The sequence below is a fragment of the Pipistrellus kuhlii genome, unplaced genomic scaffold, assembly GCF_014108245.1.
Source record: "Pipistrellus kuhlii isolate mPipKuh1 unplaced genomic scaffold, mPipKuh1.p scaffold_m20_p_2, whole genome shotgun sequence".
Lineage (NCBI taxonomy): Eukaryota > Metazoa > Chordata > Mammalia > Chiroptera > Vespertilionidae > Pipistrellus > Pipistrellus kuhlii.
In genome coordinates this window covers 93,424,409-93,697,774 of record NW_023425515.1, presented here as the reverse complement: position 1 = coordinate 93,697,774, position 273,366 = coordinate 93,424,409, and the positions used below count along the sequence as shown (strand labels likewise).

The following is a 273,366-nucleotide window of genomic DNA, read 5'->3' as shown; positions in this document are numbered from 1 at the left end:
GTTTTTTGTTGTTGTTGTTGTTGTTTTTCTTTTTTTTCTTTCTGGAAGTTTAACATAATTGAAATGATAAAATCACTTTAAAATGAGCAACTAAGACCAATTTTTGTTGTCAAGATTTATGGGGGAAAAAATAACTGACTGACCTGTCAAAAATAATTTTAATTGGTGTCTTTTGGCTAACATTTTTGAATTAATTGTAACTACTCTTTTGAGTAAGGATTTCCTTATGAATGTTAAATTAAAATCTTAATTCAGTGGTAATATAATAAAGACTAGAGGCCCATGCACGAAATCTATGCACAGGGGTGGTGGGGGGGAGTGTTGTCCCTCAGCCCAGCATGCACCCTCTCCAATCTGGGACTCCTCGAGGGATGTCCAACTGCCCGTTTAGGCCGATCCTGATTCAAGACTGCTCCCAACTGCTCATCTGCCTGCCTTCCTGATTGCCCCTAACCACTTCTGCCTGCCAGCCTGGTCACCCCCTAACTGCTCCTCTGCCAGTTTGATTGATGTCTAACTGCTCCCCTGCCAGCCTGTTTGCCCCCAACTTCCCTCCTCTGCCGGACTGGTCACCCCTAACTGCCATCTCCTGCAGGGTAGATCGCCTCCAATTGCCCTCCCTTGCAGGCCTGTCCCTCCCAATTGTCCTCCCCTGCTGGCCACATGGGGGTAGGATCTTTGACCACATGGGGGCAGCCGTCTTGGGTGTTGGGGTGATGGTCAATCTGCATATTACTATTTTATTAGATAGGATAGAGTCCTGGGGCATGGGTGTCGGTCTGCTGGTTTGCCCTGAAAGGTGTCCCGGATTAGGGTGGGGGTTCCCTTGAGGTGTGGGGTGGCCTGAGTGAGGGGCCTGCAATGGTTTACAGGCTGGCCACAACCCCCAACCCCTTCCAGCAACCCAAATGGAGACCCTGGTATCTGGGATGTATTTACCTTCTACAACTGAAACTTTGTAGCCTGGAGCGGAGCCAACCCTCCTGCTCACTCCATGGTAGCAGCCTTTTCTGTTTGGAACTTATGTATCTTTTATAACTGAAACTTTGCAGCCTGGAATGGACGCATAGGCCTGCTAGGGCAGGTGGAAAGCTTGGCTTCTTATGTTACCAGAGAAACCTAAGCCTCTGTGGTGGCAGCCATCTTGGATGGGGTTAATTTGCATATACACTCTGATAGGATGGTGGACATGCTTGTGGACGTGGCTTGTGGAGCAGAATGATGGTTAATTTGCATATTACTCTTTTATTATGTAGGATAGTGTGTGTTTTGGGAAAGAGGGGCAAAAGGTTGCTTTCTTTAATCAAACAAAAACTGTTTTAAAAGTTGATTTTGGTAATAACATGTCAGCCAATGGCCCAGGGTTAACATACTAGATATTATTAATTCTACTAGAGTTCTAGTGCAGAAATGTTATGCATGGGAGGGTTTCCCTCAGCCCAGCCTGCACCTTCTCCAATCTGGGACACCTCAGGGGATGTCTGACTGCTGGTGTAAGCCTGATCCTGGCCTATACCAACAGTTGGACATCTCTCTCACAATCTGGGACTGCTGGCTCCTAACCACTCACCTGCCTGCCTGCACCCTGCCCCCAACCACTCCCATGCTGGCCTGATTGATGCCTAACTGCTCCCTTGTAGGCCTGGTTGCACCCAACTGCCCTCTCCTGCCGGTCATCTTGTGACAACATGGGGACAGTGATCTTGTCACGATGTAGGGGCAGCCATCCTGTGATGATTTGAGGGCATTGCTCGAAGACGAGAGGGCCACCTCGGCTTTCATTAGTATAGATGTGTTATATTATGACACTAAGACTTTAGTTTTTTGGGTCAGGCACTAATATAGAGTTAAATCCATTGTGTTGATTTAAGTTCAAACCTCAACTCCATCATATACCAGCATAGAATCCTATGAAAGTTATTTTCTAAGTCTCAGTTTCCCCATCTGTTAAAGGACTGTTAAGAAATCTTGAAGAGATCCAAGATGTCGGCTTAGGTAAACACACCTATACTGCTGCCATGCACTACAATTTCAAAACTACAACTAAAAGACAAAACATCTATCACCCAGAAGCATGGAAAAGCTGGCTGAAAGGAAGCTCTATAACTAGACAAAAAGAGAAAGGAGGACTCAGGGCACAAGTGCTGAAAAACTGAGGTACAGGTCATGCGTGATATAGGCTGATGGCCGATCCTGGCTAGCAGAGAGCGTTGCTTTCTTCAATAAAAAGAGAGACAAGCTCCCAATCTCCATGAGGTCCAGTTTCTAGAGAGAAGCTAGACTGTCTGCCATTGGATCAGAAAGTGAGGGTGGTTTACTTGCAGAGCTGCATGTAAGAATAATTGTTTGCTGTGCTGAGGTGAGAGAAGTGGGGACCCAGTCAGAGAGGCAGAGACAGCTGACGGGCAGCCATTGCTGTTTGCGATGATCTAGCCTAGTGGTGCTGAGTCCCTGCCCCACACCATCTACAAACACACTCAAGCTCCAAGCAGCGGCTTTTGCATATGAATGGCCTTCTCTATTGCAGTTTAACCTAGCAAACTTGCAACCAGGTACTGACAGCTCCAAAGCCTCCAAGCCCCGAGGAGGGAGGAGAGAACTGTGGTTCTCACTGTAGCTCCTGTATGGTGGCCTCAGACAGTACCTGAACTTTACCCCATTGGAGATCCAGAAGCCAGTGTACCTAGTGGTAAGTGTGAGACATCAGATTTCAACCTCTCACATCCATAAGTGACACATTCAGGAGGCAGATTCAGTGAGCACCAAAATCTCACTGAAACAAGGCCTGCACCATAAACGTGTCTCCAGCACAGCAGTTCTTCCATTATAGACACAGTGGGTCCTCACAGCCAATTGGCATGGAGGTCAATTCCTCCCAGTGTACCAACAGCAATCAAGGCTTAACTACACCAAGACTTTGCACCCAGCCCACAAAGGAGTGTACCAAAAGCAACCACCTCAGGTGATAGGGAAAGCTGAGCTACTGGCCCTTATAGGTCACCTACCACACAAAGCCACTACATCAACACAGGAAGGCAACCAAAATGCAGAGACACAGAAGCATGTCACTACTGGACGACACAGAGTTCAGTATGACATTTATAAGGTTACTCAAGAATCTTCTAAAAACTGCTGAGAAACTTGAAGAGACCTTCAAGGACCTTAATAAGAATACAAAAAAAAAAAAAAATGGAAAAGGACCAGTCAGAAATTAAGCAAACACTGTCTGATATAAAGAATATACAAAAATTCAACTGTAGATCCACATACCCCAAGAGTCAAACCAAAGATCTGGAATATGAGGAAACAAAAACACCCAACCAGAAAGGCAGAAAGAAAGAAGAATCCAAAAGTGTGAGGATAGTGTAAGGAGCCTCTAGGACAACTTTAAGTGTACCAACATCAGAATTAGGGGTGGGGGGGGTGGGCAAAAGGAGAGAAAGAGCAGAATATTGAAGGCCTATTGAAAGAAATAATGACAGAAAACTTCCCCTACCTGGTGAAAGAAATAGACTTACAAATCCAGGAAGCACACAGAACCCCAAACAAGAGGAATCCAAAGAGGACCACACCAACATACATCATAATTAAAATGCCAAGGGCAAAAGACAAAGAGAGAATCTTGAAAGCAGCAAAAGAAAAACAGTTAGTTACCTACGAGGGAGCACCCATATAATCATATCAGCTGATTTCTCAACAGAAACCATGCAGGCCAGAAGGGAGTGGCAAGAAATATTCAAAGGGATGAACAGCAAGAACCTATAACCAAGATTGCTCTACCCAGCAAAGCTATCATTCAGCATTGAAGGTCAGACAAAGAGCTTCACAGACAAGAAAAAGCTAAAGGAGTTCATCACCACCAAACCAGGATTACATGAAATACTGAAGGGTATTCTTTAAGAGGAAGAAGAAAAAGGTAAAGGTAAAAACTATGAACAATAAAAAGACATCAAATACATACCTACCAACAAGTGAATCTAAACATCAAGTGAATAAAAAATCTGAAGATCAGAATGGACTGGTAAATATAATAGAATCAGGGACATAGAAAGGGAGTGGACTGACAATTCTCAGGGGGATGGGAGTCTGAGGGGTGTGAGAAGAGATTGCACAAAAATCTTATACCTATGGATGAAAACAGTGGCGGGGGATAGGGGGTAAGGGCATGGGGTAGGGTGAAGAATCAAGTGGAGGGGAGCTATGGGGTGGGGGGAAGAGGAACACCTGTTATAATCTGAACAATAAAGATTTATTATATAAAAAATAAAATAAAATAAAACCTATAGGTTTATAGTCTGGTTTAAAAAAAAAAAAAGAAATGTTGAAATCTCAAGGATGAAATCAGGAGGCCTATGGGATTGTCTACAGTGAGGACCTCAGCGGGAGTTACAAGACAACAAGTCTCACCTCTGCACCTGCCATGTTCAAAAGCACACTGACAACGAGGCTTCTCATAGCCATTAACAAAGCAATTACCAATCATCCCTGAGTGCTGGCCACTGGGAGATGACCACTGAAGACTTGAGGAGTTACACATCTTTTGATTTTGCTCTTACTGTAATGAGATCTCTGAGATTAAAGATCAAACCTGGCACTCAACAGAAAGGCGAAAAGGCAAGCAGTTATGCATTACGGTCTCCTTGAAGGACCCGTAAACACACACACACACACACACACACACACACACACACACACAAATCACTCATTCAACGGAAATTTTGAAAAGATTTGGAACAGTGTACTAGGCATTGTTCAAGTTCCTAATATAAAATAACACAAAATCCCTTGTCCCACAACACTGACAGCCAATGGGACAAAATAACAGAAGTGAATTATCCTCACTCTTGTATGGAGTGAACTGCTGTGGAGGAAGACATGGCCAATAAGAAGCGAAGGAAGAATTCACAAACAGGGAGAGCATGAACATTTACTGACCAGCTATGAATTGAATTACTGGGTGTTCTTTATAGGTCTCTCCTCTTCATCTTCACTCTCTCATTGTACCCTTCCTTTTATTATAATAGCCAGTCTTATGTGTAAAGAAACTGAAGCCCAAAACATTGGAAAACTTGGTCCAGGTGTTAATAGCTGCATGCACTGAACTTCTTAACTGGTTGTAGGAACAAAGCCCAGGATGGACTTGAAAAGGAGACTGCTCACACCTGCCCCTTCTTACCACTCACACACATCTTCCCTGGAACTTGCAATGCTGCCTGCAGTGTGCCAACTCACCTTCCCATTAGTACTCCCCATATCCTCATTCTCTGAAATGTGTTCCTCTCTGCTCATTCCATGATGCAGTTTCTTTCTACAGTGCAAGGGCTTAGTGACAGTTAACCTCTGCTAATTACACAAATAATTTACTCAATTTATAGCCCTACAGTCAAATTGTTACATAAAACTGGAGAAAAACCAAGCAATGCTTAAAGAAATGGAGTTACATAGCTTTATTTTGCTAGCGGACTCAGAGGAGGTTGTCTCTCAAATTCTGAGCAAAGCTATCTGGCGGAAGATTTCCTTTATATCTTTTTTGCTTCTTTGTCCCCTAAATATGGGGCTTCCAGTCTCTATTGCAAGTTTTCAAAAGAGCCCTGTGTATGCTTAGCAGATATCTCTCAGGAAGCATGTAGCCTTGAGAGTACAACACAGTTCAGTAGCCTTGATAACAGATAACTAAAAGACACCTGCTATGGTGGTAGCTAGGGATGGCAGCAGAGCAGTTTGCAAGTCGGACCGTTGAGCTTACTTTCCTTATCAGTAGAGAAAGCATGGTTACAGAAGCTAATAGCAGAATTGATTCAAAGAACCTTCTATGTCTAGTGAAAATTTCAAACAGCGGTTTTTACAAAATAGAGGTTATTATGCTTCATTCCCTACTGGTTTTATATACATGAGTCAAATCATTGACTCTTGTAAGCCATTATTGGGGATGAGGTTATATTGATCTCTGATGTAACAATGAACAGGGACGACGACTGTTCTTAGTTGCTTCCTGCTTATAAGGAATGACAACCAAGTGGTTAGCATCCCATTTCTTCCTCTTGGAGGGGATTTTAGGGAATTCTTCTGGTTTGTAGAACCATTTGAAGTTTAAAGGCATCTAGGCAAGATGAGGTAAGGTGAGTTAAGAAATTTAGAAAACATGGTCCTAAGGTTATGGTTATGAGTAGCATTAACAGTAATCCTGTCAATGGGAGAAGTCATTTACAGACCTTCCCCCTCTCGCCCCCCCCCCCCCCAAGAAGCTCAGGATCAGATAGCTCCTGTATTATTTTTGTTGCTCTTTCTATTAGATCCTTAGCCTTATCTCTGACAATGCCTGATTTGTTGGCATAAAAGCAGAACTCTTCTCCTAAGAAGAGGCAGATTCCACCTTTCTCTGACATTAGTAAGTCTAATTCCCTTCTATTCTGTAGTACTACTGTGGCTAAGATATCAACTTGATCCTGAAAGGCAATTAGGGTCTCAGCTACTTTCTCTATGTCTTCTGAAAATTCTTGGGTCAAAAATTGATAAGAGGAAACAGGGTGAACTATTCCTCCACCCCAACTCCTATGCCACCCACAATTCCAAGTGCTATTAGAAGGAGAATCACTTGCATAGCCCTTTTATATCTAGTTACTGCTTAAAGAGGGGTTTCTAGGAATTTGTTGTTGGGTATAATAAACAAATATGATCTCCAGGAGTGCACACTCCCATCCAGTTTGCAGGCAGGCAGGGGTAAGCAATGGTCCCACACATGTACAATAGAATGTTCCTGCACGGGGGGAATCAGTAGTTGGTGGTGTTTTCAGCCTGGAAAGTAGAGTTGCATAGATCATTTGGGAGGCGATCTGTTGGATGTTGGCTCTGGGTACTGCTGAAATAAATAGGAGCAACATTAGTTAGCTGCACAATGGCCATAACAGGTCCTATTATTTCTTCCGCTAAGTTCCCTGGTTTAGTTATGTTTACTGGGGTAGCCATTAATAGGAGTGGTCCTGGGGGCAGATATAACCAGCAATCCCTAGCCAAATTAGGCTTGGTAATATTGAGGAGGTGGTGGGTTGAATCAAGGAGCTGATAGTATCGGAAGTCCAAGTCATATTGTTTCTGTAGCTGAGTTCTTAGTCTGGGTACCAGTACCTTGTATGTTCCCTGTCATTGCTTGATTTTTTCTAGTCCAATGACTTCCCTGGGTCAGTCAACAAAACTTTGGTCCCCCCATGGGTCCAACTTATGTTGGGTCCCAGGTTCAATTTCGGTCAAAGGCATGTACTTTGGTTGTGGGCACAACCCCAGTGGGGGGTGGGCAAGAGGTGGCTAATCGATATTTCTAACTCTCTATTTCTCTCCCTTCCTCTCTGTAAAAAAATCAATTAAAAAATATATATATTTTTTTAAAGAATAGAGACTTGAAGGGGAGAAGAGCTGTATGTGGGCTTGAGAAAGAGACCTAAGGAGCAAAAAAGCAGGTGGGAGTACAGTAAGATTCCTAGGACACCCATCCTTCAAGGACTTTTAAAAGCCCTAAGAGGGCTCATTTTATCTGTCAGCCTGCGAGCATTTTAATGTTTATTTTTCCTGTTCTGAAATACCCCTTAGACATTTACCTGCCCCTTTAGTAAAGAACTTTGATACAGTGGGATAGGGCATGGAGGAAGGACATCATAAAGATGAATGGGAATTTAGATGGACTGGGTCAGATTCATTTCTGAAGTAAGCATGTTAGGTGAAAGTTGTTTATATTCAAATTTTACCTTGAAAATCATATAAGTCTTCCATAACAGAGAGAATATGTGGTTACTTCAAAATGAAGCAGTTCACTTCTTTGTTCAAGATCATTTGCACATTTTTTCCTGGATCTTTCTCACGTACATAGCCTGTGTACCTACATGGACTCTGTTGGGCTTAACTGTATCCTTGGGTTGATTATTATAATTGAGCAAGCAACCGCATATAGGTAAATTCCCTTTAACAAATGCTAAGACTTCACTGTGTGTGCATTCTAATTGGCGTGTCCTGCTGGAGGATGATCAGGAGAGGACTAGTGTGATCCTCATCATTAGTTTCAAGCCTTGATAGAGAAAGGCTTGAAATACTTTAGTGGGTATTTGCTCTTTTCTTTGGAATCACATTTGGTATTGGCAAGAAGAGGGGGAGTGAAAGGGAGGAGAGATAGATAAGAGAGAGGAGAGAGGAGAGAGGAGAGAGGAGAGAGGAGAGAGAGAGAGAGAGAGAGAGAGAGAGAGAGAGAGAGAGAGAGAGAGAGAGAGAGAGAGAGAGAGAGAATGAATCCTGGGAGTGGAGTGGTCAGTGAAGACTTTTAGGCATGAGAGATCATAAAACCAAAACCTGTAAATTGTTTTCTACCTTGATAGGTTAGGGAAGATGATTACTACAGGCTAGAAAACAGATGCACCCTGCCACACACAGGTTATATTTTGTTAATCTCATAACACTTTTTAAGAATTTATTAATATCTGTTCTTCCTGCCTATTCTCCTAACTTCCCCAGGCATGTAGCAATTGCCTATCTCAGACCCTGAATAGGTATCTCTACTTCATGGTACTTTTTCTGTAACATCTCACTATTCCTGAAATGATCACTTTCCTGGTGGAGAAAACAAATGAAACATTTTACATTCTATTGTAAAGAGAATGCCATTTTGGTCCTAATTTTTGGGATGGAGATGAGATTGCTGTTTAAAAGGTATGACTTTTCTACTCTTCATTCCCTCTCTAAGAGGGGAAACTTTTCCACTTGAGAACCATGTCCAAATGAAGTATTTTTCAGTTATTTTCTCATAGCTATGGGGCAAATAGACAGTGAGACTTTTCTATATGAGCATAATTTTGTTTAAAACATAACCATGATTAAATAAATAAAAACTAAAACATTAAGTCTCAGTGGGAAGTTTTAAAAAAATAAACTACTTGCCCTGACTGGTTTGGCTCAGTGGATAAACCGTTGGCTTGCGGACTGAAGGGTCCCAGGGCATGGGGGGAGGAGGGGTGCAGGAGGCAGCTGATCAATGTCTCTCTCTCATCGATGTTTCTAACTCTCTATCCCTCTCCCTTCCTCTCTGTAAAATATCAATAAAAATATATTTATTAAAAAATAATAAAAAATAAACTACTTTTACCTCATTCTCTTCAGATGGACCCTCTGATTATAATGAACGCTGAGTCTAATTGTTAAGCTGGAACCTGCCAAAGATTCAACATATACTGTAAAATGTAAAACTTGCTGAAACTCACAAAGTCACTATGCTTGAAATTGAAATTATATTTTCAAATAGGAGGATAGTGTTTTTTCCATTACATTTTTTCTAGTAAATGCTTAAAATATATGTTGCTTCTTTAATTTTATTATAAACTAAAGCAAATATTTCTAATGCTTTATAGTCTATAAAACACACATTCATTTATCACATTGGATAATCTTCACAATCAACTTTTGAAGCAGGTATAAGTATGAGACTGAGAGAAGTTAATTTGAAATGCAGGCAGATAGGGCAGAGGTCCACTGGAAAGCAAAGGCAGGTAGAACAGAGACAGGGGCAGACATGGCAGTTTGAGCAAGCCTAGCCATAGGAACCAACCACCCAGAAATAATAAAATGTTTCTGGATGCAAAGTGGGAGGCATGGGAAAACAGGGAAGTGCCTGCAGTAACAAGGTGTACATACACATAGAAACAGAGAAATTTCAGGTCCATTGCTGGGAAAGAACGATGAGGGAACCAATCAGGAGATGATAGATAGATATGGAGTGGGCTTGTAGCACATACATACTCCTAGAATGAGTTGCTTCACTGACACCCCATTATTTGGTCCCCCTTTCATTGGGGAGTCTGAATCTGCTTGTAATAAATGTTATGCCCAGACTTCGTGATCCCCAAGGACCACCAGAGAGCCGAGTCCAATGCAATAAACAAAAGAGCCTTCTACATGCTAGCATGGACTCTGTCCCACTCACGCCGGCAGCATGGTGGAAGAGAGAGCGAATTTTGCCCAGTCCAGGGGTTTTACTCCAGTCAGTGGTGATGTCACTGCCTCGGCTAACCTGATTGGTTGTGTGAGGGCTAGTGTTCAATTACAGAATGGAGGATAACTCTGCCCTACCCTCTCATTCCCCCCTTGTCTAATGTGCCTAGTCAAATCATTGACTCAGCCTACTTCCTTTCAGCATAAACAACAAATACAGTTACCAAGACCCTTAGTACCACAGTTCCCATCAGTATTGTCCTCACTGAAGTCCAGTTCCCCTCCTGCAGGCATCAGTTCTCCTCCTGGCCTGTAGTTGCCAGGATCCAGGCCATGCAGGAGCTGGGAGTCATGTAGTCAGGTCTGGGTGCCATCTACTTCAACGGCAGTGGGTGTGCTCAGGATAACAGTGCAGCGTCCCTTTGAGTCCTTGGGCAGTGAATTTCTTTACCCACATTGAGTTGGGACTACAGGGTCTGTGATGGGCACTGGCAGTGCATCTGGAACACAAACTGCAGAGCCTGTAAGGACTTGAGCAAGGGAATGGTTACAATACATGATCCCCTCCCAAAAAGGGAAACTTGTCCCAGTAAGGGGTACACCTGGCCCTCAAGAGGGCGAAGGACAGGGCGTTGGTCCAATTTTCACTGATTCTAGGACACATTTAGTTAAACCCCTTCTCCAGAGTCTCACTTACCTGTCCTAAGGCTAGAGCTATACTCTGAGATACCTTAGCTACCAAGGTGGGGCTGTTATCTGATACTGGCAGCCCTAATCTAGGTATAATCTCCTGGAGTAATCTCTTGACTACTATAGAGGCAGTTTCTGTCTTAGTGGAGTATACTTCAAACTAATCTGAAGTGTCTACAAAAACTAGACCTTAATGCTGGTGGTTTAATCTCTGAAATCCACCTACCAATGCTCTCCTGGGGAAGTTCCCTGGGACCCAAATTCCCAGGGGGACTCCCTTACCTTGTTTAGCATTTACCTGTGCACAGACAGTACTTCTAGCAACTCTGCCTCACAGAAGTTCAGAAGTCTTGGTGACACTTAAGTGGGTAATGTGGTGTCACTGGAAACTCTGACCTAGAGCCTTTAGGACCAACAGTCTTGACATCTGGAGGGTCCACCAATAATCTGGTCTGTCAGGGGCTTGCTTCTGTTCAGCCAATTCCTTCCGGCTGCAGTTAGTAACCCTCTTTTCTCTTTGGATGGCACAGTGTCTCCATCAAAGGGCCTGGATTAAGGCCAAAAGTTCTGGAGCTGTGCCCAAATGGTGTGGTCCAGGGTGACTATTACTGCCCCTGCATATCAGGTCCCATCCTGAACATAACTGCTCCCATCCGTGAACAGTACCTTGTCGTCTTCTACCTCTGTGCAGTCATGAATGGGTTCCTCCATCATCATCTGGAAGCAGGCTGGCAGGATTGATGGTCACAGTCTTGTGAAACCGGACACAGGGCTGGTCCAGGAGAAAAGCTTGGCCCATCCAGGTTAGCTCCTGGCCCAGAGTCTGCTTATCTGCCTCCTTCACCAGCAATGCTGTGGTGGCCACTGCCTGGAAGCAAGCTGGCCACCCTGCTGCCACAGGGTCCAGTCTCTTAGACAGATAGGCAACAGGTCTCTTCCAGGGATCTAGAGTCTGAGTGAGAACCCCTTTGGCAATGCCTCTTACCTCACTCACTTAGAGGTGGAAGGGCTTCGCGATGTCTGGCGAGGTTAGGGCAGCTGCTGAGATGAGAGCCTTCTTTAGCTCCTCAAAGGCCAGTTGTTCCACTATGGACCAGTTCAACAGCTGCATTCCCCGAGTACGTGTTCCTTCTGAGGACCACAGTCCTTCTTGATGTCCAAGGAAAACAGGCAGTTTGTCCGGTGGCTTCCTGGGCTGATGTACGGGTCCTATTGGCTATCTCAAGACTAAATAGGGTGCCCCAATGCCCATAAGGAAACTAACTGGCTTGCCTCTCCTAGCTAACCTGTCAGGACATTCGCTTTATAACTTTTATAAAAATCTTATCTTCCAAAATTACATAACCATGCCTCAAATTTTAAAGAAAAGGCAAGGGAGGAGGGAGCAGGTCCAGTACCTGTTCCCAGGCCTCTAAGCGCTTGAAATTTAAAATGCCACATTTTTCATACAGATACAGATTTATCTGCATTTCTAAGCCCCCTCTACTCCTCCCCAGCAGAACATCGGTGAAAATTGTCCAAGTAGTCGAGGGGGGTTAAATCATACAAATAATTGTTTTCACAAAATTCTAAATAAATTATAAACCTTTGTGATGAAGTCTACTTAAACCTATAAAGTAGAGACACATGACTGAAACCAAAAATGATTCCCAAAGTTTAAACAACCGAATGTACAAAATACAAGCCCAAATTCAAGCTTACAATGCAATTACAAATGACAAAAATAAAGCAAAACAAAACAGATCAAATATAAAAGTTTCATATGTTACATTAAACATTACTTCAGAAAAACTGACTTAAAAAATACTACATCACTGACTTAAAATAATTTTTTAAGTGTAAGCATTACATACTTTTTCATCTGACAAATGAGAATAAATCAATCCTTGAGATCTTTGATCATTACTGCTTATTCTTAACACATATAATACAGTTTTAGCCTGCCATATTCTAGGCATCTAGTTACTGCAATTAACTTTTCCTAATTCAATTTATACTTTGAACTTTTAAAGCTGGCAAGTCAAATATATTTGTCATTTTTTAGATTAATAACATTACATTTCTAATACAGCCTGCTTACTTAGGTTAAAGTTTCAGCAACAGATCTGGTCACACATTTTTTTCAGATCTCAAAATTTTTCCTGAAGTTCAAACAAAGCACTGAATAATCTCTTTGCAGGAGAGCCAATAGTCTTGCCCTCTCCGGCCTCCCCTAAACCTCTCCACACCAGTGGCAGTTTACTAGGATTTAAAACAATGTCAGAAAAAAGAATGAATTTTGTTCATAGGTCAATCACAATTCATACTTAAGTAGCGATATGACTCTGCTTAGCTGATACCAATGACAAGGAAGACTAAACAGTGTAAACAAGGCCATTTGGGCAGCTTCACCACAGAATCACCTGCCACTCCCTGCAGATCACTGGACTAGCATTCAAATGCAAATGAACACATTCTTTAGCTCACATGTGTCAAACAGAAGGCCCGTGGGCCAAATCCGTCCCGCCAGGCCTTGCAATGTAGCCCGCACCGCGCTGTCATCACTGCACTCCGCTGCGTTTCCATCACAATGACAGTTTATGACTGTTCAGTAAACCATTCGGCCCGCGATTTAGGCTGGATTTTAGATTTTGGCCCCTTCTCTGATTGAGTTCGACACCCCTAATTTGGCTGAAGACACCCAGCCACTCATGGCCATTCACGTAAACTTGTTACCATTACCATCTAGTTTCCACTGGGGAATTTCAAAAGTGTTACAATGACTTGGGAAACTGTAATCTCCACCACTTTAAAAAAAAAATTATTATTTTATTAAATTATTACCTGTGTACATATTTTAACATTGCCCCCCCTCCCATGCGTACCCCCCCTCGCCAGAGTTTTGTGTCCCTTGGTTGTACTTATATGCATGTATACAAGTCCTTAGGTTGATCTCTTATCTCCCCCAGATCTCCCTACTCTCCCCGCTGTAATTTTACAGTCTGCTTATTGCTTTACTGTCTTTATATCTGACTTTTGGTTTGTCAGTTTATAATGTTCTATAATACCCATAAATGAGTGAGGCCATGTGGTATTTCTCTTTCATTGACTGGCTTATTTCACTCAGCATGATGTTCTCTAGTTCTATCCAGGTTGCTGCAAATGATGAGAATTCCTTCTTTTTCATGGCAGCATAGTATTCCATTGTGTAGATGTACCACAATTTTTTGATCCAATCATCTGCTGAGGGGAACCTAGGCTGTTTACAGATTCTAGCTATTATAGATTGTGCTACTATGAACATAGGGGTGCATATATCCTTTCTGATTGGTGTTTCTAGTTTCTTGGGATATATTCGTAGGAGTGAGATTACTGGGTCAAATGGGAGTTCCATTTTCAGTTTTTTGAGGAAACTCCATACTGTTCTCCACAGTGGTTGCACCAGTCCGCATTCCCACCAGCAGTGCACAAGGGTTCCTTTTTCTCCACAACCTCGCCAACACTTGTCGTTTGTTGATTTGTTGATATTGGCCATTCTGACAGGTGTGAGATGGTACTGCATTGTTGTTTTGATTTGCATCTCACGGATAATTAGTGACTTTGAGCATGTTTTCATGTGCCTTTTGGCCTTCCTTCTGTCTTCTTTTGAATATATTCTATTTAGGTCCATTGCCCATTTTTAATTGGATCATTCATCTTCCCTTTATTTAGTTGTATAAGCTATTTGTAGATGTTGGAGATTAAACCTTTATCAGTGGTAACATTTGCAAATATGTTCTCCCACACAGTGGGTTTTCTTGTTGTTTTGTTGATGGTTTCTTTTGCTGTAAAAAAGCTTTTTATTTTGATGTAGTCCCATTTGTTTATTTGCTTTTTAGCTTCCATTGCCCTAGGGGCAGTATCAGTGAAGAAGTTCTTTTGGCATATGTCTGAGATTTTGTTGCCTGTGGATGCTTCTAGTATTTTTATAGTTTCCTGTCTGATGTTTAAGTCCTGTATCCATTTTGAGTTTATTTTTGTGTATGGTGTAAGTTGGTGATCTAGTTTCATTCTTTTGCATGTATCTGTCCAATTTTCACAACACCATTTATTGAAGAGACTGTCTTGACTCCATTGTATATTCGTGCCTCCTTTGTCAAATATTAATTGAGCATAGTGATTTGGGTTGATATCTGGGTTCTCGATTTGATTCCACTGATCTATATGTCTGTTCTTGTGCCAGTACCAGGCTGTTTTGAGAACAGTGGCTTTGTAATACAGTTTGAAGTCTGGTATTGAGATCCCTCCTACTTTACTCTTCTTTGTCAGGATTGCTGTGGCTATTCGGGGACTTTTATTGTTCCAAATGAACTTTTGGAGAGTTCTTTCTAGGTCAATGAAATATGCCATTGGTATTTTAATGGGGAGTACATTGAACCTATAGAGGAAGTATGGACATTTTGATGATGTTGATTCTACCAATCCATGAACATGGTATGTTCTTCCATCTGTTTACATCTTCCACTATCTCTTTTTTCAGTGTCGTGTAGTTTTCCGTGTATAGGTCCTTTACTTCCTTAGTTAAGTTTATTCCTAGGTATCTTAATTTTTTTGGTGCGATGGTAAATGGAATTGCTTTTTTAGTCTCTGTTTCTAAAAATTCACTGTTGGTGTATAGAAATGCCATAGATTTCTTGGCATTAATTTTGTATCCTGCTACATTGCCAAATTCATTTATTAAGCCAATTAGTTTTTTAATGGAGTCTTTTGGGTTTTTTATATACAATATCATGTCATCTGCAAATAAAGATAACTTTACTTCTTCTTTTCCAATTTGGATGCCTTTTATTACCTCCTCTTGTCTAATTGCAGTGGCTAGTACTTCCAGTACTATGTCAAAGAGGAGTGGCGATAGTGGGCATCCCTGTCTTGTTCCTGTTCTTAGAGGGAATGGTTTTAGTTTTTGCACATTGAGTATGATGTTGGCTGTGGGTTTATCATATATAGCTTTTATTATGTTGAGGTATGATCCTTGTACTCGCACCCTGTTGAGAGTTTTTATCAGGAAAGGGTGTTGGATTTTATCAAATGCTTTTTCTGCATCAATTGATATGACTATATGATTTTTATCTTTCAATTTGTTTAAGTGATGTATCACATTTATTGATTTGCGAATATTGTACCAACCTTGCATTCCTGGAATAAATCCTACTTGGTCATGGTGTATGATCTTTGTGATGCTCTGCTGGAGCCGATTTGCTAGAATTTTGTTGAGGATTTTGGCATCTATGTTCATGAGGGATATTGGCCTGTAATTCTCTTTCATTGAGTTGTCTTTATCTGGTTTTGGTATTAGGGTGATGCTGGCTTCATAGAAGGAGTTTGGAAGTGTTCCTTCCTCTTGAATTTTTTTGAAAAGTCTGAGGAGGATAGGTTTTAGTTCTTCCTTGAATGTTTGGTAAAACTCTCCTCTGAAGCCATCTGGCCCTGAGGTTTTGTTTGCTGGAAGCTTTTTGATGACTGTTTCAATTTCTTCCCAAGTCACTGGTCTATTGAGATTTTTAGATTTTTCCCGATTGAGTTCTGGAAGGTTGTATTTTTCTAGGAATATGTCTATTTCCTCCAGGTTGTTGTTTGTTGGAATAGAGTTGTTCGTAGTATTTTGTAACAATCCTTTGTATTTCGGTGGGGTCTGTTGTTATTTCACCTCTTTCGTTTCTGATTTTGTTTATTTGGGTCCTCTCTCTTTGTTTCTTGGTTAGCCTGGCTAGAGGTCCATCTATCTTGTTTATTCTTTCAAAGAACCAGCTCTTGGCTTTGTTGATCTTATGTATTGTTTTTTTGGTCTCTATGTCGTTTATGTGTGCTCTGATTTTTGTTATTTCCTTCCTTCTGCTTACACTGGGCTTTTCTTGTTGCTCTTTTTCTAACTTTTTGAGTTGTAGAGTTAGATCAATTGTTACCATTTTTTCTAGTTTTTTGCAATAGGCTTGTAAGGATATGAACTTCCCTCTCAAAACTGCTTTTGCTGTGTCCCATAGATTTTGGATAGTTGTGTTTTCATTGTCATTTATTTCCAGGATGTTTTTATTTCTTCCTTGATTTCTTTGGTAACCCAGCCCTTGTTTTATAGCATGCTGTTTAGTCTCCATGTGTTTGATGTCTTTTGATTTTTTTCATTGTAGTTAATTTCCAGTTTTATGCCACTATGATCTGAGAAGATGCTTGATATGATTTCTATCTTCTTGAATTTGAAGAGACTTTGCCTATGTCCCAAAATGTGGTCTATCTTTGAGAATGTCCCATGTGCGCTTGAGAAGAATGTATATTCTGTGGCTTTTGGGTGGAATGTTCTGAAGATATCGATTAATTTCATCTGGTCTAGCGAATCATTTAGGATTGATATTTCTTTGCTGATTTTTTGTTTAGATGATTTGTCAAAGGGTGACAGTCGGGTATTAAAGTCTCCTACTATGATTGTATTGCTATTAATCTCTCTCTTAATGTCCTCCAGCAGTTTTTTTATACATTGGGTTGCTCCCGTATTGGGTGCATATATATATATATATATATATATATATATATATATATATATATATATACATATATATTTACCAGGGTTATTTCTTCTTGTTGGATTGCTCCCTTCAGTATTATGAAGTGGCCTTCATTATCTCTTGTTATGTCCTTCACTCTGAGATCTAATTTGTCAGATATAAGTATTGCTACCCCAGCTTTTTTTTCATTTCCATTCGCCTGGAAAACCTTTTTCCATCCCTTCACCCTCAGTCTGTGTGCATCTTTTTTTCTGAGGTGGGTTTCTTGTAGACAACAGATATATGGGTCTTGTTTTCTTATCCAATCCGTTACCCTATGTCTTTTGATTGGAGCATTTAGTCCATTTACATTTAAAGTTATTATTGATAGAAACTTATTAGACACCATTGTTATTCTATACCCCTGTGTTCCCTCTTTGCTTTCTATTTCTTTAATTTTACAGTAGACCCTTTAGCATTTCTTGCATTGCTGGTTTGGTGGAGATAAATTCCCTTAGTCTGTTTTTGTCTGTGAAGCTCCTGATTTCACCTTCATTTTTATTGATGGCCTTGCTGGGTACAGTATTCCATTATTCTTGGATTCAGTCCCTTCCTTTGCATGACTTTGTATATTTCATCCCATTCCCTTCTGGCCTGATAAGTTTCTGTGGAGAAATCAGTTGCTAGTCTGATGGGGATTCCTTTATATGTAACTTTCTGTCTCTCTCTGGCTGCTTTTTAAATTCTTTTTTTGTCGTTGGTGTTTGCCAACTTAATTATAATGTGCCTAGGGGTTGGTTTTCTGGGGTTCATTCTGCTTGGGACTCTGCGAGCATCTTGGATTTATGTGGGTTTTTTCTTCTCTATCTCAGGAAAGTTTTCTGTCATTATTTCTTGAAATACATTTTCCATGTCTTCCTCAATTCCCTTTCCTTCTGGAACCCCTATTATTCTAATATTGTTTTGTTTTGTATTGTCCCAAAGTTCCCTTAGACTTTCCTCCTGTTTTTTAATTTTTTTCCCCAGAAGCTGTTCAAATTGGGTATTTTTTTCCATCTTGTCTTCTAGCTCACTGATGCAGTCCTCTGCTTCTTCTAATCTACTCTTGATGCTTTCTATTGAGTTCTTTACAGTAGCGATGTCATTTTTCATTTCCTCTTGGTTCTTCTTCATTTCCTCTTGGTTCTTACTCATACTGTCAAATTTGTCTTCCATTCTTTTTAGCCATCTTATGATCATTACTCTGAATTCTTGCTCTGCTAGGTTGCTTGCTTTTATCTCGTTTACTTCCTTTTCTGGTGAAGCCTGGTTTTCTTACATATGCTGGCTGTTTTTTGGTCTCCCCATGATCTAAGATGTCTGGTTGTGTAGTTCTCTCTCTCCTGCTTTGATTTAAAGGCACAAAATACAACACAACCAGGTACAACACACAAGGCACTGAATAGAAATGTGTTTGCGATATTAATAACCACCAATAATAGTGACTAGAACCCAGCTAACAAAAACATACAATCAAACAAAAAGCATAGGAAATCAATATTATAAAAAAAAGCATACAACTTCAGTATAGTTAACATTCAACATACAACTTCAAAGAGAGAGAAAGACTGTTTTTTTGTTGTTGTTGTTTTGTTTTGTTTTTAGGATAACTGCGAGGGAGGTGTGAATGGGCTTGGAGCAGGTAGTTGGAAATTAGATATATACAAGTAGGGTGAAATTTTAGGAGGGGGTAGACAGAAGGAATGGGGAAAATCTAGAGCAGGAAAAGGTTAAGATAAACGGGGTACCAAACGAAAAGATCGGAAAGAGGGTGAAGGCATAAAGGTAGGGTTGAGATAGAATAAAGTGTTGGAGAAGGAAAGGTAGATAAAGACTGTAGAACGGTAATCCTGAAATAAAAAAAATATATATATATAATAAAATGAAATAAAAATAATAAAAATAAACAAAGAAAATAAGATGAAAAAGGTAAATTAGTAGTAGTAATAATGTTGATTACGTATACAATGTAGTAATTATAAAGATAAAATCAAGTGAGGAAAAAGAAAAAAATAGTTTCTTGGGTAAACGTTGCAAATAATGAAAACAAAAATAAAAAACAAAAATTTAACAATTAAAAATATAATAAAATTTTAAAAATTTAAATAAAATTTGCAGTAATGAAGGTTATTTGCTTCCTCTATTGTTATGATCCAGTCCTGATTTTTAGGCAGGTTTGCTTTGTTTTTATTACACTAGAGTGAATTTGTGAATTAGTCTCTGGGTGGCAGTGTTTCTAGGTTGACTTCCCAGACTCTAAAGCAGGGGTGTCGAACTCAATCAGAGAAGGGGCCAAAATCTAAAATCCAGCCTAAATCGCGGGCCGAATGGTTTACTGAACAGTCATAAACTGACAATGTTAACCAGAAATGTGAATTTAAAATGAGTGGAACACTCTTTTCCTTAACAGTGCTGTTAACCAACTCACATGCTATCAAGCAAAACAGTCATATTGGTATCAAGCAAAACAGTAATATTGGAATGTACCTAAAATGCTCATTGTTTTGTTTTCTGGCTAGATGTCTGACACCGTTTTCCCCGGATCAATGAGTCAATGTTCGGTTTTATTTCTTGGGCTGTAGCAACCCGCAAAACAGCATGGAGGTTGTCATCGGTAATACGTGATCTGTGCTTGTTTTTGTTCAGATTCATTATTGAAAACATCTGTTCACAAAGATAGGTGCTCCCGAACATGGACAGAATACGGGCAGCATGAAGTCGGAGCTCTGGCATTGAGTCAGGGGGCAGTAGAGGGTAGAAGTCCTCAATTTCAACATCCTGAAACCTTGATTTCAGGCCACTGTCAGACTGAAGCTCGATTATCTCCATCTGAAGGTGATGGGGCACATTGTTGACATCAACTGTAAAAGGATTGGCAAAGATGTCAAAGCCTGAGTGCTGTGTTCTAAAGTCAGAGAAGCACCGCTCAAATTCACTTAGTAAACGGCTAACTTTGGTAGCCAGCCGACTGCAAGGAAAAGTACCAGAAATAGTGGTTGAGATACTCAAACAAACGGGAAAGTGGGCAAGATTGTCCTGTTCCAGTTGGGACTTCCATAGTTGAAGTTTACGCTGGAATGCTGTGATCATGTCAGACATCTTCGTGATGACTTGTTTGCATCCCTGCAGCTTCAGATTCAGTTGGGCGAGATGCTCGCATAGGTCACACATCATAGCAAAATCACATAGCCAGGCGGGATCCGACAGTTCAGGCAAGGGCTTTCCTTTACTTTCCATGAAAAGAGCAATTTGTTCTCTGAGCTCAAAAAATCTTTTGAGGACTGCGCTCTTGCTCAGCCATCTTACTTCTGTGTGGTATGGCACGTCTTCATGCTCTGCATCCACCTCCTGTAAAAACTGCTGGAACTGGCGATGATTCAGGCCACGTGCCCGTATAAAGTTAATAGTTTTAATGACTGTGGTCATTATGTCATTCATGTCCAGAAATTTTCCACACATAGCCTCTTGGTGGATAATGCAATGATAAGTAATCAAGGGTGTGTGGCAATGACTTTTTTGCATTCTTTCCTTCATTAGTCCAACCAAGCCTTTCTTTTCTCTGCACATTAAAGGTGCGCCATCGGTAGTTAGCCACACCAACTTTTCCCAGGGTAATTTAAAATTATTTATAGATTTTTCCACAGCCTCAAATATATCTCTACCAGTCATCGTCCCATGCATGGCAGCTACATCCAAAAGTTCCTCAGTGACAGAGAGGTCGGTCTTCGTAGCACGTATAAAGATGGACAGCTGCGCTGTATCAGTGTTGTCTGTGCTTTCATCGATAGCAAGTGAAAAAGCAAGATAACTGCATGCCTGTTCAGCCAGCTGTGATGATAGATTTCCTGAGAGTTCTTGAACTCTATGTGCAATGGTGTTTCTTGACAAACTGACATTTTGAAAACTCTGTATCTGGTCTGGGCATACTTGCTCACAAACTTTTAGCATACATTGCTTCAAAAAGGCACCCTCTGAAAAACACCTTGAAGTACGGGCAATTTCTTCAGCCACTATAAAGCTTGCTTTCACTGCAGCATCATTTTTCGCTGTAGCCTTTGTAAACATTTGCTGCTGTGATTGTAGTTTGCCTTTTAGTTCTTTAACAATTTTATGCTTTTCTTCCAAAGTATATTTGCCATACTTTATGTTTGATGTCAAAATGACGACGTATATTGTACTCTTTCATCACCGACACTGTCTCAGAACACAATATACACACTGGTTTGCCCTCTCTAAGCACAAACATGTATTCATTTTCCCATTTGTCATTAAATTGTCTGCCTTCACCGTCAACTTTTCTTTTCCTGGATATTTTGGGATCAATATTGGCAGTAAAAGATGTAGTTTATTGGAAATCTGCGTTAGAAGGAAAAAGTTGAAAACTGCACAGGCATAGCTTGATTTGGCAGATAGAGTGGAGAAAAAAAAAGTCAGTCAATAAATGCCTGGCTGGGTACAGATAGCAGATTCTGTTGCGATTTTTATGCCTTCACTTTATGCCAGGAACTGGCAGCTGCTGCTATGTATTTTTTATGCCCGCACACTCACTCTCTCCTCTACTCTGCCACCCGCACAACCACATCGGATGCCGGACTATAGGTCACGCCTCCTGAATCTCGCGTGACTTGTTATCTATGTGCATGCATAATAGATAGCAAGTACTGCGGCCGGCAAGGCGGCCAGCGAGATCACAAGCCTCCTATGTCACCGCGCGTCATTGTGATGGAACGCAGCGGAGTGCAGTGATGACAGCTTGGTGCGGGCCACATTGCAAGGCCTGGCGGGCCGGATAAGGCCCACGGGCCTTGTGTTTGACATGTGTGCTCTAAAGCCTCTACAGCTTTTTTTCTCTGCCCTCTCTGCAGCAGGAACTATGGAGGGGGTAGGCGGCAGGTCCGAGCAATTGCAATCTCCCGCAACTCTCTGATATCCCTCCCAGGCAGATCCAAATATGTTTCTCTTTAGATATCTCCCCTGTTAGGAGCCCTGTCCACTTTCACGGGTGACACCCTTCCAACAGCTGGGGCTTCTATTTGTAATCACCGCCCTTGTCCTCCAGCTTCCGTCCGCGCTCTGTGCACGCAGGCTTTTTGTTTTCGCAGCGAGCACTCTCCACCCTCTCCCCGTGAAATCTGACCTTTTCGCTGAGCAGTGGGGCACTCCTGTGAGGCCAGGTGTTAACCGCCTGGGATCCGCGTTCTGGGGGTCACAGATGCTTGGTGGTCGCTGCGGCTGTGGATATTCAGGCCTCTGACACGATCCTATCTTCCTCTCAGATGGCAAGGTTTCCCCGTCCAAGCCGGTAGGTAGCTCCAGGCAGGGACGTAGCCCGCGTGGGTTCTTCCCAGTGAGGGGTACCTCTGTCAGCAGCCCCCCAGCAGTTTCTTCTGGTGTTCGCTGTCTCCCAGCTTGCTAATAGACACTCACAGCTCAAGACCATCAGCTGCTCTCTCTCTGCTTCAGGAGAGGGCTCAGAATCTGCCCTTCTATTCTTCCGCCATCTTACCTCCTCCTCTCCACCACTTTTAAAGCTCATTCTGTACACAGAAAAGTGTTTTTAAGCACAGCCCAAAACTATGAGCACTCATTTTGAACTGGCCTTTTCTCTTTACTGAGCACAGAAATTCACCCTTGAGCTCTTCTCCCGTACCCGATGTTGCCATGGACCTGATGCCTCCATGCCGGCCCAGGCCCCCTGCGCCCAGGCCCCCGGAGTGAGGCTGCTTCGGAGGCCCCAGGCACCCTACTCAGGCGGTCTCCCGAGGAGAAAGCGAGGGTCGCCCCAGCGGCTTCCTGGCTCCGCCTCCCCTTCTCCAGGCAGCCAGCAAATTAACCCAGGTGCCTGCTCCCCAAGCAAGGCCACCACTGCCCAGCCGCTCTCCAACTCGCAGACTGAGCCACGCAGGAGCCCCCCTCAGAACCAACGCCACCAGTGGGCCCCACACCACCACGCTGGCCACACTTCGCCGGCTCCATCCTGGGGCACCATGTCGCCAGCAGGTACCAAACTCAGACCTGGGAAAGGTTCCGCAGGTGAGGCAACGGCTCATGCGACTCACCTCGTCCTGGGAGAGGCTTCAATTCCTCTCCCTACATGAGGGTCTCTCTAGGGCCCTCCCAGGAGGTCAGAACATCTGAAACCTCCTGCCTGTGGCCTTCATGGTGCATCCACCAGGCGTATTCGGGCACCAATTCCACAAGGGGTTTTACGTCCCTCCAGAGCGTGCACACAAGGATACAGACACACACACACCTACCACGCGGCCAGTCAGACTCTCCAGATTGGGATCCCTCATGGACCTGGCTGGGGATCCCGGACGAATTCCCCCATATGTTACGCCCAGACTTCGTGATCTCCAAGGACCACCAGGGAGCCAAGTCCGATGCAATAAACAAAAGAGCCTTCTCCATGCTAGCATGGGCTCCGTCCCACTCACGCCGGCAGCATGGCGGAAGAGAGAGCGAATTTCGCCCAGTCCAGGGGTTTTACTCCAGTCAGTGGTGATGTCACTGCCTCGGCTAACCTGATTGGTTGTGTGAGGGCTAGTGTTCAATTACAGAATGGAGGATAACTCCACCCTGCCCTCTCAAAATTTTCCACCCTTTTGCTTAAATCAGTGGTTCTCAACCTGTGGGTCATGACTCCTTTGGGGGTCGAACAACTCTTTCACAGGGGTCACCTAAGACCATTGGAAAACATGTATTTCCAATGGTTTTAGGAATGGAGACACTGTTCCTCTATCCCTCTCCAGGTGGGTCCACCCACATGCAGATATGCTCACATCACCACGCCAACCCCATCACATACACCCCGTACAAATATAGGTGTATGTGACAGGGTTGGCACCATAATGTATTTATGCGGACCAGTCACACATGTGTAGAGAGCAGCTGCTGTGTTGAAAGCAGCAGTATTAGAGATAAAACAGCATTTCGTGAATTAAATTACTGGGTAAATGTGAAATCATGTACTGTAAAATCATCAACTACTGCAAAATATATATATATATATATCTGCACCATCTCTATGGCCAAACCTCTGTGTGTTTTACTAAAGAACAACTCCTACCCAATTTTATGGAAAGAACAGGACTGACATAGCTTTAAAGCCTCAGAGGAGGGTTCAATGAGCCCACTGTCTTTGGGCATCCAATTATCACATCCCCTTTTTTCTTTAAGTATATGACCCACAGTGTATAACAGCAGCAATAGAGCCTTGTGGCCTAGGGACATTCCCTTCCTTAGAGCAATTATTGCCATTGTCCTTTTGGTTAAAGCCACTGAGGAAGTCATTGTGGGATCTCTTTTAACCACCTTTGTTCCCCATGCAATAGAAGCCCTTCTGAATTCTCATCAAACTCAAGATTTTTTTAGTAAGTTGCCTCACCCATTATGAAATCCTTTTGTTAACTGCTCCTCACATAAATTTTTCATGTTGTAATAACCTGCTACTCTCTTCCCCTCCATTGCCAGCAAAGCCCCTCCTGGTTTCTGGTCAAGATATTGGTGTTGGTAAATGCGGTGCTTGCATCCTCCCACAACCACATCAAAATTACAACTAAACTACAGAACAACCTTCATTCAGCACCCACAAAGCCCTTCACAACTGTTTAACACTGACGGATGGATCACCTCCTGACCCTTCGTGATGATCTACAGGAAACTCCTGGCTTCTAGTGGCTCACTCATAGTTCTTATTTAAAAGGTGACAATGGTAAGTATTGTGCAAGATATACAATATCAACAGTCTTTGTAACTGAAGCAGCATCTTTGCCTTTGCTACTCAGCCCCAAAAGTCTAATTATATGGGTTCATTCTTGTTTACACTGGCCTGCACCCCAGACAAGGTCAAAACCAACAACATTCATATTGATAGTGGATGTGCTTCAGAGTAACTCATGATACTGGAATGTTGTGGAAGCAACATGGCTTCCTTCCAGTGGAAATAAAGTAAAAATTGGCCAGTATGTTTGGGGATTATTGGCTTCCATACATTTACATTCTACTTTAACTATCATTAAGTTCCTAGGGCATTCAAAACTCAAACTCACTGGCAACTAAAGGAAATCAGCCTGCTGACACTTCTGCAGAGAAGACTGCTCTTTGAAACAAGTAGCAGTTAAAAAGATATTTTCCCAAATGATAACTTAGACAAACTGCTTAGAAAAAAACAACAATTGGCCTCAGAAAAGGAAAGAAAAGTTTGGAAATCCATAAATCATTTGCTTGAAAAAAGAGAAAGCTCTAGTTCAGACCAAATAACAACCTAATTCTGACACCCTAATATCCGCACTCCTAACTACTGTCCATGCATTACCATGATCCGCTGACAGAATGACAGCATTCATGAATCAGTATTAGTGGGGGAATATTAACAAGGCCACAAAAAGCACCTGTCTCACTTGTGTCATTTTTTTCAAAGTACAACCCAGGGAAACTGTTCCCACAGCTCCCAGACACTTTAAATTACCTAATGGACCATTCAAGGGTTGGCAAATGGATCTCATACAGCTCCTCATCTCATGGACCTGAATGTGTTTTAGTCTCATGGTCTACATGTTTTCTCACTAGACTACTACCTCTAGTGAGTAGTAGTCAAAATCCTTTTGGAAAAAATTGTCCCTACCTGAGGAACCACTCTCAAACTCCACAGTGATAAGTCCTATTGTATAGGTGTGGGAACCATGCCAGAGTATGCTGGATGTTCAAGGCTAATTAGAATGTGAAGACCTTTTTCAAAGTATTCTGGATATCCAAGGCCACTCTGAACATGGGAATCTTAATCAGGGTGTCCAAAGACTATAAGCAGGTGCAAGGATACAGACACTGTGCAGACGTGACCTTCTACAACCCAAATGATTTATGTCACTATTTGGTTAGAAGCCTCTTTTGTCTAAGTAGTATTAAAGTGTGTTACTGAAGCTAGAGAGCTCAAGGGGAGCTCAGATATAGCTACTATGCTGTAGTGAGCTCAGATGCAGCTACTATAAGAGGCTGCGGGTCTAGAGGCAGCGTGTGGTTGCTCAGTTAATGACTATGGGGACAGAGACTCCTGCTGCCGTGTGGGAAAGATCTATTGTTACCTAGCCAGTATGTGGCTATCTGTTTTATGGACTGCTTAAAGAACTGTTTTGTCCAGTGGGTTCTTGTTAGCAATGGCTACATAGCAATTGGCTCCTCAATAAAGACTTTTATATACCCACAGCTTCTCATGGCTTCTCTGTCTACCACCCGGTGTTCAGCAGGTCCAGCCTCTAGCAGAGGGGCTCAGACATGACAGCTGGTGTAGTGGAGCAGGAGGAAGAACCTGTGCTCCCACACTTGGACCAGATGGCAGGATGGAGCAATGCGTGTTCCCAACATTTAGTACAGTGAGCAGGGTTTGGGAGGAACTTACTCTAACAATTGACGCTGTGAGCAGGATTTGGGAATAAGTACTCTAAAAACTTGCCAGGCTCCCACTATGGGTCAGATGCTTTGACAAGTCTGTGCTGTTTGGTCAGTTTTATAACACTTTGACTGTACTTACTACCCTCACCCCATGCAATTTGAACACACTATCAGCATTAAGACAATTGGCAAAGATTTAAAAAAAAAAAAAAAAAAAAAAACTTAATTGGCAACATTTGTAGAGACCTTCCATGTTCATTGGTCCAAAGCACTGTCATTGGTCCTTCTAAATCTCAGATCCATCCCCTTTGGAATGCACCAACTCTCACCCTTTGAGATAGTTACAGGGTACCCAATGCGCCTGGTCCCTGACCCTTGATCCACAGCTGATAAAGGAGACATTTTTCAATACTCTGAAAGCCTGATTGCTTGTATCAAAATAACTAAGTTCTGTTGCAACAATCTTTACACAGGGCATTCCTTCAGCCCTTCAGCCACACACTCTACAGCCTGGAGGTTTTACCTGCTGAAAAAGACAACTTTGGAAAGACTAGCCTCAACCTCACTGAAAGACCTCTATCAGGCATTGCTAACCACTCTGTGCCAACAAACTCCAGGAAATAGATATCTGGATTCAGGTGACATATCTAAAGAGAGCTCTTCTCCTGCCTGGATTTGCACACCACCTGGTGACTTGAAAGCGAAGATTTTCTGAAATTGATGGCATCTGATGAGATAGCTTTCAAGAGCTATTCAGACCACACAAAATTCACAGAAGCTTTCATCTAAGCAATGAATTGACTCTAGATTCTTACCAAATTTCTAAGTTTCTGAATTCACCCTATAAGTTGTACTATTGATAAGACATTTTATTCCATTTTATAATTTCTTGTGAATAATATTGTTTAATATGTTTTCCCCCTACATTGATTTATGAGAGGCTGCAGGTCTTCCCAAAGCACTTGTTTTGCTTTCTGTTCTGAGGGTACCTTTGCTGTATTTATTATCTTTAATAAAAAAGATTGTAGATAGGAAATGCCTGCGAAATGTTCATCTGACCCCTCCTTGATATTCAAATGTGACTATAGTAGGTACCTAACTGTGCACTTTCTCTTTGAGGTGGAATATGCCGAGGAGTCATGAGGGCAAAAAGCGGTTCACCTGCAGACTTGCTCAGCTCCACCGCTTTTCCCAAGAGGCCCAGGAAATGTCAGGTCATGGCTGCACACAGGTTACCATCTACTGTCTACAGCCAGGTCAGAAAGGGCTCGCTTTTGTTCAGAGCAGACTCTACATCATTGAAGAGGGGGATAAGATCTTCAGATTCCAGAGTTCCGAGGTCCACATTGGTTCCTGGGAGACAGTCCAGAAAATCAGGGAAACGGGTCTGCTGAGGATTGATCTTCATGGGTGTCTGCCCTGCGTTTTCCCCTGCAACAGAATGAGAAGAAAACATTTTCACTCCTTTTTCAGGTTCTTGAAAGAGGGTCAATTCAAATGTGAACATAACTCTTGTCTTCACCTGTGCTATGCCTACGCGGAAACAGATTACGTTGCTATGGGTATAAAATATTTCATCTCTGGGCAAAATTTCAGCTACTACACTGACTCTGAGCTGGTGATGCTCGTCCCTGGGACATGCAGAGGTGCCAGGGGAATCCGCAACTGTCCTGGGTTGACATGGGCCAGAGGAACAAGTCCTGGGAGAGGGTAGGCACAGGTGAAGGCCCTGGGGGTCAGACCTATGACCTGTATCTTCCCCTGAGACAGTAGCATAAAGAGCTGTTTTATAAAAGAGTGGAAAGACCCTGCCTTTAAGAAATGCCTTATCTCAAGGCGATAATTTCAGGATTTAATTGTAAGCTTATATGTACCCATATCCTCCCTCTTATATTCAAAGATAATAGTGAGGAGTTCCTTTTTTTAATATATTTTATTGATTTTTTACAGAGAGGAAGGGAGAGGGATAGAGAGCTAGAAACATCGAGGAGAGAGAAACATCAACCAGCCGCCTCTTGCACACTCCCTACCGGGGATGTGCCCGCAACCAATGTACATGCCCTTGACCAGAATCGAACCTGGGACTTTTCAGTCTGCAGACCGACGCTCTATCCACTGAGCCAAACCAGCTTCGGCAGGAGTTCCTTTTAATGGTGTTATTAAAAGGCTGTATTCTGTTGAGAAATCAGCTGACATTCGTATAGGTGCTCCTTTATAGGTAACTACCTTCTTTGCTCTTGCTGCTTTTAATATTCTCTCTTTGTCTTTTGCTCTTGGAATTTTAATTATGATTTGTCTTGGTGTGGTCCTCTTTGGGTTCCTTTTGTTTGGAGTTCTGTGCGCTTCCTAGACTTCTAAGTCTAGTTCTTTCACCAGGTGGGGGAAGTTTTCTGTCACTATTTCTTTCAGTATGTTTTCGATATCTTGCTCTCTCTCATCTTCCGGGACTCCCATAATTCTGATGTTGGTTTGCTTGAAGTTGTCCCAGAGGGTTCTTACATTATCTTCAATTTTCTGGATTCTCTTGCAGGCCAGATGGGAATGGCAAGAAATATTCAAGATGATGAATAGTAAGAACCTACAGCCAAAGATAATCTATCCAGCAAAGCTATCACTCATAATTGAAGGTCAGATAAAGAGCTTCACTAATAAAAAAAAGCTAAAGGAGTTCATCAACACCAAACCAGAATTATATGAATTGCTGAAGGGAATTCTTTCAGAAGAGAAAGTAAATAAAGATAAAAATTATGAACAGCAAATACGTAACTATCAACAAGTGAATCTAAAAAACAAGGAAATTTTTTTAAAAATCTGATGAACAATATTAACTGTTGAATATAATAGAATCAGAGGTATGGAAGGGGAGTGAACTGACGATTCTTGGGGAAAAGGGGAGAGAGGGATATGGGAAGAGACTGAACATAAACTGTGCACCTATGGATGAGGACAATGGGGAGTGGGGAAAGGGCAGAGGGTGGGGTGGGAACCTGGTGGAGAAGAGCAATAGTGGGGGGGGGGAGGAACATTTGTAATAATATGAACAATAAAAATTTATTTTTTTAAAAAAAGGCTGTCTTCATTGAAGGCACTAGGGATCAATGTCAAAGCATTTCATAAAGTGGGTTCTGCAGACCATGCCCCTCCCTCTACTCCACCCCCCACACCATCTGCCTTTCTCACAATGCACAAGGGTCACAATGCCTGTGAGCTCAGGAAGGTTCTGAGATGTCTTGCAGTGAAGAAGTCTGCTTTATTTTGTTTCAGCCATTGTTACCTAAGCTCATGTAATCGCCTAATCCAATTTTGGCAGAACTTATATCCTAATAGAACTAGTCTATGGAACTCACTTAGTCTCCATGGCAAAATAGTTACTCTGATCCAAGGATAAAACACCCAGGACAGGGACAAGGGTATATAACCATCGGCATTGAGGTTCAGCTCCATTTCAGAAGCGGAAGCAACTCCAGAACTCAGTTCCCAGGCTGACTGGCTTCTCAGCTCCAACATGCGGATTGAACAGGGATATTGACAGGACCCTTTATTCATAACTTTGAAGAGACCCCGTGAAAGAGGCAGTGAGGGACGATTCACCAGGTCCTGTGCCATCTTTCCCCAACATGTGCACCGGGGTGTTGGCCAAGTGCCTGGGGGTCACCCTCATTCTGCTTTCCATGATTGCCTTCCTGGCTAACATCCTTTTGTTTTTCCCTGGAGGAAAAGAGATAGACACCACCAATCACCTTTCTGAAGAGGTCTGGTATTTTGGAGGAATAGTAGGAAGCGGGTTCTTGGTGAGTATTAAAATCCCCCTGAAGGAGATTTTCTCCCCATTCTTCCAAAATTGGACACTTACTAACCAGGGAGATACTTAGTTGCTAACAAAAGCCTACGCATTGCTTGATGAAAAGTCGGTGCCTTAATTGTTCCTTCTCCATTAGGGCCTGACAAGGACCTGTCTGCTGTATTTCTGGGCCATTTAAACTTGGTCTGGCGATTCTCATGGGCCAATTAAGCTCCAGGAACCAAACTGAAGGTCTCAGAGTTTCTTAATTCAAACAAGAGAGGGTGCTATGGGGAGGAGGAGGTGAGGGTGGAAATACACTTTAGAGCAAATTGATTGACTGAACCACCAAGAGCAAAGGGTGTCAGAGGATTCTTCTTCCACTCCTACATGAAGGCTTTCGAGCTTCTGCTTTAGAGAGAGATCCTTATCATGACAATCCAGGACACCTGTTTTTTTGTTTTGTTTTTTTCTTTTCTTTTTCTAACCCACCATCTAAATGGAGACTGGAGGTGTCAGAGCTTGCAATCTTGGTCCATTGAAACTGCAGCTAAGTCAAATGGCATCAAAATATTTAATTACACTGATCCACCTCACCAGCCACGCTCTATCATTCCTGCCATAACCTTCAGCCACCAAGGCCCACATCATGACTGTGGCTCCTCACACGGCCAGGCAGGTGGGGGCCTTGCTTTCACATCCCGGACCCATGTTGAGGTGCTTCTCTTGCTGACAGATGCTCCTTCCTGCTAACGTGTTCTTGGACCTGAAGTACAATGATTGCTGTGGGTGCTGTGGCAATGAGAGTTGTGGGAAGAGATTTGCGGTGAGTTACCAGGGGGAGGCAGACACCATAATTATTCCCAAGTACACTGTCCCCTCCTGCTGAACACCTCAATGGGTGCAGAGGAGTAACCAGCCCCAAGCAGGACTCTGGGGACAGCTGGTGCAGGGATAAAGATGTAATTCTTCCTGTGGATGGAAAGTAACCATAACAATACATTTAAAATGCCACCTCTGATTTCACAAACAAGCAGAGTTGTCAGAGCTGGAGGGCTGCAGTGGAGCCATAGAAAGTACCAGGATGGGGAGGCAGAGATGGGGAGTGGCCCTCTCCTCCAGCCATGAGAGGCCTGAGACCCTAGACAAGTCATTTCCTTCTCTGGTCCATCTGTAAAGAGGGGTAGGAAAGATAACAAATGTAACCTCCTCTCTTCTTTAGCTCCTAAATCCCCCATGCACACCACTGCCAGTTCACTATCTCAGTGCCCAGCTCTTCCCACTTCTCCCTGCATTTTCCCTCAGGACTTCTTCCTTCATGCAGCCATCCATATTTTCACAGACAGGTAGAGAGATTAGGCCTTTCTGTTCCTCTCAGGGTGGGAAGAATTCTGGGGTGTAAGGTCACGTCCCATTTTCACAGCTGGCCAAGTCACTGTCCTGCTCTCTGCCTCCCTTTGCTTACCTGTAAAATGAGGAAGTTGGACTAGATCAGAATTTCCCAGTTTAGGACACGCTTTGCGGGTATTCAGATGTGCTATATTTTTCAATAGCAGAGAAGGTTAGCCCCTTTTCAATTCTCCTTCAATCTTTTGAGTCTATGATGAAAAAGAAAATCTTATTTTGATGGAACAAAGTTCTTACTATTCCTAACCCCTCATGATCTCCTTTTCTAACAAAAGAACAAGCCCCCAGCTCCAGGATTGCCAGCAAATTAACAAAGAATGATATTGTGCTCTGTTTGCTAAAGATCCTAGCTTTTCATTCAGATGATGATATGAATGAATGAAAGAGAGGGTTGACTTAAAGAAAAGTATTAGGAGATCAATACATTGATGTGGCAAAGGTGACGGTAGAACTGAAATGAAGGCGGGGTGAGGAGGAAGGCCAGCTCCTGCTCCCATCTCCTGAGGTTCAGTTGAACCCCTAAGAGAACTGAGAGCCCAGTGATGAACTATACCTTCACATCTTCAAGGGAAAGCTATCTGTTCTGAAATAAAATCATGTCATCATTGTTTCTCACCACATTTGCTCATTTATTGAATCAAACAATACTTACTGAGCACATATGAAGGGCTGAGGCTGGTGCACAAAACAGCACACGGATTTTCATGAGAGATGAAAGATCATTTAAAGAAAACGATCTCACCTTCTTAACATCATCATGAGTCCCAAGTAAGCATCAATTATTATAATAATCTTTAAATCTCATTTACAAAAAGATGTAAAATAACCACAATTTATGTGATATATATGCCTAATACACTAATTGTCCCTCTGACCATTCCACCATTCAACCAGTCACTATGATGTGCCCTGACCACCAGAGAGCAGATGCTCCAATCAGTAGTTATCTTGCTGCTGAGGTCCAGCTTATCAGGACTGGGGGAGACAAGACAGACACTCCCTGGAGCCCTCCTGTGGTCCCTCTGACAGTCCCTCCCTGGCCCTTATCATGTACTGGTGGGGACCCTTAGCCTGGTCTGTGTCCTCTCCCAATCCTCAGGCCAGGCTGAGGGACCCCACCGGTTCATGAATCCATGCACTGGACCTCTAGTATAATTATATTACATGTGCCTCCCTTTGCTTACCTGCAATATGTGTAATATTTACAGTAGGTCCTCGGGTTACATCGGAGATCTGTTCCTACAGCTCGATGTAACTCAATTTTCAATGTAAGTCAGAACCCACCTACTTAAACACCTATGTCACTCACATGGAGCACATCATACACAGTAGTAATGAAGTGAAACGGTAAAAAAAAAAAAAGCCCTGAACTTTACTTGTGGTAAATAAATAATAAAAGACAGAAAGTACATATGTACATATATTGAAATAATGAAACATTTTTTACAAATAAATGGGAGATAGCGACATAACCACAAAATGACATACATCAAATTCAATGTAACTGAGGACTGCCTGTATTTTTATATTAATAAGATAGGAAAAAATATATAATCCACTTTCCCCTTGAAATGTAATCTTGTACAACGTGGAATATTTGGGAGAATAAGTTGAAGGTGAGAATTTGGGGAGGAGGGGAAGGGAAACAATTAAGGATATTGAGTGAAAAGAAGACTCATTGTTTAAGAGTCCAGCAGCTTATTCCTTGGTATTGAATAGAGGTGAAGATTAACCTGTTAAAACAAGGATGGTTTTTTTTTAATCTTTATTGTTGAGATTATTATAGATGTCTCTCTTTCCCCCCCACATTTGGTTCCAACTCTATCTTAGGCCCTTGCCACCTATTGTCTGTGTCCATAGGTACTGCATAAATGCATATAAGATATTTTTCTAATCTCTTCCCACATCCTCCCACACCCCCTTTCCTCTGAGAATCATCAGTCTGTTCCATTTCCATGCCCCTGCTTTTATTTCACTCCCCCTTTTATTCTGTTCCTCAAATTTTTTATTCATTTGATTTTTAGATTCACTTGATAGTTATGTATTTATTGTCACCTTGTTGTTCATAATTTTTTAATATTTACCTTTTTCTTATTCCTCCTCTTCTTAAAGAATACTCTGCCATATCCTATCTAATAAGAGTAATATGCAAATAAATCATCACTCTGCTATACCCACAAGCCATGTCCACAAGCCAATCAGGAGCAAATATCCAAATAAGCCCAACCAAGATGGCTAAAGCCACAGAGAGCAGGAGGGAAGCTTGGGTTTCCCAGATAATGGAGGAAGCCAAGCATTCTGCTTGCCCTTGCTGGCCTAAGCCTCCACTCAAGACTACAAAGTTTCAATGATAGAAGATATATAAATCCAAACAGAAATGGTGGCAGCCACAGAGCTGGAAAGAGCAGGAGGCTATGGTTTCTCCTGGAGATGGAGGAAGCCAAGCTTTTCACACACCCTGGCCGGGCCAGGCCTCCACTTAAGGCTACAAAGTTCCAATTATAGAAGATACATACATCCCAACAGAAATGGCTGCCACCACAGAGCAAGCAGAAGGCTTGGCTCTGCTCCAGGTTACAAAGTTTTAATTGTAGAAGATAAATAAATCCCAGATACCAGGGCCTCTGCTTTGGTCACCAGGGGGCACGGCCAGCCTGAAAAACTACCACAGGTCCCCCTCCCAGGCCGCCCTATGCCCCAAGGGAACCCCCACCTTGATACAGGACATCCTTCAGGGCAAACCAGCCGGCCCCCACTCATGCACCAGGCCTCTATCCTATCTAATAAAAGAGTAATATGCAAATTGACCATCACTCCAACACACAAGATGGCTGCCCTCATGTGATCAAAGATTCTGCCCCCATGTGGACACAAGATGATCACCACAAGGTGGCCAGCAGGGGAGAAAAGTTGGGAGGAACCCAGACCTGCAGGGCAGAGCAGTTGGGGGGGGGGGGGGTAGACCATTTCTTTCAGGCCTGCAGAGGAGAGCAGTTGAGGTGGACCAGCCCTCGAGGGGAGGACAGTTAGGGGTGACCAGGCCTGCAGGGAAGGGCAGTTAGGGGCAAACAGGCTGGCAGGGGAACAGTTAGACATCAATCAGGCTTGCAGGGGAGTCGTTAGGGGGTGATCAGGCTGGCAGGCAGAAGCAGTTAGGAGCAGTCAGGCAAGCAGTTGGGAACCAGCTGCCCTGGATTGTGAGAGGGATGTCTCATATTGGAGAGGGTTCAGGCTGGGCTGAGGGACACCACCTCCCTGTGCACAAATTTCATGCATCAGGCCTCTAGTTTCATATAATACTGGTTTGGTGGTGATGAATTTAGGTAGCTTTTTCTTTTCTGTGAAGCTCTTTATATGACCTTCAATTCTAAATGATAGCTTTGCTGGATAGAGTATTCTTGGTTGTAGGGTCTTGCTATTCATCACTTTGAATATTTCTTGTCATTCCCTTCTGGCCTGCATAGTTTCTATTGAGAAATCAGCTGACAGTCATATGGTACTCCCTTGTAGGTAACTAATTGTTTTTTTCTTGCTGCTTTTAATATTATTTCTTTGTCTTTTGCCCTTGGCATTTTAATTATTATGTGTCTTGGTATGGTCCTCTTTGGATTCCTCTTGTTTGGGGTTCTCTGTGCTTCCTGGAGTTGTAAGTATATTTATTTCACCAGGTAGGGGAAGTTTTCTGTCATTATTTCTTCAGATAGGTTTTCAATATCCTGCCCTCTCTCTTCTTTTAGCATCCCTATAATTTAGATGTTGGTACCCTTGAAGTTGTTCCAGAAGCTCCTTACACTATCTTTATATTTTTTATTCTTTTTTTTAATGCTCTTCTGGTTAGGTGATTTTTTGCTTTCTCATATTTCAAATCATTGACTTTATTCTTGGTATCCTCTAGTCTACTATTGAATTCCTGTATATTATTCTTTATTTCAGTGAGTGAATGCTTAATTTATGACTAATTATTTTCCCCTTTTTTGGCATTCTCACTAAGATCTTTGAAGGTCTCACTAAGTTCCTCCAAGGTTTCTAGAAGATTCTTGAGTAAACTTATAACTGTGGTTTTGAACTCTATATCCAGTAGTTTGCTTTCTTCCATTTCTTTCATTTGTGACATGTTTCTTTGTCTCCATATTTTGGCAGCTTCCCTGTGTTTGTTTCTATGTATTAGGTAGCTGCTAAGTCTCCTTGAGTTGATAGAGTGACCTTGTGTAATAGGTGTCCTATAGGACTCAGTGACTCAGCATCCCCAATCACCTGAGGTAGACACTATTGGTGAACCCTTGTGAGCTATGTTGTAGTTGAGCCTTGATTGCTATTGATATCACTGGGAGGAATTTACCTCCAAGCCAATTGGCTATGGGGACCAGTTGCAATTACAGTGGGAGAGCTGCTATGTAGGAGACACCCTTATGGGGCAGGACTTGCTTCAGTGGGGCTCTGGTGCTCACTGAGTCTGCCCCTTGTGTGTGTCACTTATGGATGTTAAGAGTTGTAATCTGATACGTTCTCACACTGACCACTGGGTACACTGGCTTTTGGATCTCCAAGGAGGTGCAAAGTCAGCCACTGCCTGGGATCACCCAGCAAGAGCTACAGAGAGATCTTCAGATTCCTCCTCTTTGTATCAGGTTTGGAAGTGTTCAGATGAGGCCAAGTTATGAAGCAAGGCAGGCTGGTGCTGGTGCCAGCCTTGGCCTTTTATTGATAGCTTTGGGGCTCCCTGACCCAGCACAGCTTGTTTGATGGGCTTTAGGCTGAGAAAGGACAGGCCATTCATATTCAAAAGCTACTGTGCTCAGCTTAGGTGGGGTGAGGTCTCAGGGAATCTCCAAGACAGAGTGAACAGAAATGTCTCCCAGCACCAGGGAAGTCCCAGCACAGGAACAATGACCATTGTGAGCACCTTTGTCTAGAAGAAAGCCACCCTCGAGATCCTGCCTGATGCCAAACAGTCCAGTTTCTCCCCATTTGTGTCTGGGTTCCCAGAGCCTCACCTGGCTCTGGAGCTCAGAGTAAGTGGGAGCTTGTAAATTCAGTTCAAAGTGCTGGCCTTTTAAGAGGAGCAGCTGAATCACTCAGCTCCAATCTACACTGTTTTTTACAGTCTGAAGTTCTTGCTGCCTATATGAACTTCTTTCCCCAGCCCTGGAGCCCTGAGATGGAGGTCTGGTGTGGCACTAAAACTCTTTGCTCCTTTGGAGGTGACCTCCAAAGAGACAATCTCCCTCCTGATTAAAAAAGCGACACACCCAAATGCCAGACCAACTCATTCCACACCTCCCCACCTCTTACCAGTCTCAATGAACTTCCTTCTTTACCTCTCTAGTTGTAGCTTTCCCATGGTTCTGGATGATAGTTGTTCTATATTTTAATTGTAATTTTGATGTGTTTGTGGGAGGCAGCAAGTACAGGTGTTTACCTATGCCACCATCTTGGTTCATCTCAAGACAAGGGTTGTTTTTTTTAATCTTTTGTCTTTAAATTTATATATAACCTTAGCAAAATGTAAAATAACATTCAAGTATCATACAGAATTTGTTTTTAATTAGATTTAAGTGCAGTCAAAAAGGAATGCTGATAAATCATGCTTTTACAAGTCCAGTTGAGTCAAATATGATCTGAAACATTTGCTCTGCCCAATTCTAGTTGTCCAGCTGAGCTCCCTAAACTCCCTCATCCACATACCGGGTTGTGACTGACCTTGGTTTGAGTTGAGGATGACACCTTCAAATGATTGTCCAGCTGTCCACAAGGCCAATGCCCATCAAAGGAACAGCCAAGTTAATCTGTAAACCCAGCCACATATGCCATGGGCCAGGGGCCACTATCCTCCAAGTGGCCAGAAGAAGCATTTGTTTTTGTTTTGTTTGTTTGTCATCTGTCAACTTTTCAAAATAGAGTTCACTTAAGTATATAGACTCCTTAATTCTTTTTCAAAAAGTATTGTACTGCAGGGCTGAGCCCTTCAGTAGCAGTCCCACCTCACCCGACCCCTAGGAGCCATTGCATCATGCCTTGCTCAAGGCCAGGTTCCCTTCTGAGAATCTGGACAAAGCAGCAACCATTGTAAAAAGACAGGTATCCACAAACATTTGTCAGGCAAAGAGATGTGGGTTGGAAGCCAGGTCTCCTCAGAATATCAAACTATCCTGTGTAATAAAAGGCCAAAGACCATAATGGTGTCACAACCATAATGACAGTTAGACCAGAATTACCATGACCTCTTGTGGGGCTGGCCCCACCCACCAGCAAGCAGTTAGGGATTATCAGGCAGGCAGGCAGGCAGAGTGGTTGGGGCAATCAGATAAGCAGGCCAGCAGTTAAAGGTGATCAGGTAGGCAGACAGCCCCTCACAGGGCTGGCCCCGCCCCCCAGCAAGCAGTTAGGGATTATCAGGTAGGCAGGCCAGTGGTTAGGTGTGATTAGATAGGCAGACAGCCCCTTGCTGGGCTGGACCCGTCCCCAATCAAGCAGTTAAGGGTGATTAGTCAGGCATGGAGAGTGGTTAGGGGCAACCAGGCAGGCAGGCAGGTAAGCAAGCCAGTGATACAGGATTGTGAGGGGAATGTCTGGATTGGAGAGGATGCAGGCCAGGCTTAGGGATACCCCCCTCCATGCACAAACTTCATGCACTGAGCCTCTAGTCCTTCCTATAAATATGATCTTTTGTTGACCTTTAAAAAATAGCCTATTTCTCCAGCAAAATGGGTTTATTTGGAAACAACAAAAAGTTGCAACTCAAGACATGCAGTTTAATGGTGAACCATGTGCAAGTCCTAAGAAACAAAGGAGAGGACCCTCTTTTCTGGAGAAAGGTGGTTGGAAGAACTCTTGTAAACAGTTCTTACTGATGGTTCCATGGTCGAAGTAAGGCTTAAAAGCTCCCCCCAGCCTCCTGACTTCAATTTAAAGGAAGTTTCTCTTTATTATTTTATACTTTCTTTTCAATTACATCTAATTTAGATACTCTAAGATTCTTAATCAGTAGTTTAATAACTCCTGAATAATAATTAAAACTCAAATAAAGTAAGCAAAAAGATCTTTTTTTATATGCTGTTTTAGTACTGTGAGAGAAATAATACCGTCCACGGGGCAACTTGAGAATAAGAGTATCTGGTGTTAGTGGAAGTATGTCATGGGTATGCATGTATTTGAATAGTGGAAGTTACAGGACATTAGACTTGGAAAGAGGAGACCCAGACTCATAATCTAGCTCAGCCGTTCTAGACATGCAACATGAGAAAGTCCCAAATTAAGAGCATGGGCTTTGGAAGCAGTATTCAGGGACTCAGCCCCATCCTTTAGCTTCACTATTTGACTTAAAGCAATGATCTTAAGTTCTATTTGTCTCAGCTTTCTCTGGAAAGTGTACATTATACTACTCACATCATAGGTGAGCTAAGAGGACTAAATGAGATTATGCATATAAGGCTCTGATGGAATGAAGCTAGTTGTATTAGAAAGTGAGGTGCTTGAAGTAGATGATTATTGAAATATTTTTTACAAAAATATAATTATAAGAATATTTAATCATTTAGGTAGTGGCAATTCTGGCTTTGAAACACTTTTGACCACTTTTATTTTTTTTTAAACTTATTTGCATTCTTTTTTTTAAAATATATTTTATTGATTTTTTTACAGAGAGGAAGAGAGGGGGATAGATAGTTAGAAACATCAATGAGAGAGGAATATTGATCAGTTGCCTCTTGCACACACCCTACTGGGGATGTGCCCACAACCAAGGCACATGCCCTTGACTGGAATCGAACCCAGAACCTTTCAGTCCCCAGGCTGAAGCTCTATCTACTGAGCCAAACTGGTTTTGGCTTGACCACTTTTAAGATGTTAGAAATCCTCCCTTTATAGAATCTGTTTTTTTGGCTTTGCCACTGAGCCTCAGGAGGAATCTGAGGAAGAAGTAGAGGAACCTAAAGGAAGACAGCAAACACCAGAAGTGGTACCTGATGGTTTTGGAACTTTCTATGATCAGACTGGCAGCAATGACTTGAAAGAACATTTAGAGAAACCTGTTGCAGAACCTGAGCCTGATCCTGAACCATAACCAGAGCAGGAACCTGTATCTGAAATCCAAAAGGAGAAGTGTGAACCAGTATTGGAGGAAACTGCTCCTGAGGATGCTCAGAAGAGTTCTTTTCCAAAACAACAGACATCGCTCAGACAGTGCAGGAAGACTTTAAGATATTTTCCTGAGCATCTATTACCAGTAAGAACCTTCCACCCAGTGGAGCTGTTCCAGTTACTGGAATACCACTTCATGTTGTTAAAGTATCAGCTTCAGGCCTTGCCCAGAGTCTAAGCCTGAATCTCAGATTCTACCACGGAGACCTCAGAGGGATCAAAGAGTTCATGAACAACTGATAAATATTCCTCCCCAGAGGGTACCTAGACCAATCTGTGAGTCTAGTGAGCAAGGCGATGTTGAACCTCAAAGAATCGTGAGATACCCTGACAGTCACCAACTCTTCATTGGCAATCTGCCTCATAAGGTTGACAAGTCAGAGCTTAAAGGTTTATTTCAAAATTATGGGAATATGGTGGAGCTGTGTATTAACAGTGGTGGGAAATTACCCAATTTTGGTTTCATTGTGTTTGATGATTCTGAGCCTGTCCAAAAGGTCCTTAGCAACAGGCCCATCATGTTCAGGGTTGAGGTCCACGTGAATGTGGAAGAGAAGAAGAGTCGAGCTTTCTGGGAAGGAGACCAGCAAGATAACTGCCTGCAGGGACCTGGAGGCCCTCAAGGTGGGATGGGTGGTGGAATGAGAGGCCCTTCCTATGGAGGCATGGTGAAGAAACCAGGATTTGGAGTGGGAAGGGGAATTGCTCCAAGGTAGTGAATTGCTCTTCACTGATCTTCATGCAGTAGTTCAAACCCCATTCCTACAGAATGATGATTTCTTCAACCATCCTTTGGTATCTTGCAGTATGACCCTGGTCTCTTATAAACTGTTTAAGTTTGTACAATTAAAATTAAAATATAAAATAATTTTACTATATTTATTTTTGAAGTATGACTGCTCCATCCAGATATTTAATTTTTACAATAGACATTTAGGTAGGCGTTATGGTGCCCATTTTATAGATGAGAAAATTAATACTCTGAGGAAATACATTATGCATAGTCATCACAGAGAACAGTAGCAAAGCTAAGATTTGAGCCTGAGTCTGCAGACTTTTTTTTTCTAATAAATTTTTGTTGTTCACATTATTACAAATGTTCCTTTTTTTCCCCTCCCCCCCTCCATTGCTCTCCTCCACCAGATTCCCACCCCACCCTCTGCCCTTTCCCCACCCCCCATTGTCCTCATCCATAGGTGCACAGTTTATATTCAGTTTCTTCCCACATCCCCCTCTCCCCTTTCCCCAAGAATCGTCAGTTCACTACCCTTCCATACCTCTGATTCTATTATATTCCACAGTTAATATTGTTCATCAGATTTTTTTTTAATTTTCTTGTTTTTTAGATTCACTTGTTGATAGTTACCTATTTGTTGTTCATAATTTTTATCTTTATTTACTTTCTCTTCTGAAAGAACCCCCTACAGCAATTCATATAATTCTGGTTTGGTGTTGATGAACTCCTTTAGTTTTTTTTATTAGTGAAACTCTTTATCTGACCTTCGATTCTGAGTGATAGCTTTGCTGGATAGATTACCTTTGGCTATAGGTTCTTACTATTCATCACCTTGAGTATTTCTTGCCATTCCCGTCTGGCCTGCATGGTTTCTGTTGAGAAATCAGCTGACAATCGTATAGGTGTTCATTTATAGGTAACTACCTGCTTTGCTCTTGCTGCTTTAATATTCTCTCTTTGTCTTTTGCTCTTGAATTTTAATTATGATTTGTCTTGGTGTGGTTCTCATTGGATTCCTTTTGTTTGGAGTTCTGTGCGCTTCCTGGTCTTGTAAGTCTAATTTTTTCACCAGGTGGGGGAAGTTTCTGTCACTATTTCTTTCAGTATGTTTTCGATATCTTGCTCTCTCTCATCTTCTGGGACCCTCATAATTCTGATGTTGGTTCGCTTGAAGTTGTCCCAGAGGTTTCTTAGATTATCTTCAATTTTCTGGATTCTCTTGCCTTCTAGTTTCTGCGGAGGAGTGTCTTCTGGCTCTTTATGTTCCAAATCTTTGACTTGATTCTTGCACTCTTCCATTCTGTTTTTAGGACTCTGTATAATATTTTTTATTTCAGACAATGTATTCTTTATTTCTTGTTGATCCCTTATCATTTCTTGTTGATTTCTTATTAATTCTAGTTGATCCCTTTTCATATCCTCATAGGTCTTATCAATCTTTTCTAGAAAATTCTTGAAAAACCTTCTAAGCATAGACTTGAACTCTATATCCAGTCACTTTTTGTCCTCCATTTTTTTTCCTTTGTGATCTATTTTGTCTCAGCATTCTTGCAGCTTCCCTGATGGGGCGAGGTTTCAGGGTGGAGCCTACAGCTTTGGCTTCCGTCAGCCCCACCCTATGTGGTCCTGAGTCTCAGTGTTTCTCAGGGTCCTTCAGTACTCGTTGCAAGCGCCTCTGAGAAAAAGGTGCCCTCAATTTTCGCCTGCTACCAAACAGTCTAAGCTCTCCCCCAATGAGCCCTGAATTGGGGTTCAGTTCAGTTGGAAGTGGAGTTGGAGGTGGCGTTCAGAGCAGTCTGGAGCCCCTGTCTCCTTCCTGCCAGGGCAATCCCACTGCACAGCCAACCATCCCTTCTCTGAGCGCAATGTGCGCGCCTCCGGGACCTCCTTTCGCCGCTCCCCCAGGGTTCGGCCTTACAGCCCAGCTCCCTCTGTTTGAGCCTGGGTCCCCGGGGTCTGGCCTAGAACTGGGGTTCAGAGTAGTTGGAACTGGGGCCCAGCGCAGTTGGAGCTTTTATCTCCTTCCCACTAGGGAACGCCAGCCAGGCACTTAGCCGCCCCTCCTCTCCGGCTCAGTCCTCTCAGCGCAAACAGCGTGTCTCAGTACCTTAGGCTTTTACAGCTCCTCCGCGCTTCCTTCTGGCTTTCTCCTTGCTTCTCGTTGTAGAATTTCCAGTCATTCGACTTTCCTGTAGTTCTGGGTAATGTCCATTTTATATTTTAGTTGTATTTTATTGAAATTGTTGTGTGTGGCTGTGGCTAGGTCTTTACCTGTGCAGTCATCTTGGATTCTCCTGAGTCTGCTGACTTTTAAAATCATGTGCTTTGAAGTACACCTTCATGTCACCAAAGTAAAGCAAAAGAGGTGATAATTTTCTGACTCTATTTTCAAAATTATTAATGTCTCCAACTACTCTTTTATTACTGTTTAGAATGGAAATTGCATCTCTGGGCCTAATTTTTTTTTATCTGTAAGAAACAGCTAAATGGGTTTCAGAATTCTTTATGCCTTTCATCCTATATAATAAAAGCCTAATATGCTAAGTGTCTGGTCATCCGTTCAACCAATCAAAGAGTAATATGCTAATGATATGCCACTCAACTTCTTGCTCTGATGTGCACTGACCACCAGGGGACAGACGCTCCAACCAGTAGGTTAGCTTGCTACTGGGGTCCGGCCAATCAGGACTGAGTGAGATGGACCAGCCACAACCTGGAGCCCTCCTATGGTCCCTCCGTGGCCTGGCTCATGCACCCTCTCACAATCTGGGACCCTTCAGGGGATGTTGGAGAGCTGGTTTTAGCCAGTCCCACAGGCAAGGTTGAGGCACCTCATGGAGTATAAATTCATGCACCGGGCCTTTAGTATTAACAGGTATATAATTCTATTTTTATTTTATGATTAAATAAAAAAAGATGCTAATAATCTCTGTCATATAAAAACATTTGAAAGAACTGAATGTTGGGCTTGTTTAACTCAAAGAAGAGAAAACTTTTAGAGAGTGGAAGGGGAGGAGTTATGTTAAATGTAAAACATGTTTAAGATACAAAAGATCTGAGATATTTTAAAGGCTGCTACTACATGGAAAAGAGATTGGACTTAATGATTTCGATCTCAAGGAGAATTTTTAGACTTCTGATTTTTCTCATAAGCAGAGTCTGTGTGCTACATGACACCAAAATCATTATAGGAGACCCCAGAGGCCCCATCTTTTGGAAAGACTGACATCTGCCTGTAACGTCTCATAGCTACCTGTACTCAACAGCAGGCTGGTTAGGTGTCCTGAGAATAACCTGTGGACCAACTTAAAAACCTAACTGTCTCTCTTCTTCTCTTTCAGATGTTCTCCTCCATAATATTTGCTGGGATTGGATTCTTGGGTGCTGGGTACTCATTTGTCATCTCACTCATCTCAGTCAGACGTGGTCCTAAATGTCTCATGGATAATAACAAGTGGGGCTACCCCTTCCATGATGGGTAAGGTACAACCTGCAATGCCCATTTGTCACCATAAGGGGCACAGTCAAATAAATGGCCAAAGGGGAGACACTGCACTTCTCCTGTCCTCTTTTTCTTTTAATTGAATTTATTAGCGTGACAGTGATTAATAAAATCATATAGTTTTCAGGTGTACAATTCTATAATACATCATCTTTATATTGTATTGTGGGCTCAATACCCCAAATCAAGAGTCCCCTTCCATCACCATATACCGTTTTCTATCTCCATACCCTGCCTTTCCCTCTGGTAATCACCATCCTGTTGTTTGTGTCTATGAGGTGTTTTTTATTTTTTAGCTTAATCCCTTCACCTTTTACACCCAGCCCCACAACCATCCTCCTCTCTGACATCTGCCAGTCTGGTCTCTGAGTCCATTTCTATTTTGTTTGTTTACCTGATGTTTTGTAAATTAGATTCCACATATGAATAAAATCATACGGTAGTTGTCTTTCTCCGATTGGCTTATTTCACTTAGCATAATGCTCTCCAGGTCCATCTATGCTGTTACAAAGAGTTAGATTTCCTTCTTTTCTTATGGCCAACTAGTATTCCATTATATCAATATACCATGGCGCTTTTTTTTATCCACTCATCTACTGGTGGGCATTTGGGTTGTTTCTAGATCTTGGCTATTGTAAATAACACAATATAAATAACACAATACAATATAAAGGTAGTATGAACATAGGTATGCTATGAACATAGGGATGCATGTATTTGTAGAGGGCCGCCTGGAAAGGCACATGGGCAGTATTCCTTAATTATCGTGAGCTGAATTCAAGATGCAGGCAGAACCACACCTTGGAAACATGTTTTCCCAAGATGGTGGACATGTTGTCAGCTTGGCCGTCATATCAGCCCAGGCGTCGGCAGGGGCGGGACTAGATATGTAAATCCAGGCATGGTAAGGCCTACTTAAGAATGCAAATAAGTTGGTGTTACTTCCTGGTATTGGGGGTATAAAATAAATGCTCTGGGAGGGGTCATTGTCTTCTTCTTCCTGCCTCTCCAGCAGACAGTATGGTGACCCACCCAGCTACCAGCCTGAAATCTATCTCTGTGTCTTCTCTCTTTATTTCTTTTATTTCTCAATCCCTGGCCGCCTCCACTTAGAACCAGTTCGTTCATCTCTCTTTCCGTGTGGGACACGGAAAAGGTAGATCCTCACCATGTCTGGCCCCCGCCGCATCAGGACCCCGCATATATTCTTTAGAATTAGTGTTTTGGGGTCTTCAGATATATTTCCAGAAATGGGATTTCTGGGTCCAAAGGCAGTTCCATTTTAAATTATTTGAGGAAACTTCATACTGTTTTCCATAGTGGCTGCACCAGTCTGCATTCCCACACAATGCACAATGGTTCCCTCTTCCCCCCGCCCCCATCCTCACCAGCACTTGTTGGTTAATTTATTAATAATAGTCATTTGACAGGTGTGAAGTGATAGCTCATTGTGATTTTAATTTACATTTCTCTGATGATTGGTGATGTTTAGTATCTTTTTCTGTCATCTTAATTTGCAAGTCTCAGGCATGTTGCTCTGTGAACAGAACTGGAGCGTGGACTTAAGTTGCATAAGATCTCACCTCTAACTGCTGCTTTGACAGAGACCAGGAGAAATCATGAAAGAGGGCACCTCAGCTAGCCTGAGGGAAGGAGATTTGTGGAGTCTCCACTGACATTCAAAGTTTATTAGCAAATATATGAGACAACTAACAATATTAATAAAGTACTAGCTTCCATTGCAAATCTTAAAACAGAAAACAAGAATGATTTATGATAGATCCTCCTTTCCAACCAGGTTGGAGAGAGTCTTTTATCTGGTGTCTTTTCCAATACACCAAGTCTCCTGGTTATAAGCCATGATCTTTGAAATCTTCGTCTTCCAGGAGCGCACTGTGAAATGAATCTGTTACCAATTTATCAATTTCTTTAAGTTGGTTAATAAGCCCTTGACAATAATGTAAAATGTCTCCTTTTAGTAAAGTTGGTTCATATGCCCCTTCATCCAGATGCATAGGGTGACCAGTGATTATTTCATAAGGAAAAAGCCTATTTTTACCAAAAGGAGTAGATCTCACATTGAGGAGTGCTATAGGGAGAGCTTTTGTCCAGGAGAGATTAAAGGGTTCTGAAATTTTGGCTAGTTGAGTTTTGATTATACTGTTGGTATGTTCCACCAGTCCAGAAGACTGGAGGTGATAGGTACAATAGAAATGCTGTAGTTTAGGCCAAATATTACAGGTGGATTTTATTATTTGCCCAGTGAAATGAGTCCCTTGGTCACTATGCAACTCAGAGGGAATTCCCCAATTAGGAATTATTTTTTTCTAGGAACAATTTACCAACTGTTAAGGCTGTTGCTCTCCTGAAAGGGAATGCCTCAACCCAGTGAGAAACATACAAATCATGACCAATATATATTTATAACCTTGAAATGATGGCATTTGGATAAAATCCAACTGCCATATTTCAAATGGGCCCAAAGGAAGCGGGAATTGTTCTTGAGATCCATGGAGTGGTTTTCCTGGGTTATATTTTGGACAGATAGAGCATTTGCTGTATACTTTATGAGCTACTGTAGGAGAAGGTTTCCAGTAATATTGTTTACTCCATGAAATCATTTTTTCAAGACCCCAATGTGTTAGCTCATGTACATGCTGAAGTACAGATATCTGGGCCCCTACAGGTAAAATAGGTTTCTGATTGGGTCCAAGACATATCTGTCTGTCTAGGTCAAAAGTTCCCCCCTTTTGTTGCCATATTCTCTTTTCATCTTCCTTGGCTGTGTGTTGAAACTTTAAAAGATAATCTTTTATTGATTTAATAGGAAGTAAAGAACATTCTTGAGTCTGGATAACTAGACTGTTCAATGCTGCATGCTTAGCTGCAGCATCAGCAAAATGATTTCCTTTTGCTTCCATGGTGGTGGCTTTAGAATGCCCTGGGATTTTTATAACTGCCAATTGTTTTGGTTGTTGTATAGCATCTAAAAATTTTGCAACCAGTTTTCCATTGAATCTATCAGATTACTTACTGCCCAACCTGTATGGCTCAGAGGCTAAGCATCAATCCATGAACCAAGAGGTCACTGGTTTTGATTTTGGGTCAGAGTACATGCCCAGGTTGCAGGCTCTATTCCCAGAAAGGGCATGAAGCAGACATCTGATCAATGATGTTTTTCTGTCATCGATATATTTTTTCTTTTTTTGTATTATATTTCATAGCATTTTAGTGACTTTTTATCTTTCCATATTCTGTAATATGGTTACAATACTTTATAATTCTTTTTAAATTTTATTTTATTGTTTAAAGTATTGCAAATAGTAGTACATATGTCTCCTCCCCTCTCCTACGCCCCAATGACCTTCCCCTGTCCTCTCCTACCCCAGGCACATGCCCTCATCTCACCCCAATGTCTTGCATCCATTGGTTATGCTTATATGCATGCATACAAGTCCTTCGGTTGATCTCTTACTCCCCCCCAACCTTCCCCCACCTTCCTGCTGTAGTTTGACAGTCTGTTTGATGCTTCTCTGCCTCTGTATCTATTTTTGTTCATCAGTTTATAAATGTACTTGATTATCCATAAATGAGATAATGTGGTATTTTTCTTTCACTAACTGGCTTATTTCATTTAGCATAACGCTCTCCAGTTCCTTCCATGCTGTTGCAAATGGTAAGAATTCCTTCTTTTTTATAACAGGGTAGTAGTATTCTATTGAGTACCATAGTTTTCTAATTCATTCATCTGCTGATGGACATTTAGGCTATTTCCAAATCTGGACTATTGTAAGTTGTGCTGCTATAAACATAGAGGTGCATATATCCTTTCTGGTTGGTGTTTCTGTTTGGATATATAGGGGTGATATATCCCAAGGAAACATATCCCAATGTTTTCTTGGGATATATTTCTATAAGTGATATTACTGGATTAAATGGCAGTTCCATTTTTTAATTTTTGAGGAAATGCCATACTGTTTTCCACAATGGCTGCACCAGTCTGCATTCCCACCAGCAGTGAAGGAGGGTTCCTTTTTTTCTGCATCCTCTCCAGCACTAGCCATTTGTTGATTTGTTGATGATAGCCATTCTGACAGGTGTGAGGTGGTACCTCATTGTTGTTTTGATTTGTATCTCTCAGATAATTAGTGACTTTGAGCATGTTTTCATATGTCTCTTGGCTTTCTGAATATCCTTAGAAAAGTGTCTATTTGGGTCCTTTGACAATTTTTTATTGGATTGTTTGTCTTCCTTTAGTTAAGTTGTATGAGTTCCTTGTAAATGTTGGAGATTAAACCCTTATCAGAGATAACATTGGAAAATATGTTCTCCCATGCAGTGGGCTTTCCTGTTGTTTTGTTGATGGTTTCTTTTTCTGTGCAGAAGCTTTTTATTTTGATGTAGTTCCATTTATTTATTTTCTCCTTAGTTTCCATTGCCCTAGGAGCTTTATTGGTAAAGACAAATGTCTGCTATTTTGCTGCTTATGGCTTCAAAATCTTCTAAGATTTTTATGGTTTCCCATCTTACATTTAAGTCCTTTATTCTTTTTGAATTTATTTTTCTTTATGATATAAGTTGGTGATCTAGTTTCATTTTTTTTTCAAGTATCTGTCCAGTTTTCCCAACACCATTTATTGAAGTGACTGTCTTGACTCCACTGTATGTTTTTTCCTCCTTTGTTAAATATTAATTGAGCATAATTGCTTGTGTTGATTTCTGGGTTCTCTGTTCTGTTCCACTAGTCTATATGTCTGTTCTTGTGCCAGTTCCAGGCAGTTTTGAGAACAATGGCTTTGTAGTATAGCTTGACATTTGGTATTGTGATCCCTCCAACATTGTTCTTCTTTCTCAAGATTGTTGCAGCTATTCTGGGTCTATTTTATTCCAGATGAATTTTTGGAGAATTTGTTCTAGGTCTTTGAAGCATGCCATTGGTATTTTAATGGTGATTGCATTGAGTCTATAAATTGTTTTGAGTAGTATGGACATTTTAATTATACTGATTCTACCAATCCATAAACATGGTATATTCTTCCATTTGTTTGTGCCTTCCTCTCTCTCTTTTATCAGTGTTCTGAAATTTTCTGAGAACAGGTCCTTTATCTCTTTGGATAGTTTATTCCTACATATCTTAGTTTTTTTGTTACAATGATAAATGAGATTGCTTTTTAAATTTCTCTTTCTGTGAGTTATTATTGGTGTATAGACAAGTTATAGACTTCTGGGTATTAATTTTGTATCCTGCTACATTGTCGAATTTATTTATCAAGTCAAGTAGTTTTTTTATGGAGTCTTTGGGGTTTTCTTTCATATCATCTGTGAATAAGGACAGTTTTACTTCTTCTTTTTCAATTTGGATGCCTTTTATTTTTTCTTCTTGTCTGATCGCTATGGCAAGCACTTCCAGTACTATGTTGAACAGGAGTGGTGAAGGTGGGCATGTCTGTCTTGGCCTTGTTCTTAGGGGAAATGGTTTTAATTTTTACCCATTGAGTATGATTTTGGCTGTAGGTTTGTCATATATGACTTTTATTAATGGTTTTAATTTTTACCCATTGAGTATGATGTTGGCTGTAGGTTTGTCATATATGACTTTTATTATGTTGAGGTATGATACTTCTATTCCCACCTTGCTGAGAGATTTTATCAAGAAAGGGTATTGGATTTTGTCAAATGTGTTTTCTGCATCAATGGGTATGATTATATGGTTTTTATCTCTCAGTTTATTTATGTGGTATATCACATTTATTGATTTGCAGATATTGTACCATCTTGCATCCCCAGAATAATTCCCACTTACTGATGGTGTATAATCTTTCTAATGTAATGCTGGATTTGATTTTCTAGAAATTTGTTGAGGAGTTTAGTGACTCATCTCACAAAAGACTGCTGGGGCCCTTGGCCATTCAGCTGTCTTGCCTGAGCATAGCATTCAGATTTCAGAAGGCTGAGCCATCCCCTGAGGTTCTTCCCCTGATGGCTCCCTCTCTCCCACATGGGGTGTGGCTGAGAACAACAGATTGTCTTCTTCCAAGGACCCTTTTCTTGTTTCTAACAACAGTATCAGCACAGCACTAAACAGGTTTTTCTATTTATTGTGTTATGTGAATGATACTATCCTTGATGAAATTTAAAATGATTTAGAGGAAATCTATGTCTAAAACTAAGGGGGGGAAAAGGGCCCTAACTGGTTTGGCTCAGTGGATAGACTGAAAGGTCTCAGGTTCAATTCTGGTCAAGGGCATGTACCTTGCTTGCGGGCACATCCCCAGTAGGAGGTGTGCAGGAGGCAGCTGAATTGGTGTCTCTCTCATCGATGTTTCTGTCTCTCTATCCCCCTCCCTTCCTCTCTGTAAAAAAATCAATAACAAACTCCTCAACAAGAAAAGTGTCCTTGGAAGAAGACAATCTGTTGTTCTCAGCCACACCCCATGTGGGAGAGAGGGAGCCATCAGGGGAAGAACCTCAGGGGATGGCTCAGCCTTCTGAAATCTGAATGCTATGCTCAGGCAAGATAGCTGAATGGCCAAGGATCCCAGCAGTCCTCTATGAGATGAGAGGGCTTTTCACAGTAAATTTGGGGATCCCTGCCTGTGATATGAGGATGTTATAGAGGCCGCGTATTCCCATTTAGCTATAGAGAAAGGTGGGGATATTTTATGTGAAACTTGTGAACTCACTTGACCTCAGGTCAGACTCATAACAGAACCAGTACTGCCACCTCCGCTGCCTGAAGCCTGCTCTGAGTTCTGAACTTTTAACTGTAAATTAATAAAAGGGTTTGAGTTAATAAACCAGTGCCCTATAGGTTTTCTAGTAATGAACTCATCTTCCATGTGCAGTAGAACCTAACAACCATCTTTCCTGACCTTCTGTCATTGCAAACATTTTTCAAATTTTTACACAGAATGTATTAAATAAGTGTGTTCTGATTACTAAAAGATTCATCATGTCAGAAAGGTCTAAAAACAATAAGATGGATGTTGACCTAGTAGCCACATGAAAATGGTTTCCCATGGAGGTCTTGAGAGGATAGGCGAGGCATAAAGGAAGAAGAGCAGACAAATCTGTGGCTCTGAGAATGTGAGAGGAAGGATAATGACCCAAAGGTCAGACCATTTTCCTGTGTTTGGCGTTGAAGACAGCGAGCTTCACTTTCCTCCTTCATTGCATGATACCCATTGTCATGCAGTGGACTCCCTATACACAGAATTTATAAATGTATTGCAGTTCTCCTATTTCAAAATTTTTATAAAATACACTAGAAGCCCAGTGCACGAATTCATGCACCAGTGGCGTTCCTCAACCTGTCCTGAGGGATCGGGCTGAAACCAGCTTTTCAACATCCCCCAAGGCGTTCTGGATTGCGAGAGGGTGCAGGCCAGGCTGAGGGACCTCACTGGTGCATGATCAGGGCCTAGGAGGGATGTAGGAGGTTGGGCAGCGGGGGAGGGACCAGAGAAAGGCTCTAGGGTTTGTCCAGCCTGTCTCACTCAGTCCTGATTGGCCATACTCCAGCAGCAAGCTAACCTACCAGTCAGAGCATCTGCCCCCTGGTGGTCAGTGCACATCATAGCAAGCGGTTAAGCAGCCTTAGCATGATATGCAAACAGCAGAACAACTGAACAACCAGTTGCTATGATGTGCGCTGACCACCATGGAGCATGTGTAGAATATGGTTGGCATTGGCAGAAGGTGCAGAACATGATGGGCATCAGCTATGGCAAGATGGTATAGCAAGTAAGCTGGGGCACCAGACCAAAGTGGGACGCTAGTCACTGTCATCAGGGAGAGCCTCTGATGGTTACTGAAAATTCTTTGCTCCTGCACCAGCTGCTGTCACTGGCCCTGCTCACACCTGCAACCAGAGCCACCACTCACATCTGCTGCTGGCACTTGGTGCCAATCTTGATCTCTTGGTGCCATCAATGGGTGCAAGCAGGTGCTGTCGGCCCTGATCACCCCTGAGGGTTTCTCCACTTCCTCCTGCTCCTGAAGGGTGATTGCGGCATCAGCCACCACTTGCACTCACTGCTGGCTCTGGCCCCAATCACTCCAGGCCATCAGCAGTTGTAAGCAGGGCAAGGATCATCAGCACCAGCATATGGGATCAGAGGTGGGCGTAGGGCTGCTGGCAGACAGGGGGGCAGGGGCTGAGTGGGAGGGGCTCGGGAGGATCATGGAGGATGGGCCACCCCTGTACTCACCGCAGCCTCACGGCCCACAGTTCCTTTCAAGGTGCACAAATTTGTGCACTGGGCCACTAGTATATAATAATCTATAATAAAAGTGTATTATGCTAATTAGACCATATAGTGGAACAACCTTCTGAACATCATTTCGGATGGAGCTGTGGCAGAAACCAAAGCAGAGTGATTAGGGGCAATGAAGAAGATAGGCAGAGTGGTTAGGGGTGATCAGGCAGGCAGACAGGAGAGCGATTAGAAGCCTGTGGTCCTGGATTATGAGAGGGATGTCCAGCTGCCTGTTTAGGCCAGATCTGGTATGAATTTTGTGCACTGGTTCTCTAGTTATTAGCATATTATGCTTTGATTGGTTGAACAGTCAAACAGACACTCCAGCATATTAGGCTTTTATTATCATAATATATAAAAAGCCAGGGGCCATCACGACCTAAATGACCAAATGACCAAACAGGAGGCTGCATGGGGCAACCAAGCCATTGGGGGGACAAGTGGGCCCTGGGTTTGGCCGGGGCACAGCAGCAGAAGGGAGCTCTGGACCCTGGCTAGAGTATGGTGGAACTCTAGGTCTCCCATGATCAGGGGCTTGACCAGCCTTCAAACCCGAGGCCCAGAGCTCCCTGTTGCCACCACACCCCAGCAGTGGCTCAGAGTTCCCTTCCACTGCCACACCCCACAGGGGGGAGCAATTAAGGGCGACCAGGCCAGTGGAGAGGCAGTGAAGGGCGATCAGGCCAGCAGGCAGGTAAGCGGTTAGGATCCAGCGGTCCAGAATTGTGAGAGGGATATCCCAGATTGAAGAGAGTGCAGGCTGGGCTAAGGAGAACCCTCCACCCCCGTGCACAAATTTTGTGCACTGGGCCTTTAGAATAGAATATTAAGGCAGCAGATTATTTACTGCTTCTAGTTAATTAAATCTTTTTATAAGTGGAATTCCCACATGTTGACAAAAACATAGGTTACATCAGAGATCCATTCCTATGGCGTGACATAACTCGATTTTTGCATTAATCAAAACCCACCTACATAAGCACCTATGTCACATGGAGCACATACACAGCAGTAATGAAGTGAAACAGTAAAAATTTTTAAAGAAAGATAACAATTCCTGACCTTTACTAGTGGTAAATAAATAATAAAAAAAAACATAAAGCACATATGTACAAACGTCAAAATGACTGAACTTTTTTAAAAATAAATACTGTAAATGAGATGGCTACATAACCATAAAACAACATAAGTCAAGTCCAATGTAACCTGAGGACTGCCTGTATACTTGAGTCAAATTCACAATTTGATTAGAACTCGGCCTTTAAAAAAAGACAAGCTCTCTCCTTTAGCTAAGCAACACCGTTATACTTCACATGGCTTCAGACGGCCACTTAGACATGGCAGAATTGTGGCTGAATTATGTCAAATGTCCAAGTGGTCCCAAATCACAGTAGGTAGGACCAAGCCCAGGTGGTGAGATTCTGTTCCTGGAGTGTCTTCATTTTCCTGGCTCCCCGATCGATACTGAATTTACCCATCCTCTCCATCAACTCTGTCACTTAGCTCTGTGACCTATGGAAACTCACTTAACCTCTGTGCCTCAATGCCTTTATTTGTGAAATAGAATAAAAGAAGCCTAAGGCTTCTATAAGAAATAAAATAGTGAAAATGTAAAATATTTGGAACAGAGTTTAACACATAGTATATAATATATAGTATATAGTATATACCCTGTTTCCCCGAAAATAAGACAGTGTCTTATATTAATTTTTTCTCCCAAAATTGCTCTAGGTCTTATTTTCAGGAGATGTCTTATCTTTCCATGCACTAGGTCTTATTTTCGGAGGATATCTTATTTTCAGGGAAACACGGTAGTATTATAGTATATAGTATATAATATAATGTTACATATTGTTAAAAATATGTGTATTATGTGATATATTCTTATGAGATTATGCTTTAGATAAAAAATATTTTAAAAGAAAAATTATTAGTGTGACTTTCTAGTCTAGGTATTGCCTACATTTTACAGTTGTTTCCTTTCTTTCCCATGCCCTGACAGGGATTACCTCAATGACGAAGCCTTATGGAGCAAGTGCCAGGAGCCAAAAAATGTGGTGTCCTGGAATCTGACCCTTTTCTCCATCCTGCTCATCATAGCAGTGCTCCAGATGCTCCTCTGCACCATCCAGATGGTTAACGGCCTCCTGGGGACCCTGTTTGGAGACTGCTGCGGGGTAAGTTGAGGTCTTTGTCTTTACTCCTCAGGATGGGAAGCCAAGGCTAGCCTCCAGCACTAGTGGAATGACGCAGCTACAGAAAGCCACAGCCAGGCTGGACTGTCTGGCAGCCCCCTCTGTCAACTCAGGGAACAGTGACATTGTGTTACTGGAACCCAGAAACTCTGTTCTCTGTGCATGTTAACATTTCCAGGCTCAAGTTGATGCAAATTTTTAGCTTCACACTCATTTGACCATAATCCTGGAGACAAAGGCCTGAATGTGCACATTCACATGTGCAGTGACGTCATGTGAAAGTCCCCGGGAAGTGGGCATGTGTCACCATAGCGCATCACAGTCTGGCCTGAAATGTTCTCCCCATTTCCTAACTAGAGCTACAGAGAAGGTTAAAGTTGCCATGTAATATATGGCATAGGCTCCAGGAAAAGAACAGAACACACCAATGCAAAACCTATATTTTATAATCCAGATGAGAGACATATTTATATAGGAGAAAGCATTGAGAATTGGGTATAGGTAACCAGTAAGTGGCAGGAGTAATCTGTAGAAGAGGGGTGATAGGGAGGGGGGGAAAGAAAGGGAAAGCAAGCAAAATAACAACAATAATACTACTACTAATAACAACAACAATAATATAATTAGCTTTTTCTGTCTTATAGGGATATAGAAGAGTTTAAACCACTATGATGACCTTCATTACACGTGGAAAGACACATTAAACTTAATCTTCTCTCTTTGGGATTGTGAGTTTCCATCTGCTTTCACACTGTCCAAGCTTAATTATTCCTTCTCCTTTCCAACCAGCCTAGCTCGCCTTGGAGCTTTATGTTAGTTTCAAATAGAAACAGGTTGCCCACCTAAGTTGTACTTATAAATCTTTCAAATTGACTTCCCTTTTGGAATTGAGCAGATTAAAAGTAAATGTACAAAATTTTTCTATAGAAGTCAAAAATGTATAAAATCACATGTACCACCACACTGTTACTTTCTTACATATGGTGTTTACATTTTTGGAAGTTTAAGATAATTCAAAGGAAGGAAGCACATTAAAAATGAGAAAATAAGAGCAATTTTTATTTTCCAGGTTTATGAGGGGAAAGAGTGACTGATGTATCATAAATAATTTTATTTGGTTTCTTTTGACTTACTTATAACTAGTCTTTTGTGGCTGTCATTATTAGTAAGCATTTCTTTGTGGATATTAAATTGAAATCCTAATTCAGTGGTAATATAATAAAGATGGTGAAGGAGGGGCAGAAGGTTGAATGAATTATACCTCTTTTCACCTTTCTACAAATTCTTCCTTTGATCAAACAAAAAATATGTTTTAAATGTTAATTTTGGTAATAACTTGTCAGCCAATAGCCCAGGGTTAAGATAATCAATATTATTAATTCTATGTATTATATTATGACACTAAAACTTTAGTTTTATGGGTCAGGCACTAATATAGAGTTAAATCCATTGTGTTGATTTAAGTTCAAACCTCAACTCCATTATATTTATATTGCATAGAATCCTGTGAAAATTACTTTCTAAGTCTCAGTTTCCCCATCTGTAAAAAGATGGTTAAGAAATGTCAAAGTTTCAAGGATGAAACCAATAGGCCTATGGGATTGTCCACAGTGAGGACCGCAGGGGGAGTTACAAGTCAGCAAGTCCCACCTCTGCACCTGCCACGCTCATAGGCACAGTGAGGCTTCTCATAGCCTTTAACAAAGCAATTACCAATCACCCCTGAGTGCTGGCCACTGGGGGATGACCACTGAAGACTCGAGGAGTTACACGTCTTTTGATTTTGCCCTCACTGTAATGAGATCTCTGAGATTAGAGATCAAATCTGGCACTCAACAGGAAGAAGGAGAAAAGGCAAACAGTTACGCATTACGGTCTCTTTGAGGGACCTGTAAATAGTAAATATGCGCGCGCGCGCGCGCGCGCGCACACACACACACACACACACACACACACACACACACACACACACACAGTTTCAAATTGGTTTAGATTTCTTGTTCTCAAATGTGGCTGATCATCAGAATCACCCAGGAAATGTCCTAAAATTATTATTCCTGAGCCCTAGCATAGACCTACTGCGTCTGAAATCTCAGGCATGAGGCATGGATGTCTATCTTTTGTATTACTGACTTTTTAAAGCTGCTGAGTTTTAAAAACTAAAAACTAGCCACTGTGAGCAACCATTGACTACACCACAGACTGGCAGGCACCAAGGATAAAAAGAAGTAAGACCCCTCTGGGAGCTCACACTCTACAGATTAATGTTTAATACAACATAGTATATGACAAATCCTAAAGGGTCACACAGGTAACTATGTGCCAGAAGTTCAGAGACAGCAGACCATTGGGATTACTCATCAACCTAAGTTCTTTGATGAGGAAATAAGAATGTGAGTGAGGCATCACTTCCTTATTTAGGGTTTTTCATTGAAGCAGATTTTAGAAACGAAGGTTTGTATTCATCATCAAATCCAGTCTCATTATTTTATAAGTCAAGAAGTAACACACAACTTTGACACATTTTTACACAAAAAGCCATTTTTCAAATGCAATTTTATAAAATTGGGAAAATAGCTTGCAATGGATAAGAGGACTTGGAAAGAAGAGACAGGAAACAAAGGATAAGGTTGAATGGGCCCTTCCTTTGTAAATCCTCCCATACACACACACACACACACACACACACACACACACACACCCCTAGGTTGGTAATAAAACTGTTCAGAAATTTTCCTTATGTGAGTTCCTAACTTGGTATTCCTTTCTTGGGTATGTGATTGTTGTCTCTACATTTTGGAGTACAAAAGCACACAGGAAAAAACAGTATCTCATTCGAGGCTACACCCCAGTGCCTAACAAGGAACCTCGCACATAGTGGGCAATCCATAGATGTGCTGTGTCAGTGGAGGTACCCAGAACCCACATCATTTCTTGCAGCCTCAGGCTGAGTAAGGTAGTGTTCCTGGCTGTAAGAAGATTTCCATACTGAGCCAAAAAAGTAACAAGTGGGCATCTAAGCTAGAAATTGGATGAGGTGCTGACATGAGCTTATTGATCTATGACTGGTCCATGAGTATAGAAGTTTAAACTGTATTTTCTACAACTGCATGTGGTTCCTGACTCTGAGTACATGGCACTGGGCATTAACCTGGGCCATTCGTGGAACTCTCCTTCTGCTTCAGTCCTACTGAGTCCAAAAGCACAAGGCCAAAGGCCCACTTGGTAGGTGTCTGCCCAGGAATGGGACAGCTCTGCTCTTCACAGCTCAAGGAAGACACTAGGACTCGAGATCTCCAGAGGGGAACCAAAAAAAAAACCAAACAAACAAACCTGAACACCAGTGATTAGGTGGACCATCCCAACAAAATGGGATCATCCCAATTATGGCACCATACTTCTTTAATGGCCTACTTGTAGCTTCAAGGCTGTGACAATTGTGGAGAATCAGCTGTGCAGATTTATTTTAATGGGGCTCTTGTGCCTGCTGAGTCTGTCCCTTGAGTGTGTTGCTTGGGGTGGTGCTTTGACAGAGTCTGAAGCTGTCCACTGAGTGCAATGGCCCTGGGACCTTTCAGGAAGTGAACAGAAGTCCTACAACTAAGGTGGAGGCCAAGGTCAGCTGCTGCCTATTTTCTTCTTGGGAGCCACCTGGTATGAGCTACAAAGTGATCTGCAGATGACTATGACTGGTGCTGGGATTGGAGGTGCCCAGGAGAGGCCAAGCCATGAACCAAGGCCATCTGCTTCTAGTTCCAGGGACATGCCGAGGCTAGATACTGCTTGTTTAAGAAACTTTAAGAAAGTCTAAAGCATGAGTCAAGATAGGCCATCTGTACGGAAACAGCATGGATGGGCCCACAAGCTAGATGGGGAGGGGTCTTAGGGAATCACCAGGGTTAGGCTAACAGTGAGCCAGGTTGATGGAGACTCAGATATGGCACCTGCCTACTAGCTCTGCCATCATTTCTGTCAGAGAGAAAGCTGCCTCTCCAGCTCTAGCCACAATGCCAGAAAAATCAGTTCCTCTCAGTATGCCCCTGGTGCCTCTCAAGCTGCTATCTAGTGCTGAAGCTCAGAGGGAATGATCCAAGTAAGTTCCTTTGAGGGCCCTATAGCAGGAACTGGCTGGGACTCCAGCAGCCTCCATCTCACTCAGGCTCAATCCCCAATGGTTTTTACAGCTAGAAGTTATGGGGAACTTCTCTTTCTGGCATTGGATCTGTGGTCTGGATGACCTGGTATGGGGATGGGACCCTTCACTCTAAGCAGCCAAGATATTCCTCCCAATTTTTAACTGTCACATGTAGAGGTGGGACCAGCCCGCTCTGTGTCTCTGTCTCTCCTACTAAGCTTGATATATCCTTAGTTGTAGGACTTCTGTTCAGCTAAATTTTAGGTGTTTCTGAATGATGACTCTTCTGTAGTTTAGTTGTAATTTTGATGTGGCTGTGAGAGGATGGGCGTATTGCATTTACCTATGCTGCCATCTTCACCAACCTAAATTTTTTTGAAGATTAAGTTTTATTACAAACATGCAGTTTCAAAAAATATGTAGTCAAATTTGGTTTATATAAACTCTAACTTTTTTGTTTTCTCCTAAGTTTATACTTTTCACAAAATATTAGAGAAGATATGTAGAATATGTAAATAATAATCAAAATTTGAATGAAAAATATATTTTCTATTCTAATAATAATATACAATGAAAGTGAATTCTGTTTTTCCCCAGTTTTATTTAGATATTGACATATAACATTAGCGTGTACAACATAGTGATTTTATATATGCATATATTGCAAAATGATTGCCACATCAAGTTAGTTAAACATGCATTATTCAAATAGTTGCAATTTTATTTTTGTGATGATAAATTTGGTCTAATTCTTAAATCTTTGTAAGTATGACAGGTATAAAGTATCTTACTGTTATAATTTATACTTCTGCTTTAAATTTTTTATTGTTTAAACTATTACATGTATATCTTTTTTCCCCCATTGACCTCTCCCTGCCTATTCCCACACCCCAGTATATGCCCTCACCCTGATACTGTCTGTGTCCATGGGTTATGCTTATATGCATGCAGACAAGTCCTTTGGTTTTTCTCTCTCCCCCACCCACCCACCTTTCCTCTGAGACTGGACTGTCTGTTCAATGCTTCTACAATATATCTCTAGATTTATATATTTTCATCAGCTTATGTTCTTCATTATATTCCACAAATGAGTGAAATGATCATGTGATATTTATCTTTTTTCAACTACCTTATTTCACTTAACATAATGCTCTCTAGGTCCATCCATGCTGCTGCAAATGGTAAAAATTCCTTCTTTTTCTCAGCAGCATAGAGTTCCATTGCATAGATGTACCACAGTTTTTTTTATTCACTCATCTGCTTATGGGCTTAATAGTGAAATTGAATGCTTTTTATAATACTACTAGTGACCTGGTGCACAGATTTGTGCACATTGAAAGAAATTAATTAGAAGGTGGCCAATGGGACAGGACTGGATGAGTCAGGCCAGACACCCTAAAGCCAACCTTCCGTGGTCCCTCCCTGGCTGCCACAACTGGGGCTGCACTGGAGCTACAAGGGTGTCTGGGGAGTGAACAGGGTCCCTCCAGCAAGTGGGATCCCTTGTCTGGATCTGCAGGGATTGGGCCAAAACTGGCTCCAACATCTTTGAAAAGGTCCTGGAGTGTGAGAGTTGCTGTCACTGGGCAGCTCCTGCATTGAGCATCTGCCCCCTGGTGGACAGTGCACATCATACCCACTGGCTGGTTGGATGGATAGTCACTTAGTCTTTTATATATATAGATTTGACCTCTGAGTGAAATCTTAGTGATATGTTGTGTTTAAATCAGGGTCAGCTTATTATCATTTCTAACACAAAACAAAAGAATTTTATAGAAAGGCAAATTATTTTTTCTCCTTGAGGTCCAATCAGTGGTCCTTTCCCATGAATTGTTCTAAATCCTGAATTTATTTTGGTCTTCCTTCTCCTCTTCATCCTCTTCCCCCTCTGCCACCTCTTCCCTCTTCTTAATTTTGTTCCATCTCACCTCATGGATTACGATATGTACTAGATAGCAGTCTCTTCCTGCATTCACAGGTGTGTGCCAAGACAGTTATCCAGGGTATGTTGACATGGTTTGTATGTACTTCCACATGTGTTTTGCCTGAGATCAACACCAAGTCCCCAGTCTTCTCCTGCCACCACCTGGAACTTACTAGTAATTTGAGATGGAGCAGCACTTTTCTTCAAAATAATGAGTTAAAACTTCCCGCCAATGCTCTTTTTTGGTATGAAATTCAACATTTTTAAATGTAAACATATCTATGATGTTAACACATTCAGAAAATTTGACATATGAAGTTTTGAAGCTTGTTGTCAATACAACAAAATAGCATACATATCAAATTACATATACATCAACATATGTGTAACTCCATCTATTGAAAAAAAATCCACAATATTAACTAGTACTCCTGGTCTGGGGGGGGAGGGGGGGGTAAGTTCCTTCCATTGAGATGCCAATAGTAATCAAGTCTCAACTACAACAGGAGGGTGTACCCAGCCCTCATGAGATGGCATACACGTGGAGTGCCCTGATTGGATGAATGGGGAGGCTATGCCCTTGGACCATACAATATGTTATGCCCAGATTTCAAGATCCCCAAGGACCACCAGGGAGCTGAGTCTGATGCAAAAAATAAAAGAGCCTTTTATTCCATGCTATCATGGGCTCCCGTCTCCAGCAATCACCAGTGCAATGGCGCACTAGAGAGAGAGGGAGAGAGAGAGAGAGAGAGAGAGAGAGAGAGAGAGAGAGAGAGAGAGAGAGAGCGCTTTGGGAGAGCAAGGGCTTTTTATAGGATTTAGGGTTGGGTGGTGGGGTGATGCTTGGACCATTGTGTTGGCTGGTTTTGATTGGTGGGATGAGGGCTAGGGTCCAATTACACTGGGTTACTTCCCTCTTTATTTTTATTTGCTGATTTAAGGGTGGTTTGGGTAATTGATACATTTTGTGGTTTTTCCGGGAAAGGGGCTATGTCAGAGACATAGTTATACAAGATAGTTATACAGTACAAAACGAAGTCAGTCCTGCTCTGCCTTTCAAAGAAGGTGCCATGAGACCGTATCTCAAGGCCTGGCCTGGTGTCAGCACTGATAATTTTTCTGGGGCACAGTCCACGGCCTCTCTGGAAGCATGTTCTAATATTTTTACTCTCTAACAAATATACATACATTAGGCCACTCTATTGAGCTCAGTCTACCTAATATATAAAAACAAATACTGGGCACAAACAGGACTTTTCTAAGGCAAGACTGACAGGGAACCAAAGATTGTCTGCGTCACCCTGAGACCTCGCCCTATTCAAGCAGAGTACAGAAACCCTCCTAGCTGAGACACTGCTGATCCTCACAGCCAATTGGCTTGGAGATCAACGCTTCCCAGTGATACCAACAATAAGCAAGGCTTAACAACAAGACTGCACACACAGCCCACAAAGGGCTACACCAAGACTGTCCACTGCAGGTAACTGGGAAGGCTGTGCTACTGGGCTCTACCAGAACACCTAGCACACAAAGCTATTCCATCAAATCAGGGAGACAACTAAAATGCAGACAAGAAGAAGGACACAAAGGAAGGAGATGGAGGAAAAGAAAAGATTGGACATTGAGTTCAAAACTACAGTTATAAGGTTATTCAACAATATCCTAAAAAAGGCCGATAAAATAAATGAGACCTATGAGGATATGGAAAGGGAGCAACTAGAAATAATAAGGGATCAACAAGAAATGAAGAAAACATTGTCTGAAATAAAAAATATTATACAAAGTCCTAAAAACAGACTGGAAGATCGCAAGAATCAAGACAAAGATTTAGAACACAAAGAGCCAGAGGACACTCCTCTGCAGAAGGGAGAAGATAAAAGAATCCAGAAAGTTGAAGATAGTGTAAGAAACCTCTGGGACAATTTCAAGTGAACCAACATCAGAATTATGGGGATTCCAGAAGAGAGAGAGCAAGATACCGAAGGAGTACTAGAAGAAATAGTGACAGAAAACTTCCCCCACCTGGGGAAAGAAATAGACTTACAAGTCCAGGAGGCCCACAAAACCCCAAACAAAAGGAATCCAAGGAGGACCACACCAAGACATATCATAATTAAAATTCCAAGAGCAAAAGACAAAGAGAGAATATTAAAAGCAGCAAGAGAAAAGCAGGTAGTGACCTATAAAGGAGCACCCATAAGATTGTCAGCTGGTTTCTCAACAGAAACCATGCAGGCCAGACGGGAATGGCAAGAAATATTCAAGGTGATGAATAACAAGAACCTACAGCCAAAAATACTCTACCCAGCAAAGCTATCACTCAGAATCAAAGGACAGATAAAGAGCTTCACAAATAAAAAAAAGCTAAAAGAGTTCATCACCACCAAACCAGAATTATATGAATTGCTGAAGGAGGTTATTTAGGAAGAGGAAGAAGATAAAGATAAAAATTATGATCAACAAATACATAGCTATCAACAAGTGAATCTAAAAACCAAGGGAATTTAAAAATCTGATGAACAATATTAACTGGTGAATATAATAGAATCAGAGGTATGGAAGGGGAGTGGACTGACGATTCTCAGGGAAAAGGGTTGTGGGGGTGCGGGAAGAGACTGAACAAAAACTGTGCACCTATGGATGAGGACAATGGGGGATGGGGAAAGGACAGAGGGTGGGGTGGGAACCTGGTGAAGGGGAGCAATTGAGGGGGGGAAGAGGATCACATTTGTAATAATCTGAACAATAAAGATTTATTTAAAAAAAAAAAAAACAAATACTGGGAGGCTGCCAAACTGAGGAGACAAAGAACTACATCCCTAATGAAAGAACAAAATAAAACACTAGAAAAAATACTAAACAAAATGGAAACAAGCAATCAGTTAGAATCAGAGTTCAAAACACTGGTTATTAGGGTGCTCAGCTAACTTAGGGGAAGAATACATGAACTTAGAACTTCAATAGCATGAAAAGGATATGGAAACCATAAAAAAGAACCAGTCAGAAATGAAGAATACACTAACTGAAATGAAAAATTTATAGGGAGTCAACAGTAAAGTAGATGAAGCCAAGAATCAAATCAGTGTTTTGGAATATAAGGAAGCAAAAAAACCAAGAAAACAAACAAACAAACAAAAAAAAAAACACCAAGAGCAAAAATGCTTTTTAAAAGAATCCAAAAATGAGGCAAGTGTAAGGAGCCTCTGGGACAACTTCAAGCATACCAACATTCATATCATGAGGGTGCTGGAAGAAGAGAGCAGGAAATTGAAAACCTACATGAGAGGGGGGTGAAGGGTAATGGGGGATAAAGATACATATGTAAAAATAATAATAATAATAATTAAAAAAACAAAAATAAATAAAAAATAAATTGTGAGGTAACCAGAAACCCAAGAATGCCTAAAAACATCTTTCTTGCCATGCTAGCAGTCATCAGCTGTATGGTAATATTGCCTGGGGCAAACAGGGAAGTATTTTGGACTTATGTTCCTGACCCTTCATGGGTAAGAGCTCTTATGTGGGCTGATCCCCCGCCTAATGTAGTCACCAATAATACCAAACACCTTGGTCATTCAGGAAAACCATGGGTAAAGCAAGGAAGTATAATTACACAGGGGTCTCCATCCAGCTTCCCTTTTGTATGACACAAAATCAAACCATTGCCTCTTTGTGTATAAAATTCAAGAGAGGTTTCTGGCTTGTGTGGACACCAAAGGAAGGGACCATCACTACTTCCTCCTGGGAGAAGTGCAGAAATGTAACTAAGACCTTGTCTATACAAAAAGAAATTGACAGCCAGTTTGAAATGGAATTGCCATGGCCTAGAGCAAAGAATATCCTTACATGATATTATTCTATAAGGTCATTATCATTTCCCCCAGATTTGTGTTACCTCCATTACCTGTAATAGTACCTCACACCCTTGGGAATCAAAAAAAAAAAATCATCTTTTTGGTGCTTGGAGACAAAGGTAACACATCTTTTGATATTTTAGAAATACAACAGCATAATGTATAATTATCACAAACAAACTTACAAACTTAATTTTTTAATGTCTGGCAGCAATTTAAAAAGGACATGAAAGAATTTAATCCCTTCTATTGTGTAGAGGACCCCCTTGGGAAGGCATCTGAGCATTCTATATTGGCCCTCCTTGCCCTTTTGGCCAAGAAGGACCCTCTTCTCACAATCCAATTGTCCACAGCTGTTGCCTGAGCTTTCTGTTCATGCCGAGGTGAAGCCTCGTGATGGCTGGTACCATGGATCTGTCTTTCGCCCAGTGAGGCAAACTGGGCCCTCCCTGGAGAAGAAACCTGGGTTCCCCAAGATATGTGATCAGTGCTGGGGCCCTGCCAGCAGGTGAAAGGATCCCAAGGCAGATGCTGGGCATGGAGGCTACAGGGACATAGGCTATTAAGGAGACAGAACTGAACCTCACATCACCCTGTTTGGCCCCGGAGGATGGCTGGTTAGCCAAGATGGGTAAGATTCCTCAGGGAAGGAACAACCTAAGACAGGCATAGTCGCAGAGGGGCCATGAGGATAGAACTTGGGGGTCAACAGAGGTAGGGCACAGACCCTCATCCCCCCCAACTTTTCAGGAGCCTGAACCCTCACCCCTTCTGAGGGAGGTCTCCTGCCCCCATGGCTGCTTATCTTCCCATGCCCAGCTCAAATTGGGACCCAGGTAACAGACAGAGACTTGGCCAACAGCAGCTGCCCTCTCACTGCAACAAGACTTATTTGAGTTGTCTTGTACCTATGGTGTGGGGAAATAGGTTTTTGATATCTAAATCCAGCCTAGCACCAGGAATGCTCAGTGCCTACTAAAGAAGGAAAATAATCCTTTTCACTAATATTTACAGGGTAAAATAAGATTGTTGTTAGAGTATTAAATTTGACAGTAAATAGTAGTCAAGTTTTCAGGCTAATTTAAATTGGCTAATTGAAATAAACGAATATTCTAAAAAAATTAATTGTACTGGACAAAAAGCTATTCCTAAAGTGTTAACTAAAATTTTATTGGTAGTTCATCTCATGGTAAAATTGAGTAAGATACAATGAACCCAAAGCAGTCATTTTTTAGTGCACAAAATTAAAATTTAAAAGCTATCAAGATTACGTTATAAAATTTCCAAAAGCCTCCTAATATTTAAATCAAAAAAGGGGGTAGTAGAAGAATATAATGTAAGGAAAAATATCCTGTAAGTGAATTACATATAGAAAATTTTTACTTTAGAAAATTAACTTTCATTTGTAATGCTAATAGCAAGATACTCATGTAAAACACATTTGGTGTCAAAACAAGCCAAAGGAAAATTGTTAGGGCAAAAAATGAAAAAGGATCCCAAGTCAAATTTATAGAACATATTTCTTTATTAAATTTTGGTCTAGAATATGTTTGTATATTTGCAGAAAACAACTCAGAGACTATGTGGATTTCTGCAACAGAGAGGGATTGACAAGCCTACTCCAGCCATGAAGACAGAAGAGAAACAGTCCAGCAATGGAAGATGCTGACGATGCCTTGCCATACTAGCAGTCAGCAGCTGTGCCTCACTGCAGGTTGCCCAGGACCAAACCAGAGAGGATCGGACCTGAATTACCACCACTTGTCCACCATCCAGAACTGAAATATTGCTGACATGTACACATAAGGAACTGTTTGACATTGAAATTGGAACTCAAAAGAACTGTTGGCCCAGAAAGAAACTCACTACAGACTGATTCATTTGCCTCTCAGTATAACCATTATTGCTTGTTTCACTTTTGATTCTTGTAAGTATATGTCTAATAGCACACGATCTCACTCATCTAGGGGAAATGTTGAACAACATAGGCTGATGAACAAGAATATATCCGGAGACAAGAAAGCATAGATAAGACTGTAGGACCTCAGAGGGAAGGTAGGGGAGGGTGGGGATATGAGGAGAGATCAACCAAAGGACTTGTGTGCATACATGAGCCTAACCAGTGGTCATGGACAACAGGGGGGTGGGGGCATGCATGGGGAGGGGTTTGGGATGGGAATTGGAGGATGAGGACAAATATGTGATACCTTAATCATAAAGAAATTTTAAAAAATATTTATTGACAATCTATTATTTATTGGACATAACACTAGGTTCCAATATATAGAGTAGATACCATAGACACAGTTCCTCCTAGAGATTGGGACCATCCTAGATATTAAACCATTACACAGTTAATTGATTTTTTCATATGATACTGGAAAATGGAACAAAAGCACAGAATATTGTTATACTATATAATAGGGTTCTGACCTACTTTGATGAGGTCAGGAAAGTCTTCATTGAGGAAACTAATATTTAAGTTGAGGTTTAAGGAATAAGTATGGCAGAATCATGGGTGGGGGAGACAATTCCAGATAGAAAGAGTTGCAAATGCAAGGACCTGTAAAACAGGATGCCTTGAGAAACTGAGAGAAATGAGAGACTGAAAAATAAGGAGTGAGGGGATTTATGTGAGATGCAGCTGGTGAATTCAGGACAAATTAGGCCACCAAGAGCTTTGCAGGCTCACTCAGGGACTTGTGGACTTGATTCCAAAAACAAGGCATGAAATTATCCTATCTGAATTTTAAAAAGCTCCCTTTGAATTCAGTGTGATGGATGGAAGGAGATGGAAGAAAGCACATCTACTTCATCTAAGAAACAAATGGTGTATTCCAGGGCATGGTGTTTCCTTTGCACACAATATTGTGTGCTTCATTCTAGAATACATGTTAGGCCACAGAAAGCTAGTGGGAGCATGGCCATTTTAGGAGAGATTCTCGGCACAATGGTGAAACTGGGGAAATAGTTTTGGAGGCATCTAGTTTTTCATTAGTACACCTTTCCTTTACTGAATTGTGACCTTCTTTAGGTATACTCAGGTACACACCAGGTCATCAACGACTCTCTTTTAAGAGGCTGACACATTTTCATTAACCTCTACTATATGCCAGGCTGTGCTAATAGGCTGAAGAAATCACCCCTTTCAAGGCTTCTTGCATACTTAAAGGCAGGGGGAACTTTCAACTTAAAAAACAAATAAATGGGAAAAATATTGAACAGTGGGTATGCTATTTTGGTAGCTATGGGAGCTTGCCTCACACTCCTCCCACCTTCTATTTGGTAAGCAGCAACCAACTCTATTCATAAATAAATGACCTTTGATGCATGCATGATATTTGATATATATACAATTGTTTCAGGGATGCACATAGTAGATAAAATAAAATGAATTTCAATGTGTTTTAGGGGACTATCTTCTGATTACTGTGAGAAGGCATTGGAATAAATGGCATTTATGTTGAATTTCCAATTATATATATGTTAATAAATTAATGAAAATATTAACAAATTAAGAAAAGAAAGAAAAAGAAAACCTATGTGAAAAATGATGGAGAGCTTCCCTAACCTGATGAAGAAAACAGACACTCATGTCAAGGAAGTACAGAAAGTCCCAAAGAAGCACACGTCAAAAACATCATAATTAAAATGCCAAGGTCTAAAGACAAAGAGAGAATCTTAAAAGCAGAAAGAAAAAAGCAGTTAATTACCTACAAGGAAGCTCCCATAAGACTATTAGCTAATTTCTCAACAGAAACTTTACAAGCTAGAAGGGAGAGGCAAGAAATAAAATGATGAAAGCAAAGACCTACAACTAAGATTACTCTACCCAGCAAAGCTTTCATTTAGAATCAAAGGTCAGATAAAGACTTTCCAAGACAAGGAAAAGCTAAAGGAGTTCATTACCACCAAACCAATATTACATGAATTAAAGAATCTTCAAGAAGGGGCGGGGAAGGGGGGAAAAGGGCAAAGATATGGCAATAAATACATATTTATCAACAATTAAAGCTAAAGAACAAAATAAAGAAGCAGAATAAAAACAGACTCATAGATACAGAGAACATATTGACAGTTACCATATGGGAGGAGGAATGGATGGGTGAAATGGTGAAGGGATTAAGAAGTGCAAATTGGGCCCTAGTTGGTTTGGCTCGGTGGATAGAGCCTTGTTGGCCTGCAGACTGAGGGGTCCCAGGTTCAATTCTGGCCAAGGGCACATGCCCAGGTTGTGGCCTCGATCCCCAGAAGGGGGTATGCAGAAGGCAGTCGATCAATGATTCTCTCTCATCATTGATGTTTCTATCTATTTTTCTCCAAAATCAATCTTTCTTTTTCTTTCTTTCTTTCTTTCTTTCTTTCTTTCTTTCTTTCTTTCTTTCTTTCTTTCTTTCATCTCTATTTTTAAAAGTACAAATTGGTAGTTACAGAATAGTCAAGGGGATTTCAAAATACAGTATAGGGAATATAGTCAATTATCCTATATAAGAAAGAGGTGATATGCAAATTGACCCTCACTCGCTCACACAGGATGTCTGCCCCCATATGGTCAAAGATGGCCACCATAAGATGGCCCACAGGGGAGGGTAATTGTGGGCAATCAGGCCAGCAGGGAAGGGCAGTCAAGGAGAACCAGGCCTGCGGGGGAGGGCAGTTGGGGGCTATCAGGTCAGCAGGGTTGCAGTTAGGTGTCAATCAGGCTGGCAGGGGAGTGGTTAGGGGGTAATCAGGCTGGCAGGCAGGCGAGCAGTTGGGAGCCAGCAGTCCCGGATTGTGAGAGGGATGTCCCAGATTGGAGAGGGTACAGGCTGGGCTGAGGGATACCCTGCCTCCCACCCCATTCACAAATTCCATGCACCGGGCCTCTAGTACTCTAATAACTATGTATAGTGTCAGAAGGGTTTGAGATTTATCAGTAAGTTTTATAATGTCTAATCACTGGGTTGTACACCTGAAACTAATATAATATTTTGTCAATTGTAGTTAAAAAATTTTTAAATGATGTTAAAAAGTTAGGCATTATCCAGCTTTAGGTTGGCAATGGTGAAACAGGCTTTTGTATATATTGTTGCTCAAAGTAGAGATGGGTAGGTCCTTTGTAAAAAATATTTGGCAGAACTTATCAATATTTAAAATCACATATCTTTTGTTGATGTAGTAATTTCTTTCCTATTAAGTTACTTATCCTCCAACCATATTCACACAAGAATATGCCATTTTCTAAAGCACTATTTGTAGCTACCACCTGGCTATCAATAAGGGACATCCATACAAATAAAATATTATTTGTTGATAAAAATAATGAAGTATAGCCGAAACCGGTTTGGCTCAATGGTAGAGCGTCGGTCTGCGGACTGAAAGGTCCTGGGTTCGATTCCATTCAAGGGCATGTACCTTGGTTGCGGGCACATCCCCAGTAGGGGGTGTGCAAGAGGCAGCTGGTCGATGTTTCTCTCTCATCGACATTTCTAGCTCTCTCTCTCTCTCTCCCTTCCTCTCTGTAAAATATCAATAAATATAATATATATATATATATATATATATATATATATATATATATATATATATATATATATATTTAAAAAAAATAATGAAGTATACAAATATATGTACTGGCATGAAAAGATGACCAGAAGGTATGGGATAATCTGTTGCTTATTGTGTGACCTTACACAAATTACATAACCTCTCCAATACTCAATTTATTCTTCTGAAAATTGAGGATAATATCATTAAAATAGTAGTGATAGGGAAAATGAGACATTGGGGGGGAGGGAGTTAGCAATCTGAATCTAGTCACTGGCCCTTTGATTATTTGATTCTGTAAGACCCATTTACCCAAAATACTACCCCCATTTTAGAGGCCATAAGCCATCCCCAGATGGAGTTATCAGTGCTGGCATCAAACCAGCCCTTTAGTTGTGGTCTCAAGGCCCCAACACCTAGGTCTTTTTGCAAAGCCTGCAAAAGGTCTGGAAGTATATTCCATATTTGGGAGACAAAGAGACTGAGAAACTATAAAAAGGGAAAGCCTCCTTCATGTTGGGACTCAGGATTCGAAACAGTCTCCCCTGAGTCCTGTACCAGTACATGTGAAATGTTTGGAACTAAATGGGTTTTTCTTGTACCTCTGGTACTTCTACATATTTTTTCAGTCACCTGGTAAATTCTGTAACAATAGTAATGTTGCTGTGCATATTAAATTAGATTATAGCTACTGTTTTACATAGCTTCTGGCACATAGTATATGCTCAATAGGTAGTAGTAATATCATTGTTATTAAGAGAAAAAAATGAAAGCTTCTAAACAGCAAGTACAAATTCCATTTACTAAAAAAAAAAAATCTCACGTATAGATAAAGCATCTAATGTACTTTTTATTTATTTTATTTTATATATATATATTTTATATTTTATTGATTTTTTATAGAGAGGAAGAAAGAGAGATAGAGAGTTAGAAACATCGGTAAGAGAATCATTGATCAGCTGCCTCTTGCACATCCCCTATTGGGGATGTGCCCACAACCAAGGTACATGCCCTTGACCGTAATTGAACCCGGGACCTTTCAGTCCGCAGGCTGACACTCTATCCACTGAGCCAAACCGGTTTCAGCTAATGTACTTTTTAAAAAATATATATTTTATTGATTTTTTTACAGAGAGGAAAGGAGAGGGATAGAGAGTTAGAAACATCAATGAGAGAGTCATCGATCAGCTGCCTCTTGCACACCCCCTACTGGGGATGTGCCTGCAACCCAGGTACATGTCCTTGACCGGAATCAAACCCGGGACCTTTCAGTCCACAGGCTGATGCTATGATGAGCCAAACCAGTTACGGCAGCTAATGTTCTTTTGAATTTTCATGTGCGATTTAGGGGATACAGAACTTTCAGTTTTACATTATACATGTTGTGATTTATAACATTTTCAACAATGAGCATGTTGCCTTACAAATAATGATGAAATATAGTTTTTAAAACAATGCATGAGACAGACCCTGGAATGTGGGTAATGTTTCCACTAGCATCTCTTCTCTCTGCTGTTTAGCTGAATGTTTCTGCTTAAATACTCTCTGCCACAAGTGCGCTCCCCCAGTGCTCCTGTGCAGTGACAAAAGGGTCACAGCAGTGAGTCAAGGGACTCAACAGGCAGAGAAAAACACATACCCAGTGCACAGAGTGTATGACAACAAGGAAGTATACCATACTTTGTATATCTTGGTATACAATAGAAGAAAAACTAAATTCTTATACTTCTGATGTGTGTCAAATTTGTAAGGATGCTGGAAGGACAGTAGATGTTGTTTTTATTTTAACATATTTTATTGATTTTTTACAGAGAGGAAGAAAGAGAGATAGAAAGTTAGAAACATTGGTAAGAGAGAATCATTGATCAGCTGCATCTTGCACACCTCCTACTGGGGATGTGCTCGCAACCAAGGTACATGCTTTTGACTGGAATTGAACCTGGGACCTTTTAGTCCACAGGCCGATGCTCCATCCACTGAGCCAAACCAGTTAGGGCACAGTAGAAGTTTTAAAGTATACATACATACATATGCAATCTTTAAAAATCAGAGGGAGAAACCAAGATGTCAGCATAGGTAAACACCTATACTGTTACCTCACACAACAATTTAAAAACTGCAACTGAAAGACAGAGCAGACATCGTCCAGAACCACCAGAAAGCTGGCTGAGTGGAAATTCTACAACTAGAAGGAAAGAGAAAAGGACACTGAGCTCAGAGGAAGTGCAGAGACCTATGTGCACAAAGGGTGGGTGGCTGAATACACAGCTGGCTTACTCACAGCATGCAGAGAGGGAGGGCAGCAAGCGCACAGTTAGCTTTCTCATTCTGGAGGGAAATAAAACCCGATTGCACTGAAATCCAGTTCTGGGTGAAACTTTGGGTACCAGACTCATTCAGGGAGATTCTGGACTGCCTAGCAGTGGGCAAAACTCAAGAGCAGCCTTCTCTCAGAGGTGTGTGCAGCCATTGCTTTGGGACACTGAGACCCAGGGGCCTCTTAGGGTGGGGCTGATGAGAAATCAAGGCTGTCAGCTCTACCCTGAGACTCCACCCCATCCAAGCTGAGCACAGAAGTTCCCACAGCAGAAACACTGCTGATCCTCACAGCCAACTGGCCTGGAGGTTAACTCCCCTCAGTGATGCCAACAGCAGTCAAGCTTAACTACAACAAGACTGCACACACAGCCCACAAAAAGGTGCACTAAGAGTGTCCATCTCAGGTAACTGGGGAGACTGAGCTACTGGGCCCTGCTAGGACACCTAGCACACAAAGCCACTTCATCAACTCAGGGAAGCAGCTAAAATGCAGAGACAAAGAGACAGGCCACAAATGAAGAAAATGGAGGAAAGTAAAACACTAGATATAGAGTTCAAAACCATGGTTATAATGTTTTTCAAGAATTTACTAGAGTAGGCCAATAAATTTACTAAGACCCTCAAGATATGAAAAAAGAGCAACTAGATATTAATCATGCACTGACTGAAATAAAAAAGTTATACAGAGATCTAAAAGCAGACTAGAGGATCACAAGAATCAAGTCAAAGATTTGGAATACCAAGAAGCAAAAAACACTCAAACCAAAAGTCAAAAAGAAAAAAGAATCCAAAAAGTTGAAGATAGTGTAAGAAACCTCTGGGACAACTTCAAGTGTACCAACATCAGAATTATGGGGGTACCAGAAGAAGAGAGAGAGCAAGATACTGAAAACCTATTTGAAGAAATAGTGACAGAAAACTTCCCCTACCTGGTGAAAGAAATAGACTTTCAAGTCTAGGAAGTGCACAGAACCCTAAACAAAAGGAATCCAAAGAGGACCACACCAAAATATATCATAATTAAAATGCCAAGAGCAAAAGACAAAGAGAGAATATTAAAAGTAGCAAGAGAAAAACAGTTAGCTACCTACAAGGGAGCACCCATAAGCTGATTTCTCAACAGAAACTATGCAGGCCAGAAAGGAGTGGCAAGAAATATTTAAGTCAGGGGTGTCGAACTCAATCAGAGAAGGGGCCAAAATCTAAAATCCAGCCTAAATCACGGGCCGAATGGTTTACTGAACAGTCATAAACTGACAATGTTAACCAGAAATGTGAATTTAAAATGAGTGGAACAATCTTTTCCTTAACAGTGCTGTTAACCAACTCACATGCTATCAAGCAAAACAGTAATATTGGTATCAAGCAAAACAGTAATATTGGAATGTACCTAAAATGCTCACTGTTTTGTTTTCTGGCTAGATATCTGACACCGTTTTCCCCGGATCAATGAGTCAATGTTCGGTTTTATTTTTTGGGCTGTAGCAACCCGCAAAACAGCATGGAGGTTGTCATTGGTAATGCGTGATCTGTGCTTGTTTTTGTTCAGATTCATTATTGAAAACATCTGTTCACAAAGATAGGTGCTCCCGAACATGGACAGAATACGGGCAGCATGAAGTCGGAGCTCTGGCATTGAGTCAGGGGGCAGTAGAGGGTAGAAGTCCTCAATTTCAACATCCTGAAACCTTGATTTCAGGCCACTGTCAGACTGAAGCTCGATTATCTCCATCTGAAGGTGATGGGGCACATTGTTGACATCAACTGTAAAAGGATTGGCAAAGATGTCAAAGCCTGAGTGCTGTGTTCTAAAGTCAGAGAAGCGCCGCTCAAATTCACTTAGTAAACGGCTAACTTTGGTAGCCAGCCAACTGCAAGGAAAAGTACCAGAAATAGTGGTTGAGATACTCAAACAAATGGGAAAGTGGGCAAGATTGTCCTGTTCCAGTTGGGACTTCCATAGTTGAAGTTTACGCTGGAATGCTGTGATCATGTCAGACATCTTCGTGATGACTTGTTTGCGTTCCTGCAGCTTCAGATTCAGTTGGGCGAGATGCTCGCATATGTCACACATCATAGCAAAATCACATAGCCAGGCGGGATCCGACAGTTCAGGCAAGGGCTTTCCTTTACTTTCCATGAAAAGAGCAATTTGTTCTCTGAGCTCAAAAAATCTTTTGAGGACTGCGCTCTTGCTCAGCCATCTTACTTCTGTGTGGTATGGCACGTCTCCATGCTCTGCACCCACCTCCTGTAAAAACTGCTGAAACTGACGATGATTCAGGCCACGTGCCCGTATAAAGTTAATAGTTTTAATGACTGTGGTCATTATGTCATTCATGTCCAGAACTTTTCCACACATAGCCTCTTGGTGGATAATGCAATGATAAGTAATCAAGAGTGTGTGGCAGTGACTTTTTTGCATTCTTTCCTTCATTAGTCCAACCAAGCCTTTCTTTTCTCTGCAGATTGAAGGTGCGCCATCGGTAGTTAGCCCCACCAACTTTTCCCAGGGTAATTTAAAATTATTTATAGATTTCTCCACAGCCTCAAATATATCTCTACCAGTCGTCGTCCCATGCATGGCAGCTACATCCAAAAGTTCCTCAGTGACAGAGAGGTTGGTCTTCGTAGCACGTATAAAGATGGACAGCTGCGCTGTATCAGTGTTGTCTGTGCTTTCATCGATAGCAAGTGAAAAAGCGAGATAACTGCATGCCTGTTCAGCCAGCTGTGATGATAGATTTCCTGAGAGTTCTTGAACTCTATGTGCAATGGTGTTTCTTGACAAACTGACATTTTGAAAACTCTGTATCTGGTCTGGGCATACTTGCTCACACTTTTAGCATACATTGCTTCAAAAAGGCACCCTCTGAAAAACACCTTGAAGTACGGGCAATTTCTTCAGCCACTATAAAGCTTGCTTTCACTGCAGCATCATTTTTTGCTGTAGCCTTTGTAAACATTTGCTGCTGTGATTGTAGTTTGCGTTTTAGTTCTTTAACAATTTTATGCTTTTCTTCCAAAGTATATTTGCCATACTTAACATTATGTTTGGTGTCAAAATGACGACATATATTGTACTCTTTCATCACCGACACTGTCTCAGAACACAATATACACACTGGTTTGCCCTCTCTAAGCACAAACATGTATTCATTTTCCCATTTGTCATTAAATTGTCTGCCTTCACCGTCAACTTTTCTTTTCCTGGACATTTTGGGATCAATATTGGCAGTAAAAGATGTAGCTTATTGGAAATCTGCGTTAGAAGGAAAAAGTTGAAAACTGCACAGGCATAGCTTGATTTGGCAGATGGAGTGGAGAAAAAAAAAGTCAGTCAATAAATGCCTGGCTGGGTACAGATAGCAGATTCTGTTGTGATTTTTATGCCTGCACTTTATGCCAGGAACTGGCAGCTTCTGCTGTGTATTTTTTATGCCCGCACACTCACTCTCTCCTCTGCTCTGCCACCCGCACAACCACATCGGATGCCGGACTATAGGTCACGCCTCCTGAATCTCGTGTGACTTGTTATCTATGCACATGCGTAATAGATAGCAAGTACGGTGGCCGGCGAGGCGGCCGGTGAGATCACAAGCCTCCTATGTCACCGCGCGTCATTGTGATGGAACACAGCGGAGTGCAGTGATGACAGCGCGGTGCGGGCCACATTGCAAGGCCTGGCGGGCCGGATTTGGCCCGCGGGCCTTGTGTTTGACATGTGTGATTTAAGTGATGAATAGCAAAAACCTACAACCAAGAATACTCTACCCACCAAAGCTGTCATTCAGAATTGAAGGTCAGATTAAGAGCTTTACAGACAAGGAAAAGCTAAAGGAATTCATCACCACCAAACCAGTATTATACGAAATGCTGAAAAGTATTTTTTAAGAAGAGGAAGAAGAAGAAAAAGATAAAGATAAAAATTATGAACAACAAATTTGTATCTATCAACAACTGAATCTAAAAACCAAGGGAATAAAAAATCTGATTAACAGTATTAATTGGTGAACATAATAGAATCAGGGGCATAAAAAGAGAGTGGACTGACAATTCTGGGGGGAAAAGGGGAGTGGGGGTGCAGGAAGAGACTGAATAAAAAGAGTGCACCCATGGATGAGGATAGTGTGTGTGTGTGTGTGGGGGGGGGGGGGGGTTAGGGCAGGGGGGGGGTAGGAACCTGGTGGAGGGGAGCTATGGGGGGGGGAAAAGAGGAACAATTGTAATAATATGAACAATAAAGATTTATTAAATTTAAATAAATAAATAAATAAATAAATAAATAAATGTTTAAATAAAATAAAATCAATGCCACCCAAATGGGAGGTTTCTGAGGGGAAAAAAATCCTAAAGGATACTTAGAATATTCAAAAACAAGCATTTGAGCAAAAAAAATATTTGCCTACAAAATTTTCTTTCTTTCATTCTCTGCCAGGAGGGTTGCATAAGCCTCTCTTTAGTACATTACCACCCAAAGTTCTCAGTAAAAGGAATACACACAAATAATAAAAAGACAAAGGCTCCATGTGGAAACTCAACTGTATTTATTTTTCTTTTACAGAATCAGAGAAGTAAAAACCAGTACCAAAGTCCAGGTAAAATGGTTTGATCTGCCTGGTTTGGCTGCATACTCTCTGTACACATAGCATTCTAAATTAAAAATAAACACATTATAAAATGTAGAAGTAAATTTTTTAAAAAGTTAAAGTACTAGCACAGAAATGATGTAGTGTGTTAGGGAAATGGTCTGTTAATGGTCCATTTTCCCAATTAAACTAATCTACAATTTATTTTATTTCATAGAAGTTGTACTTTCAGAAGTTACTTCCTAATTATATCATGAGACAAGAACTCGTAATTAGCAACACTCCTATCACACAGAACACCTTCTTCTACTGAGAGCTTCTCTGCCACCCTGGGAATAGCCCATTGGCACACTGTCTTTTTCCCCCCCGTTTTACGTGCTCCTGGTACACTGTGTAATCAGAGAAAGATGGCAATTTCACCTCCTAAATACTAAGGTGAAACACTAGGAATTACTTAGATTGAATAGAGTTGCAAATAGGTTTTAACAATGTATTTACTTCAAAAAAATGTGTTTAATGGCGGGGGAAGGGGTATCTAAAAAGAAAGATATATGAAATTATTTTCCTATTTCAATTTTAATATGCCTTTTCTATGGCAAAACTGAATGAAATGTTGAAGTTGATTGATGTAGAACTAAAAAGACTAGATATTCTGGCGGTTGTTTTCTAATAAGAAAAACAGTATAAATAGCACCTTATCATGATCCTGCAGAGTTTTTAACACTCACAATAATAGGAAGTAGCCTTTAAAAAGCTATTCTTACATAGATTTCTAGTTTTAGTGTTCTTTAACAAAGGCCATATTTTATGGCCTTAATAACAAACACAAAAAATTATATCTGGCTTTATCTATTAGTAAGCTCATAGTCAGAGTCCATATTTAATTCTGAAAAAGTATTTGTTATGTTTATTAACAAATGTTTTAACTAATTTCACTTAAAAAATTCTAGTGTTTTCTAATGCCACAAGCTTATTAGGAAATTATTTCTAAAAATTGATATTATAAATCATTGATATTTTAACTACTTTAGGGAAAAAAGAGGGGTATCTGTTTCTTTTACATTTAATAACCTGAAAATGAATCTATAAAAATATTTTTTTAAAATACAGTAACACTGCTCAGCTTTGTTAGGTCCCTTGTTTTTTTTTTTCTTAGAATATACAACTCTTTTTGCAATTATTGCTAACCCAAGAGAAAAAGGAATAGTGCTTCCTACAATTTAGTAGCAACATAAACATCACCCCCATCTCTCTTGGAGCACTTGGAGAGAGAAGAAATAAAAGGAACTTAAACCACGGGTCCTTCAGGAAAAAGAAATCACTGTGTTGTGTAGGAAGCACAGCAGGCTCATGCCCTGTCCACCTGCTGCTCAGCATCAGCACTGTCAGGGCTCCATCCCTGCCCCTCCCCCGCCACCTAAAGTGCACTAAAGCCTTCTTTTCTTCTACAACAGTCTTTGGGTATAAAGGCTGTAGTTGAAAATTGTTGTTTTGTTTTGGGAGTGCACTGCTCATACCTTCTGCCTGTCTTGCTTTTGGGGTACTCTAGTTTGTTTTTCATTTCACAATTGGTATCCTTTCCACTACATTCCATAACTTTACTACTTCATCTCTGACCTTTTCACGTGCTTTCTCTCCAACAAGATAAAAGGTACTCTGCCCATCTATATTCTGATAGATTGAAAGGATCTCAATTAAGATCCCAAATGAATAAGTCCCCTTGGGAATTGAAAGGTTCCTCCCAGAGACCTCAATTACTGTCTTTTTAAAAAGATATTAAATTCATATACATATTATAAATAACGTCAGTTGAAAATACTAAACAGAGGACTTCATTGGCAGACAGAGTGCATGCCAGGTGAATCTGATGCACTCTCTCAGTCCTTAAAAGCTAATAAAAAAAAACATTTTTTGGTTACATAAGAGGTACTGAGTACATATTTCATGCCTTTTTATACCAATTATAGCAAAAGGATTAAGATAATATACTTAGGAATCACTTTTACTGAATTTAGAAGCATATGCCTCCACCATACACCATCTAGAGGGCATATTTTAAAATGTCAGTCAAAGATCTGCTTCATCCTTCAAACAGTTTCATAGATAAGACTATTTTAAAACTTGAAATCTTAAAAGCAAAACTGACAAGGCTTCAGAATTTAAAAAGCAATATCTTGCTGTGTGTGCCATTGGACTGAAAGCTATGTGTCCTGATGTTTTCAGAACAATTTCAAAAGACAAAAATACAGTTGCCACTGATTCATCAAAAATATTTGCCTGCCCTTTGTCATCAGCTACAAAATATAGTGCTTCATAAAATAAACATCAATTTCTAAGCAGCAATATTTTAAAAATATAACTTGTAATTTTAAATGTTTTGTTTATCAAATGGTCATAATTAGTAGCAAACGGGTATCATTCATAAGATCCGCAGTGTAGGGACTATGGCATGCTGCTGCTGCTCTCCCCTGGAAGGACTAGCTATGCACATACTATGCCCAAAATGATGGAGCATAAACTACAAGAGGCACACCATGTGTGCCTTTGTAAATACAGAGTAAAAAGAGTCATCAGAACCAGCATGGATTCAGCACTACATGGCATTCCATACAGCAAAATTTTACTATCCATATGATGATGTTTAAAGTTCAGGTAAATATTTAAAGGACTTAGTACTATTGTCATCAATAGTTTTAAAACAGTAAATCAGGTCTCATTTGGGATACATTTCCTGGACCGAGCCACCTGTCAGAAATCACTGCCTGTGTCATCTTTTGATGGTTTATAATCAATTGATGAAAAATTTCAACACCCATAAAGCTTAGTCATGGGGCTACAGAGAGAAAAACAGGTACACAATTCTGCATAACCCACCACAGGAATGCAGGCTTGCAGAAAACAAAAATAGAATATTTATTTATGTTTAACTTAGTTTACTGTCAATCAAATCCAGGCAATGATTAAACTGGCCACATAGAAAGGAGGGAGCATGAGTCATGGGGGCAGAAAGCAGTTCACCTGCAGACTTGCTCAGCTCCACCGCTTTTCCCAAGAGGCCCAGGAAATGTCAGGTCATGGCTGCACACAGGTTACCATCTACTGTCTACAGCCAGGTCAGAAAGGGCTCGCTTTTGTTCAGAGCAGACTCTACATCATTGAAGAGGGGGATAAGATCTTCAGATTCCAGAGTTCCGAGGTCCACATTGGTTCCTGGGAGACAGTCCAGAAAATCAGGGAAACGGGTCTGCTGAGGATTGATGTTCATGGGTGTCTGCCCTGCGTTTTCCCCTGCAACAGAATGAGAAGAAAACATTTTCACTCCTTTTTCAGGTTCTTGAAAGAGGGTCAATTCAAATGTGAACATAACTCTTGTCTTCACCTGTGCTATGCCTACGCGGAAACAGATTACGTTGCTATGGGTATAAAATATTTCATCTCTGGGCAAAATTTCAGCTACTACACTGACTCTGAGCTGGTGATGCTCGTCCCTGGGACATGCAGAAGTGCCAGGGGAATCCGCAACTGTCCTGGGTAGACATGGGCCAGAGGAACAAGTCCTGGGAGAGGGTAGGCACAGATGAAGGCCCTGGGGGTCTGACCTATGACCTGTGTCTTCTTCCGAGACAGTAGCATAAAGAGCTGTTTTGTAAAAGAGTGGAGAGGCCTTGCCTGTAAGAAATGCCTTATCTCAGGGCAATAATTTCAGGATTTAATTGTAAGCTTATATGTACCCATATCATCCCTCTTATGTTCAAAGATAATAGTGAGGAGTTCCTTTTAATGGTGTTATTAAAAGGCTGTCTTCATTGAAGGCACTAGGGATCAATGTCAAAGCATTTTATAAAGTGGGTTCTGCAGACTATGCCCCTCCCTCCACTCCACCCCCCACAACATCTGCCTTTCTCACAATGCAGGAGGGTCACAATGCCTGTGAGCTCAGGAAGGTTCTGAGATGTCTTGCTGTGAAGAAGTCTGCTTTATTTTGTTTCAGCCACTGTTACCTAAGCTCATGTAATCGCCTAACCCAATTTTGGCAGAACTTATATCCTGATAGAACTAGAGTTTACAGAGACATGACTCTCATCTTCACCTGCGCTATGCCTACACAGAAACAGATTACGTTGAGAAAATGCTGTTCTACAATAAAATTAAGTGACTGGGGCTTGACATGAGGAATTCATGTTCTTTATGAATAATAGTGTAAGAGAAAATGTACTGACCTTGTGTCCAGAGACTGACCTTTTTAACTGTGTGGCCCTAGACATACATATGTATGAGATGTCTGGCCCTGTTTACCCATATGAAGTTGATATTATAGCGTCATCTTCACAAAATGGAGTAAAGCACCCATGGCTCTGGGTACTATTCACACAAACTCATATACATACAAAAATATAATAAATACAAAAATACAATAAAAGTTTGTCAATTGTGCTTAAAGAAAGAAAAACCTTAGAATTCAATCACCGTTGAATACAGAATATTAGAACAACTAGTTAATGTAAATAGCCCCAAACAATTTTCTGAAGGAATATAATATACTTCAAAATTGAGAAACACTGATAACTGAGGCCCACTCCCACCACAGCATCTTTTTTACGAAACTCATTACATTAGCTTTTGTGTCATAAAGTGCAGTAGTCACTGCTAAGAAATTCACTATTCTGACTAAAAATGCAAAAAATTCATTTTAAGCATATGAATTAAATGTTTTCCAGGGAGAAAAAAATATATCCTTCCTAGTAATGAGGGAAACATAATTCAACTTTATTTGGGTGATAGCAAAGCTTCATGTCTTTTCTCATAAAATATCAATGCTTCTTGGCAATATTTTATAGGATTTTCATTGCAAAATACAATGAAAAATTAAATCAAGTGCAACCACATATTGAAAAACATCAAAATAGAAAAGAAAATCCAAAATAATTTTTCAGCCACTACGATATAACAGATTGGAAGTGAGGTCCAAAAAAGTTACCTGCCTTGAAGAATGATCTAAGTTGCTAACCTTTTTTTCTTCATCACCGATTAGAATCATTTATCTCTATTGATTTCCCATTTTAATACTTTCTAATAACTGGAGAATACATTGTTTTAGCCAACTAAAAGCTCTCTTTTACATAATTCCTCTTATCCTTTCTCCTCAGACATGAAAGGCATGAGGAAACTAGTTAAGGTTCTTTGTTGAGGTTAACAATTTTAAATTATTTATCTTTGGAGCAACTTTGTAATCTCATAATCTTTTTGGTTTTTGCAGTTTTATCCATTTAAAAAGTGGAGAGACAAAAATCAGGCAGTTCTTAAAAGGGTGTGATTATTTCAAAATATTCTGGAAGGATAAGTTACTTCCCAGGCTTTGCTCTATACACTTAGCTGTGGTTTTGTGTGCCTTTCACAAGGAGACTACTCGGCTGGCTCACTCCCATTCTGCATATGGTCAGTGGATCTAACTGACCTTTCTAGCTACACTGGAGCTCCACACACCCTCAGCCTCCCCTTATCTTGTTATGGGTAATTATATTCCTCCCCTGAGAGGGCTTACCTCATTTCATATAAAGCCTTCAGAGAAGTGCGTCGCAAGTCCCTGGGCTGACAGTCACCTAACCAGTGTACCCTGGAGCCCTACCATTTATCAAGTTCCTTTGGAACCTTACCTCAGCCTTCTTAGAAGGAGGCCAAGCTCTTTGGTTTCATGATTCCTTACAGCTCTAAGAAGTGAGCACAGGGGTCCCACTTTACAGGTGAGGAATCTGAGGTGCAGGGAGGTGACAGCACTCACCCAAAGTCATTGGCAGGAAGTGGGAAGCAAGAACTCAACTTCAGTTGCCTGTCTGCAAAGACTGCTTTTTTCAGGATACCACTTAATTCCACATTCTCAATTTTAAAAAGCCATAGAATAGACTTCATCTATTTTTAAAAGCTATAGAGTAGAATTCAACTTTTTTTTTTAATGTCAAGCTTAGATTTAGGTCTCCTTAGTCTTTTCTTATTTAACTTTGCCTTTATCTTTACTGGCTTCCCAGTGTTTAAAAGATGAAGCAAACAATTATTAAACACTAGAGGCCTGATGCGTGAAAATTTGTGCAAGAGTAGGCCTTCCCTCTCCTAGCTGCCAGCACTCTTTCCTCCAGCACCGGAAACCTGGGCTTCCCTCCTCTGGCCACTGGCAGGCACCTGGAACCTGGGCTGCCTCCTGGTGCTGCGGCAGGCACCTGGGACCCAGGCTGGCTTCCCTCCAGCCCCGGCTCTTTCAAGGACATCCAGAATGACACCCAGAAGACATCTGGTCTAATAAGTATATTACCCTTTTATTATTATAGATAGGAAGGAGTCACTCCAAAGAGGGCAAATAAATCTCACAATGAAAAGGAGAGAAAGATGAAGGGGGAAGGGGAGAGAGAGAGAGAGAGAGAGAGAGAGAGAGAGAGAGATAGGCTAGCAGGGAGAAAGCTGAAGTAATAAATTAAAATATAACAAAACAAACAGGTCAAACTATTCCTGTGTGACTTCTCACAATACAGCTACACAACCCTCTAAACATTCACATGACACTTGCTGGAGACCTGGGCATCCTCCCTGCGCCCACACTCCTGGCAAGTCTGTCTCTTGGCTAACCAATAATTCAGAGTCAGATAGGAAGAGCAGACTTCAACAAGCGGAGTGTGACAAACACAGCACTGTGGACAACAGCAGTGGGAAAACCAATTATTTTCACCACAGAACAATTCCTTTTCTATCAGTCATCAGAATAAAGGAGAAACCTGTCTAAAAACTCCAAATAGTGGACACCTCTACTATCTTTTATTTTTTATTCTAGATATCTCTTGGAGTTTAGGATTTTGATAATTAAGTCTAGATTTGGCTAATATGTCCAAATTCAATTTTTCAAACTGAAGGCCTTACTCCTTGAATAGACGAGGAAAGGAGAGGTAACTGGGAAGCCAGCAGAGGACTGGCCTGCAGGCTGGGGATCAGGGTGAAGTCACCCAACTCTTCATTTTAATTGTGATTTGGAGCTGACAATTAAGAATCCTCTGAGTTGCTTACCTGTCCAAATGCCCACAGCCAACTGCCCTCCAAATGCAATGCTGGTATAACTATAAGCCAGTATTTTCTCAAGAGAGAAAGTGGCTTATTTGTTATAACTAAGGACCAAACACATCACTATTTCACTGGATAAGAATGACAAGCAGACAGTGGTGTTCTGATATGATGGTGAGGAAAGGGCTATGTGTAGCAAGAACAGCAAACGAGAGAGAGAGAGAGAGAGAGAGAGAGAGAGAGAGAGAGAGAGAGAGAGAGAGAGAGAGAGAGGGAGGGAGGGAGGGAGGGAGGGAGGGAGGGAGGGAGGGAGAGAGAGAGAGAGGAAGAATTGAAAATCTGGTGCCATATAAAAAACTATATTTGTATAAACTATTGGGGTGGGGGATAGAATTTATTAATAGTGCTTGGGGCCCAGCTGGCATGGCTCAGTGGTTGAGCATCAACACATGAACCAGGAGATTATGGTTTGATTTCTGGTGAGGGCACCTTTCCAGGATGCGGGCTCCATCCACAGTAAAGGGAGTGCAGGAGGCAGCTGATCAATGATTCTCTTCCATCATTTATGTTTCTATCCCTCTCTCCCTCTTCTTTCCTCTCTCTGATATCAATTTAAAAAACGTATTAAAAATATTTTTTTAAAAGTGCTTTGTTGAGATTAAGTGTTTCTGGTTGGATTCCAGAATGGAGATGACTATAAAGATGATTTGAAAATGCAAACTCAATACAGGTACTTGCAGGCTTTGCTTCTACCTGTGTCCATCTCATCCACGTTGCTGAGGAAGTCCTCCGGGGTTGTGGGGACACTGTAGCACCCTAGCCCCAGGCCGCTGTCGGTGCTCTGTTCCCTCGAATGATATGGCCCTCTGGAGAGAAAAAGTGGAGGAACGTCAAGGTGAGCCCACTACAGAAATCTCCAAATTAAAGTACAGTCATAAAAACCTAACCTAGTGTAATTTTGTCATTTGGTCCAACTTTCCAAGTAATGAAGAGAGGCATAATTTGTAGCTCCTTTTAATTTTTTTGAAACATACATCCTAATATCCATGAAGTTAATAAATTATAAGCAAATAAAAACCTAACCTAGTGTAATTCTGTCATTTGGTCCAACTTTCCAAGTAATGAAGAGAGGCATAATTTGTAGCTCCTTTTAATTTTTTTGAAACATACATCCCAATATCCATGAAGTTAATAAATTATAAGCAAATAAAATTGACTGTTCATAGTAAATTGATTTCCTTTTCATCTTAAAACGGTAATTTTTTACTGTTACTCTACATATTCTATATAATAAAAGCATTACTCTACATATTCTATATAATAAAAGCCCAATACGCTATGTCTGGTCAGCCATTCAACCAATCAAAATATAATATGCTAATGATATGCTAAGGCTGCTCAACTGCTCGCTATGACCTGCACTGACCACTAGGGGGCAGACAGTCAACTGGTTGACCAGTTGCTATGATGTGCACTGACCACCAGAGGGTAGATGCTCTGACCAATAGGTAGTTTGGTGCTGGGGTCCAGTCCATTGGAACTGAGGGAGATGGGCTGGACACTCCCTAGAGCCCTCCTGCGTACATTCCCGGCCCCAATCCTGTACTGGTGGGATCCCTTGGCCTGGCCTGCACCTCAAAAATTAAATATATAAAAATATGGGAAATCTGGGTTTGGGGTACATGGAGAGTCTGACATTGTTCTTTATATTTTTTTGAACATTTGAAATACTTTAAAATCAATACTTTAAAAACTTTCCTTCATTATTTTAGCTACTGTTGTTTTCACCTCTTTCTATTTTTTATAACATTCATAATTATATTTGTTTGCCGGTATCTTCTGGAAGGACAGAAAAGGCACAGGAAATAAAACCCTAACCTTTATTTGAGTTTAAGAAACTAAGGTTAACTACTTCTGCTCATGAAGATATTCTTGACTAAATTATCTTTTCCATCTGCTCTTAGGTTTTCTATTTTAAAACATCATCTCTTTTTTTAAAAATTAATTTTATTGTAAAGTAATTTTAGAATCACATAGGAGATGCAAAAGGAACAGATCCTCATGCACTCTTCCCCTGCCTCCCCAAAGACACTTACGTAACCACAGGACAAGGATCAAAACCAGGAAACTGACATCATATAACACTATTAACTGAACTACAGACCTTACTCACATTTCACCATAAACATAATTTCTTAACTGTTAAGTTCTTCATTTGCCACATGGCAGGCTTCCCCTCGCCCCCTTACTAGCTACATCAAACCACAAGATTTTTCCAAATAATTACTGTGCAACACCATCCCACTGAAATAAGTTCATTCCCATTTTTAAATTATTGACTAGGGTTTCAGTCCACGTCATATCACCAATTTTTAAATTTGAGATTAAAAAAGAAAAGTAGTTAACTTCCTCTGCTTTTATTTTTTCTGCCACTACTTGCTGCCTCTATCCTCACTCTAGCCTCCAAGCTCCCCACTGTTTCCCACACAACCACCACCATAGTCTAGATCACAAAATAAAGAAAGCAAAAATAAGTGTTCCCTGAATATTAACTTACCCATTGAGGAAAGGATCTGAGTTATTATTAGTGATGGATCTCATGTCTGGAGTCATGGCGGGGGGGTTAACAGCAGCCTGAACCGTGGCCAGAGTCTCGGCTTCCATGGGGAGCTGTCTACAGAGGGCAGCTTCCTGCAGAAATATGCCAGTCAGAGGGAGAGACAAGAGTTATTCCCTTAGTCTCAGGATCAGAGCAAAGTATACTTCACATGAAAACATTTCACCAAATACAAAGCACTTTACGTTAATTGCTAATAAGTCAAAATCATCAGGAAATTAAGTGTTCTTTCTCTGAAGAAAGTCTTACAGGTGAAAGACACTTCCTCACATTCACAAAGTTAATGAGAAGCTCAGCTAATATTTCTTATCAGGACACTTATGTAGAATGTCCCATTCTTAACAATTGTTTAAATGCCCAAATCTTAGAAAAGCCTCTCAAGGCACTTACTCAGAGACAAGGCTATTTTTATCTTAGGGATTCAGACCAAATCTCTATCAATCAAAGTCATTGGACTCCTCTGCACTAGCAGGTACATCTGGTCTTTGCCAGGCACTGGCCAGTAAAACTGTGGGATTACTGAGTTCAAACTCTACATTAAATCATAGCTGGCACTTTTAGGTCAGTAGCCAGGAGAGCAAAACAATCAGTTAAAAACTTGTTTGTCCTATATTACAAAGCCACTGTTCTCAAAACAGCCTGGTACTGGCACAAGAACAGACATATAGATCAATGGAATTGAATCGAGAACCCAGATATCAACCCAAATCACTATGCTCAATTAATATTTGACAAAGGAGGCACGAATATACAATAGAGTCAAGACAGTTTCTTCAATAAATGGTGTTGGGAAAATTGGACAGACACATGCAAAAGAATGAAACTAGATCACCAACTTACACCATTCACAAAAATAAACTCAAAATGGATACAGGACTTAAACATCAGACAGGAAACCATAAAAATACTAGAAGCATCCACAGGCAACAAAATCTCAGACATATGCCAAAAGAACTTCTTCACTGATACTACCCCTAGGGCAATGGAAGCTAAAGAGAAAATAAACAAATGGGACTACATCAAAATAAAAAGCTTTTTTACAGCAAAAGAAACCATCAACAAAACAACAAGAAAGCCCACTGTGTGGGAGAACATATTTGCAAATGTTACCACTGATAAAGGTTTAATCTCCAACATCTACAAACAGCTTATACAACTAAATAAAAGGAAGATGAATAATCCAATTAAAAAATGAGCAATGGACCTAAATAGAACATTTTTAAAAGAAGACAGAAAGAAGGCCAAAAGGCACATGAAAACATGCTCAAAGTCACTAATTGTCCGAGAGATGCAAATCAAAACAACAATGCGGTACCATCTCACACCTGTCAGAATGGCCAACATCAACAAGTCAACAAACAACAAGTGTTGGCGAGGTTGCGGAGAAAAAGGAACCCTCTTGCACTGCTGGTGGGAATGCAGACTGGTGCAACCACTGTGGAGAACAGTGTGGAGTTTCCTCAAAAAACTGAAAATGGAACTCCCATTTGACCCAGTAATCCCACTTCTAGGAATATATCCCAAGAAACTAGAAACACCAATCAGAAAGGATATATGCACCCTATGTTCATAGCAGCAAAATCTACAATAGCCAGAATTTGGAAACAGCCTAGGTGCCCGTCAGCAGATGATTGGATCAAAAAACTATGGTACATTTACACAATGGAATACTATGCTGCCATAAAAAAGAAAGGAATTCTCATCATTTGCAGCAACCTGGATGGAATTGGAGAACATCATGCTGAGTGAAATAAGCCAATCAATGAAAGAAAAACACCACATGACCTCACTCATTTGTGGATGATAAAGAACATTATAAACTGATGAACCAAAAGATGGATATAGAGACAGTATATCAACAAGTAGACTGTCAAATTACAGCAGGGAGGGGAGGAAGATCTGGGGGAGATAATAGATCAACCGAAGGACTTTTATACATGCATATAAGTACAACCAATGGACACAAAACTCTGGGGAGGGAGGGGATGTGTGGGAGGGAGGGAGGGGGGCAAAAAAAAAAATCAATAAAATATATTAAAAAAATAAATAAATAAATAAATAAACTCAAAAAAGAAAAAAAGAAAAAAAGAAAAAAAAAACTTGTTTGTCAATCAGTTGTTCTATTAGACTAATTATTTTGTCAAGGACTAAAATGGCTGAAGGTTAGGGAAACATGCAGACCTAGTCCAAATCCCTCTGCTGAATGAATTTTTGAGAGCATCTGCATTTTATTAGCAAAAATCAGAATGCTAGTATTATTTTTTTAAAGCTAATGTTACTTTGCCAAGGGAGCCAACCTGAAAGTTATGGATTTGACTGAAATTACTTTATCTAGGTATAACTACCAGGGAGTCTCCCATTTTGATAATCATAATCAGACATCAAATTTATTTCAAATTCCAGAGAATAGTTTTGCTTGTTTATACTTCATCCAAAGTCAAGTCTAGGCCCTTTACATATTTATGCCTATTAGTTGCCCACTTTCCAGGATAACGCCATTGGTCTCACTGCCCCACAACCCCTTCTTTCCCCTCCTCCCCCACCTACAATGGCAAAGAGAATATTTAGGCCATTTAAGTTACAGTATCTTTGTTAGGTCTGTTCCAGTCTTAATATGCTATGATTTCAGAGAGTAACTGCTGTCTAGACAAGTCTAGTGAAGTCATCGGCTATAAAAATTTTTGGTTACTAGAGTTCACTGCACTGTTACTAGGAGTTACAGTGACATGTTTCTCACATATGGTGAGGCTGACTAATAAGAAACTGCATTGCTAACATACAGTGAAATTAATGCCCTGGCTAGGAATGGCTCCTGGTTCTTTTGTTAATTTAGCTTGCAAATAATCTGAATACTTAATTAACACAAATTTTATTCAGTTAATCCATAAAAAGCAAGCAAACAAAAAGAAAGGAGATTTTTTAAAGTTGATTTTAATCCATAATCCAAATCTTGGAAATATTTCTGGATAAATATAGAAAAGTCTGTTGGTCCTTACATGGCAGGCAGTGTGCACTGGAAGCTTATTTCCCAAACAAAGCTTACCAGAAGGCTTCACAGGGTTGACCAACAGTGACTGAACCTGGTGTGAGGAGCCTAGAACCCACTAACCCCTCACATACACTCATACACTAATAAATGTGGGTTTTACCCCGAACTGATGCCCTTTTATTATTTTTAATGTATTTTTATTGATTTCAGAGAGGAAGGGAGAGGGGGAGAAACATAGAAACATCAATGATGAGAGAGAATCATTGATTGGTTGCCTCTTGCATGCCCTCTACTAGGGATCAAGCCCGCAATCTGGGCATATGCCCTTGATCGGAATAGAACCAGGGACCCTTTAGTCCACATGCCAATGTTCTATCTATTGAGCCAAACCAGCTAGGTCTATCAATCATGTTTTCAGAATACTATTTGAGTTTGTAATTTTAGGTAGTCTGAATATAAACATAAGAATCATTTTGGGAGTTTCATGGAATAAAAAAATCCATATTAGACACATAAAGCATATGGATTATTTATCATCTCTAATGCTATAATATGAAAATGTTTACATTATGAGGAAAAAAATACCAGGTATAAGCTTTCCTCTTCATTTCAATTACTCCTGGCATATTTCACATAATTATAATATAGAACTTTTTTTTTAATGCCTGCGTGTGGCTAAATCCTAAATAATAAAATCGTAGTATGCAAATTGTCCCCTCAACCTAAGTTCTTCTGGAAGTTCGACCAGGGGGTAGGCTGGCAGGGGTAGAGAGGACATGGGGGAAGGGAGGCAGCCACTAGGGACCTACCAGTACACAAATTTCATGCACTGGGCCTCTAGTATATAAATAAAATTCAAAAAGCCTAAGTGACCAAAATGACCAGTCGACCAGTCACTATAATGCATACTGACCACCAGGGGGTCACTGTGCTCCCACAGCCAACCTCCCACAACAAGCCAACCTTCCACACCCCCCACCCCACCTCGTCCCTTTCCCCAGCTCCAATTGGGACTGGTCAAGGCATCCCCAATCGGCCCTGATCTCCAGCCAGGCATAGAGAACCCAGTCATGCATGATTTGTGCACCGGGCCTCTAGTGTATAATAATCAAAGCTGAAGAATCTATACTATAATGGGGGGAAAGGTTCACTCTGCCATTTCACATCTGTTTCCTCTATTTTAAATTAAAGATAACCAAAGTTCCATTCTTCAGCAGCACTGTTTCTCTACTTGAAAGACTTGACTCTCAGGTCATTATAAGTGCAAGGCTATGTTCTGCATGTAGGGAACTCACAGGATCATTTTCCACCTTCAAATGATTAACAAGTGAGAGAAAACAGAAAGGGTGTTAAGTGCATTTGAATACTAACTTTATTTTTATATTCCTCACCTGAAGATATGCTTTTATTGATTTGAGAAATAGGGGGGGCAGGAGAAAGGTCAATGTGAAAGAGACACATGGATCTATTGCCTCCCCAAACACCCCACAACTGACTGAACCTGACTAGGAAGCAAACCTGAAACCTTTTGGTGAATGGCACGACACTCCTACCAACTAAGCTACATGTCCAGGCCACAACTTTGAAATATAAATTAGGCTAGTCTGAGTTGGAAAGTTACTATAAGGAGCAACACTTTCTCCAAGATTATTCCACACTTCAGCCAACCTGAAGATCATGCTGGCCCCTACTGGAAACCCATCTACATGTTCTTCACTTATTCACTGAGCAAATATTTATTGAGTACTTTTCAGTATATGGTACAATGCTCCAACTGAGCCACCCTGGCCAGCATTAAATTAGTTTTTAATATAAATGGAGAATGGTGAGAATTTTCATTTCACTTAATTATATTTCATAATATAATAGTTCTGTATTTAGAATTCTAAAAGTATTGCCTTTTTTTTTTTTTTTTTTGAATGACAGTATTTTTCTACTTCTGCTATGAATGGAAGGAGAAAAAAAAGCAGCACGAAATCCTAGTTTTTAAATTAAAGGGCTAACCTCACTAACACATCTCCACCCAAACAAGAGAGGATTTAAAAAAAACAACTAAGTTTAGGTGTAAAATTCAACCCTAGATTCAATATGCTTCTACCCACAGCCCTGCCTAGGCAGACCCAAGAGGCAAACATTGACCAAGAAGCAGCAGTCAATCGAGACTGTTGGAACTAAAACAGCTGAAGCAAAGATAGAAGATGGGGGCACTGGACTATGTAAATTGATGTGAAAATAGGGTGACAGCTGGCCAAAGCTGGTCTAGGACATGACTTAGGCCTCCAAGTCAGAAAACTGGCAGTACAGTTGCCATAACCAACCCTGTGCTCCGTTACCAGCTCCATCTAGTTGAAGCAGAAGAAATACTAAGCTGGAGGCACATCCAAGCCCCCTGGTCTGTCTCTCATTTCCCACTTCCACTCTAGTTCAACAGATCTATTCACAGACCCCTTCCCAGTATCCCCTCCACTCCACCCACCCTGTTCTCCCAAGCAAATCTTCAGTTGCCTAGTCTCCTCAGGACTTTAGGTCTCTCTTCATCTAGTCAAATCTCACCGACCCTTAGAGCAGCAGTCACCAACCTTTTAGACCGCCCCGACTACCAGTGGTCCATGGACCACCGGTTGGTGACCACTGCCTTAGAGGTTCCATTACACCACCTTTTCCAGGATGCCTTCCCTGACTACCATTAACCACAGCAAGCTACCTTCCCTTTCTCTCAGCCCTGAACTCCTAAACAAACACATCCAGCAGGGGTCTGAAACCTCATGTCTCCCAAAACACTTCTCATCAGGCTCCAAAGCAGGGGAGGGTAGTTGGGGGCAATCAGGCCAGCAGGGGAGTAGTTACAGGCAGAAGCAGTTAGGGGCAATCAGGCAGGCAGGAAGGTGAGTGGTTAGCAGCCAGCAGTTCCAGATTATGAGAGGGATGTCCGATTGGAGAGGGTGCAGACTGGACTGAGGGACCCTTCACCTCCTCCCTACCCCATGCACAAATTTCATGCACTGGGATGAAATAAGAGCCAACAATGGTGAAGTCCATGTCCCTGATATCTCCTTGGTCCAAATCTCGCTTCTATCTCAAGTAGCAGGTCAGCACTGTTCCTCTGGGCATTTCAACCTGCCCACCTTATCAAGCCTATATCTAGTTCTCTGTTCTGCACTTTGCTGAGGTCCTTACAAAGACTGACCAGAAAGGAAAAATAAGATGGGAGGGGTGTAGATAAAATGTCCTATGAAGAAGTAGGATGCTATATAACCAGAGGAACATGCTTTGGCTCTCAAACTATCAAGGAAACATTACAGGAGAGCAGGAAGATACCTTCTACCCAAAGTTGAGGCCAATATGATTAGTAGGACTTCATAATTAGTAGTCTGTTCTGGGGTGGAACTAGCTGTTTTCCATTCTCTGGGTACTGGCCACTGCAATTCTCAAGCAGTTGTGAAAGGCTGTGTTATTAGACATGTCCTGAGCTTGGCACAGGGAAAAAGTGTCCTTACATAAAAAAGATTGGAGTTCAAGTCCCAGCCCAGCTACTCCCCAGCTATTACATCTGGGACTAAATTCTTAACCTTTCTTAATAGTTTGTTCATCTGACTCATTTTTCTGGAATGTTATAAAAATTTAAAAGCATATTTATAAAGAACCTGGCACTGTAAGGCAGCCAACAGAATGAATAACCCATAGTAGTAAATGTTTTTAGAGGCAGGAATACTAGCTAATACCTGCAAATGGCTCCCAACATGTGAAGCACTGTTCTGAGCACTTTAACATACTATTTCATTTCATCCTCATGCTTATCCAACTGTCTCCAAATTGCAGATGAGGAAACTGAGGTATTGAGAATTAAGCAACTTTCCCAAGATCTGGCTCCAGAGTCTGTTCTCATGGCCACCACACCAAGAGTGTAGCAGACAGAGTAAAGCCGAGGGCTGAGGTTGGCAGACCTCAAGTTTTTGGCCCTTTTACCTACTGGCAGTGAGACTGGAACAGGGTATTTCATTGCTCTGGGCCTGTTTTCCCAGCTCTGACATGGAAATACTGACCCCCACCCCTCAAACAGTTTAGAGGGGGGGTTTAATGAAACAATCTATTTACTCTTGAACACAGTTAACTGTCCTGAATTGGGAAAGTGACTGAACTGCATGGTTCTAAGTTCCTTTTCAATGTATATATAGGTGGAGCTAGTGTCCTAGGAAAACACAATACATCAAGCAAGGTTATACTTTCAGATTTTAAAGGCCAGTTTCAGAAAGATCTGGAAAGCTGCTCCTGGTAATCCACTCCTCCTTTCCTCCACCACAACTTTACTTTGTCTCTAGACCCAGGCTGGAGTGGAAAGACTGCTGCCAAGTGAAGGCTTTGAGACTCTCTCGGAGTTTTTGGTTGAGTCTGTGGTCATCCATCTAGCTCCCTGAAATGAATAATGATATATAGATTTAAAAACACCTTCTCCATTTGGTTCAGTAGATAAAGCGTTGGACTTCAAACTGAAAGGTCCCGGGTTCGATTTGGGATGAGGGCACATGCCCGGGTGGCAGGCTCAATCCCCAGTAGGTGCAGAAGTCAGCTGATTGATGATTCCCTCTCATCATTGATGTTTCTATGTCTCTCTTTCTCTCCCTTCCTCTCTAAAATCAATAAAAATACATTTTAAAAAAAAAAACACCTCTCCTAGCACCTGTGGGAGAGGGTGGTGTATAAAAAAGCTAGAGGGTAAAGGTATGAAAACACTTATTTGTCAGTAGAACGAAGCAAACCCTTGACCTCCTCCCCTCCAACTCCCCAGGGCCTGCATCTCGCCCCTCGGAATAAATCAACAGCAAAGCAAGCAAGTCCACAATAGGTGAGAGCCTCTGTGGCTAGTCCTGGGCTGAGGGCAGCCTCCACATGGCTCCTGCCTGCCTCCCTGGAATATACATCCAAGAGAAACGAATGACAATAACCTTTTCCAAGGGTGTCCTGCTTGATATAAGTGTGCGTTTCCAGGGATTCCAGAAAAATAGAAAATTTGGATTGTTTTCATTATAAAGGGTGGGGTGACTAGAAACTAATGAAAAAATAAAGACCTTTTGAAATCTTAACATTAAAACAGTTATTCCTGTACAGAGCAGTGCCTCTCTCTGCCCAAAGGCTGAGGCTTTAGAAGCAGAATGCTGAATTATGCATCTTCTTCATAGAAAAATGCCTGTGCCAAAGGGTTCTAAAAACCCACTGTCACATTTTCGGGAGCCTCTCTTCTTGAAACACTTCATCACACACTCAGCTGCCAGAACTGCTGCTATGAAAGAACAAGGGGAACTCTAGCCCTTTCAAGAAGACAATTAGAGTCTATATTATTATCCACGGCCTGTTTGCTGCTCCTTTAATTCAGGGCATATCCTATCTAATAAAAGAGTAATATGCAAATTGACTTGCCTCCGCTACACCCACCAGCCAATCAGGAGCGAATATGCAAATAAATCCAACCAAGATGGCTGTGGCCACAAAGAGCAGGAGGGAGGCTTCGGTTCCCCAGCAATGGAGGAAGCCAAGCTTTCTGCCTGCCCTTACCAGCCTAGGCCTCCACTCAATGCAACAAAGTTTCAATGATAGAAGATAATTCCCAACAAAAATGGTGGCAGCCATGGAGCTGGAGAGAGCAGGAGGCTAGGGTTGCCCTCCGTAAAGGAGGAAGCCAAGCTTCTGCAGCCCTGGCTGGCCTAGGCCTCTTCTCCAGGCTTTAAAAGTTTCACTAATAGTAGATAAATAAATCCCAACAGAAATGGCTGACACCATGGAGGAAGTAGAAGACTAGGCTCTGCTCTAGGCTACAAAGTTTCAATTGTAGAAGATAAATAAATCCCAGATACCAGGGTCTCCACTTGGGTCACCAGGGGGCACGGCCGGCCTGAAAACCACCACAGGCCCCACACCCAGGTCACCACATACCCCAAGGGAATTCCCACCCTGATCTGGGACACCCTTCAGGGCAAACCAGCTGGCCCCACCCATGCACCAGGCCTCTAGAGTCTATCCTATCTAATAAAAAAGTAATATGCAGAAAGACCATCACTCCAATTCACAAGGTGGCTGCCCCCATGTGGTCAAAGGTCCTGCCCCATGTGGACACAAGACGGCCACCACAAGATGGCCAGCAGGGAAGGGCAGTTGGAAGGGACCAGGCCTGCAAGGGAGGGCAGTTGGGGGCGATTAAGCCAGCAGGGGAGGGCAGTTAAAGGTGACCAGGCTGGCAGAGGAGGAAAGTTGGAGTTGACCAGGCCTGCAGGGGAGGGCAGTTGTGGGGGGAGTTAGGCCAACAGGGAAAAGCAGTTGAAGGGGGACCAGACCTGCAGGGGAGGGCAGTTAGGGGTGACCAGGCCTGCAGGAGAGGGCAGACAGGGGCAAACAGGCTGGCAGGGGAACAGTTAGACATCAATAAAGCTGGCATGGGAGTGGTTTGGGGTGATCAGGCTGGCAGGCAGAAGAGATTAGGGGCAATCAGGAAGGCAGGCAAGTGAGCAGTTGGGAGCCAGCAGTCCTGGATGGTGAAAGGGATGTCGATTGCCCGTTTAGGCCCGATTCTACTGGGACATCCCTCCAAGAGTCCCAGATTGGAGAGGGTGCAGGCTGGGGTGAGGGACACCCCCACTCCCATGCATGAATTTCATGCACTGGGCCTCTAGTATAACAATGTTGTGATATTCTATAATCTCTGTTGTTTCTCAGAATCACATTAAGGAACACATTATAATTTAGATATTATAATCACAGCATAACTTCCATGACACTCGCTTCACTTTAAAAAATAGATGAATGGACCTTGAAATGGAATAGTTCTTCATACGTTGGTGATCTCATTAAGACCCGCAATCAGAGGCTGCTTTTCCCTTTGTGCAAACTTGGTGAACCTCCATTTAAAACTGTGTTCAACTTATAACATTTCCTAAAGGGTCCTTTTAATAAGACTTGAATTGATATTATTTTTCAATGACATAAGATTTTAGACAATGTATTACCATATTTTTCGGACCATAAGACGCTCCGGACCATAAGACGCACCAGTTTTTAGAGAAGGGAAATGAAGAAAAAAAGATTCTGAAACAAATAGTGTCCTAAAATATTTTATGTGCATTAAAACCCAACATCACAGTCATAAACACATGTAATCAACCCTGTAAAGTAAACAGCAGCATTTAGAACCATTTTAGAGCCGGGCAAGCACACAGAGACCACACAGAGCCAGGCAAGTAAAAAAACCTTTTTTTTAAAGTATATGTGTAGGCTATATTTGGACCATAAGACGCAGGGACTTTTTCCCCCCACTTCTGGGGGGAAAAAAGTGCATCTTATGGTCCGAAAAATACGGTATTTCTGGTACCTGTGGGCAAACAGAACACTTGACAGAAGTTAGAAGAGCTCTGTGAGGAAAGGACCCAAGTCTATCTGCTCACCACTTTGCATTCAGAGTCCAGAGCATGTTGAACGATGAGTGAATGAATTTAGAGAGCCAGGCTGTTCTAGAGGGATTTAAAGGTTGGTGGAATCACAATCAACTCTGAAATGTAATTATATAAAATGTTTTTTGAAAAGTTAAATTTTAGCTCTTTTTCTAAAGGAAAGACTTTATGAAATAGCCACCACATATGCTTCATGACCTGCTATGATATGACACTTTTTTAACCTCTCTAAATAGCTATTATTCACATGACAAAACACAGAATTTAGAACCTTCCCCCTAGACCAGAGCTGCGCACAGCCGGGCGTGTCCCTCCCAGCACCCTTGGTCAGGAATGACTGTGAGAAGCCCGCCAGCTGGCCAGCAGGACCCGGTAGTGGTGTTCAAACCCAAGAGAAATTTGAGACCTGCCAAAAAAAATTCCACAGCCTCCTGCCCAAACCCTCTGTCCTCCTCCTCCTTGTTGCCCTGGCAACCAGAGGCCAGCCTTAGTCAGCATTTTTGTTTGACTGAGCTGCATTCTTCTGTCCACTAAACCCCAATCAAGGAAATGGAGGGGGTAAACTCAGTGTTGAGTTTGCTTGAGAACAATACCAGTTTCTCAATAACACAGACCCTGAGAAGGGGCTCAGGGGACTGACAGGAAGATTAAAATATTAGAGACAGAAGCCCCAAGCATAACCCTAGCTTCACATTTAAATGAATAATATACATGAAAAGACATACTCTCCTCAGATAAAGGCCTGAGTCTATTTCCATATAAAAGAATTGTTCTTTTAGATGGGAAAATAGGGACTGAGAAGCCTGTTTCTCAATTTCTTAGCAGTTACTAAAATTTTCCATTTCATTAGGCAAAGTTGCAAACATGTCTTTTATATAATGCAAAGTGAATACTGTGTTGAATTTTAAGCTGTAACAACAGAATGTTCTATAGTCATTATAGGCAGGTGTGGCTCATGTTATCTTAAAATACACATTTAACCCTGCTGTAGAAAGGATTCCAGGCAGCTTAGAATAGACACAACCAAAGTCACAGCACAATTTTCATGATCAGAATATAAAGTGACTGCCCAATATATTAGCGACTGCCCAATACAAAATAGTGATGTAATATGCTATTAACTGTGTTTTAAATAACAAAGTACACACACAGATCCACACAAAAACTAGAAAGAAATCACATCTTGATAGTTACTCTGCCTACGTAAGAGCATGAGTGATTATGTCCTTCCTTGTTTTTGAGCATTTTAAACATTTTTTTTTAATAATGAATGTTTTATGCTTGCTATGATTTTATTTTCATACAGTTCTTAGGTTTGATAAATACATACCATTGTGAAACAGCCACTAAAACTAAGATGTAACACTGTACCATTACCCTCCCCCCAAAAAAATTCCCTAGTGCTGTTCCTTTGTAGTTGGACCCTGCTCCCTCACCCCTAACCCTGGCAACTACTCATCTGTTCTCTGTCCCTATTGTTTGCCTTTTCCAGAATGTCATACAAATGGAATTATGTAGTATGTAGCTTTTTGGGGTTGGACTTCTTTCACTTAGCAAAATGATTTCTTTTGACTCAATTAGGAAAAAACAAAACATCAATTATATTTTTAAAAGTTAAGACTTTAGAGGGGGAAAAAAACCAAGATGGCGGCATAGGGTAGACACCCGAATGCAGCCTACCACAACAAATTTGAATTTAGAACTGAAAAACAGAGGAAACATCACCCTGAAGTGCCAGATGGCTGGCTGAGAGGAGGCTCTACCATCTGGGAAGGAGAAAGAAGGTGCGCTGAACCTCAGGAACTGTGAAGGTACAGAGAACTGTGCACACGAAAAGGTGGCCGCCCGACTTCGCTGCTGGCTTGCTTGCAGAGCACGGAGAGGGCAGGCCAAGTTCGCTACCGGATTACTCCCAGCGCGCGGAGAGGGCGAACAACTAATACACGGCTGGCTTTTTTGTTCAGGGGGAAAAACAGAACCACCCTATTGCACTGATAGACGGCCCCAGACAGGGAGAGGCCAGACTGTCAGGCAGTGGGCAGAGATCTCTTGGAGGTGTGTGAAGCCAGCGGCCATTACTGCAGGACTCAGAAACCAGACCCTCATAGGGAGGGGCTGAATAAAGTTTGTCTGCAGCACCCAAGACTCCGCCCCATCCAAGCTGAGCACAGAAGCCCTTCCAGTGGCTAGCTTTCTCGTTCAGTGAATGGAACTCTCATAAGGAGTGACAGACAGGAATCTAAAGCTTGTCTGCGCCTATACCAAAGAGGTGCATGCACCTGCAACCAATTTTGCAGGATTCAACAAAGCTTGTCTGTGCCACCCCGAGACTCTGTCCCATTCAAGCGGAATACAGAAACCCTCCTAGTTGAGACACTTCTGATCCTCATAGCCAATTGGCTTGGAGATCAACACTTTCCAGTGATACCAACAACAAGCAAGGCTTAACAACAAGACTGCATACACAGCCCACAAAGGGCTACACTAAAACTGTCCACCTCAGGTAACTGGGAGGCTGACTCACTGAACCATATAGGACACCTTAGCACACAAAGCCACCCTACAACTCAGGGAAGCTGTGAAAATGCTGAGACAAGAAAATAGATCACAAACAAAAGAAATGGAGGAAAAGAAGAGACTGAATATAGAGTTCAAAACCACGCTTATAAGGTTTTTCAAGAATTTTCTAGAAAAAGTCGATAAGACCTATGAGGTGATGAAAAGGGATCAACAAGAACTAATAAGGGATTAACAAGAAATAATAAGGGATCAACAAGAAATAAAGAATACGCTGAGACCGGTTTGGGTCAATGGATAGAGCGTCGGCTTGGGGACTGAGGGACCCGGGTTCGATTCCGGTCAAGGGCATGTACCTTGGTTGCGGGCATATCCCCAGTAGGGGGTGTGCAAGAGGCAGCTGATTGATGACTCTCCCTCATTGATGTTTCTAGCTCTCTATCTCTCTCTCCCTTCCTCTCTGTACAAAATCAATAAAAATATATTAAAAAAAAAAAAAAAAAGAAGAAGACATTGTCTGAAATAAAAACAGAATAAAAGATCGCAAGAATCAAGTCAAAGATTTGGAACATAAAGAGCCAGAAGACACTCCTTCACAGAAGCAAGAAGACAAGAGAATCCAGAAAGTTGAAGATAATGTAAGAAACCTCTGGGACAACTTTAAGTGAATCAACATCAGAATTATGGGGGTCACAGAAGATGAGAGAGAGCAAGATATCGAAAACATACTGAAAGAAATAGTGACAGAAAACATCCCCCACCTGGTGAAAAAATTAGACTTACAAGTCCAGGAAGAGCACAGAACTCCAAACAAAAGGAATCCAAAGAAGACCACACCAAGACACATCATTATTAAAATTCCAAGCGCAAAAGACAAAGAGAGAATATTAAAAGCAGCAAGAGCAAACCAGGTAGTTATCTATAAAGGAGCACCCATTCGATTGTCAGCTGATTTCTCAACAGAAACCATGCAGGCCACACAGGAATGGCAAGAAACTGTTGAATATACCGTATATTATAAGACAACCCCCTAATTTTACAGTTAAAACATAAGTTTAGGCCTATATTCGCTGTATAAGACTACCCCCCACTTCAAAGAAAAGACTTACTTTGCCGTCAAGATCTGCAGGTAATTTTTGTGCAATTTTGGTCTTTTGCCCTCGATTTTCAGTTGATTTTTTTTTTCGTTTCAAAGGTCGTCGTATACGCCGGAAAATATGGTAATAGAATCAGAGGTATGGAAGGGGAGTGAACTGACAATTCTCAGGGAAAAGGAGAGAAGGGGGTGTGGGAAGAGACTGAACATAAACTGTGCACCTATGAGGACAATGGGGGGTGGTGAAAGGGCAGAGGGTGGGGTGGGAACTTGGTGGAGGGGAGCAATGGGGGAGGGGGGGATGAGGAACATTTATAATAATATGAACAATAAAGATGTATTTGGGAAAAAAAAGTTAAGACTTTAATTTTTTACTTAATAAAAAAATGAAAATAAAAAATCCACAAATTTAATTCTAGTTTTTATTCTAAAAATATGAGATACCAAGAAGTACAATTTTAACTGAAATTGCTCTCTTTTCTAAAGTTGCCATTACTCTGATAGGCCCAGAACTGCTTCATAGCCTTTTGGGAAATTTAGCAAAAAATCAAACTCTCGTTATCAGGACCAGTGGAGAAGGTCTTTCATAAAAGTTCACTCTGCACAATGTCTGTGATAGATGACTGTTGAAAGCAGGGAAAGATCTACTTTCTTAAAAAAATAGTGTTCTGGGATCCCCACCCTGGTGCTGGTGACACCCCTCCACTCAGAGCACCTAACACATTCTGAGATAATTCACCAATTATCAGATATAAGTAGTTCAACTCTGTTGCTATAGCAGCCAATGTTTAATTGTAGAAGCAAGCCATTTTTAATGAAACTGTCTCATTTCAGAAGGTGGGGGAGATAGTAATCCTCACTGGCTCTTTGATCCGAATTCTGTAGCTGTTCAATAACTTGGCCTGATGGGCCACTGAAGAAAATAAGGAAGCATCCTGCCCTCATGTTCATAAACCTATGTGCTTGCCAGTGTCTGGTCTCTGCTCCAGTAATAAGACTCAAAGATGGGAGCCACCTGGACTCCATAAAGTAGAGAGAAGAGTTTGAATCCACTGCTCTGGCCAATGATTAGATTTAATCATCTTGTCTCCTCTACTAAAATATATCTTACCTGAGGGCAGCCATGTCCCATTTATTATTTTCCACTATATAAATGTTGGTTGAATAAACGATTGATGAAATAAAGGAAGGAAAGATATTTTTCCATTATGTAATAATGGAGGTTCACTTTAGATCTGAAGTCAAACTTTCCTCAAATCCACTTTGTTAATATCCTGACATGATTTCAGTGACTATGAGTTAAAATCCGAGCACTTGGAATTGGGAAGTGCACATTAGATTGTGAAATGCGGACTGAGGAGTGGTTTTCTCCATGGCACAATATCATCAGACTCTATACCTAGCGGTTGAATGGCATGGAAGGAAGAAGCAAGAAGAGGAAGAAAGAAGAAAATAAGAAGAAACAATATTTATATAGCACATCCTATCTAATAAAAGAGTAATATGCCAATTGACTGTCACTCAAACACACAAGATGGCTGCCCCCATGTGGACACAAGAGAGCCACCACAAGATGGCCTACAGGGGACGGCAGTTGGGAGTGATCATGCCTGAAAGGGAGGTCAGTTGCGGGTTATCAGGCCAGCAGGAGAGGGCAGTTGGGGGCGATCAGACCTTCAGAGGAGGGAAGTTGGGGGCAACCAGGCTAGCAGGGGAGCAGTGAGGCATCAATCAGGCTGGCAGGGGAGTGGTTAAGGGGTGATCAGGCTGGCAGGCAGAAACAGTTAGGGGCAATCAGGAAGGTAGTCAGGCAAGCAGTTGGGAGCCAGCAGTCCTGGGTTGTGAGAGGGATGTCCAACTGTCCGTTTAAGCCCGATCCCAGGGCCTAAATGGGCAGTTAGACATCCCTCAAAGGCTTGAGGGGTCCCAGACTGGAGAGGGTGCAGGCTGGGATGAGGTATACCATAAATTTCATGCACTGGGCCTCTAGTAATTTATAAAGAGCTTTCACATCTATCATATATTTAAGAATAATAAAAATAGCCGAAACCGGTTTGGCTCAGTGGTAGAGCGTCGGTCTGCGGACTGAAGGGTCCCGGGTTCGATTCCGGTCAAGGGCATGTACCTTGGTTGCGGGCACATCCCCAGTGGGGGGTGTGCAAGAGGCAGCTGGTTGATGTTTCTCTCTCATTGACGTTTCTAGCTCTCTATCCCTCTCTTCTCCTCTCGGTAAAAAATCAATAAAAATATATTTAAAAAAAAAAAAAGAAGAATAAAAATATATAGGAGTGTGATGATTTCCCAGAAATTGGAGAATAAATTCATGTATTTATTAAATTTGCTAAACTTCCTTCCTAATACAGAGAAAGCTTCCCTTAAGAGAACTGCATGCAGTAAAGGCCTGCTTTTAGGACAAGGACCTAGTGAAGATGGGCTGTCTAACCAGGGCCATCCTGCAGGCATGGGGAGAGCAGGAGTTACTAACTCCCTGGTGAGCCAAGGATATACAGGCAGTTGTTAATGCCAAGGACATGAGAGTGGGGCACAGTGAAGAGAGGAAAGTCCACATTTCTACTAGGAATGGAAGGTAGCTAACAGCTGAGCCAAATATCACTTTTATTGCCAACCCATCCCTGCCTTCTGCCCTGGCTTAAGTGCAAATAGTGAAGCAGAAACATCCCCCCCACCCCCCCGCAAAAAAAAAAAAAAAAAAGTAGAAAAACCACCCAAGATGATAGACATAATCCACTCCTGAACCATCAGGCATCTTCACAAATGCCCCAGAAAACTGTCATAGACCACTCCAATACCAACTACTATATGGCTTTAAATAAACTTTTCAGACCATTTTTTCTATATTCCATAATAAAAGTAATGAGACATCAACTATCCACTCCATCTCCTTGCCTCCTCCTAAACACACACACACACACACACACACACACACACATACACACGCACGCGCGCAGTCAAAGCTCAACTGTGTGAGCCTCTGTGCAAATCCAGACAGCTCTCCTTCCCTGTCCCACACAATGGAATGCACGCTATGAGGCAGCAAAATGCACCAAATGCCACAGCCTCTGGGGATCAGCATTTAAGGAACTTGGTTGGCATTTCTGTAATAGGAACCATCAATAGTACATTCTGGTTCAAAGGCACTTAGGGCTGGAATAGAGGAAACAATTTAGGGCACTTTTCCCCACCCCTTTTCAGAAATACTTTCTGTGGGAAAGAAGGAGGTGGGGCAAGAGAAAGAGAAGCAAAGAAAGAGGGGAAAACTGAGAAACAAGCCTTTGATATGGCGACTCTGCCTAAGGGAAAACACTCCATTAAGCTCATTTAAATATAAAACTAACAGAAAACTTACAAATGTTCCTAAAATAATATTTTTTCATTTACTCTACATTATTAAATAGAAAAATTATTCCAAATGGAATTCTTATCCAAAGACATAAAATAATGTAATTATTTTCCTGCTGAGAAACATGATACTGTTTATCTCAAAACAATATAAATAACTGTTACCTGAAATAACTATGAGTTCAGACACAAATCCTCAGAGTAAAGGCACAACTATAGTTACACAGTTCAGTGGAATAATTCAAATGAACAAAAAGCACAATTTGTATTCATTTCCCTCATTTTCAAAGGCTCTAAGGAATTATTTTAATTTACCAAGTTTTTTAAAACTATATGCAGCATGGATATTTTATATATTACAATTTATTTGATGAGAAATACATTATGTATATTTTTTAAAGTATCAGCTGTCACTAAAAGAGAAAATAGTGTTTACCCTATTCCCTGCAAGAAAGCCCCCAGTTCCCTGCAAGAAAGCTCTCTAAACCAGTTAGAACTTCTTAGTTCCTTAAAAGCCAGTGAAAGGAAGCTACCGTATTTTTCGGACCATAAGACGCTCCGGACCATAAGACGCACCAGTTTTTAGAGAAGGGAAATGAAGAAAAAAAGATTCTGAAACAAATAGTGTCCTAAAATATTTTATGTGCAGTCATAAACACATGTAATCAACCCTGTAAAGTAAACAGCAGCATTTAGAACCATTTTAGAGCCGGGCAAGCATACAGAGACCACACAGAGCCGGGCAAGTAAAAAAACTTTTTTTTTAAAGTATATGTGTAGGCTATATTTGGACCATAAGACGCAGGGACTTTTCCCCCCCACTTCTGGGGGGAAAAAAGTGTGTCTTATGGTCCGAAAAATACGGTACTCATCATGTATCTGGCTTCATGGGAGTCATAAAGCAAAGTCTGAAGAATTAGAACAATAAGTGAAGCTTTCCTCCCCAAAATGTAGCCAGCAAAATTTATGAGACCAGAAAACATGTGCTGCATTAGTTTAGCAGCTCGGAAGGAAGACTTCTGCTCTTGCATAAGCCAAGCCACAGAAGCAGGGGAAACAAGGGTTCCTTCAGGAATTCTTCTTATTCAGTTTTTGAGATACAGCCCTGAGCCTGACCTAGAGAGAATACACAGCAGCAGTCTGTTGACTGATCGAATAAATACATGAATGATCAATGCACAGGCAGCTTTGTAGACCACTCTACTAGAGTCCAGAAGCAAACCATTTCCCTTGCTCATTCTCCCTCAATCTTCCCTCTCTGTCATGCTCCACAGCAGATCAAATATGGTTGCAGATTCTTTGTCATTCCTCCACAGAACATCCTCTGCTACCTGCTCTAATCCGTGACTGCTGGCAGACGTGACTCTGAGTTCCAGAGTCAGGGCCTTAAGACACTGGCCAGTTCTATTTCCTGTTTTTTAAAACCTTCTCTTGGGGAGACCCAAGCTGCTATGTAATATGTGCCATTACTCTGAGATAGCCCTATTAGGGATGCCTTAGAGATGCTCCAGGCTTTACTCCTAGCTAAGCACACTTCTAGCAATCCTGATTGTGGTGCCACACATTTGAGTGATGCCATCTGGGACCCTCCAGACTAGCCTGCCCACTAGCTGAACACCACTCAGTGACCTCAGTCAACATCACAAAGAGCAAAAGAGAAGTCCAGTTGAAGCCCTGCCTAAATTCTAGACCCAAGATGTGTGTAATATCATAAAATGGCTACTGTTAGTAGTCATTAAATTTGGAATAACATGTTACACAAAAATAGATAATTGGAACATATTCCTTCTCTCCTTCTAAAGCTAGCAGAAGCAGAAGGCAGCCATGTTAGTGTAGCTAGTCCTGCTCTCGAGTGGCTCTGCAGATAGTGCAGGCAGAGGCTGGGACAAGAAATTCATTCTATTTGAGAGGTCTGGAGCAAGACATTGGGCCTCTAATGCTTCTAGAGGAAGATTTACCCTAATGGCTAGCAGCTACCTAGCCAACAGCTTTGGCAACAAATGCCACAAAGCACCACCAGGCACCTTGAAGACCATACCTGCCTCATGAGCTCCTCTTGACGCATTCGAATCCTCTCTCTCTCCATCTGGATCCTCTGAAGCCGGAGTTTCTGCTGCTGCTGTTGCTGAGTGGTCAATGCATTGGGCATACTCAGGAGCCCTGCTGTTGGGTTCTGAGTAGGGTGGTTCTGCTGGCTCAGGGTACTGGATGCCATTTGCTGCTGGTGCTGGTGACTCATCACTGTGGAAGGAACATAGGAGATTAATGACAAGGGTCCACAATACCTTATCAAAAGGAAACCATTACAATGTTTGTTACTCAAGAATCTTCTAAAAACTGCTGAGAAACTTGATGAGACCTTCAAGGACATTAATGAGAATGCAAAAAAAAAAAAAAAAAAAAAAAAAAAAAAAAAGGAAAAGGACCAGTCAGAAATTAAGAATACAATGTCTGAAATAAAGAATTTACAGAAACTCAACTGTAGATTAATGTACCCCAAGAATCAAACCAAAGATCTGAAATACAAGGAAACAAAAAATACCCAACCAGAAAAATAAAAAATAAAAAAGGATCCAAAAATATAAATATAGTGTAAGGAGCCTCTGGGACAACTTTAAGCATACCAACATCTGAATTTTTGGGGTGCCAGAAGAAGAGAAAGAGTAAAATATTGAAAACCTATTAGAAGAAATAATGACAGAAAACTTTCCTTACCTGGTGAAAGAAATAGACTTACAAGTTCAGGAAGCACACAGAACCCCAAACAAGAGGAATCCAAAGAGAACCACACCAAGCTACATCATAATTAAAATGCCAAGGGCAAAAGACAAGAGAGAATCTTGAAAGCAGCAAGAGAAAAACAGTTAGTTACCTACAAGGGAGTACACATACAAATGTCAGCTGATTTCTCAACAGAAATATGAAGGCCAGAAGGGAGTAGCAAGAAATATTTAAAGTGATGAAAAGCAAGAACCTACAACCAAGATTGCTCTACCCAGCAAAGCTATCATTCAGAATTGAAAGTCAGACAAAGAGCTTCACAGACAAGAAAAAGCTAAAGGAGTTAATCACCACCAAACCAGGATGACATAAAATTCTGAAAGATATTCTTTAAGAAGAGGAAGAAGAAGAGAAAAGTAAAGATAAAAATTGTGAACAACAAAAAGACATCAAATACATACGTACCAACAAGTGAATCTAAACATCAAGTGAATAACAAGTCTGAAGAACAGAATGGACTGGTGAATATAATGGAATCAGGGACATAGAAATGGAATGGACTAACAATTCTCAGGAGGAAGGAGGTGTGAGGGGTGTGGGAAGAGATTGGACAAAAGTCTTACACCTATGGATGAAGACAGTAGTGGAGGGTAAGAGCATGGGGTAGGGTGGGGAATCAGGTGGAGAGGAGTTATGGGGGGGAAAGAGGAACACCTGTAATAATCTGAACAATAAAGTTTTATTTAAAAATAAAGAAAATTTTAAAAAATCTTATTTCATGCTCTACCTATGTCTAGAATACATTTAAGCCTTACACAGAACATAGTGGTAACAAGTAAATTCTACAAAGATTAGTTAGCACTACATATGGGATCATTTCACCAGGACACCTGGGTGTGGGTGCACTTCCTCAGAATACCCGCGTGTGAATGGTAGAGCTGCAGAAGCTGTAAGCATGTGCTTGCTGGATATGCAGCAATACCTACGGTGAAGGAGAACGCATTGCATATGTAAACAAAATGCCTGGGTCAGAGACCTGTACACAGGCAGGACCCCATAAGTGCTTTGTCAAAAAAGGGTGCCCCAAAGAAGTGTGAGCAGGAACAAGTAACTGATTGAGGAAAAGTATTTCAGTTTTTGCAAAGAGAAAAATTAGTGATAAAAATTTACATAAAAATTTTAATCACGCTTGTGATTGGATAAAGGCATTAGAAGTGTTTTAAGTTTTTTAAGGATTTTTCGTTTATCTGCATTTACTAACATTTTTAATTTTAGAATGACATACTTCACTTTAGAATACAACTGAAAAATCCTTTAATAAATTATATCATTCTCACAAAAAATGCATTTTGAAAGGTGCTAGTTTTTTTCGAAACAGTTTACCAGTCAAATTTGCTTAACTTCTGCCTGGGTGATATAGTATAATAATGAAAACCATGCTTTTCAGTCTATTTGTTCCTAGGTCAGGGCCAAAGACAACAACTTCACACAGAGAGAGAATTTGTTTCTTTAAGGAACAATTAATTTCATGGCAGGAACTTCCTTCAGCTGGGGGGAGAGGGCATTAAAAAAAAAAAAATGTATTGATACACTCAAATCTTCATTGTGTTCCCCACCCCTACCCCACTGTGTATCAGGCAATGGGTTTGTAGTTAGAATAGATAGCTCTTGCCCTCACAAGAACTAATAGGCTGTTGGAAAAAATGTGGAAATAAATGAGGTGGGTTTTATGTGTGGCTGTGGAACACTAGAATGATAGGCTTTGTAAGGAACCTCAGAGATCATCTAACAGAGGTCCTCAAACTTTTTAAAGTGGGGGCCAGATCACGGTCCCTCAGAGAGCTGGAGGGCCGGACTATATGAACTACTAATTCCTACTGTAACACCTCGGCTGCGCTCACTGCCCAAAAAACCTGGCGGGCCGGATCAGACTCCTCTGCGGGCCGCATGTGGCCCGCGGGCCGTAGTTTGAAGACGCCTGACCCATCCCTTCATTTTATGGCAGAGAAGAGGAAACCCAGAGAGGTGAAAGGATGTGCTCTGGTTGGCACAAGAACTATTTTCAAAGTTGCCTCCTGAGACCTAGTCCACCTGTTCTTTCAACTGTCCTTGGCTGCCCTCTGCCTCACCTTAGACTGAAGAACAGGAACAAATGCTCAAACTTCAAGCAACCCGCTAAACATCGGTTGCCTTTGACAGCAAGTCATCAAAAATTGTCCAGGTTACAAACAGAAGGTTTCAAGGAGGGTTTAGCTAGATTGATAATTCTCTGCTCAATCATGAAATACTTCAGGGACAGGAATAGTCTGTCCAGAGTTCAGCTTTCTCTCCCAGAATCAAGCCTACCACAAAAAAAACTCTCACCCTCAGGCACCATCCCAGCACACAGGAGGCTCGGAAAATGAAGTGATAAGGGAGTGAAAGCACCTGGGCATTTCTTATGTTCTTAGCTTGAGAAGAGAAAAAGAGGCGTGGCTGGTGGCAAAATAACTGAGTGTTTTATTTGCATAGCTTGCTAGAGCATAATTACAGTCTCCATTTAAAGGACTGAGGAGGAGTCCAGGGACTGTGCACAAGGGAAAACATGTTCTTCAATACTTTTTCAAGTAAGACAATGTCCAGCTACCAGGAAGGGTTCAGTTCATTAGACCTCTTTCAAGGCAAGGGATGGTGATCATTTCTAAGGATAGTCGTTTCTGAACCTCCTGAAAAAAGGTGCTCCTATTTTTCTGAGATAACTAACAAAACGAATGCCCAATTGTGTCTATAAGAGAAATGTGTAAAGTGAATATTTCTAATATCAGAAACATCAGGTTAGGAAAAAGAGGCTTGTAAAAGTTTTTGTTGGTAGTTCAGAGGTTAACTGTTAATTTTTATAACTCAGATACTTTGAATGTTTTTTAAAAATGACTCAGTTCTGGTAAGTTATTGATATTTCAAATAAATGGGAGCAGAACTATCTTCGGGGGCCTGAGAAGACTCCTGCCAGTATAGAAAATCCTGCCCCAGTTACTCAGTGGACTCTCACTCATCTCCAAACAGCACGCAGACACTGCTCGGCACACTTCATCGATGTCTGCATCCTTATCTGGGGGTGAAAGACTTGGAGACAGCTCTTCCAAAGCCACACCCTTGCTGGTTCTAAAGCACCAGCCACACAGAGCCATCCTAGAGAGGAAAGGTGGGTATGCTGCCTTCTTTCACTTAATTCAGATTTGATCATTCAGACTAGACATCTTCAGTTATTAACTGTAGAAACTAAAAAAGAGCATAACTTAGACTAGGGGTGTCGAACTCAATCAGAGAAGGGGCCAAAATCTAAAATCCAGCCTAAATTGCGGGCCAAATGGTTTACTGAACAGTCATAAACTGTCATTGTGATGGAAACGCAGCGGAGTGCAGTGATGACAGCTCGGTGCAGGCCACATTGCAAGGCCTGGCGGGACGGATTTGGCCCACGGGCCTTGTGTTTGACACATGTGACTTAGACAATGACTTGGTTTTCAAAGTGTGGTACATACAAAACCCATCAAGTCTGTATGAGAATATTCACTACCGTGCAGTCTATAACAGCAAAAGGCTAAAACCTGTCCACAATGGGAGACTGGGAGCCTCGATGAGAGGAGTTGTGTGTGCACTACTGCAGATAATGAGGGAGCTCCTTTCATGGAACAATCTCTAAGAAACATTGTTCAGAGAGGGAAAATTCAAGGGGCAGAACTATTTGCATGAGTTCAACCTATCTATAGTTAGAAAAGGGAAATTTGTGTACACATACAGCAGATCTCTTGAAGGACACAGGAAAACTAGCAATAGTGGTGACACTGGAGAGGAAGCTGGGAGTTGGGGGTAGGAGGAGATCTTCCTTTTCCTCTTCTGTACTGTTTGAAGTTTCTCTATGTGCATTTATTACTTACGTAAAACATAAACAAAATATGAAAGTTAAGAAAATATAAAATAAAACATGGTCATGTATAGATCAAACTCAGTATTTTTCTGGTGGAAAGGTAGCCTCGAATTTATTTGAAAAGTAACAAATAAGGCTTAGAACACAGTCAAGGTCATCAAAACTGAGTGCCCACCCATGTGACTCCTCCTCGTGAACATGATGAAACCAATACTCAGAGAGCGGGCGAGTTAGTCAAGGCCTTAAAAGGGGCGGGGACCTAGAAACCAGGTGTCCTAACTCAATCTAGGTGTTTACAATTCCACCTGCCACTCTGTTCCCTGGAGCTATTCCACTTTAAACTGTCACTGAGCCTTCTCTGAGACTGGAGCTTGTGGGTGGCAGTTGAGGTTCTTCAAAATGCTGCTTTTGTTAGCCACTCAGAGACAGTGTGGTAGAGGAGGCCAAGACAGAAAGACAGAGGGGCCCTCAGAGGCATGGGAAGGCGAAACACCTAAATTTGTGATGAACAAAATACAACTTGAAATATTCCAGAACATTTTAGGGGGCGGGGGAAAGAGCCCAGCTTTTTGTGTGTGTGTGTGTGTGTGTTTTGTTGGTTTTTTTTGTTGTTGTTGTTTTGTGTTGTTTTTTTTTTTTAAGGGAGATGGGGGAGAATCCCAAACACAGTGCCTGAAGCCAAACCAGTTAAGGGCAGACTGCCATTAAATGCCTCAAAAAGGCTAAAGACTGCATCAGTTCTAGACTTTGCCAGTCCTCACACAAAGGAATAACCCAAACAAGATTTCTCCATCGAAGCAGGAATGAACAAAATCTAAAGCAGACAGTGTTTTTTCCTCTTCCAAAATAGTCAGAATTTAAATTTAAATCTACATTGCTTTTTCTCATTGTTTTCATCTTCTTTTGTTTTCTTCCCTTTTTCCTTCAATACTTGGCTTTTTGTTCTGTGCTTGGAACTCAATAACCATACTTTGCAGATATATGAGCAAACATTTCTCTATTATTACTCAACGAAATGAAATACCAAGAAACAGCAACTTCATAGCATCTGAGACAGGAATACCCCTTTGACTGAATGACTATTTCCTTAGTGAAGTTAGTAGTCAGCATGGGAATGGGTGTAGCGGGTGATGGGGTGACATGTTGGCATGACCCTCTGGTTAGTGTTGTTTGGGACAAGGTGCACTGTGTACCCTCTGACCTGTTCTAACAACACACTTGGTCACTTCATCTAGAAGCCCCAAGAGTAGGCTAAAGGTCAGGAAAGTCCCTGAGCTCAGTTCTAAGCCTGCACATCATCTGCTGTTTAAGTAGCAGACAAGGAAAAGGTACAGGTTTCATTCCTGGACTTTTGTCTTTTGCTGTCCCAGGAAACAGAGCACAACAGCTCATAGTGAAAGTGCTTTGGCAGTGCCTGCAAGCCAGGACTGCAGACAACAAGAGAGGCCAATGCAGCAGAGGCTGCCCAGCCTTCTGGGATGTCTGACAAGTGTCCTTTTGGCCTTGGAGAGTCTCAGTGGCCTGCTTTTGTATGTCCTCAGTGTACACGTATGTGAGTGCACACACCCATCCACCACCACCACCACACACACACCACTAGTACCACCACCACCACCAGCACACACGCATGCACATTTGCGCTCACAGACAGACAGACAGACACACACACACACAACAACAACAACAACAACAACAACAACAACAAAGACACACAGAGAAAATTGAGAAATACAAAAGTTAGGCTCAAGTACAAAACCAACCCATCACAGGTCTGCATGGGGTTGGCCTGAATAGATTATGGAAAAGACAACCAATGTGCCAATGGCTAGAAGCCATACCTAAGCGCTAGAAAGACAAAAATTATTTTCTTCAAGTCCTTCTCCAATTGACATGGGAGTCTGGGGAAGGCATAGGAATACCTGTAGTTTAGTTACACATCTCTCATCTCATTCTCAGCCCCCTTTTTCCTTTTGACAACAAACTTCTTAGTTGAGGTATCTCTACAATTGGCACTTTCAGTTGAACCTTTAAACTATGTGGTTTAGTCAATATGCCAGAGGCACAATTCCATTCAAGTGAGTAAGCCTCTCCAAGTACTCCATGACCTTTCCACTCACAGAACCCATTCCTGAACTATAATTCTTTCAAGAGTGAGTAAAGTTTCACATGTTGCTGACTTTGGTTCATTAGTTTAATTAAAAATATATATTCATGAATCCACACTCATATAAACAAATAATTAAATGGAAAACACTATGGAGTTTCCTCAAAAAATTAAATATGGATCTGCCTTCTCACCCAGTGATCCCAATTCTAGGAATATATCCTAAGAAACCAGAAGCACCAATTATACAGAATGTATGCACCTCTATGTTCACAGCAGCACAATTTACAATAATAAGATCTGGAAACAGCCCAAGTGCCCATCAGCAAATGAGTAGATAAAAAAGCTGTTGTACATTTATACCATGGAATATTATGTATTAATAAAAAAATAAAAAATAAATAAAAAGAATCTCTTACCCTTTGAGACAGCATGGAGGGACCTAGAGAGTTTCATGCTAAGTGAAACAAGTCAGAGAAAGGAAAGTATCACATGATTGCACTCATATGTGGAATGTAAGTAACAAAATAAACTGATAAACGGAATGGACCCAGCGACACAGGAGCACAGAACAGAGTGTAGAATCTCAGCAGTAAGGTTGGGAGGATGGGTGGGTGGGAGGTAATCAACCAAAGACCTTGTATGAATATTTGCATAACCCATGGACACAGACAATAGGGTGTTGAAGGCCTGGGATGAGGGGGGTGGAGCGCGCAGGCAGGCTGGAGGAGGTCATTGAGAGGAAGGAGAAGGGGACATATATAATACTTTCAACAATAAATAATTATTAAAAAAAAACAAACAAATAATTAAATAAATAAGTGGGCAGAGGAGAGATAAGTCAGACTGAAGAATTCAAAACAATTTCATATATACGTGAAAATGGTGGAAGTCTAGCTCCCATTCCTTTAGCACATGTGTCAAACACAAGGCCCGCGGGCCAAATCCGTCCCGCCAGGCCTTGCAATGTGGCCCACACCGTGCTGTCATCACTGCACTCCGCTGCGTTTCCATCACAATGACAGTTTATGACTGTTCAGTAAACCATTCGGCCCGCGATTTAGGCTGGATTTTAGATTTTGGCCCCTTCTCTGATTGAGTTCGACACCCCTACTTTAGTGTGTACTGTGCATAGTGACTGCCTCCCAAAAAGTACAGAATTGAATGAGTAGGGGAACAGTAATTCTACAGGAAAGAAATCTTGTATATGAGCCAAATGATCAAGGCCAACACTAACCGTAATAGTATAACCCTCCCTAATATGTTATGAAAAAGGTACGTTACTTCTGCAATCTTTCTCTGCAAAACCCATAATTCCAGTCTAATAACAGAAAACCATCCAAAAAATCCAATAGAGAGGAATTATACAAAATTCCTAAGCAGGAAAACTCACAGGAGAGAACCCTAATACCTGAGGACCAAAGGTAGAGACCATATAGAGACTGGTAGGATGGGCGAAGATGCAAAAGGGCTGGGTGGCCCCCACAGACAGCAACTGAAGTCCCAGAGAGAGATCTCAGCTATGGTGGGGAGGCACTAAGAACTCTAAGATCTAATCCCCAAGTTGTGCTCCCCAGCAGAGAGCAGTAAATCTGAGGAGGGCATCCACAACAAATCTAGCTATGAAAACCAGTGGGGTGCTGTCTGCCAGGGAGTGGCAGCTGAAAGTTCTGGAACCCTCTTGAAGGGCTAATACACAAAAATTCCCTGTAGAGCTAACCACTTTGTGCTCTGGCAGAGGGAGGGTGAAGTGGACTGGAGCTGTGAGAGCAGAACCCAAAACTGGGGTCTGGGGGGGCGGGGTGTGTGTGTGTGTCTGTGTGTGTGTGTCTGTGTGTGTGTGTGTGTGTGTGTGTGTGTGTGTGTAATAGAGCTCAGAAGGCAGACACACCATTCCACCTCTCCCAGCAGAGGACATCTTTCCCACATAGACATTTGCCTTGCCTGGGGGAAAAGACAGTTGATATACCTTATTGAAAAACACCTTGCCCTGAGGTCATTAAGAAATTACAATTAATAGCCTCCATGCAGAAATAACTAACCTACCCTATTGAAAAAAACTCTTGCTACACCTGAGGATGATTGCCTCTGAGCAATTCAAGTCAGAGTCCTATTAGTCTGTAGACATAGGGGATCTCTGGAGGCTTTGAGTTTTTGCCTGATCCAATTAGCCAGAAACTGACTTTAACTCTGTCTTGCACTAAGATTGAGAGGTATAGAATATCTACCTAAAACAGTCACAAACCCAGACAACCAAAATGAGGAGACAAAGGGAAAAAAAAAAAAAAAACCAAAAGAAAGAACTAGAGAATTCTTCAGAAGAAGAGGTAATGAAGCAGAGATTAAAAAACTTATCTGAAAGAGTTCAGAGTAATCATGGTAAAAATGCTCAACAGTATGAAAAAATATATAGTAACAAAAAACATATGAAAAAAGAACAGTCTGAGATAAAGAATGACATACACAAATAAAGAACACGTGGGAAGGAATACACAGCAGATTAAGGGAAGCTGAAGATCTAATCAGTGAATTAGAAGACAGAATTGAAAATAGCACTCAATTAGAGAACCAAAAAGAAAAAACAATTAAAAAACAGGAGGGAGCTGTAGGAAAACGTGAAATGTAAAAATATTAGAATAGCAGATGTACCAGAAGAAGCAGAAAGGGAGAAAGGAATAGAGAAGGTGTTTGAAGAAATAGTGGCAGAAAATTTCCCTAACCTGGAAAAGGAAAAAGTCACACAAGTTCAGGAGGCACAGAGAACTCGAAATAAGAACTCCCACAGACCCACATCCAGATACATCATAATTAAAATGCCAAAAATTAAAGACTAAAGACAAAGAAAGAATTTTAAAGGCAGCAAGAGAAAAGAAAACTACGGTATTACCTACAAAGGAACTCCCATAAGGCTGACACCTGTTTTCTCATCAGAAATCCTACAGGCCAAAGGAAATGGCATGAAGTACTCAAGGCGATGGAAAGCAAGGATCTGAGTCCAAGATTACCATATCCAGCAAGGCTATCATTCAAAATAGATGGTCAAATAAAGAGTTTCTCAGGCAAAAAGAAGCTAAAGGAATTCATCACCACCAAGCCAGCAATACAATAAATGCTAAAGGAATTGCTGTAAAGGATTGCTGGAAGAAATAAAAAGAAAGACCTAGTCATACAGAATCAAAATGGCTATAAATAAGTACCTCTCAATAATAACCTTTAATGTAAATGGATTAAATGCTCGAATCAAAAGCTGAATGGATACAAAAACATGACCCAACTCACAAATACCAATCAGAAGGGATATATGCACCTCTATATTCATAACAGCACAATTTACCACAGCTAAGATGGGGAAACAGCTTAAGTGCCCATCAGCAGATAAGTGAATTAAAAAACTGTGGTACATCTACACAATGGAACACTAAGTTGCTGTAAAAAAGAAGGGACACTTACCATTTACAACAGCATGGATAGACCTGGAAAGCATCATACTAAGTGAAATAAGCCAGTTGGAGAAAGATAAATATCACATGATTAAAGATAAATATAATGAACAACATAAACTGATGAACAAAAATTGAGCCAGAGGAAAATAAAATATTTAATATAATAGAATCTGTTATTTGCAGATTTTTGGTATTTCCTATGACTTTTGTGATACTATACTTAAATTCCTTTTTTTCTTGAAATATTAATGTTTCTTTTTTAAATACATTTTATTGATTTTTTACAGAGAGGAAGAGAGAGGGATAGAGAATTAGAAACATCTATGTGAGAGAATCAGCTGCCTCTTGCACAACCCCTACTGGGGATGTGCCCAAAACCAAGGTACATGCTCTATGACTGGAATCGAAACTGGGATCTTTCAGTCCGTAGGCTGATGCTCTATCCACTGAGCCAAACTGGTTTCGGCTGAAATATTAATGTTTCTTGCATGTAAGAGGAATGCAAGAATCAAGTCAAAGATTTGGAATACAAAAAGGCAAAGGACACTCCTCTGGAGAAGCAAGAAGAGAAGAGAATCCAGAAAATTGAAGGTAGTGTAAAGAGCCTCTGGGACAACTTCATGCATACCTACATCATAATTATGGGGGTGCCAGAAGAAGAGAGAGTGCAAGATACTGAAAACCTATTTGAAAAAATGTCAGAAAACTTCCTCCACATGGTGAAACAGATAGACTTACAAGTCCAGGAAGCACACAGAACCCCAAACAAAAGGAATCCAAAGAGGTCCACACCAAGACACATCATAATTAAAACGCCAAGGGCAAAAGACAAAGAGAGAACCTTACCAGCAGCAAGAGAAAAACAGTTAGTTACCTATAAAGGAGCATCCACATGATTATCAGCTGATTTCTCAACAGAAACTATGCAGGCCAGAAGGGAGTGGCAAGAAATACTCAAAGTGATGAATAGCAACAACCTACAACCAAAATTACTCTACCCAGCAAAGTTATCATTCAGAATTGAAGGGCAGATAAAGAGCTTCACAGACAAGAAAAAGCCAAAGGAGTTTATCACCACTAAACCAGTATTATATGAAATGCTAAAAGGTATTCTTTAAGAGGAAGAAGAAGAAAAAAGTAAAGATAAAAATTATGTTCAACAAATACATATATATCAACAAGTGAATCTAAAAATCAAGTGAATTAAAAATCTGAGGAACAGAATAAACTGGTGAATATAATAGAATCAGGGGCAAAAAAAGGGAGTGAATTTATAATTATCAGGGAGAAAGTGGTGTGGGAGTGCAGGAAGAGACTGGATTAAAATTGTACACCTATGGATGAGGACAATTGGGGGCGGGTAAGGGCAGACGGTGGGGTGGGAACCAGGTGGAAAGGAGCTATGGGGGGAAAAGTAGAAACAATTGTAATAATCTGAGCAATGAAGATTTATTAAATTTTTAAAAAAAGAATTTAAAAAATTAAAAATAAAAATAAAAAAATTCCTAAGCAGTACTCCTCAAAACTATGAAGGCCATCAAAAACAAAGTCTAACAAATTACCACAACCACAAACAGCGTAAGAAAACATGCCAACACAAAGTAATAATTTGGTATTCTGTAACAAAACCTGGAACAGAAAGTAAGGAAATCTGAATAAAATATGGATTTTGTTAAAAAGTAATGAATCATAAAATGTATTATACATGTACATTAACAACAGAATATTATTCAACCATAAAAGAAATGAATCCTGTCCTAGCTGTGTAACTCAGTTGGTTAGAGCATCATCCAGATACACCAAGGTTGCAGGTTCTATCCCCATTCAGGGCACATACAAGAATAAACCATTGAACCCTGGCTGGTTTGACTCAGTGGATAGAGCATCAGCCTGAGAACTGAAGGGTTGTGGGCTCAATTCTGGACACGGGCATGTACCTTGGTTACAGGCTTGATCCCCTGCGTCAGTCGATGCATGTGCAAGAGGCAACCAATCAATGTGTCTCTTTCATATCAATGTTTCTCTCTCTGTCTCTCCTCCTCCCTCCCACTCTTTCTACAAATCAATGGAAAAATATCCTCAGGTGAAGACTGACCCACCAAAAAATATATTAATCAATGAATGTATAAATACATGGATAAACAAATTGATGTGTCTCTCTTTCTCTCTCTTCTTTCCCCCAACTCTAAAATCAATCAATAAATAAACCCCGCTCAGCACAGCCAGTGGTGAACTTAAGGAGGGGTGGTGAAGGATTAAAGAAAAGAGACAACAGAATATAGCTGGGGCCAGGTGGGACACTGTTCTTGGATGGAAAAACAGTAACACAACCTGGAAGCCAAGTCTTTATTTTATAGTCAGATCCCACAAAGCAAAGCAATGGCATGGTCAAAATATTTACAATGTTCTCATCAGTTTCTAATCCACTTGATTACATACACCGGAGAACTCTATCAAGCTTTGTTTTGCACCTCTCAGCCTACATCATTCAGCCACCTTGGACCATAGGTTCAAGCTTACAACCATAGCCTTTGGCTATAATTGTGTTTGGTGGGCTTTGCTGGGACCTGCACATGGCTTTGCCAAAAGAACCGTGCCCTCTCATTAGTCTGAGGCTTGAATCTGTCCAAACACTGTAGCCGTTCTCCACAAATAAATAATAATTTTTAAAAATAAAATCATGCGCCGGGACCAGTTTGGCTCAGTGGATAGAGCGTCGGCCTGAGGACTGAAAGGTCCCAGGTTCGATTCTGGTCAAGGGCATGTACCTTGGTTGCGGGCACATCCCCAGTGGGAGGTGTGCAGGAAATGGCTGATTGATGATTCTCTCTCATCGATGTTTCTAACTCTCTATCCCTCACCTTTCCTCTCGGTAAAAAAAATCAATAAAATACATTTTTTTAAAAAATAAATAAAAATAAAATAAAATCATGCCATTTGTAACACTATGGATAGTCCTTGAGGGTATTATGTAAGTGAAATAAGTCAGACTGAGAAAAATAAATACTGTATTATTTCACTAATATGTGGAATCTTAAAAACATGCACACAAACAAACTCACAGAAACAGGGGACAGGCTGTCAGAGTGAGGGAGGGGAGGAGGTAAGGAAGGTAAAGAGGTAGAAACTTCCATTTATAAAATAAATAAGTCCTGGGGGTGTAATGTATGGCATGATGACATATTAATAATACTATACTATATACTTTAAATTTGGTATCTTAAAACTTCTCATCACAAGAAAAAAAATTGTAACATATGTGGTGATGATGTTAACTACAATTATTGTAGTGATCATTTCATAAAATATACAAATGTGGAACCATTATGTTATACAACTGAAACTAATTACCCTGTTTCCCAGAACATAAAACAGTGTCTTATATTAATTTTTGCTCCCAAAGATGCACTAGGTCTTATTTTCAGGGGATGTCTTATTTTTCCATGCTCTAGGTCTTATTTTCGGAGGATGTCTTATTTTCGGGGAAACACGGGTATATACCTCAATAAAAGGTGAAATTGAAATAATAATGTATCAGTATTGGTTTATTGGTGATAACTAATGTAGTGTACTAATGTAAGATGTTAATAATATGGAAAATTGGAGGAAAGGATATATGGGAATTCTATCTTCTTAATTTTTCTGTAAATCTTAACCTATTCTTAAAAAACAGTATGTGTGTAGTAACCATGTCTTTAAAAAATATCAGGAACTGTATTGGGTGCTGCCTCTTCAATACTCACTATTAATTAGTTTTCAGAGAGTATATAAAATGGATAAATATACAAAAGGAAACATAGTCTACAGTATGTTCTATAGAAGTAAACAGATATTAAGCTTTTTTTGTGTGTTTTTTTGTTTGTTTTGTTTTTTTAATAGCTGTTTCTAGGAATGGTCAAATAAGATTGGGAAATATTTAAACAAAGTTAGAAGAGCTCATTTCACTGCAGGGTTTCTCTGAGCCTTTAATATGCTGAGGTTTCCCAAGAGGCAGATGTTAAAATGCAGCACTTCCCAAGTTTAAGACAGGTGCCACACTGAGTGTGAATGCTGGGAAATGCTGGGCCACTTCAACTTTAACAAATGTTTGGCAGTACTGAATTATGAATTGAACTGAAAATGAATTAGTATTTATTAAGCTCCTACTATATGCTAAACTCTTTAAAGTCAACTAAGCGGCTGTGTGGGTTGTGGAGCCAGAAGAAGGAGCAGGGCAGCCTGTGGGTGTTAAAATGACTTCATGGGCTTAGAATCAGACTGCTATTCAAGACAAAAACAAAACAAAACAAAACATGGGGAAACAAGAATTTTACAAAAGACTGACAGTATTTGCTGAAATTCTCCACAACAAATGTTGATTTAATTGGAAAATTTCAAAGTCGGATTAGCCTACGTATGCATTTTCACAGGTGGTAAGCAGAACCTTAATAAACTAACTTTAGTTCCATAGATTTGCAATAACTTATCTTTTCAATTTAGTCAGGGCTTTTTTTACTTGCTTCTGTAATAAAATAACATTACCTCTTCCAAATAATCCTTCTAACATCATCTCTTAGGAGTGAGAAGAAAATGCTGGCATTGTTTTTAAAACCTGGTTGCAATTTCCTCAAAAGAGGTGCAGATGCAACATAAAATCAAAAACCACTTTTTTCAAAATAAGTGAAAATATGCAATATTTAAGTGCACACCCTGGGCAATACACTTGATTTTGGATCTGGGAAACTTCCTCCTCCTAGATGAAACAGGTTTTTATTTTATTTTATTTTTTATTTTTTTAAAAAATATATTTTATTGATTTTGTACAGAGAGGAATGGAGAGAGATAGAGTTAGAAACATCGATGAGAGAGAGTCATCGATCAGCTGCCTCTTGCACACCCCCTACTGGGGATATGCCCGCAACCAAGGTACATGCCCTTGACCGGAATCGAACCCGGGACCCTTCAGTCCCCAAGCCGACGCTCTATCCATTGAGCCAAGCCGGTCTCGGCTGGAACAGGTTTTTAATTCTGTTTTATGTTTGGGCTAATAAGTGTATATAAATTGCACCAGAAACTCTATTTGAGAGGGGATTATAAGAGTTCCTAAATCCTGGACAGTGGGACTGAAAGCCTAATCATCACTTCATTCTCTCCCCATTCTATTAGTGCGAGAACTGAGGTCTGCCAGAGAGGACTGAGGGGTTTCCTGGGACACAGCACTTTCAGTGCTCAACGTGGGAGAGTCCCAGGTAAATGGATTGCTTGGTCACCCTATATCTGTGACCATCCACAGCCCCAGAACTAGCTCATGGCAGTAGAACCCAAGTTTCCTGTTTCAACCCTGATGTGTTCACTGACAGAGAAAACCGGAGCCAGCCAGGATTCTGTAGCTTCTATACAGAACCCGGCCAGGCAGCCCAGATTAGTTCTCAGAATGCCCTCCTTAGGTTACAACTAGCTAGTTGTCTTTTTGTGACCACATCATTGGATAATCAGAGGAAATATTACTCCTCCAACTGACTAACTTTTTAAGGAAATCAATCAATATTTATGACATTGTATGGCATCATGTACTAGTAAAGAGGCACTCAATTAAACCTGAAATTCAGGGAATCTTTTCTGTTGGGTCCCTGATTGAGCCAAACGCACTAAAGAGAAGCACTTTTAAGAAACAGTGAACTATTCTCTTCCTAGGATTTGAAGTAACTCTCATCTTCCTGAGGGCTGGGTTTGTGCACTTTAACAATAAGTCCAGGGAAGGAGCCAAGTTTCCCCAACTCCTCTGAACCAAGCCTAACAATATGGATCTTCCTTATGAACACAGAACAAAAATAATTTAGTGTATGTGTGCTCGGTGGGTTTGGACCTGGTACCTCTTTGGACTTGGCACTTGCTATGGCCTGGGAGAAGTCCAGACTGAGGAAGCCGATCATATGAATTTGAAGGTGGTGGGGCAGGGTGGCTCTGTAGTGCAGTGTAAGATTAAGAGGCATACACCACTTAGTAAATGAATGAAAGCCTACTGTGAACGACGGGGTTTGCCCATGAGGCAGATCAGATTCCCGTTTGTGGGGCAGCCTGTCAATGAAGGGAGGAATCTACCGAACAGGGAACCTGCTGCTTTACTCAAGAACTCAGTTCCTCCAGACTAAAAAGACATCCTTAATTAGAAAACCACCCTTAGATCAAGCAAAGTACTTATATGCATGCATATAAGCCTAACCAATGGACACAGACAACAGGGGGGTAAGAGCATGAGTGGGAGGTTGGGGGATTAAGGGGGGATGAGAACACATATGTAATACCTTAATCAATAAAGAAAATTTCTTTAAAAAAGAAAAGAAAACCGCCCTTTAGTTCCACCACCTCCTGACTACTACAGTATAGCTTTCTCTTCCTTCATTTTACCCTTCCCTATTCCTTCACTATACACACAGTAACCAGTTCCATGAAAATACCCCCTTTCTCTATTAGGGACATGCTCGTTCAGCTCTTATCTTTATGTTCCAGTAAGTCATTTTGCTCTTACTGTTTAACAAAAAAAGAATATAAAAATCCTTGCATACCTTGTTTGATAGGAAAATTTTAATGCTTTTCATTTATCATTATAAAACCAAGGACAATTTTATAACTTTTGTACATGGATGTCACAGGCAAAGCAATCTGTCTTTAAGTAGGGATAAATTACTCTGAAAGAGTAATTTTCTAGATAGTTTTCCCTTTAGTCACGCATCTTGTTGTTTAAATAAACTTCTGGTTTAAAATGAAATAATAATTACAGTAATTTAGTGCACTTCAAATCTAATTTGATAATGCCTACTAGACATTAAGTACATTTTGCCTGAATCAAGCTTCGGGGTTTATGAGTCAGAAATTGGTAGTAAAATATCAGTTTTATTTATAAGAAGATGATCACCATACACATCCAGAACAAACTAGAAAACCTTCCCTCCCCAAAAAGCAGACATAATTCTTTCCCCCTTGCGTGAAGCATTTTATCCATTACTCCCATTTTTTATAAGTGGATATTTAATAAATACTAAATTTTTTGTTGCTGCTTTCTCTTTATTCCCAGAGCATATTCCCTGCTCAGCACCCAATTCATTTTACTGTTTTATTATTAGTGGTTTACAAACCACTTCCCCCACCACACTCATTAGGGCCATGTGTTTACCCTATGTTTTTCCATCACCATAGAAGATTAGGCTGGAAGGGGCCGTAGTCCATTTAGACCAGGGATCTCAAACTTTTCTTTAACAGTAGGATCTTTCTCCAAGCCTGATACATGGCATGAAGCAGCGATGATGCTCATGTGCAGAGAGTCATTCAAAGCAGGCCTGGACCCCAGCTGGTCTGGTGGGCATGTGAGCGCTATTAGTGCTTTCGACTGTCTTCTCAGAGTGCTCTCAGTCTGGATTTCCACTCGACTTTCCCTGCTGGCTTTTCTCAATGCATATCACAAATATTAAACAGATTTTAAAAATCAGTTGACACAGCTAGGAGACTGAATACTATGTAATTTTTGCTTCTGCTCACACCGCCCTGAAACCCTGGCATAGGACCTTGGGACATAATTTAAAACCAATGATTTAGGCCAATTCACTCATTTTAGAGATGAAACTTGGAAGATTAAATGATTTATTACAAATCACAGACATAGTCTAACAAACCTCTGAAGCCAAGAGAATATGTTAGAATGCCCTGGCTGGTGTTAGCTGCCCTGTCCTGTCCACCTCAGTCAACAAAAATGTTTACTGAGTTAAATTTGGTGACAGGAAGTGCTTCCTTTTCCCTGTGTCATAAAAAAGCCTAATGCAGACTAATGTATTTAACTTATTTACTACTATAAAATGATGAAATCAACATGGACCGCATGTTATGATGGGGACTTGTTTATGTAATCTGGTTTTACAGAATAGGGTATAAGGTGTTCTTCCGTTCTTAAAACAAAAGACAAAGACAAAAAACAGATGACTTTGACAAGTTGCATTTCATGGTTCAAGAAGGTTTAAACAAGGAGAGGGGTTGCCATTAGGCAATATTCTGGCTCAGGGCCTGCAGGAAGCAATGCTATGAACAGAAAGAGGCCAAACACACACGTCCATCATTTCTGGCATATGTGGGGACCCAGCCACCAAACTTCAAAAGTGCTTCAGAGCCCAGAGTGTCTGGTGCAGCTATGGGTCTTTTCCTGGCTGTTTATGGCTTAACTCATGTGAACTGGCCAACATCAGGTGTCACGCAGCCCTGTCTGATATGAAACACATGTCTACAGAGGTAGAAAGAAAGGCCCAGCACAGGCCAACCCTGACTCAGTCACGACACAATTAAGGGGAAAAGAGCTGCCGACGCGACTCTCGCCCTTCTTGTGTCTCTCTCAGGTCCTGCCAACAATGAGCCGCTTGTTTCTCTTATTTCCCAGAAACCCTATTAGCCATCCAACAAGGTCAGCAAAAAAAGAGCAGCTTTTCACTTCAGGGTGCATTTGGTTCCAAAAATCTGTAAAGTATTAAACCAAGAAGTTGCACTATCCCAACTTCACACTGAGCCCTTTATTCCAATTCTGGGTGAGAATAGCTGTAAGGAAATTTCTCACCGGCTCAAGTGATAAGGACCAGAGTCCTAGGGCATGTGTGCATTCAGGCTGAGGGCATCAAGCTTGAAAACATTTCCAGGTGCCCCAAACTTAACAGGTGGACCTTTGGTTTTCCAGATGCCCACAGCTCTCTGGTTTTAAATTTGTAATCCAAGCTGCATTTACTTCACAGAAAACCTTGAATTTTCAGGACCAGGAAATAAATTTCCTGCTTGCTATCCTGTCTGCCCATCCTAGCAGCAATGTAGTCGACAAGCCAGTACGCCAGTGTATGGATATCTGGGCGACTCTGCTCTCTTAGGTGTAAGGATGTCAATGCCTGCATCACGGGTTTTCATGTTTCCCAGCAAATGCATTACCTAAAATGTATATTTTATTGGTGTTTAAAGGATTTAGACATCAGCTGTCATCATTGCAATATATCCAGAACAAGCTAGAAAAAAAATCTTATCTTTCTGGCACATTGATTTCTTCTGCATCCTTTTGCTACAATGAAATCGTATTTCTTCCACCTAAAGCAACACCATCTGATTTCAGGGATATCTCCAGATTTATCAGAAGCACATTAATGAAGTGAGGGCATTTAGGCAAATAATGACCCAACTTGGAAAAAAAGAGGAAATTGGGAGGCTCGCAGTACTGCTTCACAAAGTTATCTTTGTGTCTTTGAATTTAATGCCACGGCCTGGCAACAGCAGCAAAACCAAAACTGTTTTATTATCTTCAGACAATAGGTATACTTTACTCCAGCAGGAAATGGAAACTCTGATTCATGCACTTATTTTCATTAGTCAGAAGAGAGTTTACTGGAGCTTTTTATTGGTTAGCTTTCCTGAATAGTATTAAAGCTACTCCAGGTGCAACGTGTGGCAACCCAAGCTAAACATCAAAAAATGAAACCACAGCTGTTTTCCACAAGAAGCGGAGAAAAATTTGCCATTGTGGGTCACTAGTTTTTAATCTGTTTTCTTTTCATAACATGCCATTTTTGTAAACACTAATCAAAGAGCTCATGCACCAGACGCTCTAAGAGACAAAGGGCTTGAATGGTTTATGAAAGAAAACATGCAATTAGGAATCAAGGAAAAATTATCAGCTTTACATGAAGTTACAGCAAATAAAAGTAAGAGCCATTGTTCAGCTATCAAACAACAAAGATGTGATGTATTTTGCATTGGGCCAGGACCACTGTGTAGTGAAAATGAAACAAGAATTAAATTAGGGGGTGCGGGATTCTGGTAAAACGACACATCAAGTCTTGGGAATTTGTGCATATATGCATTTTGAGGGCTGAGCCCCTAGATCTATCTAATAGTGACCCCAAAAGGTTAATTGCCTTTGAAATGAAAAAGCATCAAAATATTAATAATGGTGTTTGGATGCTAGGACTATATAGGATTTTTTTCTTTTTGATGATCCTTCTATAGTTCATTTAACTATTTGCTCACCAAGTATCTGCTGAGCCCCAAATAGGTGCAAGGCACTGCTTCTAGGTGCTAGAGATACTAATGAACAAGACAGAAGGGTCCTGGCGTTTTGGAAGCTGTGGTCTAATGGGAGACAGACCATAGCAAACATAGAGTCTAATTCTAGGGCTAAGGGCTTTGAACAAACAAATGTGGAACTACTTTAGGCCTGGAAGTTAAAGGAAGACTTCTCTGAGGAGGTGATGTGTGATCTAAAATAATCTGAATAAAGTGCAGAAATCAGTGTGGGGGCCAGTCTTAGCTGAGGAATAATAAGTGCAAAGGTCCTAAGGAGGGAAGCTGCCTGACCTGTGGGCTTGGAGTAACTACAAGACAGGCTAGCCCACGTGGCTGGGGGCAAAGGGTAAGGGACCAGGGCCTGCAGGGCCTCATGGCTTAGGTGAGCACAGCAGTTGGCTCTGTTCCGGAGTACAGCAATCTCCTTTTGGCTCACTGCTCAGACTACATGGGAAACACCAGAGTATTTCATACACTATGGTAAGATAAAAAACTCTGAAGAAAATGCAGAGAAAGAGGAACTGTCTGTGAACAGTGTCCCTTCAGCCTGTGAGGTGGTTCAGGGTCCTCTTTCAGGAAGAAAGGAAAAAGGGGGTCAGGGAAGTGGGGGAAGCCAAAGCAGCTCTGCTTTGAAACGCTGGAACGGAGATTCAGGTACGAAGCAAAATAAAAGAAAAAACCTATACCTCTAAATTTGATTTGGAAAGTTGTGTCAAATGGGTTCTATTCTTAACAAAAATGAAACAAAACACACAACAAAAAAGCTACAACACTGGGCATTGTCAAATTTATCCTTGAAGCACCCTGGGCATGGGGTGGAATTTGTTCTGGTCTTCTAGAATGCTGGCTAGTGCTCCCAGACCACATCCTCACTCGTGTTTAGGGAGGTTATAGAAAAACTCTAAAATTCCTGGAGGTCACTATCAGAGGATGCTTTCTGAGGACTGACTCCTAGACACCAGTGTATAAATCATTTATAGGAAATTAGAAGGAGAACTCCTTCTTAGGCACTTACACCTGGCAAACCTTGCCCACAAATCTCTGACTCCCTATTACTGAACATGCTGCCCTCTCCGCAGGAGTCCCCAGGTCTCAAAGCCAAATCTCCAGGTACTTTTAGTAACCACAGAGGGCCCATGGTATGCATGTTTCTCCTTGGCTAATAAAATAATACAATTCCCAGCCACAGTCTTCCTTTACCCCAATTTAACTCAATTATTTTATATATCCTTTTGAATTATGTGTTTTGTAAGTAGCAAGAATATAAAATAAATGGGTGGAAGCATCAGTTTCATTTTAAAACTATATCTCTGTGTATAAAGCTACACAGACATATTATTTTATTTGTCCAATTAAATACTGTTCTGGGAAACTTAACTGAGTGTGCTGAAAATGCCATTTGCCATCATCCCAAGGAGAAGGTTTGCATGATCCGAGGACATCTCTGGCAGAGAGACCTGGTGGCCCAAGAAGTTTTCCTCATATCACATTGTCTTTATGGGACATGCTAGTTAGAGCCAGTTGACCCAGGCAAACTCTGTCTCCCAATTCTCCACCTTCTGCAGACACAACCTTAACCAAGTGATCAAAGCCAACGTCACCCAGCCTGGACCAACCTGACAGCATGCACACTCAGCAGAACACACACCACCTCTGAGGTATTCCTGCCAAGGATGCATAACCTAAGTCATGAGGAAACACCAGACAAACCCAAATTAAAAACAATTGCCAGGCCTGTATGGCTCAGTGGTTGAGCATCGACCCATGAACTAATAGTTAAAAGTGTGAGCTCTGAAGCAGCTAAATGAAAGTCTTCGGAACCAGGACTAAATTAGTCACATCAAATATTGTTTTACTTTATTTTTCTCCAGCTCTGCAAATATTTAACTCTTGGCAAAATTGCAAACTCACAACTCACTCTTCACTTGTGTCTGAGAAATATAATACTGGAAAGGAAAAGGATGAAAATAATATGGAATGAAATGCATAACATGTAGTACTGGGAAGCAAAAAAAAATTCAAATGAAACTTCCATTTATGGCTTAGTCAAAAACATATGGAGAAAACAGAGTTAGTGGGAGAGCTAGGTGCTTGGTTAGAAATGTATTTTTTGAAGCAACCTTAAATCATTTTTTCTAAACAAATCCCTCCCCCAACACACACATAGTGCATCTGCAAACAATTATTTGTTTAGTTCCATAGAAGTGAACCATGTCAAAATTTAATTTTATAGGAATAATTATGCTTTGCTAACAAACATCCCAAAGAAACTGGAAAAAATGAGGGAATTAAAAGAAAGCACAAAAATTTTATATACAAGAATTTTGCTATAACATCAATTATAATGGTAAAATATAGAATCAGCTTATATGTCTCTCAGTAGAAGAAATGGTTGGATAAATTATGGTAGAGCCACATAATAGAATATTTACAGCCATTAACAATATATAATGTTTATAAACAAAAATCTTCCTAAGTCCATTAATAACTTTAAAAAGCAAAGAAATCAAAAAATGAGAATCTAGTCTGTACATATCAAAATTAGTTGGTTTGGCTCAGCTTTGGCCTGTGGATTGAAGGGTCCTGGGTTCAATTCTGGTCCAGGGCACATGCTCTTGGGTTCCATCCCAAGTAGAGGGTGTGCAGGAGGCACCCAGTCAATTGTTTTCTCTCATCATTGATGTTTCTATTTCTCTTTCTCCCTTCCTCTCTGAAGTCAGTAAAAATATATATTTAAAAATGTAAAAAAAGAAAAGAAGAAAGAATTCTAAAGACTAAAAAGCGTGATCATGGACATTACTGGCCAGAGTAGGGGGAAGAAGCACTTTGTCCCACTGATGGTAGGGGTAGGAGTATAACTTAGTGTAACCATTTTGGAGGGAAGTGGAACATCTTTTACAACTTCAAATACATATACTCTTTGACTCAGGAATTCCATTACTGAAAATTTTCCTTTACATAAACAGCATATAAGAACTTATGTATAGGGATGCACTCTGTAGCATTTTTAATAATAGCTAACAATCAGAAAAGAACCTAAATATCTACCATAAGGGACAGGATAAATAAATTACGGTACATCAATAGAGTGAACTATTATATATTGTTAACAAAGAATAATATATCTACAAGTCCTAATTTAGAAAATTCTCTATGATATATTAAGTTGTAAAAAGACAACTTATATATTCAAGCATGCATGTGTATATAGAATATTTCTAGAATCTCACTCAGGGAGCTGGTAGCAGTGTTTCTCTGGGGAGGGAAGAAAGGCTGAAGGTTCTAAAAAATTTTTGACAAAATCCAACACCCTTTCTTGATTAAAAATCTCAGCAAGGTGGGAATAGCAAGATCATATCTCAACATAATAAAAGCCACATATGACAAACCTATAGCCAACATCATACTCAATAGGCAAAAACTAAAACCATTTCCCTTAAGAACAGGAACAAGACAGGGATGTCCACTCTCACTACTTCTCACCACTCCTATTCAACATAGTGCTGGAAATACTTACTAGCCATTGCAATCAGACAAGAAGAAGAAATAAAAGGCATCCAAATTGAAAAATAAGAAATAAAACTGTCCTTATTTGCAGATGACATGATACTGTTCATAGAAAACCCTAAAGATTCCATCAAAAAATTATTAGACTTCAAAAATGAATTCGACAATGTAGCAGGATACAAAATTAATGCCAAGAAATCTATGGAACGTCTATACACCAATAATGAACTTATAGAAAGAGACTAAAAAAGCAATCCCAATTACCATAGCACCAAAAAAACTAAGATACCTAGAAATAAACTTAACTAAAAAGGTAAAAGACCTAGGCACGGAAAACTACAGCACTGTTATTGAAATGGAAAGATGCTTCATGATACATGATACATGAGTGGGGGGATGGTGAGGGGAGGAGACTACAAAAAAAAAAAAAAGAAAAAGAAAAAAAGGACTGTAGAGGCCTTTCCAACAATTTTTACTTACATTTGTATTGAAAAAAGGCAAATATATGAGAAAATGTTAGTATGTTTTTGAATGGTCAGATTAGTGTTTTATATTTTTCTCGATTTTTTGCTGATCAGCATTTTCTACAAAGACCAAACAGTAATTACCGTATTTTTCGGACCATAAGACACTCGGGACCATAAGACAGTTTTTAGAGAAAGGAAATGAAGAAAAAAAGATTCTGAAACAAATAGTGTCCTAAAATATTTTATGTGCATTAAAACCCAACATCACAGTCATAAACACATGTAATCAACCCTGTAAAGTAAACAGCAGCATTTAGAACCATTTTAGAGCCGGGCAAGCACACAGAGACCACACAGATCCGGGCAAGTAAAAAAAACTTTTTTTTTTTTTAAAGTATATGTGTAGGCTATATTTGGACCATAAGACGCAGGGACTTTTTCCCCCCACTTCTGGGGGGAAAAAAAGTGGGTCTTATGGTCCGAAAAATACGGTACATAACATGGGGAAAGAAGATTCTTGAATCTTGCTGCCTAAGAATACGTTTAGAATCTTATTTTTTCTTTTTTCTTTTTCTTTTTCTTTTTTTTTTTTTTTTCCTAAAAGCAGGAAGATGGGTTATCTCCCTCTCTTCAGCACTTAATGAGGTGCTGAAAGACTATGAAGGCTTTTGTTTTCCTGGTTTCTTTTATGGTGTTATTTTGCTGACCCCATCAAAATTACTCAGAGTCCAGCATTGCGGAACAGCTGTCCCTGACCACCAGCAACTGCAAGACACCAGGGAATAAATTTAGACTTCCAGAAAGGAAGACAAGATCAATCTTCCAGCTGAATAGGCTGGGAGAGGTGGTGGTCAAGACACAGGTGGATAGCATCACCAGGGGGTCCCAACGAGGAGATCAAAGTGTCCAAATGCCACTCTGCACTAATCAGTTTGGAACAAGTGATCAAATGACAAACCATCCCAGAATTCCTCTGCCTCACGTTAGGCAAAATGCGCCACAGCAAGTAAGCTTCCAAGGGCACACTACTGGAAGTCAGGCAGCACTATCTTTAAAACCCTCTGCAACAGAGGCCCACAGGTTGGTGAAAAGAACAGACTCCACTAAAAATAATTAAAAATGAAGGTAGTGTGGACAAAGAAGTGACTAAGGAAAAGCTTGACCTGCCTCCATCTCCTTCCTAATAGGCTCTGATCTCCTTTAGGGCATGGGCGCCCTTTGGAACTTTAGGCCTGCATGACTGAACTTCCAACCAGCTCTCAGGAAGCCACTTTAAAGGCAGGCTCGCACAGTTACCTGTGAATTTAAACAATACAGTTCAATAATCTGAATCCGAAAGCGAACGTTTCACTGAGCTTTTGAAGTTCACTTGGTATGATTGGGATCAAACTTTCTGGAAAATGGTGTCAGCGTTCACAGACCCAATGTTCTTGTGTACACTAAAGCTGACAAGTGCCAAAATGACAAATATTGATGCCACATTAATTTCTATTTTGGACAAAGAAGTTAATCAAAAGGTTGGTAGGCATCCTTGGAGTTCTCTTCAGCTAACTGCTTAAAGACTAAACATCTGAGTCAGTTTCTGCCATTTCTTATGATAGCATTCTCCACTCATGGTGCTAAAACACACAATTCTATTGTGGTTCCTACACCTGGCTGACGGCCAGAGTCATCTGGGCACATGAAACAGCACCCATTCCTAGACCCCACCCTACACTGTCTGAATCAGGCTTTCCCAGGGTGGGGCCCAGGCAGTCTACCTCCTAGCAGCAGCCCATGACTGTCCTTCGGGGAGCAATCAGACTGCTGGGTTCTGAAGGTGTGTGTCTGACAAATGTCCCCTCGGATACAACTAGTGCTGGCCATGGATCCCACCTGAAGGAACACTGATCTTAGAGACTAAAAAATGACTTGGCCACAAGCAGACTGTGTTGACTCTCGAGGTTTGACAATTCAAAGTTCTGTCCGTATTGCTCACGGGGGAGTGGGGTGGAGGGGCCAGAGCTTTCTTCCCAACATTGCATCCTCCTCTCCCACCATAAAAACCACACCAAGATTATCTTTTTCTTCTTCTAGCTATCATAAAAGAGACATAATCACATTACAGAAAAAAATAAAGGAAATCACCCCCAATCTAAAAGTCTTACTATACTATACTATTGGCATTTAAAATGCACACCTGATTTACTTAATACATTTATTTTACAAAATGGTAGAATACCTTTATTCTAGCTGTGCTACATAATGCCCTTGGCCAGAAGCTAGAAATACAGAGATGGAGAGCAAAATCCTGTGGGAAGAAAATCCAAGCAAAGTCTTTTTATAAAAAGTAAAATTATAATCATGGCATAAGCCCTTTACCTGCTTTTTAAAATTAGACTGACATAATTTTTTTGTGCCACAAAATCCTTATAGCTATTTTTTAAAAATAAATCTTTATTGTTTAGATTATAACAAATGTGTTCCTCTCCTCCCCCACTCAATTGCTCCCCTCCACCACGTTCCCTCCCCACCCTCTGCCTTTTCCCCACCCCCCATTGTCCTCATCCATAGGTGCACAGTTTTTGTTGGTCTCTTCCCGCACGCCCCATTCCCCTTTTCCCCCCGAGAATCATCAGTCCACTCCCCTTCCATACCTCTGATTCTATTATATTCACCAGTTAATATTGTTCATCAGATATTTTAATTCCCTTGGTTTTTTGTTTCACTTGATAGTTATGTATTTGTTGTTCATAATTTTTATCTTTATCTTCTTCCTCTTCCTAAATAACCCCCTTCAGCAATTCATATAATTCTGGTTTGGCAGTGATGAACTCCTTTAGCTTTTTTTTGTTTGTGAAGCTCTTTATCTGGCCTTCGATTCTGAGTGATAGCTTTGCTGGGTAGATTATCTTTGGCTGTAGGTTCTTACTATTCATCACCTTGAATATTTCTTGCCATTCCCATCTGGCCTGCATGGTTTCTGTTGAGAAATCAGCTGACAATCGTATAGGTGCTCCTTTATAGGAGCTTTGCTCTTGCTGCTTTCAATATTCTCTCTTTGTCTTTTGCTCTTGGAATTTTAATAATGATGTGTCTTGGTGTGGTCCTCTTTGGATTCCTTTTGTTTGGGGTTCTGTGTGCTTCCTATTGTAAGTCTAATTCTTTCACCAGATGGGGGAAGTTTTCTGTCATAATTTCTTCAAATATGCTTTCGGTATCTTGCTCTCTCTCTTCTTCTGGGACCCCCATAATTCTGATGTTGGTATGCTTGAAGTTGTCCCAGAGGTTTCTTACACTGTCTTCAACTTTCTGGATTCTCTTATCTTCTTGCTTCTGCAGAGGAGTGTCCTCTGGCTCTTTGTGTTCTAAATCTTTGTCTTGATTCTTGCATTCTTCCATTCTGTTTTTAGGACACTGTGTAATATTTTTTTATTTCAGAGAATGTATTCTTTATTTCTAGTTGACCCCTTTTTATTTCTAGTTGATCCCTTTTCATATCCTCATAGGCCTCATTTATTTTATCGGCCTTTTTTAGGAAATTCTTGAAAAACCTTGTAACTGTAGTTTTGAACTCAATGTCCATTCTTTTCTTTTCTTCCATCTCCTTCCTTTGTGTCCTGTCTCTTGCCTGCATTTTAGTTGTTTCCCTGATTTGATGAATAGTTTTGTGTGCTAGGTGTTCTGGTAGAGCCCAGTAGCACAGTCTTTCCAGTTACCTGTGGTGGACAGTCTTGGTGTAGCCCTTTGTGGGCTGTGTGTGCAGTCTTGTTGTTAAGCCTTGCTTATTGTTGGCATCACTGGGAAGCGTTGATCTCCAAGCCAATTGGCTGTGAGGATCAGCAGTGTCTCAGCTAGGAGGGCTTCTGTACTCCGCTTGGATGGGGCGGAGTCTCGGGGTGGCACAGACAAGCTTTGGTTCCCTGTCAGTCTCTCCTTAGGAAAGTCCTATTCGTGGTGAGTTTCACAAGATTGGTTGCAGGCGCGCACACCTCTTTGGTAAAGGCACAGATAAGCTTTGGATTCCGGTCAGTCCCTCCTTAGAGAAAGCCAGCCTCTGGGAGAGCTTCTGTGCTCAGCTTGGTTGGGGAAGAGTCTCAGGGTGGTACAGACAAGCTTTGGTTTCCCGCCGTCTCCTCCCCAAGTCCCGCAGTAATGGCCTCTGGCTTCACATACCTCCGAGAGATCTCTGCCCGCTGCCTGCCAGACCGGCCTCTCCCTGACTGGGGCCATCTATCAGAGCAATAGCGTGATTCTGTTTTCCTCTCGAACAAGAAAGCCAGCCGCGCGTTAGCTGTCTGCCTTCTCTGTGTGCCTGGAGTAAGCCAGCAGGGAACTCGGCCCACCCTCTCCAAGCGCCAGGAGTAAGCCAGCAGAGAACTCTGCAGCCGCCTTTTCTCATGCACAGTTCTCTGCACCTTCACAGTTTCTGAGGGTCAGCGTACCTTCTCTCTCCTTCCCAGATGGCAGAGCCTCCTCCCAGCTAGCTGTCCAGTGCTTCAGGGCAATGCCTCCCCTGTTTTCCAGTTCTAAATTCAAAATTGTTGGGGTAGGCTGCATTCGGATGTCTACCCTAGGCTGCCATCTTGGTTTCTTTCTATAGCTATTATTTTAATAGTAAAAATATATATTTATTTTTGCATTGCAGGCATTTAATGAGAGGGTGGCTACATTATAAATAATACATCTTTGTGTACATACTTCCAAAGTATTCACCTAGCATTTGACATAAAAATTTTATCTTGAAGAATATCTTCATAGGAAAATTGCGGCATCAGTTTTCATGAGTCTTGAAACTTGTTAACAAATGAAGGTTTTCTACCTAAATTCCTAAATTTATAAAATTAAATCTACAAGTCTTTATACCTAATCTTAATACAATACCTAAACTTAATATATCAAGATAAATGAAAACTTATCTAAATAAAAAATTCATGCACATTAAGATAAATAAAACATGCCATGACAAAACAAGGTTAATTTCTTTATATATTATTTTATTGCACAACAGGAACTGAATCAGGCCCTGGCTAGGTAGCTCCGTTGATTAGAGTGTCGTCCTGATATGCCAAAGTTTCAGTTTTGTTCCCAAGTCAGAACACACACAGGAGTCAACCAACAAATGTAAAAGTAAGTGGAATAACAAATCAATGTTTTCCACTCTTCCTTCCACTCTCCCTGAAATCAATCAACCAATCAATTGTTTTTAAAAAGAGGAATTAAATTAGTTGATAATTTGTTTTCATTTCACAAATTCCTTAAAAGCTTTAAAAGAAAGAAATGGTAATGAATCTCCTTTTGGGAAACCCAAAGAGCAGTCTACAATAATGATGACTCAGTGGAGTAAATTTTGACAATAGATGGCTTCCACCAAATCTATCTAAGAAGAAATTATAATATTGATTTTCCATAGAATTTAGGGAAAAAATGTTCCTTTTTCTTCTAATCAAGGGGGGGGGGGGGGGGGGGGGGGAGGAAGTTTTTGCACCTGTAACTAATACATACTAATATTGAATATATACTACAAATGAAAAATTAAATTTAAAAAAAAACCCTTTTACCAGAACACTTTTCCTCTTTCCCATACCCACCAGTCTTCCTTCCTTTCCATAAACACTCACTTTCCACCATCCCAATCCTACCAGTCCCTCATCATCTACACCCTCCCCCATAAAGTCTGAAAGTTGACAGTATATCTTTGGGTTTGAGTGTGCATGTGCTAGTGCACTTTAGGCTAATTTATACTGCAGAAACCACAACGTTCAAAAATTAGTGAGAAGATCAGAGCTAGAAAAAAACACAGTAGCCAGATGTGTCTGCCATGAACTCACCACATAAAATTGACAAGGAAAAAAGACAGGAAAAGAAATAGATATCCTACATAAAAACCTTCCACATACTTTAAGCAATGCCAGGCTATTTTATTTGCTTTTGATAAAATTGTTATGTGTCTCTGTATACTTCCTAAAGAGAAGAATGAGCCAACTTAGCAAGTGGGCACAGACAATTTTCTTTCCATCTTATCTTGAAAAGTATGCCTTACAAAAAACCACACAACCAAAAAAACATGCATATATTTGTAATTTGAAGTACATAAGAAGATAGGCCTGAGGGACATCAACTCTGGCCTAGGGGATGGCACACCTTCAAAGAGAGGAAGTGTGTGAGCACACACATGATTTTTTAAAAATTCCAATAATTTAAAAAAAACATGTTGGCTGCACTTAACCAAAAGTTTCTAAACTGGCTAGAGATGGCCATCTGGTAAAAGTTTTATACAATCTTTACTTTTTGTCCTGTCTAGGAGAACATTGGTGGCCCCAGCCAGGGCCTTACTTGAGCAAAGAGACCATTAACATGTGACAGGAGCCCAGCACATGGTTTATGACTGCTAGGATTATCTCCAAAAAGGCAAAATTGTATGTGACTTTTCTTGGCAAAAAGATGAAGTTTTTGTTTTGTTTTTTAAGATTTAAAAAAAAAATTGATTTGTTTATTTTTGTTTTCAAAAACGAGGAGAGTGAGAGAGAGAGAGAGAAACATTTATGTGAGAACAAAACATTGATAGGCTGCCTCCTGCACACCCCATACTGGATATAGAACTGCAATCCAGGCATGTGTCCTGATCTGGAATCAAACTCACAAGCCTTCACTGCACATGACGATGCTCAACCAACTGAGCCATTATGGTCAAGACTTGGCAAAAACATTTTAAAAGATGGGGATGTGTTGTCCCAGCCAAGCTAGTAATGGGCAGAGTTCAAATTCTGACAGTCTGACCCCCAACTTCATGTACCCAACTTACAGAAAAAAAAATTGTTGAGAAATTTATTTATCTAAATCACTGATTATATCACAACTAGAGAAATATATATGAATGGTACGAATTCTATCATCTGATGGTAATATTATTAACTATATTTCTACATCATTTTCACACATAAATACCTCCTGGTGAAGGGATGTGTCATTTGTTATCTTTTTTGTCAGCTATATTCCATGAAAAGATCAAACTTCTAGATTCAAGGAGGAGGAAGAGAAAAAGGTAGAGGAGAAGTGGGAGAGGGAGGATATGTTCTGTTCAAAAGGTAAAAGAAAAAAAAATGCAGTTGATGTAAAACAGACATAAAATTTTGATCTTATGTTTCTATATTCTAATATATATGGCATAGGTTATATCTATATATAAAAAAGCCTAAGCGACTGAACAACTAAAGAATTGGTCGACTGGTCACTATGATGTGCACTGATGTTCAACACCGGAGCTGCCCCCTGGTGGTCAGTGTGCTCCCATAACTGGAGCGCCGCCATTCAGCTGACTGCCCTGCCCAGTCCTGCCAGCCCACCAGTCCGGAGGCAGCTCCTCACTCCCTCAGTAGTCCTGCAGGTCCAATCTCTGGAGAATGGGACAGGGACATATGCTGACAGCACCATCCTCCTCTAGGAATTCAGCCTCAGGCACCAGGGCTGCTTCCCCTCCCTAGATGCTAACACAAGGAAGAAACAACATAAAAGCAGCTGCCAGGTGGCTCCAGACAAGTGTCATGAACATCAGCAGGATGGGTCTGTATCCCAGGCTGGCAAGGGCATCCCACCACCTCTCGACCAATCATGTTTCAGCTCCCCTGCCCCCTCCTCAGGTTAGGTGCCAGATACAGGGCTCATGACTGGCAAGTGCTGCTGTGGCAGCACTAGCCTCTCCTGATCGGGACTGACTGTGTGCAAGCCTGTTACAGGTGCAGCAGGGCCAGGATGAGTGGGAGCAGCAGGCAGGAGTGGCAGGCGGAGTTGGGCTGTGGGGTTTGGGCCCAATCCCCACAGGCCACCATAAGGGACCCCACCTGTGCATGAATTCACGCACCTCTAGTCCTATCTAATAAAGAGGGAATATGCTAATTGACCATTATGCCCTCACAAAGATGACAGCACCCACAGCCAATAAGGAGGAAATATGCTAATTGACTGTTAAACCCTCAAATATGGTGGTGCCCACAGCCAAAAGATGGTGGCGCCCAGTCCCCTCAGCCCCGCTGGGGCAGCAGGCGCAGCATGGCTGGGCCCATCCCCAGGCGGGTCTGACTGCTCCACACGCCTGCCTCCAGAGTCCCCAGTTCCCTCAGTCCCCCAGCTCCCAGGACCAGCCCAAAGCACAGGCAAGCCTCAGGTCTCGGCTGACCCAAGGTGCAGGCAAGCATCGGATGTCAGCTGCCCAGCTGCCTAGGGCCAGCCCGAGGTACAGGCAAGCTTCAGGTGCCAGCTGCCCAGCCATCCTGGGCCGCCCAAGGCTCAGGTAACCAGGGCCGGCCAAGGCTTGAGCTGCCAGCAGTGGCAGCAGCAGAGATGTGATGGGGGCATTGCCTTCCCCTGATCACTGGGGCGCCTCCTGCCCCTGAGGGGCTCCTGGACTATGAGAGGGGGCAGGTTGGGTTGAGGGACCCCTTCTCTCCTCCTCCCCTGCCCCTACCCCCGCTCCAAGTGCATAAATTTTCATGCACCAGGCCTCTAGTATAATATATAAAAACACTGATATAGACCTATTATTCTAAATCTTAAAAGAGAGAGAAGGAAACAATCCATTCTTTATATATTTAAAGATTGATATCAAAAAGCATAAACTACAGGCAGACCTATAGCTTGAAATAAAATGTTCTGAGCAAATAATTTATTAAGACCATATTGTGACTCTAAATTGTCCCAATCTTTGGTGTTTACTTTGCATTTCCCAGTATATTTCCATCTCCAGGACACATCTGTGATTCTCAATGGGCTAACAGCACACTTTGTAATGACAAATATTGGCAATCCCCAGAAATGTGTATCATGAGTAATTTATTACCCCAAAATATTAGAAATCTGGAAAGGTATTTTATTCAACCACAGGTAAAGTTATTTCAGACATTCAGATTATAATTTCTTTAGATGTAGTTTATCATCAATTCAGGTGTGTATGCGCACGCGTGCATGTGTATAGGCAATACTCCCTATTTATACAATTTTTTAAAATTAACTGCAGTATTTAATGTACTAGTAACACACTAATATCTAAATATCTATCAGTTTGGGGGCTGAATTTTTCAACCAGGTCCATAAAAGATTTTTTTTTTCTATTATAGTGATTATAAAGTTAAGGTTAATACTTTATAATTGGTTTTTATAATATTCAATGAAAATTAAATTATTAAAGAAACCTTGAAACTACTCTAACTTTACCTAATATGTGGTTTCTTTACTGCATTTGGATCTCCTTTCTATGTGAGCTTTTATATATTGGGAATAAATGACTCGGGAAGTTTTGGCTTGCCACTGCTGGTAGAAGCATTGATACCATTTTCCTTGATCTGCCTTTTAGACAAGTAACAGAACAGAAGTTATCCCAATTAATTTGCTTTTTGGATATATTTTACATCTGCAAGCTTTAAAATGGTAGGTCCAAACTTCCTGCAAAAACAGACTGTATATTTACTTTTAGCTGACTTGGTTCTACTTAAGTTCATGCTCACTCTGGCTAAGCCAGGGTATGGGGGCAGGGTGTCTAGCAAAAGGACTTCCATACTGCCAATCCAGCAGGAACTTCTTTTTACTCCAAAGTTAACTGTTCTGTGTATAAAGCAGTATTAGATATTTGCTCTTAAATAGGTATGTTATCTGAAAATGGTACCATCTTTTAGGAAATTTTAAAACTGCCATCTTATTTTTAGCCTTTGGGAGAGAATGACTACAACAAAAGCTGATTAGTTCTGTTGCTACAATATATTAATTCACAACTGGTTATCTCTACTGGGCAGAATTTTAGTTTTCTGAAGTAAAGGAAATTAGCAGAAGATAAATTCTTCTCAAATATAAAATCATACTTAAACTTTCTAAATGAAATGGCAAGTGAGTCAATTATCCCAGAGCAGGTATAGGAGAAACCACCTGAAGGACATATAATGATAGAATGCATTCTAAAACCAAACCAACCTTGGTTCAACTCCAGCTCTGCTATCCGAAAGTGGTGACTTTGAGCAAGTTTCCTATCTACAAAAAAAAGAAGGGGTTCAAGACCAGAATTGTACCCTTTGGCAGTCTTCAGGGACCAAATTCACAGAAAGCGGCTAAGTGCCCTCCTCCTTGCTTTGGTCTGGATCACATGTGTCAAACACAAGGCCCGCGGGCCAAATCCGTCCCGCCAGGCCTTGCAATGTGGCCCGCACCGCGCTGTCATCACTGCACTCCGCTGCGTTTCCATCACAATGACAGTTTATGACTGTTCAGTAAACCATTCGGCCCGCGATTTAGGCTGGATTTTAGATTTTGGCCCCTTCTCTGACTGAGTTCGACACCCCTAGTCTGGATGAAGACAAGAGGCCTGTGTGATTTTTCAAAGAACTTCAAGAAAGGAAGTTGGAGGAGAGGCCAGACCAGTAGTGTAAACACTACCCTAGGGTGAACTGTAGCAAAGAAGACAAGTAAAAAAGGCAAAGGCGGTGGACAAGTAATGCAGCCAAAGTCAGGAAAAAATGCTCTCTCGGTGCACAAATGGGCACCACAGCAAGCAGAGCTGCTTCTGAACCCACATCCCCACGATGGAACACTGCATTCTACTCCAAGTCAAAGCATGGCTTACCGAGATTCGGCTGGGACACGGCCATGGGCCTCTGGGGCACTGGTGTGGAAGTGGCGGCAGGGTGAAGACTCATATGATTCAAGGGTTGATTCATCACCTTCCTAGGATCTTGCCATGTGGTGATTTTTTCTATGTGACTAAAAGAAGGAAAACAATTATCTTTTTAATTTTCAGTATCGTTATCTTTATCACCATCACCAATAACAGCGCAACAGTCCATGACTTTGGCTCTTCTTCCTTTAGGACCTGCTGCTGAGCAGCAGTTGACACACTGTACTTGGTTTCATCCATGGTCAGGTCACTTACCTAGCATCTCTGGGGCTACTCTGGGGATTTTGCAGAGACTCTCTGAACACAAGCCCATCACTAAGCTGTCCCAGATGCCCCTCTTAAAGGTAAAGCCTTACTGGGGACAGACAAACCCCAGCAGTCCTCACCACTGCCCAAGGAGCCTACATTCCCAGCTCCTCGGGGACATCATTGCTATCCAATTACTGGGACTCCATGGTGTGAGCTCCCGTCCAGAAGCAAGGCTGCCAACCCTCCCACACTCGCAAACTTACTTAATTAACACCACCTGTCTTCAGCCAAAGACCAGGTCTTTGAAACCAACCTCATAACACTGATCTTACTGCATCCTTACAAAGTAAGGCCTGTTCTGGGAGTGGCCAGGCCCGGAGCGGCCGGGCCCAGAGCAGCCGGGTCAGGTGTGGCCAGGCCCGGAGCAGCAGCAGCCAAGTCCAGAGCAACTAGGTCAGGAGCGGCAGTGACCAGACCCAGAGCAGCTGGTTGTGGAACGAACCAGAGCAACAGAGGCCAGTCCCGGAGCAGACAGGCCCGAAACAGCTCGCTCCTCGCCTGCCCCTGCCCCACGGCTGCCTCTCAGACATGGCTGGAAACTTTTGCGGGAACTTGAGGGTCTGCTGAATCAAGTGATGAAGGCTTAGATCTGGATGTGTTGAGTTAGTATAGCGCTGGGGTGTTGATCTGTGAGTGCCTTGGGTGGGGCCTGGATGATGCTGGTTGACCTATTTGGAAATGTCTTTTGTGTGAAGTGTATCATTGGGCATGTGGAGGTATTATTGATATGAGAAAATGCTAAGTAACTGATTTACTATCTGAAAAGGGATTTACTATCCGGGAAAGGGAGGGAGGAAGAGACTGAACATAAACTGTGCACCTATGGATGAGGGCAATGGGGGATGGGGAGGGGGTGGAGGGTGGGGTGGGAACCTGGTGGAGGGGGGAAGAAATGAGGAACCTTTGTAATAATATGAACAATAAAGATTGATTAAAAAACAAAACAAACAAAAAAACACACAAAGTAAGGCCTGTGAAATCCATCTTGGTGACACATTAAACCCTCGAGAGGCCTATGTTCTGCTGTGCACAGTCACAACTATATGGCTGAGCAAAGCAGCAGTAAGCACTAGGAAGTGCAGAAGGGCAGGGGCACCAGACTAAGGAGACACCTCGATGCTGAGGCACAGAGGCCTCTGAGGGAGAAAACATTAGACTGAGTTATATACAACTACCGCTGTTGTTATTGTGACCGTCCCAGAGAAAGCAGCACAACAAGCTTCTGCCCAGTTTCTGACATGTCCTTGGAAGGATGGACGGGCCGCTCTACCTAACTGGCTCCCAACCACGTCACAAGTTATTCTGGGTGCCTTGGTGCCTTATAGAAACTCCGCACCACTCCACGATTCCATCTTTTTTTAAGAGTTTATTACATTTTTATTTACAGATGAGCATATTCACAGCCCTTTTTTAGGTACTGTATCAGAGATTTTCTATATTTATCAGAGACAGAAAACTGATAGCAGAAACTGAATGCCAGCCCTTTGTTCTAGGCCTTACAATTGGCTGCACTCCCCAACACAGTTTGCAATGCCAACCCCCAGGCAATATTGACCCTGCTAGATGCACAGGGGGAAAAAGGTATTTTCTGTTCCTTGTTTCCACATTTATTTTTCACTTTTTTATTGATTTAGGAAAGGAAAGGGAGAGAGTTATAGAAACATCAATGATGAGAGAGAATCATTGGTCAGCTGCCTCCTGCTAGGGATCGAGCCTGCAACCTGGGCATGTGCCCTTGACCAGAATCCAACCCAGGACCCTTCAGTTTCCAGGCCAATGCTCTATCCACTGAGCCAAACCAGCTAGGGCTACATTTATTTTTATTTTAAAATATATTTTTAATTAATTTCCAAGAGGAAGGAAGAGGGAGAGAGAGATAGAAACATCAATGATGAGGGAGCATTGATCGGCTGCCTCCTGCATGTTCCCTACTGGGGATTGAGCCCACAACCCAGGCATGTGCTCCCCACTACCACTGAGCAATGGGCTAGGGCCTAGCCGCTAGGTTGTTTCCTCACAATTAAATGCTGCCACTGCCCCTGCTAAATCCTCTTCAGATTTCCCCATCCTAGACTGGAGGCTATTGCCTTGGGGAACTCATCCATTATCTTGATTGAAAAGTTGGATGTATCCCAAGAATACTTTAAATGAGTGTGAGTTTTTAAAAAAGGGTTGGGGGGAGGGGGAGGCGCCTGGGAAAAAAGGTGGGACTTCTGCATTTCAGTACTATGGGAGCCATTAGTAGTCTTTGAAGAAATCAATGATGATTTGGGAGTAATGAAGTGGCTCAGTTGGTTGGAATGGCATCCCCTACACCAAACAAAGGCTGTGTGTTGGATTCTAAGTCAGGGCATGTATGGGAGGCAACTGATAGATATTTTTCACACTGATGTTTCCCTCTCTCCCTCCCTCCCTTCCTCTCTCTCTCTAAAGTCATTTAAAATAGATATATAAATATCTTCGGGTGAGGATTTAAAAACAAAAAACAAAAACATCTTGTTAAGAAAATAAACAAATAGAGGGGGAAGAGACTGAACTAAAGAGATCAGAATCTATTACCTAAGCATAAAAAAATGAAAAAGGAACAATGGTTTTAGTTACACCTTCAGTTTAATAATGTTTAAATTCTGTTTAAAGCTTTTCATAAAATACTTTTGTCAACTTTAGGTTCTGTGGAAACTCATAGCCAGCCCAGGGGGAATGGGGAAGGAGGTGTATAACAGGCCTTTCGAGTGAGAAAGCAATTGATGAGGACGCCAAAGTTAACTAACTTGCTTTAACAAAGGAATTAGAGCTAAGAAACTCTTTAACTATTCCTTCAGGACCATACTATTAAAACTTGTTTCCCAAGGTACACAGATCCTGCATAAATACTTTCTACAGGGGAGCAATCATTTATCATGAGCCTTTCTTAGACCCTCTGATACCATGAATAATGATGCTGTTCGAGAACCAGTATAAACAAAGCCTGATAGGATGGACATGGAATGGTAGCAGACATTAAGGACACTACTGTGGTCAGACACACTCACTTACCAGTCAGCAGTAGAAATAATACAGGAGCTAGAGTGATACACTCCCAAATGCGGGCCCTCCATTCTGCCATTCTGAACAAGTGAGCTGTGAGTCAACAATATTGTAATAACTATGTATGGTGCCAAGTGGGTACTTGAAATATTGGGGGATAGGGAATGGCACTTTGTAAAGTTTATTATTGTCTAACCACTATGCTGTATACATGCAACTAATACAAAATAATATTCAATGTAAACTGTAACTGAAAAATAAAATACATTTTTTAAATAAAAAATAAAAAAACAAGTGGGCTGTGGCTCCAGGATCTGGGGAGAGCAGTGGTGGATGAGCCCAGCTGCCTAAGAACTGCCAGTGAGCCTGGCCAGCCTCCTCCCCCTGGGACAGACACTCTGGCTCTCATTCAGATAGGTCTGACCCCGAAGATGTACAATGCACCCATGGCTTCAGATGCCAGAACTCCCCCAGGACTGTGGGAGCCTCCACAGCCCACTCTTCAAACTCTACACTCAGCCAATGCTTTTAATAGGAGTTTTGTTCCCAGTGGATTTGTTAATTAAAAGTGTCACTCATAGTATTTTCCAAAGACTTGAGTACAAGAGGGAGCCTTTCTTAAGTGAGCAGTTCTCACTGCTCTGAAACAACTCTGCAAGCCACTCAAATTCTCAGCCACTACAGCCGGTGGACAGGACACCAGCTCTACCCTAAGGCTCAGCTTACATGATGATGTCCAGAGAGGCCCCTAGTCTGAATGCCAAATGGAAGGGCATTACTCACAAGTACTCATTAATGTATTGCTTATTATTTGACCTGAAAACTAAATTCTACAATGGTTCAAATAATTTAGTGTCCCTCACCTCAGTCCCAAACGTAGGATAAGCCATTCAGTCTTCCATGTGGCTATCTCATCTCAGCTCCCTCTCTGAGTTCTGAGTCATTTCCTTTCTCGTATTTGTCAGTGTAACCTTACTGCCTGCCAGGACCCACAGTTAACCAGATTAATCCCCACTCCGCTACTACTCCCACCTCTTTCCTGATTTCACTTCCTTGTCTACTGCAAGAAAATATCCCTATGCCATCGTTAAAAGTCTATTTCTCGTCAAAATATCTATTATAAAAACATACATTTAAGAAGATAGCAAACTTTTATGCTGATATATGCAACGGCTCACTGGTGCTTTATCTAAACTCTTCTGAGCTTACCAAGTTTTTAACAATGATTATCTATTGTTTTCATAACCAGTAAATCAAAAATAATTATAAAGTTACAAAATGGCAAAAGGAAAATGATGCATATCTGTCTTCACGTGGTCAAAGGGAAATTGAATCAGTTACCGACTCCATGTTGTTTATATAGAAAAAAGAGTACAGATCCTACAAGAAAGAATAACTGACACTCTCAGCACCCCCCAAAAAAGGTGTTGTTGGTTTTTTCCCCCTAGACCAGTGGTTGGCAAATGGTGGCTCGCGAGCCACGTATAGAAGGCTCTTTGGCCTCTTGAGTGTGGCTCTTCCACAAAACACCATGTACCGGAGTGCACGTACAATGCGATTGAAACTTCGTGGCCCATGCACAGAAGTCGGTTTTCGGCTCTCAAAAGAAATTTCAATCATTGTACTGTTGATATTTGGCTCTGTTGACTAATGAGTTTGCCGACCACTGCCCTAGACTACAAAAGAAAATGCCTGCACGGTTTCACAGAGGCCCTGGGTATGTGGTGGGAAAGGCGCCCATAACAAAGACAAGGGGATGGGATTTTCCTGTTCCTTTAAGAGTCTCTCTGACAACTACTTCCCAGGCTGATTTCTTCTTTCAGTCACAGAGAGAACAAAACAAATCCTGGTCTCCAGCCACATCAGGAGCAAGTGCTTGAACCCCGAGCAGGCCCAGAAGAGTTTCAGCCCTCAGGACCGGCAACTGTCCCGGGACAAGAAACGTAGGCACTTCTCTGGGAAGATATTTGACTGGACGGTGTAGCTAATGGGGAACTGTGTTGTGTGAAATAATTTTTCTTTCTTGGACTACTAATATGTTCTTCAATAAAGACAGAAACTTTATTTTATTAAGGAAATTCTGTTTGTGGTTAAAATGTCATTGAAATCAGCCCTACCAGGTTTGGCTCTGTGGATAGAGCATGGGCCCAGGACTGAAGGGTTCAATTCTGATCAAGGGCACACACCTCAATTGCAGGCTCAATCCCTGGCCCTGGTTGGGGCACGTGTGGGAGGCAGCCAATCAATGTGTTTCTCACATCGGCTGTTTCTCTGTGTCTCTCCCAATCCATTCCACCTTCTCAAAAACTCGATGGAAAATTATCTTTTGTGAGGATTTAACTAAACAAAAAAATCTCATTGAAATCAGCAGGGGAGGGGCCGGTATGACCATCTTTCCAGTCACCATTCCCCCTCTGCCTCATCCTCCCATTAGCCTCCAGGGGATGGTTAATTTAGATCAGTGGTTGGCAAACTCATTAGTCAGCAGAGCCAAATATCAACAGAACAACGACTGAAATTTCTTTTGAGAACCGAAAACCGACTTCTGCACATGGGCCACGAAGTTTCAATCACACTGTACGTGCGCATCTACCTGTGGTATTTTTGTGGAAGAGCCACACTCAAGGGACCAAAGAGACTCATGTGGCTCTCAAGCCACGGTTTGCCGACCACTTGACCTAGATGATCACAAAAGCCTCCAGTCTTCCTAGCTTTCCTCCCACCCTCCACCTAGAGTGTGTAGTACTTTTTTACTTCAGGGGAAAGGGGGCCAAGCCCCAGGAGTAACTTGGATCCACAGGCAGCCTCCTGTGAGACACTTTGGGTTCTAGAAAGACCACAGCCTTGGGCTCACTCACAACTGAGTTTTAATGCTAGCTCTGACCTTGTGTCACCTAACTAAGTCATTTAAGCCATCCTATTAGTTTTAGTGCCTGTATCCATGAAAGTAGGTAAAAAAAAAAAAAATAAAAATTAAAAAACAATTATAATAAATAATAAACACACTGGTTCCTTGTTGTGGAGGTAAAACAGGTCTGTTCTGGGAATCCACAGATTTCTAGACCAGTTCTCTAGGCTTCCCTTGCAGCATGGAAGGCAGCTGCCGCCTTCCCAGTGAAACTGGACAATCAATGGGTTCAAGCTACCTGTCACTACTTGAGCCAATTAAGCAGAGAGAGGATTGAATCACATATGAATTCTAGTAATGCTGGCATTATGGGGAGAGCAGCAGGTCATCTGCTCTACACCCCACCATAAGCCAGCTGCTTACATTGGGTTGGACAAAGACTACATAAGGATGTAGGCAAAAGGGGCAAATGGGCAGTTTACAAAGGGCTGAGGATCTTCAAATGGCTCAGTGATATGCAAGGACTGGCGTCTTCAAAGGGCTGGCGATTCTGGTTTCCGCAACAAGGTTGTTAATCTTTCCATGAGAATTGGCAGCTCCAAATGGGGAGGATGGGCTGGCTGCCTTTCCAGGTAAGTGCTGAGGTCCCGAGGTCCTGGGTGCAACTGCCAGCCAGGTAGAATGTGACTTCTTTATTCAGAATAAAACAATCGCAATTAACACAGCATGATTAATATTTCTTATTATAGCTGGCCCCCAATATTCTATTTCTGCCCCTAACACCAAGGCTGACAATGCTCAGCTCAAGTTTATTCAACAAGTGGGGATAGTATACCTACTGTGTGTGATATACGAGGTAAGTATAAAAAGGAAAAGCATTTTGTAAATGCAAAAAACCCTTACTAGCAGCAGAACCATTAAAGGCATAGATAAAATCTTATTTGTAAAACTAGAATCCACTGGCCTCTCAGAGCCCAGGAAAAGGCCTAGTATTTTGAATGAATTTACCCTCTACCAACTTCATGGAAGGAAGTCACATAACAAAGATTCTGAAATAGGAGGCCTATGTAATACATTTTGTATTGTTGGAAACGTACAAAAATAGGAATGATCATTTGTGGACTATATGAACAATGTAAACTGATGAACAAAAATAGAAACAGAGATAGAGAAGCATGGAACAGTCAAACTTGGGGGGGGGGGGGGGGCCTGAATCAAACAAAGGATTTTGTATGCATGCATATAAGCATAACCAATGAACACAGACAACAGTAGGGGGCGGTGAGGACATGTGCTGGCGTGGGGGGGGGGGGGTCAATGGGAGAAAAAAGAAAACATGTAATACTATATGTAATACTTCAAACAATAAAAAAAATAGGAATGGTTATAAGTGCTTAATTTTGAAAGAATTTAGAATTCTTAGCAACATAATCTGCTTATTTCTATGGGCAGAGATTTCACCTTCAAATATAAGCCTTTTTACTTCCCAACCTCTCCCCCGACCCCCGCTTCTTTAATATCTTATGATAGGTGTATACACCTATCACATTAGTGTCATGTATTACTCAGGGCCTCCTACCATCAACAGAGCTGTTAGGACAAGACTTTGAATCAGCCTCCAACCTGCCTCTTATTTTCTACCACAACCTAGCGTGGTGGTTAGAGAACCAGCCAATGGGATGGGAAGTTAAAGGCAGCCTGGGTCATACAACCAACTTAGACCGCTTCCAACTCAATTCACAATCCACTCGGCTTCATCACCTGACAATCCTAGTTTCTTCTTAACCTCTCCCTTCATTATTTCTTTTTTAGGGGTGCTGGTATTTCTCTTCCAATGGAACATAAGCTCTTTTGATGACAGAAAGGACCCTATATGTCAAAGCAAAGTGTTCTGCCCATAGCAGGTACCCGAAAAGCAATACTGCTGCAATACCCATAATGTTCACAAGTCCGGTTTAGGATATAAGTAAGTTGTCTTATTTTTTCAAATCAGACATTAAAAACCTTTTTTATTTACTAGGCCAATTCACTAACCCCTTAGTGTTATAACCAATTATCATAAACTGAAGATTGCTTGCTTTAAAACTACTAACTGAATAGGTTTGCAGCTTGCTTGTTGTGAACCAGTTCGATTAAACCCATCAGTGTTAAAAATGAAAACTGAAACACACTTGCCCGAGAGTGATCATTTCCGAGATAGGGCGGGCCAAGCAAATTTGACCCATTGTCAACAGACAGCAAATGCTATACCAATGCTTACTCCTGGACCAGATGGCAAGAATTGTTGCCCCAGACTCACATTAACGTTTAGAAATTTCCTTCAATTAAAATTAAAATACACATATGCAAAAGCTGGTTTACCTTTTTGTTGTATTTCAAGGATAAATGCCCATGTTTCAATTAAATTAAACATGCTAGCAGTGTGTTCTTATTTAAAGTGTCAAGAGCGAGGAAAGACACATCATATCTTACTCATATCTTACATTTCTTTGAGTGGCACCTTTTGTCTTTTGGGTCTTTTTTGCCAGTGGTACTGATACGGGATTTGTGGGCTGGAACATGTGGTGATCCCCTGGCAGGATGGCTTCCCCAGGCTCTTTGTCCTTTAGAGTTGAAGAATGAAACCACGAACAGAAGATGGCATAGCAAAGGTGGAAATTTACTGAAGAGCAAGCAGACTCCCACATGGGGAAAGGAAAGAGGCCCCACCCAGTCCCTTCTTCTCAGTTTATAAAGGCTGCCTCAATAGCCCTTCTGATTGGCCACTATCCTGCTTTGATTTGGTCACTACAGTAACTCCTAAACTCAAAAGTCAAACCTTACCGGGACAAGTGAGGCCCTCCTTCCTTATTGCTTTCCTAATTCTCCTTCTTTGAATGAGGGGCTTTCTTCCCTTTATTTTGTAAATGTGTATCTTTTGCTACTTCCAGCTCCCTTGTCTTATGAAAATGCAACTTCTACCTCTCCCAACTCCCTTGTCTTATGGAAAAGTAACTTTTTGCAGCTCCATAGCCTGTGCTTTTTCCATGGACCCCCTTAAATTTTAAAGTTCCCTAAACGTGCCTATTTTGCCCTTAAAAACTCCTATTTCAGTACTTAGCTCTTCCACAGGACACGAGGTAGGTCTTAACCATAAGAACAAAGACAGCTGGCATATACAGTGACTAATTCTCCCAGGCCTGGATGCACAATCTTTCTCCAGAGTTTCTCTGTGTCATCTAAAACCATAACATGGGGCGAGCTGGTCACAGCGGCACCCCATCACCAGGATAACTCACAGCCCATACGTACAACCCCACCTCATGAGTGACCATCCACTAAATTGTTCTCTGCTTAACACTATCAGCTTAGTTGAAAACTGGGGAGTCTGCTTTTGAACTTGGATACATTGATGATCGGAAGTAAGGTGCTGGCTCTTCACCTAGCTGAAGAGCTAATGTTCCATTTTATTTCTAAAGTCATCTCTCCCTCCCATGTTATCATCCTTCCTATTGTCACCCCAACGATGGTTCTTTGCCCCAAAGCAGCTTTCATAACATGATCACTACAATTCTTCCTCTGTTCTACCCAAATCTTAAAAACAACACTGTCTCTTACTAGTCCAATACATTAAAATAAAAGCTACAGAGAAGTAAAAAATCAGGCTGTGAATGGACAAGGCTGACACATCCATTAGCAAACATATCAGTCACAAATTAAGTCCCAAAACTATAAAAACTAACTCTCCCATACCATATAATACAGGTGACTCTCACATAACCGAAGCATGTTGGATATAAGAGCTCATCCTTCTTAGAAAACCACAGGATTTATAGTTAAAAGGTTCTGGTCAGATTTTTAGTTAAGTAGCTCATCAAACACTGCTGCAATCTATGACACAGAAATAATAACTCACCTATAAAGAGGGGATTTTTTTAGGCTCCTCTAATAAAAGAGAATACAAAACCAGAAGTATTATTTTGGTGCATGCTTCCGGTCTCTACCATTCATTTGCCAATTCAAAAAATTTCAGAATTCTCTGGAATTTAGAATGAATGGCAGGGACTGTATTTTTAACTACCAGGCTCTAATCCTCAACTTCCATCACAGCCATGCCAAGAAGCCTCCACTTATTTAAATTATCAGCAGTGGCTGCGGCAGCGTGAAAGTTCTGTGCACACTTCCACTGAGCCAGCTGTGCGGGTCTGGCCAGCTGTGCGGCTCTGTCTGCTGGAAGCTTTCCACGCAGCACCACGGGCTTTTCTGCAGACTCACCATTGAGGCTGCCGGTCAGCTCAGAGCTGAGTCAAGCCAATCTGCTGTCCACCCCTTAGCTGGGTGTGAGTCGCTTGAGACTGAAATAGCCACAGTTCCGGTGAGGCCTATTTACCAGCATTTTGTCCCTGGGTTAGGAAAGAAGGGGACACTATGAATGTGCCACACTACTGGAGAAAACCACTTTGGGAAGCCAGTGACTCATCAGCACAGCTGAGGTGTGACTCACGGATCCCTTATGAGTGGAGCCACAGTGTTAGGGAGCCCTGTCGTTCCGGTGAGGTCCCCAATGTCACCCAATGTAGGCAACCCTGACTCCTGGCACTGCCTCTGCAAATTTGGCTATACTCTCCCTTTACCTAATTTTTTTCTATCCCCTGATAAAGCAAGAAGAAAATGTGAAGGCCTGTGTTTTCATTTGCTTGTTTGCCTCAGGCCAAAGAGGTCTATCAAAGAAGTCTATCAAAGCTGTGCTGAGATTTTACAATGGACACAACATTTTTTTTTTCTGTTCTCGTGTCAGGATAAAAAAATGCTATTAAAATATTTACAAATCACGCTAAGTTTGTTGTGTTCAAACCGAACAACATAACAGTTTGTGTCACTGTTTTATTATTTATTGATTGATTTTTAAATACATTTTATTGATTTTTTTACAGAGAGAAGGGAGAGGGATAGAGTTAGAAACATCAATGAGAGAGAAACATCGATCAGCTGCCTCCTACACACTCCTCACTGGAGATGTGCCAGCAACCCAGGTACATGCCCTTGACCAGAATCAAACCCGGGACTCTTGAGTCCACAGGCCGACGCTCTATCCATTGAGCCAAACCGGTTTCGGCTGTTTTATTATTTAAAGATATCCAGAATAAATTATGTACTTGATACATATTTTCTCACTTTCTTTTCCCAAACAAAAACGTGAGATGAAAATTAGGAAAGTGGAGAAGAGATTATGCTCTTTATGAATGGTGAATTCTAGAATTATCAGCATGAAGTGAAAAACATTCGTCCATTTATTCATTTGACAAGTCTTTATGGGGAGCTGTATCATCCGTGGGAATTCAGTTTCAAGGTCAGTTTAGGCAAATATGGAAGTGGTGAAAATTACCATTGAAAATCATTTATAAGTCCCATAATGTTCAGTCTACTAGGCTTTCTGTACATTATATTGATTTTCGGTAATCATAGCCAATTCTTTCCAGTGTTGCGGCATGGTACTGTTTCTACAGCCAAGCTCCAGTGAAATGATACTGTTCCCAAGCACAATGCTGGGATTTGCAAGGTGTGCAGTCTCTAATTCATGCCATGGAAAGAGGCATACGGCTTACGTGCCTGTGGTGTCCTCTGCTCCAGACTGGGTGTAATGGAAGATGACCTAGCGTGGGCCCTCCAAGCTGGCAATCAAACTGGTGGGGAGTAGTAACAATGCAATAACAAGGCCCATACCCTATTTTTATTGTTATAATAAGTGTCCAGAGCCTGACATTCTACCTCGATAGCTGCGTGTTAGATACACTCCCCATATCAGCTATGTCTGACATCTGGGAAACAGCTTTTAATTTCACATTCAGTTTTTAAAAGGAGTTTGTTTTGAAGCCACTGAGCTACTCTAAATGTTTTAGAGATTTGAAGACAAGAACTGAGGCATTAAAAGGGATCGAGTTAGGTAGGGGAGGGAGTGCTAGGGACCTTGAAGGTAATCACTAGGCAACACTGCCTATGTTTCCTGTTTTAAACCCAGCCCACAGCCTGTCTTTACATATTGGCATCTTTGGTTGAAAGTACCACCCAAATTAGACAGAGTGTACAGTGATTTTGAATTTTACATCTGCTATTAACTAGGTAAGTAATATTATTATTTTGAATATTTCATCAAACAACAAAAGTATCAGACATACATGACACTATAAATATTCATGCCCTTCCTTTTCATTATAAAAGTCTATCACAACTGTTTAAATAGTTGAGGAATTTAAATGCAAACACCCATGGTACAATGAATCTCCCAAAATGAAGGAAAATAATGGTAGATACCAACTTGCTACAAAAACTAGAGATACACTTAACTTCACATAGTCAGAATGACTAGATAATAATTGATCTAGAGACATAAGACATTCCCAAAGCACAAAAGAGCTAGCTAACCACCAGCCTCAAGCGGCTCTCCCACCTTCTTTTTTTTCTAATAATAACTCAACAGCGCATGAGAAAAGGCCAAAGCTGAGATTCCTCCAGAGCCTGTTCAGTCCTATTGGAAGTGAGTGTGATGAGCTTCCTATGCCAGCCTAAGATTTCAGTCTCGAATTTAACATAAAAAGAGTAGCTCTAGCCAGTTTGGCTCAATGGATAGAGCATCAGCCTGAGGACTAAAGGGCCCCGGGTTTGATTCGTGTTAAGGCCACATGCCCACATTGTGAACTCGATCCCCAGTAGGGAGACTGCAGGAGGCAGTTGATCAATGATCTCTCTCATCACTGATGTTTCTATCTTTCTCTCTCTTCCTCTCTGAAATCAATAAAAAAATATTTTATATAATAAAATAAAGTAAAAAAGATTTCACCTTGACTGGAAAACATGGTAGGACTGAATACTTAGAAGAGGTTATGTAAAAGCTTCCTATAGTTATGTAACAGAAATGTTCAAGAAGTTTTAGGCTAATTTAGTCTTTTAATCATTTACAAGTTAAACCCCAAAATATAGGGGTAAAGATCAGGTTACATAAATGCAACCTGATTAAATTTGAGGTTTCTGTGACACAACAAACAGAAAAACAAAATTTAGCCTAAAAGTAGTAAATTTATATACAATGCATATTTTTGTCAACTCCAGAGAGCTTTGTACTCACAGGCTGAATTAAAAAATATACTATTGCTTTAAATTTTTTACTTAACAAAGAGCATAAATATGTATGTTTCAATTTTTTAAAATATATTTTATTGATTTTTTACAGAGAGGAAGGGTGAAGGATAGAGAGTTAGAAACATCGATGAGAGAGAATTATTGATCAATTGCCTCTTGCACATCCCCTACTAGGGTTGTGCCCGCAACCAAGGTACATCCCTTGACTGGAATCAAATCTGGGACCTTTAAGTCTACAGGCCCTTCAGTCCCCAAGCCAACGCTCTATCCACTGAGCCAAACCCGGGAGTCTCGGCGCCCCCCATTTTTCCAACCCAAAGTTAAGAAATCAATATTTTAAGCATTTTGCTGGTTTTTCTCTTAAGGATGTCTTCTTTTTTTGGCCTCTTAAGGAGTTGTTCCTCCTGTTTTCTCCACTGTTTGATCATACACTCAGTGGGAAGAGGTCCAAATTGTCTCTCTGCAGCTCTATTTCCATGCTCTTTTGCACAGCTTGATTACATTCGGTTTGAATTTTGCCAAGACAATGGCTTACCAGTATTTATCTTTTTATTTTTTGACATATTTATGGGCTCAGAACACTCCAGTCCCTGTTGCATGTGCCTGTTGCATCTTCGCACTCTCCACCTCCACCTCCAATTACAGCATCAGCTGGCATCAGTAACAATAAGGCTCGTGATTGAAGGAAGCCTGTTTGACAAGGTATGGGCAGCTAGGCAGCCACGTGGCCCCTCCTCGGTTGACTTGGCTGACTTGCGTGTATGAGACACTCCTACTCCTTGATTTTCAGTTTAACAATTTTAGTGGGGGGAAAGCATCTTATACATGGAAAAATACAGTATTTAGGCAGGTTACTTTTCTGACTCTAAAGATAATTGAATATTACTCTGTAACATATGCAAGATAAAGAAATTTGAAGAAAAAGAGCCAAGATAATCAATCTGAATAACTAAATCAAGAAATGAGTGATGTCAAAACAGAAACCATAAAAATTCAGCAATAATGGTGACCCTTAAAATCATTTCACTGGAAGAGAAACAGGCCCCACCGAGAGGAGGAACATGGGCAGCAGAGCCCAGTGTGAATGGAACTCCTGAGGGCCACCCACTGAGGCAGGATCCAACAGGTCTCAGCATTGACTTGTGCAGAACAGCTTTTCCCTACACCTTTTACTTAACCGGCATGGAGATTTTTCAAACTGGAAGAGAGCCACATTAGTTTGGTTAGTTGATTAATTCAACCTCCACATGTTTTTTAACAAGTAAAGAAAATACATATAAATAACATTTAAGTTCTCAGGCCAATGACCTTCCAATTTCTGGAATGAATGCTTTACTTGTATAGACAAAGACTTTGAAGAAAAAATTATAAATATATCAAAACTCCCCACATTACCCTCTGCAGAGTGTGATTTAAACAAAAGAATACACAGCTTCAGGGAAATAGCTTTAAAAATGCCCAGAAAATGCTCACAAAAGAATCCACAGCCACCCTAGCCGGTTTGGCTCAGTGGATAGTGTCAATCTTTGGACTGAAGGGTCTCAGGTTCAATTCTGGTCAGGGGCATGCACCTTGGTTGCGAACACATCCCCAGTGGGGTGTGTGCAGGAGGCAGCTGATCAATGTTTCTCTCTCATTGATATTTCTAACTCTCTATCCCTCTCCCTTTCTCTCTGCAAAAAATCAATAAAATGTATTAAAAAAAAAAAAAAAAAAGAAGAAGAAGAAGAAAGAATTCACAGCCTTATGAAGGGTCTTAACTAAACTTAATTTGGTACCACCATCTTTCTGGAGAATAGTTTTCTGACATGTAAGAAACAAAATGTTTTGAAAAAGCTTTGATCCACCAATTCCACTTCCATCAAACTATACTAAGAGTGTAATTAGATAGATCCGGCAGAGATGCCAGGCTGCTTCTAAGAATCTACTGGCCCTTCTGCTAGGTGCTAGGTGTGGCCATACTCAATCCGCAACAATAAACAGAATAAACAGAAGACTTTTCTTTTTTCCATCCATCTTCTTTCCTCCTGCTTGCAATGTGGGCATGATAGCTAGAGTTACAGCAGCCCTCTTAATAAGAGCAACAATTTTTTTAAAGGGTATGTGCATAAAGACCTATCAAGCCAGCCCTTGACTGTCTTATTTCAGATTTCTTTAATGTTAGAGATAACAAACAATCTCATTTCACACCCCGGTTAATCACAAACAGCCTGTGAAAATAGAAAAATGTTCATAATCTATTGCTAAGTGAACACAATCCCACTTTGGTTAATATACATAACATATAAATGAAGAGAATGTGGTATTCACATCTTTATATTGCTTTGTACTTTATTTTGTACAATAAGCATTCATTTTTTTCAATCAGGAAAAAAAGAGAGAATGAGAAAGCTATCCTCCCCCCCAAGTGAACTCACTTCCTGCTTAAAAAATAATGTTGCATTCCACATTTGAACCTGTAGCTGATAATTACAGCCTCTGAGAATAATTCCACAGCTAGAGTGTAGGGTTGAAAACCTTGTCAGTCTCTGAAACAGTGAGCTGGAAATGGCGCCATGGTAATGCCTCTATAAGTGCTTAGCTTAGAGGTGCTCTGAACCAGGGAAGAGCACAAAAAAGGCGGGAAGAGAGCAGTAGAAGGAAGGGATAAAGCAGATGAAGGGAAAGTCTGTAAGTAAGCAATATTTTATGGCTGACTTTGCAGCTGTTTGAGCCATGGACAGCCTCTGAACAAGGCATCAACAAAGGGGAACAGCCCCTCCCCGGGCAGATCAAGTGGGGCCCATCATTCTCAGCACTGTCTGCACTTCACAAGGCAGATGGGCATCTTATATCCAGCACCTGTCGGTCTTGGAGACGCCCAGCTGCAGTGCTGTTATTGCTGTCATCTGCCTAATCCAGAAGGGACAGGCACTTATTGTATCTAGAAAGATTAGGATGAAACTATCTTTTGATTGTTCTCACAAAAGAGAATGCATACCTCATGTAATTGTGTTTATTTTCTTCTTGCCTGATACCCCTCCCGCCCCCTTCCCCCCCTCCCCCCCCGCAATGTTTTTCTTTTTTTACCTACCCTTGCAGCTGTATTTTTTATTGTTAACCCCCATGTTAATTATATATTCTTTTCTAATAATGGTTTAAATGGAGTCTGATGACCAGCCACAAGGCTCCTTTTTCATCCCACTCGGAGGCACATCATGACCTCAGACCCTTCACGCAATTCCCATTGACTTGGAGAAGAAATCTATGCAAGGAATGAAGCAGGGCAAGATCATAAGAATTGTCAGAGGAAATAGTATTTTCTTCACAGGATGCTTTCAGTTTTTCCTTTCTGAAAGCCTCTTTTAAATGGTATTGAATTGAAGGAGACTTTAAATAAGCTTTGAACTTCTCTGTGGTTCCAACTGTGGATTGAGTATAGAAAACCTGATATTCAGAACTCATGGAATAAATTAAGAAAAAGAATGAATGAGAAAATGAATAAATATAATGGGATTCCTTTAGCAAATAATTTTGCTTCTCAGTGTAAAATGAACTTTATGAATATCATATATATCTTTATCTATAAAGTAATCAAAGAACTTATCTAGGAAGCTACAACATCCTCTAAAGCATGTGAAAACAGTATCAATTCATTCAACAAACAGAACAGAGCTTCTCTCTACCAGATACCACCCACCATGAGCCCTAAAAGCACACCACCCTGGCATAGACACTCAGTAAATGTTTGTTGAATGAGTAAATGAATTGATATTAATGTTCATTAATAATTAGAATCATGCTAATAATTTGTTTATTCATACTTCATGATAATCACAATAATTATAGTGATAATGTATAACAGCTCACACTTACATAGTGTTTTATAGCTTCAAAATTTATTCTAACTTGATCCTCACATGAAGTTTATTAATCTCCTTTTTTTTTTCAAATTAAATTTTCCTTTTTTTTCTTAAATAAATTTTTATTGTTAATATTATTACAAATGTTCCTTCCCCCCCCTTCCCACCCCACCCTCTGCCCTTTCCCCACCCCCCATTGTCCTCATCCATAGGTGCACAGTTTATGTTCAGTCTCTTCCCACATCCCCCTCTCCCCTTATCCACAAGAATCATCAGTTCACTCCCCTTCCATACCTCTGATTCCATTATATTCAACAGTTAATATTGTTCACCAGATTTTTTTTTAATTTCCTTTTTTTTTAGATTCACTTGTTGATAGTTATGTATTTGTTGTTCATAATTTTTATCTTTATTTACTTTCTCTTCCAAAAGAACCCCCTTCAGCAATTCATATAATTCTGGTTTGGTGGTGATGAACTCCTTTAGCTTTTTTTTATTAGTGAAGCTCTTTATCTGACCTTCGATTCTGAGTGATAGCTTTGCTGGATAGATTATCTTTGGTTGTAGGTTCTTACTATTCATCACCTTGAATATTTCTTGCCATTCCCGTCTGGCCTGCATGGTTTCTGTTAAGAAATCAGCTGACAATCATATAGGTGCTCCTTTATAGGTAACTACCTGCTTAGCTCTTGCTGCTTTTAATATTCTCTCATTGGCTTTTGCTCTTGGAATCTTAATTATGATTTGTCTTGGTGTGGTCCTCTTTGGATTCCTTTTGTTTGGAGTTCTGTGTGCTTCCTGGAATTGTAAGTCCAATTCTTTCACCAGGTGGGGGAAGTTTTCTGTCACTATTTCTTTCAGTATGTTTTCGATATCTTGCTCTCTCTCATCTTCTGGGACCCCCATAATTCTGATGTTGGATCGTTTGAAGTTGTCCCAGAGGTTTCTTACATCATCTTCAATTTTCTGAATTCTCTTGCCTTCTAGCTTCTGTGGAGGAGTGTCTTCTGGCTCTTTATGTTCCAAATCTTTGACTTGATTCTTGCGATCTTCTATTCTGTTTTTAGGACTCTGTATAATATTTTTTATTTCAGACAATTTATTCTTTATTTCTTGTTGATCCCTTTTCATATCCTCATAGGTCTCATTTATTTTATCGGCCTTTTCTAGGAAACTCTTGAAAAACCTTATAAGTGTGGTTTTGAACTCTATATCCAGTCGCTTTTTGTCCTCTATTTCTTTCTTTTGTGATCTATTTGGTTTAGGCATTTTCGCAGGCAGCTTTCCTGATGGGGCGGGGTTTCAGGGTGGAGCCGACAGCTTTGGCTTCTGTCAGCCCCGCCCTATGCGACTCCTGAGACTCAGAGTCCTTCAGTACTCATTGCAAGAGCCTCTGAGAGAAAGGTGCCCGCAATCGCCTGTTACCAGTCTAGTCTCTCCCCCAATGGGCCCGAAACTGGGGTTCAGTTCAGTTGGAAGTGGAGTTGGAGGTGGCGTTCAGAGCAGTCTGGAGCCCCTATCTCCTTCCCGCCAGGGCAATCCAGCGGCACAGCCAACCGTCCCTTCTCTGCCTGAAATGTGTGTGCCTCCTGGACCTCCTTTCGCCGCTTTCCTTACAACCCAGCTCCCTCTGGATGAGCCTGCGTCCCTGGGGTCTGGCCTAAAACTGGGGTTCTGAGCGGTTGGAGCTGGGCCCAGCATAGTCAGAGCTTTAATCTCCTTCCCGCTAGGGAACGCCAGCCAGGCACTCAGTCTCCCTCCTCTCCAGCTCCGTCCTCTCCGCGTGCACCGCGTGTCTCCGTACCTTAGGCTCTTACAGCTCCTCCGCTCTTCCTCCTGGTTTTCTCCTTGCTTCTTGTTGTAGAATTTCCAGTCATTCGACTTTCCTGTAGTTCTGGGTAATGCCCATTTTATATTTTAGTTGTATTTTATTGAAATTGTTGCATGCGGCTGCGGCTAGGTGCCTACCCGAGCAGCCATCTTGGATTCTCCTCTTTATTAATCTCCATTTTTAAGATCCAGAAATTAAGTTGGGATGAGTGGAATGACCTAACAAACACCTTAAGGAGCTTACTGCTCTGGGGCTTTTCCCATGAACCCAAGGAAGCTGATGCAAATAGCATGGGCCATCAGGAAAGAAGGAAAAGAGGGTATGGACAGCGGGTGCTGCTGATAGCCAAACTTTGTCTAGAACAACATCTCCTACAGGTTCCGTCCTTGGGAGCAAAGGGCCCCACAGACAGATTCCCTGCCTCCTGCTTCAGTAACACACTACCATCCTGCCTCGTCCCTCCCAAAGCCCTGAGTTACGTAGTGTAAACTTGCCTACAAAGTTGAACCTTTTCACTGCCTGGTTTGATCAGGCCCATCCTGTCAAGAAAAGGGAGTCTCATGACAGTAAAACTAATTAGTTCCATGTGATCTTGTAGTTGTTGTCAGGGAGAAAGGAAAGGGAAAAACACACTACTGCTTTTAAAAATGCAAAAGCCGACCAGCTGGCGTGGCTCAGGGTTGAGTATCGACCTATGAACCAGGAGGTCACAGTTTGATTCCCGGTCAGACCACATGTCCAGGTTGTGAGCTCCATCCCCAGTGTGGGGCATGCAGGAGGCTGCTGATCCGTGATTCTCTCTCATCATTGATGTTGCTATTTTTCTCTCCCTCTCTTTCCTCTCTAAAATCAATTAAGAAATATTTTAAATAAATAAATTTTAAAAAATAGAAATGCAGAAGCCAATGCTCTGCTCTGACTTAAAAAGAAGCGGTAAAAGGACTCGGGAGATGGACTTGGGGATTTGCCAGCATGGGTGTGGCTAGAAAGCCACACCGGAACTAGGCTGTAATGTTGAAGGCCCTGCCTTCTGGAAAGCATGTTCCTCCAGGAATCAGTCTCTAACAATAACAGTTTCAGCTAGGTTGTCTTTAGTTTGTATTAATGTTGATTACTAGGAAAAATATATAAATAGGATTGTCATTCTATAAAACAAACCTGTTCATACAATAACATGTTAGCTTACTAGCTTTTATAATAAAAGGCTAATATGCAAATTGACCAAACTGCAGACCAACCAGTCGCTATGATGTGCACTGACCACCAGGGGGCAGACACTCAACAAAGAAGCTGCCCCTTGGTGGTCAGTGAGCCAGAAGCTGGGCTCACGGCTGGTGAGCATAGCAGCAGTGGCTGGAACCTCTCCCGCCTGCACAGCAGCACTAAGGATGTCCAACTGACCGCTTAGGCCCACTTCCTGAGCCCTAAGAGCTCCTGGACTGCAAGAGGACGCAGGCCAGGCTGAGGGACACCCCCCGCCAAAGTGCATTATTTCGTGCACCAGGCCTCTAGATGTCTATAATAACTAACTTTTCAACATCTTTCCTATCTAATTTTACTGCAATGGGGTGAGGGAAGAAGTATCAGAGATAATTCCAATTTTACTACTATTACCTTCTCCCTTCTTTTTAACACCTCACATTTAACACTAACAGAGGCACATGTTTGTGAGACCTTCTGAAATAGAAATGTACAAACACTGGTTATCATATGTTGCCAAATGACAAAAAAGGGTAGAGATTATTGTTGCAATGAAATAAAATCAAGAGAAAAAAGACAGAAACTTGACTTTATATGACTATCTAATTAACTACCTGTATTTTATTAGTTTGCTCCAAAAAATTCCTTGCACATTACATTCTTGCAAGCATGGTCTTACAAAAAGGAAGCTAAGTTGAGCTTTAGTTTGAAAATTTCCCATAACCTGAAAACTTTTTTTTTCTTTTCAAATTCTCCCCAGAGGATATTTTTTTCATTGATTTTGAGAGAGTAGGAGGAAGGAAGGGAGGGAGGGAAGGAACAGGAGGAAGGGAGGGATAAAAGAGGAGGTGGAGAGAGGGGCGGGGGGAGAGAGAGAGAAAAAGAGAGAGAGAGGGAGGGAGGGAAAGAGGGAAAGAAGGGAGGGAGGGAGGAAGGGAGGGAGAGGGGAGGGGGAGAGAGAGAGAGAGAGAGAGAGAGAGAGAGAGAGAGAGAGAGAGAGAAACATCAATGTGTGAAACATCAATTGGTTGTCTCCAGCACATGGACAACTGGGGCCCGAGATCAAACTTGCAACCCAGGTATGTGCCCTGGATCAGGAATCAAACCCATGAACCTTTGGTGCATGGGTTGATGCTCTAACCACTGAACAACATGGGCCAGGACCCAGCAACAACTATTTTAACAAAAAGATGAAAACGAAAGTGTGCACTAAGGTGAGGGCCTAAGGACCAATACTAAGGTACCATAAGGCAATTAAGGGAGACACTTCTTAATGTGTGCATCACATTACTGCGTGGATGGGTCTCATGTGGCACTTCACCCTAAAATTTACTTCTCTACTTCTACAAAAGCCTGTGTGCTCAGCCACATTGTCTGTAAGGAGATACAGTTATGGGCAAGGTCACTTCAAATATGTTCTCCAAAATATTAGTCCTAGAAGATAAACCCCATAGGCCCATACTCAAAAGTGCTTTGTTATCAAACAAGTTTGAGAAACATTGAATGTTATTATTTCCCTCATAAAATTTATACTATATTAGAGGCCCAGTGAATGAAAATTCATGCACTGGGAGTGAGGGTGGTCCCTCAGCCCAGCCTGCCCCCCTCTCAGACTGGGAGTCCTCAGGGGATGTCTACTGATGGGGTAGGCCCGCTCCTCAGCCTCTGCAGAAGGCGACCAGACAGATCAGGGGATCAGGCCAATCAGGGGAAGGCACTGCTCCCATCACCCTGCCGCTGCTGTTGCCTCTGGCCTCCCTCAGTGGGAGGAAGAAGCCACCCCTATCACTCCACTGCTGCTGCCAGTACTCCTCGGCCCTCGCAGCCTCTGTGGCTTTGTCCAAAAGACGTCCGGTCTATCCGGTCTAATTAGCACATTACCCTTTTATTAGTATAGATATGCATTATTACAAGAGGCTCTGGGATTTAAATTAGCTTAACCCAATAATTCTCTAATTTATTTCAGGTATAATATTTTTTCACTTTATTAATAAGCTATAAAATACAGTTTAGGAGTTAGGACATACCATTTGTGGCATTTTTCCCAATCATGCCTTCAGATTTAATGCAGCAACATGTCCAAACACACAATATGCTTCAGACATTGAAACAATATTTTTATATCTAACTTATCAAAACTAAAAACTATAGGCAATTCCTATCGAGAGTCACTGGGCAAATGGGAGTGTGATGCTACAAAGCCCTGATTCCAGAGCACTCCAATGACAAGGTTCATCTAAAGCAGAGTTGATGTAGGTAAGAGACAGAGAAGAGGAGGGCATATATAGGCATGTGTGCATTCAAGCTTTTCAAAATTGTGTTAAAATTAAACTTGTGTTTTTTTAAAGTGACCTGAGCTGTTTGCATCCAGAAGCTTTTAACCTTCCTCCTTACTTTAAAATAAAGAGCCTGTGACTGTCTTTTCTTAGTGTGCTTTCCATTTGCAGCTTCTCTAGGCTCAGGGCCACAGCTGTTGCTCAGCACTCTGGGTGGCTCCTCTCCATCTCCTTGAAACAACTGGTGGGAACTGCACTGGGCCATCAACCCAGCTGTTCAATCTCACTTTCTAACTTTAGCAAGTCAACTAATGTCACTAGGGCATGCCACATCGTGAACCACATCACAGAAGGCAGATAGATGCCAACCCCCCTAAAAAACTGCAGGCACACAAAGCAAAGTCCCACTCAGGTGCCTACAGCAATATCACCCAGATGCAAAATGAAGGGTCTCTGGGCCTCATTTACTCAAGGTATGTCGTGACTAAAAAGGCTTCACTAGACACCACAATCAGCAGGCCTTCATGAGCCCCCAGCACACATAAACTCATTACTAATATTCTGTGGCACACCATAAAATATATATTGTTTTTTGCTGTGGTAACATCCATGATGAGAGTGAATCATTAATCGGCTGCCTCCTGCACGCCCCACACTGGGGATCAAGCACGACCAGGAATGGAACCATGACCTCCTGTTTCACAGGTCGACGTTCAACCACTGAGCAACACCAACTCTTCCTTTTTTTTTCTTTTTTTTTAACTGCACGCTTATTGTAACTAAGCCATATTTCAGAGTTATTTGACTGTTTACTATCCTTTGAGAGTTACAGATTAAAATAATTTCCTTTCATGCAGAGAGTTGCTCTTTTCTGAATTCCCCTGACACTTACCTCCAAGGAGAACTCTTAAGAATGCCTTGCTAAGCTCTCCTACAATTGACTGTAGCCATTGTTAACATGCATGGACTTAACATTAAACGACTTATACAAATGAAAACAAAATGCCCTTTCATTCTATTGATAACTTAACCTTTAGGTTTTTGAATGCAATCCCATTTCTCAAAAAGCAGGGGAAGCCACTGAATGAAACCATTATGTACAACATTGTTGTGGGAATTATTTTGTGTGAAAATATATACATATATCACTTAAAATTTCTTTGACTGAAGGTGGGTCTTCATAATTCACAACTAAAGTATACATATCTTTTATGATTTTTCTAATTGTGTCCCCTCTTTTAGGGAAACAGAAGTCGTTTTGAGCAGGCCAATGAACCCATGACAACTGGACATAAAGAATTTGGCACCCTTGGGGGCCTTGGATCAGGAATGCCCTGTATCCTAAAAGCTGCCTACTTGGATGTGTTCAATTTGTGAAAGTTCATCAAGCAGTATACTTAAAATGTTTATATATAAAAAATATTCTTCATTTTTAAAGTAATTTTTATAAAAGAAGATATAGTAGTCAGCTCCAGAAACATAAGAATTAACCTAAAGTATTTATAAGGAATAGGATTAAGATGTAGTTTATTTTCCTACTTTGTTTTCGTTAAAATGTTGCATAATGTTTGTTTTGAACAAACAATGTAAAAACCACATCTGGGACAACCGGAAAAAACTTTGAGCAGGAACTGGGTATTAAATGATATTAAGAAATTTTTGTTTGTATTTGATGTGATACAATAAGAAATTCACAAAACTATTAATGTTAAAATTGTATCAAAATTGTTAACCTAATTTAATCTTAAGGGACCCATGTGGGATATTGGTCTAAAGTCTTTTTTTAAAAAAGCTTAATGTGAAGAAAAAATAACACAGAAAATAATAAGGGAGAGAGGGGCAATGTTCTGAATCAATAGAGTAACATAATAAGCAGATATCACAGTAAACCCTGATTGGCTCCTACACCATAGGCTGCAAAAGATGTTTTGGAGGTGGGAGTATTTGAATAAGGGCTGCACATTATGCTATATTTTTCAAGTTACTTGGGTGTAATAATTGTATTTGTTATTGTGTAAAATATATTCTTATTCTTTGGAGCTGCATGCTGAAGTATTTAGGATGAAATCTCTTGTAGCCTATAACTTGCTTTCAAATTGTTTAGTAATGGAAGGAAAGAATAAAGAGAGAAAAATTTGGCAAAATGTTAAGAAATACTGAGTTGAGATAAAGGAAAAGTATACTCTTTTTCAACACTTCTTCAGGTTTGAAAATGTTCAAAGTGAAAAGAAGAAATAAACTTAATTTTGTTAAGTCTGAAAATGATAATTTTATTATGTATGAAAATGTCCTTATTTTGTAGAGACACCTATTGAATTACTTATGTTTAATATATATTATCTATTATTTACTTTAAAATGCTTCCATTAAGCTCTGGTCAGTGTGACTCAGTGGACAGAGCATTGGCCTGTGGATTGAAGGGTCCCAGATTTGATTATGGTCAAGGGAATGTACCTCAGCAGTTGCAGGCTCAATCCCTGGGCCCATGCAGAAGGCAATCAATGAATGTGTCTTTCTCACATCAATGATTCTCTCTGTGTGTATCTCTCCCTCCCTCCACTCTTCCTAAAAATCAGCAGAAAAATATCCTCCAGTGAGGATTAACCAAAAAAAAAAAAAAAGAAAAAGAAAAGACAAAAAAGAAACAAATATGGGAAATGTCAGCCATTCTTTCTCTACTTGCATGTTTGAAATTTTATATACTAAAATGTCAAAAACAGCCCAGTCAGCGTGGCTTAATGGTGGAGGGTTGACCTATGAACCAGGAGGTCCAGGTTCAATTCCGGGTCAGGGCCTATGCCCAGGTTGCAGGCTTGATCTCCAGAGTGGGGTATGAAGGAGGCAGCCAATCAATATTTCTTTCATCATCAATGTTTCTATCTCTCTCTCCCTCTCCCTTCCTCTCTGAAATCAATAAAAATATATTTAAAAATAAACAAAAAATAAAATGTCAAAAAGTAGCAAGTTTTGCTGAAACCAGTTTGGCTCAGTGGATAGAGCGTCAGCCTGCAGACTGAAAGGTCCCGGGTTCAATTCCGATCAGGGGCATGTACTTTGGTTGCAGGCACATCCCCAGTAAGGGGTGTGCAAGAGGCAGCTGATCGATGATTCTCTCTCATCAATGTTTCTAACTCTCTATCCTTCTGTCTTCCTCTCTATAAAAAAAAAAAAATCAATAAAATATATATATATTTAAAAAAAAAAAAAAAAAAAAAGTAGCAAGTTTTGCCCTGGCCAATGTTACTCAGTTGGTTGGGCATCATTCAATTCCCAGTCAGAGAACATGCTCAGGTTGTAGGCTCTATCCCAGTAGACCTATGTTGCTATCTCTCAATGTTTCTATCTCCTTCTCTTTTCCTCTCTCTCTAAAAATCAATAAAAATGTACATATATTTTTAAATAGCAAGTTTTGTGATTTTTTTCCTCTCTTTAACAATAAAATCCTTCCAAGTCTTCCTGGTGTCAAGTTAGCAAGATAAATTGCAGAAGAATTCCTTCCAAATTAATTTCCAAAGTTCTCCATAAATTGGTAGAGCATGGGGAGACTCTATTGGACCTGAAAATTATGAGTCTTTATAAGTAAAGCAAAATGGCACATACTCCTCTCTCCTCCAGTTATAAATATAAAGGATGGTAAGTGTCCTAAGAAAAATCCTCAAAGTTGTGAGCTTTCCCAAAGATGAGCCATCATTTTCCTGCTCTCTAAGACACTGACACTGATAAGACAAGGGCCTCTGGGGATTCATTTGTTTTCTTCTGGACCACTCTCTCTTGGGGAATCAGCTCTGGCACTCCAACAGCACTGCTGGACCCCAGCCAAGCTCTAGCACCACACTTCCCAGGAAAATCACTTCCCAACCTGCTACTGGGTAGGCACTCGTAAAAACTTTAAAAAGGAGAGCCCATTCCTCAGTCATTCTCTGACCTCAGAAAGAAGAAACTGTAGACTTGAATACACAAGGCAAGAGCTGTAGTGCAGTGGGCCTTCAAGGGGGACCTGCCCCTAATGTACATTTTTCTGCTGTTATGACAGCAGAAGGCAAAAAGCTCTCAGAGTGGGACCTAACCACCTAGCCTTAGCCTCCAAGGTCATACTGCACAATAGGCAACCCTGTGGACAGAGGGTCACAAAGAGCCTGGTCTGAAGGCCACCTCTGCCACTCACCAGATATATGGCCTTAGACAAGGTACTCAGCCTCTATTTCTCAGTTTCTTTATTTGTAAAATGAAGAGACCAAACAGTGACTAACAGTTAAGGAGAGGGTGGAGGTGGTCAAAAAAGTACAAACTGCAGTTATAAGTTCTGGGATGTCATGTCCAGCATGGTGACTGTTAACTGAAAGTTGCTGAGAGTAGATCTTAAAAGTTATCATTACAAGAAAAAAGTATTTTAACTATGTGGTGACATATATACATATATCAAATCATTATGTTGTACACCTTCAACTCAATGTTAAATGTCAATTATATCTTGAAACTGTGGGGGGGGGAATTAATATTTTTTAAAAAAGAGATCTACCCAAAACCAGTTTGGCTCAGTGGATAGAGCGTCAGCCTGGGAACTCAAGGGTCCCGTGTTCGATTCCAGTCAAGGGCATGTACCTTGGTTGCGGGCACATCCCCATAAGAGGGTGTGCAAGAAGCAACTGGTCGATGATTCTCTCTCATCGATGTTTCTAACTCTCTATTCCTCTCTCTTCCTCTCTGTAAAAAATCAATAAAATATATATTTTTTTTTAAAAAGAGGTCTAGAGCTAGACTGTGTACCAATCCTCCAGACCTAGCTCCTGCACTTATTACGTGTATAAACTTGAGCAAGTTATTGAATCTTTGTGTGCCTTCGTTTTCCAACACCTATCGCATAAAAAGTCTCTGGCAGGCTGGCAGGTAGAAAGCTATCAATAACTGTTAGCTACTATTATTATTATTAGGAGAAAAGTATCAGGCCCATAAAGTTATCTTGAAATTAAAGTTACTAAGGCATGTAAAGCTCTTAGCATAGTTTCCTGGCATATAACTGTTCATATGTGTTTGTTATTATTATTATCAGGCTTCACAATAACCCTGTTAGGGCAGCAATGCCAATAAGTATTTTACCAATGAGGAAAAGGGGATCAAAAAGACTCAGTGACATTCCCTCTGTGGCAGCTGACAACAATGACTCCTACTCATGCCACTTCCTAAAATTCCCCATGCCTCAAGATTCCACTGTGAAGGAGATAGCAAAACTAAAACAGCATTTGAAGATATACTCATGAACATCAGCATAAGCATGCTAAAGCTAAGTTTAAAATATAAAATGGTGAGTAAGTGATGGGAACAGGTGTGGACAGACCTACAAAAATGCTTGAAAGAAGGAGTCCAACATTGGACACAAATGCACTTTACTTTGTGCAACTGAAAGTTTATGTTGAAATCCTTTTTCACTTGGTTTGTTGTTGTTTTTAAGTGTTTTTATTGACTTTAGAGAGAGAAGGGAGAGGGATACAGAGATAGAAACATGGGTCAGCTATCTTCAGTACTCCCTCCCAAGTGGGATGAGCCCACAACATTCCTCACCTCACCCTGCCCTTATGCCCAATCAAGAATCGATCTGGCGACCATTTGGTGTGTGGGTCGATGCTCAACCACTGAGCGACACCAGCCAGGGCTCATTTGGTTTGTTTTAATCACAGTTTAAATACACAGAGAAAGCTCCCTTTGAAAAATAAATTTGATGCCAATCTTTTTAAAAAGTGAGTGATTATTTTTCCTAAAGAAATAAACTCCCCTTGCCAGGCTGGTGTGGCACAGTGATTGAGCAGTGACTTGTGAACCAGGAGGTCATGGCTCCATTCTGTTTGGGGCACATGCCCCGGTTATGGACTCAATCCCTAGTAGAAGGCATGTAGGAGGCAACCAATCAATAGTTCTCTCTTACTGTTGTGTTCGTTCTCTCTCTCTCTCTCTCTCTCTCTCTCTCTCTCTCTCTCTCTCTCTCTTTTCCTCTTTCTGAAATCAATAAAAACATTTTTTTAAATAGCTCTACCCTTATCAATATTACTGTAGATACAGATTTCCCTATAACTGTTTAACTGAAAATAATCAGCATCTGTATTCAAGAGTGTTTGCCTTCAGGTTGGTATTATTGGTCCATCTCAGGTAGAGAGTGATGAACCCTGATCATGTGACAGTGCCTATAGTGGACCAGAAGAGCCATAAAAAAACATTCTCCCCACTGGTAGGTTAAATTAGGTGCAAACAATGCAAAAATTCACAGCACAATGTCAAAGTCAAGAATACAACGGAGATCACCTTCTTGAAGCTGTTGGTACCAGCTACCACCCAGCTGTTGGTCTCCTACAGAACCTCAAGAATTTTACTTGAATCATTACCTCATTTAATACAATAATCATGAAAAGAAATTATACCCATTTTATGAATGAGGAAACTGAGATTTAAAGTTTAAGAGACTTGCCTAAACATCCATAACTCATAAATAGTATAAGAATTTATACTATTAGATAGGTAGATCTGCCTGGCACCAAAACCAAGCACTCCTGAAATTTTCCTTAATCTTGTGAGGGTCCCTCAGAAGAAAAATAATTTACTTAGAATCTTAAGAATCTGAACCCAAAATTAAAAGAAAATAAATATTATAAAGAATTAAGCTTGGTCAAGTCCAAGAATTTCCCTATGAGCAAAAGATATCACTTTCTAAACAAAATCAAGTCGATGGGTCCCCTGCCCCTGTGCTCTGCTTACTGTGCAGGTCGCCTCCTGCTTGATTCTCAGCACCCAGCCACAGTGATATCCACAGGCTCTTGTCTCCCTGGCTGTCCAGGCCAGCTCACTATTGAAATTAACATACTTAGGTCCACGCACAGTAGGAAGGTTGAGGAGGTTTTAGAAGAGAGGCAGAGAAAGGAGGGGAGAAAGGGGAAGCACTCCCCTGTCACTAAAGAATGTGACTCAATGCTTAGCTACAACTCGGAGAAAAGTAATTAGCAACCATTATAGCATCCGAAGTTGGGCTGCACTTCAAGAAAAGCAGCACACAATTTGATTTGATTTTTAATATATTTTATTGATTTTTTACAGAGAGGAAGGGAGATGGATAGAGAGTTAGAAACGTCGATGAGACAGAACCATCGACCACCTGCCTCCTGTACACCTCCTACTGGGGATGTGCTCACAACGAAGGTACATGCTCTTGACCGGAATCGAACCTGGGACCTTTCAGTCCACAGGCCGACGCTAGATCCACTAAGTCAAACCAGTCAGGGCAAGCACATGATTTTAACTACCACCTTTGTGCTACAGTGATGCTTTACTAAAATGTGTGTTTAAAGAATTTCTGTCTTATTTTCCAATTGGCAGGCTTTCTTCCTAGACTTCTTCAAGGAGATAAAACTCATCTGAAAGGGGAAAACTGCTAAAGCTGAAACATCCAGCAACTTTATTTTTAGCAAAATAAATATAGGTCGCATTTTTTACCATTGTTACCTGCAGTGGTAGGCAGACCTCTCAGTGTGGGGCCGAGAGAGTGAAGCTTGATGACACTTTGCCTACATGGCCCACCTAGTTTTGTACATACAAAAAGTTGGCTTACTTGTTGAAATGTGTTTTTAATTAATGGAAACAAAAATGAATAAAATGTTAATAATGTCTTGACATTTCCATGACACTTATCAGTATCAAAGCCAGGAGTCATTGCATTTCATACTTAACTTTTGAGCCCTATGGGGAAAACATATTGAAACAGAGCTTTCCATAAGGATTAACAGTAACACTTCTAAGCATAGACCAAAATATTATCATTTTCAAACAGAGCCCTGCAAAGATGATCCAAATATAGATCAGCCTCCTCATTCTCATAAAGCTCTGTGTGATTAAGTAAATATACTGATAATTAAGATATCAGGATTCTTAGTGCTCACCCAGAATACATCCCAAATACCTAATAGCAGTGATCAGGTCATTGATTACAAGGACCATCAATCATACTGCATCCTACAATATGTAATTTTTCCCAACAGAGCTCCTGTGTTCCTCCAGCTGCTTATATTACATCAAACCCTCAGGCAGGCTACAAAAAAGACTAGATTTGCAGCTTTCTTCAGGGTAGGCTCACTGTACTGAATAATGGTTTTATTAATAATATTCAGCCACTTGGGAGAATCCAAGATGGCTGCACAGGTAAACACCTAGCCACAGCCGCACACAACAATTTCAATAAAATACAACTAAAATATAAAATGGACATTACCCAGAACTACAGGAAAGTCGAATGACTGGAAATTCTACAACGAGAAGCAAGGAAAAAACCAAGAGGAAGAGCGGAGGAGCTGTAAAAGCCTGAGGTACAGAGACACGGTGCTCGCGGAGAGGACGGAGCCGGAGAGGAGGGAGGCTGAGTGCCTGGCTGGCGTTCCCTAGTGGGAAGGAGATAAAAGCTCCGACTGTGTTGGGCCCCAGTTCTGACTGCTCTGAACCCCAGTTCTAGGCCAGACCCTGGGGACCCAGGCTCACACAGAGGGAGCTGGGCTGTAAAGCCGAACCCTGGGGGAGCAGCGAAAGGAGGTCCCAGAGGCGCGCACATTGCGTGCAGAGAAGGGACGGTTGGCCGTGCCTCGGGATTGCCCTGGCAGGAAGGAGACAAAAGCTTTGGACTGCTCTGAATGCCACCTCCAACTCCACTTCCAACTGAACTGAACCCCAGTTCCAGGCTCATTGGGGGAGAGCCTAGACTGTTTGGTAGCAGGCAAAAATTGAGGGCACCTTTCTCTCAGAGGTGCTTGCAACGAGTACTGAAGGACCCTGGGGATTACTGAGACTCAGAAACCTCATAGGGTGGGGCTGACAGAAGCCAAGGCTGTGGCTCCACCCTGAAACCCCGTCCCATCAGGGAAGCTGCGAAAATGCTGAGACAACGAAATAGATCACAAACAAAAGAAATGGAGGACAAAAAGCAACTGGATATAGAGTTCAAATCTACGCTTATAAGGTTTTTCAAGAATTCCCTAGAAAAGGTCGATAAGACCTATGAGGAGATGAAAGGGGATCAACTAGAATTAATAAGGAATCAACAAGAAATGATAAGGGATCAACAAGAAATAAAGAATACATTGTCTGAAATAAAAAATATTATACAGAGTCCTAAAAACAGAATGGAAGAGCACAAGAATCAAGTCAAAGATTTGGAACATAAAGAGCCAGAAGACACTCCTCCGCAGAAGCAAGAAGGCAAGAGATTCCAGAAAATTGAAGATAATGTAAGAAACCTCTGGGACAACTTTAAGCAAACCAACATCAGAATTATGGGGGTCCCAGAAGATGAGAGAGAGCAAGATATTGAAAACATACTGAAAGAAATAGTGACAGAAAACTTCCCCCACCTGGTGAAAGAATTAGACTTACCAGTCCAGGAAGAGCACAGAACTCCAAACAAAAGGAATCCAAAGAGGACTACACCAAGACAAATCATAATTAAAATTCCAAGAGCAACAGACAAAGAGAGAATATTAAAAGCAGCAAGAGCAAAGAAGGTAGTTACCTATAAAGGAGTACCTATACAATTGTCAGCTGATTTCTTAACAGAAACTATGCAGGCCAGCCGGGAATGGCAAGAAATATTCAAGGTGATGAATAGTAAGAACCTACAGCCAAAGATAATCTACTCAGCAAAGCTATCACTCAGAATCGAAGGCCAGATAAAGAGCTTCACTAATAAAAAAAAAAAAAAGCTAAAGGAGTTCATCACCACCAAACCAGAATTATATGAATTGCTGAAGGGGGTTCTTTTGGAAGAGAAAGTAAATAAAGATAAAAATTATAAACAACAAATACGTAACTATCAACAAGTGAATCTAAAAACCAAGGAAATTAAAAAAAAAAATCTGATGAACAATATTAACTGTTGAATATAATAGAATCAGAGGTATGGAAGGGGAGTGAACTGACGATTCTTGGGTAAAAGGGGAGAGGGGGATGTGGGAAGAAACTGAATATAAACTGTGCACCTATGGATGAGGACAATAGGGGGTGGGGAAAGGGCAGAGGGTGGGGTGGGAACCTGGTGGAGGAGAGCAATGGAGGATGGGGGGGGGGGGAGGAACATTTGTAATAATATGAACAATAAAAATTTATTTAAAAATAAAAAATAAAAAATAATATCTAGCAACGTGTAGATAGGAAACCTGTGCTTATGAAAATCTATTATCAAAAACAATTTTTTAATTTTTTAATTTATTTTAGAGAGAAAGAGGAAGCAGGGAAGAGAGGGAGAAAGACTTTGACTCATTGTTCCACCTATTTTAGAACTCACTGGTTGCTTCCTGTATGTGCCCACATAAGAACAGAACCCACAACCTTGGCACATAGAAAAAACAGTGCAACCAACTGAGCTACCCAGCCAGGGCTTCAAATATAACTTTTTAAATCAGAGCACCTTTTTTCCTAAATTTCTCATTATGATCAAAAAGCTTATTCCTGGAAGACAAAAATGCGTATACATCATTTCCTTCATACCTAGGATGTAAAAAATGGGAAAACTTTGAGACCATCTAATCTAACCTCTTTGTTAATTTTTTGTCTTCTGCTTCACTATGCACATTCCTAAGTGACAGCAGGAAGCACTCGAGTCACACACATCTCACAGAGTATCTCAACCCAAGGAGGAGAAGAGAATGTGACTGGGCACGAGCATCATTGTTCTGGGTGCTGGCCCAGGTGACCTCCCCAGTCTTTTGTTATTCGGGGGGGCTTTGTTCCCCTAGAGAAGTGGCACAATCAACAAGCAACCAGTGTTAGCAACCAAGTTTTATCTCTTGCTTATTTTTATAGTTAAAAAAAAATGATTGCCTTATTATTGAGGATGACTCATACATACAGACTTTAAAAATTATTGTACATAAGAGCATATTAATAAAAAAGTGCATATTAATGATATTAGCACTGCAAAATTATCTTTAGTTGACCAACCAAATTTAATCATAGGTCAGTGTTCCTGCCATATTTGGATTATGTCAGTCTATAAGGTAAGGATTCCAAGATTTCAATGACCAAGGTCTACCATAGGAACCTTGTTCAGAAATTAACATCACTCTGCATAGTACTGACTTACAGATTAATAGCTAGCTTCGTCAAATTAATATGCTGGGGAAAACAAAGGGCCTAATTAGCAAAAGGCTTATTCCTTGAACCTTTTGCTAAATTCAAAAAGATAAGCTTATTGGTTCCCATGGAAAAAAAAATGCACAACAAATAACCAGGTTAATCACTGAAGTTTAAAAAAAAAAAAAAGTTGGCTGGTAATGGTTGTCAAGGCTCTGTGTCCAGGAAATCCTGCCAGACAGGCACTGTTTGTAAATGGCTGGGAAATGTGCTCTATTGCCATTAAAAACAGATGAAAAGCAGGATTTGTTTAAAAGAGGAGTCTCTTCCCAAGCAAAACCTTTGCAAAATAAAGGAACAGTGCATGCTGGCTGCCAACTGACCTCAGTTAAAAGGAGGGGGCAATCTCACACTGGTGTTCATTATACTCTATATACTATTAAATGGTGTTGAGTGGAAATAAGACTTAATCAACTCTGGCAGTGTGGTAATATCCCAAACTGAAATGGATTCTCATTGAATCAGATTTTTTAACTTAAAAGTAAAAAGCACTAAGAAAATATTTATTCTAGTCTTAAGAGAAACTAAAATAATATGAGGGAGGACTTAAGGATGTGTTCAAAAACATCAAAAATGTAAGAATTTCAGAATACATTTAGAATTATCTTTGAATGGCAGCAATGTATATATTACACAGAGTAATAAAACAAGGCAAGGGATTATCAATAATAACCTATTCAACAGCAACAGTATTTTAAGATTCTACCAGTAACAGTCTCTTGTGGGAATATAATTGACATAATATCTATAGTGTCTGGTACATTGTAAGTATTATATAAGCAATAGCTCAGCTAATAAAATCACAAGGAAAAGAATCCTATCAACTTCCTTACCTCGAAATTAACACAAGTGTGCCCTCCTCATCCCTCCAAGAAGTTTAAGCTAGGATCCAATCTTCTGTCCCTGACACTCCATTCAGCTGAATGGGAAAATAAAACAGGCCTTATAATAAGCATCAACAGTACCTCGTGGACTTGGTGCCTTCCTTTACTCTTCGGTCAGAATAAGACCACCTTCCCCTTCCCAAAATAGGAGCTATGGGTGAGGGTAAGAATTAAATGACTTTCACATATAATTTCCTATTCAAAATTCACATTATCAACTGATTGACCATTAGAATATGTACCAGTTTCTGGCTTTAAGTCTTAACAAACTCAGTTTCCACCTTCTGTCTCTTGGAATGTTCAAGCTTGGAACCCAGCCACCATGCCATAAGGAAGCTCAAGCAGTCCACAGAGAAACCCACAGGAAGGAAACTGATGCACCAAGCCAACAGCCAACACCAACTTGCTATCTGTGGGAGTGAGCTGCCTCTCCAACAGACACTGTTTGAAGCAGAGATCCGCTGTCCCTGCCACGCTCTGTCAAAATTGCAGATTTGAGAGAAAAATAAATAATGTCTTAATTTTTAAAAATCATATTATCTCAGTAAAGAACAGAACCATGCTCAGGTTCTAATTAATCAAAATTTCTGAACTGAAATATGTAAATTTTAAGAGGTGGTCATATTTCAAAGCAACCCAAAAATGAGCAGGCATGGCTCTCTCTCCTTTACTTGAAACTGCAAGGTCAGTCCTCCCCCAATCACTTCCCTGTAGTTACTACCTAATTCTTCTCTAAGTAACAACCAGCCCAAATACCCCCAAACCAATCTTCAATTCTTCATCGTATCATGTCACTGTTAACAAGGCAGCATGGCTTAAGATATGAAACAAAAATTTACAAAATACTGTTCCTTGCATATCTTTTAGGGTTCCTCTAGTTTACTTGAAAAATAGATGTGCATGTTTATAACCCAGCAAACAAGTCTAAAGGCAGTACTGTAGCAAGTAAGCAGCCACAGATTCAGATGGTATAGAGTGGATGCCTTCACACAGAAAGAATTCAATGTAAACTAAGCAAAATGTGGGTGGTATGCGGCATGCATTATAATTCCACAGAGACTTACACTGATGGCTGGAGTAGGTCGTATTTCTGTCAGATTTTAAACTCCTTTGGAGCCTGGACCACATCTAATCTTCCCATTCATCACTAATAGCCACAACTAGACCCCGATAGAAAAACTATCAATATGCATTTTGTGGGCACTCAAATACTGCTGGTGCGAAAATGAGGGGGGCGGGAATTTCTAAATTTCCTACAGAAGGAAATCTATCTATGTAGGATTCAAAAGGCATGTTAGGAAAACACAAGGCAAAGTTCAGTTAGAATTTTTCATTCCCAAAGTCACAGTGAAAAAGAGTATTTTTAAATGTTTTATATTCTTGAATGAGCATTCACATATACTTTTGCTAACAACTACTTAGGAATGAGCCGAGGATCTGGATTAATTTATAAGCAAAAGATGTGAATGGAGGTAACATGAGATGGGAAAGCCTGAGCTGGGAAGAGGAGTTCAGTTGCAGTATCCCTCCCTCCCTTATTTCACTCTGAGTGCTGAGCAACTCTGAAATCCCAGCAGACATAGGTTCCTAAATACTTTGGGATATGCCCACTCAGTCTCTCAGGCCTCAAAGGAATAAAGCACAAGATCTAAACAGGAACTTAAACCCCTGTAGTTGATCATTACCATGGCACAATTTTTAAACGGTCCCTAAACCCCTTCCATAGTTCATACTGTCATCACTGTTTAAACTGACCAAGCTGACCGAATCGGGTTTGGCTCAGTGGATAGAGCATCGGTCTGCAGACTGAAAGGTCCCAGGTTCGATTCCGGTCAAGGGCATGTACATTGGTTGCAGGCACATTCCCAGTAGGGAGTATCCAGGAGGTAGCTGGTCGATGTTTCTCTCATCGGTGTTTTTAGCTCTCTATCCCTCTCTCTTCCTCTCTGTAAAAAATCAATAAAATATATTTTAATAAATAAATAAATAAATAAATAAATAGACCAAGCTGATCCTCAAATAATTTATGAGAGAAGCCTAATTAATAAAAATAATAACCAGGCTTCATCCAATTCTATGCTTCAACTGCAGAAATTATTTTCAAACTGCAAAAAATATTAACTCTGGCCAACAATTTTTAAAACTTGACAAGAAAAAAACTGAGGTATAATTTGGTGTTTACTACTTTGAGGAGTGAGTGGTATCACGAGTTACTTACCCCTCTAATCCCCACTCACCCTGGGCTCACACACTGCCCGCATCACTAGCATTCTCTGCTTCCCACCAAGTCCTTAAGAAATGATTCACTAAGTTCAGTCAAGTAACCAGATTCTATGAAATAATGAAAGGAAAATGGAGTCCATGACTGAAATCAGGCTGAGGAAGACATAGAGTCTTTTGTTAATAAATGTACAAGGGAATGCAAATGACGAGAGGCTTCACAAGGAATTCTGACATCTTAATGAAGATTTATGAAGAACTTCAAATGCAAAGAAAAAATGGTCACATAAAAAAGGTTTTATGACTTCTTTGCTTAAAAACAATTCAAAAGACAGTTACTTCATAATAATTCTAACAACTGAGTTATGGATTTACTTTTCTCTGTCCTGTATTCTAATTACACTTCCCATCCCTCACATCCCTTTTCTTCGGTTAACAAACAGAAATGACAGCTCGTCAGCTGCCCCAAAGCGTTAGTGAGCTGCCCACTGACGAAATTGTGAGGGCAATTCGACTTCTGATTCCACATAGAAAGTTTTGTGTTATACTGTTTTCTTTGTTCACGTTCTTAGTAGTGCAGAAAAATCAACTGACATTTTCTCCTAATAATGATTGGATTATGAGAGGCTGTAAATGGAAGAAAATGCTGTCACAGTAAAATGTCTCACAGAACAGCATGTGAAGCAGCACAGATCTCAGCAAGGGACACATTTCCATATCCCAGGTCACGAGGGCATTCTGCCCAGTTGTGTGTTTTACGCTGCAATCATGATGCATAGGGAAAATTAAAAAAAACCAATTTATGAAATATACTCAATAGGTAGAAATTCTTACAACTATAAGGAACTAGAGGCCCATTGAACAAAGAGGTTCAAGAAATAGGCCTTCTTTCCCTCGGCTTCCAGCACCAGTTTTCCTCTGGCACCTGGGACCCAGGCCTTCCCTCCTGCTGGAGAGTCTGCTGCCTTTGTTTCAAACCCCAGCCAGAGTCTGCCTTCTTCGTCTTCACTGCAGTCTAAGTACCTCTCCTATAGATCGCTAGCACGTCCCCCACCCCTCATAGCACGCCTGGAGCAGCTGGGTGGCTGCCATCTTTGTCCTCCTAATTTGCATATTCCCTCCTGATTGGCTGGTGGGCATAGCGGAGTGATAGTAAATTTGCATGTTTCTCTTTTAAAAGTGCAGATACTATTAATAGTAGCAATAATACTATAAGTAGCATAAAAAGTAATTTTACATTTCATAATATGCAAAGCATTTTTTCTTTTGATTCTCCTAATATATATATTTCACGTTCTAACCCTGGAAGATAAGTATTATCCCACCTTTATGGGTGAAAAAACAAGATTGAAACAATTTGTCTATAATCATGCTGCTAGACTATGGCTGAGACCCAGATCCTGGGATGGGCCCTTATCAGGATCACAGAGTGCAAGTCCCAGGGCACACTGGAAAGGGGTTGGTCACCCTGCTTTGCAAGGGCACTAGAGCTGGCTCCAATTTCCAGGCATCATTCAGGGAAGCTCCTCAGCTGAAAAGAAGTCAATCTCAATAAATAAATGGTTGATTCCTAGAGCTCTATCTCCTTTACTTTAGCTATAATTCAGAAAATCCAGGAAACGCAGGAATGAAGTCAGAGTCCTAAGACTTCCAGGAGGGCCAGGTGCTCCCTGTGTCACAGTTGCTGCTATGAGGGCTGCCTTAATCCCTAGTCCCCAGCCCAGCCCCATTCTTCCCAGCCCACATGCTGACCAGCTGCTCATGCTTCTGTGTGTGTTGGGGGGGCGGCAGGAGTCAGGCAAGCCCACAGCTCCTGGCCCTCCCTATGTTGCCCTTCCTGATAAAGCACTGCTGACCCCCCTCAAATCCTCCCCATGTCTCCTAGATCAGACACACTGGCAGGCCAGAAAGCAGGTGTGATGACAGGTGCCAGGAGAAACCAAGCACACAAGGAAACTGAAGCCATAGGTTTCACATTCTCACCCGCCAAGCCGAGGGAAAATATCAATGAAGGCTTGACTTGCTGAGGTTTAGAGTCACCTTACTCCCTGATTTCAGAGTACTGAGGTTCAAAGGCTTCCAACCCTGTGCATTGGAGTAGGGAAGGATTACCAACTGAAGAGTCAAGTAATTCAGGCAGAGGGAACAGCATTGTGAAGGCCCGGGGGTTAGAAAAAGCGCACTATGTGGGAGGACCTGGAAGAAGTTCAGCATGGCTGGGGTTGGCAGGGATCAAGAGGGTCTTCTAAGTTCAGATAAGGCAGTTGTACTTTATGAGAAGCTTTAAAGCAGATAACATGACATTAAGACATTTGTCTTTTAAGAAAATCACTATGGCCACAGAATGAATCAGAGGAGAAAGGCCATCTACAAGGAGGAAGATCTCTTAGAAGACTATTACAGGAGCCAGAGTAAGAGAGGACAGTGACCTAGACCAGGAGTATGGAGAGAAAGGTTTGTGGGGAAAATTCTGGAGGTAGGTCTAAGAGGACTTGAAGAAAGATTGAATGTGATGAGTGAGGAAGACATGATGAGTGAGGTCCCAGCTTGAGTAACATTTACTAGTTCCAACACAATGGAAGAAAAGCAATTTTGAGGGTGAGAAAATGAATTCACTTTGGACATATTGCTTTTGAGGTGACCGTGGGACATACACGTGGACCTATCTAAGTCCTAATGGATACAACGGCCTGGAACTCAAAAGACAGATTTGAGCTTGAGGTTTAGACAGGGGACTTATGGTATTCAATGGCTGGAACCTTTTCTCTAACTACTGAAATGTGGCTATGTCTTATAGTCCTACTCAAGCCCCAGCCACTCGATGAAGCTGCTTCAAGACATCAATTCCCATCCTGAACTCCTGTCCTGAACTTAATGGCCTTGTACAGTATCAATGAGATATTGGGGGGAATATCAGACAGACAGACACTGTCATTGGGTGCACACTAGTTATTTCATGCATATGTATTTTCCCATCCCACACAAATTTAAAGACAAATATATATCTATTACACGCCCTGATTTTTCCAAGGAGGTCTGAATTCCAAATATCCTGACTCTATTCATTCTGTGCCATTAAATGTTCTAAAAAGTTCCAACATTTCCTCAAAGAGTAATTGAGCCCTAGCTGGTTTGGCTCAGTGGATAGAGCATCGGCCTGCAGACTAAAGGGTCCTGGGTTTGATTCGGGTCAAGGGCAAAATGCTCAAGTTATGGGCTCAAACCCCAGTAGAGTATGTGCAGGAGGCAGCCGATCAATAATTTTCTCTCATCATTGATGTTTTCTGTATCTCTCTTCCTTTCTCTAAAATCAATACAAATATTTTTTTTTAAAGAGTACTTGAACAAACTAGTCAGCTAACATTATAATTAAATATTTAGGCCATGAAAGGTAGAAACCCACAAAAGACACAGACCCACAGAAAGAGGAAACACCGAGATTTCTCACTAAATCATATGAATAGTAGCTTATACTGATAATTCTCTGACTGAGATGCCTAGGAGGGAGGCTCTGGGATGGCATCCATTTATACCAAGTGCTGAGGTGGAGTGATAGGCAATACAGTCTCTACATTCATATGGCCTACTGTTAGATGATATAAATAATTAATTACAGTGGCTATGAAAAAAATAAGGGATGCTACAGGATGTATAACAAGGGAAACATCCATCTCCAGAAAGGTCAGGTAATGCTCCAGTGAAGAGGAGAAAGACTTTCAAGGTCAGACATCAGAAATTAAGTAGAGGGTAGTGTTAGAATGAGGGGAATCCCCAAAAGCAGCAAATAAATGTGTGAAAAGGTCTGTGGCCAGAGTTCGCTGCCGGCTTGCTTGCGGAGCGCGGAGAGGGTGGGCCGAGTTCGCTACCAGCTTACTCCCTGAGCCTCTCCGAGGACAGCTAATGCGCGGCTGGCTTTCTTGTTCGGGAGGAAAACAAAACCACCCTATTGCGCTGATACATGGCCCCAGACAGGGAGAGGCCAGACTGTCGGGCAGTGGGCAGAGATCTCTCGGAGGTGTGTAAAGCCAGCGGCCATTACTGCGGGACTCAGAAACCAGGCCCTCATTGGGAGGGGCTGAATAAAGCTTGTCTGCACCACCCAAGACTACGCCCCATCCAAGCAGAGCATAGAGGCCCTTCCAATGGCTAGCTTCCTCGTTCGCTGCCAATCGGACTCTCCTAGGGAGGGGCAGACAGGAATCTAAAGCTTGTCTGCACCTATACCAAAGAGGTGCGCGCGCCTACAACCAATTGTGCGGGATTCAACAAAGCTTGTCTGTGCCACCCCGAAACTCCGCCCATCCAAGCAGAATACAGAAACCCTTCTAGCTGAGACACTTCTGATCCTCATAGCCAATTGGCTTGGAGATCAACGCCTCCCAGTGATACCAACAACAAGCAAGGCCTAACAACAAGACTGCCCACCCATCCCACAAAGGGCTACACCAAGACTGTCCACCTCAGGTAACTGAGAGGCTGACTCACTGAACCATATAGGACACCTTAGCACACAAAGCCACCCTACCAACTCAGGAAAGCTGTGAAAATGCCAAGACAAGGAATTAGATCACAAACAAAAGAAATGGAGGAAAAGAAGAGACTGGATATAGAGTTCAAAACCACCCTTATAAGGTTTTTTAAGAATTTCCTAGAAAAGGTCGATAAGACCTATGAGGAGATGAAAAGGGATCAACAAGAACTAATAAGGGATCAACAAAAAATAAAGAATACATTGTCTGAAATAAAAAATATTATACAGAGTCCTAAAAACAAAATGGAAGATCGCAAGAATCAAGTCAAAAATTTGGAACAATAAGAGCCAAAAGACACTCCTCCACAGAAGCTAGAAGGCAAGAGAATCCAGAAAGTTGAAGATGATTTAAGAAACCTCTGGGATAACTTCAAGTGAACCAACATCAGAATTATGGGGTCCCAGAAGATGAGAGAGAGCAAGATATTGAAAACATACTGAAAGAAATAGTGACAGAAAACTTCCCCCGCCTGGTGAAAGAATTAGACTTACAAGTCCAGGAAGCGCACAGAACTCCAAACAAAAGGAATCCAATGAAGACCACACCAAGACACATCATTATTAAAATTCCAAGAGCAAAAGACAAAGAGAGAATACTAAAAGCAGCAAGAGCAAAGCAGGTAGTTACCTATAAAGGAGCAACCATACAATTGTCAGCTGATTTCTCAACAGAAACCATGCAGGCCAGACGAGAATGGCAAGAAATATTCAAGTTAATGAATAGCAAGAACCTACAGCCAAAAATAATCTACCCAGCAAAGCTATCACTCAGAATTGAAGGCCAGATAAAGAGCTTCACTAATAAAAAAAAGCTAAAGGAGTTCATCACAGCCAAACCAGAATTATATGAATTGCTGAAGGGGGTTCTTTTGGAAGAGAAAGTAAATAAAGATAAAAATTATGAACAACAAATATGTAACTATCAACACGTGAATGTAAAAACCAAGGGAATTAAAAAAAAATCTTATGAACAATATTAACTGGTGAATATAATAGAATCAGAGGTATAGAAGGGGAGTGGACTGACAATTCTTGGGGAAAGGGGGAGAAAGGGGTATAGGAAGAGACTGAACATAAACTGTGCACCTATGGATGAGGACAATGGGGGGTGGGGAAAGGGCAGAGGGTGGAGTGGGAACCTGGTGGAGGGGGAAAAATGAGGAACTTTTGTAATAATATGAACAATAAAGATTTATTAAACAGGGAAGAAAAAAAAAGGTCTGTGGCCAGATTTGACTTTATTTTTTTAATTTTTTTAGAAAAATGAAGTGTTGACCACTCTGACCAGCAGTTGAGCAGAGTGGGGAGTGATATGGGGAGAGTGATGAGGAATGACAGCTTTCATTATCCTTGGGTTATTATTGTCATAATGTTATTGGAATGGTAATTTTTTTCTAGTTGTAAAGTCCAAGAATGCCATCCTATGTAATAAAGAGGTGATATGCAAATTGACCCTCATGCCCTCACAAGATGGCTGCCTACAACCAGGCTGGCAGGGGGGTTTAGTGAGGGACAATCAAATGACTGAACAAGCAGGCTGCATGGCGTAACCAGGCCAGCAGGGGTGGCAGTTAGGGGCAACCAGGTCAGCAGGGAGGGGGCAGTTGGGGAACAACCTGGATGGCAATTGGAGGGCAATTAGGGGCAACCAGGCCAGCGGGGCTAGGGGCAGTGAGAGGCAATCAGGCTGGCATGAGAGGAGCAGTTAGGGGTGACCAGGCAGGCAGGCAATTGCGCGATTAGGAGCCAGTGGTCCAGGATTGTGAGAGAGATGTCCAACTGCCAATCTAGACCAGCAGTCAGACATCCCCCAAGGGGTCCCAGATTGGAGAGGGTGCAGGCTGAGTTGAGGGGACACCCCCCTCCCTGCACAAATTTCATCCACCAAGCCTCTAGTGACTAGAGTCTAGTCTCTTATAAAAAAATAAAAAAAAAATAAAAAAAATTGTGTCCTTCATGAGACAGCTTTAACAGGTATTAAGTACTATCAGTTGCTTTTATTTTGTCTGTGTTTTATTTTTTTTTTATTTTTTTTTTTTAGTATTTGCTGAATAAATGCATATGGAATATTTTTTAAACAGTATCGTGTAATGCAAACCTAAATTCACTACTATTGCTTAGAAGGCTGATAGTATGGATTAAAAGTTCCTTTTAGAATGTGACAGTAATTTTCTAAAGGACCTACTTGATTTAAGTAGATCGAAGTGCTTTTTAAATTGGTTAATGTAACTAAAAAGAGCAAATTCATTTTCTGTCAGTGAGGAATTAGAATTATATTCAATGATTAACAAACTTTAGTAGACTGGGAAAGTCAACAAAAACCTGCGTGACTTAAGGTAAAATTTCCTCTGATCACTCAAAAACATTACTCAGAGATCTGCCAAGAGATAACTGAAATAAAACAATATGAAAACAAATAGTGAATAAGCAGACCTTTTGTGAAAAGTACAAATAAAACTACCCACCCATCACCTTCACCAAAAGATTCCATTAGATTGTATATTTTATATTTAAAAAATAAAAATGTTTTAAAAATAGTTTTATAGCCCTAGCCAGTTTGGCTCAGTGGATAGAACGTTGGCCTGTGGACTGAAGGGACAAGGGTTCAATTCCAGTCAAGGGCACATGCCCGGGCTGCAGGCTCGATCTCCAGTAGGGGTCTTGCAGGAGGCAGCCAATCAATAATTCTCTCACCACCTATGTTTCTATCTCTCTCTCCCTCTCCCTTCCTCTCTGAAATCAATAAAAATATTTTTTAAATGTTTTTGAAAAATGTTATTAAGAAAAAATTAAGCTTTAGAAAAACCATTAGATGTTCAATGGCAGACCAGTACCTGGCTCAGAATACATACTCAAGAAATATGTGTTGCATGAGTAAATAATTTTATTATTTTTAAAATGTGTAATTGCATAATATTGGTTTTACAAATACAAGAAAGGCTCTTTTTCACAATCTGGAAAAAAAAATTTTCATTTGGAACACTAAATGTACATTTTTGTGTTCTGACTACCCTCCCATCCACCTCCACACATATAGCCCTCACTACTATCAAGCTCTGTACAAGTAGGGCATATTTGTTCCTCAATAAATATTTAAATAATTTTTAGGAAGATAATTTGCAAGAATTACCATCAGCAAAAATACAAGTGATATAGGGCCTAAATTAGGGGTGTCGAACTCAATCAGAGAAGGGGCCAAAATCTAAAATCCAGCCTAAATCGCGGGCCGAATGGTTTACTGAACAGTCATAAACTGTCATTGTGATGGAAACGCAGCGGAGTGCAGTGATGACAGCGCGGTGCGGGCCACATTGCAAGGCCTGGCAGGACGGATTTGGCCCACGGGCCTTGTGTTTGACACATGTGGCCTAAATTGTTAAAATCTACATGAAGCCTTTAAAGTGATCTAATTCAATCACATCTTACACCAGATGAGCTACCAAATACCACTCACCTTGGTATTCGTGGGGCAAGAACTCCCACAGTGGTCCACAACCCACCAGGGATTTTCTGCATAAGTCTGTGTTAATCAGACTAAAAGGTGAACTATAAAGTACAAGATACGCAATGTGTTCAACACTGTACTCTCCCTCAACCTCAAGAAATCACCTTGCTGACCCACCAGAACAGGGATCTGCAAATAATGGCTGCAGCCAAATGCCACCTACTACCTGTTTTTATACAGTCAGCAAACAGAATTGTATATATATATATATATATATATATATATATATATATATATATATATATATGTAGTTGATTTCAGAGCATAGGGGAGAGAGACAGAAATATCGATGAGAGAGAATCATTGATTGGCTACCTCCTGCAAGCCTACTAGGGATGGAGCCCACAACCCAGGCATGTGCCCTTGACCAGAACTGAACCTGGGGCCCTTCAGTCCACAGGCCAATCCTCTATCCACTTAGCCAAATCAGCCAGGGTGGTTTTTACATTTTTAAATAAGTGGAACACATTAAAAGTTGGACACATGAATGTTCAAATAAAGCTTTATTGGCATGTATCCACACTCGTGTGCTGCCTGTGACTGCTTTTGCGATACAACAGCAGCTGCGACAGAGACTGCATGGCCCATAGAGTTTAAAATATTTATCAGGACCTTCCTACCCCTGCACCAGGAGATAGTTAATGTGACTTTGGTAAATTTCACCTTCCAAAGAGCCAGCCCTTTCCTTGCCAACCAGCTGCCGTCACTTGCATGCTATTTCCTTTTATTTGATTATTGAAACTCCACAGCAAACTATTGTTTTTACCAGTCACTTAGAAAACAAAGATAAAAGTTTCCACAAAGGAAATAATAACCTTCCTTTTCCAAGGTCCACATGTGCCTCACTTCCAGTGAAATTAAAAGCAATACTTCACTCACCAGTTTGTCTGTACATTCTCCCCTATTGAATTCAGGACCCCTAAAGGTTCACTTTTACAATGAAGGGCTCAAGCAGAGGGGAAAGGCAAATAGAGACTTCAGCAAAAATGAAATTATCCTACGGAAAGTAAAAAATAATGTTTATTATCTGGAACTGAAATGCATTTTTTCTTACTTTGAGATACTATTCTTGTTTGTTTATTTTTTATGAGTTTTTGTTTGTTTGTTTAATCCTTATCCGAGGATATTTTTCCGTTTATTTTAGAGATAGTGGAAGAAAGAGAGAAGGACAGAGAGAAATGCTGATGTGAGAGAAACACATCGACTGGTTGCCTCCTGAACTCACCCTGACCAGGGCTTTGGCTAGGGAGGAGCCTACAACTGAGTTATGTGCCCTTGACGGGAATTGAACACAGGACCCTTCGGCCCACAGGCCAAAGCTCTATCCACTGAGCCAAACAGACTAGGGCGAGATACTATTCTTTCTAAATGTGAAAACTGTCCTTATATACATCTTCTAAAAATTGAAAATTATGTCTATATTTAAATTTTCAACTTACAGGTTTCCAAATTCATACCTGCTCAGTGTTGTAAAATTATTATTAACATGTAATAAAGTTTTTCTTTTGATTTTGTTTCATTTTCTTTTCCTCTCCCAGTGTACAAAGTACCGCCTTGTAACTCACAAACTAGGAAAACCCCAATCCCTGAGCCTTCGGAAATAACTTGAAGGGTGTCTACTAGTATTTTCACTTAAATCATAACCACCAGCTATTATGCTTCTGACATACAAATGGCCACTCTCCTTTGTTTTAATAGCACATTTAAAGAAACCTAATGTTAGTTTGACATGAGTAAACAGTTTCCAACATTGTATAAATAATCACTTGAGTTGTAAATAGTAGTTGCTCAAAGTAGTGGAAGGATGGATGAGAAAGACAGAAACGAGATGGTCACAAAGCTCAGAGGGCCTCTCCTCTCCCTTTTCCGAGGGGCCGGTGAGGGGGCAAGACACCAGATGGCTGAAAGACACTTAAGGTTGCCGACTCTGGAAACCAGCCAACATTTGACCACTGTTCACTTATTTGCCAAGCATCAACTAAACACCCTCCTATCTATACAACAGGGGGATTACAAAGAGCAAAAACGCCTGGACTCTGCCCCTAAGAAAACCACTAACTGGCAGGAGATATTAAATATGCACAGAACCAATAGAGTTACATAGCTGACAATGACATATGCTAGGGGTTGACTACATCTGTACATTGAGTTTGATTGAAACATGGTCAACACCCTTTTCAGATAAGTATGCCAGCCCCTGAATATGCCAGAGGAGACCACATAAAAGAGCTGGCATTAGGTCCAAGTCTTTAAAAATACTGTTTTAGAAGACAGAAATGGGAAAAGAATATTGTGAGGGGCAAATGGCCCAGATGAGAAATGAACAGACCAAATTTGAATGGGGTACAGAATGCAATGAGAGGAATTATGGCAACGTGGCCAATAGCACTTACCTAGACCACACAGTTTAACCATTAATAAACACAGTGCATAGTTTTATTGGCAATGTCACTTCCTTTCCTCTTATTTTCCTTGACATATATGGCAAACCTCATTGGACCTAGTAAAAGCCAAGACGTAATACAAGAGTTCAAAATAAAGTCTGTTCACTCATTACTATTTTCAATTTGCATTTGATTTTCATTTCAAAAACTTTTTTTTACATTATTGCATAGACTTGCATTTAACCCTCGATCATGGTAGACATTACTACCACTTGGCAAAAGAGAAAAACTCTGAGACTAACCTCATGTCCCATGTGGAGCCAGGGGTCAAGATACCTTGGATTCTCTGTTCCATCCCATGACTAACATTAGGAAGATACTCATGTTAGAGGATTTGCCACATGGGCTGCACTTAAGACTAGAAACAATTAACAAAACACCAAATAACCACACAGAAATGCTTCTTTTAGACACATCCTGGCCAAACCTTCACTTGTCCTTATAGTACATTAGTTAAAAGCTTGGTGCTACTCAAAGTCAGGCAAAAGACTGAGCTTGAGGTCAGTTCTCCTGTGCTTCAACAAGTTCTGGTCAATATGCACTGTTTTGTTACAACAGGCAGTAGGTATATGTTCACAGAGATGAACTTGAATCCATCACAGACAAAAACAAAACCCACCTGTCAATACCAATCTTGGCATTTGGATCATCTTTATTCTGCTCTGGAAAACTTAAGATCCTTAAGAGAAAGGCATTGTAATGAATTATTCTGTCCCTCTGTAGTGGCAAGTACATTAAACGTGTCTGAATGAGTCCCTTAGACACCCAGTTGCCTGCTAATTAAGTTATACCTTCTTTTTTTTAATATATTTTATTGATTTTGTACAGAGAGGGAGATAGAGAGTTAGAAACATCGATGAGAGAGAGTCATCGATCAGTTGCCTCTTGCACACCCCCTATTGAGGATATGCCCGCAACCAAGGTACAACCAAGGTACATGTCCTTGACCGGAATCGAACCCGGGACCCTTCAGTCCCCAAGCCGACGTTCTATCCATTCAGCCAAACCGGTCCCGGCAAGTTATACCTTCTTTTCAGGGAAGTGCCATAAAAGAGGTTCTAAAATGTGGGGCACCATGCATTTCCTATGCAAGATGACATGAGGCTGCAATACCAAATCTCTCCAGCAGGATATTCAATGTGATGAGTAAATGAGCAGGGAATCACCAAGTTTGTAGAAATGGTTTAACAATGGAAGTTGCCTCTTCTCAACCTCTTCCCCATGCCTCACCACACACATCCCACCTCCACTGATCCCTCTAACATCTTTTCCTGCACAATGTGTTTTGTTCCTTTAACTGCTTGCTTTACACAAGCCTGTCTAGAGGTCTTTCAATTATAATTAACTTTAGAACAGACAATTGTTCCAAAGCAGGTCTGAAAACCATTTTGAAATATGGGATAATTCTTCTTCCAAAGTAGAGGTGGGAAGGCTGGCAGGGGAGCAGAGACGTGTTTTTTTTAATAATTTCAGGATTGAAATAACACCTGCTTTATGAAGTCTATGTCCCAGTCTCTCTGCTCCTGTCCTGTCTCCCAGCATCCACCACCACCTAGCCTTTCTCAACACCCATCTCTTAAAGCCAGCTTCAGAAGGCAGATCAGAAAATGTAAAGGCAGAAGACAGAACAGAATCAAGCACAAAATGTAAACACAACTTTTGGGACTGGTCTACAAAGTATGGTCAACTGTCCTCCCACCTGGACTAAGATGAAATATCATGAAGATGAGCATAAGTCCCCACCAGTAATGAGAAACAAAAGAGAGAACCTAGTACAGAGTTGAGAATAAGCAGTGAAGCTTGGGGTAAAAACTTGGTAGTTAAGAAAAGGTATCTATATTTCTTTGACATAGTCACATCAATATAGCCAACCTCTACTACCTGCATGCCTTCTTTTATTTTGGTAATTTACATTCTTTTATTACTTTTTAAACAATCAAATAATTTAGAGTCATGGTGACAAAATTATAAAGTACAGATAAACAAAAATAAGCCTTAGCCAGTTTGGCTCAGTGGATAGTGTGTCAGCCTGTTGTCTAAAGAGACCCTAACTCAATTCTGGCCAAGAGCACATACTTTGATTGCAGACTCCTGGTTCTGGGCATGCGGGAGACAACCAATTGATGTGTCTCTTTCACATCAGTGTTTCTCTCTTTGTCTCCCTCTCCCTTCCTCTCTTTCTAAAAATCAATGGGAAAAAATGTCCTTGGATGAGGATTTTTTTAAAAAAGAAAAAGATGAAAGAATGGAAAAAAGAAAAAGAAAAGGAGAAAATCCATAATTTCCCCACCCAGAGAACCCATTGCTAGTTTATCACTGATATATTTCTCAAAGGCACTGGTGATTATGAATTTCTTTCCATCTAGTAAAACTTTAAATTGTGATTCTATACCTTCTTCAAAACTTAATCTGGCCATTTTGACCCTGGAAGTCTCTTACAAACAACATGAACATCTTTCAAAAGGAGATGTCAGAGGCAAAAACTAAAACCATTTTTCTTAAGAGCAGGAATAAGACAGGGATGCCCACTTTCATCACTCTTATTCAACAGAGTACTAGAAGTCCTAGCCACAGTGATCAGACAAAAAGACATAAAAGGCATCCAAATTGGAAAAGAAGAAGTAAAATTCATTATTTGAAAATGATATGATATTGTACATAGAAAACCCTAAAGACTCCACCAAAAAACTACCAGATTTAATCAATGAATTTGGCAATGTATTAGATACAAAATCAAAACCCAGAAATCAATAGCATTTTTATAGACCAATAAAGAATTCTCAGAAAGTGTAACTAAATAAATAATTCATTTACCAATGCAACAAAAACATTGAGATACTTAGGAATAAACTTAACCAAGAAAGTAAAAGACTTATACTAAAAAAACTACAGGATGCTGAAAAAAAGAGATAGAGGAAGATATAAACAAGTGGAAGAATAAATGGTGTTCATGGATTGATAGAATTAACATAATTAAAATAATCCATACTACCCAAAGCAATCTATAGATTCAATGCAATACCAGCAGCATATTTCACAGATCTAGAGCAAATGCTCTAAAAATTTGTATGGAACCCAAAAAGACCCAAAATAGCAACAGCAATCTTGAGAAAGAACAAAGTTGGAAAATCACAATACTAGATATCAAATTATACTACAAAGCCACCATAATCAAAACAGCCTGGTACTGGCACAAGAACAGGCATTTAAAATAATGGAACAGAACAGAGACCCCAGAAATCGACCCAAGCCATTATGTTCAATTAATATGTGAAAAATATTAAGGAGATGAGAACATACAATGGCAACAAGACACTCTCTTCAATAAATGGTGTTGGGAAAATTGGACAGATACATGCAAAAAAAATGAAACTAGACTACCAACTTACACCATAGAATAAACAACTAACACAAGAATAAACTCAAAATTGATAAAAAGAATTAAATGTAAATTGGGAAACCATTAAAATCCTACAAGAAACCATAGGCAGCAAAATCTCAGACATCTCTTGTAGAAATGTTTACCAATACATACCCTCGGGTAAAAACAACTAAGGAGAACATAAACAAATGGAACTATATCAAAATAAAAAGCACAGCAAAAGAAACCATCAATAAAACAAAAACTGTATGGGAGAACATATTTGGCAATGATACATCTGACGAAGGTTTAATATCCAAAATATAAAAGGAATTTATACAAATTAACAGAAGGAAGACAAACAATCCAATCAAAAAATGGGCAAAGGACCTAAATAGACACTTCTCCAGAGAAGACGTACAGATGGCCAAGAGACATATGAAAAAATGCTCAAAGTCACTGATAAAGAGATGCGAATTAAAATGACAATAAGATATCACCTCACATTAGTCAGAATGGCTACCATCAACAAACAACAAGTGTTGGTGAGGATGCAGAGAAAAAGGAACCCTAGTACACTGCTGGTGGGAATGAAGAGTGGTGCAGCCATTATGGATACAGTATAGTTTCTTCAAAAAAAGTAAAAATGGAACTGCCATTTGATCCAGTGATCCCACTTCTGGAAATATATCCTAAGAAAAGGGGAACAACAATCAGAAAGAATGTATGCACCCCTATGTTCAGAGCAGCACAATTTACAATAGCTAAGAGTTGGAAACAGCCCCAAGTGCCCATCTGTAGATGAGTGGATAAAAAGTTGTGGTACGTTTACACAATGGAATACTACACAGCTATAAAAAAGGAAGAACTCACCATTTACAAGAGCAAGGATTGACCTGGAGAGTATTATACTAAATGAAATAAGCCAGTCAGAGAAAAATAAGTATCACATGATCTCACTTATATGTGGAATCTAATGAACAAAATAAAGTGATGAACAAAACAGATCCAGAGACATAGCAGCATAGAAGAGACTGTGGAAAGAGTTCAACCAAAGAACTTATATGTAAGTACGCATAACCCATGGACACAGACAATAGGTGAAAGTCTGGGGTGGGGAGTGGGTGCGAGCTGGGGAAAAGGAGAACATATGTAATACTTTCAACAATAAAGATTCAATTTTTTTTTAAAGGAGACATCAGAGTGATGGCTAGTGTCATTATGCTTCTACTAGCATTGGCTATGTTTGAAATCTTCTATTTTTAAAAAATGCATTGCACATGTACCTAAGTATTGGTTGATGAGCAGACCATGATGTGAAGTATGCATTGAATGAAATAAACAATACTTTGTACTTTCAAAGTGCCTCTCTTGACTAAAATATTTGCAAACATCTTCTGATTTAATTCAGAAGCACCTAATACTCAACTATGAAAACTGGGTTCAAAATATTGACTTCTGCCATTTTTTTTAATATATTTTATTGATTTTTTTTTTACAGAGAGGAAGGGACAGGAATAGAAGTTAGAAACATCGATGAGAGAGAAACATCGATCAGCTGCCTCTTGCACACTCTCTACTGGAGAAGTGCCTGCAACCAAGGTACGTGCCCCTTGACTGGAATCGAACTTGGGACTCTTCAGTCTGCAGGGCCAACACTCTATCCACTGAGCCGAACCAGTTTTGGCTCTACCATTTCTTTAAAAATATATTCTTATTGGTTTCAGAGAGGAAGGAAAGAGAGAGAGAGAAATAGTAACATCAATTATTAGAATCATTGATCAACTGTTTTCTGCAAACCCCACACTCGGGATTGAACCCGCAACTCAGGCATGTTTCCTATGACCTCTTAGTTCACAGGTCAATGCTCAGCCACCGGGCTTGACTTCTACAATTTTTAAAAAGTTTTCTTTGGCCACTGATTTCTCAGACTAACTATACACACAAGTATATGCTATCTGGAAGTTGCTTTAAAATAATTTAGGTAGTAGTTAATTGTTACAAACTTTAAAGTATTTTTTAAAAGAGAGGGGATCCATAAACAAGAATGGCAGAATGCTGAGAATTGTTGAAGTGGGTAATTGGTATGTGGGAATTTATTACACTAGTCTCTCTACTTTTATATGTAGTATTTCGACATTTACCTAACAAAAGGGTTTGTGTTTGTTTTTGTTTTTTTAAATCGCTGTGGATAAATCTTTCACACCAGATAAATCTTTCAAAGCAGACACTAAGCTTTGGTGGAGTGGCTGCTCTGTGACCAGTGCTGGCCCTGGCAATCTATACTCATCTGTTTCTCATGACAGGCCTACTTGGTTGGTAGTATTTGCCCCAATTTTGTATCTGAGGAAACTGAGATGCAAAGGAACCAGGCGAAGGATTGAAGGCAAGTGAGATGGGGAGAACAGCCACACCACTGAGGTGTCTACTACACATATCGTCCAGTCCCTTTATAAATATTATTCTACGTGAGCATGTCTGTTTAATTGTTACTTGCAGTATTTTAGTGCATCCTGTTTTTCTAGAAAAATGAATCAGCCTCTGTCTGTTTATCCAAGATAAAAAAATAAAATAAAAAAAAAGGCCCGAGAACAATATTGGTCCAATGGAGGCCATCCTGACTGTAAAAGGAAACACCCCTGAGTCAATATCCTCAGTAACAGACATCCCCTCATAAAATCAACCCGGAATATTCCAGCGGGGTCCCACTGAGCATAGCACCCACAGAGCTCAGTGGACCCCCACACGCACCCACCGAAGTTCTGACCGCCTGCGCAGGCTTCAGTCTCATCTCAGATTTGCCCCCACAAACTCCATTTCCACAAAGAGCTCCAGCTTTAAAGCTTCCGTTAGGTCTTTTATCTTTGCCCTTAACGGAGATGCCTTCTCCCACCCTTCTTTTCTGTCTATTATAGTAACTGGACCGCATCTTGAAAACACAGCTTGAGAAGCACCCTCCTCCATGACCCTGAATCCCGGGCTGGATTCCTCCTCTGCTCTTCCCTAATGAAGCAGCTGTCAGCTCCCTGAATAAATGTCCTCCATTCGCCATATTATGATACTCAGGTTTCTCTCTAAAACTCAAGGCCAACTATTTAGGACAAAGGCCATGAGTTGATTCATGCTTATGTCCCACAGTCCCAGCAACAGAAACTCAACTCAATGGGGCAGGAGAAGGAGAGAGGGAGGAGGGAGGGAGGGAAGGAGGGAGGGAGGGAAGGAGGGAGGGAGGAGTGCTGTTTTGTGAGTACAGGCCAGAGGTGAGTGTAATAGTCACCAAGTAAAGGCAAACCTGGTACAGGAAAATTGCTCTTTGGAAAATCTAACTGAACATTCAGTTTGCTGTGCCGTTTTTAGACATTCTATTGCTTAATGAAACCAGCATACAGAGTTTTCCCCCACTTTAGGTCAGGCAGCTAAGGGATAACTGGCAAGCACTTAGGCACCACATTGTGGTCACACTCTTGAGGGTCTCCTGGGAATCAAGATGAGCAGAGGGAAAAACACATCTCAATTCACACCCACGACAGGGCCTACCTTCCCAGAGCCCATATGAAGCATTAGGCACCCAACCTTACTTTCTCTCTGTCCCTCTCTCACCAGGCCCACGGAGTCGCATGTGGGCCTGGAGAGCACTGTTGCTGTGTTCTTCAAGTACAGGACTACTAGAGTCAAATGGGTTTCCATGCATCAACTGCTTTCATTATTTCTAGATGGCCTCATTATTTAGAATTCCATAAATCACGTTGATATTATTCATGAACTTCTCCAATAGATATGAAAGTAAAATGTAGACTATTCCATCATTGGATAAAAGAAAATAGCTGAAACTATAGTAAAAAAGCCTGAGAAAATGTATACCACAATGGACAGTGGGTAGTCAAATGGTGGACTATGAGAGACTTTTTTCACCCTTACTTAAAAAAACTATGATTCCTTTTGGTCCTTGATCAGTTGGCTGGAGCATTATCCCATATACCAAAAGGTTGTGTTTGATTCCCAGTCAGGGCACATACCTAGGTTGTGGGTGTGATCTCCAATTGAGACAAGTACAGAGGGAACAAATCAATGTTTATCTCCCACATCAATGTCTCTCTCTCACTCTCTCTCTCTCTCTCTCTCTCTCTCTCTCTCTTTTTCTCTCTCTCTCTCAAATCAATAAAAACATATCCTCAGTTGAGGATTAAAAATATATATGACTAGCCAAAACCAGTTTGGCTCAGTGGTAGAACGCTGGTCTGCGGACTGAAGGGTCCCAGATTCAATTCCAGTCAGGGGCATGTACATTGGTTGTGGGCGCATCCCCGGTGGGGGGTGTGTGGGAGGCAGCTAGTCGATGTGTCTCTCTCATCGATGTTTCTAGCTCTCTATCCCTCTCCCTTCCTCTCTATCAAAAATCAATTAAAAAAAAAAAAATATATATATATATATATATATATGGCTATTTCTGAAATAATTTTTAAGAGTTATTTTAAGGGCCACTAACAAGTTCTTAGGGGGGACTAAAATAAGAGATTACAAAGATAAAGTCTGTGTCCTCTGCAAGCATGTTTTTTCAGACACTGAAAAATGGTATGAGGGGCTCCAAGAGCCAATAGGCTGCCTGCCCATATTGGCCATAAACCTGGGCTACAATTAACTGATCTACACACTTTGATTTTTTAAATTTGTTTACTTCTGGACTTCATCATAGAGCACTCTTAAGCCCCTATTAATACTTTACTATTGTAGTACCGTACATAGAATTGCTTTCTAAATCCCCAAAACAGTCTTGTTGGTAAGTGCTTTTGTTATCATCTCTGTTTAGAGATGAAGAAACTGAGACATGGAAAAATTATGTGTCCCAGGTCACATTGGTCTTAAAAGGCAAAGTCAACAACTGAGCCCAAACATTCTGACTCCAGAACCTGTATTTTCAACCACTATACTAGATCACCTCCTCAACAGAGGGTTTGGGGTAACTTGTTTTCTTTATGGTTTAAATAGGGTTCTCACAAGTGGAAGTGTGGTGTGTGCACAGAGACAAAGGCACACAGTCATGCATGGATATCCTAACCTCAGTATGTACCTGGTACACAAAGATGTACCTGAATCTTCTTTGAACCTGTTTGGTTGGCCCTCACATTGAAACCCTCCAAGATGACAGTAGGTCTGACAGCAGAGCTCAGCTGGACTGAGGAAACTAGATGAAGGGGTGTATTCAGGGATCAGTTGACTTCAAGTTCAGTTCCAAGTGCCTTACAGCAGACCCTTTGGGGACTTGGATCTTATGCAACTGCATATCATGTTCTCCTGCACCCGTCCTGCACCACACACGCACGCACATACACACACACACACACACACACACACACACATCAACCTTTATAAAAGACTTATTTTTAACAGCACAAGAGTACCTTCTTGACATGACAGAGGATGTTTCTATAGGAGTTGACACAAATATCTACATCATTTGTATCTACTTCCTATCTACCTGCAGGACCAGATCCAGCTCAAATCCTATCTGTCTAATTCTACTAACAGCATTTCCAATGCAAAAAGTTACAACTATGTGTGCCCCACATCCAGGAATAAACTCCCCAGGCTGCAGAGACCACACACATCATCCTTTACAGAAGAATCTTAAGTTTTTTATGCAGCACCTTCAACTACTCAACTTGCTCAGGATGATACAAGTACAGAGGGGTGCAAGCAAACTAGAGCCTCAAGCACCAGACCTGGGAAGGAAAATGCTGTATTGGTATTAATTTTGCTGAATGAACCACAGATCCCTGAAAACAAATTTGCTGCCATTCTCACTTTATGGTCTCAAGAATGTCTCACAATGACATCCTTTTGTACTTTGATTTTCACCTTGCTTGAACTGTTTTGAGGTACACCAAATATGGCTATTTAAAGGGCAAAACAATAGGGACCAAACAGTTTTTATGCCTCTTATGAAGAAAGAATCCTTGTTTTTAAACTTTTCAAGCTTCTTAAATTTGCTTTTTCACCGTCTACTTTTTAAAATTGCAGACGATAACTCTAATCACAGAAGTCTTTGTGAAACTATATTGCTATGATTTTTTTAAAGCTCAAGTAATGTTATTGGAAGGAAGGAGAAAACCACAGTGCCCAAACAGAAGTGACTAATGCTGGTAGCAAATGCTGTAAGAAATAAGGCCTCACAGAGAAAGAGATCACTGCACCTCTGTAGCCTACTATGTGTTACTGTGGCCGGGACTATTCAGTTACTAGCAACCAGGTTTTCCAGTTCCCTTGATGTGTTAACCAAGTAACCAGATGCAACTCCTTTCACTGGCAATAGTCTTTCTGCTAATGATAGGAAAAAGAAAGAAGACCAGGAAGAACAACAATGAAGGAGAAGAAATTTCTATAAACACTCAATTCAGTAGAAGACAATAGTCACACCATATGGCCCATGCTCAGTTATGTTACAGATCCATTTGTGAAGAACTACCTATGTTCTGTTGTCTGATGTTATGCATTGTAGGTATGCTCAAAAAGTTTCACATGAAAGATAGACCAGCGAGCTACACTGAGCTCTTAGACTCCTCTACTATTGTTTGGAAATGCTGGCACATTTTCAAAATTTATATGCAGTTTCCCTTTGATATTGTAAGTGTGCTTGCACTGGGTCCCAAAGAGACAAAATGACTTAATCAGTCATATAGTTTTCCTTTATTGTCTCAAGTCACTCATTCCCCTCTATGTAAAAAGCATTTTAGTAAAAATCATGAACCCATGTCTCATACTCCACCTGCAAAAATCATAAGCCTCTCTGCTACATTCCCCTCCACCACCACATAATGACATGATTGATAATAACTATTTCCTAATGAATACAAAATCATTCATTTCAAAAACAGCATGGGGCTTGTTTTAACCCAATCTTGTGAAGTGTTTCCCTGACAACAATGTTTTAGTTACAACCAGGTTGATTAAAGCAAAATAGGGATATTGCTATTATTTTCCCCAAGTGCTAGTATCTTTTCCATTGTTATTTGAATAATAAATTTATTTTTCAAAAACCATGAAAATACAACCAATTTTCAACTTATTAGAGACCTTTAATATATTAATAATATAATAATGGTAACCTTTTTATAATTAACTACCAAATTCCATTTTCCCACATAGTAGAAGAAAACTAAAGAATTAATGTGCTTGATTCAATAGCCAACTAAAATTATTTTCTGAGTTAATCATCATTATTTCCTCACTCTCCCCAATAAAACCCATGGCAATAGTCTTGGATCCAATAACTGCATTTCTAAGAATTAATTCTAATGAAGATATATTTTTAAAACCTATAAGAATATTTATCACAAAGCTTATTTAAAGTGTGAAGTGGGAAATGATCTAAATAATCACTAAGGGGGCTGGATGAATTAAGGTAGGACCATAAAACGGAATACTTGACAACCGGGAAGTCAGGCTACAATGCCACTAGTTGTGAGAGGCATCCCAAATCACTAAGTTTGCAAAATATGTTCTTTCTTTTCTTTTTTTTAATGAATTAAAGCTCAAACAACTTCACTTTCATGAACTTTTATTCTGACATCTGGACTGAACAAGAGAGAAATAATTTATATGGGGGAATGTAGATCTATATAAATAGAAATATTACTGCTTCCAGAACTAATCATCTACTATGTATCCATAGAGAATATAGATAAAATCATAATGAACAAACTGGAAGGCTACTTCTTACAGCAGGTGGGAAACTGCATGTAAAGTTAAAAATGCACAATCCTCTCTGAAAGACCTTCATTCACAATGATAGCATTTACTACTAATTCTGCATCTCCTCATTTCCTTTATGCAATCTGGGCAATGCCATGCTCAGTTCCCTGTATGCATATCATCTCTCCAGTGGGCCTACAGGGTTCAAACCAGGGTCTGTCTCCCACTGTAATGAAAGTACGTTGCATTTCTTGGCATCTCTTCCTCTCTTCTGCCCATTCCCCACCAAGACTACTTCCATTAAGAAACTTCTCCTTCTCCATTCCAACTATGCATTTCCTGGGTGGTGGTAATCCAGTGCCCCGCTTGGCAAGGTTCAGGGGAGGGCAATCAAGCAGATACTGGTGTGCACTGAAACTGGGATAAGAGAAAGTCCTCTAACCCTTTGAAATTGGTCACCTGAGATATGGAAAGCCCAGGTCTGCCAGGTGCCACACTCCTGCTCATGGGAGGAGATGTGGGCAGGAGGAAGAGCAATGCCAGGGAACAGAGGGGAGTCCAAATAATACTGATGTAGCAGTCCCCAGATCTGGAGTTAATCTTAACCTCACTTGGTATGTACATGAGCTAGTATGAGCTGGACATCTATCACTTGCAGCTGGAACAGTCCTGACTGGCTCATTCTCATCCACACAAGCCAGAGAGAGGACTCTACATTCTGTGTTGTGTTCATGGCCAAAAGCTCCAGTCTGCTCTCCAAGCCCTCCAGGTAATTGGGTTATCACCTTGAATGTGTAGATCACAAAGATTCACTTTGCTGCATCCTTCTAAAATACTAGTGATTATGCAAAGGAGAAGAAACTTTTTTCCCTGTTTCTTTTGAAACTTAGAAAAATAAGTTGTAATCACTTAATCTTCATAGAAAGTTTCTTCTCAAGAAAGGTTGGTTGTTAGTTAAGTAGACAACTCTGCCCTTTTTATCTCTGCCTTAGTTGTCAGAATTATAGTGAGTTTGTTTGTTTGTTTGTTTGTTTGTTTTTAATGAAGCAAAAATTAGGACCACAAGTGTTTTCTCATAAGAAAGACATGAGTTGTTCTAAGCACAGCGCTAAATACCCTGACTCAACCCAAATGCCACCTCCTTAGTCACTAATACATCTCCATACAGCACACTGTTTCCTATTTAAGTACCTACCAAGTTCCCTCCCTTCCTTGATGTCTGATACCCAGCTGAGTTCATGGATCAAGGTGACACTCACAAACCATTCCTAGCAATGAATGTGTTGCAACCACATAGTAATGACTACAAAGTAATTGTCACTCATGACGAATGAATTTTCCTGCAGGGCCCAAGAAATAAACACATCACAGATGTGCTCTGAATCAAATCGAGGTACAAGGAAAGGTCTTAAACTGAAGAAATTGTATATGTCGAGATTTCAGTAGAAAACAACTGTAAATAAATTAATCCCACTCTGTCAGTCCTCTACATTCATTACTAAAACTTACTAACAGAGCCTCCAAAAAAAGAATGCCCAAAACCCAACAGTCAGTGATACAACATCCAGGTAGCCATCCTTTGTGTTACATAATCCTATTTCTTATGCTTTTTTTCTTCCCTAAAATCCACCCAGTTGAAATCAGTCACTATATAAAACAAAGCTAATAAGGTCTCTTGTTTGAGCCAAAATATATGAGGGGGGGGTTTGAGCAGAATCAATGTGTTTTGCATAAAAATAATATTTACTTAAATAATTTTCATTAAAAGCCCACAAGTAGACTCACTATTATTGGCTAGAGATGAAATTCTACTCCTCTCCTCCAAGTTTTAAGAGAAGATATCAGAAGTGTTTGCTCAGGAAGACTACAAAATGGCAGCAGTTGGAAAATCAGCCATATTGGGTTTATGTTCAGATGGGGTGATGAAATATGTATAACATAGGGGTGCATCCAAGAATAGTATCAAAAACAAGATGTTGCCCAACTTTGGCATATCGTGAACAGGTAGTTGAAACACCTACTCTGTACTGAGGCCATCAAGCAGTTTCTTGGCCAATACTTTATTTATGCCCTGCCCTGGCCTCTCTTAGTTCACACTAATGTAACATCCTGCCTACTGTGCCACTCCCCAGCACCTCTCTAAAGCAAAACAATCTTGGGCCAGGTAAGCTAGAGGCTAACAAAAAATGTCAAATGAGACATGAGAAGTATATTAGGGACTTAGGCTTTCCAGATTTAGCAAATAAAAATTCAGTCTACACAATTTTAATCTAAACTAGAGGCCCGATGCACAAAATTCGCCCTCACAGTTCAGGAGCCCTCGGGGGATGTCCGATTGCTGGCTTAGAGCTGCTGTGGAAGTGGGAGAAGCTCCCACCACCGCAGCTGCTGCTCTCACCAGCCGTGAGCCCGGCTTCTGGGAGAGTCTGGCTTCTGGCTGAGCGGCACTCCCCTGTGGGAGCGCACTGACTATCCAACGGCAGCTCCTGCATTTCACGCCTGCCCCCTGGTGGTCAGTGCACATCACAGTAACCTGTAATTCTGCTGTTAGGTCGATTTGCATATTAGCCTTTTATTATATAGAATTTCCAGAACACAACAAATAATTTAGGATGGTGCATCTCATACAATATTTGGGATGCACATATACTAAAAAGTTAGCCATTGTTTATCTGAAATTCAAATTTAACTAGACATCTGTATTTTACTTAATAACCCTACTTAGAGTAAACATTTGTTGTTGACTACACATCAACTATTCACATTTCTTTCCTGGCTGTAATCCAAATTTCCTGGGAAACACTTGCCCCCATTTTCAGCCACGTGGGGTATTGTGTGGGATAGTCAATTCTGAATTTACACTGAGCAATGAAATGCAATAGGCAAAAGAAGACAACATTTTAATGGGAACAAATTATTCTTTATTCTGCTAGAGGTGATGAGATTTTTTTCCCATGAGTCTTCTTTTTTAAAAAGAATTTCCAATTATCATTATTATAAATTATTTTTGCAATAAGTAATATTCTAATATTTAAGTGAACTATAAGTATGAGTGATGGTCCCAAAATAACTTGTATAAAAGTCTTAAGTCTTTAAAATTTTGCTTCTACCTCTAGCTCTCACAATGAACAGGAAGAGACAAGAAAAAAAGAATTTTTTTTATGCAAGAAAAAAGAAAATCAACAACTTCTCAGAGCAACAGCCAAAGACAAAGATCTACAATTTCAGAGGTCATCTACTCCTCTTTGTCCTAAAGACAGGCTATGCCTCTATCTGGAGACAGGTGATCAGAACTTCTTGCTCTTCCTCCAGACCAGACGTCTTCAAACTTTTTAAACTGGGGGCCAGATCACGGTCCCTCAGAGAGCTGGAGGGCTGGACTATATGAACTACTAATTCCTACTGTAACACCTCGGCTGCGCTCACTGCCCAAAAAACCTGGCGGGCCGGATCAGACTCCTCTGCGGGCCGCATGTGGCCCGCGGGCCGTAGTTTGAAGACGCCTGCTCCAGACCAACTCAGGTCTGCTCAGTTCACTGTATTTTCAGGCAGGCATGAGACAGAAACACAAGGCAAAGGCTTTGCACAGTCGTGTACCCAAGCCCTTCTGGCCTTGTTGGGCAGCAAAGAGAAGGAGTCTGTATAAGCCAGAGCTCCTGAGCCCCAGGACCAACACAAGCACTCGTGATGCTTAAGGTAATGAAAATAGCAGGTAACTCAGCCATTTAAACTTTCCTTTCCAGGGTCATGGTGTAGAACACAATGTGTGGATGATACCCCAAGAATGGTGTCCATTCTCACCTCATCTATTTCTTTTTGCACAATTTGCATTTGGATGCAGCAACGTAAATTTTCTTTACTCATTTCTTCCTGTTTCTAAGTTCTACTTATTCTGAAAAGAAACACAATCTAGTGATGGAAAGGTCAGACTTAATGGGAAAAAAGGAGCGTCAATGCCCTGGAAACAAATATTCTTTTGTGGAGATCTCCCACACAAAGTCTGATCACTGTGACAACCTGGAAATGTTGACTTGTTCACAATTGCTATGCAATTCAGACCAGTGAGGAGGCCAGGCAAGACCTGTCTCCACTCACCTGGGGCCAGAAAAGAATAGGGAAGTGAAGATTCCTATCTCCCCACAATCCCATTTCCTCTACCTCCCACTAAGTTCTCAGGGGCAGAAACTTAGTTTGGATGAATAAAATTACTTACTCTCCATTTTATCAAAAGACCTACTGTTACAAATGTAAAAGTTGTATGTTTCTAAAACCTACTTACGTTAGTTAAACAACAAAAATTATTTTTGTGATTCTGGGTAGAGAGGCAGGCCTTGCCTACAATTCAAAAGTGTAGGGTTCCTTGATTTGTAGTAACAACACTAGCCAAATCAGTGATACAGTTCTGAAATCACCCTCCAAGTAAACTTGGAACATATTAACATTTCATCCCTTATCCAATTACTGAAAAGGACATTTTTAGTCTTCCCATACAAACCCCAAACATAAGAGCCAACAGAAACTCTACCTCTGAGAAAACAACCTTCATGTAAAAGCCTACAAAGGAAGTGCTCCATCTTCCTTACCAATCCCCACTGCCCCTTACTAAAAGTGACAACTTTAAGCATTTATTTTTATTTATTTACTTATTCATTTTTATAGCCATAGTGAGGTCCCTCTGCACTTGTTGTCCTCCCAGGCCACATCTGTTTTAGCTTGATCCTGACTCTAAGGAAGCAGGCAAGGTAGCTTCCATTATGAGAAAAATGGGCTTGCTGAAGTTATGCAAGCTCAGCAAGTGGGAGCTGTGATTCAAACCAGAATGTCTGACTACAAATCTCATGAGTACTCCCTATGACTGCTCCCTGCACTAGTGATCAAGTCTCCAGCCACCTTTACCTGGATGTTGTGCAAATACAGCCACCAGGTTCTGTTCCTACTTCTACAGCAGCAAGGCAACTGCTATTGACAACTGGGGAAACCTGCACAGGGAAAGCCATTTCTCCCTCAAAAATAGGTGTAATCAGCCAAGTGATGCAAACATCAATAGATGAATAGATGAACAAAATATCTATATAATGAAGTAGTATTTAGCCATAAAAAAGAAAGTACCAAAAATAAAAATAAAAAAGAAAGGAAGTACTGATATGTACTACAACACAGATAAACCTTGAAAACAGTATGCCAACCAAGTAAAACAAACCAGTCACCAAGTCCATATAATATTATAGGGGTCTGATGCACAGAATTCGTGCACTGGAGAGGGTTCCCTCAGCCCAGCGAGCCCCCTCTCAAATGATGGGAGCCCTCAGGGGATATCCTATTGACAGCTTAGGCCTGAGCTGATCAGGGGAAGGCAACAGCCCTATCACCCCACTGCTGCAGCCACTGCCAGTCACCACAGCCACCAAGGTATTTTCATTAACATGGGCTCCAGTCCCTTCACCATGAAAAAATGACAACTTTCGGAGAAAACCACGATGGCGGCATAGGTAAACACCTAACTGCAGCCTCATGCAACAATTTCAAAAAATACAACTAAAATATAAAATGGACATTATCCAGAACTACATGAAAGTTGACTGACTGGAAATTCTACAACTAGAAGGAAAGAGAAAGTCAGAGGAGATGTAAAAGCCTAAGATACGGAGACATAGTGCACACGTGGGGAGAGACAAGAGCCGGAGAGGAGGGGTGGCTGAGTGCCTGATTGGCATTCCCTAGCGGGAAGGAGATAAAAGCTCCGGACTGGGCTGAACCACAGTTCCGACAGCACTGAATCTCAGTTCTGGGCGAGACCCTGAGGTCCCAGGCTCATACAGAGGGATTTTATTGAATAGGTTGTAAGATGGAAACTCAGGGGAGCAGTGAAAGGTAGAGTCTCGGAGTCATGCACATTGCGCACAGAAGACTGACTGCTGACTGTGCTGCTGGATTGCCCTGGAGGGAAGGAGACAAAAGCTCCGGACTGCACTGAACCCCACTACCAACTTCACTGAACCCCACTTCCGGGCTCATTGGGGGGAGAGACTAGACTGTCTGGTAGTGGGCAAAACTCCAGGGCACCTTTCTCTCAGAGGTGCTTGCAGCGAGTACCAAAGCACACTGAGGAAAACTGAGACTTGGGAATCTCATAGGACAGGGCTGACAGGAAGCCAAGGCTGTAGGCTCAACCTGAAACTCCGCCCCATTTAAGCTAAGTAGAGACTTTTGTGAATAGACACAGCTGATCCTCACAGCCATCTGGCCTGGAGGTCAGTTCCTCCAAGTGATACCAACAATAATTAAGACTTAACTAAAATAAGGCTGTACACAGTCCACAAAGGGGTGCACCAAGAGTGTCCACCCCAGATAACTGGGAGGCTGACCCACTGAACCATATAGGACACCTTAACACACAAAGCCACCCTACCAACTCAGAGAAGGAGCAAAAATGCCGAGACAAGGAAACAGATCACAAACAAAAGAAATAGAGGACAAAAAAAGACTGGATATAGAGTTTAAAACCACACTTAAAGGTTTTTCAAGAATTTCCTAGAAAAGGCTGATAAAATAAACGGGACCTGCTGAAACCGGTTTGGCTCAGTGGTAAAGCGTCGATCTGCAGACTGAAAGGTCCCAGGTTTGATTACGGTTAACGGCATGTACATTGGTTCCGGGCACATGCCCAGTAGGGGATGTGCAAAAGGCAGCTGGTTGATGTTTTTCTCTCATTGATGTTTTTAGCTCTCTATCTCTCTCCCTTCCTCCTCTCTGTAAAATATCAATAAAATATATTTAAATTAATTAATTAATTAATTAATTAAGACCTATGAGGATATGAAAAAGGATCAACTAGAAATAAAGAATACATTATCTGAAATAAAAAATATTATACAGAGTCCTAAAAACAGAATGGAAGATTGCAAGAATCAAGTCAAAGATTTGGAACATAAAGAGCCAGACAACACTCCCCCGCAGAAGCGAGAAGACAAGAGAATCCAGAAAGTTGAAGATAATGTAAGAAACCTCTGGGACAACTTTAAGTGAACCAACATCAGAATTATGGGGGTCCCAAAAGAAGAGAGAGAGCAAGATACCGAAAACATACTGAAAGAAATAGTGACAGAAAACTTCCTCCACCTGGGGAAAGAAATAGACTTACAAGTCCAGGAAACACACAGAACCCCAAACAAAAGGAATCCAAAGAGAACCACACCAAGACGCATCATAATTAAAATTCCAAGAGCAAAAGACAAAGAGAGAATATTAAAAGCAGCAAGAGCAAAGAAGGTAGTTACCTATAAAGGAACACCCATACAGAAACCATTTCTCAACAGAAACCATGCAGGCCAGATGGGAATGGCAAGAAATATTCAAGGCATCAATAACAAGAAACTGCAGCCAAAAATACTCTACCCAGCAAAGCTATCACTCAGGGGAATCTAAGATGCCTGCAAAGGTAAACACCTAGCCGCAGCCGCACACAACAATTTCAATAAAATACAACTAAAATATATAAAGGACATTACCCAGAACTACAGGAAAGTCGACTGACTGGAAATTCTACAATGAGAAGCAAGGAGAAAACCAGAAGGAAGAGCGGAGGAGCTGTAAAAGCCTAAGGTACTGAGACACTCGGCGCACACAGAGATGACAGAGCCAGAGAGGAGGGAGGCCGAGTGCCTGGCTGGCGTTCCCTAGCAGGAAGGAGATAAAAGCTCCGACTGTGTTGGGCCCCAGTTCTGACTGCTCTGAACCCCAGTTCTAGGCCAGACCCTGGGGACCCAGGCTCATCCATAAGGAGCTGGGCTATAAGGCGGAACCCCGGGGAAGCAGCGAAAAGAGGTCACGGCGGTGCGCACATTGCGCGCAGAGAAGGGACGGTCGGCTGTGCTGCGGCATTGCCCTGGCAGGAAGAAGACAGGGGCTCCAGACTGCTCTGAACGCCACCTCCAACTCCACTTCCAACTGAACTGAACCCCAATACCGGACTCATTGGGGGAGAGCCTACTGTTTGGTAGCAGGCGAAAATCGAGGGCACCTTTCTCTAAGAGGCGCTTGCAGCGAGTACTGAAGGACTCTGAGACCCAGGAGCCGCATAGGGCGGGGCTGACAGAAGCCAAGGCTGTAGGCTCCAACATGAAACTCCGCCCCATCTGTAGCTGCGAAATGCGACAACGAAATAGATCACAAACAAAAGAAATGGAGAACAAAAAGCGACTGGATATAGAGTTCAAATCTACGCTTATAAAGTTTTTCAAGAATTTCCTAGAAAAGATCGATAAGACCTATGAGGATATGAAAAGAAATCAACTAGAATTAATAAGGAATCAACAAGAAATGAGAAGGGATCAACAAGAAATGAGAAGGGATCAACAAGAAATGGTAAGGGATCAACAAGAAATAAAGAATAGATTGTCTGAAATAAAAAATATTATACAGAGTCCTAAAAACAGAATGGAAGCTCGCAAGAATCAAGTCAAAGATTTGGAACAATAAGAGCCAAAAGACACTCCTCCACAGAAGCTAGAAGGCAAGAGAATCCAAGAAATTGAAGATAATGTAAAAAAACCCTGGGATAACTTCAAGCAAACCAACATCAGAATTATGGGGGTCCCAGAAGATGAGAGAGAGCAAGATATTGAAAACATACTGAAAGAAATAGTGACAGAAAACTTCCCCTGCCTGGTGAGAGAATTAGACTTACCAGTCCAGAAAGCGCACAGAACTCCAAACAAAAGGAATCCAAAAAGGACCACATCAAGACAAATCATAATTAAAATTCCATTATAAAATTCTTGCCATTATAAACATCTGGGAAGCTTTTAAAAATTCTTGAACCCAGCTCCATGCCCAGAGGTTGGGATACAGTAAGAGGAGCAAAAGACAAAGAGAGAATATTAAAAGCAGCAAGAGCAAAGAAGGTAGTTACCTATAAAGGAGCACCTATACAATTGTCAGCTGATTTCTCAACAGAAACCATGCAGGCCAGATGGGAATGGCAAGAAATATTCAAGGTGATGAACAGTAAGAACCTACAGCCAAAGATAATCTATTAAGCAAAGCTATCACTCAGAATCGAAGGTCAGATAAAGAGCTTCACTAATAAAAAAAAAAGCTAAAGGAGTTCATAACCACCAAACCAGAATTATATGAATTGCTGAAGGGGGTTCTTTCAGAAGAGAAAGTAAATAAAGATAAAAATTATGCACAACAAATATGTAACTATCAACAAGTGAATCTAAAAACCAAGGAAAATTTTTTTAAAAAATCTGATGAACAATATTAACTGGTGAATATAATAGAATCAGAGGTATGGAAGGGGAGTGAACTGACGATTCTTGGGGAAAAGGGGAGAGGGGGATGTGGGAAGAGACTGAACATAAACTGTGCACCTATGAATGAGGACAATGGGGGGTGGGGAAAGGGCAGAGGGTGGGGTGGGAACCTGGTGGAGGAGAGTAATGGTGGGGGTGGAGGGGGGGAGAGGAACATTTGTAATAATATGAACAATAAAAACTTATTTAAAAAAAAAAAGCTATCACTCAGAATCAAAGGCCAGATAAAGAGCTTCACAAGTAAAAAAAAAAGCTAAAGGAGTTCATCACTGCCAAACCAGAATTATATGAATTGCTGAAGGGGGTTCTTTAGGAAGAGGAAGAAAATAAAGATAAAGATTATGAACAACAAATACGTAACTATCAACAAGTGAATCTAAAAATCAAGGGAATTCAAAAACCTGATAAACAATATTAACTGTTGAATATAATAAAATCAGAGGTATGGAAGGGGAGTGGACTGACGATTCTCGGGAAAAGAAGAGTGGGGGTGTGGGAAGAGACTGAATATAAACTGTGCACCTAAGGATGAGGTCAGTGGGGGGTGGGGAAAGGGCAGAGGTTGGGGTGGGAACCTGGTGGAGGGGGGGGAAAATGAGGAACTTTTGTAATAATATGAACAATAAAGATCTATTTTAAAAAAGAGAGAAAGAAAGAGAAAGAGAGAGAGAGAGAGAGAGAGAGAGAGAGAGAGAGAGAGAGAGAGAAATTTAGAAAGATGAGAAACTCAATGAATGAAACACTAAAAAACTCTGTCATTGATTCTCAGCCTTGCCATTATAAACATCTGGGAAACTTTTAAAAATTCTTGAACCCAGCTCCATGCCCAGAGGTTGGGATACAGTAAGAGGAGCAAGTCCCCAGCAGCTGCATTTATGTTATCTTCTTCAGAAGAGCTGCAGAAGATGTGCCTGCAAGGTCGTTAGCTTAGGCACTGATGTAAGAGAAAAGCATATTGTGAAACCAGCAAGGGATATTTTACATTGAAGGACTTTCAAAATCACTAAGTTTGCCTTAGCTGGTTTAGCCCAGTAAATAGAGCGTCAGCCTTCTGACTGAAGGGTCCCGGGTTCAATTCCAGTCAGTCAAGAGCACATGCCAGCAGAAACCGGTTTGGCTCAGTGGATAGAGCGTCAGCCTGCGGACTGAAAGGTCCCTGGTTCCATTCCGGTCAAGGGCATGTACCTTGGTTGCGGGCACATCCCCAGTAGAGGGTGTGCAAGAGGCAGCTGATCGATGATTCTCTCTCATCAATGTTTCTAAGTCTCTATCCCTCTCTCTTCCTCTCTGTAAAAAAAACTCAATAAAATATATTTTTTTAAAAAGAGCACATGCCATGTTTCGGGCTCCATCCCAGTGTGGGACTGTAGAAGGCAGCCAATCAGTGATTCTCTCTCTTCATTTATGTTTCTACTTCTCTCTCTCTCTCTCCCCCTCTCTGAAATCAGTAAAAATATATTTTAAAAGAAAAAAAAATGACAATTTTCTTTAGACATTTTCAAGATGTGTCTTTCATAGGATATGACATTTCTTTTTCTTTCTTTTTTTTTCTTGCTTTAGGCTTGGGCAGGGAGCCCCCCTCCCGCCCCTCTGATGGCCCACTCAAAGTAACCTGGGTGCCAAGGATGTTCCTGGGACCCAGGTGCATATGCAAATTAACCGCCATCTTTATTGGGTTAATTTGTATACTCTCTCTGATTGGCTGTGGGCGTAGCGGAGGTATGGTCAATATACATGTTTCTCTATTATTAGGTAAGATGATTCATTTACATGAAATGTCTGTAATAGGTCAGCTTATAGAGGTGTAAAGTATATTGGCATAAGGCTGGGGAAGAGGAGGGTATGTGTGTGAGGGAGGGGTGAGAGTTAATAAGCTATCTCACTAGTACAAGATTCTCTGTGGTGATAAATTGACTGTGATGATGGTTGCACATGTCTGTGAATATACAAAAAACCATCACATTGTACACATTAAATAGGTAAAATGCATGGTATATAAATTACATCTATATAAATTAAAGCTATTTAACAATAAATATAATCAGTTAAGAAAATTAAAACAGATCTTAGCTATTATCTCCTTCAAATTCCTAATTTAAAGGTGAGGATACCAAGCAATGCCCTCAATATTAAGGTCTAAATCAATGCCCCAATGTGCTCTGCCTACTAGACCCACTACTCAATGGCCCCTGGGTACCCAACTCCATGCCAGACCATGGATAATGGGAGACCTTACCCCTGCCGGCAAAGAGCTTAATTGTAGCTGGGCTTTTTCAGGCCTATAACTATGGAGGTATACCCAGTAGCCTGAGTTCAGAGCAGGTAAAAGTCACAGGAGCTGAGGGCTCAGGCAGGAAGTGAGGGCACTCCGGGGGGGAAGGGAGAGAAGCACTGGCAGGTAAGAATTCAATTTATTCCAGGCCTTGCAGATGAGGTTTAAATAACATTGCAGCCTCATGATTAGAATAGGTGAATGTGCAGGACTTCAGCCTGGATAGGGCAGGATGCAGGGAGAATCTAAAGTGGGAATGACAAGATTCGGGCTGTCCTGGGTAGAGGCCAGGATATTGTAATCTGCAAATGAAGTATCAAGACACACACAGGGTAGGGGCAACAGGACGGGAGAAGAAGGCAGGATGAGAGATCACATAGGGAAAAACAGAATCCAAACACTCAAGACCTGTGACGGGGGACAGAGGCACAGCCAGGGCACTGACTCTGGGCCTTAACTATTTCTAGCTATGTGACAGGTCAGGCTACTTAAATGCTCTGTGTCTCAGTTTCCTGGGTAAAAGGCGGGGGGAAACTAGTGTTTCAGAGTTGTTGGGAGAATAAAGTATGTCAGTGCTTAGCACAATACCTGGCATAGAGAAGTGCTATGTTGGTTAGATAAATACATATAAATGCATATTAAGATCTCTGTGACCCAACTTCTGAAGACAAAAGCAGCAACCATGAAAAGCCTCTATCTCCCAGCCAGCTTCCTTTTTCACTCACTTTTCCCCATTCATTCACCCCACACTCTTAAGTTCTAGGAAGAATAAAACATGATCCATACCCTCAGGGTGGGCCTTCTGGGAAAAAGGGGTCAGAAAAAGAGCCATGATTACTCCCCAACACCATAAATGGCTGAACGACAGGCTTGGTGAACAGGGAGGACAGGAAGGACCTGGGCCAGCCAGGCTGGGTTGTGCTGGCAGCTGGAACTCCTATTTAAGTAGCCGATGCCCTGAAGCGATGCTCAGATGGCACTCACCCTTCTACCCAAGGCTGTCTGGCCTCAGGCCTGGGACAGCCAACCCTCTTTCCTGCTTTGCTTCCTAGTAGCTCGCCCTCCAGGCTTGGCCACGGCCTCTCCTCCCCATGTCCATACCCTCACAGCTAAATCAAAGCCTGGAGGCCAACCCTTGAACTGACAATGCTGGTCAGAAAATTCTGGGCAGGGCTTATAGACTAGAAGAGAAGGAATTTCCAGCCGGAGGAAGGAACACAGTTTATGATCTTGACCCAAGAGCCAGACAACAGTCAGAAATCAGAACAGGTCTCTGCTCCATCCTCACCTGCATGTGGCTGTGATTATGCGGTGGTGTCTTTCCCCCACCCCCACCCCCCTGATGCACATTCACAAGACTGTTGGAGATATAGCGCCCATATTTCTAAAAGCTGTCAATTATCACATAAATGAAATGTAATTTTAGTAACTGGACTTGTTGAGTCAAATGTCTTTTGGTAATTACTAAAAATATCCCTTCAAAATGATGAAAAACTCAAATGGAGTAAGAATTGGATTTATACCAGGTATTTCAGATGAGGCTTAAAAAATATTGCAGTTTCATCACTTGGAAATGGATAAATAAACTGTGGTATAGTCATATGCTGGACTAATATATAAAGTAGATTTTTACCTACTATCATGAAAAAACATACTTTCAAGTGAAAAAAAAAAAAAAGGAAGTTAAGTTACAACATGTAAAACACATTGGAACCACAATTTTCTCCATGAACATGTATATTTGTCTGAAGGGCAGACCCTGAACAAAGAGGGGGGCTCACCCTCCCAGGAGATGAGCAAGCGGGGGGTAGAGAGTCAAGACAGAATGTCTCTGGCTGGATTTCTTACAACAAAATATAACTTGGGCAATTTTAAAAAATTAAAGAATACATATTGTTGTATTTAAATATAATACCATCTATGAGTAAAGTAAACCTGGTTTAAATTCTTCCCTTTATTCTGGCCAGAAGGAAGCTCATTTTCCAGTCTTCAGAGATCTAAATGATATTGTAATATTAAATCCTGGTTCTGTGTGATCTTAAGGGACATGTAATAAATAAAAGAGCCAAAGCTAAATTTTATAATAAAGCTACTAATATTGAATATATGATTTAGAATGTGATATTCTCAGGAAAACCATTTCTTATTAAACTTCTTTTTAAATTTGTGGATGATGGTGATATCACTGAGACTGAACTTGAGGCTGTGTTTAAAGACTTACTACTAACTAGGTCCTCTGACATCTCTGTATTCACTATTGACACAGTTAATCTACTTAATTACAATGTTGTTGATGTCTCAAAGTCCCCATGTTTACTTCACATCCTGAAAAATCCTTTGAAACCTAAACAATCTACTACCTCTTCCAGCTCCATTTGGAAAGGTTGCAGTCTTAGGATAATTTGAAGGTGGGGAGGGGAGCAGAGGAGAGGGACTGGGAGGGAGGCAGTTTTCCCTGCATGGAGTAGAATGTGGAAATAATCTGGGAACAAACGAAGATACTAGATTATCACCAGCAACTTTTCCTCTCTTGGATCATCACTGTTCTATTTGAGTAAGTAATTTCTTAGAATTTATAGCTAGACTAATAATGAAATACAAATAATAAAATATATTCCAAAGTGTCATATCCTTTATGTGTACCACTATGCTAAGAATGGTACCAATATCCAACACACAGTAAGTGCTCAAAAAATACCTATTGGCTTATTGCACAGAAAAGAAGCACCAGATGATCTAAATAATGGAGAAATTAAAAATCATTTATATTTCTTTCAGCAAATATTAATTGAACTCCTACTCTGTGTGGGAGTGCATATTCTGAGAGTTGATGTGGGGGGAATGAATAAAGCTACTCACTGAATAAGCCTTATATAACATTGTAATGGATAAGAGAACAGGTTAATTGCCTAATCACATGTGCATATCTCACTACTGTGGGGATCTGGATGAGGAAGAGATCCCTTCCAGCTGGGGGTACAATAGGGAGATGGGGTTGGCTGAGTCTAAACTGACCAAACAGGGAGATGGAGGATATTCCAAGCCAGTGAGGGAAATGCCACATACTCTTAATCAGAAATCCAAAGACAAGTCACTCTTTATAAAATATTCATTGGCCATGAACATGAAATACAAAGCTGGAGAGAATAGCACAATTACTATGGGCTGCCTTCAGGCATGTTTATTAACAAAACCCAGAAAATCCCTCCACTGTTATAGACACATACACCTTGAGATGAAGGTGACCTATGGACAGGGGCACAAGCCCCCAACTAAAGTGTAATTCCTTGATATTGTAATATTAAAGATTTCATATTGCCATAATTGGTTTGGCTCAGTGGATAGAGCTTCAGCCTGCGGACTGAAAGGTCCCAGGTTCGATTCCAGTCAAGTCATGTACCTTGGTTGTGGGCACATCCCCAGTAGGAGATGTGTAGGAGGAAGCTGATCAATGTCTCTCTCTTCAATGTTCCTAACTATCCCTCTCCCTTCTTCTCTGTAAAAAGTCAATAATAAAATATATATATTTTTAAAGAGTTCATATTAAGGGCAAAGGCATTAGCATAATACTGGCTTTGGATTTTTAACCAAATGATAAAAATGACTCATTTTTTCTTGTCTCCATGCATGCTTCCCTCAGTGTCTTGGCCTATTTCTTTTCTCCTTTCCTTTATTTTCTCTCTCCACCCTTCTCTGTATAAGTTTTAAAAAATAAAAAAATCAATGCCACAAGTCTGCATGTTTAAATTCAGCCCACATGACATTTCCTTCAAGTTTAATTGCTTCCATACAATTTATATCCCCCAGTCACGCTAGACCCATGCTCTTTTACAAAGCAGCTCTTGTCCTATAATAACCCCCATAATCAAAATGCAGGAATTATGGGAAAGGCCCAGCCGGATGATGTGAGTGAAATAAACAGATTTTTAAACTCACCCAAAGCAGACAGGAAGCAAGTCTAAGCCAGCTCGTCTACCATCAGGCTTGAGAACAAAAATACGGAGTACTAGCTCAAATGGAGATCTGGGCATCTCCGCATGGCCGGCAACTCGGAATTAAGTCAGACACTTTACCTTCAGGCTACAGTGAAGAGCCACTGAACACTGGCACTTAAAGAGACCTGGTTACATTCTCTCTGCTTTCTTTCAAGTTAGTCCATTTCAAAAGTTCCAACAGCAATCTCCAAAGGCCACTCTCTCAAATGTCTTTGAAATGAATAAATCATTCTTTTTCGTGGCCTCTTCATATAAAAACTTGGGCAACATTGCTGGCCTTGTCCTACAGCAAAGAACATCTACAAGCATTTCTAGGTCTTTTATAAACACTAACTTTATGACCACTTGTTCAACTTATTACTTTATCTTTCCTCCTCTGAACACACCCCCTCCCTAGAAGTTCGCCTTTGAACCATAGTAACTGTATGAGTCACTAACAGGACTCCCTGGACTCATAACAGGTAGCCACTTTGCACAAGAAGTATGCCTACCTTTCTTATAGTATTCCTGTAAGCAACGTTTTGGGTCCTCCCCATTGTATTCAGATAAATGCCTATTCATTAGGATCAGAAACAGCTATTTTTTAATCTCATGCCATTTCTCCTTATGTTCAAAATCCATTCAGAGCAAGAGCAAAACAACTTGAACTAATCAGATCCCCATACTCAAATGTTCTATATTAAATGTTTCTATAGCTTACCCTTCTGCCTATATTCCCTCATTGATTTTCATAGACCAATGATTTTGTGTATGGACAAAGATTAGAACCATATAGTTTATATCAAATGTCATCCTAGAACCAATGTAGTTTATATCAAATGTCATCCTAGTCTTAAAAACTGATAGATAGAAAAACATTTTGCTTGTTGCCAATGAACTACTTTTGACCCATTATAATTAAAAACAATTTACATGCTACCACTAAACAAAATGTCATTTGAGGTTTATTTATCTTTTACATGCTCTAACAATATATTATTTATTGAAGTAGTCTAGATCTGGGCATATTCAGAACCATAATCACTTTATATATCAAGTCACTGGGCACATCTAAGAAAAATCAGGTTTTTTAAAACATTCATTTAGAAGTTCATATTTACATTTTGGAAAGAAACTTTACTCTTTAATGGTATTAGATATTATTTATTTCATAGTATCCTTTTTTCTTGTTCCATAACACAACTTTTTTGTTTAACTTTTGGCATACTTTACTTTTACTGTACAAAACAGGCACATTGCTTTAAAAACCCATTTATAATACATGTCAGTAAATATGATCTTTCACTTCATCTCAAGCAACTTTATAGTATTGGTTTACACTTCCATGCTCACTTGGAAGTTTAAAATATTCTTTTACAGCAGCTCTCAAAACTAGACTCCAAATAGATACATACCAGTCACCAAGATGTTTACCAGGCCTCAGAGGAACCTTCCAAGAACTCTTAAAACTTGACTTGTTGCTGACACTTGGCTATCAGGGGAGTATGGACAGCGCACTTTAATTAGCCAGATGGTGGGCTCTTTTGTTCACACACATGAGGCAGGCTGAACATTCCAAAATCATGTGCAACTTGGAAATCTGAGTCCTTTAATGGTTTTCTTTTTCTTTTTTTTAATATATTTTATTGATTTTTTTAAAGAGAGGAAGGGAGAGAGATAGAGAGTTAGAAATGTCAATGAGAGAGAAACATCAACCAGCTGTCTCTTGCACACCCCCTACTGGGGATGTGCCCACAACCAATGTACATGCCCTTGACCGGAATCGAACCTGGGACCTTTCAGTCCGCAGACCAACGCTCTACCGCTGAGCCAAACCGGTTTCGGCCTTTAATGGTTTTCAATCAATTAACAAGGACTGGCCAATTATCAGGTTAAACAAAGAGCCCAGTGGCATAATGACTCACTTCACTGTAGCTAATAATTTTAAAAGGCTGTGCTGATCCATCCCCTGCTCTACTCATCTGCCAAAGTTTTAGGCAAAAGCTTCAACAATTTAGATCTAACCTTTAAAATCATTTCTTTAAAAAGGAACCCTCATGCACTGCTGGAGGGAATGTAGACTGGTGTAACCACTGGGGAGGACAGTATGGAGTTTCCTCAAAAAACTGAAAATGGAACTCCCATTTGACCCAGTAATCCCACTCCTAGGAATATATCCCAAGAAGCTAGAGTTTTAGGCAAAAGCTTCAACAATTTAGATCTAACCTTTAAAATCATTTCTTTAAAAAGGAACCCTCATGCACTGCTGGAGGAAATGCAGACTGGTGCAACCACTGTGGATAGCTGTATGGAGTTTCCTCAAAAAACTGAAAATGGAACTCCCATTTGACCCAGTAATCCCACTCCTAGGAATATATCCCAAGAAACACCAATCAGAAAGGATATATGCACCCCTATGTTCATAGCAGCACAATCTACAATAGCTAGAATTTGGAAACAGCCTAGGTGCCCGTCAGCAGATGATTGGATCAAAAAACTATGGTACATCTACACAATGGAATACAATGCTACCATAAAAAAGAAGGAATTCTCATCATTTGCAGTAACCTGGATAGAATTAGAGAACATCATGCTGAGTGAAATAACCCAGTCAATGAAAGAGAAATACCACATGACCTCACTCATTTATGGATATTAAAGAACATTATAAACTGATGAACCAAAAGACAGATATAAAGACAGTAAAGCAACAAGCAGACTGTCAAATTACAGCGGGGAGGGTAGGGAGATCTGGGGGAGATAAGAGATCAACCGAAGGACTTGTATACTTGCATATAAGTACAACCAATGGACACAAAACTCTGGGGAGGGAGGATATGTATGGGGGGGGGGGGGCAATGTTAAAATATGTACTCAGATAATAATTTAATAAAAAATAAATAAATAAATAAAATAATTTCTTTAATGTTGACATTTCGAATTTTTCATAATGGCCCTACATTCTGCTCCTACTATTAAATACCAATCTTTGTTAATAATCACAGACTGCTCAGTAGTTGTTAACAGGTAAACAACAGACAAATAGAACAATGGCTGTGTTGTGTACCACATGGGCTAGTCCTCAGACTTGCGCTTGAGAACTCAGCTTTTCAAAGCCCAGGCATAGCCTTTGACATCTCCATACTTACAGAAATGAAGATTGGTAAATTCAAGTGTAACTTTTTTCAGACCATAGATAAGATAGCTAAACTTTTTTTAAAACCTAAGAAAAAGTTTATTTTTAAAAAATACAGTTGGGTGCAGCTTAACCTTAAAGTAATGATCCTTTCGCCTCCATTCCTCTTTCCTTTCTTCAGATTTTTCTATAATATATATTTATGGTTCAATTTTATGTTAAAATGCATGAATAGCCAAATATATGTTGTATGGTATAATATATAAGAAAAATTCACATTTGCTAAACTTTCTATATACAAGACATATTTCACACAGTATGTAACATAAAGACCCATAAAAGTGGAGACTATTGCCCTAGAATGCATCTTCAGAAAACATAAGTAATTTTCTAAGCCACAATGAAACTTACTGCTTCTTTTATGATTCTTAATCCCTCCTACTAAACTCACATTTATACAAATTCCAATCCAGTAACAAAGCCACCAGGTGCTCCCATATTAGCAAAATGCAACAGAATGGCCTTTTTACTGCCAACACTAACTACAAAATTCAAACTGAAATCAGTCTGATGTAATCAAATGTGTTTAGTTTACTTACCTATACTGTGAAAGGAGAATCCCCTTTGCCAGATACTAAAATCAGTTCCAGCAAATGGAGAAATAAAGATAAAAGTTTATCTGAAACTACACAATATTCCAAAATATAAATCTTTAACTGATACTCCCCAAATAGAATCTGCTGTGTTTATGGCTGTAATTAAGTATGACCAGGCCCAGCAATAATAGCCCGGTGTGCCACGCACTGTGACAAGGGTATTATCACAGCCAGGACTGGAGACTAATTCCTCACAGCAAGTGATTATCATGTCAATTAAGAGTAATATTTTTATCAAGTCTTATAACTTATCTTGGTTAGTTATAAAACTCCTATTTAAGGTCTCATTTTAAAGGATGTTTAAGTAAACAAATGGAGTCCTTCCATATGCCATTAGATACTCAGCAGGAACACCATAGAGTATGTGGGAATTGGAGGACATACCTTATCTAAGATGCTTATTTTCTTCATTTTTCTCTCTTCAAAAACTAGATTCTATAAATTAGAACCCTAGGCCCTTACCCTGACCTGGGAAAGAAAATGGCCTCAGTGGAGAACTTCTCTGCATATTTTTCAGTTCTCACCTTCTTTGACCTCTGAAAAACCACCCACAGAATCAACCACTCCTTCCTTTGAGTTCCCCTGGATTTCATGTACTACTTTCTGATTTCCTCATATATTGCTAGTTGTTTCTTTTACAGGGTCTACGAGACTTCCTTTGTTTTTTTCTCATCCTATCTGTAACCATATAGTTATAGTTTAGTTATCTGGATATGGGTTAGTTAATTATTATATGTGTGTGTGTGAATGTATATGTATATGTATATGTATATGTATATGTATATGTATATGTATGTATCCCTTGGATATCTTAATGTCACCTCAAACTCAACAGGTTAAAAAGTTTTTCAAACTTGTCTAAACCTTTCAATCCTGCTTGTCACAATCAAAGGCACCTTCATTCATGCCATTACAGATTGCAAATCTTCCTTTTCCCATCTTTTCCTCACTGCCCTTACCTAATCCATTACCAAATACTGTCAAATTTACTTAATATCCCTTAAATGATTTATCTTCCCTTTTTCAGCACCACAAAGCAACTTCCCAGCAATTAAACCACTCTTATGAGGACTTCATTCCAGAGTGGCGAATATTTAAGTCACTGCTTGTGAATTCTAAAACTGCAGTTAAAATTTATAACCCATTTCATCTCAGTGCAGCCCACAGACTGTGCTCCAGAACCTGATCAGTTCTGGAGCACCAAGGACATCAACTTCTTGAACCACAAAGCCAAGAGCCAGTCTCTGAACTATAGTTACTCCAACAAAGCTTTCCACCGCAAGAGCTCTCCATCTGTCATCACATCTAGGCCTATATAGTTTAATCCATACCTATTCTCTATGCAGTCCTGAGGCTGAGTGTGGGTCAACCAGAAACAAAGAGCACTTACACTAAGGTGCCTATAATACCAAAACCACCAGCTGATGCCATTATGACTGAAATTGTGTGTGTGCCTAATAAATCCTGGGAAGACACACAAGCAACTGTGAACAGTGGTTACACCTGACTAAAACTACTAGGTAAAATACTCTTTTCACTTTATATCCTACAGTTCTAATTTTGTTTGTTTGTTTTTAAATATATTTTTATTGATTTCAGAGAGGAAGGGAACAAGACAGAGAGAATCATTGATTGGCTGCCTTCTGCACTCCCCCTACTGGGTATCCAGCCAGCAACCAGGCATGTGTCTTGACCAGGAACCAAATCATGACCTCCTGGTTCACAGGTCAATGCTCAATCACTGAGCCACACTGGCCTGGAAGGAATTTTTTTTTTAATAAACAATCCAGCATGTTTGTTTTTCTCCAGTCACCATTCTTTACCGAGTCTGTAGCTAGAAAACTTGCAGGTAAATTATTTACATGAAAACAAAAGAATTTACATGTCTTCATTATTCAGAATTGAAGTGTGTCAAAGCATATTTCTAAAACAATGAGTTATATAGGGGCCACAAAAACAAAATATATTATGTTCTGGAAAACAGATCATATATAATCTTTGTGCTGTAAAATTTGTTTCCATATTGAGATTCACTACTCAACATATGACATGGATTGATCCTTGTCAAGTAAGAGATATAATGGATTGGTTGATACATAAAAGATAGTTAGTTATAAGAATAAATGGACAAATAAAATGATAGGTAGGTAAATGGATGGATGGATGGATGAATGGATGGAAGGAAGTCTGGATGGATGGATGGATGGATGGATGGAAGGATGGATGGATGGATGGAGTAAATAGATAAATAGAATTAAGAGAAACAGATGGATCAGTGAGTCTCAAACTGTGGTAAAGGACCAGTCATTTTTATTTTCAATCTGTCAAGAGCAGAATGTGGTCCTATTGGGGACGGCTTGTATGTAGCTTGGGCCATATGAGACTCAGCACAAAAGTTTGACATACCTGCCCTAGCAGGTTTGGCTCAGTGGATAGAGCATCAGCCTGCTGACGGAAGAGTCCCGATTCTATTCTCATCAAGGGCACATACCTTGGTTGCAGCTCCATCTCTGGCCCCGGTGGGACACAAGCTGGAGGCAACCAATTGACATGTTTCTCTCTCATTGATATTTCTCACTATCTCTCCCCCACCTTTCCACTCTCTCTAAAAAATCAATGGAAAAATATCCTCGTGTGAAGAGTAAAAACAAAAAAAGTTTGACATACCCAAACTACCCTGTTCCACAAGACAGTCCCACTGATCATATGCTTAAGTGTCACAACAATGTCATTTTGCTATAAAAGTTCCTAAACACTCTCAACTTCAGTATCTAGCTTGTTTTGGACCAGTTACATTCACACACTGGTATCAGTCCATGGACCACACTTTGAGTTGCACTGAGATATTATATTATCAGCTACTTCACGCTGGTATGCCATTAGTTCTGCTCAGTTGGGCATCCACCTAACTGACCAGTGCATTTGCCAGACCATGTATCACCCTTGTATAAGAATGTATTGACTAACAAGTAGATGATTGATAAATTGAATAACAGATAAGTTAGAGAGATAATTAGACAAGAGCCAGAGAACTGCTTTTTGTGCAAATAATAGCTCTGGCTAAAGTGTTAACAATGGTTCTCTCTAAATAGGGATCCAGGGAACATCAGAAGAATTTATTTTCCATTTTCCTTCCTCCAGGAGTGTTGAGCACATATTATTTTTATACTTAAAAAGAGAAAGTCAGGGCTCTCCCTTAAGAACATGCCTGAGCCTTTCCCTTTCCCTTTCCCTTTGCCTTTGCCTTCTCTCACTTCTAGGGCCCTTCCTTTACCTCTACAACTTGTTTCCTAAGCCCATTTATTTTATAAGTAAATGTTCTCTTATTTAAAAAAGAGTTAAAAATAGTCTAGATGTCCATCAATAGGGGATCAGTTTGAGGTTTTCTATTGATTTCAGAAAGGAAGGGAGAGGAAGAGAGAAAGAGAAAAACATCAATGATGAGAGAGACTCATTGATCAGCTGCCTCCTGCACAGTCTTCATTGGGGATCGAACCCACAACCCAGGCATGTGCCCTGACCAGGAATAGAGCAGTAACCTCCTGGTTCATAAATCAACACTCAACCACTGAGCCAAAGCAGCTGGGCTAGTTTTTTATTGTTGCTATTCATCCTCACCTGAGGATATGGAATTGAACCCCACCTCTCCTAGTCCTTTCGCCCTTTTCCCAGAACACCCTGAGGTTCTAGAACCTCAATGGGATGCACAATCACCTAGCAACCAGGTCAGGCCATGTTCTTCTGGCCTCAAAACAACACCCTTGCACTGCCGGTATGGCTCAGTGGTTGAGCATCAACCTATCTATGAACCAGGAAGTCACCTTTTGACTCCGGTCAGGCACATGCCTGGGTTGCAGACTCAACCCCCAGTAGGTAACTGATCGATGATTCTCATCATTGATGTTTCTATCCCTCTCTCCCTCTCCCTTCCTCTCTGAAATCAATGAAAATATATTTAAAAGCAAAACAAACTAAAAAAAATAAAAGCAAAACTAACTGAAAACACATCCTTAGCATTTCTGTCTTTGCATTTCTCTTCCTATCCCCTCTTTTCTGAAACACCTCTTTGTCCACCTACCCACATTCTTTCCATTTTTCAAGGTTCCATTTATGTCCAACCACCTTTAGAGACATCTCTGCACACCCATCCACCTTTCACCCATCACCCTGTCCACTGCATGTAATATGTGGAGCTACATTTCTAAGCCTTCAGCACAAGGGACATAGACATGATGGAATTACATTTCCGAAAATGGCAGATTCGTATGAGATGCCAACTTGCAGTGCAAATGACTAAAAGAAAATAGGATAAGATTCTTTCACTGTCTAGCACCTACCTGTGTGGCCAGGCACTGTGCTCGGGTTATATAATGACAAGCAAGGCAAACATCATTCTTGCCCTCATGGAGGTTAGAGTAGAAAAAAGAGAGAAATAATTAAATAGTAATAAAGCAGTAATACTATGGATGGGGAGACACAGAGGGCTCTGGGAGCACAGAGCAGGAGCATCTAAACCAGTACCAGCGAGGAGACTGAGTCAGGAAGGACCTCCGGCATGGGCGGGCAGCATCTGTGCTGGTGCCTGAAGGTAGTGTAGGAGTTAACCAGGCAAAAAGCAGGGAAATAATGTTCTAGGCACAGGTAGCTTGTGCCAAATTTCCAAGGCCAGAAGGAGCAGAGCCAATGGGAGAAATGAAAAGACTTTCAGTTCAGCTGCCAATTTCAGACCTGCAGCCAAAATAGAAAGGACTGCCTTATCATGGCACACCTCACATGAGCTTCCAGCACAGGAAGAGCAGCTGTTCTAGGCAACAAACACCACATAAGTCGGAAGACAGCTAGTTAGCCTGCTTTTCTAGTGTTCTCTTGGTCTCCCTAGCTAGACTGTGAGCTGCCTGAGGTCCAGAAACGGGACACACATTTCTCCCCACTAGTCACACTGCAACACAGGGACACAGCAGGAGTTCAATGACTTTTCCTTGTAAATGCTGAAACAGCTATTGACTCTTTTTTTTTTTTTTTTATCGATTTTTTTACAGAAAGGAAAGGAGAGGGATAGAGAGTTAGAAACATCGATGAGAATCATCAATCAGCTGCCTCTTGCACACCTCCTACTGGGGATGTGCCTGAAACCCAGGTACATGCCCTTGATCAAAATCAAACCCGGGACCTTTCAGTCCACAGGCTGACGCTGTATCCACTGAGCCAAACCGGTTTCGGCACTATTGATTCTTTAGGCGCCACAAAGGAAAGGTCCTGGGAGATCCAGTCCCCAACCCATCTCAATTGGGAATGTAACAGTAATAAATAGAGTGTACCTGCCAGGCACAGCAATAAGCATTGCATATACACTGAGTGACCAGATTATTATGATCTCTGAATGCATAATAATCTGGCCACTCAGTGTATTTGTATCTCAAATAGGTATCAAAAGTATTCTAGTAGATCAACCACCTATTTGCCCTGAACTTTCTATCAGCCAGTGCAAAGGGGAAAACTGATCAGGTGCACAATTTATAGTATCTTTGATATAAAATAAATCAGGTACTCAAGAGAAGTACACTGAGTGGCCATATTATTATGCGTTCAGAGATCATAATAATCTGGCCACTTAGTATATATCCAGATCTCACTTCATCTAACAGCAACACAGGATGAACATCTTTTCCCTTCCTACTTACTATCTGCTATGCCTACATGGAATGTTAAGTAAAAGCTAGAACTTAGGAAAGAGAGCACACAGATAAAGGTTAAGCTGCAGGATGTCCATATGACCTGAGACTTGCCATAAGCAGACTTCTTGAGATGAATTTTATGGAGAATTCTTGGTTAATATTTTAGCAATTATTGGGTCAGTTCATTTCTAAAGAAAATAATCCAATATAAGAAAAACACTTCAGTTATATAAGCTCCAGCCTTCAGTGACTGAGCTATGACTAAGATGGCCCTAGACCCCAAATCTACCACTCCAATGATTTTTTGTTACTCTTGCAATTTTTTTAATACCACCCCTGACAATTTAAAAAAATATATATTTGTATTGATTTCAGAGAGGAAGGGAGAGGGAGAGAGACATAGAAACATCAATGAGGAGACAGAATCACTGATCGGTTGCCTTCTGCACACAATACTGGGAATCAAGCCTGCAACCTGGGCATGTGCCCTGACCAGGAATCAAACTGTGACTTCCTGGTTCATGGGTTGACACTCCACATTTGAGCCTTGCTAGCCAGGCATAAAGGCAGTAAGAAGTAACCTGGCTCTGTTTCTCCTTGAATACACTTTACCAGCATTATCTAATTAATCCTCTCAACAAGTCCTCAGCAGTGTAACAGATCCAGATACCAATAAAGTAATCCACTGTAAGTATACTATCCAAGTCTGGTTTATTCATTTCATCATCTCTCCCTCTCCAGCACCAAGAGTTCCAAATTCGATCACCCAGACTGAGCTCAGACACAAACTCTAAAGCTTCATTTATGACTGAAGTTATCTGGTCACCAAGGACACCTAATTGCAGGGCCTTATTATGGGCATGTAATTGGCATGAGGCAACACAATGTAAGGGCAGGAGCACAGATTTTAGAATTACAATTCTAATCCCATCTCTGCCACTCACCTATTATGAGATCCTAAGCCTCAGTGAGCCTCAATTTCCTCAATAGTAAATGAGATAATAATAGGTACCTGTTCACAGGTTCACTATGAGGTTAAAAGAAAAAAAAAATGTATGGGAAAGCACATAGGATTATGGAAAAAATATTTTATACACGTCAGGAATGTGCTTCATGGCTGATTCTGGTGCTATCTCAGGGAAGCACCGATTCAGCTCCCTGCCTTGTCTGGCATAAAGCAGATCATCAACAAATGTCCATTACCTCCTCTCTCCAACTCTCCATTTCTCCATCCCATCCTCCTTCCCTCCATCCCACACGAAATTAGCCCAACTTGTAATTACAAACCAGATTCAAAAAAATAAAAAAGTACAGCCTCCTCAGAAGGGTTTGGGTATTCTCTGTCAAAGATGCTAAAGCAAAAGGCACTCATGATGGGCATTCCTATTTAGATTCCTTAACAGGAAAAGTGACTCTTAGTCCTTACTTTAATTTTTAAAAACTGGATTTGAATCCCAGATCCAGGTTGTCATTCAGAGTCAAAATCAGCTTATCCTACTGCCATCTGATTTTGGCCAGGTAGACAAAGTATGTGTGTGGGGAGAGAGGCAAGGGGGAGGCAAGAAGAAAGTTGTACTGAAAGTCTACTATGTGCCAACCACTTCAAATGTTATCTAATCTTCCAAAATATCATAAAATAGGCACTACACTCCTCATTTTACAGACAAAGAAACTAAGGCAGCAGGCAGTATTTTTTGAATGATAAAAAGCCTCAGCCTAGCCATTTTGGCTTAGTGGATGGAGCACCAGCCTGTGGACTAAAGGGTCTCAGGTTCAGTTCTGGTCAAGGGCAGGTACCTCGGTTGCAGGCTCCATCCTGACCTTGGTCAAGGCGCATGTGGGAGGCAACCAATCAATGTGTCTCACATTGATGTTTCTTTCTCTGTTTCTTTCTTTCTCTCTATCTCTCTTCCCTCCCTCCCCTCAAAAAAAAAAAAAAAAAAATGTTACTCAAGCATGTGGTCCAGCAAAATGAAGGCATAAACCAAAAAAAGAGAAAGACATGGGAAACAGCACTTTCAGCCATGGAGAGAAGTACAAAGAAGTCCCAGAATGACATAGGCCAATACAGAAATCAGAATCCAGAATGACTCAGAAAGATAAAGGAATCTGGGCATAAGCTTAGGGAAAAAAGGCTTGATAGAATTGATGGCACTAAGAGCCTAGACAATTTTGAGAACATAATAAAGGCAAATAATATACAAACATAAAAAGACAATTAGAAATACCAGAAAAAAATGTTTAAGGAAGTCAAAGTACAAATATGAAGAAAGGAAAAAGTGGCAGCCTGGCCAGTGTGGCTTAGTATTTGAATATCTAGGTCACCTGAACCAAGTCATCATTCAATTCCTTGCCTGCTCGATCCCCATTAGTTGAGTTTCTCTCTCTCTCTCTCTCTCTCTCTCTCTCTCTCTCTCTCTCTCTCTCTCTCTCTCTCTCCCCCTCCCTCCCTCCCTCCCTCCCTCCCTCCCTCTCCCTTCCTATCTGGAATCAATAAAGATATATATATTAAATAAATAAATAAAAATAAAGATGACACAATTTTAAAAAACTGATGAGAGAAAAAGAATCTGTCTTTGGTGCTAAATATATCCTCTTTTGATTAACCCAGTTCTGACCCCAGACCCGATGTGCAAGTCTAAAAGCTAATCTTAATACACAGGCAATGAACTATATTTATAGAATAATAATAATAATGTAATCGTTTCCTACAGATTTTCAACTTTAAGAATAATTTATGGATAAAAAGGTCAACTTTGGGGCAAAGCACAAAACCTTTATTGGTTATGGATTCAGGGCTTTGGAATGTTATTATCATTGACAAAAAGCAATTACTATAACTGGTAGTTACCCAAACCTCCTTGACTTACAAAATGGGAAGTCAAGATATACGGTCAAAAGTTGACCAAAAATATAAGAAAGGTGTCCTAACAAACAAAAAATAATATAAATGTTAAATCTGAAAGAGGCATAGCTTAAAGAGCTACATTCTCACTTTCATATCAGGAGTTAAAGTTGGTAAGTCGTAAAGTAGTGGTAAGCCCATATTAAAATTAAGAAGATAATAATCTAAGAATTAAATACAAAAATATTTTTAAAAAATTAAATGGTTTGGCTCAGTGGATGGAGCGTTGGCTTGCGAGATAAAGGGTCCCAGGTTCAATTCTGGTCAAGGGCATGTACCTTGGTTGTGGGCACATCCCCAGCAGGGGTTGTGCAAGAGGCAACTGATTATTGTTTCTCTCTCATCAATGTTTCTAACGCTCTATCCCTCTCTCTTCCTCTCTGTAAAAACTCAATACAATATATATTTTTTTTTTAATTTAAATGGTTTTCTTTGAGAGGCTTAAGGAGGTAAAGGAAACCATTGTTTTTCAACAGAAGTCCTTCTGTTCTATTGAATATGTTGCCAAGTGCATAGATCACATTGACAAAAATAATTTTTTACCACATATGTCAAAAAAGGCAATCCATGAAAATTATTACTAAACATTGGGAGTGGTGGGCAAATATTATAATTGGAATTATATTTAGAAGTAAGGATAAAGTTACTTATAGAATACTAGAGGCCCAATGCACAGACTCGTGCACCGGTGGGGTCCCTAGGCCTGGCCTGCACCCTATTGCAATCTGGGACCCCTCAGGGGATGTCTGAGAGGGCCAGTTTTGGCTCGATCCCCGCAGGCCAGGCTGAGGGACCTCATCAGTGCGTGATCATCAGGGCTGGGGAGGGACCATGGGCGGGCTCCAGGGCATATCTGGACAGTCTCACCCAGTCCTGATCCACCCAACCCCAGCAGCAAGCTAACCTACCAGTCGGAGCATCTGCTCTCTGGTGGTCAGTGCACATCATAGCGACTGGTCAAATGGTCTAATAAATGATGGGACACTTGAAATATTAGGCTTTTATTATATAGGATTACTCAAGTAAAAATTTTTTCCAAGATTTGAAAGTTCTATTGAAGCTAGAGCATTCTTTATATCTTTACTTTCTGGTTTGTGTACAATAAACATATATTCCATTTATAACCAGAATTTTTTTTTATTTTTTTTTTAATGTGATCAACAAAGTCAGTGATGTGCCAGGTTGCAAAGAGCCCAATACCTACACACACACTCAGCCTGATTTATGATCTTTAGAGAACAGCAGGAACAATGCAGTCATTTTCAGAGGCCATGTGTTTTAACATTTGATCCTCTATGGTTATATGCTACCCTAAAGGAATGCCTGAACAGCAGGAAAGGTGCCCTTTAAAAATCACTTAAAGAGGTTACCAGAAAGTAATTACATCATACACCTAGGAACAATCTTCCCTGAAAAAAGGACAAAAAGCTCTTGAAGTATCTTAAGATGTCCAGGCTTTGTTATCCATAAAGCTCCATTGTTCCATGGTGAAGTGAGTGGGGATAAAGGTGGGTGGGGAAAATGGAAAAGTGCTCAGTACACAGAGAGCAAAAGATTAGAGGTCCAATCCAGGGTCCACCATTAAATGACCACATGACTTTCCCAAAGTCAAATAACTACCCTTTTCTGAACTCAGTTTTTTTAGAAAAAAAGTTATTCACTTCAGATTTATGAAACCTTAGCCTCCTAACCTAGGATTCTACTGCTAGCCCTGTTTCACAAATGTTAGAGCAGATTTTATGAAAATTAAATCAAGATCAGTTACCATCATTTTTTGCACTTCTCTTTATTCCACTGGAATACAGTGCCTTTTGAGATTGTGCAACAAAGTGTATCATCTTATATTTACCTCACTTCAACTTTAAGTTCCAATAGAAACTCAGAGAGCCCTGCCTAGTTTGCTCAGTGGTTAGAGTTGCCAGCTCTCAGACTGAAGGCTTGCAGATTCGATTCTCAGTCTTGGGCATGTACCTCGATTGCAGATCTCTCACTGCGGATGTATCTCTCTCCCTCTTCCTTCCTCAGTTAAAAAAAAAAAAAAAAAGAACGAAAAAGAACCTCGGAGAACTTTGGGCAGATTACTAATGTTAAAAGACAATAGTCATGTCCTGCTGGCTTGGCTCAGTGGTAGAGCTTCAACCAGGAGGTCACAGTTAGATTCCCAGTCAGGGCACGTGCAGAGGCAACCAATCAATGATTCTCTTACTGACATTTCTATCTCTCTCTCCTTCCCCCTTCTTTTCTAAAATCAATAAAAATATATTTAAAAAAAAAAAAAAAGCCCTACATGGCTCAGTGATTGAGCATTGATTCCTGGTTAGGGCACAAGCCTGAGTTCCGGGCTCAGTCCCCAGTGTGGGGCGTGCAGGAGGCAGCTGATCAATAATTCTCTATCACCAATGATGTTTCTATCTCTCTCCCTTTCCCAAATCAATAAAATACATATTTTTTAAAAGACAATAGTCATGCAGAAACCAGTTTGGCTCAGTGGTAGGGCATCGGTCTGCGGACTGAAAGGTCCCAGGTTCAATTCCGGTCAAGGGCATGTACCTTAGTTGCGGGCACATCCCCGGTAAGGGGGTGTGCAAGAGGCAGCTGGTCGATGTTTCTCTCTCATCAACATTTCTAGCTCTCTGTCTCTCTCCCTTCCTCTCTGTAAAAAAATCAATAATATATATATAAAGACAATAGTCATGATGACTTAATTTCTTTAATTCCTTTAGCTATGTGGCCAAAAACTTCCAGGGATAGCATCAGATCAGGCTATCCTCCTACCTATTTTTTTCAGCTGTTATTTTCACTGAGGACCCAATAAAATGAAGACACACATCTCCACAACTACAACCACTCCCCAACTACAACCACTCCCTTTGTTTTGGGTTGGGGAGTGGTTGTAATTGGGGAGATGGGCAGAGGGATCAGGGCAACTTTCTCTCTAAACTCAGGCCAACTTCCACTATTACCCTAGTTTCACAAAGATAGTTCTGATCTATTACAATCATTCAAAATGTATATAAAAGGGAATTATTTTGTTTTGCTTTTATTTGAGGGCTGGTTTGTTTTTGTTTTTTTTTTTCCTATCTTTCCTCAGGCAATGTGTAAGCCCAGCTCTTATTTCTTATATACTTTTCTGTGTACATTCATAAACAATTTAAAAATCATTTGGGCCAAAAATGATCTCCCCAATTACTGTAAATTATTATGTCTTTTTCTATTTTATTTCTTACTAAGTCCATTTCTAGAAAATTCACCATAAAATATTCACAATTGCATTTACCTATTAATAAAAGAGGCTAGTTATTTTGGACCTTTATTAACTATAGAAACTAATGTCATCCTTCAGAACAACATCATGTTTAGGAAAATGCCATCTTATTACATCACACACTTGAATTCCACCAGCGATTTAAAACTCATAGGACTGAGTACATGTCCACACTATCACTTAAAAACAGAGAAAAAAAACAGTGGTGGGATAAAATGGCCACCAAGTCTGTTCCAGGACAAGTGCTTCCCAGCATTGCAACAACCCCAGGAATAAAATAAAGAACTCCTCCTCCTTGCACAAGATGTCAACAGCTTTGGGATGGGAAAGAAATCCTTGGTTACCAGTGTGAGTCAAAGTGTTGGTTATAATAAACCTCATACATTATTGTATATTCTTCATTAGGGCCCTCAAATAGCAATCAACGTATCAAATACTAACACCAAAGAAAGGATTGATTATATTTTTAAAATAGCATTTAATGTTTCAACTTTCAAACAAAGGCTGCACCATCAAAGAAACATGGACTTTAAGTAAACAAAAGGCAAGTTCTTCCAAGAGAAGTTTCTCTCCGTGGCTGAGAACAGCCAGCTGGTGCAGGCACTCCTGAACCAAGTGGTCCAGTTGGCACAACTTCCATCTAGGCCATGGATAACCTGAGCCTCTAAGACCTCACCGGTTGGTTACCTTTCAAGTTCCAGCTTGGTTCCACCTCTGGAATATAATTATCTTAGGATACCACAATTGAAACAATTTTTTTTATGTCTGTGAACCTATTTTCCTAGAGTCTCTAACATGAATCTAATGTTAAAATTCATTACATCAGAAAGCAGAACAACGTGAAGGGAAAAATGACAATATAGGCTCCTGATTCGATGGTATTTTAAGTTACCAAGTATGACGTAATACAACTCCTGACCCAATTTCCACAAAATGCATTTGTCCAGCCCACAACTACTTCATCAGCAGTTGCTAATTACATCACTGTGCTGTGTGGTCATTACATCACCCAGCTGGGAGGTAAGGCCTACCAGGCAGTGTTCACTTTTCCAGCTTTTCCCCAGAACAGAGACTGCAGACCTACCCTACCAAGAGTCCAAGAGTCCCTCTTCTCCAGTCTCAGAACTTTTCTCACATGTTTTTGGTGTCCAGGCTCTGAGGTATCTGACTTAGAATGGGCAGGGATGGGGTGAGGGTTTGTGCGCAGAAGTCTGTATCAATACTCCAGATTCAGGGCAAAGTCACTTAAGTGTTTCATGAGAATCCCCCCAAAACTACTTTTATATCTCCTGTCTCTAAGAGTTTCCTTCCATGACCAGACTCTCTGCTTCTGATTCCTTACACTTCCAATATCCAGGGATCCACTCCTTTCTTCCAGCTAGCTTCACAAATATTTGGGAAAGAATCCTGGAAAGACACACCATCAGATCACACACACACTCACAAGCGCGCGCACCTCGGAATCGGGACTCTCGGCCCCCTCCCCCTGCCCCGCAGCAGGCTGACTTACTTGAGGAAGTACCTCTGGCCCGTGGGCGTGAAGGTCATCTCCCAGCCCGGGGGCAGCGGCAGCTCGTCCGTCACGTCGTAGGACTGCTGGCGGAGGTGCGCGTGCTGCTGCGCAGCGCTCATCGCGGCGCCCGCGCCGGCGCCCAGCTGCAGGGACGCGGGCGACGAGTGCGAGCGGACGTGCTGGGCGCCGCCGGGCAGCCGGGGCCCGGGGTGGCCGCCCGAAGAGTCGGTGCTGGACTGGCGCGAGTGCGAGCCGGAGTCCGGCTCCTTGAAGAATGACTCGGGCAGGATCTTCTTCCGCCAGGAGCTGGGCTTGGGGTTCATGACCGAGTTGAAGAGGGCTTCGAGGTCCGTGTCTAGGTCCGGCGTGACATGGATCACTTGCTGCCCGGGCGGCGGGAGCGGATGGGGCGCCGAGGCCGGATTCATCTTCTACAAGGAAAAGGGTCAGAGCAGCCTTTTACTTAAAGTCGGAGTAAGAGGTACGGGGAGAAAATGGAGAGGAAAGAAAAAGACACATAGGTGTCCGCCTCGAGATCCCAGACACTCAGCCGGGAGACCAGCCGCCTGGGGGAGGAGTCCCTCCCGGCCGCCAGAATTATGCAACTTTCTTGGAGCCAAAAAAGTTACTGAGAGAAGGAAGAGCGGGGAGAGGGGGAGGTAGCTGCACTCCGGACGTTGCTGAAGTGTGGGTGGCAAAGAACAGGTCGCAGCTCTCCAGGGCAGGGATCCCCCCCAAAGAAATCTCAGCCCCAGCCAACTCCACACCTGGACCCCGGGAGCCCGAGGCCCCGGGCACCCGGGAGCGGTGCGGGGCGCGCTCCAGCGGGCACTACCTGGGCGCGCGGCGAAGCCGAGTCTGGGCGTGCGGCGGCGGCCGTCGGGCCTGGGTCGCTCGGAGTGCGTTCCGATCTTGCCGGATTGGAGCCGGAGCCCAGCTGGCAAATCCGGACCCGCCTCGGTGCCTGGCAGTCGAGGGGCTTCGGCCTTCACATTCCCCCAAACTGGCCTCAGGCCTTCGCGCTCTTCAAGGAGGAGAAGCAGACAGCGCGGCCGCCGCGGCTCTCCGACTGTCCCATAAACAAAGTTTGGAGCAAACTCCCACTCCCAGGAAAGAGGCGGGTCCGAAAGTTGAGCTGTTGAATTATGCATGACTTGCAAGTCCTGAGCCTGCCTGCCCCCGCTTGTCCCTCCCCTTCCTCCTCCTCCTCTTCCTCCTCCTCCTCCTTTTCCTCCTCCTTCTCCTCCTCCCCTCCTCCTCCTCTTTTCCCCCCTCCCCCTCCTCCTTTTCCCCCTCTTCCCCCCCTCACTCCGGCTCCAGAAAACCTTGGGTGTGTTGGGTACTTTGCAGGCTAAGAGGAGAAGGTGCCCCCCACCCACTCTTGATCGCGCGGACCTCTCCCTAGGAGCTCTGGAAGTGCATTCCTTTGAGTTTACCGCGGGCTTGGGGCGGATCAAAGGGAAAGTGACCCGGGCCTGTTTAATCAAGGGCTGGTGGACCGAAACCAAGGCCTGGAGCGGCGGAGGGCTCGCGGTTGAGGGGCCCCGGCGGAGGAAGGGCGGGTCCGGGCGCCGCGCCCTACCTGAGCGCCCGGGCCGCCGCGCGGAGCCAGGCTCTGCCCGCGGGCGGGACCGGGTGCGCCCCGGCACGCGGAGGCTCCCTGGCCGGCCTTCACGCGGGAGGCTGCTTGTGACCATATTTGGTCTGGCGAGGAGGCATCTGGGTTGTTTGGCTTTCAGTTGTCTGCCCCAGCGCAGACGGTGCCCAGAAAGTGTCTCTCGTTAGGGATGCGGCTCCACCAACGGGCGCGTTGTAAACAAACAACCTTCAGACCACTCTTCAATCCTGTTTCGTCTCCGGGGACTCAGGTCACTAGACACGGAGAAGAAATGTACTCAAAGCCGGGTGCTGGAATGGAAGAGCAGTCGTCGTCCCCTCCCCCGCCACATCCGCGCGGGTAGTGGGAGGATTGGAATGTCCCTGACGCCCTCCAGAGAGCCTGGAACCGGGATGGAACCCAAGCAGGTGGCTGGGAGTAAAGAGGGTGCGCCAGTGACCCGGAAAAAGCCACTCGCCCTCCCACGACTGGATCTGGGAGAGGGTGGAGCCCCCTGCCCCTAGATCTAGCCTGGGTAGACAGCTGGGGGAAGTAGTAGGCGGCCTTGCCCTCCGGAGAAGCTCAATTCCATCTCTCCTCCTCTCCCCGTTGGGGGAAACAGAGTGGCTACTAGATAAGTCACGCTTCAAAATACCCCTACCACACCCCATTTGATTCATATCGAAGTTTATAAAATACGTCAAAAAACGCAATATATGTAAAGCACTTTGAACAGGACCCAGCCCACCTACATACCTGTTTGTTAAATAAAATAGAACTGTATTAAGTGTAAGTATTGTGCTTCAACATTTTTATAAGGGTGAAAAGAAGTAAAAATGAAAATCGGTAATTGTCTTGAAGAAAAAGTTTACAGGAAAGATAAGACCACCCTATAATTTTGCCTTGAAAAAGCTAGGAGTATCTGGGGTCACTCCCTCAATGACTGCTGCCCATCACTGCCCCAAAATAGAGCAGAACCCACCAAGGTGAACCACCTCCCCCATTATCTTTTCTTGCTAGTATACTCTGACCCCAGACTCCCCACAAAGTGTTTACCAGAGCAGGCTGCCCTGACTGATGGATTCACTGGCAGGGCACATACCTAGTTTTCAGGTTCATCCCCAGACAGGACACAGTCAGAAGGCAACTGATCTAGGTTCACTCTCCTTCTCTTCTTTTCTCTCTCTTCCTCTTCCTCTCTCTCTTAAATCAATAAGCATGCCCTCAGGTGAGGATTAAAAAAAAAAAAGATCTGGGCCGCCTTAGGGAAAGACAGCCATGTGATGTGGATCACCTTCAAAGTTAAGCAGAACCTGACTCCTCTCAGGAGACTGGAATCTGGGATTTCCCACACAGCAAGTCCTGTTCCCACAGGACCCACATAGGGAAAGGGGAAACCATCAAAAGTCACTCTATAGGAAATGGAGCTTTTGGCAAAAGCTATCTTCAGAAGCCCCCAATTTTGACAAATTTATCTATAAAACTATAGAAGTGACAGGGACCATATGGTTATTAATTCAGAAGCCACAAGTCCATCTTCATGATTAGAGGATGGAAACTTGAGGCAAGCCTTACTCCAGGAAGGTTCTCACCCAAGAAGGAAAGCCCTGCTTTGTAGAGAGTACCTGGCTGTTACAAGAGAAGGAAATGCTGCGGAGCCATGAAACTAATACTGGAGTGAGAATCAGGGTTGGGATTGGCATGGGTAAGGATGTTGTCTTCATTCTTTGCTAAGCTTCAAGAAATGTGGAGGATAGAGGAGCAAATACCTGAAAGGAAAACTAAGTAGCAGAATAATTCATAGAGAAAACTCTCAGTTCCGAAACGGCCTATAAGATGTGATAGTAGCTGGTTAAAGAGATTTGCTTGAGTTAATCCTTCAAATAATTGCGTCAGGTTAAATAACATTTACATGTGCCTTGTATGTATCAGGTACTGCCCATATGAAACAACTTGGTGTAGCAGATACATATCCTGCATTTCTTTCTTTGAAAAGTATGTCCAATCCTCCTAGGATTCTAGATTTAAACACTACACAGACATTCCTCGGAGATACTGATTCCAAACCACCACAATGAAGCAAGTATAACAATAACGCAAGTGTAATTTTTTTGTTGGTGGAGGGTCTTGCCTTCAATTTGTAAAAAACATTTCTTAGTGCAATAAAGCAAAGCACATTAAAAAAAGATATGCTTGTACAAATTGTATCTGTTGACCCATGATTTAGAACACAAGCTTTGAAGTACCTAGCTCTAATCTCTACATTGTCAAGTAACTAATTCTCCTTAAGTCACAGATTATTTATTTACGAATTGGAGATAATATTAGGTAGTCAGTGACTTCAATGGACCACCCTTCTGTTAGTCACACCCTCATGGAGACCCTTCCACTTAAATCTGGACTGAGCCAGTGACTTGCCTTTGCCAGGAAAATGCAGCCGTGAAACTGTGCTAGTTCCCCACTTAAACCTTGAGAAGGTGTGGAAGTTTCTACTTAGAACACATGTGTCAAACACAAGGCCCTCGGGCCAAATCCGTCCCGCCAGGCCTTGCAATCCGCACCGCGCTGTCATCACTGCACTCCGCTGCGTTTCCTTCACAATGACAGTTTATGACTGTTCAGTAAACCATTCTGCCCCCGATTTAGGCTGGATTTTAGATTTTGGCCCCTTCTCTGATTGAGTTCGACACCCCTAACTTAGAAGTCTTAAGCCACTGGAGAAAGCACATAGAGAGAGAGTGAAGAGGGAGAAGTCCAGCCATCCCAAATCTGAGCTGCACCCAGCTCCCAGCCAGCTCACCAGCTGACTGAAAACACATCAGTGACAGTAAAAGAACCACAGAGGCTTTCGAGCTAGCCCAGCCCAGATTGTAGACCTGTGAGCAAATAAAATGGATATTTGTAAGCCACTAAATTTAGGAATTTTTTCAAAATACAAAATGGACAGTCTACAGGTTAAATAAGAAAATGCAAATAAAGTTTTTAACACAAATTCTGTTACATACTAAAGCACTCAACAAATAATGCCTGTGATTTAAGACCCCAAAGAATAGATAATACATTATATATCCCCATTTTATAGATAAAGAAACTGGCCCAATGAATTTTAAAGCATTTAAAAAAAAAAAAAAAAAAAAAAAAAACACCTGGGATTCAGACCAGGGTTCATAATCCTAGATCAGATTGCTTTTTTCTACTCTCCCAGCCAGTGTGAGCCAGAAGTTTCTCCTTGTTACTGTCATTTTAAATCAGTGTGATATCTATTGCCTGCTTATCTCATAGAGAAACTCCATGGTGATTACAAGATAATCAATTCAGAAGACACTCCTACTCTTATGTAAATCTTTCTCTCTTCTTGCAAAGATTTTCCACTGGAAGTTAATGAGTACTTCCAAAATTTCCCCTCAACACACTTCCTACTAAAGGTGTCCCTCCTCCCTCTCTGTCCACATCCAATCAGGTAAGTGCTGTGGATTTTTCTTCTGGTGTCCATCCTTGCTTTCCCTCCTCCCCCCACAAGACCTTATCTCAAAGTGCTGCAGTGGCTCTCTAATTGGTTATGTTCCTCCAGTCCTCATTTCTGGCCTCTTGCTTTCTTGATGTCATCTCTTGGCTAACAAGTTTTTAGCAACTGCCCACAAAAATAAAAGTCAAAACTATTAATCTAACCCCAAAGTCTCCCAACAAACTCCTAGCTTTCCAACCTTGATTCTTACACAGATGTGTCCTTCATCCACTCCAGGCTCGTATCAAAGCATATCTAGCCTGTTCCTTCACCATGGCTCTCTCTTTGAACACTGCTTATAACTGCCCTCCATACTCCATTGTCAGCTTCGTTAACCTCTTTCTTCTCTCCCCGAAATTCAAGTTGTTCTTGTCTTTTTCACTTCTTTGACACACAATTGTACATAACACTACCTTATATTATAACTTTTACCTCAGTATCACTTGCCTCCCCAACTGGCTGGGAACTACCTATGGGGCTAGAAGCATCTTACATTGCTTTGCGGAATTGTTCTTCTGGAGGCCGTCATTCCCATTGTTCTCAGCACCACTAGTGTACTCCTCACAATTTTTAAGGTGTCACCCTACCATTCACAGCAATTTTTGCACTGTGTATGGACTCAACTCCTAAATAGGGCTGCAAGCTTTTTGAGGACAATTCTCAGAGGACTTCACTTTCTTTTTGTTTCCCCCATGCCTAACAGCATGTTCTCCACACAGGAGTGTCCAGTACATGTGGTCACCTCACCCAGTGGCTGTTGTCCCGACTATGTTCATCTGCCATTTTTGCCTCAGGACAGCCACAAGCTGATTTCTCAACCCCATGCCCTTGAATTGCTGACTTGGTCTGAGTGATTGCAGCTACAGTGAATGGTCAGAAACTTGGTGGGGTGAGTGAGTTGCTAGAGGACTCTGGCCCAAGAGCCCTTGAGGTAGAACTTGCTTGGACTTGTTGAACCAGTATGGAGAAAAGTCCCAGAGCAGAGTCACCATTAGGAACTGAAGAGGAGCAAAACAGATAAGAGTTTGATTAGCCCTAGAGAATATGGCTCAATGAAAAAGATTATTGATCTGCGGACTGAAGGGTACAAGGTTTGATTGTTGGCTTGATCCCCAGGGAGTATGCAGGAGGCAGCCAATCAATTATTCTCTCTCATTGATGTTTCTCTCCCTCTCCTTTCCTCTCTGAAATCAATAAAACTATATTTTAAAAATACTAATCTTTATTTCAACAGGAGCATACATAAGAGTTGTCCAGTCTCTTGACGAATCAAGCATGACACTTTGTTTATTCATAATTCACCATATCCCAAGTGTCCGGCAGTGTGTAGCAGACAGTAAATTTACAAATACTTAAATCACAACGAGTTGGTGTTGCAACCTATTTTTGCATTTACTCTTCCCAGATACACATCTCATTGTCACACTTTGCTTTTGTCTTCCTAATAATGCATGACTGGCTTGCTAATAAGGAAGATAATGTATATACTAAAAGCCTAAGTGACCCTTATGCTGGAATAACCAGAACGACCAGTAGCTATGATGCATACTGGCCACCAGGGTGCATACACTCAATGCCGGAGCTGCCCCCTGGTGGTCAGTACACTCACTTCCACAGGGGAGCGCAGCTCAGCCAGGAGCTGGGCTTACAGCTGGCAAGTGCAGCGGAGGGCCTTGTCCACCTCCAGCAGCAGTACTAAAGAGCAACAAGCCAAACGATAAGAAACAGTGAGCAGGTGGGCAGTAAGGAGCGAGAGATTCCAGACTGTGAGAAGGAGATCTGCCAAAGGGTCCCAGACTGCAAGAGGATACAAGCCGAGCTGAAGGATCACCCTCCAGTGTAAGAGTTTTGTGCACAGGGCCTCTAGTTTTAATATGATGGTGATGATGATGTATGGACTGTTATCTATTGCTTCAGCAATGCAGTGGTACCAGGGGAAAAAGAAATTTTTGAGATTTAGTCTTTAATTAGGTACTATGTACAAGTTGTTTATCATTTAGTATTTTTATAGTATTTCTTTTTCCTTTTCTTTTTCTTTTCTTTTTTTTTTTTTAATTTTTATCACAAGTTGCCAACAGCACTCTATTTTTTTTTCTTTTCAACATCCTGTTCTTCAGCTTCTGTGGCTCTTTTTGCCAGGAGCCAAAGAGGAGGGCATTGGCACGGGCCATTCAAAGACTGGCAAAAGCCTTAAAGTTCTTCTTCTCCTCTGTGATGACCCTGGCTTTCTCCTTCTTGTAGACATTCCGTATGGGCAAGACTGGTCCGGTTAGCTGTGTGGCCAGTTTGAGTTCTTCAGCAGAACTGTCTCCCTTCTTGGGGGCCGAAGGCTTCCTGGGGAAGAGTATAAGCTTGGAGCGGTACTCCTTCAGCTGCTGCACGTTGGCCTGCAGGGACTCGGTGGACTTGTTCCGCCGCCTCGGATCCACAGAGATCCCAATGGTCCGGGCCACCTTTTTGTGGATGCCAGTCACCCGAACTCTTCCAAGCTGAAGCCCCTACAGGGAGGGGGTAGAGGGGAGGGGGTTTGCTTTGCTAGCACTTTGGTGAGGTACCTCACGGTGGGGCATCTCACTATGGATCTGATAGGTCCAGATGCAGGGCACAGGGCGCAATGCGAGGGGGCTTGCATCTGCAGATCTTCCGCACTGGCTGGCTAAACCATGTGGCAACACGCCGCTGGTGGCAGTGGAGCTTGAGGATCATGTCATTTTGGCTGGGCACCATGGCTGCTGCCTATGGGCCCACCTTCTCCGAAAGAGAACAGCCGGTGGAAAGAGAGCGGCACCGCAAAGCCCATAGTATTTTTTAACTGGAAAAAAAAATATTTTAAAATGAACAAATTAATTCTAAGAAATATTCTCTAAGAAAAGAAAAATACACTTTGAAAATGTATAACAATATACAGTGTGGTTCTGAGATTAATCATCAAATTGTATTGTAGAGTTGCCAATTGCAGCATAGCCTATACTAAGGGAAAAATTAGAAAATAATAGGGAAAATCTATTAGTAAGGAAGACATTTAACAAGAGATTGGCTGAGTTTATCTGACAGCATATGTATCCAATGAAGTGTTTGGTAGCTTTGTAAAAGACTATGAAGACAATGTACCAATGTGAAAAGGATCTTATTTATTATTTTTTATGGAAAAATCCCAGAAACAAATATCTATGAACACTGTAATTACAAATTTGTTCAAAAATATGGGCAAAATTAATGAAAAAAATACTTATGCAAAAAATAAAAAGATAAATATTTCTGATGAACAAAAATAGATCCAGAGACATTGAACAAACCATCAAACCTCAGAGGGAAGGCAGGGGAGGGTGGGGGGAGTTGGTAGAGATCAACCAAAGGGCTTGTATGCATGAATATGAGCATAACCAATGGACACAGAGACAAGGGGTGGGGGGAGGGGAGGCGGATGAGAGCCTGTGCTGGGGGTGAGGGAAATGAGAGGGAAAAGGAGACATATGCAATACCTTAATCAATAAAAAATAAATATATTTTTAAAATATATTTTATTGATCTTTTACAGAGAGGAAGAGAGAGGGATAGAGAGTTAGAAACATCAATGAGAGAGAATCACTGATCAGCTGCCTTCCGCACACCCCCTACTGGGGATGTGCCTGCAACCAAGGTACATGCCCTTGACCGGAATCGAACCTGGGACCTCTTAGTCCTCAGGCTGATGCTCTATCCATTGAGCCAAACCAGTTTCGGCAAGAATAAATATTTTTTAAAAGATAAATGTTTCTATATACTTAGATCTATGTCAATCTTTGGTAGAGAAATAGAATCATCACACTCAGAGGCCTAAATAATATTAATGTCATTTTGGGTGTGTCAAGAAAACTACTTAGCAGTGCTTGGGTGAAATTTTCAAGGTGTTTAGTTTTATCCATATATTGAAGAAATATATATATTTGACTGTCCACTGTTTGCAAGACCAAATGTGGTCTTTAAAGCTTAGAAGTGTTTGCAACCTGATAGGACATTCATTGGTTGAGGAGTTATTTAACCCCTCCCTCTACCCAAATAAGTTCCAGATCTGGTTACACCAGCTGTTCAAGCCACTGCTCTTCCCCTATCTTATTTGTCATGTTGACTGGAGCCAAGCATATACAAGCTCTCTCTGTCTTGTCATTGTCCGGCCTCTAGTAAAACCACTTTTCTTCCTGCAGCTCAAGGAAGGTCAATTTGTGGTATAGAGCCAAGGAGAAGAGAAGAGGACCAGCTAAATCAAGACAGGGTGGAAGGAGCCCAGAACTCAAATTCTGCTCCAAAAGAGAGCTGACGCCATAGGCATGAATTCAACTCACACATGCTTAAAAAGTAACACAATTAGAAGGAAACATCAATGTGAGAAAGACACATTGACCAGTTGCCTCCTGTAGGCACCCTGACCAGGGCCAGGGAACCTGCAACCAAAGTGATGAAGTAGAACAAAAAAATGTCTCAACATATGAAAGCCCAGAGCCAAGTAATGAATTAGAGCTAAGGAATGAAATAACTGCGCTCCTGAAAGGGTTTTATGTGGAAACGATTGTCACATATAAAGAATATTTTGTTCAATTACCAACAAGATCCTCATCTATTAGAAATTATGGACTGGTGGCCCTGGACCAGATGATGATTGATTGCTGGATTCCAAAAACCAAGGCTTTGTTTCAGCATATAAATGTGACAGATGCCTTGATTTCAACTTTATGTTTTTGAAAATTGTATACATTTAATGTTTATGTAAAATATGATGCTATATAATGAAAGCCTAATATGCAAATCTACCAAACAACAGAAGGACCAGTCACTATGATGTGCACTAGGGGGCAGACACTCAATGCAGAAGCTGCCTCCTGGTGGTCAGTGTGCTCCCACAAGGGGGGCGCCACTCAGTCACAAGCTAGGCTCACAGTTGGCAAGCTCAGCAGCAGTGGTGGGAGCCTCTTCCACCTCCGAGGCAGTGCTAAGTAGCAATAAGCTAAGCGGTAAAGGAGCAGTGAGCAGGTGGGTGGGTAAGGAGCAAAGAATCCCAGACTGTGAGGTGGACATTTACCAAAGGGTCCCAGACTGCAAGAGGATGCAGGCCGAGCTGAGGGACCCACTCTGCCCCAAGTACATGAATTTCATGCACCAGGCCTCTAGTCACTAATAATATGCAAAAATATTTAATTGAAAAAAAGTTAAAAAAAAAAAAAGTAATACAATTTTCCTTTAAAAAATATGTATTTGCAGCCTGGCAAGGTGGCTCAATAGTTGAGTACCGATCAACCTATGAACCAGGAGGTCACAGTTTGATTCTGATCAAGGGCACATGCCTGGGTTAAAAGCTTGATCCCCAGTAGGGGGCATGAAGGAGGCAGACATCAATGATTCATCATTGATGTTTCTATATCTTTCTTTCTCACCCTTTCTCTCTGAAATCAATAAAAATATATTTTAAGCCGAAACCGGTTGGCTCAGTGAATAGAGCATCGGCCTACAGACTGAAAGGTCCCAGGTTCGATTCGGTCAAGGGCATGTACCTTGGTTGTGGGCACATCCCCAGTGTGGGGTATGCAAGAGGCAGCTGTTTCTCTCTCATCAATATTTCTAGCTCTCTATCCCTCTCTCTTCCTCTTTGTAAAAAATCAATAAAAAATATATTTTAAAAATATATATATATTTTAAATAAATTAATTAAATTGCATATATTATTTGCAGATAACTTAGAAAAGAGGGTAAATTTATTCTTATGTAGCCGAAGCAAGTTTGGCTGAGTGGATAGAGCATCAGCCTGCTGACTGAAAGGTCCCAGGTTCAATTCTGATCAAGGACATGTGCCTTGGTTGCGGGCACATCCCCAGTAGGGGATGGGTAAGAGGCAGCTGATCGATGTTTCTCTCTCATCGATGTTTCTAACTCTCTCTTTCTCTCTGTAAAAACTCAATGAAATATATTTTTTTAAAATTTATTCTCATGTAGTGTCTGCCACACAATAAATCCTAATTTCATTATATGACTGTAGTCATTTCCACCTGGCAGTAATAATTAAAAGTTGTTAGTATTTCATAATCACAGTAATCCTATATAATAAAGAGGTAATATGCTTAATATGCCAATTGACCATCATGCCTTTGCACAAGATAGCCACTCACATATGGTAACAAGATGGGTACCACCATGTAGTCACAAGATGGCCACCACAAGATGGCTGGCAGGAAAGGGCAGTTGGGGTGGTACCAGCCCTGCAGGGAAGGGCAGTTGTGGGGGACCAGGCCTGCAGGGGAGGGCAGTTGGGAGCAACCAGGCCTGCAGGGGAGGGCAGTTGGGGGAGACCAGTCCTATGGGGAAGGTCAGTTGGGGGGGAACAAGGCCTACAGAGGAAGGCAGTTGGGGGGGGGAGGGGGGACAGGCATGCAGGAGAGGGCAGTTGTGGGTGATCGGGCTGACCGGGCAGCAGTTAGGCATCAATCAGGCTGGCAGGGGAGTGGTTAGGGGGTGATCAGGCTGGCAGGCAGAAGTGGTTAGGGGCAATCAGGCAGGCAGGCAGGAAAGCAGTTGGGAGCCAACAGTCCCGGGTTGTGAGAGGGATGTCTGACTACTGTAGGTTGAGAACCATTAACAGGGTTGCCTAAGACCATCAGAAAACACAGATATTTACATTACAATTCATAACAGTTATGAAGTAGCAATGAAAATAATTTTATGGTTGGGGGTCACCACAATATGAGGAACTGTATTAAAGGGTCATGGCATTAGAAAGGTTGAGAACCACTGCTCTAATGCCAATCAACTTTCAAATTGTATTTCTCTCATTACTTCTTAACTGAATCAGAGTCTTAACTGCTTCCTTCTCTGTGAGCATACTCAATTCTGTGTCCTTTTAAAAAAATAATAATAAAAAGAAAATAAGGAAAAGAAAAAAAAGGGAGAGAGAAAGAGAGAGAGAGAGAAAAAGAGAGAGAGAATATTTTTAAACTTATTTTTCTGCCACTGAGCTTCAGTATCCTATTAATAAAAGCCTAATGTGCAAATTGTCCCCTTGACAAGGAGTTCGACTGGGAGTTCGATCGCTTGCTGTGATGTGTACTGACCTCCAGAGGGTGGCTTGGGACATGGTGTGCATCAGCAATGAGGCACTGGCAGCAGGCGACAGTGGAGGCACTGCTGGCCCTGATGGGACCCAATGAGAGTGGGACCAGGCAGGATGGTGGAGCAGGTAAGTGAGTGGTGCCAGGCCAAGGCAGGTGCAAGCAGGGAACCAATCACCTGCTGCCAATTGCCCCATAGACAGCAACCAGTGGTAGCTCTGACACTTCCATTACAGAGAAAGGGCATATAGCAATATTAAAATATTTCTTCTAATTATTTTCCTTTCAATGTGTAAGAATCTGTGCACCAGGCCATTAGTTATTTCATAAACTCTTTGTCACTTAATAGACATTCAATGCACAAAGGCTCCTAAAATTTACATTGATGCTTAGTTTTCTCCTCACTGACATTAAATAAATAAAAACTCAAATGTGCCCTAGCCAGTTTGATTCATTGGAAGGAGCATCAACCTTGTTGACTGAAGGGTCCCTGATTCAAGTCTGGTCAATGGCACATGCCTGGACTGTGGGCTCCATCCCAGGTGTGGAGCATGCAGGAGGCAGCCGACCAATGATACTCTCTCATCATTGATATTTCTATCTCTCTCTCCCTTTTTCTCCCTCTCTAAAATCAATAAAAATACATTTTTAAAAAACTCAAATGTGTTGGAAATACTCAAAATACAATCAAGCCCCGATTAATGGAATATTTGTATGTATTAAAAACACTTCTGGCCGAAATCTGTTTGGCTCAATGGATAGAGCGTAGGCTTGGGGATTGAAGGGTCCCGGGTTTGATTCTGGTCAAAGGCAGGTACCTTGGTTGCAGGCATATCCCCTGTAGGGGGTGTGCAAGAGGCAGCTGATCGATGACTCTCATCGATGTTTCTAACTCTCTATCTCTCTCCCTTCCTCTCTATACAAAATAAAATATATTTTAAAAAAAAAAACACTCTGTAGTTGAAACCGGTTTGGCTCAGTGGATAGAGTGTCCGGCCTGCGGACTAAAGGGTCCTGGGTTCGATTCCGGTCAAGGACATGTGCCTTGGTTGCGGGCACATCCCCAGTAGGGGGTGTGCAAGAGGCAGCTGATCGATGATTCTCTCTCATCGATGTTTCTAGCTCTCTGTTCCTCTCTCTTCCTCTCTGTGAAAAATCAATAACATATATTAAAAAAAAACTTCTTTAATTTGAATCACACTAGTAATTAATATGGGATAGGCAGTCCCCCCCGCCCCCCCGCTTTTTTTTAAAGGTTATTTTGTAAGTTGGTCATTTGGAACTCAGAACATGTTTCTTTTTTATAAAAATATATTTTATTGATTTTTTTACAGAGAGGAAGGGAGAGAGATAGAGAACCAGAAACATAGATGAGAGAGAAACATCGACCAGCTGCCTCTTGCACATCCCTTACTGGGGATGTGCCCGCAACCAACGTACATGCCCCTGACCGGAATCGAACCCGAGACCTTTCAGTCCCCAGACCGACGCTCTACCACTGAGCTAAACCGGTTTCAGCAGAACATGTTTCATTATACCAAAAATATATTACAAATCATGATTAGTCAATCCAGCCTAGCAATTTAACTAGGGGCTCCAAAACAACCCCAAATTTCTGGGAGCCCCCAAATCTCGGTCAGTCTGTGCTGATTCTCAAGAGCAACAAAATTCCTATAGAAGCAAAGTATTTCTTGTGAGGCCAGGACTACCTGGAAAATTAGTATTTTCTGTATCATGCATTCTCAAGGAGTGGGATAAAAGAAAGTTAAGACTCCTCTTGACTGCAGGTAAAAATTATATTTATTTAATAAAAACAGAGTAGCTATAAATATAGTGCAAAATCCACACACACACACACACACCCCTCTCTCTCCTTTGTTTCTCAATATTTACTTCATTCTTCTTTCTGCACCAACCAGCTTTGTCTCTTCCTCAATCCACGTGGCAAATGCATGTCCCTGTATCACAATTTCACATATTATATGTAGTTCCCCCCCTCCCCAACACTCTCCAGCCTTCCTGCTGTAATTTGACAGTATTTTCGGTGCTTTACTACTCTGTATCTAACTTTTTATTAATCAGGTTATAATGTTCTTTATTTTCCATAAATGAGTGAGATCATGTGGTATTTTTCTTTCATTGTCTGGCTTATTTCACTTAACATAATGCTCTCTAGGTTCATCCATGCTCCTGCAAATGGTAAAAATTCCTTCTTTTTTATATCAGCATAGTATTCCATTGTATAGATGTACCATAGTTTGCTAATCAACTCATCTGCTGATGAGCATTTAGGCTATTTCCAAATCTTAGCTATGGTACATTGTGCTGCTATGAACATAGGGATGCATATATACTTTCTGATTGGTGTTTCTAGTTTCTTGGGATATATTCCTAGAAGTGGGATTACTGGGTCAAATGGGAGTTCCATTTTTAGTTGTTTGAGGAAACTCCATATTGTTCTCCACAGCAGCTGCACCAGTCTGCATTCCCACTAGCAGTGCATGAGGGTTCCTTTTTCTCTGCATCCTCGCCAATGCTTGTCACTTGTTGATTTGTTGATGATAGCCATTATGACAGGTGTGAGAGGGTACCACATTGTCATTTTGATTTGCATCTCTCAGATAATTAGTGACTTTGAGCATGTTTTCCTATGTCTCTTGGTCATCTTTCTGTCTTTTAAAAAAAATATATAGTTTACTGATTTTTTTACAGAGAGGAAGGGAAAAGGATAGAGAGTTAGAAAGATCGATGAGAGACATCTATCAGCTGCCTCCTGCACACCCCCTACTGGATATGTGCCCACTACTAAAGTACATGCCCTTGACCGGAATCAAACCTGGGACCGTTCAGTCTGCAGGCCAACCCTCTATCCACTGAGCCAAACTGGATTCAGCTTTCTGTCTTCTTTATTTTTTTTTTAATATAGTAAATCTTTATTATTCAGATTATTACAGATGTTCCTCTTTGTATCCCCCCCATAGCTCCCCTCCACCTGATACCTCACCCTATGCTCAGTGGATAGAGCATCGGCCTAGCCTGAATACTCAAGGGTCCCAGGTTCAATTTTGGACAAGGGCAAGTACCTTGGTTGCAACTGATTGATGTTTTTCTCCCATCAATGTTTCTAACTGTCTATCCCGCTCCTTTCCTCTCTATAAAAAATCAATAAAATATATATTTTTTAAATAAATAAAGAAGAGGGGGGAAAAAACATACATAGGGGGAGAAAACTCCAATAGAACAGCCACTAATCTCAACAAATGCCAGCAACAAGTACCTGGAGATTAATGCAAACTACAAACAACAACTAATATCTAGCGAGGCACAGGAAAATAGAAGCAAAAACAAACAAAAGCAAAACAAGGAAACAAAAAGCAAAAGCAAAACTATCTCACAAACAAGCATAAAAAATTGATATAATCAACAATCAAGCAAACAACAAAAGGACAGAGTGAAAAAAATGTTTGGATAGTGAAGAAAGAGAAGAGAGAGGTGTGCATGGATTTGGAGCAGAGGATTGAAAATTAGGGTGAAATTTTAACAGGGGTAAAAAGAAGGAATAGGGAAAATCTAAAACAGGAATAGGGTACGATAAACAGGACAACAAAAAGGGAAAAGTGAGGAAGAGAGTGAAGGCAAAAAGGTAAAAGTGAGATAGAGTAAAATGATACTAAAGGAAAGATGAAAATAGAATGTAGAACACTAATCCCAAAGTAAAATAAAGAGAAAATAAAATGACACTTAAAAAAAAAACATGTAAAATAGTAGTAGCAGTAATCTGATTAAGAATGAAAATATAATAATTAAAATGGTGAAAATCAAGTGAGAAAAAAAGAAAAAAAAATTGTTTCTTAAGTAAAAGATGAAAAAAAAAGTGTAGTAGTGAAGGTCATTCACTTCCTCTACTCTTCTGTTTAGCATGTCTGTTTCCTAGTCAGGACAGTATTGAAGTTCCCTGTGTTCCACTGCTCCTCAGTGTTGTTAGCCAGTCCTGACATTAAGGAGGGAGTACATCTTTATTTCTTATATTCCTGTATTTGTGTTTACACAAGAGTGAATTTGTGATTCAACACCTGGGTGGCAGTGTTTCTGGATTGACCTCCAGGTCTATAGGTCCTCTGTAGCTAGTGTTTAAATTTTGTTTCCCCTGTGGCACTTAATATCAGTTTGGGTGAGAGGGTTGCCCCAAAGCTGATGGTTTTCTGATGGTTATTCCCCGTTCTGATCCTCAGGTTCCAGAAAAACAACTTTCACCTTCAATCTCTTAGTGTCCCCAATTGAGTGATCCTGTGTATTGGACTTCATAATCAGAAGCAAGGATTTAAAGAGGAAGACAAACAAACAAACAAACAAAGAACCAGAGTAAGTATGTGAACTCTGGGGCTGCACGCAAGTCTGTGCAGACTTTTTTCCACCTTGGGTCTAAGCAGCCAGCAAATTTAAAAAATTTTAGGCTGTCCTTTTGAGCCCAGATCAAAATGGGTTGCTTCTTAGAGTTCTCTTTTGTTAGTAGCTCTGAGGACATCCTTCCACATTCACAGATCATACCAGCCCCAATAGCCAAGGTTTTTTTAAATATATTTTTATTGATTTTTTTTTACAGAGAGGAAGAGAGAGGGAGAGTTAGAAACATCAATGCCAGAGAATCATCGATCAGCTACCTCTTGCACACCCCCTACTGGGGATGTGCCCCCAACCAAGGTACATGCCCTTGACCGGAATTGAACCTGGGACCTTTCAGTCCTCAGGTCGACGCTCTATCCACTGAGCCAAACCAGTTTCAGCACAGCCAAGGATTTTTTCTAGGCACAGACTTCCCCAGGACCTTCAGTTCCCACAGTGCATGTGTTTCTCCTGCCTGGACCACAGACCTCACCTTATCCCAGGCAAAATCTGACCTTTCCATGAGGGAGTATAGAGATCCTTTGAATCAACATGCTTCCACCACTTGGGGACCAGTGTTCTTGGATTTGCAGCTGTTTGATGGGTGCCGTATTTGTAGATTTTCCGGCTTTTCAAACTTCTGATAACATCTACTTTCCCCTTCAAGATAGTGCAGTCTCTGCATCCAAGCTAGTCGTTCCAGGAGGGAACCCAGCAGCAGTGGGAGCTACCCAGTTAGGGGAGCCCCGTCTAACAGTCACCCACAGTTTTCTGGAGTATAGCTGTTCCTCAACTCACCAACAAATACTCCCCATGCAACCGTACACTCTCCCTTTGTTTTCTCACTCACACACTCTTGCAGTCTCTCTTCCTGTTGGCAGCCAATGGATCCCATTCTTAAAATAATAGTCACCAGTAGAGGGGAACCCTTTTGATAAATATTCTGACAACTTGGAGCAATAGCTATACTGATTCTTACATATAAGCTCCCTCAGACACTTCCTCATCAAAGAACGTTGCATGGGTTTCAAAATTGTTTGCAGTAGTGTTTACCCCACAAAGAGACTACCAAGGAATAAGTCTCAATCTGTTTGGCTGGAAAAACAGACATAATCTGGTGGTAAATTTAATCCTTACTAATAAATCAGTCTTTTGACTTTCTAGGCAGCTTGACCAAATGTATTTGGAAGCAGAAATTTATAGTCTCCAAAGCAAACTATTGGCATGGGAGGGACCCAGCCCACTTTTCTAAAGTCGCTTAAAGCCTTTGTGCCAGGGCCAAGATTTACCTTCAGTCATTCTTCTCTATTTCACCCCCGTGCTGGGTCAGGGGGTGTTTTGGGGAGAGGCAGTATGAATTCCACACATAGGTGTTTTTCTTCCCAGGCTTATTTATTTTAAAAGAAATGTCAGTGGCCATAAAATCCCACCAAGGAAAATCCCAACCAAGTTTATTCCTGTGCCAATACCATTAATTCATAGTTTAGGTCAGCAATGGATAGTAGGTCTTTTGAATAAACTTTTGAATGCTCTTTCTTTTGAATATCACAACTTAATCTGAACTCAAAAGGGCCTCACTTAAATCAGGAATTTCTATTCTTTTGGAAATGTCATTTCATTTGAATTTACAGTTCTCTGGTTTAAAGAAGATAAACTAGGTCTCAAACACTAGAGTCAAACGCTAGGAGGGAATCATAAAAATAATCCAGGAAAACTTTGAAGACAATCTTGCCCTTCTGCAAAGTGTACTTCAATTTCCCTGGTACACGTTCTAGTAGACACACATCCTGTAACTCCTCTGCATAGTCAAATACAATAAATTGTCCAGCAAAGATATCTGTCCAGCAAATAGGTGTTTGCTTAACCTTCAGTGTTCACACTACATATCAAGAAAAAAAATAGTAGAAACCGGTTTGGCTCAGTAGATAGAGTGTCAGCTTGTGGACTGAAGGGTCCTGGATTCGATTCCGGTCAAAGGCATGTACCTTGGTTGCGGGCACATCCCCAGTGGGGGATGTGCAGGAGGCAGCTGATCGATGTTTCTCTCTCATTGATGTTTCGAACTTTCTATCCCCCTCCCTTCCTCTCTGTAAAAAATCAATAAAATATATATTTTAAAAAACACACAAATAATTTGAGCCCTGGAAAAGAACAATTACAAGACTACACTTCACAGCAAAGGAGATGGGGAGATGTAGGCTAGCTGTGCACCTCAAGAGGAGGAGAACACATTTTGGGAGGCAACTAATAGATTCTACCATAGTCAGGCTGTAAAGTGCAAAACTAATTTTATCATTATAATTATTACTAGGGGCCTGGTGCACAAAATTCATGCACTGGAAAGGGGTCTCTTAGCCCAGCCTGCCCCCTCTCACATACTAGGAGCCCTCAGGGGATGTCCTAAGGATGGCTTAAGCCCACTCCCCATTGGGAGCAGACCTAAGCCACAGTCTGGCCTCCCTTTGTGGGAGGTGACCAGGCTGATCAGGGGAAGGTGCTAGCCCCATCACCCTGCTGCTGCAGCCACTGCCAGTCACCACAGCCACCAACGTATTTTCATCAACACAGACTCCAATCCCTTCACCATGAAAAAAATGACAACTTTCTTTAAGCATTTTCAAGATGTGTCTTTCATTGGATATGACATTTCTTTCTTTATTTTTCTTTTTATCCTCACTTGAGGATATGTTTCCATTGATATTTTCCCCTTCCCTTTGATCCCAAGCTTGACCCCTTCCCAAGACTAAAGCCTCCATGCCAAGCTGTAGGCTTGGGAAGGGGTTTCCATCCCCAGACCTTCTGATTGCAGGCTTGGCACCTCCCTAAGCTTAAAGCCTCTGCCCCAGGCTTTAGGCTTGAGAAGGAGTTCCCTACCTGCACCTCTGATCATAAGCTTGACCCCTTCTCAAGCCAAAAGCCTTTGCCTGATGGCCAGCTGGAAGTGACCTGGGTGCCAAGGAGGTTCCCTGAACCCAGGTATGTATGCAAATTAACCGGGTGAAACTCGAGGGCACCTTTCTTTCAGAGGTGCTTACAGTGAGTACTGAAGGACCCTGAGGAACACTGAGACTCAGGAACTTCATAGGGCGGGGCTGATGGAAGCCAAAGCTGTAAGCTCCACCCTGAAACTCTGCCCCATCCAAGCTGAGCACAGAGGCTTTTGCAATTTTCCAAGTCTAGTCAAAGGCTGTCTCCTGGCATTGACACAGCTGATCCTCACAGCCAATTGGCCTGGAGATCAGTTCCTCTCAGTGATTCCAACAACAATCAAGACTTAACTACAATAAGGCTGTAGACACAGTCCACAAATGGGAGCACCAAGTGTGTCCACCTCAGGTAACTGAGAGGCTGACCCACTGAACTATATAGGACACCTTAGCACACAAAGCCACCCTACCAACTCAGGGAAGCAGCACAAATGCCAAGACAAGGAAACAGATTACAAACAAAAGAAATTGAGGACAAAAAGTGACTGGATATAGAGTTCAAAACCACGCTTATAAGGTTTTCCAAGAATTTTCTAGAAAAGGCAGATAAAATAAATAAAACCTATGAGGATATGAAAAAGGATCAACTAGAAATAAAGAATACATTGTCTAAAATAAAAAATACTATACAGAATCCTAAAAACAGAATGGAAGATCGCAAAAATCAAGTCAAAGATTTGGAACACAAAGAGCCAGAGGACACTCCTCCCCAGAAGCAAGAAAACAAGAGAATCCAGAAAGTTGAAGATAATGTAAGAAACCTCTGGGACAACTTCAAGTGAACCAACATCAGAATTATGAGTGTCCCAGAAGATGACAGAGAGCAAGATACCAAAAACATATTGAAAGAAATAGTGACAGAAAACTTCCCCCACCTGGGAAAAAAAATAGACTTACAATTCCAGGAAGCACACAGAACTCCAAACAAAAGGAACCCAAAGAGGACCACACCAAGACACATCATAATTACAATTCCAAGAGCAAAAGACAAAGAGAGAATATTAAAAGCAGCAAGAGAAAAGCAGGTAGTTACCTATAAAGGAGCACCCATACAATTGTCAGCTGATTTCTCAACAGAAACCATGCAGGCCAGATGGGAATGGCAAGAATTATTCAAGGTGATGAATATTAAGAACCTACAGCCAAAAATACTCTAACCAGCAAAGCTATCACTCAGAATCGAAGGCCAGATAAAGAGCTTCACAAATAAAAAAAAGCTAATGGAGTTCATCACTGTCAAACCAGAATTATATGAATTGCCGAAGGGGGTTCTTTAGGAAGAGGAAGAAAATAAAGATAAAAATTATGAACAACAAATATGTAACTATCAACAAGTGAATCTAAAAACCAAGGGGATTCAAAAATCTGATGAACAATACTAATATTTTAGAATATAATAGAATCAGAGGTATGGAAGGGGAGTGGACTGACAATTCTCGGGGAAAAGGGGAGTAGGGGGGTGCGGAAAGAGACTGAACATAAACTGTGCACCTATGGATGAGGACACTGGGGGGTGGGGAAAGGGCAGAGAGTAGAGTGGGAACCTGGTGGAGGGGAGCAATGGAGGGGGAAAAAATGAGGAACATTTGTAATAATATAAAGAATAAAGATTTATTAAAAAACGAATGCTAATTAGTTGTTTATGGTTAATGGCTGGTATTTATACTTAAATTCCACGTAACAACAATATAATTATAGAAATTAAATATAGTTTAGTGTCACACTTTATAGTTTTTTATTACAACACTGAACTATACATAAAAACTCAGTTTTCATCTTTTGTTGCTCTCAGATGGATCTCTGCTTATAGCTTAAAAAATAAAATTGAACCCCTAGCTGGCAAAAAAAAAAAAAAAAAAAAAAAAAAAGAAAGAAAAAAAAAAAAAAAAAAGGAAAGAAAGAAAGAAAGAAAGAAAGAAAGAAAGAAAGAAAGAAAGAAAGAAAGAAAGAAAGAAAGAAGGAAAAGAAGAATTGGATTGGTTGTCTTCCTTTTGTTAAGGTTTATGAGTTCCCTGAAAAATAATCTGGTACCCAGTTACAAAAACCATTCCCTTCTGCAGGGAGGTTTGTTAAGAATTTCTAGTAAGCCTTGGCTGGTTTGCTCAGTGGATAGAGCGTCGGCTCAAGGACTAATAGGTCCTGGATTCAATTCCTATCAAGGGCACATGCCTGGATTGCGGGTGCAATCCCCAGTGGGGAGAGTGCAGAAAGCAGCCAATCAATGATTCCCTCTCATTACTGATGTCTCTATCTCTCTCTCTCCTTCCCCTTCAATAAAAACATATTTAAAAAAAAGAATTTCTGAGCCAAACCATCTAGGGCAGGTTATTTCTAATAAAATACTTTCCATAAAACTCAAAGAGTTCTTAATTGAAGTGTTAGCTTATGGATTTATCAAACAACTACCTCTGTTACCTTTTCATTAGAGGTGTCTTGCTTACTCTGAAAATTAAAATATTGGTCTCAATATACTTTTGCCAACAGATTACTATCCAAAAAATAATGCTTTTATTTCATTTTTTTTCCCATACTCAGCAAGGATATGTTTATTAATTTGAGCAAGAGAGAGAAGAAGGGGGAGAGAAACATCAACATGAGAGAAACAGCAACCAGCCACCTTTGGTTCACATCCTGACCGAGGATTGGACCTGCTGCCTAGGAATGTGCGCTGACAGGAATTGAACCCACAATCTTTTTGTGTACAGGATAACACTCCAACCAACTGAACTACCTGGCCAGGGGGGGGAAAAATGCTTCTAGTTTAACATATCTTAAGTAGAATTTTGTTAGAAGTTTGGAGCTGCTGAGTTGGCTCATTTAATTTACAGGAAATACTTCCCATACAGACTAACTGGAAAATTTAGGCCTGGTTGTCAAATCAATCAGCTAAATCAGACTTGAATTCTTCTTTTTCTTTGACCTCAAATAACTCAATTGACCTCTTCTACCTGTGCCTACCTCCCACCCCAGCCAAGCCTTCATCACTCTATTGTCTGTGTCCATGGGTTATGCATATTTGCATACAAGTTCATTGGTTGATCTCTTCCCACTTCGGGTTTGGGCTCTGGAGGAGGCTGTGTGTAAATATAAAAGAGACAAGACAAGAAATAATTTGGAAATCGGGGAAAGGCAGAAGTTCAAGGAAGGACATCGCTTTGCTTTGGCCTTGCCATTCTTTTATTCAGGTTTGGGATACACCCATAGCCTTTAGGCAGGCAATTCCAGTAACAGATCTGTGATAGCCTATCAGCAAAGATTTACATCAGAATAAAAGGGGGAAGTTGGTTCAGCTATCTTTGTCTTAACTAGACAATGGGTGTAGGCTCTGACCTTTGCCAAAGCTCAAGGTCTCTAGCCTTCTGGGTTCCTTGTCCACACCTCTCAGCTAGTGAAGACCATGAGTTGTTTCCCACACCACCCACCATCCTCTGCCTTCCCTCTGAGGTTCCACAGTCTGTTTATGCTTCTATATCTCTGGGTCTATTTTTGTTAACCAGTTTATGTTGTTCATTGGATTATACATATGAATGAGATCATGTGATACTTGTCTTTCTCTGACTGGCTTATTTTGCTCAGCATAATACTCTCCAAGTCCAGCCACAGTGTTGCAAGTGGTAAAAATTCTTTCTTTTTTACTGCTGCATAGTATTCCATTGTATAAATGTACCATACTTTTTTATTCACCATCTGCTGAGAGGTACTTAGTCTGTTTCCATATCTTAGCTATTATTGTCAATTAGTCTGTTTCCATATTTTAGCTATTATAAATTTTGCTGCTATACACATAGGGGTGCATATATTCTTTCTGATTGGTGTTTTGGGTTTCTTAGAATATATCCTAGAAGTGGGATGACTGGGTCAAACAAGAGTTCCATTTTTAATTTTTTGAGGAAATTCCATACTGTTTTCCACAGTGGCTACACCAGTTTGCATTCCCACCAGCAGTGTACTTGGGTTCCCTTTTCTTCACATCCTTGCCAGCATTTGTCATTTGTTGATTTGTTGATGGTAGCCATTCTGACAGGTGTGAGGTAATACCTTATTGTCATTTTGATTTGTATCTTTCAGGTGATCAGTGACTTTGAGCATGTTTTCATATGCCTCTTGGCCTATTGTATGCTCACTTTGGAGAAATGTCTATTTAGGTCCTTTGCCCATTTTTTAATTGGATTGCTTGTCTTCCTTTTGTTAAGTTGTATGAGTTCCCTATATAGTTTGAAATTAACCCCTTATTGATGTATCATTGGCAAATATGATTTCTCATTTTGTGGGTTGCAAATATTTTTTAAATTAATTAATTTATTATTTAAGTATAGTTGGTATACAATAGTATATCAGTACTGGAGGCCTGGTGCACAAAATTTGTGCACTTATGGGGGGTGGTCCCTTAGCCTGGACTGCACCCTCTCACAGTCTGGAACTCCTCTCTCCTTATCACCAGCCTGCTTACTGCTTCTTACCAGCCTGCTTACTGATCCTTAGTGCTGCCATGGATGTGAGAGAGGCTTCCACCACCACTGCTGCCCTCACCAGCTGTGAGCCTGGCTTCTGGCTGAGTGGCACTCCCCCTGTGGGAGCACACTGACCACCAGGAGGCAGCTCCTGCATTGAGCATCTGCCCCCTGGTTGTCAGTGCTCATCCTAGCGACCAATCATTCTGGTAGTTCCACTGTAAGGGTTGCTTAAGCTTTTATTATATAGAATAGAAGCCCAGTGCACAAAATTCATGCATGGGGAGTCCCCTTAACTCAACCTGCACCCTCTCCAATCCAGGACCCCTTGAGGGATGTCCGATTGCCGGTTTAGGCCTGATCCCAATTGGATATCCCTCTTACAATCCTGGACTGCTGGTTCCTTATTGCTCACCTGTCTGCCTGTCTGGTCACCCCTAACTGCCCCCTGCTGCCCTCCAGGCCACTCCCAACTTTCCCCTCTTTGCCAGCCTGGTTGCTCCTAACTCCCCTTCTTCCCCAGCTTGGTCACCCCTTTCTGCCCCCCTCTGATGGCTTGGTCACCCCCAACTTCCCCCCTGCAGGCCAGTTCACCCCATGCAGTCTACTGTTCAGTCATTTGATTGTCCCTCACTAACCCTTCTGCTGGCCTGGTGGTAGGCAGCCATCTTGTTAGGGTTTGATGGTCAATTTGCATATTACCTCTTTATTATATAGGATATTGGTTTTAGGTATAGTGAGTGATTTGACAGTTTTATACCTTACACTGTGATAATGTCACTAATTCTAATAATCATCTGTCATTGAGCAACCTAGTACAGCATTATTGACCATATTCCCCTTCTATTTTTCTTTTTCTTTTTTAAAAAAAAATATATTTTATTGATATTTTACAGAGAGGAAGAAGGGAGAGAGATAGAGAGCTAGAAACATCGATGAGAGAGAAACATCGACCAGCTGCCTCTTGCACACCCCCTACCAGGGATGTGCCCGCAACCAATGTACATGCCCTTGACGGGAATCGAACCTGGGACCTTTTAGTCTGCAGACCGATGCTCTATCACTGAGCCAAACTGGTTTTGGCTCCCCTTCTATTTTTCATCAGTTCCTCCATCCCTTTCTCCTCTGCCAGTCATTCCTTTGGTCTTTGTTCCTATAAGTCTAGTTTTATTTTATTTGTTCATTTTTATTTTTATTTTTTATTATTTTTTTTAAATATGGAAATTTAATACATTTTATTTATTTATTTATTTATTTATTTAGTATATTTTATTGATTTTTTACACAGAGGAGGAGAGAGGGATAGAGAGCTAGAAACATTGTCAATGAGAGAGAAACATTGACCAGCCGCCTCTTGCACACCCCCTCCTGGGGATGTTGCCCGCAACCAATGTACATACCCTTGACCGGAATCGAACCTGGGACTTTTCAGTCCGCAGACCGACGCTCTACCACTGAGCCAAACCGGTTTCGGCTATTTGTTCATTTTTAAAAAGTAATTAAGATGAGAATAACTACCAATGGGAAGATAGTCCATGATATAATTTCATATATGTAAGTATAATTACTCTGTCCACATTATGTAAAGGAAGTGTGCAAAATTTTTACCCAAGAGTGTTACTAGTGCAGCAGAGAATGTAGTAGTCTCAGAAACATTTCAGTTAACTTGAAAAGAATTTGCACATCCCCGAAGTAGCACCAGTTTAAAGAACATCGTTCACATGTGCTCTAGTAAAGTGGATGGCACAGGGAAGGTATGTGAAAATCCAGCATATGAGCATTTTGCTGTGCTTGTTGTACCACTCAGCCCTGCATCAGCATCAGTGTCCACAACCTATACAGTTTGCATTACTCATAGATGTTCTTTCCAACTAATACTACCTGCTATGACTGAGTTTGGGGAATAACTGAAATCAAATGGCAGACACCATTCTCAGTATTTCAAGTGTTCTTTGAATTGCAGTTATGTCTCTCTCCCTAAAGAATTATGGATTCTTTGACAATAATCTGGACAAGAGATGCTGAATCACTTCACCTCTGCACTGTACATTATATCTGAATCCAGAGCCTCCCAACACAGACTCAAATACCCCAGGTCCAACATTACACCTTACCTTGCTTAGAAAGACCTTCCAGGTGATTTTGCTTAATCATTAAAGAAGGCTCTTTCAAAATCAGTACTTTAAATCATCCCTTTGTTTGCCTTTTCCTCCACTCCCCACAAGCTTTTGAGATCCTAGAGATGATATTACAAGGTAAGTCTCAGAATGGGTAAAGGGAAGAGAGGTTATTTCAAAATGGAAGATGAAAATAAAGAATTTATATTAAACTTGTGGCTAGTTTTCAGAAAGAACAAGTTGAAAATTTAGACACTGATTCCCTTAAAAAGAAATTCCTTGGAATGTTGCTTAACTCAGATTAAAGATTGCTTTTAAAGAGAGATTTTTGTAGATCATGACCTGGATTAGACAAAATATTTAAGCAAGACCACACATCTGTGTTTCCTAGTTCAGCTAACAGCTGATATTCCTGCTGCCAGCCTATGACATTCCAAGTTTCCTGGCCCTTCCAATTCTTATATTGTGATTTGAAAAATCTATAGTAAATTTGAATGCTTTTCTAAAAGTCACAGAGAATCAATAATATTTTTAACAAAAGGGCCATGTGGCAAAGCAGTGTTTCTCGCAGATGAATGTGGCCATATTATGTAAGGTAGGCTATGAGGAAAAGAAAGTTGAGAGATCAGTTAGGAAGTTATTATATTTGACTTTAAGGGAGGGCTTGGACTAAGGTGGTAGGATGAGAGACATACCTTTGCCGACCTACTCTTAAGGTATAGATATATTTACAGTCTATTCCTCAAATTCACTAAGGGTTTTTTTTTTTTAACTTAAACTAATTAATTAATTAATTAATTTATATTAAGGTATTATATCTTACTATTGCCCCTCCCCCCAACTTCCATACATGCCCTCACCCCCCAGAGTTTTGGGTCTGTTGAGGACGCTTATATGCATGCATACAAGTCCTTCAGTTGACCTCTTATCTCCCCCATATCTACCTAATCTTCCCGCTTTTGAGGGTGTTTTTTTTAGACAGTTTAAACATCTCTGGGTTTTTTGTTTTGTTTTTAATTTTTTTTTTAAATATATTTTATTGATTTTTTTACAGAGAAGAAGGGAGAGAGATAGAGAGCTAGAAACATCGATGAGAGAGAAACATCGACCAGCTGCCTCTTGCACACCCCCCACTGGGGATGTGCTCTCAACCAAGGTACATGCCCTTGACCGAAATCAAACCTGGGACCTTTCAGTCCGCAGGCTGATGCTCTATTCACTGAGCCAAATCGGTTTTGGCTTGTTTTTAATTTTAAAAGACATTTATTGAAGTTGAGAACAGTGAAACAACAAAGGGCTGGGAAAATGAGCTGAGTCTGGGCTGCTTTGGCTTACTTAGAAGTCAGAGAAAAGGGGACCTCGGGGACAAGTTCAGGGGTTTGCCTGTGATGACTCCCACTTATGATGGCTGCCCTGGTTGCAAGTCTCATGGGTGGGGTCCTATAGAGTTTAGAAGTTTCATGCCTTGGAGGAAGAAGGGGGGGCGGGCATACAGGTGTGTTCCTTTTAGTGCACAGGACGACCCAACCAACCGAGTTACATCTGCCAGAGCTAGACCTTTGTTTTTATTTTTACTTTTTTATTGATACCAGAGGAAGGGTGAGGGAGAGAGAGGTAGAAACATCAATGATAAGAGAGAATCATTGATTGGCTGCCTCCTGTACACCCCTCACTGGAGATAGAGTCTGCAACCCCAGCATTTGCCTTGACTGAGAATTCAACCATGACCTTCTGGTTCATAGGTCAACACTCAACCACTGAGCCACGTCAGCTGGGCCAGACCTTTGGTTTAAGGGGTTTTAAAGGCTGGGTAATTAAGGGAGGTCTTAGGGGAGATCTTAACAGAATATTCATCGTCCCTATGCTGATGTACCAAAATGAGGTTTATTCTCTTAACTTCTTCTGTCCTTGGGTGTGGCTGGTAAAAAGCACCAATTGGGTTTCTGCTATCTGTCTCCCAAGTAGGGTGCTTTAAGTGATTTACCCTCTGGCTGGGGAGAAGTGCAAACCAGGTATTCTTTTGGTTGTTGTTAATCCTAACCCGAGGATATTTTTCCATTTGTTTTTAGAGAGAGTAGAAGGGAGGGGGAGAGACACACAGAGAGAAAAACATTAATATGAGAGAGACACATTGATTGGTTGACTCTCACACTGGCGCCAACTGGGGTAGGGATGGAATTGAGCCTGCAACTAAGGTACATGCCCTTGAGTGGGATTGAACCTGGGACCCTTCAATCTGAGGGGCTGAAACTCTATCCACTGAGCTAAACCAGACAGGGCAAACCATTTACTCTTAAGTGTTCCTGGTTTAGGAAAGATAGGATTTACTAGATAGATGCCAGATAGTTTGCATCTAGATTTTCTACATGGCTGCAAACTGCTGTTTAACTATCTATTTCTCTATTCCAGTTGTACTGGTTTACTAGTCTGTCTCATAGCCCCTCAGACTCCATCCCTAAAATCTTTTAGGGGTTGTTATCAGTGAGAGGATGAGACATTGGTTCTTATCCTGTTGAAGGAAATATTTCAATCAAGAGACTAAAATGTAGGAAAGGAAGCAATAATTTATTGACCACAGCAGAAACACACTTAGGACAGTGAAACAAGGAAGGACTTAGAAGAAGCAGCAGGAGAGCCTAGACTGGGCTGTGTTGGCTCACTGGGAAGTTAGAGAAAATGGGGCCTTGGAGACAGGGTCTGGGGGTTAGCCCAGGAGAAGCTGCCACTGCCCATTGCTCCCCGGGTTGCAAGTATCATGGGCCCCTTGGAGTTTAGGAGACAGGTGGGGGAAGGAGAGAGAGGAAGGAATGGTATAGGTATGCTCCCTGGAGGGAGAGACTTTAGTGACCTTCCTTTTGAGAGCTTCTAAAGGCTGGATTTTAGAAATTGGATTTCTGTTATCTGTCCCCCAAAGTAGGGTGATTTAAGTTTTGTACCCTCTGACTGGGGAGGAGAAGTGCAAACCTTTTACTCTTGAAGTGCCTTTGACTTAGGGAAGACAGGACTTATTAGGTGGACACAAACTGATGTTTAACTATATGTCGCAGTTCCCCTATTCTGCTAGTCCTGGAATTTTCATAGCTTTCTACCATGCTATAACATATTCAGCAAATAGTAGGCACTAAGTATTAACAATTCCTGTATATATATATATTTTTTCTAAAGTAGATTTTCTTGCCCTAGCCAGTTTGGCCTGGTGGATAGAGCATTGGCCTGTGGACCTAAGGTTCCCAGATTAAATTCCGCTCAAGCGCACGTACCTCAGTGCAGGCTCCTCTCCCACCCGGGTCCTGGTCAAAGGAGTGCAGGAGGCGACCAATCAATGTGTTTCTCTCACTTCAATATTTCTCTCTGTCCCTCTTTCATCCACTCTCCATAAAATCTATGGAAAAATATTATCAGGTGAGGATTAAAATAATAATAATAATAATAATAATAATAATAATAGCAGCTTTTCTCTACTTTAATCTTGTAAATTGAAAAGGTACTTTCAGACACATTCTGATTGACTAATTTAATAAAACAAGCAAGACCAGTCTTTCTTTGAATACAGAACCCAAAGATCAGTTTAAGAAGCTTCATTTTTTTTTTTTTACTACTACTTACCAGGCTGGCAATGGCATTTCTGAGATTGCAAGGGCTGTTGATTCTATGTTGCTGTGAGACTAGCCACATGATACAGTCTAGACCACTAAAGTGATTGCCTGAGTTATCCCCCTAGTGTGCCAGGAGGCTGTCAGTTGTGGAATCCTCACGAGAATAAATTAGAGTTTAAATGTGAAAGTTATTAATATTTAGCATGGACCTAAATCCTTGCTCTTATTGTTACTCTTGTTCCTGTCCTCCTCTCCCCTAACCTAAGTCCAAATCTATCCCTACACCTCACTCTTCAGACAGAAGGTAGACTATAAAGTCTCCTATAAAAGTAGATATTAAATATAAATATAAATCTCTCTTTACAGAGATTTTAGTTGGAGTGACTGAATCTGCGATTTCCAGGATACAAGCTGAAATGAGGTTACAGGTCATTGAGAAGCCTCTGGTGCTGTGATGAAGTGTCACAAAGTGAGAGCCTGGGTGTCACAGCCCATCTGGGGCACACATGTGTTTACATCTCTAAACACATAAAAGGTGATTAATAATCCAGAAGGTTTGCCAACAAATAGAACCTTTGACTATGCAGTAGTTATAATGGCTAAAATATTAAAAACCAATTAGAAAATAATGGACACATTTATACAACGATTCTAAATAAATCAGTTGACTTGAGATTCTGGCACAGAAAAATCTAATTTTTGAGAATAAATAATTACACTAAGAATATATTTTTAAAAAATTACTGATTAAAGATGGCCGATTGAACAAATATATTTACCCCTTCCCCCAAATCTCTATTAAAATATAAATAAGGGGCCGAAACTGGTTTGGCTCAGTGGTAGAGCATCGGTCTGCGGACTGAAGGGTCCCGGGTTTGATTCTGGTCAAGGGCATGTACCTTGGTTGCAGGCACATCCCCAGTAAGGGATGTGCAGGAGGCGGCTGGTCAATGTTTCTCTCTCATCGATGTTTCTATCTCTCTCCCTTCCTCTCTGTAAAATATCAATAAAATATTATATATATATATATATATATATATATATATAGAGAGAGAGAGAGAGAGAGAGAGAGAGAGAGAGAGAGAGAGAGAGAGAGATTTTAGAAAATTAAAGGAGGCCTGGCTGGTGTGGCTCACTGAAAGGTCACAGGTTTGATTCCTGATCAGGGCATATACCCACATTGTGTGTTCAGTCTCAGGTTGGGGTTCATATGGGAAACAACCAATGTTTCTCTCTCACATCTCTCTCTCTCTCTCTCTCTCCCTCTCTCTCTCTGTTTTTTTTTTTCTCTCTCCCCTTTCTCTCCAAAATCAATAAAAACCTATTTTTAAAAATATGAAAAGGAGAAGAAATAATGATAGCAACAAACTTTAGAGGCTGAATAATAGACCAGTTGGTATCTGAGGAAGTTAAATCTTAAACCAGCAGATAAGAAAACCAAGAAGTAACTCAATTCCCAGGATAGGCAATCCCAAAAGCCCCCTCCCAAGTGCAGCTTAGCCACTGCCTCTCACCAAAGCAGCAAAAGACTGTGGTTTTCTTCAGCAGAGGATAAGGGGCTCTAAGCCAGGATTAGGCTCCTAAGCAGAATGAATAGGAAAACTGTACTGAAAGCAGAGAGACCGAGAAAAAAAAAAAAAGCTTTCCATAAAGTACTGTGATTCCCCAGTCCACATTCAGCTTAAATTCACTGGCAGCCATGTCCTCAAGGCAAACAAGTAGATGTTTTCTCCCTAAAGAATGCAAACAGACCAAGAAAAAAGACCTAAAGGAAATGTTCATATCTATGTCCCAGGCAAATCACCCTGGAGTAAAGATCAACCATCTTTATCTACCTCACAGCATTTTCTACCAGCTATAAAATATGAGTGAAGGGTAAGGATCTGAAGCAGGTCTCCACCAGGGAATATAAAGACAAAACAAACAAAGATAAAAAACCAAATCAACAGGAGAGAAAACAGAGACTATGCAAAGAAGTAAAAGCTTCAAAAAAAAAAGCTATTAATATCTTCAGAAAAGTAAAAGGATTTTATAAGAATAGGATGGTATATGTGCAAGAGGCAGCTGATTGATGATTCTCTCTCACCGATGTTTCTAACTCTCTATTCTTCTCTCTTCCTATCTGTAAAAAATCAATAAAATATATTTTAAGAAAATCAATAAAATATATTTTTTTAAAAATCGCTGGGAAAAAAAAAAGAATAGGATGGTATAAAAAAAATCACTAGAGAACAATAAAGAATGTTTGGAAATTTAAACTGTGATAATAGAGAGACAACCAAGATGACGGCATAGGTAAACATCTGAACTTGCTGCCGCACACAACCATGTCAAAATTACAACTAAAAGACAAAACAAATATCATCCAGAACCATGGGAAGGCTGGCTGAGTGGAAATTCTACAACTAGAAGGAAAGAGAAAAGTGCATTGAGTTTGGTAGGAGGTGCAGAGGTGTGGAAATGTGGACGTATGGAGGCATGTGTGAAAGGGGCTGGCAACTGAGTTGTCTTGTTTAATTGTGAGGGAGATACAAGCTCCTGACTGCTCTGAACTCCAGTTCTGAGGAAGACTTTGGGGACCCAGACTCATATGGGGAGAAATTGGACTGTCTGGCATCTGGCTGGAACAGGAGGGTGGCTTTTTCTCAGAGGTGCTTGCTGAGGTCATTGTTCCTACACAGTGCTATGGGACACAGAGACCCAGGCACCTCTTTGGGGCAGGGCTACTGGGCAGCCATTGCTGTTTTCTTCATTCTGGTGATTCCCTGAGACCTCGCCCCACCCAATTTACAACCCCATCCACGCTGTGTGCAGAGGCTTTTGCATATGAATGAACTGGACTTTTGCAATATAAAATTACCCAACAAACTGCAGTTGGGCCAGAGAGACCCAAAACTTCCAAAAGAAGGCCCAAGGCTACACAGCAGCTTGCATTGCTTCACAGCTGGGCCTCATCTGGGCACCTCCAAACCCCAAACAAAGAGGAGGAACCTGCAGATATTTCTGTAGCTCCTGCTGGGTGGCCTCAGGCAGTGGTTGACTTTGATCCTCCTTGAAGATCCAAGAGCCAGTGTAACCAGTGGTCAGAGTGAGACCATCCAGATTACAACTCTTTACATCCATAAGAGACACACTCAAAGGGCAGACTCAGTGAGCACCAAAGCCCCACTGAAGCAAGTCCTGCCCCATAATGGTGTCTCCTGCACAGAAATTCTCCCATTGTAGACACAACTGGTCCTCACAGTCAATTAGCCTGGAGGTCCATTCCTTCCAATGATACCAATAGCAATCAAGGCTTAACTACAATAAGACTGTGCACACACAGGGGTGCACCAAGAGTGTCCACCTTAGGTAATTGGGGAGGCTGAGCCACCCAATTTGGGGATTTTATAAGAATAGGATGGTATATGTGCAAGAGACAGCTGATTGATGATTCTCTCTCACCGATGTTTCTAACTCTCTATTCTTCTCTTCTTCCTATCTGTAAAAAATCAATAAAATATATTTTAAGAAAATCAATAAAATATATATTTTTAACCGATGTTTCTAACTTTTTGTCTTTTAATTGTAATTTTGACATGGTTGTGTGCGGCAGCAAGTTCAGATGTTCTAGCCCACAAAGACACTCAATCAACACAGGGAAGCAGCCAAAACACAAAGACAAAGAAACAGGTTACAAATGAAAGAAATGGAGGAAAGAAAACTACTGGATATAGAGTTCAAAGCCATGGTTATAAGGTTACTCAAGGGGAAAAAAAAAAAAGGTTACTCAGGAATCTTCTAGAAACCTCCAAGAAATATAGTGAGGATATGAAAAAGAAATTAAGCATACACTGACTGAAATAAAGAATAATATAGAGATCCAACAGCAGACTAGAGGATCCCAAGAATCAGCCAAAGATTTAAAATATGAAGAAGCAGGAAAAAAAAAAAAACCTGAAAAAGCAAAAAGAATTTAAAAATATGAAGATAATGTAAGGAGCCTCTGGGACAACTTCAAGTGTACCAATATCCAAATAATAAGGGTGCCAGAAGAAGAGAGAGCAAGATATTAAAAACCTATTTGAAGAAATAATGACAGAAAACTTCCTCCACCTGGTGAAAGAAATAGGCCTACAAGTCCAGGAAGCACAGAGAACCCAAAACAAAAGGAATCCAAAGAGGACTACACCTAGACACATCATAATGAAAATGCCAAGGGCAAAAAGACAGAAAATTCTTGCTTAAGAGCAGTAAGAAAAAAACAGTTAGTTATCTACAAGGGAGTACTTATACGATTGTCAGCTCATTTCTCAACAGAAACTATGCAGGCCAAAAGGGATGGAAATATTGTAAATATTCAAAGTGATGAATAGCAAGAATCTACAACCAAGATTACTCTACCCAGCAAAGCTATCATTCAGAATTGAAGGTCTGATAAAGAACTTCACAGATAAGAAAAAGCTAAAGGAGTTTATCACTGCCAAACCAGTATTATGTGAAATGCTGAAAGATATTCTTTAAGAAGAGGAAGAAGGAGAAAAAGGTAAAGATAAAAATTATGAACAACAAAGTGACAACAAATACATATCTATCAACAAGTAAATCTAAAACAAAAAACAAAAAACAAACAAGTAAATCTAAAAATCAAGTGAATAAAAATCTAACTATAATAGAATCAGGGGCATAGAAAGGGAGAGAACTGACAATTCTCAGGGGGAGAAGGGGGTGTGGGGGTGTGGGAAGAGACTAGACAAAAATAATACACCTATGGATGAGGACAGTGGGGGTTGGGGGTAAGAGCAGGAGGTGGGGTGGAAATCTGGTGGAGGGGAGCTGTGGGGGGGAAAAAGAAGAACAACTGTCAGAATCTCAACAATAAAGATTTATTAAAAAGGGGGGGGGGCACATTCCAGTAAAGATCCCTAATTTTCAAAGGTGAATAATTATTTTTTAGAATTAAGATATCAAAATTTACAGATTTTGTGACCAAATTATGCCCTTGTATTCTAAATACTATAGGAGAAAGTTAAAACATCCTAAAGCACTATTTTAGAATACATGGACATTTTAATAGAATGATTTGAAGAAATTCAGAATTAACACATACATTTTTAAAATAATAAATAGAATTTTATTCCAATAAAATTAATAAGAAGAAAACCGACTCCAGGAGAAACCAAGATGGCGGCATAGGGTAGACACCCGAATGCAGCCTACCACAACAAATTTGAATTTAGAACTGAAAAACAGGGGAGGCATTGCCCTGAAGTGCCAGACGGCTGGCTGAGAGGAGGCTCTGCCATCTGGGAAGGAGAGAAAAGGCACGCTGAACCTCAGGAACTGTGAAGGTACGGAGAACTGTGTGCGCGAAAAGGCGCTGGCTTAATCCCGGTGCAGAGAGGAAGGGTCGGACCGAGATTGCTGCTGGCTTACTCCCTGCACGCAGAGAGGGCGGGCCGGGCTGAGTTCACTACTGGCTTACTCCTGGCGCGGAGAGGGCGAATAGCTAACGCGGCTGGCTTTCTTGTCTGAGAGGAAAACAGAATCACCCTATTGCTCTGATAAACAGCCCCAGACAGGGAGAGGCCAGACTATCAGGCAGTGGGCAGAGATCTCTTGGAGGTGTGTGAAGCCAGAGGCCATTACTGCAGGACTTGGGGAGGAGCCGAAGGGAAAACAAAGTTTGTCTGCACCAACCCGAGACTCCGCCCTACCTGTGGCTGAGCCCAGAGGCTCTCCCAGAGGCTGGCTTTCTCTAAGGAGGGACTTGCAGGAATCCAAAGCTTGTCTGTGCCTTTACCAAAGAGGTGCTCGCGCGCCTGCAACCAATCTTCCAAAACTCTCCACGAACAGGACTTTTCTAAGGCGAGACTGACAGGGAACCAAAGATTGTCTGTGCCACCCCGAGACCCCGCCCTATTCAAGCAGAGTACGGAAACCCTCCTAGCTGAGACACTGCTGATCCTCACAGCCAATTGGCTTGGAGATCAACGCTTCCCAGTGATACCAACAATAAGCAAGGCTTAACAACAAGACTGCACACTCAGCCCACAAAGGGCTACACCAAGACTGTCCACTGCAGGTAACTGGGAAGGCTGTGCTACTGGGCTCTACCAGAACACCTAGCACACAAAGCTATTCCATCAAATCAGGGAGACAACTAAAATGCAGACAAGAAGAAGGACACAAAGGAAGGAGATGGAGGAAAAGAAAAGATTGGACATTGAGTTCAAAACTACAGTTATAAGGTTATTCAACAACATCCTAAAAAAGGCCGATAAAATAAATGAGACCTATGAGGATATGAAAAGGGAGCAACTAGAAATAATAAGGGATCAACAAGAAATGAAGAAAACATTGTCTGAAATAAAAAATATTATACAAAGTCCTAAAAACAGACTGGAAGATTGCATGAATCAAGACAAAGATTTAGAACACAAAGAGCCAGAGGACACTCCTCTGCAGAAGGGAGAAGATAAAAGAATCCAGAAAGTTAAAGATAGTGTAAGAAACCTCTGGGACAATTTCAAGTGAACCAACATCAGAATTATGGGGATTCCAGAAAAGAGAGAGCAAGATACCGAAAGAGTACTAGAAGAAATAGTGACAGAAAACTTCCCCCACCTGGGGAAAGAAATAGACTTACAAGTCCAGGAGGCCCGCAGAACCCCAAACAAAGGAATCCAAGGAGGACCACACCAAGACATATCATAATTGAAATTCCAAGAGCAAAAGACAAAGAGAGAATATTAAAAGCAGCAAGAGAAAAGCAGGTAGTGACCTATAAAGGAGCACCCATAAGATTGTCAGCTGATTTCTCAACAGAAACCATGCAGGCCAGATGGGAATGGCAAGAAATATTCAAGGTGATGAATAACAAGAACCTACAGCCAAAAATAATCTGCCCAGCAAAGCTATCACTCAGAATCGAAGGCCAGATAAAGAGCTTCAAAAATAAAAAAAAGCTAAAAGAGTTCATCACCACCAAAACAGAATTATATGAATTGCTGAAGGAGGTTATTTAGGAAGAGGAAGAAGATAAAGATAAAAATTATGATCAACAAATACGTAGCTATCAACAAGTGAATCTAAAAACCAAGGGAATTTAAAAATCTGATGAACAATATTAACTGGTGAATATAATAGAATCAGAGGTATGGAAGGGGAGTGGACTGACGATTCTCAGGGAAAAGGAGAGTGGGGGAGCGGGAAGAGACTGAACAAAAACTGTGCACCTATGGATGAGGACAATGGGGGATGGGGAAAGGACAGAGGGTGGAGTGGGAACCTGGTGAAGGAGAGCAATTGAGGGGGGGAAGAGGATCACATTTGTAATAATCTGAACAATAAAGATTTATTTTTAAAAAATTAAAAGAAAACCAATAGATTTAATTTTAAAGCAGGGGAGGTTGGGTGGGAAGAGATTAACCAATGGATTTGTATGCATATATGCATAACCCATGGACACAGACAATGCGGTAGTGAGGGCCTGGGGGTGGGGGAGATGGGAAAAGGTTAATGGAGGAAAAAGGAGGGCCAACGTAATACTTTCAACGATAAATATCTTTAAAAAGTAATAAATATATTTAAAAATAATTTAAAATGGCCAAAAAATATATAAACAGTGATAATAGAATTTAAAAACTTAACAGAACTTTCTATCAAAACTCTTAAGAATTAAAGCCAAAAGACAAAGAAAAGGATAATAGGAAAGAAGAGATAAGACAGAAGATCAATGTAGAAGGTCCAATATTCTAATAATTAAGAGTTCCAAAAAGATAGGATCTAGAAATAATAATGGGGGGAAGGGGTGCTCATAATAAATCAATAATTCAAAATTTCCCAAACTAAGGGACAAAACTGCCAGATTGATAGAGCTAATAATTACAGTGAATTCAAACAGACCAACATTAAGCACATCCCTATGAAATTTAAGAACCCTGGAGACAGGATAAAAATTCAACAAGCTTTCAGAGGGAAAAAGAAGGTGTCATACAAAGGACTGAGAGTCCCAATGTTGGAAGGCAGAACAAGAAGGTAATTATTGCCGAAACCGGTTTGGCTCAGTGGATAGAGCGTCGACTTGTGGACTGAAAGGTCCCAGGTTCGATTCCGGTCAAGGGCATGTACCTTGGTTGTGGGCACAAACCCAATAGGGAATGTGCAGGAGACAGCTGATCAATGTTTCTCTCTCATCGATGTTTCTAACTTTCTATCCTTCTCCCTTCCTCTCTGTAAAAATCAATAAAGTTTTAAAAAAGGTAATTATTGTCAAATGGTGGTTGTTGGGACCAATTTAATGCCAACAGGAATCTGCAATTGGGGATGCAGTGAAGAAAGACATTTTATTCAGTTCAAATGGATCAATTGTGATACAACTGGTTGTGCAGCAACTCAATAGTGTTCCAGCTCAATATTAAGCACCTAGGCTGCAGAGCAGCATTGCTGTGAGGCCCCTCAGCTGGACGGCTCTGCTCTGCTCTGCTCTGCCTGCTCTGGTTCCTGCTGTGCAGGTCTGCTCCCCTTTTCACTTTGGTGGGGCCAGACATTTTCTATGCTTTGTCTTGGGTATTTCAGCTCCAGCCAGGAAAACACAGCCTTCTTTCTTTTGTGGAAAGGGAAGGGGTGCTATCTCAGTCAAAGGGGGGCTGACTTATATAAACAAAGTTCCCAGCCCTGATCCCCGGTTGGTCCATCTTCATGCAAATGAGAACTCCAAATTTTCCAGATCGAGTGGTATTGGTGGGTAAAGATACTGATGGGAATATGCTGCACAACTTTTGATTAGAATATGTATCCAATATGTCAGAATACAATTCCAGGAACTCCTTTATGCAGGCTGGCTCACATGACAGGCACACAGTGCAGGCAGGCAGTTCAGTGCAGACTTCTTGAAGGGCATTTGCATGACAACCTCTGTGCAGAATTGGCTGCTAGGCTCTGGTTTATGTTGTTGTTGTTTGAAAGTGAGAGAGAACCATTCCTTGATTGCCTCTGACAGGGGATCAAACTTGCTCTGCCCAGGAATACATGCTCTGACCAGGAATTGAACTGGCAACCTTTCGGTGCACAGGATGACACTCCAACTGAACCACACCAGCCAGGGCCACCGGAAGTCCATCTTAGTTGGTATCTTCTTTATCAGGGTCCATATTAATAATCCATACAAGAGAGATACTGGTTCCATCTCTAAAAAAAATAAATAAATAAAGGGAAACAGTAGGTAGAACTCTAAAGAACACTTTGAAGACATCCTAACTTGAAACATATACATGTAGGACAAGAAACTATAAGCAAATGCTCAATGTTTTGGAGTTGGGTTGAGAGATAGATTGTTGATAGCCAAGGATTTATTTTTAATCCTTGGTTATCAACAATACCAAAATCATTCTAGTTAACCTGTGTTAGGTCGCTGAAGGAGGAGCACACGAGGCCAGAGTAGTGAAGGATTAGGATCATCAGCATACCAGCACCCAGTTAGGTGAGTGAGCAGCTTTTAAAGGACTTTTGGTCAGTTTTTTTCTGGGCGGAGACTTCTTTATGCATACACAAAGGGAAGAGAATGGAATATGGTCACTATAAGTGAAATGTGGTAAAAGGGAATATCCATAGAGAAATGAACTGGAAAGCCAGTTCCCAGGGGAGGGGTATCAATTCAACTGCTGATCAAATCTAACAACCTGGACCAGGCATCTCAGTAACCATTTCTAACACATATTCACTTATTCCTTATGACAATCCAAATAGGCAGAAGTAATTACCATAATTTTACAGATTAAGTTATGCTAATTAAGTAATTGACCCAAAGTCACTATCACTGGTTAAGAGGACAAGCTGGAATGCAAACACTAAAACCCATTAAAAAATTATTTTTATTTTTATTTTATTTTATTTTATTTTTAGCTATTATGCCTTGCAGCCTTGGGAAATAACGTTTATATTTAACTATTGCAGTCACAATTTTTGTGAAGCTTAATATTTCTGCCAACACTTCTAGAGACAGCAAAAATGTGTGTATCAGACTCTATTTCCTATCTTTATATTTTGAAATAAGAAGAAAAGAGGGAGATTAGCTTAAAATTATTCTAATAAAATAAAATACTAATTCATGAGTTTTCAGAAAAGTTTCCTGGTTAGCTGACAGAACTTTGAGGAAATCCTTTAAGGAAAGGAAAGCCTCTAAGATAAGGGCCCAAGAAAGAGTAGCATTACTTCAGTTGAGCTAGGGGACTGTGCCTTAACTCGGTGGGAACCACACCACACTAGAGGAGGGTTTTGCACAGGACTTGTATGAGTTGGCCTAGCAGCCATTTTTATGTACACAAGCCCTCCCACATGGAATTTTCCTTATTAATGTGATGCCATTGTTCTCATTGGGCCTGCAGTAACTTTAGCCCTCTTCCAGATGTTTCCTGACATTAGCATCCAAGATGTGCTGGCCAGATGTCTTTAAAATTGCAGGAACTCTGTGTTGTGTGCATTAGTTATGCAAATGGAAAAGCAAGTACAAAAAGCCAACACAGAGGATAAAAAAGAACCTGGGGAAGGGTTGGAGCCAGGCTTTGCTGGCACATGGAATGTAGGTAGAAGGCCAAGAAAACAAGCTGTCTTTGATCAAGACCCCCACAGCCTTCACCACCACTGCCCATGCACAGGGATCAGTGTCCTAAGTTCCCAGGTCAGGCCTGGGTTTCTGGAAGCTTCCCCACTTTGGTGATCTAATAGGAACAAACTGATACCCACAGATCTATCAATCCTCTAATCAGTTTCTCCTTTACCCTACTTTGCTGACAAAAAAATATCTACATAGACCAGAAAACAAGTTCCCAAAGTATAGTCCTCAGTAAGTTAATACATATTTAACTTTTAAAAAGGATTGGGCAGTCAAATGAGTTTAGAAAGATGAATGTTAAAGTTAAGCAATTACCTTTCCTAAGCACTCTCAGGGCTTCTCATTGTTCATGTATACTGTGAATATTGGAGAGAACAATTTCTGAGGATTAAGCCCGCCTGAAAAGAGACAATGTGGCTTCTCAGCCCCAATCACCCTCTCAGAGGCTAAACTAATTGCCAACTAAATAGCTTCACAGATCTCAAACATAACACATCTAGAAGCTGCTCTAATTGGGTATTTTTTTTTCCATCTTGTCTTCTAGTTCACTGATTCGATCCTCTGCTTCTTCTAGTCTACTCTTGATGCTATCTATTGAGTTCTTCATAGTAGCAATGTCATTTTTCATTTCTTCTTGGTTCATCTTCATTTCCTCTTGGTTCTTCTTCAATTCCTCTTGGTTATTCTTCAATTCCTCTTGGTTCTTCTTCATTTCTTCTTGGTTCTTCTTCATTTCTTCTTGGTTATTGTCAAATTTCTCTTCCATTCTTTTTAGCCATCTTATGATCATTACTCTGAATTCTTGCTCTGGGAGGTTGCTTGCCTCTAACTTGTTTACTTCTTTTTCTGGTGATACCTGCTTTTCTTTCATGTGCAGGCTATTTCTTTGTCTCCCCATGGTCTCTCTTTTCAGGATGTCTGGTTATTTGGTTTTCTTTCTCCTGGGTTTATTTAAAGGGCACAAAATACAACATTACCTGGTACAACACAAAAGGCACTGAACAGGAATGTATTTGCGATATTAATAAACTCTAATAAAGGTGACCCTTAGAGAAAGGCAAATTAGGGGATAGGAGAGAAAGAGTAAAGGTTAAAAAGAAAAGAGGGATAAATAAAGAGATTAAAAAAAAAGAAGAAGAAAAAAAGTGTCGAGATGAAATTGGGAAACAGGAAAAAGAGAGAGAGAGAGAGAGAGAGAGAGAAGAAGAAGCAGATGAAGAGAGAAAGGGGAAACAAATTATATATATATATGGAGAAAATTTC

General features: G+C 41.1%; 2 protein-coding genes, 1 long non-coding RNA gene and 2 pseudogenes across 8 annotated transcripts; 2 read left to right on the top strand and 3 right to left on the bottom strand.

The window, feature by feature from the left end:
- The first annotated feature begins 30,041 nt into the window (after positions 1-30,041).
- Positions 30,042-55,290, top strand: TM4SF4 (transmembrane 4 L six family member 4). The gene is made up of 5 exons (XM_036447933.2): positions 30,042-30,370; positions 31,097-31,186; positions 43,984-44,120; positions 54,405-54,579; positions 55,242-55,290. Exons 1-5 carry the CDS (start codon positions 30,197-30,199, stop codon positions 55,257-55,259), a joined length of 594 nt encoding a protein of 197 aa, XP_036303826.1. The 5' UTR covers positions 30,042-30,196; the 3' UTR covers positions 55,260-55,290.
- LOC118724802 lies at positions 37,485-40,722 on the top strand (annotated as a pseudogene).
- An 8,546-nt stretch (positions 55,291-63,836) lies between the features above and the next one.
- Positions 63,837-73,303, bottom strand: LOC123652658. The gene is made up of 2 exons (XR_006742108.1): positions 73,255-73,303; positions 63,837-63,934 (listed from the first exon to the last, which is right to left on the bottom strand). It is a non-coding gene; the product is annotated as an uncharacterized LOC123652658 (long non-coding RNA).
- Positions 73,304-77,315: 4,012 nt separating this feature from the next.
- Positions 77,316-232,891, bottom strand: WWTR1 (WW domain containing transcription regulator 1). 6 transcript variants are annotated; one of them, XM_036447929.1, is made up of 7 exons: positions 232,765-232,891; positions 231,798-232,231; positions 140,800-140,936; positions 106,045-106,247; positions 86,549-86,682; positions 84,730-84,857; positions 77,316-80,238 (listed from the first exon to the last, which is right to left on the bottom strand). In XM_036447929.1, exons 2-7 carry the CDS (start codon positions 232,226-232,228, stop codon positions 80,054-80,056), a joined length of 1,218 nt encoding a protein of 405 aa, XP_036303822.1. In that variant the 5' UTR covers positions 232,229-232,231; positions 232,765-232,891; the 3' UTR covers positions 77,316-80,053. The 6 variants fall into 6 exon arrangements, with proteins under 6 accessions (XP_036303822.1, XP_045440050.1, XP_036303821.1 ...); XM_045584094.1 differs by having other exon boundaries at positions 84,726-84,857; positions 232,636-232,786; XM_036447928.1 differs by having other exon boundaries at positions 232,636-232,786.
- Positions 232,892-238,984: 6,093 nt separating this feature from the next.
- On the bottom strand, positions 238,985-239,629 carry LOC118723002 (annotated as a pseudogene).
- Between the last annotated feature and the right edge of the window lie 33,737 nt (positions 239,630-273,366).

Excerpts from the sequence above, each read along its gene's own strand:
- TM4SF4 (XM_036447933.2), top strand. The coding sequence starts at position 30,197 with ATGTGCACCGGGGTGTTGGCCAAGTGCCTGGGGGTCACCCTCATTCTG. Across the intron at positions 30,371-31,096 it reads TAGTAGGAAGCGGGTTCTTG|ATGCTCCTTCCTGCTAACGT; the intron begins GTGAGTATTAAA and ends TCTTGCTGACAG. Across the intron at positions 44,121-54,404 it reads GGCTACCCCTTCCATGATGG|GGATTACCTCAATGACGAAG; the intron begins GTAAGGTACAAC and ends ATGCCCTGACAG.
- WWTR1 (XM_036447929.1), bottom strand. The coding sequence starts at position 232,228 with ATGAATCCGGCCTCGGCGCCCCATCCGCTCCCGCCGCCCGGGCAGCAA. Across the intron at positions 140,937-231,797 it reads GGCCAGAGGTACTTCCTCAA|TCACATAGAAAAAATCACCA; the intron begins GTAAGTCAGCCT and ends TCCTTCTTTTAG. Across the intron at positions 86,683-106,044 it reads AAGAGGAGCTCATGAGGCAG|GAAGCTGCCCTCTGTAGACA; the intron begins GTATGGTCTTCA and ends ATATTTCTGCAG.